The 268,627-nt window shown below is 38.4% G+C and overlaps 5 protein-coding genes and 1 pseudogene across 22 annotated transcripts; 4 read left to right on the top strand and 2 right to left on the bottom strand.

Moving 5' to 3' along the window:
- The first annotated feature begins 32,660 nt into the window (after positions 1–32,660).
- Positions 32,661–33,535, top strand: LOC113256892 (glyceraldehyde-3-phosphate dehydrogenase-like; annotated as a pseudogene).
- Positions 33,536–51,498: 17,963 nt separating this feature from the next.
- On the top strand, positions 51,499–63,701 carry CCT8 (chaperonin containing TCP1 subunit 8). Of its 2 annotated transcripts, XM_026516421.4 has the most exons (16): positions 51,513–51,718; positions 54,270–54,360; positions 55,015–55,094; positions 56,363–56,512; positions 56,951–57,131; positions 57,245–57,306; positions 58,220–58,357; positions 59,233–59,411; positions 60,325–60,391; positions 60,469–60,556; positions 60,640–60,755; positions 61,294–61,365; positions 61,444–61,608; positions 61,901–62,020; positions 63,085–63,189; positions 63,479–63,701. In XM_026516421.4, exons 1-15 carry the CDS (start codon positions 51,659–51,661, stop codon positions 63,175–63,177), a joined length of 1,662 nt encoding a protein of 553 aa, XP_026372206.1. In that variant the 5' UTR covers positions 51,513–51,658; the 3' UTR covers positions 63,178–63,189; positions 63,479–63,701. The 2 variants fall into 2 exon arrangements, with proteins under 2 accessions (XP_026372274.1, XP_026372206.1); XM_026516489.4 differs by lacking the exon at positions 63,085–63,189 and having other exon boundaries at positions 51,499–51,718.
- Positions 63,702–64,824: 1,123 nt separating this feature from the next.
- On the bottom strand, positions 64,825–91,917 carry USP16 (ubiquitin specific peptidase 16). Of its 9 annotated transcripts, none has more exons than XM_026515845.4 (18): positions 91,786–91,908; positions 88,582–88,683; positions 86,652–86,830; positions 82,351–82,454; positions 81,463–81,566; positions 80,299–80,480; positions 79,620–79,715; positions 78,897–79,027; positions 78,502–78,589; positions 77,358–77,436; positions 75,263–75,354; positions 74,885–74,941; positions 73,803–73,979; positions 71,247–71,907; positions 70,074–70,168; positions 68,839–68,925; positions 65,356–65,512; positions 64,825–65,256 (listed from the first exon to the last, which is right to left on the bottom strand). In XM_026515845.4, exons 2-18 carry the CDS (start codon positions 88,640–88,642, stop codon positions 65,132–65,134), a joined length of 2,475 nt encoding a protein of 824 aa, XP_026371630.2. In that variant the 5' UTR covers positions 88,643–88,683; positions 91,786–91,908; the 3' UTR covers positions 64,825–65,131. The 9 variants fall into 9 exon arrangements, with proteins under 9 accessions (XP_026371630.2, XP_026371795.2, XP_026371713.2 ...); XM_026516010.4 differs by having other exon boundaries at positions 80,299–80,477; XM_026515928.4 differs by lacking the exon at positions 91,786–91,908 and adding an exon at positions 91,394–91,773.
- A 1,597-nt stretch (positions 91,918–93,514) lies between these two features.
- On the top strand, positions 93,515–105,137 carry RWDD2B (RWD domain containing 2B). Of its 2 annotated transcripts, none has more exons than XM_057306542.1 (5): positions 93,515–93,830; positions 102,901–103,127; positions 103,259–103,326; positions 103,452–103,814; positions 104,426–105,137. In XM_057306542.1, the coding sequence occupies exons 1-5, from the start codon at positions 93,821–93,823 to the stop codon at positions 104,658–104,660; spliced, it is 903 nt and encodes a 300-aa protein (XP_057162525.1). In that variant the 5' UTR covers positions 93,515–93,820; the 3' UTR covers positions 104,661–105,137. The 2 variants fall into 2 exon arrangements, with proteins under 2 accessions (XP_057162525.1, XP_057162526.1); XM_057306543.1 differs by lacking the exon at positions 93,515–93,830 and adding an exon at positions 97,686–97,860.
- Positions 105,138–113,388: 8,251 nt separating this feature from the next.
- LTN1 (listerin E3 ubiquitin protein ligase 1) lies at positions 113,389–178,662 on the top strand. Of its 4 annotated transcripts, none has more exons than XM_026516744.4 (30): positions 113,389–113,523; positions 118,598–118,801; positions 119,300–119,398; positions 119,909–120,139; positions 122,030–122,082; positions 122,788–122,968; positions 130,192–130,365; positions 131,143–131,333; positions 132,052–132,187; positions 133,326–134,135; positions 134,532–134,573; positions 137,064–137,253; positions 137,716–137,955; positions 138,762–138,915; positions 139,694–139,838; positions 140,326–140,512; positions 142,083–142,242; positions 143,544–143,648; positions 147,684–147,826; positions 160,064–160,199; positions 160,403–160,547; positions 162,053–162,266; positions 162,726–162,960; positions 163,302–163,376; positions 165,263–165,449; positions 171,435–171,606; positions 172,656–172,876; positions 174,396–174,590; positions 175,510–175,677; positions 176,267–178,662. In XM_026516744.4, the coding sequence occupies exons 1-30, from the start codon at positions 113,482–113,484 to the stop codon at positions 176,327–176,329; spliced, it is 5,298 nt and encodes a 1,765-aa protein (XP_026372529.3). In that variant the 5' UTR covers positions 113,389–113,481; the 3' UTR covers positions 176,330–178,662. The 4 variants fall into 4 exon arrangements, with proteins under 4 accessions (XP_026372529.3, XP_026372454.3, XP_048070860.2 ...); XM_026516669.4 differs by having other exon boundaries at positions 162,723–162,960; XM_048214903.2 differs by lacking the exons at positions 171,435–171,606; positions 172,656–172,876; positions 174,396–174,590; positions 175,510–175,677; positions 176,267–178,662 and adding an exon at positions 165,675–167,664.
- N6AMT1 (N-6 adenine-specific DNA methyltransferase 1) lies at positions 178,233–218,411 on the bottom strand. 5 transcript variants are annotated; one of them, XM_057306504.1, is made up of 8 exons: positions 218,251–218,411; positions 216,191–216,277; positions 215,371–215,461; positions 210,448–210,531; positions 206,616–206,757; positions 205,516–205,573; positions 193,768–193,852; positions 182,188–182,271 (listed from the first exon to the last, which is right to left on the bottom strand). In XM_057306504.1, exons 1-7 carry the CDS (start codon positions 218,382–218,384, stop codon positions 193,789–193,791), a joined length of 660 nt encoding a protein of 219 aa, XP_057162487.1. In that variant the 5' UTR covers positions 218,385–218,411; the 3' UTR covers positions 182,188–182,271; positions 193,768–193,788. The 5 variants fall into 5 exon arrangements, with proteins under 5 accessions (XP_057162486.1, XP_057162487.1, XP_057162485.1 ...); XM_057306502.1 differs by having other exon boundaries at positions 218,146–218,404; XM_057306503.1 differs by lacking the exon at positions 193,768–193,852 and having other exon boundaries at positions 178,233–182,271; positions 218,146–218,404.
- Positions 218,412–268,627: the final 50,216 nt, after the last annotated feature.

Here is a 268,627-nt window from a genome sequence, read left to right as displayed (position 1 = left end):
GAGCTAGTCTCCGAAATATAAAAAGAACACTTTAAACAGTAGGAAAGCAAACAACCCAATTTCAAAAATGAGCCAAAGATCTGAACAGGCACCTCACCAAAGATGTACGATGGCAAATAAACATATAAAAAGCTGCTGAACCCCACAGGTTATTAGAGAATTTTAAATTAAAACGAGTGGCCAATACACACATATGAAAAGGGTCAAAACCAAAACACCGACAGCACGCAGTACTGACGAGGATGTGTGATGGCACAGCCACCTCGGAAGACGATTTGGTAGTTTCTCAAAACTAAGCGAACTCTTAACCTATGATCCCGCAGTCCCACTCCTTGGTATCTACCCAAAGGAGTTGAAAACTACTGTCCACATGAATACCTACACCCCGTATCTATAGCCACTTTATTCATAAAACCCAAAGCCTGAAGGCAAACAAGACGTCTGGATAAGCCAACTGTGGTACATCAAGATAATGGAATATTATTCAGTGATGAAACGAGACGCTCAAGCCACAAAAAGACATGGAGGAAACTTGAGTGTATATTATTAAGTGAAAGAAGCCAATGTGAAAAGGCCATAGACTGCATGATTCCAACTGGGCAACATTGGGAAAGGGCAGAATTAAGAAAACAGTAAAAAGATCAGTAGTTGCCAGAGGTTCAGGGGACAGGCAGAGACGATTAAACAGGTGGGACTTTTAGGGCAGAGAGACTATTCTGGATGATACTCTAATGGTGAAATGCCAAAACCCACCAAATGTACAACACCAAGAGTGAACCCTACCCCAAACAGTGGACTTTAGTTAATAATAGTGTATCTATTATAACGGCTCATCGATTTTAACAAACGTACCACACAAATGCCAGATGTGAATATTAGGAGAAAATAAGTGGGAAGTAGCATTGGGAGGCATAGGGAAACCTGCTTTTCATTCATTCTTTTCTGTAAACCTAAAACTGCTCCCAAAAAAAGTTTAATAAACAAGTAAAAAGACTCACCAGGTTGTCTTGATCTAATGAATAAAAGGCTAATTTGTTGGGGCACCTGGGTGGCTCAGTCAGTTGATCTCAGCTCAGGTCTTGACCTCAGGGTTGTGAAGCCCTGCATTGGGCTCCATGATGGGCATGAAGCCTACTTAAAAAAAAAAAAAAAAGGCTAATTTGTTATGATATCCACAGCAATAAGCTGCACAGATTCAGAGAATTAGAGCATTCACATATAAACCTATTTGCGTTTCTAACTGCAAATCTTTTCAGGAATCATTATCACTGTTGTTATTTTATGGTTAATAATATCACCTTACATAAAGCATTATAATTTATCAAAAGAGTCTTATCCACTATCTCATCTTCATCTTCCCTGTAATCCTATAACATAATCATGGTCAATATTGTCATCCCTTATCTGACAGATGAGCAAACTGAGACTCGGACAATATAAGTCACAGGCTTAAGGATAAATGATCAGTATGGAACAAAGAACCTAGATAGGATCCAGGTTTTCTAATTTGGGGTTCATGCTATTTCCACTATACCAGGATGCACTCTGTATGAAATATCCAACTGAATTGTTTCATTAACGATGCCTGACTCTTAAGCTTTGGCTTGGAGGAGTGCTCTGCTTCAGTGGTCTGGCATCCAGGTTCATCTGACACCAGCCATATTTATCATGACCCCCCCCAAGGAAATCAAAGTTGTGTGTCTTATCTGTACTGATGGCAAAGTGGATACCACATCTGCACTGGCTTCCAAATCAACCCTTCAGTGCACCTTGAGAAACGCTGACAGTGACATCAACATTGCCAAGAGAATCAGCAATTGGAAGCATCTGTTTCCCAGTGAAGCTGACCCTTCAGAACGGAAAGACCCAGAATGAGGTAACACCTCCCTCCTCTGCCCTGATCACCGAAACTCTGGGGGAACCACCCAGAGATAGAAAGGGAAAGTTACACATTAAATACAATAGAACTATCATCCTTTATGATATTGTCAGAAGCACCGGACAAGTGCAGCATAGATCTTTAGGCAGAGAATTCCCCAGTCTCAATTAAAGCAATCCTGGGGACCACCTAATTTGTGGGCTTCAGTGTCAATGGCCCTATCCTCATAACATCAAAGACGACATCAGCAGTGATGTGGTAAATGCCCAGTTGGCAAAGAGCTATAAAGAGAAAGATGTCATTAAAGCGATAATTTGACAGCAACCAGAAAGGAACAAAAAGAATACATCCAAATAATCTAAATGTGCTCTGTCCAAGTCTCATCATATAAATTCAAGGTTTTAAAGAGTAATTAACATTCACTAGCTCTTCTGTTCCCATAGGAGCAACAGTGTATTTCTTGGCTCTTTATCTAAACACTTCCAAGAGAGTAACAAATCTGAAACCCAAGTGAAATCCCTTCCCACAACTGTAACCCAAAATAACTACATGGTATTTTAAGAATTCAATAGAATTGTACAATTCAATCAAAAAAGGATTGCGAGTATACATCAAAATAGTAACAGATTTACGGTATGTCTCTGGGTAAAAGCCATATATATAATTTTTATTTTCTTCTTCTCAGCAATAAATGTATTTCGTTGTTAGGCGAAAAGTTAGTTTTAATAGTATTCAAGGAACTTTTCAAATAATGAATCCAGACTTGCTTCTGAACTGTGGCCTGTAATATGCACAGAGTCTCATGGGAACAGGTCATCCTTGCATTTAATGTGGTCTGAATGTCTGCTTACAATTCAATAAGCATTTGAGGAAGATTTATTTACTTATTTATTTATAGTAATCTTCACACCCAACATGGGACTCGAACTCACAATCCTGAGATCAAGGGTCGCGTGCTCTTCCAACTGAGCCAGCCAGGTGCCCCTCATTAGAGGAAGATTTAGTATGTGCCAGGTTAGTGTTTCCCAAACTTCCCTCATTACTGGGCTCATGCCTTTTAAAAATACCTATTCAGACTGAGGGTTTTTAAAGGGGAGGGGAGTCAGGGGATGGGCTAGCCAGTGAAGGGTATTAAAGGAGGGCACGTATTGCTTGGAACACTGGGTGTTATACGCAATGAATCATGGAACACTACATCAAAAACTAATGATGTACTGTAGGGTGACCAACATATCATAATAAAAAAATTAATTAATTATTTTTTAAAAAAAAAAACCTATCCCCAGGCTCTGCCATGGCACTGACTCATTAGCTCAGGGTTTTGTAAATTTAAGTAAGAAATACTAATGCTTATGCATGGTGTTTAAGGAATGGTTTATAAGACATTCCTGACCCATGGTTCTAAGAGAAGACTGATTATTTCACTGCCATGAAATAACCAACCCTTGAACTACAATGGGGTTTAGGGGCACCAACACCCCCACTGAGAGTCAACCATCCACATGTAGTTTTTGATTCCCCAAAAATTTAACTACTGATAGCCTACCATTGCCCAGAAGCCCTACTGTTAACATAAACAGTCGTGTGACACGTATTTTGTACGTTTTATGTATTATATGCTCTATTCTTACAATGAAGTAAACTAGGGAAAAGAGAATGTTAAGAAAATCATAAGGAAGAGGACATACATTTACAGTACTGTACTGTATCAGAAAAACATCTGCATCTGAGTGGACTTGCACTGTTCAAACTTGTGTTGTTCAAAGGTCAACTGTATTTTTGTGCGGGGGAGAATTCAGGTTTAAGATAGCAGAATGATCAACTTTATATCACAAAGTTCAAGACAGGGGTGAATAGATGAGAACCATTAAACCACTCAACGGGTCCTTCCGGGGCCTCGTGGCTCCCTCATTGCAAGAGACAGAACAGTGTATAGCATTTAAGAGCGAGGCTGTCTGGGTCCCCAGCCTGGCTCTGTCTCTTGCTGGGTATGGGACTTCAGTAAAGTTACTTAACTGATTGGTGCCTCAGTTTCCCCAAGTATGGTATATATGTCATAGGCTTGATTATTGAAAGATCAACAATGCCAGGAAGACAATAAGCACTGTGTAAGTAAAAATTCTTATTTACAGGGGCAAAAACATAGGGAAAACCATACCCAAAGGGTATCTAGAGTTAGAAGGCCTAGATTCGAATTGTGATTCTGTGCAATTTTACACTAGACTCTTGACACGCCCAGCCTCAGTTTTGTCACCTAGGGCGGGGGTTGACGTACTTTTTCTGTAAAGGGCCAAGGGGTAAATATTTTAGGTTTTGCAGGCCATACCATCTCTGTTGCAATGACTCACCTCTGCATTTCTGTTGTCAAATGCAGCAATAGACAACATGTAAATGGGTGGGTGGGCTCCAGTAAAACTTTATTTACCAAACAGTAAATAAAGGAGTACAGCTGTGTTCTGGTAAAAGTGTACTTATAGACAATGAACTTAGTATTTCATACAAATTCCAAATGGCACCAAATACTATTCTTCTTTTGGTATTTCTTAAGCTTTCTTTGAGATGTAATTGACATATAACACTATATTAGTTTCAGGTGTACAGCATAATGGTTCAATATTTGTATATATTGCGAAGTGATCACTACAATAAATCCAGTTAACATTCTCACCATGCATAGTTACTGATTCTTTTAAGATCTACTCTCTTAGCAACTTTCAAATATACAGTACAGTATTGTTAACTAGAGTCACCGTGCTGTACATGACATCCCCCGGACTTCTTTATTTTAAAACTGGAAATTTGTACCCCTTTGATATTTGTCAACTATTTAAAAATATAAAATCCACTCTTAGCTCATGAGCTATACCAAAACAGGTAGTGGGGCAGATTTTTCCTAAGGTCTATAGTTTTAAGACCCTTCATATATAGAATTAGCCCAACAAGCAAGCATAGGATAGCTCAGGGCTTCCCAAACTGAAATATAATGTGTGTGAGTGTGTGTGTGTGCGTGTGTGTGTGTGTGTGTGCGTGTGTGTGTGAAGCCTGTTTAACCTCATTTATGTAGAATTTTAATGGTTTTATACTCTACATTTATCATTTATAGTCGACTAGATTTGACTTATATGTCCCTATTTCTGTGATAACTTAGACATCAGGCTCATGGAGAAGAATGACATTTTCTTTAATATTCTTGACTATGGAAATTATATTTATCTTATATTTCAGTATTTGCATCTTTCCCAAGAATATAAACTTTCCCAAGAACTAACAAAACCAAGTTTTAGAACTTGTTACTACAGTACAGATAGATTTATTTTATCATTTTAATATTATCCTAAGGAAAACATGAATTTCTTCTCACCTATAAATAACCCAGTGTGTATCCCAAAGGGCAAGAATACTCCCTTCTTTAACACATCCGAATAGTGCTAGTGTACCAGAATAAGAGCCCCCACAATTGCCCAAATCATCAACATCCAGATAGCGCTCAGATCTCCAGTTTTCTCACAAACGTCTTAAATTATTTTTTCAGTTCATTTTTTATTTTTAATCGAGACCCAGACAAGGCCCAAATATATGATTGGTTGCTATTGTTTTTATATTTTTTAAATCTACAATTCATTTTTTGGTAATTTATTTATTTTAGAAAACCATAGAAGTTCCCTCTAGACTCCCTGTAAATTAATAGTTGGATCCAGAAACTTGATCAGATTCAGGTTTGATTTATTTTGGTGGGGGGGGGGGGTGGCAGGAATACTTCATAGGCAGTGAATACTATTCTTTTAAAAGCAAAAGTATTCTCCAATATTGACTTAGATAATTTTTATAATAATATTACTTAAGTAAGCACATGCATAAAACTATGTGTAAGCTTCTCATGAAACTCCTATTGAAACCAAATTGATAAAGCACTTATAAAAACATGTTTACAAATTAAATACAAATAAAGCAAAATTAAAACACCATTTACCCCCATTAATTTAACATGACAGAATGCTTCCCTGAAAATAAGCAAGTACATGCCACTTGAATATAGTACTCATTTTGTAGGGTATGATTCATTACGGTTCCTCCATGCACTCTGCTACAAGCATGATGACTGCAGGCTTATGGGACTTTTCCTCTGAGACGTACTTTGAAATTCATGCTTGATTGGTGCCCATGACATCCTCACCCTTAACACAAGCACACGTGATCCAGAAAGTGCTCAGCACCTGGTGTCTGCAGATGTGGTCTCCTTTTTGCTAACCACGACTGCTTCTTTTGTACCGTATTAACCCATGAACACAGCCTATTAAAATTGGAATTCCTAAACAGACATATCCTGAACACTTTTCTGACATTTCTCCAATGAGCTTCAGTTTTAAAGTCACATCGTTACTGAAATTATTAAAGAAACTCATTGAACTATTACAAAAAATCCCAGATACTGAGCTGTATGGTCCATTAATTATTGTGGTTGTCTGTCCTCTTGGTGTATGTCTTTACTTTGAAAGCCTCCAACTGTGAGTGCAAACAACTGTGAGTGCAGAGCCATTGGTCATCTCGTGATCTTAGTGTGCCCTAGAGGGCATGAATGATTTTCTAACTTCTTCCCCAACAACATTCCATGAGCTTCGAGCACTGCTAACCAAGATCCACGCCTCCATTTCTAAAGAGACTTACAGGCAAAGATGGCAGCTTAAACATTTTCTATTTCTAAAGCCCTACTAAAATGATAGTAAAATTTTGTGGTTGTAATTGGTTTTTTGTTTTTATTGTTTTTTTGGTTTTGGGGGGTTTTTTTTGTTTTTTTGTGTTTTTGTTTTTGTTTTTTGTTTTTTTGCTTTTAGGCATAAATGCACAAGGATAGGGAAAATAGGAAAAGACATAATAGGAACAAAGTTTTGCAAGCTGGAAAGCAGGTGGAAGGGTACTAAGAAGTAATGACTAGCCTGGGGACGCTTGAATCAAACTTTAGCAAGGAAAGTTGAGAATCAAAATAGATTATAATCTTAGTAACAGGAGCAAAAAAATAAAAGAATCAGTAGTTGGAAATGTTTTGGGGGCTCTCAATCAAGACACTGGAAACCACAAGGAAATGGAGCTAGTCTTGAATATTCTTTTTTTTTTTTTTTAAGATTTTATTTATTTATTTGACAGACAGAGACAGCGAGAGAGGGAACACAAGCAAGGGGAGCGTGAGAGGGAGAAGCAGGCTTCCTGCTGAGCAGGGAGCCCGATGCGGGGCTCGATCCCAGGACCCTGGGATCATGACCTGAGCTAAAGGCAGACGCTTAACGGCTGAGCCACCCGGGTGCCCCCACTAGTCTTGGATATTCTAAAGAAAAAAATTATTTCTAACCTAGAATTGTATGTCTGAGCAAACTATCAATCAAGATGGAGGATCAAGATCTTAAAAAAAATAATTTATATCCAGTGCACTTTTCTCAGGAAAGAGGAGGCCTGGGACACAAGGAGACACAGGAGAGGGTAAAATACTTTCAGGATGACAGGAAAGAAGATTAGAATGACCCTATGGGCCAGGAGCAGGGGGCAGCTCATCTCCAGTCCGCACAGAGCCTGGTCCAAAGACCACAGGAATGGCTCCTTAGGAATAGGAAATGGTTAGACTTTATTGGTACCATATGAGAAGAGATTTATGCCATTGGCAGAAAGGCAAAGACATTTAGAGTTGAATTAGTGACAATACATGAACTGAAAAGGCAAACAAACAAGATGAACTCGAGGGGCCGTCTGTAGCGAAGTAGAAGGAACTGTAGTCGACTATTTGCCTCAGCTGTGAATAGCATTTACACGACCTTCATAATGTAAATACCGAATATTGATCTAACTAAAATCGCACTGTTGAAAAGAGGTGGTGTAGGAAGGGTGCCTGTGTGTGCGATGGCAGCAGGGGGCAGGGAGAAAGAGCCAAACCCTCGTCCTCCGTGGTGGGAAGCCGGCAGATAACAGTGCAGACCAAAAAAAGAAAGAAATTGTAAAGCAAACACATCAGGCAGGAGTGGGAGGTAAAGACCAACATCATTCTAGAAAGTGGTTACCTCTGGAATGGAGAGGGTGCGAAGGAGGGCTGAGCACTGTTGGGATTTTTCAACCAACCTTGCGGAACTTCTTGGCTCTTCGGTGTATGAGTGTGCCAAACTTCGATAAAAGTTAAGATGTGCAAGGTTCCATCTGTGGGCTGAGTCTTGCCTAGAAGATAATATTCATCATTCAAAGCCCTTCTCACTTTGGCCTCTTCTCCTCTGGTCTCAGCTCATGGCCCACTCTCCCTACAAGGGGGTCACACTGAGCCCTCAGTGCCTTCAAACACGACAGCCTTGGTGCCTACTTTGTGCCCTTGCAGATCAAGGCCATCTCTGCTGTCACCTCCTCTGTGCAGCCGTTCAAGCTCACGGCTCCCAAAGCCCTTGTGCAATTGCACGCCAAAGCACTCAGCAGCACCTCGTGTTGTTTCCATCTCTTTACACATTGGCCCCCTTCCCCGATGAAACTGCTAGCGCAAAGACACATGCACGGTGCCTGGTCCATAGCAGAAGCTCAATAAATATTTCTGGAACTCAGTCGAATCTGGGATCCAAGTGTCTAGCGGAGAAGTCACCCACAGAAACCAGGGATATCAGGAGAGAAGTTAAGAGATATGCTTACTCTGCCACTATCTCTAATTTTGTCTACTGCTAGCCCTGAATCCAATTCAACCTCTTAACTTTAGATCTGTTTTTGTGAAGACTCAGTAGCCAAAAAGCCATAGGTATAACCAAATGAACTGAGGCATCCCTGCCCTAAAAGGCATGCTTGAAGAACATACTGGGTCATTGTTGACCATGGGCCTCTGTTTTGCCGAGGGGCATACAGTAGTCCCCCCACTTATCTGCAGTTTTGCTTTCCATGGTTTCAGTTACCGCCAGGCAATCATGGTCCAGAAGCAGATGTTCCTCCTTTTGATGTATCGTCAGAAGGTCAATAGTAGCCTAGTGCTGGGTCACAATGCTTGCGTCATTCCCCTCATTTCATCTCATCACATGGGCATTTTATCAGCTCGCATCATCACAAGAAGGGTGAGCACAGTACAATAAGACATTTTGAGAGAGAGCACATTCACATAACTTTTATTACAGTCTATTGTTATAATTGTTCTATTTTATTCTTAGTTATTCTTGCTCATCTCTTATTGTGCTTAAGTTATAAACTTAGCTTTATCCTAGGTACATATGTACAGGAAAAAATATAGCATACATAGGGTTTCATACTGTCTGTGGCTTCAGGCATCCACGAGGGTCTTGGAACACACCCTCCATGGATAAGCTGGGACTACCATACATTCTCTAGGCCAGAGCTGAGTTGCTCCAGAAAGCAAAGGGAATTGAAAAAGCCATGTAAGAAAGAAGTGAGGAAAGAGACCAGAAAACAGGATGCCAAGAAGAGAAACATGAGACTCCAAAGGGACAGTCTTTTTCTGGGCAGTATGTGATCTCTCTAGGAAACATACAGTAAAAACCACTTCGTTCACCAGTGCTTTTGGACATGTGTATTTTGAGGATGTAAAAAAGTAGTGAGACTGTGGGTACCTGGGTGGCTCAGTCGGTTAAGTGTTCGCCTTCGGTTCAGGTTATGATCTTGAGGTCCTGGGATCGAGCCCCGCATCTGGCTCCCTGCTCAGGAGCTTCTCCCTCTCCTTCTGCCCCTCCCCCCACTCATGCTCCTCTCTCTGTCTCTCTCTCAAATAAATAAATAAAATATAAAAAACAAAAAATAGTGAATCTGAACCCAAAGTTGCTTGTGGTGAGACAACAGGGTTACCCAAAAGGCTCAGCCACTTTGGAGTATGACACTATTCCTGAATGGTATCACAAAGGCCAATGACATGGAGAGTTGCAAGACTCGTATAAACAGGAAGCTGCTGGTATGGGAAAATGTTGTTGTTGATGGTGGAGGTATTCAATTAATCAAATTGCCAACTCAAACTTTTCCATTTCATTATCTGCTTACACAGACTCAGTGTTTTTAGAGGTGGGAGAAAAGTAAAATGACTTGGAAGTGAAGTAAAGAAGAGAGCGGGATATGGCTTAGCAATTCACCTTTTTTGTGGAAAAAGTCACCAACATGAAAATTAAAAGAAAAAGGACCCAACACCGTGTTTTAGTCACCTTTTCATCTTGGTTCTGTCTCTCACTCACTTAGCCACATTGAGATTGTTACTTCACATCTCAGGACCACAGTTTCCCTGATCTCGAAGGGAGAGATTTAAAATTTAGGCTCTCTGAAATTCTTATAATTCCAAATTCTTTCCTTCGGGGAGGTCGAGCAGGCCCAAGAAGGAAAAAGCAAATTATCCTCAGAATTCCTTCCCTAGTTTTGATTCAGTCAAGGGTCAACTGGTTTGTAATAAACCAAAAATACATTTTACAGCAACCGTCAAGAAAAGAACAGAATGAAGATAATCCCTCCTCTTTTTCCTGTTGAAACCAGTTACCAACACCACCCCCAATTTTACTGCCAAACCCATTTAGTCATCAGATATTTCATACCCCAGCAAAATCCATTCAGTCCCTGATTATACTGTGAAACCGGAGGAAAGTGACAAGGAAGAGATCATGTTTTGTTCATCAAAACATTTTTCAAATTAAGCCATCACATCCTAAAATAGTGGATTAGAATCACCCAGCAGGACTTCTTCCTGAAAGCATGCAAATGCACAATCCTTGTTTAGAAGTGGGGTGTCAATTACTTGTGCAGATACAAAAATGACTAATAGCTAAAGCCTAATAAGACACCTGTCAATTTCCCTTTTTTTAGCTTAGCTACTTTCAATTCATAGAAGTTGCCCAACACAAACAGCATTTTGCTGACAGTTCTGTGTGTGCTTAAGCAGTGATAGCATTCAAATGAAAATGGAGTTTCAGATATTTCCATCCACTTCTTAAAAATATATTTTAAGAATTACAGTATTAACCACAAATGAATGGCTGCCTCGCCTCTCCAGTGAGATACAGAAATAGCATCATTAAGTCCATCAGAGAAGGGACAGCTTCCCATCATTGCTCCAGCTAAATGAGAATGAAGAAAATTTCCTAGAAGAGTCTACAAATAGAAATGGATATTTTCCTGGAACAGAAAAATCCCGGTGAAGGACAGGAGATGATCTCCTTTTGAGATCTGAGAATATATTAAATATAAGAACCCTATCAATAGTGAGGACAGAGTTCACAAATGCTTCTGCATTTGAGGTGAGAGCCTGCATCCTTAACAAAAAGCCTTACTCAAGGTTAGCATAACCAAGATAAGAATCCAAATGATATTTCACAGGTTGCCAGATTAGTCCAAATAATTCAAATTAGACAAGCCTGTACTGCAAGGTCCTTTATGGACTGAGTTTCGTGAAAATCGAAGTTGTTTATCAGGAAAACATTCCTGAACATGAAAAAAGTGTATTGCTTTAAAAAGTCTTCTGGACTAACTGTAGCTACTCCATCCTTTGAATGTTAAAATTATATGTATATATATATATATATTTAAATAGATATATTCAAACATTTTCAAATGTTTTTATTTACTATTACAGTATAATTGACATACAATGTTATATTAGTTTCAGGTGTATAACATAGTGATTCAACAATTCTGTACATTATTCAGTGATCACCAGATAAATGTAGCCGAATTTTTAAAGAACTCTCTGCAGAGCCTTACTAACATGCTTTTAGAATTTCCTTTCCAAATTTATTTATTTATTTTTTTTAAGATTTTATTTATTTATTTGACAGAGACAGAGATAGCCAGCGAGAGAGGGAACACAAGCAGGGGGAGTGGGAGAGGAAGAAGCAGGCTCCCAGCCGAGGAGCCTGATGTGGGGCTCGATCCCAGAACGCCAGGATCACGCCCTGAGCCGAAGGCAGACGCTTAACCGCTGTGCCACCCAGGCGCCCCTCCTTTCCAAATTTAAATTCTGAAATTCACACGAACGTGAATTATGTTCCCTTTTACCAAGAAAACGTAAATGAAGATTAATGAGAATATAGAATGAATAGTATTTTGCACTCCATTTAGGTTTTTTAAGCAAGGAGTTTTTAAAAAATTCATCTGCCATTGATCTGAGCTGTTTTTAATAGTTTTTTTAAGAACACATTAAGAGCAAAAAACAGAGTAATTTTAACTAGGTCTTTCCAGTTGTGTCTCCAGGAGCATTAACAAAGAATTAGAGCACATGTGATTACATTACTAATGCGAGAACTAGATTTCTTTTAAATCACCTAAATCGTCCTGCCTTTAACCTATGAAGAGACTCATGCATCATTTATATTTACGTGTGTCTTTTTAAAAGAATTTACATTTATAAGTTCTGTTCATATTTTGAGGACAAGATCCCAATGTCATTTACCTGACTCTTCTAAATTCATACAGCTTAATAAGGTGAGAATCCCAAGGCCCACCCAAGGACAGAGTTAGTACAACTTGAGGTCTAGGGTGCTAAAGCACCGTAAGTAAAAACCAAAACTCATGAACCACATATTTCCACAGTCTACCGCTGTGCACAGAACATTAAAAGCATTCAAAAATGCGTTTTGAATGAACGACCTTCGCTGAAAAAAGCATAGAGCATATGTAAATAAACCATGTAGGTAGCAATCGGACAGAGCCCAAGCCTCGATTTACCACCAACTCACTGAGTTTCCCTGAAGTAGTGACAATCTCTTCAGTTCTCAGATTACCCAATTGTCATTTTTTAGATCTAACTAACATTTACATAGATTGCATATATGCTAAATGCTGCTTTAAGGGCTTTAAATACAGGCACGCCTCGGTGGCTCAGTGGGTTAAGTATCTGACTGTTGGTTTTGGCTCAGGTCCTGATTTCATGGGTTGTGAGACTGAGCCCCACCTCAAGGCTCCCCTGGGTGGGGACCCTGCCTGAGATTCTCTGTCTCCCACTCCTGGCCTCTGTGCTCGCTCTCTCTCTCTCAAATAAACAATTTTTTTAAAAAAAAGAGCTTTAAATAAAATAATTCATCTAATCCTCACAACAATTCTATCATTAGGGCCAGGTTCCTGGGGAACAACAGAGGGCCCCATGCTCAGAAGGACCTCGTGCCCAGAAGGACCCCACACTTGGTTTAATGGCTTTTGTGCCACCATCTGGTTCCACAAGGCACCCGGCCTTCACATCACTGAAATTTGAACAAAGGGCTCTGCAAATAATGTAATAAATCTTGTCTATGAAGTGTTAGAACGATCATCGTTCCCATTTTACAGATGCAGGAACTGAGGCAAAGAGAGGTAAGTAACTTGCCCAAGGTCCAAAAGCTGGTCATTATTGGAACCAGAATTCATACCCTGCACACCTCTGAACCCCACCCCCGGGGGGAAGGAGGGGAGCCGGTGGAAGCCCTTATGCTCAGTTCCTTGCTGGTTCTGCAACCCTAACTTAGGTCCTTTACTAAGAGGAACACTGCTTTCACTCTTTCCTCCTTCAACCAAGGCTTTTTATAGCTACAGAATTTCGGCGGATAAAGAAAAAAGAGATGCTGGGTTCACAAACAAGCCGAATTTGAAAAAAGAACTGCTTAGCTAAATGAAAGGTGAGACGGTTTGAAACGGTCATGGCAGGGCCTTAGCTATTTAAATGACAAGCTAAACAGGATACCTTTGGGGCTATTTCAGACTCTGATCCCCAAATTAGAGCTTTTAGGAGTAGGATCCAGAGCCCTACATGGGAAAGACCAAGTTAGCTGGGAAGGGCCGACTCCACTGCAAAGGCGGAACACATCAAAGGGAGCACTGGGTGCTGCCTTTTATAGAAACGCAAACAGCCCCACTGCCCTGTTGTCTCCCCCCCACCCCGCGGGCAAACATAAATAAAAGGTTTGCATCAGCTGAGGATCAAATACTAAAGAAAAGGGTCAAGGTATCTGAGGACTGGAGTCAAAGGTCAAGTCTCCTGTGGAGAGAAGCATCTGGCCTCCTTTGGCTCTCTGAGTTTCCTGCCAACCCTCTTCCATCCCCATCTTCTATCTAAGGTAACTGTGGGTGTTTCACTTTGACTAAAATCTATGAGCTCAAGGGGATGGACTGCAGACATTCCCCAGTAATCCCGGGCCTGGTCCAGAGCACATAAACTCTGAGAGTTATTATTATTATTATTATTATTATTATTATTATTATTATTGGCTATTGTTTCATTTTCTGTCTGCGCTCTATGTTTGGATTTTTTTAAAAATCAGAATGAAACTCTTTTATTTTATTAATTTCAAAACTAACTTCCAAATACAGGTCCATAAAAAGGCCACCCAGATTTGGGCAGAAATGATGTCTCCAAAGAGAACTCTGGAAGCTGCTGCTTGGAACCCAGCACACTCCTTATTGCTAACTACACTTGCGCAGGGCAGACCAGAACCATGGGAGCCACACTGAAGAGAGAGACCCACTAACTGATGGTGGAGTCTTACATGAAATGAATGGTTTTCAAAAATCTTCGGGTTCTCTGATAAAACTGCACGTCTTCTGATTGGAGTATGTAAAGCCAGTACAGGGACCCATAGTTCTCAGACTATTGTGAGTTTCTAATTGGTCAGTAAGATCTCTGTACCTCCTAATATCCAGTCAATTATTCATCATCAGTCTTCTTAGGAGGTCCCCCAACCTCTGTCTCCCTGCTCAGAACCACCAAGGACCAGGTAAGGATTCCCAAAGAGGCTTCCCTGTCCCCAAATCCATTCTGCATTTGGCTGGTGTCAGATATCCTGTCCCCACCCCTCCTCAGGAATTCCTTTCAGTGGCATCATTGCTCCCTGTGCAACCAAATGTCAGAAGCACCGACCGTGAAAGAGCAAAGTTGAGGGTGCACCTGTGAAGGCCATAGGTGGCAGCAGGGGAGTTTGCCAGGATGGTGTCTGACCTGGATCCCTGAACACAAAAACCATCTGCAACCACACAGGTCACCGTCTAGGTTAACATCACATCACTCTTCCAGGAAACTTGGAAGATGAAGTTGTAAATAACTTGAGTGTTTCAGGAACTTCCCTAAAATGCATTTATCCAAATAGTAGACTATTCAGTGGTCCTTGTTAGAGTAAATAACCACCTCTCAGAACAGTAGAGCCCTCAACCAGACTCATCAGGTGATTCTTTACGCTTTCTGACAGGTGTCCTTCTCCGTTTGTCTGCCAATTCTGAACTATTATATAATACACTTTGCCCAATCCCGATCAATCCCTGCCATGTTGGAAGACTCACCTTAAACCAGACCCCATATATATCCCACCTTTACCCTCCCACTGCCCGGAAGTTACTGACTCTGCTTTGTTTTATCTACATTTTGATATTTGAAGGCTCTTTGTAGACAGTCAGTAATCAATACTCCCCTCCCCTCCACAATCAGCTCCAACCTCTTTGTCTCCCCTGATGTCACAAAGACCACATAATCAACAACTGGAGACTAGGAAGACCTCTGGCTCTGTGAGAGTTGCAGAGCAGAGAACTGGAGCAGGCTTTCCTCCCAATGGGTTGGGCGAGGACCTAGCAATCAGCACTGTAGGACCCACGGACCCCCAGGAAATGGTTTCCCTGTCCCTCGAGCAGTGAGCTAAGCCCTGCCTGACCTGGAAGCTAGGAAGGCCTAAGAGAAAAGAAACAGAGACTTCCCCTCCAGGGGTCTCAGCAATGGGTTAGCCGCCTACCTGTGTCAATTCTGCCTGGGATCCCAGCAGACTTGGCTGCCACCATTTGGAGACCCCAATGAGCAAAACTATGCCGCAGCAAATGGACAAAGGAAAACAGACACACATAAAAGGAGGCTCAGAGAGAGAGAGCAATCCATCAGGTAGTTCCAGTTTAGCACATGCCAAGAGAAATAGAAGTGTAGGAGAATGCCAAAGGGAAAAAAAAAAAATAAAGTCCCAATTCAGGTCCAAAAACAGGTTGGAGCTAAAAATTATCATTTTCCAGGTAACATTTCACAAGATGAGTTGGAGGAAAGGAAGGCCATGTTGATATCCAGAACGATGGTGTAAAATAACTGAAGGAATAAATATCTTTTTTGCATAAAGCAAAAATATAAATAGAACTATGAAAGAAAAGTAAAGAATTTTGAGAGAAAATGGTTATGATCCAAGAATTCTCTATCTAAATCACCTGTCAGTACAAATCATACGAGAGGTTCCAAGGCACAGAGGGAAAAAGAAAAGAGGAAAAAGAAACGATCAATAAACCTTGAATGTATACACACGAGCATACAGATAAACACTCGCACATACATACACACATATATAGATACATACATGTACATCTTGATGACAGGCATGTAAATGAATAATGGTATAATATCTAAGAATGTTTATAAATGTATTAATAAGTTAACATTTAATAAACTGTGAAAGCGGCAAAGAGGCACTGGATGGCTCAGTCGGTTAAGCGTCCCACTCAATCTCAGCTCAGGTTTGTGATCTCAGGGTCCTGGGATTGAGCCCTGAGTCAGACTCGTGCTCAGTGGGGAGACTGCTTGAGATTCTTTCTCTCCCTCTCCCTCTGCCCCTCGCCCCCACTCTCTCTCAAATAAATAAACAAATCTTTTTTAAAAAGGCTATGAAAGACAGTGTTTCACATACTTGTCATGCTGTTACTAACTTAACCTGCACAAAACCTTCACGACGATGGTACTAGTATTAACCCCATTTCACCAAGAAAGACTGCGAGGCACAAAGTGATGAAATAACTGACCTTTAGACACAGAACAAGAAAGGGGCAAAGCCAGGATTGAAACCCAGTCAGTGTGGTGCCAGATCCTAAATTTTTAAGCACAATAGTCCTGAATTGTTCTCAGATAGGGACTTTGGAAGAAGAAACATACTACAAGGAGAAATTCTAACAAAAGCATGCAGTCAAAAGTTAACTGTTTCATGAAAAAAATATTGGCATTGAAAGTTGAATCGGGGGGGGGGGGGTGGGGAGGAAAATTTTAGAGTAAAAGTTCCAAAGGTATCATCTGCTGGGAGAAAAGGCAGAAGGAAGAGTAAAAATACTCCGGAGTCAGCTAATCAAAATGGGAGGGACATATGGTGAAGTAGAAAGAGCGTCTTGATAAGGGAAATCATTGGTGCCTTGTTTTCAACAATGGTGGAGAAATAGGTATGTAATTATGAGAACCAAAAATGGAAGATAGATTGGAAAAGCATAGTAATTATCAGGGGAAAGGGAATGAATTACAATTTGATCGGACCTACGAAAGAAAGGAAAAGAGAAAATAGCCGTCTAAAAAAAATATAACAAACGTAAAATCAGATATAAGGAATAAAATCTAATGCATCAATCCTTAAACTACAAAGCAGAGAATGTCAGATTGGGTTAACAAAGAAATCCTAACTGTATGCACTAACAAGGAAGACACATAAAACAAGTGGTAAAGATTTGCCCTTGGGGCACCTGGGTGGCTCGGTCAGTAAAGCCTTTGCCTTCAGCTTGGGTCATGATCCCAGGGTCCTGGGATGGAGCCCCGTGTCGGGCTCCTTGCTCAACAGGGAGACTGCTTCTCCCTCTCCCTCTGCTGCTCCCCGTGCTTGTCCTCCCAATCTCTCTCTCTGTGTCAAATAAATAAATAAAATCTTTTAAAAAAGAAAAAAGATTTGCCTTCATAAGGATAGAGGATTGGATTTAATTTCAATCCTTCCAAAATTACAGCAAAAGATTTTGTAATGAGTGAGCACAGAACCTTAAGGAGACAGAGGAGAGGAGGCAACAGAAAGTTTTAGGTCTGGAAATATCCAGATGTGAGAATGACAGGGAGCTGAGAGCACCAGAGGGTATAAACAAACCATCAGCAGGGAAAGTCAAAAACCAACTCAATTTACATCATAGAATCCTCCAAAGTCTCCACAAGGGGTGGCCCTGGAGACATCTGGAAGGGAGGATAAGTGAGAAACTAAAATAAGGAGGATGGATTGAAATCTGAGACATAGTCAGACCCTTAAATTTTCTGTTCTACTCCATACTTGCCAGTAGAAGAGTGGTATTTTATTCTCTAGAGAAAGGAGGAGAGAGGATGAGTGGGTACATCCACCTGGAAATGGGGCAGAGTGGTGGAGGGGGCGTTAAGTGAAAGTACAGGTCTTCCTGTCGTCCCCTTCTGCAGTGCAGGCAGACGGGAGACTGGGAGATTCTTCTCAGGAAAACCCGACAGGCCCAAGAAGACAGGTCTAAAGAGACTGATCCCAGGAGAAGGAGGAGCTCCCAACAAACACAATAGCAAGCAAACCAAAAACCACAAAGCAATTTGGAAGATGCAGAGACTACTGAAAGAGGAAAAAGAAATTCTTAAAATATATGTAGCTAGAGGGTGAGGGGGATGCGTGGAAGAGACAAAGGGGATTAAAATTACACTTACCGTGATGAGCACTGAGCAATGTATAGAATTGTTGAATCATTATATTGTACACCTAATATAACTAATATAACACTGTGTGTTAATGATACTTCAATCAATATATATATGTTCAGATGTGATATGTATATTCAGAATATATATATATTTATACTCATATTTAAGAGAAGATGAAACATCCATGAAACAAAAATAGGATAGTATAAAACAAGCATTCAGAGAAGGAAAAGAAGTTCTTTGAAATTAAGACCATGAGGAGCGCCTGGCTGGCTCAGTTGGGAGAGTGACTCTTGATCTCAGGGTCATGAGTTCAAGACCCACAGGGGGTAAAAAGCTCGCTTTAAAAAAAAATTAAGAACATGAAAGTAGAAATGAAAAACTCAATAGAAAGGTGGAAAAGAAAATTAAGGGCCTACCAGCAAGTAGAACCAAAAGGCACAGAGATGGAAAATGGAACATGGTGGGGAATAAGAAAATTAGAGGACTAATCCCACCATCATTTGAATTATGGGAGTTCCAGAAAGTAAAAAGGTAGAAAATGTACCTCGAAGTTAATGGCTTTAGTTAAGGTCTGTAACTAATTGATTATGGGTGATTAAATAAAGTACATAATAGCAGAGATATATGAATGTATGTTCGTATAATGAATGTGAGGTATTTTATGAAGGAAAAAGATTAATTTGGGGTTTAAGGTAAAATGTCTGGTCCTAAGATGTAATTGAAGATAGTAAAAGAAAAAAACTTGAATGGGTACAAGGTGTAGAAGTTTTGAAGAAAAGTGAAAGTGTGCTCAAATTTGCTAAATCGAGGAAAGTCAAATTAAATATACAATATAATATCACCTTATACATCATTGGACTGATAACCTCTTAAAAACAGAAAACTTCTCTTGTTGGCAGGGCTCAGGGAAAACAGAGCTGTGCATTGCTAGATTAATTCTTCTTGGAGAGCGAACTGACAGCATCAACTAAAATTAAAGTTCTGCATAGCCTTTCCCCCAGAAGTCCCACTCCTGGGAGTCTACCCTACAAAAAAGGAAAGCCGCAGTGCAGACACTATAATACGAGAGCATTTACTGAATCACGGTACGTGGTGGCAAAAATGGACACAAAGCGAGTGCCCGTCAGCAGGAGAAGGCTGATTCAATCACAATATTGTTATACAAAGAATGGTCATATAACCATTCAAAAGAATGAATTAGAGCCACTGAAGTTGGCTTGGAGGCATTATTCTAGTGGTTGTTGAGAGAAAAGCAAGATGCAGAAAAGCCTGTATGATACAATTTTTTTGTAAAAAAACATATACATAGTCATAAGTAGGCTTATGCATAGCTGTGGTTGAATGTGATTATATGGGCATGGAGAGAAACGTGAAAGGACACTTTTGTTAACATGGGCTGGGAGGAAGAGCAGTGAGGAATATGGGGACTCTAAGGACAGGGGGAGGGGAAACCAAGCCAAAAAGAAAAGAAATTTACTTAAATAAGGAGGCGAGATTTGATTACACTTATTCATTTATACATAGGTGTATGAAGTTTTTTCCTAACTTATAGGGATAATATTGCTTTATTTTCAAAAAAGGGAGAGCGTTATTTGATACATTTAATTAATTGTCATTTTGTGGAGCACAGTCTGAAAAGGATCTGAACAGACATTTTTCCAAAGAAGACATAAGAATGGCCAGCAGGTGCATGGGAGAGAAGGGGTGAGCACCTCCGGGAAGGCTGAGAAAGATCAGAGAGAAAGGCTTTCTTTAAGCATAGAATCCCCCAGGGGCAAGCTCTACTTCCCATTTTGGCATCCTAGAGACAGAAAGCAACAGATCAGGACTGGTCCAGAGGCTAATCTGCAACTGGGTCCCACCACTAAACCGAGGCTAGACACCAGGGTGAAAATCTCACAGTCCCAGGTACAGTAGGAGGCAGCCAATGAGAGTTTCTTCCCCGCTCATCATGAAACAGTGTGCGTCTCAATGTGAGAAGTCCTAACTCCATGCCCTATGGGTGGTCCTTCACCAGGTCCCAAAGTTTGGCTGGGGACAGCCAGTTATTTACAAATAACTATTAAATGTATCTAGTCGGGGGCAGGGCTAGGCCCGTGTGCCCCCAGAGAATTGATCAATGAGTCTCCAAGGCATGAGAAGACTGCAGGAAGGACACGGTTGAGAAGCCAGTGCGTGCAGAAAGAGAATGTCCACCTCGGTTAATGAGGATTAGCTGGAGGACGTGCTGTGGTTCATAGCAGTCGTACTTTCGGGGTGATGCTTCCGGGAGTGCTGTAATTAGAGATGGCCACACACACATTCTGTCATTCAGGCAGGTCAACAAATACGCAGCCCTTTCCTGTGTGTGATTCCAAATACTCCCAGCTCAGGACAGTGTCAAGTTTCTACGCAGGACTTTTCTAATCCAGACAAGCTTTCCCTCTGAGCAAAGCTTCTCAAATTCATGGTATGTGGGTAAGGCAGGTCAGCAAGGAGTGGAAAACAGCAAAGCTCGCCTCCACGTGGACAAGTTGTTGCTTGTTGCTTGTTGTTCAGTCCACTGTGTGGTTGTAAATGAAATGACCACTGGCGGGGGGGGGGGCACATGCAGACCACACACAATGGGAAAGGGAGAAAGGAACGCATTTAACTGTGGGAAGGGGTTTGTTCTGCCAGGACAACAGTAGTCTAAATATAAATCCATAGCTCTTGCTGAGAGGAGACCTGGAGAATGTTTCTGGAAGGAGAACCGAAGGAACCTCAAGGGAAAATAATGTGTTGTTTTTAAAGGATCATCTGGGGTGATGCTGACGCCAGTGGTCCAAGGACCACCCTTTGAGGAGCGGGGCCTTGGGGAACACAAGCCCTGAGACTGATTGACAAGAAAATATGTATCAAAAAGAAAAAAAAATGCAAACAGCATCATGGCTGGGGTTTGTGTTGATGGGAACCCAACAGGGTGGGCCAGTGGGTTGGAAAACCATGAAGGATGAGAATAGGATGGCCCTTTTGAAGTAACTTGCTACCTAGTAATAAATACCTAGTACAAAGGAATTTGTCGGAAGTCCTTAAGAGAGACACACAGAAATATCCTCTTTACCTTGATTTTGTCACCTGACCCAGGGAACTCAGTCAGTTACCAAGAAGGCAGGCAAGAGATGCCCTATGCAAGAGAAAGCATCATGGAGCTGCTTTGTGTCAAAAACCAACCTAACAAATGAAAAGAAGTACAAAATACAAAGCCCACCGCCACCTGGTCATTGCCAGGCTAAAGGTGGGAGTGGGTCCCCACAACACAGTTCTGACCCAGCAGACCACGCCCACTCTTCACTCCCTAGACCACTCACAGGTCAGAGTAGGGGCAGGTGTCGAGGTCACCATGAAAGTAATGGGCATGCCACAAGCGACTGTGTTCTTTGGGTGCATTCTTCTCCCAGGTCTTTAATTTATTGCACGTGGCCTTCAGGGCATCAGGAATCCAGGGCAGCCCAATGTGTTCTGGCTCCCTTCCCATGGTGACCAGTGCAGATTTGGAGGGGAGGAGGAAACTATGGAAAAGTGGGAGGTGGAGGCAATTTGAGTTTTGCTACAAAGATCCTAGAATGTACCAAGCCCCACAGACACATTCCCCAGTTGCCTAGACAAATTAATATGCTTTTGAGTTAGGGTCAGTTTGCATGCAGAGCCTCTTTACTCAAATATATAGCCATATAATTAAGATTATTTTAGCTGCAAGTAACCAAAATCCCAACTCAAAGAACTAAAACAAAAGAAAATCTGTAGGGTACAAGACAGCGTTGAGGTAGACTAGTTCCAGTGTTGATTAATTCAGTGGCTTGATGACTTCATCACTGACCCAGTGTATTAGTCGGGATTCTCCAGAGGAAAAGAACCACTAGGATTCGTATAGATATATAGAAAGTATTTATTATAAGAGATCGGCTCATGCAGTTACAGAGGCTAAGAAGTCCCATGATCTGCCATCCGCAAGAGGGAGGCCCAGGGAAGCTAATGCCCATCACCCATTTAGGCCATCCCCCCACCCACCTGCCTCCAGCAACCCTCAGTTTGTTCTCTATTAACTATAGAGTGTCTTATGGTTTTTGCTTCCTTAAGCTCTGCTGTTCTCATTGTGTTGGCTTTATCCTTCAACTGACTCTTACCATGGTCACAAGATGGTAGTAGCAGTTCCAGAGGTTATAGCTAGATATGACAAAATCAATATAAGAAGAAGATGTTGGGGCGCCTGGTGGCTCAGTCAGTTAAGCCTCGGACTCTTCATTTTGGCTCAGGTCATGATCTCAGGGTCCTGCAATTGAGCCCTGCGTCGGGCTCCGTACTCAGTGGGGAGTCTACCTGAGGATTCTCTCTCTCTCCCTCTCCCTCAATCTCTCTCCCTGTTCACATGCTCGCTCACTCTCTCTCTCTCAAATAAGTAAATAAATCTTTAAAAGAAGAAAATGTTTATTCTTGTGTATCTCTGTTAGGAATCTTTGCCATATTCCTCTGTATTACATATCTACTCTTGTATTAAAAAAAAAAAAAATCACTCCAAAACTTAACAGTTAAGGCAGGGATTGGCAAATTTTCTTTCTGTAAAGAACTAAATGATAAATATATTTGACTTTGTGAGTCACATAGTCTCTATCACAATTACTCAACCCTACTATTGTAATGGGAAAGTAGCCATAGACAATATGTGAATCAGTGGACATGACTGTGTTCCAATAAAACTTTATTTAAAAAACAGGCAGCAGGCTGGATTTGGCCTTTCACTTATAGTTTGCCTGGCTTAAAACAACAAACATCTTTTACCTCACACTGTATCTATAAGTCAGGATTCTGGGCACAGCTGAGCTGGGTGGTCCTGGCTCAGAGTCTCTCATGAGGTTGCAGTCAACCTGGGGCAGTGTTTCTCTGAAGTCTTGACCAAAGCTAAAGGATCTGCTTCCAAGATGGCTCCTTCAAGAGGCCTTATGATGTGTACCTGTCCACAGGACTGCTTAAGTGTCCTCACAACATGCCAGCTGCCTTCCTCCAGAATGTGAGATCCAAGAGAGAGAGAAAGGAAAAAGTCATGACCTGGTCATACATATTTTGTCATATCCTATGCTTTGGAATTGAGTCATTTGTCCAGCCCACACTCAGATAGGGAGTTAGTGTCTCTCTTGTGAGCGATCAAAAGATATAAACAACAAGGTGATGGTATCAAATCAGTCTTGATTTCTTGGGCCAAATGTGTGTTCCATTTCTAACCATTGAGATTTAGCCTTATTCCTGAAACCTGTTTCTACCATGTACTTGATTTCTCTGTTCCCTGGACCTCATTTATTTGACCTAAAACTCCCCCAAGATGGAGAGAATCTTCAAGCAGACTCCCCGCTGAATGCAAAGCCTGGTGCAGGGCTCAATCCCAGACCCATGAATTCATGACCTGAGCCAAAACCAAGAGTAGGATGCTCAATCAACTGAGCCACCCAGATGTCCCCCAAGACTCTTTTTCACATGTGCTACTGGGAAGCCACAGGTCTGCCATGTGTGGTTGTACAGTGTGTACACTGTGTAAGGGACCCAGGTGAGATGAAAAATTGGGGCTGAAATCCAGCCTGTGCTCTGCTCATCAAGCCTTGTTCCCGAAGAAGGAAACAATTTTTGTCATTCTTTTGCCTGGAGGAGCCACCCTTGCAAGGATCTATGTAAGGTGACTTATATACCTGGGATGTTGATTTTCTCCATGATTTGTCCCTAACCTTGGGATATTTGTCTGTAACTCCAGCCTGTTGAGATTTAGTTGGATCCTGATTCTGCTATTCACCACATTCCCTATGTCTTCATCACTTTCTGGGAGGGGGTTACACATACCCAGAGAATACATGAAACAATTCTTTCGGGTTCAGGTTTAAAAAAAAAAAAAAAAGAACTTCTATTTCTAGAGGGTTTTATTCATCTAGAGAAAGAAAGAAATTAAGCCTTACTATTAGTTAATTAATTAATATCAGTTCATGTTTATAAATTAATGTTGGCAGGTGTTCACAATTTATAAATAAATATATGTATATTGAGGTAGATATTTGGAAGTTTTTATAGATGCATGATCAAGAAATATTAAAGACTATTGTTTTATATCATCATCTAAGTCACTGATAAAAATTTTAAATAAGGCCAGGCTGAAAACAGAACCTAGAGATGAACACTGATCCACTAGGCTGTGGGGATATCAATACAATTTGACCCAGCATCTAAGCCAAATCGACTCTTGTGTAACAGATACTCCACGCTAGGCAGCCTCTAAGACGGTCTCCAGTGACCCCAGCTCCTGCTTTTCATACCCACGTAAATGACATTTTGCATGACCGATCATGCAGCTTTGTAAAAATCCTGAGCCAGAGGTGTCCTACCAAGCCACCCCCAGGTTCCTGACCCACAGAAACTGTGAGATAAAAAATGTTCGCTGTCAAAGTTGCTAAGTCCAGGAATTATTTATAACACAGCAATAGATAACTAATAGACTCTTCTAAGTGATTTGTAATAGCTCTCTCTAAACTTGCAACAACAAGCAAGCCTGCAAACTAAACATTAGCATCCCAGTTTTACAGATGAGTAAAGAAAGGTTCAGAGTATTTAAATTGCTTTCCCAGGTTTAAAACAGCTAGTAAATGACAGGATTCAAATGTTAAACCCAGTTTGACTCTAAAATCCAGACTCTTTTCCACTTCCAATAAGTTATTCCCTTATCTAGCTCTATGACCTTGAGCCAGTAACTTCAACCTCTTAGTTTCCTCATCAGTAAAATTGGGAATGAAACAAATTATTCATCTCTAATATTATAAAATTTCATCCCCGTCCTCTGCTTTGGCCATAGCCCAAGAAGCAAGTTTAAATGATTTTTATGCTAGAGAATGCTGGTGGTGAGGGGTGAGGGTTTGAAGATCACTGATTTAGCTAAAGAAATACACTGAAGTCCGAAACCACTGAGACTTAGCAATCACCATTGTTTCTGTAACTGAAGCCAGCAGCTTCCCGAACGTCCCAGTGCTGCCACTCAGAGGATAAAAGGAGGATGCGGTCTATTTCTTAGGAGGAAAAGAAGCTTCTACTCTAACAGAGATTCCCCAGCGGCAACAAATGTAACGAAAGTAATAAAACTTACTTTTGCTGCAACTCAGCGTACATCCCTTAAAAGCGTGATGTGACAGAAAGAACATGGGGGAGCAATGCGGAGAAAGAGAGAGCGTAGTGACAAAGAGGGACACCATGATGATCAGTGCGATAACTGTAGATGTATTTACACACTCTTTTTTTTTTTTTAAGAAAGAGAGAGAGAGAAAGCACGAGTGGGGAGGAGGGGCAGAGAGAGAGGGATAGAGAATCTTAAACAGGCTCCACGCTCAGCATGGAGCTCAATGCGGGGCCTCGATCTCAGGACTCTGAGATCATGCCCTAAGTTAAACCCAAGAGTCAGTCGCTTACCTGACGGAGCCACCCAGGCACCCCAATTTGCACATTCTGAGATGCTGTTTTACTCATTTTGGTTTATTGTCATTTTCACCGGCTTTTCGTGTGTGTTCTGTTTTGAATCTTTCAATCTGTGCCACTGTGTCTTCAAAAACCAGTGCTTTCAGCTAAGCCTCAAACCCAAAAACAGGGGAGCCACTGCCCTAAGCCCTAGGACAATGGCCCAACTTGGTCAGGGAGGGGACCTTTCAGCAGAGGCCACGTCAAAACTCCCCCTGCCGCTTCGGCATCTTTGGGAGTTAAAGGAATAGAGAGTTTCCACTCTAACCTGATGAGGAGACTGCTGTCCTCATAACTGAGGACACAAAGTCCAGATAAATAAACAGGTAGATAAAGGTAGATAAAGGTACAACGAGTTCCTCTCTTCCTCAGTGGAAGAAGGCCCAATAACAAATCTCTCTTCGGGTTTGATAGTATTTAACAAGGCAGTCTAGTTGGAAGCTTATGGACTTTGCTGTGTGATCATTCATTTGTTTCTTCAACGGCTCTGCCACTTACTAGCTAGGTGAACACAGACAAGTTATTTGCCTTCTCTAAGCCTTCATTTACACCTTTGCAAAAAGGAGGGAATTTCCCTCATGTATTATTGTGAAGGTTAAAGAAGGTAGAACAGGGCACAGTGGTGCAAATAGTGGGGATTTGATAAATGCTTTATTTTCTTTTTTAGCATGCTGTTTTTTCTCTTAAGAAATTTCCATTTTTAAAAATCACTCCGACTGCTCTAGGGTGACCATATAAAAATAGAAAGAATGGAAACAAGGAGATGAGGCCAGAGGCTACTGCAGTTACAAAAGGGAGATACCAGTGGCTTGGACTCAGAGGGTATCAGTGGAAAGAGAGAGAAGTGGGTAGATCTGGGATGTATTTTAAGGCTTTGTATTTTGTACTTCCTCTTTTCATTTCTTGGGTTGCTTTTTGACGCAAAGCAGCTCCATGATGCTTTCTCTTGCATAGGGCATCTCTCGCCTGCCTTCTTGGTAACTGACTGAGTTCCCTGGGTCAGGTGACAAAATCAAGGTAAAGAGGATATTTCTGTGTGTCTCTCTTAAGGACTTCCGACAAATTCCTTTGTACTAGGTATTTATTACTAGGTAGCAAGTTACTTCAAAAGGGCCATCCTATTCTCATCCTTCATGGTTTTCCAACCCACTGGCCCACCCTGTTGGGTTCCCATCAACACAAACCCCAGCCATGATGCTGTTTGCATTTTTTTCTTTTTGATACATATTTTCTTGTCAATCAGTCTCAGGGCTTGTGTTCCCCAAGGCCCCACTCCTCAAAGGGTGGTCCTTGGGCCACTGGCGTCAGCATCACCCCAGATGATCCTTTAAAAACAACACATTATTTTCCCTTGAGGTTCCTTCGGTTCTCCTTCCAGAAACATTCTTCAGGTCTCCTCTCAGCAAGAGCTATGGATTTATATTTAGACTACTGTTGTCCCGGCAGAACACTCTTTTGAGCACTTTCCACGGTTAAATGCCTTCCCTTCTCCCTTCCCACTGTGTGTGGACATGTTACCCAGACTTGCGCTGTCCAATATGGTGAATATATAAACTTGGCCACAGTGCCTATTGGAAAATGGTTAATTTCAAGGGGATTCAGAAGTGGGTGGGAGGATAGATAGGAATAAAGGGGACTAAGAGTACACTTATCATTGAGTAATATATAGACTGCCCACAGCGGTCATTTCATTTACAACCGCAAAGCTGTCTGAACATCAAGCAACTCGTCCATGTGGTGGCGAGCTTGGCTGTTTTCTGCTCCTCGCTGACCTACCTTGCCCACATACCGTGAGGTTTTAAGGATTTACTGTAGGGCCGAAGGAAAGCTAAAAATCCCTGTTAAAATTTATATTTAGCTTATTTCATCCCAAAGAAGCAAACTTGGCCCAATCCTGTCTAGATCATCATTGTCCAAAGAACTTTCAGTGAAGATGGAAATGTCCTATCTAGGTGCTATCCAATATGGTAGACATTAGCCACATAAGCCTTTTGAGCACTTGCAGCATGGCAAGTATGACTAAGGAATTGAGTTTTTAGGGGCGCCTGGGTGGCACAGCGGTTAAGCGTCTGCCTTCAGCTCAGGGCGTGATCCTGGCATTATGGGATCGAGCCCCACATCAGGCTCCTCCGCTATGAGCCTGCTTCTTCCTCTCCCACTTCCCCTGCTTGTGTTCCCTCTCTCGCTGGCTGTCTCTATCTCTGTCGAATAAATAAATAAAATCTTTTAAAAAAAAAAAAAAAAAAGGAATTGAGTTTTTAATTTTATTTAATGTTTTTATTTTAATTCCAGTGTAGTTAACATACAGTGTTCTATTAACTTCAGGTGCACAATATAGTGATTCAACAATTCTATACATTATTCAGGGCTCATTATGATAAGTGTACTCTCAGTCCCCTCTTTCTATTTCACCTATCCCTAACCCACTTCTGATTCCCCTTAAAATTAATCATTTTTCCTGTAGGCACTATGACCAAGTTTATATATTTACCATATTGGACAGCACAAGTCTGGGTAATATGCCCCCTAGATGTTTCCCATTATAATTCCTTCCAATTATACAGACACAATTTACAGAATCTACAATTTGCTCTCACATTCACTTTTACGATCTTGTCCAGTCTTAACTACTTGACCAGCTTCTATTGACTGAGCTAAAACCTGGGGGGAAAAAGTTATCAAGACTCCTTTACTTCAGTTCACCCTAATACTATAACATTAAGGGATAACCCATTCTGACCAACTGTAAACATCACTATAAAAATTATATCTTCACATGTTTTAATTAAACTGGAATATTGGTCTTCTGCCTAAATTATGTGAAGTCAATTGTTATAGAAACTATGTATCATGTTGTTTGGCCATGCTGCCTATAGGAAAAACTATTAATTTCAAGAGGATTCAGAAGGATGGCTATGACCTAAACAAACTGGTAATAAAATCCACTGTCTTCTAGCCTAAAAACTGAAGTGTTCATCACACCACAGGTACTTAGCAGACATCTCAAGGTTGACTTAAGGAGAATTATAGTGGTGATTGTTAAAATTGAAAATAAATTTTAATTGTGTTTTATCTCCTATTTTATGCATAATAGTAATATTTCCAATTTCCTTTTCTCTTTTCTTCCTTTCTTTTCTTTTCTCATTTTCCCTAGGCTGTTTCCCTCCACAAGGCCTGCCAGGCAAAGCCTTATCATTGCCTAAAATCACACATAGATCGCACAAAGCATTTAGACCTGAAGCCAGACTAGCTAATACAAATTTTGCACCATTTAACAAGTTAAGACACTGTTCTGCTGTGTTGACTAAGCAAAGAAGCCTATCAAAGCAACCAATGCTTATTGATGGAATTGTTTCCAGCAATGATGCTTCGAGTGTGGCCCCTGGACCAGCAACATCAGCATCACCTGGAAACGTCTTAGAAATTCAAATTCTCGGACCCCAGCCTGGACTTTCTGAATCAGAAATTGTGGGGATGGGGCCCAGCAATTTGTGTTTTAACAAACCCCCAGGTGATTCTCATGCATGCTAAAGTTTGAGAGTCATTGCTCTAGAGGAGAATTTCTCAAATTCGGCACTCTTGGCATTTTAGGACTGATCATTCTGTGTTGTAGGGAGGTATCCTGTGCATTGTAGGATGTTTAAATGAGTCTCTGGAATCTACTGCTAGATTCCAGCACCATCAGCTTCATGTGACACCCCAAAATACCTCCAGACTCAATCTCCAATGCTATATATCCCCTGGGGGGACACAATTGTCCCCAGCTGAGAACCACCCTAGGGTCACAACTATGGCCTGGACTGGTCCAAGCCTAAATTATGACATATAAACAATCATGTCAATAACATATATGCATTCAAGTGTTCACAGGTATGTGACAATGGGACATAAACTAAGGTTAAATCATTTAAGGTTTACAAAGCACTTTCCTATATATGTCACTTGTTCTCACATTAATCCTGTGCAGAAGGTAATTATCATCATTCTCGTATTACTCAGAAGGAAACTGAGATTCAAAGGTACTTGATGTGCCCAAAGTCACTGCCTGCTAAGTAGCCAGGCTGGAACTCAAACCCAGATGTTTCCTTTTCATAGATAAAGAGAAATATCTTATTAGATGGGTTATAGAGGGGTATTTCTATCCTTGAAAAATGTCATTGCTTTTGGAACAGATCCAATATTAGCTGAGATATAATAGTTGTAGGAATACTTACACAGCATGTTCAATATGAAACGCGTTGTGTATGCAAGAGCAGGGTAAGCCTGTCCATAGACAGCACGGGCTGTTACTTGGGAAGAAAATCTTTGGGACAGTTTCTGTGAGCCTTAGAGATACTGGGGAGATTTGTACTCAGATCAGAGAAGAACAAAACAACACAGCTAAACAAAGTCTGGAAGATTCTTTCTCCTTTAAACCACACCTTTTTGAGAAAGTGAAACAGAATCAGAATCATCGGCTGAACGAGAGAAAGAAAGAGAAAAACCCAGAACACCGGAGAGCCATTGTCCCGCTGTGACCCAGATCCTCACAGAATGAAGTGCTGTCCTACCAGCATTATGCTCCTAGGGAGCAGTGTGCAAAAAGCCCACAAGGCCCACAGCTTCCAGAGAGTGGATGTAATACTCATCCAGAGGCGAGCTGGGGATTTCCACGGGCACAGTAATAGACTTTGGCTTCTGAGTGAACATCCAATCACCAGCAGCCAACTCGCTGACCTTTGGACGGTCCTCCAACAAGGCCAAACTTGTTGCAGAGCATAAAACTGAAATTCTAAATAAAGATCAAGGCCAACTCAAAGTCACCATGAGACAAATGACCCCAAAGAAACCTTTTGATGTCAGTTCTTTTTTGCTCTGAGAAGAATGTGAAACCTCTTGCCTCTTCTTTAGAGAGGATTATTAATGGTCCTATAAACTGGAGTTTAAATCTGGAAACATTTCTAATCAGAGGAAAGAGCACTGGGCCTGGAGTCAGAAGGTCTGGGTTCTGGTCCTGGATGTTCAATAGCGAAACCACTCAAACTGCTCTGTGTCAGGTTTGGGTTTTATTTTTTTTTTTCCATGAAGCAGAGAGATGTGACTACAGAAAATCTAGGATTCCTTCCGTGAGTATAATACTCTTTTATCAATATCTGAAGCTTGCAGCTAACATACCCACAACTTGGGAAACACCATGCATGACGTGAAAAAAGCCAGGATTTTAGAGTCATTCAGACCTAGCATGAAATCCCAGCTCTGGTGTGTTCATTGGGCCACATAGGACAACTCGCTAACCCTTCCTATCCTCAGTGACCTCATCGTTAAAATAGAGGTGATGGTAATAGTACCCAACCCAAAAGGCTATTGTAACTATTAAATGGAATCATACGGATAAACAATTACACACAGTCCTTGGCACGCAGGAAGTATGAAATAAATGGTAGTTGTTATTATACATTTGAAAATGAACACTTGGAAAAATAAAATCAAAGGGTTTTTTTAAAGATTTTATTTATTTGAGAGACAGAGAACATGTGTGTGAGAGAGAGTATGAGCAGGGGGAGGGGCAGAGGGAGAAGCAGACTCCCCGCTGAACAGAAGCCCCATTCAGGGCTCGATCCCAGAATCCTGGGATCATGACTTGAGCCAAAGGCAGCCGCTTAACTGACTGAGCCATCCAGGAACCCCCAAAATTGAAGGTTTTGATTAAAATCTGTACCTCATACTGTGACAGAAGGAATGAGAGCCACTTACAAATTGACTGGCTAATAAATATTATTGATATTCTATTAAAAATCTCTCAGAACTGGTAGATAAAAGTCTCTCAGAGGAACACAGGCCATTTCTCATGTTTCCTGTTTCCAAATTAATAGATAATTAAACATAAAGGGGCCCTGCATGTGTAACATCACTTTGTAATTTGCTGTGTCCTGCTAGTTTTTAGTTAGGGATAACACATACATACACAAAAGAGTGAGGGAAAAAGGAAGCCACCAGGATGTAGCAAATTTTTTAAAAAGCCTCAGTTCATAAAGGAGGACACAGGCTTGATGATCCTAGTTCCACATAAAGCAAGGAAGACATCAAGAGTGATTTTTCTATCAGCAAAAAAGTAAAAGAGCCTATACTTCTATGCCTTTTACGTATTCCATTTTGTAATAATTGGTAGAGGAAAGAAAGAGAACTTGGACCTTTTTTTATTGGATAGTTTTTTTTTTTAATTTCTATTACTGAAGTTTAGTTGACATACAATATTATATGAGTTTCAGGTGTACAGCATGGGGTTTTGAAATTTCTATACATTACACAACGCACAGGAGGGTAAGTGTAGCTACCATCTGTCACCATATAACGTTATAATGTTTTTGACTATGTTCCCTATGCAGTGCTTTCCATCTCTGTGTACCTCTTAATCCCCTTCACCTATTTCACCCAGCTTCCCACCTGCCTCCCCTCCGGCAACCTCCAGCTTGTTCTCTGTATTCATGAGTCTGTTTCTGGGTTTTGTTCATTCATTTGCCTTTAGATTCCACATGTCGGTGAAATCATATTGTGTTTGTTCTTCTCCGTCTGACTTGTTCTACTTAGCATAATACCCCCAGGTCCATCCATGTTGTCATGAATGACAAGATAAAAGTTTTTAATCTTATAAAATGATTTGTCCTCTTTTGGTCAGTAAGTGGATGGAAGGACCTAAATTAAGGAAAGTGCACCCTCTGCTGGCTATTTAGTAGAATTTTAAAAGACAACAGCACAGTGGCTCTCTTCTCCCTGTTGGACAGACCGCCGCATCTTCTGGTGCAGAGCCAGCCCCGACCCCGAGACCCGACGGTAAAGGTGGGAGTAAACAGATTTGGCTGTATTGGGCACCTGGTCACCAGGGCTGCTTTTAACTGTGGCAACGTGAATATTGTTGCCATCAATGAGCGCTTCGTAGACCTCAACTGCATGGTCTGCATGTTCCGGTATGATTCCACCCACAGCAAATTCCCTGCACAGTCAAGGCTGAGAACAGGAAACTTGTCATCAATGGAAAGCCCATCTCCATCTCCCAGGACTTAGACGCCACCAACATCAAATGGGGCGATGCCTGTGCTGAGTATGTTGTGGAGTCCATTGGGGTCTTCACCACCATGGAGAAGGCTGGGGCTCACTTGAAGGGTAGAGCCAACAGGATCATCATCTCTGCTCTTCCTGCTCATGCCCCCATGTTTGTGATGGGCGTGAACCATGAGAAATATGGTTCTCCCTCAAGATGGTCAGCAGTGCCTCCTGCACCACCAACTGCTTGGCCCCTCTGGCCAAGGTCATTCGTAACAACTTCAGCATAATGGAGGGACCTATGACCACAGTCCATGCCATCACTGCCACCAGAAGCTTCCTGTCTAGGAAGCTGTGGCATGATGGCCAAGGGGCTGCCCAGAACATCATCTCTTGTTCTACTGGCTGTAGGCAAGGTCATCCCTGAGCTGAATGGAAAAATCACTGCGATGGACTTCCGGGTCCCCACCCCCAACATGTCAGTCATGGGTCTGATCTGCCTCCTAGAGAAAGCTGTCAAATACAATGATATCAAGAAGCTGGTGAAGCAGGCATCAGAAGGCCCTCTCAAGGCCATGCTAGGCCACACTGAGGACCAGGTTGTCTCCTGTGACCTTAATAGTGACGGTCACTTTTCCACCTTCAAGGCTGGGGCTGCCATTGCTCTCAATGACCATTTTGTCAAGCTCATTTCCTGGTATGACAATGAATTTGGCTACAGCAACCAGGTGGTGGACCTTATGGTCCACATGGCCTCCAAAGAGTAACCAGCCGCAGCAAGAGCAAGAAGAGAGAGGCCCTCAGCTGCTGTGGAGTCCTTGTCCCAACTCATCCCCCATCACACTGAGAATCTCCCAACACCCACAGTTTCCATCCCAGACCCCCTGAAGAAAGGGAGGGGCTTGGGGAGCCCTACGTTGTCAAGTATGATCACTAAAGTATACTGTACCCAGCCCCCCCCAAAAAAATTGCCACAGTGAACGAGTCTGTAACAATAATGAAGAATGCATAAGTGAACAAATGAATTACATGTTACATTACTACTTTTTCAGTTTTTACCATGGATTCAATAATGATGAAAATAAAGGCAAGAAAACAGGTTTGATAATGAGAAACTAGGATTAGGTCATGCCAACCCTTTCTTCTTTTCTTCTGTCCTGCCCTCTTTCCCTCCTTCCTTCTTTCCTTTCATTTTTTTCTTTCTTTCACTCTTTGAACCCCTCAGACACATCTTTTGTATAAATCCTATGTAAAGACGGAGGCATAAGGTCAAATTCAACTTAGAGATGCATGCTGCTTATTTCTATACAATGTCTTCATGAGGTTAATACGTCATTTATATTCCAAAGCCCAACTTCACAGACAAGATCAAGACACAGTAAGACCACAAACATTTACCAGCTACAAACTTAATAGAGTCAAGTGCATAATGGTAAGCAGCCCTCAACTTAGGAAGGGCTTATCCTCCCAAAGGCAGCTTATTCGCTGGTCATTTAGAAGTGGAAATCTTTTTCTCATTTGTTCCAGGGCAAGTTTGCAAAAATACAAATACACATTACACTAATAATACCATGATTTCCACCTCATCAAACAGTAATATAACAGTATCTTTATGGGAAAAGACAAATATAAGGCTCAACTTGGTATCTCAGGAGCCCACCCTCCTTTTCTGAAGCAGTATGAGCAGCCTTCCCGGTTTCTGGAATTAGAGATGAAAGTTACCTCTGAGAGACTCGTAGCACATAGCCCAGCACCGGTAGCTTGTTAGCTTTCTATGTTTCCGAAAGGAAGCTAACTCACTGAGACAATCACACCCAAGATTTCCAAACTAGAGAACAAAAGAAATGAAGGCAATTTCTTATCTTCGTGAGGTCAGAGAAAGCAGAACCACAAAAGGTAGACTGTCTTGCCTTCTTCAACATACACACACACACACACACACGCTTTTCCTTGTGTCGCCAAAATTCATCCATAAATTGGTCAATTGTAGTCTAAGACCTGTAATGATAATAATAACTGGGTTTCAGTAGCCTCAAGAAATATAGCATTAGTACTAAGGAATATATTTCCTATTAGCATTTTTATTATTTGCAGCGTAATTTATTTTAAAACCAATTTAATTCCGTTTAACCTATCAAATAAAGCTAGCACGGTTAAATTAAACTTTACAGGGTCTGAAATAACTTAAGGAGAGCTTTAGAGAAGGAGATTGGAAGAACCCAGAAATTATATTTATTCCTCACACATAATTCAAAACACGAAGAAAACGTAGTGCAAGGCTGCAAACTTGCGTACTCTTGGTCAAATACAGATCACATATCTTAAAATAAGCAAATGCAGGAAAATGCAACAAAGGTGATAGCATTTATTAGTTGCTGTTTCTTATGCTTATATTTAAACTTCTTAATCAAGAATATTTAGAACAGCCCACATTGTCTATTTAAGCTTCACTTCACATAAACTAATGAAAAAAATAAAAGCATTATCTTGATCAGAGTTATTAGGACATAAGTGAAATATTTTCACAGCTCTGCCCTCTCCTGAGGGCACAGTCTTGAAATTCAGCACTTTGGAGAAATATGACTATTATTTAATAGTGGTTCATAAAAAAGTGCAGAGTGGTTCAATAAAGAAGCTCTTAACCCACTCAATTAACTGAGTAGATTAAAACAGAACCAGAATTCCCCTCTTGGGCATCTAAGTTTTGTTTTCACTGTAACCCTTACATGAGTCCAGGTTTGATGTAAAGAGATCTATTAATCCATGTCATAGCATGGTGGTTAAGAAAATGGGTTTTGGAATTAAGCCTGGATGAATCCTTCGTGTGCCTCCGGAGTCGTGTGGCATAAGACAGATTTCTTAACTTCTCAGTGCTTCGGCTTCCTGCTGTGGAAACTGGAGTTCTTCATCTATTGAATACCTACCATGTGTCAAGCACTGTTCTGAGAGTTGGCAACATAATAATGAAGAACATGTATTGTCCAAATGCTCGGGAAGTTGACATTCAAATGGGCGGAGATAGAGAGTTTTTAAATTTTTAAATTGACATGAACATTTTCAGGCAGTATTAGGTGTTAGGATGAAAATAAAGCAGAGTGATATGAAAGGAGTATGAGGAGGGCTCTGGACAGAGCTGTCAAGCTAAGCTTCTCTGGGAGGTGAGACTTCATCGGGGACCTGAATGACAAGGGGGAGCCGTCCGTGCCCAGGTCTAGAAGAGCTGTCCAGACACAGGGAGCCCGCTGGTGGAGAAGCTCCAAGGAGGCAACGAGCTTGGTGTGTTTCAAGAACAAAGCGAGGCAGGGCAAGTGGGAAAGAAGCAGGACGTGAGGTAGAAAGAGGTGGCATCACACTGAGCCTTAGGGGCCCTGGTATAGGGTCCGGTTTTTTTCAGTCCACTGGGAAGTCATCAGAGGATTTTCATCTGGGTGGTTTTAAAGATTAAATGAGATATGCTCCGTGAAGGGCTCCACACAGCAAACGCGTGGTGCCTAGTGTACATTCAACGGGAAGTATTGTCATCGTCATGGCTACGCCAACTACTCTGACATACAATACTGCAAATGAGGCCCCAAATCTTCATTCATCTAAATGTCAGGGGCACCTGGGTGGCTCAGTCAGTTGGGCGTCCAACTTGATTTGGGCTGGGTCGTGATCTCAGGGTCATGGGATGGAGCCCTTCGTCGGGCTCCATGCTCAGCACAGCGTCTGCTTGTCCCTCTCCCTCTGCTCCTCCCCCGATCGCACTCTTTTTTGCACCCCCTCTCTCTGTCTCTCGCAAATAAATTAACAAATAAAATCTTAAAAAAAGAAAAAGACAAGTCAGAGTCAAGCTAGTGTAAGATTACTTGAGAACAGGGCCTGAGCAGAGGCTAGGAGTCAATTACCAAGCACCATAAAGACAAATTCTCATTATTGTGGGCCCTCTTTTACTGTGATGTCTTTCTCATTATGATTATCATCAGTTAAACTGAAGTTGAATCTTAGGCCAGCACTGTTCACCAGCCTTGACTTCCGCCATCTGGAGTGAAATGACAATGTGCCTGTGGCAAAATCAATCTGAAGGAGCAAGACTTAATGCCCTGGTCCCCATGAAACGCCATGAACATTCCTTAATTTCTCCCAGAGCATCGTCAGGCAAGTGGACTTTCTATTTCCCAGGCTTGGTGAGAATCCTTCCACCGGTTTCCCAGAGCTGGTGGGGAGCAAACACTTACTGGGATGGGAATATGGAGAAGTCCATTTTGAGTTGGAACTCACATGGGTGCGCCAAAGATTTTTTTTTTTTCCTGGCCACACTTGACCATCTGTGCTTTCTCTTTCTGTGAGAACACCATATAAAGCCATCCTTACTACGTGGATCATTTCGTTTACTAAATCATGGTTTATTTTTTCCTCAGGATATCACATGCTATTTTGGAGAAGGTTTTCAAAAGGTCTTAAGTGACTTGGCTTGAAATTGGTTTTGTATTAAGGGAAAGAACTGGTGTCCCAGAGTTTCAATCAGCACTTCAACAAACAGGCGACTGACCTCCCGCAGATTGCCCAGAGGTTGCCAACAGTAATAGTTGGCTATGGGACTTCCAGGGCTCATTTCTTTCTGCTGCTTTTCTACATTTTTCCTACCCTATTTTTAATGAAAACAGGACTATGGTTGAGGGTCTTACAGGAAGGGGTTGGGAGGGGGCTGGCATACAGCAAGGTCTGTTACCACCTCACATCTAACTCCTGAAGGTACAATGATGTGAACTGCTTGGTCTCTTTGTCTGGAAATGATTGTTTTTAAAGATTTTGTTTATTTATTTGAGAGAGACAGAGAGAGAGCACAAGTGGAGAGAGGGCGAAGTAGATTCCCCACCAAGAGGAGACCCTGACACAGGGCTCAAACCCAGGACCCTGAGGTCATGACCTGAGCCAAAGGCAGACACTTAATCGACTGCGCCACCCAGGGGCCCCTCTTTGCATGGAAATAATTAACTACCTGAGTTGTCCTTCACAGGAGTGGTAGAGAATTACTGTTCTACATCAAAGCTATCACAACATTGCTTCCAACAACACACTAACTTTGTAATTAGCATTCAATACTGTTCAATATAGTCACATTTCACTCATATACAATATGGGGGGAATGAGGTTTTCTCCGTAAATGAATTTTCCAGAAAAGTGAAGCTTCCCCCATCAAGAATCAAAAGATGTTGTTTTGTCATTTTTGATGAAATTTAAATGTATTTTACATGTTCAACAACCACTTAAATCAGATGCAAGAATCATTTGTTTTGTCTTTTCCCAGCCAATGATCACTTGAAGAGTCACTCACTGCTGCACATCATTGCTTCACCAAATAGCCCCACTTTGGCTGCTGTAGCTTCAAGCCTCCTTGAAGAATGTCAGGCCCTTGTCTGTCTGGCTATTACCTGTCACTCCTTACTGTTATCACTAGGTCTGTTAGCCTGTGCATTCTCACACCTGTTCTCATTTGCCATGTGTGAGAAACTAGACTACAGTATAAAGCTTATGGGAATGAGGGGCATTTTTTGACAATAATTTTCAGTCCAAAAGGCCCCAGGTAATGGCCTAAGAGTCATTTTGTACCTCAAATGAGAAGAAAGTGGTGGGCTTGAGAAGGCAGTTTATTTGCTAACATGTTTTCCTTTTTCCTTTGTAATTTTTTGGCAAAGCTTAAGAGTCATCTTGAGATAAGTGACTGTGTAGTATTGCATTTTCTAAACATATCCTTTCCCTGTATCTCTCATTTATGCATAAATTATCTTATTCATCTCAGAAAGTTAATTTGTAAGTGTTGTTAGTCTGTATTTGCCTAAGTTATCAAAAATCCCTGCATGATGATGTAGAGGGATGAAAACATCTTTAGGAAGGGGACTTTTGGTAGCCATTATCCTTCTTCTTGATCAGGATTCCTGCTGTGATCTAACTTTCACCTCAGTGGTGTGATTTGGCACAGTCACAAGAGTGAATGTCTGTGAAGGAACAGAAAATAGTTAAACAGCAATGAGAAAATGTAATTTCTCTAGCCAACCACTACATAAATAGACACATGGATCCGTTCTTACTTTTATCTCTCTGGGACTGACCCTAATGAAAATCCTAGTGGAAATCATTGTAATAAAAATAGCCAAAACATTAAGAATAGGACAAGCAGGCATGACGATGGCTGATAAGCATTTGAACCATCAAGCATCCTTACTAATCCAACCACAAAAATAAGTACTGGCTCATGGGCTGATTACCCAAAAGAAATCAGGGACTATCTTATACGAATCAATTAGTGTGTATACCTTAAGGAAAAGAATTCTACAATGATCCTTTAGTTCCCCTTATTAACTTTTTTTTTTGATAGAGAGAGAGCGCGCCCAAGAGCACAGGGGTGGGGAGGCGACAGAGGGAGAGGGAGAGAGAGAATCCTAAGCAATCTCCACACCGAGCAAGGAGCCCGACTCAGGGCTCAATCTCACGACCCTGAGATCATGACCTGAGCCTAAATCAAGAGTCAGACGCTTAACTGCCTGAGTCCCTCCCCTTATTATTTTTAAAAGAATCTACGTTTAGTAATGTAAGTTCTCAAGCTTGTTTTAAACTTTGGTGGTGGTGTACTCATAGCTGGTTGTGTTTCTAGAAAAAACCGTAAATTCTTCTCCCTAAATTAGTAAAAAAAAAAAAAAAAGTCATTCTGAAGTGAGGCTTCTAACCCCTTGAATCATCCTCAAACCATCTGTACAAGTCCATAAACTTGTACTTTAAATATATATATATTTTATCTCGCCTCATTCCATAAAGGATTTGCTGTGGCTTATAAAAAACAAATAAAATCAGTAAAGGTTTTTATTTTTAAGCTGAGATAGTCTGAGCAAAAAAAAAAAGAAAGAACAAGCAAGAAAATAATAAAACCAAGGAGTAGGAGTAGTATACAGAAGTGGTGCACCATTGGCCTCTATGGTTGGCAGAGCTGGGCTACACGTTTGGCTCAAAAATTCCAGCAGTTTAAGAGAGAAACCCAAAAGTTGTAAGATTCATAGAGGCCATAAAATAAAAATAAAGGTTTTTGTTTTGAATAATGAGATAAGTTTTCCCAACAAGTCACATAAAAGGGAAATGTAATGAAATGTTTGACATCCACGAAAACAGGCCTAGAGTAGAGACAACAGGCCATTACATTTGGCTGTGCCTTTTACTATTCCTTATTATAAGACAAGGCATGATACCAAAATACAATTTGTCAAACTCAATTCTCCAAGGAACTAGAACTTGGATGGCCTGGCCTGATCCAACGGCAAATTTGTTATCTAAAGGAGAATGAACTGCATGGCATTCCGGGGATTTTTCACAAACATAAATTTTTGTAATTTGGCTTCTGTTAAGGGTAAAGGATGATTAAAAGTTCTATTCTCAAACTAGAATTCCAGGGCACAGGTACTCTGTGTAGCAAAATAAAGCAGGGAAAACTGAAGAACTAACCAAGGTAAACACCCAAGGACCTTTACAATGGACTGATATCACACCCTGCGAAAATTTCTGAATTCACTTCAAAATATAAATAAATGGAAAAGATACCAAAGCTTGCCAACACAAAGAATGACCACACTGATTTTTAGCTTGAATCTTTTCAGTACAGATATTACCAATCATTCACTGTGGCTCAAGAAAAAGAGGGAAAAAAACCTCAGTAAAACACTGGAGGAAACCTTAATTCAAGTAATATTGTTTTCTAGTGAATCCTGCATTTGTCTTGTAGGATTCACTAGGATCAGAATATCATTCTGATATTTTCCTAAGATAACCTGCTGAGTGGAATTGTTGAATAAAAAGCCAGTGAATGTTGGAAAACTCTTACCAAAAAGGGTGATTGGAGTTTGAGTGGCTGTGTTAGACTGACTGCACTATTGTCCTCAATTGTCATACTTCCTTGAATCTACACTCTCCGATACTGTCCTCCCACACTGATTTTGGGCTGGGCCATGTGTCCTACTTCAGCCAATGGGATGGTAGCAAATTTGACAAAGTGCTTACTCATTTCATCTTGCTGTCTTAGAACTCTCCATTTCAGTGACCACCAGTCCAGGTAGCCTGCTGGGGGATGAAGCTGTGTTAGACACAGCTAAACTGTTCCATTTGAGGCCTCCTAACCTGTCAACTCCCAGCCTACCCACCAGCTGACTGTAGATACATATGCAGTCCTTGCCCTAATACAACAAAGCCTGGTCCAGACCAACCAAGATGCCCAACCAGTCCTATATGTGTGAGAAATGATAAGTGGTTGTTGTTTTAAGCCACTAAGCTTTGGAGTGGCTATTGATAACTCATACAGCAAACACTAACTGCTACAGTGCCTGAATTTGAACTATTCTTTTATGTAATATTAGAAATTAGGACCAAGGGGCGCCTGGGTGGCTCAGTCGTTAAGCATCTGCCTTCGGCTCAGGGTGTGATCCTGGAGTTCTGGGATCAAGCCCCACATCGGGCTCTTCCACTGCTGGGAGCCTGCTTCTTCCTCTCCCACTCCCCCTACTTGTGTTCCCTCTCTCGCGGGCTGTTTCTCTCTCTGTCAAATAAATAAATAAAATCTTGAGAAAAAAAAAAAAAGAAATTACGACCAAGAGTTGGTAAAGTCATTTCTAGAGCTTGGTAATATCAGTAGGTAATATTTACTACTTTCACTCTGAATGGACATAGGGAGGGATTCAATTAGCTCATCCAAAAGTAATATTGAATATTAAGAAATGAGTAAAAAGAAAGGAGGTTTTCAAACATTTCTGTTTTACTCATCTTGAGATAATTGTTCAATTGATTAGGAAACTGTCCTTCCAAACCCAGATCTTTACACTGGAGTTAAGATGCAAAGTCTATATAAGATTCTGGATTGGGTTCAGTGTTGTACAGGTTAGCCTAAAACTGGTTCCTATCCACAGGAACAAATACTGAGTAAAGATCAGTGAAAGATGTGAATGATCTTATCTTGTTCTTGAATGATTTCTGCATAAAATATACAGAAAGGAAAAATAATTTACTGTGGAATACCCTTGCCAAAAGCCTGTTCCTTCGATAGAACATTGGCCTGAGAAACCCAGACTTGTAATTTGTCATGGGAAACTAGCTCAAATATTTTTTTTAAAGAAACAGTAATCTGATGAATCCATAATTAGAAAGGAGTAGAGGATTCACCTTTTTTTAAAAGGTTGGGGTAGGGAGCAGGATATATTATATACTTTGTCCATTAGAACAAAGTTAGAAAGGTCAATCACCAGCAGACCATAAACTATTTTAATAACAGAAAATCCTCACCAGGGAACTTGTTTAATTTGACCTTTTAAATCAGTAAGACTGTGAAAGGAAATGTTTTCTGCATACACTAGAAAGAAAGCAATTTATCTGAAATTGTAAATTTGAGAAAAGGGGGGTCTCATATTGTTTGCTATTGGGGCTTCTTCAATCATCCTCACCAGATTCACCTCAAAATCCTTCCTGACTCTCAGCTCTATCTTCCAGGTCCGGGCCAGCCACAAGAAATCAAGTTTAAAAACAACACTTTAAAAAATCAAGAGTAAAATTTGGATTTGGCAAGATCCTGAATGACTTCCGAATTTCATTTCCTATGTTAGCTCACAAGTCTGGCCACGAGTGCTTTTAGCTTCCTAAAAATCATACATTTAGGAATTTCTCAATCAACATCCCATGTAGAAAACAGAAACCACTCAAGTATTATAAGCAGAAGGACTTTAATGTAAGGAATCGGATGTTTAGAGTAGCAAGCTCTAAGATGGGCCTCCAGGAATAAATCCCAGATGCCACAGAACGAACCCGCCTGAGGAGCTATGCTTTCTACATGCTGGGAAAGCTGAGAATGAAGAAACACTATTGGACGGTCTGAGAACAGGAGCACCCCACCACAGCTCTGATGCAGACAGCAAGAACCCAGGATGGAGAAGCTGTCTCCTGGCCATACATTTTGCATGGAGACTAACTATGGAATTGGGATGCCAAAAATCCTGTCATGATTCTGTCTGCTGGAGGACACACCAAGTCCTCATGAAAATCAACCAGGTCTCTTTACCATCTTGCACCCCTCACACGAGTGTATCCAGCTGCTGGAGACTCGCTTATACCCAGGACTGTAACCACGAGGGAATCTGGGAAGCACAATTTGGGCTTCCTGGCCTCTGCAACACAGGTTGGCACAAAGGCACCAGTCTCTCGCATGGCCGTCAGAGGAGCTATGGCAGTAACTCCTCGTTTTTCTAAAAGAGAGACTGATGAGCACAGTTATAGTGTTATCAGCAATCCATTCGCAAAAGCAGAAGGGGAACTTGTCTCTCAGTCCCCTGAGACAGAGATGTCATCAGTCTCCAGAGATGTGAGGCATCGCCTGTAGAATCTAGACATGTCTTGTCCATTTCCCCCTTCTCCTCCCATAGCCTAACCGGCTCAGTCCTGGCTAGGCACAAATCAGCACAGGGCCACTAAGCTGACGTTTAAAGTAAGGGGAAATGACCATGTTCCTACAGTCCAAGATCTCCATTCTCAGAATGGTTAATACTCAGGGAGTGATTAACTATAACACATTTCATTTCTTTTTACTTTGCTTTGATCCAGAAAGACTTCAGGAGAGCTGTTCACTATAGCATGGACTGATTGGCTGGACTACTTATGAACCTCCGAATGTGGGTCACGTACACAGCCCATCTTGGAACAAAAGAGCCATAAGGCATTCCTTACACTGAAGTTACAGATGATCCTGGCCCCTGGGCACCATTAAGCATGCCAGCAATTCTTGCTTAGGCCATGGCAGCCATAGAAGCTTGTAGTATCCTTGATTTGAGAATTCAAGCAGAACCTGGGGGTTTTTGTTAGATAGCAATTCACTGAACCAACCAGATGTTCTCTCTTGGGATGTTTAAATATGAAATGCACAGAGACCCACCTGAGGGGCCAGGGCAGCTAAGAGACACATAGAGAAAGGGAAAGAAGCTGAAGCTAAGATGTAGAGAGTAGGAAAAGAGGTCAACAGTTGAAAGAGGTGAAGAGAAGCAGATATCACCTTGGTAGATGCCATAGAAACAGAGACAAACTTAGGTATAAAAACAGTAACTCAGAGACACCAACCTGTAGCACTATACATGAAAAGTAATCTCGCCCTAGGACAGAGGTGCAGTTTCTTACTTTTTTGCAATCCTTAATAATTCACACTCTCTAAAGTGACTTCCTTTCCTCGCAACCTCAATGAGCCTAACTCAGGCAACCTTGCTCCCACAGTAGACGGAACTGACCTTTCCAGGTTTGTGCCTCGGTTTACTGTTTAGAATGAGCAGCCTCTGTTTGCAAATGAAGTTGTTGGGAAATTTACCATTCAACACTTCCTCGGGGGCCCCAGAGAAATGGTTGGTGGGAAATTAAATCTGTCTTTTGATGTTTTGAGGCTGGAGGAATGTCTCCATCTGTTCTTTAACAGACCAGGTGTTTAAATGGTTCTTCCTGATAGGGGTTCATAGTATATATGAAAGTCCAAAGATGACAGAAATGCGGCCCAACATCCAGAAGACAGTGGGAAGTCTGCTAAAGGTAATATGTGTATCGAGGTGAATCTCGGCTGAGTTATCAGAGAAATTAATCAGGACCAAAACGTTCCTATAAGAATAGAGAATGCTTTGGGGCGCCTGGGTGGCACAGCGGTTAAGCGTCTGCCTTCGGCTCAGGGCGTGATCCCGGCGTTATGGGATCGAGCCCCACATCAGGCTCCTCCGCTATGAGCCTGCTTCTTCCTCTCCCACTCCCCCTGCTTGTGTTCCCTCTCTCGCTGGCTGTCTCTATCTCTGTCAAATAAATAAATAAAATCTTAAAAAAAAAAAAAGAATAGAGAATGCTTTGACATTAATGCCCCAAAATTCATATGTCGGAGCCCTAATCCCCAATGTAACTATATTTGGAGATAGGCCTATGAGGAGGTAATTAAAGTGAAATGAGGTCCTAAGGGTGGTATCCTGATAAAATAGAAGCAGTGCCCTTCTAAGAAGTAACGTCAGAGATCGTGCACACAGCAGGAAGGCAGCCACCTACAAGCCAAGAAAGAGGCCTCAGAATAAAACAGAATATTTTGTTATGGCAGCCTGAGCTGACTAAGAGAGCTTGGTTTCATCATCCCTCTGCCTCCTGTAAGTTTGAAAAACATGAGCATAACTAGCACCTCCTTACCTCTGTGAAAGTTTTTTTCCCCCCATAACTAAGAAAAGAGGAACCTAAAACCTTGGATTGAAGGCCTCCTTCAGTAAAATGATTAATATAGCCAGAATACATATAGTAAGTTTACTTGATATTTTAAAAATACGGTCTTAAGTTCCCAACTACACCACATGCTAATAGAGGAATTTTATTCACTGGAAGGGAAACAAGGTCCAGCTAAACAACCAAAAACAGAGAAGAGACATATTGGTCGTAGAGTGGGTATTGGTGTCAGCAAGAGAGGCATCTGCCTGTGTCAGCTCAGGGTCAACCGAGCTCCCTCTTTTGATTCCAAACGTGACCACCGCCACCAGAATTTGGATCAGTGGAAACATGCAGGCTCGCTGGCCTAATATACCAGTCCTGATGCTGAACTCACAGGAGATTTAATCATCTGGAGAGGTTCCCCTTTGACTGTCACTAGGTAAAGTATCAGGAGTGACAACTGAAACCATCTACACCCACACAACTTGATGTCCACATTAGCGGGACTTTACTAGTGGGATGTGTTCACCAACATAACTATTCCAGGAAACACTGACCCAGGAAGGTAAAAGCGGCAAATAACTTTATTGTTCATTCCAGGAAGCTCCTGAAAGATCCTCCAACGCTTCAATAGAAAACATCGAATGACAGTGTATACTTCAAGATTCTTTGAACGCCTTGCCTCGAATCCTCACCTTGCTGTGCTCATCGATCCTATATCATGATCCTTGTTCAAACCGACCCACACCCCTTCATTGCAGGACCTTCATTACCTGGACTTCAAAAACTCATAAACGTCCTAACTTTGCAACTCCCCCAACTGAGGTGTTACTAAGATTCTATCAAAGTAGTATTCTCCCTGACTGCAGCACAATAAACTCAGCTTTGTCTCATTAACATGTTGTCTTGGTGATATTTTAGGAGGCCAGTATTCTATAGATAAGGAAATAATCAAGGGTGACAAAAGGCTGTGAGACCTCTCACCATATGGGCCTAGAGAAATGTTATTTCAGCAGTCTGGGGAGGAACGGTAAGCGTTCAAATGATGGAATGGCAAGATGCGCCTCTTTGGGGACCAGGAATCACTGCTGGAGTGAACCCTCTGAAGATAGCCACAAGGAAAAAGAGCGCCAAGAAGCTAGGGGAATGGATCCACCATGGTTCCGTGGGAACTTTGCACCTACCCACATAGACCACACAGGCAAAGGCAACCCCAAACTAACCCGGGTCTTGGCAGAATGTTTTGTGATTCTCCTGGAATACAAGAGGATGGGAGGACTGCAAAGAGCTTCTCCAAGGCCCTTTCCCTCTCACCTCTGCTAAAAAAATTACTAAAGAAGACAATGTAGGTGATAAAAACAAACTTCAATTCAAACCTCACGAAGCAGTCACCTTTTGGAGAACCGCAAAGTGGAGCGCAAGGCAAAAGGCTCTTATGGGATAAAGAATAAGAAAAAGACAAATAGAAAATTTCTGATTGTCTGGGGCCACATCGTCAACCTTGTTTAGGGTGAGAAGGCCCAGGATTGGCTTGGCATTTGGGGATTGGCTGACTGGATATACTGCATTTCTGGTTGGCAGAGTGTTTCCAGGGACACAAAAGTTGTCTAAGTTGCAGTTTGCTGATGTGGCACCCTGGACAGGAGTGGCCCCATCTTGGGTCTAGAAAGTTCTACACCTATCGCCTCTGGGAAGCTGTCATGAAGCAGTTTCTCATCTCCAGGGTTCAGATGAGGCATGAATCATTCTATTCTATCCCCTGCAGAATAGAGGGGCAGAATATAAAACCATTTAGTCCTGGTATCCCACAGCCTGCATTACAATCTCACAGTCCCTCTGGTTTCAGTGTCATTCTTTTTTCTTTTTTTTAAGATTTTATTTATTTATTTGAGAGAGAGAGAGCACGAACAACAGGAGGAAGGGGCAGAAGGAGAGGGAAAAGCAGGTTCCCCACTAAGCAGGGAGCCCTACACAATGCAAGGCTCCATCCCAGGACCCCAAGATCATAACCTGAGCCGAAGGCAGACACAACCAACTGAGCCACCCAGGTGCCCCCAGTGTCATTCTTTTTGATGTGTGGTACAATGACCTTGAGGAACTGACACCTTTGGCTAATCTTCCTTTCACTGTCAATGTCAGTAATAAACTGATTCTAAAAGTGGGTCATTGTATCTTTACCATTCAGATCAGTCAGAACTTGGCCTTGGCTTACATCGAAAACCGGGGATGTACTGTATGGTGACTAACATAATATAATAAAAAATCATTATTAAAAAAAAAAAAAAAGAACTTGGCCTTGGCCTTTCCTTACCTCATGCGTGCTTGACAGAAACTGGTGAAGCTGTGGGATGGCATGGTAGTCTGAGGCCCAGTGTCCCACAACCTCACCCCCACCCCATAGATAAAAGGTTAGGAATGGAAGGTTTAGAGGGAGATTAAGACATAAAAGTAACATATCAGGAGGAGGGTGCTTCTTTGCATTCCTCTGGTTTTCTCCAATCCTCCCGGCCTGCTGTTTCACTCCTTACTCCCCCTGATTGAAGGGAGTGATCTGTTTTGCTGGGTGACTGACATGGGACCACCTTTCTTGATTACATGGAATTAACCCATTAAAAGTCTGTCATGTTCTTTTCTGCTTCTCCACTGCAATCATGGACGAGCATGTCTGGGCTTTCAAACTAAGCTATATCCTCCAAAGTCCCATGATACTCTGAATCCTAGCTGCTTGACTCCCATGGGATTGTTTCCAAACCTGGAGAGGGTTCCCTAAGCCCAACAAAATTTGATTAAAACAGAAAACAAACACATTTAAATTTATAAAGGAAAATAAAGAGATTTTAACAACAAAAAAAATGAAGTAAAATAATAAGCCAAAACAAAATAAGTCATAAAATCCAAAACCAGGGGCGCCTGGGCAGTGCAGTCAGCTGAGTGTCTGACTCTTGGTTACTGCTCAGGTCGTGATCTCACAGTCCTGAGATCAAGCCCTTCATCAGGCTCTGTGCTCAGTGCAGAGTCTGCCTGAGATTATCTCTCTCTCTCTCTCCCTTCCCCTCCCACTTGCACTCTCTCTCTCAAATAAATAAATATTTTTTAAAAATCCCAAACCAAATAAAAAGAATTAAACTTTAATAGAAAATAGTGAAAAGTAAGATATAGGAACATGAAATAAATAATACAAATAGGTGGGAGGGGTAGAAGAAAAGCCAGAAGATTAAAGATCTAATGGGAATCAGTAAAATTAAATAAGAATACCAAAAAAAAATTTAAACACACAGATAAGACAAAAATGTTAAAACAATTGTGAAGCACAGAAGTTAAAACTTTAGGCAAACAAAAGAAAGAAGAAAAAAATAGAAAGAGTCACAGGAAACAATTGGTGACTGAGTCCTTATCAAAATTCAGGAGTTGGCTTAGACATCCCTAGGCCAAGAGTGGAATTCCTCCTGAGTGGGGGGTTGAGGGGGAGGCACCACTGACCCTCAAGGCCTTTAGATGGTGGAAGCCATGTTTTCCGTTGGCACCTAACAAGGGGGACCTGTGCTCTTAAATCAAAGTAGCAGAAACCTACAGACTCCTTGGCCTTTTGCAAACTCCTGGGAAAACCCTTTTGATTGCTTTGTTTTGTTCTCTGGTTTTACAGCGTGTATGTCTAGATGGGACGAATAGAGACCTCATCTCCCAATTCTTTTTTTTTTTTAATATTTTGTATTATATTATGTTAGTCACCATACAGTACATCCCTGGTTTTTGATGTAAAGTTCGATGATTCATTAGTTGCGTATAACACCCAGTGCACCATGCAATACGTGCCCTCCCCACCACCCATCACCAGCCTATCCCATTCCCCCACCCCCCTCCCCTCTGAAGCCCTCAGTTTGTTTCCCAATTCTTTGGTATTCTATTCTGGACACTCATTTGATCACCCAGTAGCCCACTAACAGGTGCTGGTGACAAAGCACCCACCTATTGGTTAGGAAAGATTATAACTAATTTTGTCATTAAAATTGGGACAAATGCTATGAAGGGGAAACACAGAAGCTACTAAAATAACCAATAGGAAATGTCTTGAGAATCCTCAAAGGCTTTCTAATGAAAGTGTCTGTTTACTGAAGTAGAGTTAACTCAGCCAAAGGGAGCAGAAGACCATTCTAGGGAGAGAGAACAGCAGAGGCTAACACCCCGAGGTAGAAGAGGTGAACTGCAGACAGGATGAACTGCTATTATGGCCAAAAGAGAAGGAGACCAAGAGAGAGAAGACATGTGAGATAAGCAGGGACCAGAACCTAGGCCTTGAAGCCACATTAAGAATTTGCTATTTTCTATTCCAAGAGAAGAATATTTGACCTTCTATTTGGATCCAGAAGAAATTTTGCCCTTGTTTTGATTTCATAATGACAAATACACAGTTTAACCCAAATAATACAAAATCAATAAATTTTCATCTAAAAAGCATTTTTCTTAGCAATTAAATCAATTTAATTCTTTGGTAAATTACCATACAGAAGATTTTAATTGATTTCAATCTTTCCATTTCCTTTTCAATTTACTAAAATTAATGTGAGATTGATTTTTTATTATAAACTTTCCACGGAAACATGATTCATCAGTAGTTGTCCTCAAGTTTAATTTTCCATGGTCCTTATCAAATTTGATTCCTAAGTTATTTTTAATAAAATATCATCAAGTGTCATTTTTAACCCCTTTCTGTTTCATTTTGTTGGTTATGTTTAGAAGTAATGCTGTGAGTCAGATGAATAAAACTTTTTATTTATTTCATAGATAATCCATAAGAAATCTCAAGTTGTTCTGTTATTCCAGACTGATCTACTGCAATGGTTCTCTAACTTTTCAGTCTTGGAATTCCTTTACTCTTAAAAATTGAGGTTCTCAAAGAGCTTTTGTTTATGTGGTTTATGGCTAACAATATTTATTGTATTATAAATTAAAACTGATAACTTTTAAAATATTTTAAAATAACAGTAATAAATCCATCACATGTTAACTTACATATTTTTATTAAAAACTCTATTGGGGCACCTGGGTAGCTCAGTCAGTTTGGCATTCGACTCTTGATATGGGCTGGGGTCATGATCTCAGGGTGGTGATCTCCTCATGGGGGAGTCCCCTTCACTCCTTTTCCCTCTCCCTCTGCCCCTCCCCCCACTCTCTCACTCTCTCTAATATATATAACCTTTTTTAAAAAACTCTATTTTTCAAAACCAAATAATGTTTTACATTTTTGTAAATCTCTTTTGTATTTGGCTTTAAAAAAAAAAAAGAAAACTGGCTTCTTATGCCCTTTACATTCAAACTGTTTTAATCACACACATTGTGCATCTCTGGAAAACTCTCCAATTAAAGAATGAGAAAGCAAAAGTCTTAGTTTTATAATAATAGTTTTCCCCTGAGGACCCTAAGGTCTTGGTGAGCCTCAAGAGGTGTCTGGAACATACTTTGAGAATCCCTGATCTCTTGCAATGTTTCTCAACATGTGGTTCACGTATCACTTGATTTGACGTGGCAAAAAAGTTTTTATTTCAATAATTATGTATTTTAAGGTCTTATTAGAAGTTGTAACTGGTGATACACTTGATGCACCCGATTATTCCTTAAGGCACAGGAAATCTGTCTCAATTTTTAAAAATAAGCAATTTGCAAATATCCTACTCAAAGAACAAAAGTCGAACCAAAACGTTCTGCTTCACGTTTTCTGTATTTTCCTTAAGAAGAGTGGATTACTTTCACAGAGCGAAATTCCTAAAAAATACTCTATTGCCATTCAATCTTTTTGAAATCAGCCATATGTTGATGAGGGAAGACACAGAGATCGGGTTTTAAGATTCTGGGAGCATAAAAAGATTTATATTTCCAGGAAGAAGCAGAAAAGAGCAATATAGGTAATGGTTAAGAACTCGTATTTTGTAATTAGTTCGATCTGGGTAGGAATCCTAGGTTTAACATTACTAGCGCTGTGATCTTGAACACCTTACCATTCGTAAACGTGTTTCCCTGTATCAAACGAAGGTACTAATAGTTAAGTCCTAAGACCGACCATTAGCTAAAACACCGAACGTAAAGTAAATAACACAGAGCCTGTCACATATGAGCATTCGGTATGTAGTTACTCCCACAGATTTTATTTATCGCCCTCAAGTCGCCAGCGCTTCCCACAGTGCTCAAGACAGGAGACGCCCAGTGACAGATTTCGGGGAAGGAGAACAGGTGCTCTACCTCGGAGGAAAAAGGCACACCTGCCCTGATGTTGTGGGTGGGTCTGGAAGATTTCGTGCAAGTTAATCTTAAGAGGAGTGGGTTCCAGGTCAGAAATAGCAAAAATCAAACGTCCTGACCTCGGAGTCTCAGCAAAAAGGTTAACACGGAGCAAGCCACGACCGCCAGGCCGCTTGGCCGTGCGCTTGCCGGAAGATCGAGGGCGCGCTCTGCGATCAGCCCAATCGATCGAAGTGATCGAGGATCGTCAACTCAGTTCTGGCTGCAGGAACTGTTTTATCTCGCGAGGCTTCAAACCAGGCGGCCAGGGAAGAGGCGGGCTCAACTGGAGAGAAAGGAAGAGCGTGAGGTCGCCGCACGCTGCGTCCCCAGGAGGCTTTGCGTGCCCCTCGCTTCCTCCGTGATCTTCTGAGCGAGCGCGTGAACGGCTACCTGCAGAGGCTATGGCGCTTCACGTCCCCAAGGCCCCGGGCTTTGCCCAGATGCTCAAGGAGGGGGCGAAGGTAAGCATGGAGGAAGAGGGAGTGAGGTAGGAGAGCTGCCGTAGAGCTGCGGCGGCCGGAGCGAAGGAGAGGGGCCTGTTAGCGGCCCGGGTGTGCTCCCCGGGCACAGCGGTCGGAGGAAAAGAAGATTCCAGAAAGGGAGGTGTTCTGCGGGGAATTGGGGGGGAGGCTCGGCCGCCGAGGCCCGCGGGCGTTTTGTTCTTCCCCGAAGCTGGGAATGGTCGAAGGGGCGGAGGAGGCGAGAGAGAGGCAAGGCCGCAGGATTCGCGTACTATGCTTCTTAGCCCGGCAAGCAGAAAGCCGCTGGTGCGTTTCCTCCATTCCTAAAAAGGGGCTGATTTGGCTCTCCACTTCTTAAAGGGCATTTTGAGGGCGAAGTCGAATAACGTAGGTGAAATTGCTTTGGGAGCCGCAAAGCCGATTGACACAGTTGAAGGGATGGGTGATCGACGAGAGGGACAAGGGCCAGTTCTTGACAGCTTTCCTTCAGATGAGGGATGGAGGGAGTGCTCCCCGCCTCGTTCACAGTAGTTCGTTATGGTAGGAAAAACGTTACTCTCAATCCAAATGGGTTCTGGTTCCAACTTAGATTAGCTAGTTTGATGTAAAACCAATAAAACCAACCCTCAGGTCTGGCTTTGCTCTCTAAATTAAGCAAAAGATGGTACCTTTGAGATGTAACTGTCAGACTTACTGTGTAAGTATAAGGGACACCCTGGACTAATTAAAACTTTTTTTGTGGTCGGATCATGAACGTCATTTCAATAGCATAAATTCTTTAAAGTATTTTGATAAAATTTGTCTCTTGTGTTCAAATCAAAGTGTTCCTTTATTTGTCCCTCAAATTTCCTATGCCTAGTCAAAGAAATATAGATCATTGTGGTTCAGTTTACAGAAACAGTGTTAGGAAACTAGGTTGTTGTTTGCAGAATACACTTGGGATAACATGAGTATGTCAAATATCAGGGTTTAATGTAAATACCAGCTTTGCTGGTAATGTGTGAAATTTTTTCATAGTTTTTATTCCTTTGAGATAATCAAATAAGGATAATTTCAAATACCGATAAATGAGTATTGTAAAAAAAATAAAAGATTCGATAGAAAGCACTATATATAGTCTATAGAGAATGACAGGAAGTAAAGTCTGCCTCCCCCCCCCAAAAAAAATGAAGAATCGTAGGTAGATAGAACGATTAAATAAGATGTTAAAGGAAGAACTCTTAGCTCAGTAGCGAGTGGCAGAAGGAACCAGCCAAGATTAAACAGGGCAGGCTGAGAAACCGTTAGGTACAAAGGCCCTAAGGATGAAATAAGTTCAACCTGTTAAAATAGTAAGAAAGGTGATAGGGTTGAATGTCATTAAGGGGAAGCAAGAATGGTGAGAGATGAATAAAGAAGCTGTAGGTAAGGACCAGAACACATAGGACCTTGTAACCCTGAGGAGGGATTTACATTTTATCCTGAGAGTGATAGGAAACCATTGATGGGATCTGATTTATGATCACATGGCTGTTCCTCAGAGAATGGGTGAGGGGAAAAAGCCAGCATGTAAGCCAGATCAGACTAAATGCTATTGTAAGAGTTCAGCTCTTGACTCTGAAGACATTGCTTCTAAAGTAAGGGTTATTAATCTTGTGCGGATCACAGTTCCTTTTCATGAATATTATAAAAGTCACACCTTATACTCCAGAATACAACTATCTCATAGAACTACCCACGAAGAAGGAAATGTTCTTTATCGCTTCTGTGTAATATAGTATCCACTAGCCACATGTGGCTACTGGACACTTGAACTGTGGCTAGTGCAATTGAGAAACTGAATTTTTCATTTTAATTCTTTAAATAACTGCATGTGGTTAATGACTACTATATTGGGCATAGCAACTCTAGAAAAATGTTCACACGAACAAACAGGAGGCTCATGAAACCCATCTGAGGCCACAAGTAAATCCCAATTCTAAAAGAAGTCCAGGATAAAGTTTGAGAATTTTCATATTGTGAGCAATTCAGCAATTTTTCAATATGCATGCATTAGAATTGTGTTTTGAATCACCAAAGCATTCAGAGTTTCATATACTAAACATTTGGGGGCAGGTATGTTAAGTGGAAATTCCCAACAAACAGAAAATTGCTGGCTTTATAATGCTCATGTTCTTTATCACAATAAGAAAAGTATTCATACCATGTTTTCAGATTTTGTCAATAAGTAATGGTAAATTCTAAAAAGGTATTTTTACCTGAAATACCTCATCTGCATTCACTGATCAGTCACAGCATTCTTCCCTGTACTTTTCACTACTTAAATATATATATATTTTCACTATTTAAATATATATATAGGCTTTATGTTTTGATGTGTAAGCGAGTACCTGTGGTCCCTAAAAATGTCACTTTATTCAACCAATGAGCAAATTTATGGATCATTTATGAATACCAAGCACCATGCTTTCCTCACATAAGCCTTGCTTATTATTATTATCTCCATTTTAAGATGAAGAAAATCCTTCTGTTTCACTGTTCTAACATGTGTTTTGTTTTTGTTTTTTAACAGCATTTTTCCGGATTAGAAGAAGCTGTGTACAGGAACATACAGGCTTGCAAGGAGCTTGCCCAAACAACTCGTACAGCATATGGACCAAATGGTAATTTCCAAATTCATGTTTTAAAACATACAGTAATAAAATTTTGTGTACGAACTTCTTCAAACTTATTCTGAGACTATTATACATAAACTGAGAGTTTTAGCCGTCATACAGAAGTAATTTCATTGCCACCAGTGTAGTGTTTTCAGTTTTTAACCAGCAACTCAGATCTCTTTAGAAAAATAGGAATCAGAATGTTACTTTTTATCATATTGAGAGGATAGAAAAATTACGGTGTCTTCACTATTGAAATGATACCTAATGTAAGAGAGAAAGTTCTCTCTTGCCTCCTACCGTCAACTGAATTTAATTGGTACACATGTATGGAAAGCAGTAAAACTATACTTTTAAGTAGGTAATTTTGGTCTTTCTACATGTTAATGTAATTTACATTTATTGAACAAAAATATAAGAAGATAGACTTCCTCCCTAGTAAACATTAGGAGGTTAGAAAAACAGGAATAATATGGGGGTGCATTTAGGCTAATATAGTTTTAAAGAGTAAATAATATGTGTTTAATTTGTAAAGTTATTTTAAGAAATAGAAGCTTATATTTCTTGACTAGGTTTTCTTGGGTATTTGGAGAAAGATTTGAGTAATAATGGATTTCCTTTTCTAACCTTTTACACACACGCCCTCCCCCCCCCCCCCAGGAATGAACAAAATGGTTATCAACCACCTGGAGAAGTTGTTTGTGACAAATGATGCAGCCACTATTTTAAGAGAGCTAGAAGTAAGTTATTTCTTTGAAGCCAAGAAATGTTTTGGTGATGTCAAAAATTAAGTATAAATTAACATAGAAAAAAACTCTTAGGATAATAAGGGACTTTTTTTCCCCCAGCTTGAAAGTTTATTATACCGATTTTCCTAATTATGGAGTCGTCTTTAGTTTTAACATCTTACCATTTAAATTTTAAAAACTCCCAAGTTATTACTTTATGGAGGGATTGGTTGTGATCAAAGTACATTTGCTAATAATCATATCAAATTGAGTATGTTTTCTCATTCTATAGATGACACTGAAGTGAATTATTCAATAATGCAGAAATAGCTGATACTTAAAACAGTGACTTAAAAAAAATACAAGCTATTTCTCTGACTTTGTGAACATAAAGCAATTGGTGGCATTTTGCTTTGTTCGCCTACAGTTTTTGATGTTACAGAGTCTGTAGAATAGGTAACTACTGTCAGGGTTGCGCGAAAGGTCTGGCACCTGAATGTCAGAGAGCCCCTTTGTAGCTGGAAGATATTTTCAACTTCAAGGAGTTTTCCTGAATTTAGCCCTTAAAGCATCAGAGCTTAATCTTTTCAAATGAAACTGTAGGTACGTTAACATTTCTCTAATTGCTTAAATAGCAATATATTTTTAAAATAATGTGAACAAAACAAATTTAATTCCACAAGGTGTTTACGAAAGGACTAGTCATTGTGAGTTAATGTTGGACACTGTGATGGTCTAAAGAGTTATTCAGGGATGGTGGGAATATTGCCTTAATAAAACCATAGCAACGGGGCTATGTGGCTCAGTCGGTTAAGCGTCCAACTCTTGATTTCAGCTCGGGTCTTGATCTCAGGGTCCTGGGATGTAGCCCCACATTGGGCTCTCAGCTCAGCAGGGAGTCTGCTTGGGATTCTTTCCCTCTGCCTCTGCCCCTCCCCCCACTTGTGCATGCATACATGCCAGTGCTCGCTCGCTCTCTCAAATAAGTCAATCTTTAATTTATGCATGTAATAATTTTCTGAACCTTATGTGCGGAGATGTATGTATGGATGGCTGACCATCAAAAGAAGATTGTTTGCATTTGTGCTGATAGTCTCAGAGGGATTTGGATTGTCGTCTTATGACCACGCTATAAGTAATATATAGCAGTATGATTGAACGGAGTTACCTAGCCCATGGGGAGATGGCAGTCTGTTAATTTAAGAAGGAATGGAAATAAAAAACTGTGTTGCTTTAAGGATCAAATGTTTTGATATTTAAATTCAAGTCTCTTCTACCAGGTACAGCATCCTGCTGCAAAAATGATTGTAATGGCCTCTCACATGCAAGAGCAAGAGGTTGGAGATGGCACGAACTTTGTTCTGGTATTTGCTGGAGCCCTTCTGGAACTAGCTGAAGAGCTTCTGAGAATTGGCCTGTCAGTTTCAGAGGCAAGTGTTCATTTTATAATGTATTCCTATTTAATTTATGCCTATATATACACACACCGTAAGAATCATCATTGTAGTAATAGTTAATATTGAGCGGTTTCCTTGTGCCACTTCTTGGAGCACGTGTGCCTTACGTGCAGTATCTTATCCTGTTCTTACCAGAACCCTATGAGTATGGCCTGTTAAAATTCTTATTTTATTTTAGATGAGGAAAGGGAAACTTAACTTCAAAAAATCTATAAGTGGCAGCATTCAAATTCGGGCCATCAAAAAGCTTGAATTCTTGATTAGTAGGCTATGCCATGAATGCTATTCTAAAAGTATACTTTGTCATTTTATTTGTAAAACAAATACCCGTATTCCTTGGGTTACCAAAATAAGCTGTTTTTTAAGTCATGTCAAAATTATGAAGAAATTTTTTTGCTCTTTACTCTTAAGGTCATAGAAGGTTACGAAATAGCCTGCAGAAAAGCCCATGAGATTCTTCCTGATTTAGTGTGTTGTTCTGCAAAAAACCTTCGAGATGTTGATGAAGTGTCATCTCTGCTTCATACCTCCATAATGAGTAAACAATATGGTAATGAAGTGTTTCTGGCCAAGCTTATTGCTCAGGCATGTGGTGAGTATATCAGTAAATGATGAAAAGCTCCAAAATAAAAATATCTTAATGAGACTAAGATATTTTCTCTGTTGTTCCACTGTATCTTTTGATATGTCTCATTTTCTCAACAGTGTCTATTTTTCCTGATTCTGGCCATTTCAATGTTGATAACATCAGAGTTTGTAAGATTCTGGTAAGTGTAGAAAATGCATCAGTGTTGTCTACATGGGTCAGTTATATTTTGCAGAAAGAAAAATGTTCACCCAAACCTTAATTTTACTCCAGGTTTTGAACATTCAGGACTTTGTGCCTTTTGAGGAATCATTTGTAACTTTTGACATTAGTTAGTAGGTTAAATTTTAAAGGGTGTTGATATATTATCTCCTTGTAGAGTCATTTTCCATGACAACTTGAAGCTTGAGAATAATGTATAAACAAAGTGTTATGTGTCTTGCATTCTTCATATGTGCGGAATTAAAACAATACGCTTAGAAGCCGGTTTCGAATGACATGGAAGTTCTGTTGCTCTACAGTAATAGAACGCACATCTTAATGTTAGTATTGAAATAAGAGTATTTTTTTTATTTTAAAAGTTTTGTGTTTCCTGTAGTAAAATGTGTAATTTCAGTTGAGTTTAGCTTATATAAATATACCTGCTGTGTGTGTATTTATGTGGATGCTGTGCATTTTCTGACTCCGTGCACTGCCGCCTCCTCCCCCATTAAATTGTAAGCTTGTAAGATCAGAAACTTTACTTTGTTCCCACTTCTGTCCCGAGTACTAACAGCTGTGCCTGCTGCCTTGGCACCGAGTATTTGGTGAGTGAGTGAAGGAGTGGCTCAGAGCAGCTGTTCTCTGTCTTCAGTTGCTCCCAGTGCACTGAAGGCCTGCAGCCCCCTCTTACCAGTGGCTCATTCTGAGAGTGATTTCTACCTCAAGCAGACTCCTGTGCTTTCCCTCTGCCACCGTACCCCTTATTCCCAGGAGTCACTGCCTTGGTATATTACTTTATTTAGAAACTGGTCTTTTTGGTACATGCAAAATCAACAGCTGAGCCCTAATGTCATTTTGTTGAGATCACTGATGATTTTCATATCCAATCTCAGGGCTCTGGCATCTATTCCTCTTCAGTATTACATGGCATGGTTTTTAAGAAGGAAACCGAAGGTGATGTAACATCTGTCAAAAATGCGAAAATAGCAGTGTATTCTTGTCCTTTTGATGGCATGATAACTGAAACTAAGGTATGTAGACTTCAAAACCTTAAAGGTAAAAATTTGACGTTGCCTTTTCAGATTACTGTTCTATGATTCTTAAGTTTTTAGGTAGAGATTGCTCTATTGCATAATTATTGAAGATTGCAGAGTTGTATTTGTTTCTTAAACTCAGATTCCTATTCTTTTTTGGATACCTAACTCATACTAAATTTGAAACGTGAAATGGTAGCCCTATAGTTTATGTTCTGATACGCAGCTCTTAACTCCTAGTAGTTCTTACATGCTCAGCAAGTAAAATGCTCACGGATTATGAGTACTGTGTGCTCTTCATCAGTATATTTTGAAGTTGAGATCCTACAGAGTCCTGAAATGAAAACATGCTAATAAAATTTGAAAATTATAGGTTTGTTTTTAAAAATACATTGTTAGAAAGTTTGACGTTCTTGTTTATAGGTCACGTCTGTCTTTGTCCCTAGAATTTGTAAAATCTGAGTTGATGGCTTTGAAAGTTTCACAGGTTGTAGATGGGTCAGGGGGAGTCATTTTAGAAAAGTTCAGAAAAACTTCGAGAACCACAACATGGTGGTTCTAGTACACTAATTGACGTTTGTCAAAAGAAACGCCAAGACACCTGCCCAGCATATCTAAAATAACAGTGTTTCTCCAACTTTTCCAACAAAGTGCCTGTCAGAGCAAAATGCGTCAGTTTTAGGAGTGAGGGGGCTCTAGCAGTAAGCTGAGTTTCTATGAGTTTCATGCACAATTCTGTTTCATAATGCATGTATAATTATTTTCTTTTTTTTTTTTTTTTGCCAAATCTTTATTCAGTAAATATTACTCTCTGACTTCAAACACCAAAGTAGTAAAATGGTTCTAAAGAGCATGCTTGCTTGTTTTGCTAGGGAACAGTACTGATAAAGACGGCTGAAGAATTGATGAATTTTAGTAAGGGAGAAGAAAATCTCATGGATGCACAAGTCAAAGCGATAGCTGATACCGGTGCCAATGTCATCGTAACAGGTGGCAAAGTGGCAGACATGGCTCTTCATTATGCAAATAAGTACAATATCATGTTGGTGAGGTGAGACTGCATTTCTGTTATGTAAATAGCCTTCTGGTGGTGAAACACCAGACATCGTCAATACACCATGAATTCATGACTCTTAAGGGCAAGTAGGGGCGCCTGGGTGGCACAGCAGTTAAGCGTCTGCCTTCGGCTCAGGGTGTGATCCTGGCGTTATGGGATCGAGCCCCACATCAGGCTCCTCCACTATGAGCCTGCTTCTTCCTCTCCCACTCCCCCTGCTTGTGTTCCCTCTCTCGCTGGCTGTCTCTATCTCTGTAGAATAAATAAAATCTTAAAAAAAAAAAAAAAAAGGCAAGTAGAAGATGTTGGATCAAATAATAACAGGACTTAACTTGATCTAGAGGGACTGGAAACGCCTTTGAGAAAACTTATATTTATACTGAGAGCTGAAGGACCAATCAACAGATATTATTTGAAGAGGGAGAGGAAGAAGCATTGCAGTCAAAAGCTGCAGCTTGAGAGACCAGACTCAAGTCTGGTGCACGCGGTCAGGGTATGGGATCCATAAACCCATTTATGGGGCACAGAGGACAACTTACCTACCCATTCCCACCCCTCCCAGCACCTGACCAAATATGCAATGTAATCTCTTCCTTGGGGCTCCTGTGATTGCCCAGAGTACAGCAAAAGTTTTCTATATACCAGGCCTGCCGTAGTGTTTTAGAACTTAGTGTTTTAGAATTCGTGACATTCTAGTGAGTCTTGAACTTTCCCAATTTTAGAATAATGGCATCTACGTAGACCTATGTCTGGATTGCGCTGTGCAGTCCAGACCTATTGAGCTTAGATTCGGAATCAGGAATGTGACTTGGGGACCAGTGTACAGTTCCTGTTTCATCTCTGCATTTTGTTATGTATCTGATGGAATTTAAACTTCTCTTAAGGTCTTTGGGTTTTTTTTTTAAAGGTTGAATTCAAAGTGGGATCTCAGAAGGCTCTGTAAAACAGTTGGTGCTACAGCTCTTCCTAGATTGGTATGTATTTTGGACAACATTAAAATGTAGTTGTACCTATTTGAATTACTTTTATTGCAACAGTCACTTTCTTTTAGACTGCTCCTGTCCTTGAAGAAATGGGACATTGTGACAATGTTTACCTCTCAGAAGTTGGAGACACACAGGTGGTGGTTTTTAAGCATGGTATGTAGCAGTGGTCAAGGATGTTTATTTAAGTGTGGGGTGTCATTTGCTTGTACTAATAATATATTTAAATTTCTTGACAGAAAAGGAAGATGGTGCCATTTCTACCATAGTACTTCGAGGCTCTACAGACAATCTGATGGATGATATAGAAAGGGCGGTAGATGATGGTGTTAATACTTTCAAAGTTCTCACAAGGGTCAGTATTAGCAATAATCTTAATTTAGTAATTTGTAAGGCTTCAGACATAGTTGGCGGAGAACTTCAAAATGAATGGCTGGTGTAAAAGCAAAGTACCTTTTTTATTTAAGACTGCAGTGTCCATTGATGAGTATGATAGTTTTCCAAAATGATTACATGAAGAAATAAACAGCAAAGCAAGGGTTTTGATTTTAACTGTTATAAAAAGTTAGTTTATGGTTGTTTTTGATTTTAAATGTACCTTTAGTTGCATAAGCATCATTCTTAGTGCTGTGTCTATGGAAATGCGGGTAAGGTGTTGTGTGCTGTTCCCATTCTTAACTTTGGTTCTCCCTTTTCATATACCAGAAACTATGGACTGTAAGGTAATTTGCCCAAATCACTCCATTGTTTAAAAAAATTATAGTTAGAATTTGTGTAACAGTGCTTGATTAAAAGCTCTAGTCTGGTGGAGTACTATAATCTGAGAAGATTAGAAAACTATAAATTGCTTCTTAGTAAATTTTTTTTTTTTTTTTTTTGACTACATACTCTAGGATAAACGCCTTGTTCCTGGAGGTGGAGCAACAGAAATTGAGTTAGCCAAACAGATCACATCCTACGGAGAGGTATAGCTTACTCTGTATAAATTGACTTTTGTCGTGTTCCTTGAATAAAGTACAGTGCTAAACACATTTTTGTTTTAGACATGTCCTGGACTTGAACAGTATGCCATTAAGAAGTTTGCTGAGGCATTTGAAGCTATTCCGCGGGCACTGGCAGAAAATTCTGGAGTTAAGGCCAACGAAGTCATCTCCAAACTTTATGCAGTACATCAAGAAGGAAATAAAAATGTTGGATTAGATATTGAGGTATTTGAAAAAACAAACACTATGAACTTACTTTACGAATGTAAAATGTAAAAATGGAAGTGGTTAAGTTTAGAGGGGAAACTCAGTCAGAAAATGTTCTGATTTGTAAGCAAATGATTTTCGTAACAAAAGCTTTCACAGTTTGTCCGATACTGTTTTCCTTTGAATAACCTTTGTTTAATAGTGCGCGTAGGGGAGTACTTTCACCTGGCAACTTGCTACATAAGGAACTAAACATTTTCACATTCAACAATTTAAAGTAAAAGAATGAAAATTGTTTTTGTGTTGACAGGCTGAAGTTCCTGCTGTAAAGGACATGTTGGAAGCTGGTATTCTAGACACTTACTTGGGAAAATACTGGGCTATCAAACTGGCTACGAATGCTGCCGTCACTGTTCTCAGAGTGGATCAGGTGAGTGACAAGTGAAATTTTGATCTTTAATTTTGGTCTTTAAAAGTACTAATTTTTATATGGTTCAATAGTGTGTTTTCATAGAACTGGTTATTCTAGCCAAAGGGGTATTTCTTTATTTTTCATCTTAGAGATGCTAAAATGCCCCCAAAAAAGTTTGGGTTTTTTTTCTGTTACAGTTTTAAATAGTATTTAGTACATTTCAGCTAAATGTTGACTAACATAGAGCTGGATTCATCTTTGTTCAAATGTGTATTTCACTAGTTCTGAAATTATAGTCCCTAAATGAACAGCATCAGGATCCCCTACGATTTTGCTAAAAAAGCAAATTCTCAGGGCCCCTAACAGGCCCACTGAATCAGAAACTCCGGGAGGAGGCCCAGCAGTCTTTAAATAAGCTCTCCAGTGATTGATGCCTACTAGTTTTGAGTACTGTTCTGGGTGGTTTTATCAAGCTACACTCAGGTTCTAAAACTGTACCTAATGCCTTTAATTCAGTTTGAACTTAACCTCAATTTAGTAAAATGTTGTTTGAAGAATTTCAAGTTTAGATTTCCTGTAGAAGCTTCTGAAAAGGGGTGTCGAATCTATTGGAAATGGCAGTTGAAGTTGTTTTAGGGTTTGCGTTGAGACAAGCCAAACCCCTTGATATTCTACAGAAAGATTTCTTAGTCCTACAAATTTGGGAAGCAGTGAATACTATTTTCAGTTTAGATTCAGAATATACATTAGAGTTTGAGAGGTCTACTTTGAGGAAAGCCAGCTAATTTAATTTAGCTTCTCCCAAATTTGAGCCCAAAGCTGCCACTACCCCCTTTTTTTTCTCCCAAATAAATCCTTTAAAAATGCTAGATGGTTATACTTGGAATGTACTTGATTAGTACATTCTAGACAAATTGGAGGCTTCTTGGTGTGTTCTTTTAAGTTACCAGGAAACTAAATATTTGTATAATTGTCCATGAATACACACTTCCTGCCACTTGAATGGTTTTCATTTACAGGTACTAGGAAATTTCAGGGTTTAACTTTTACATATATTTATATTTATGTACCAACCACTTTAGATTATAATGGCAAAACTGGCAGGTGGACCGAAAGCTCCTAAACCACAAGGAAATTGGGATAAAGATGATTGGCAAGACGAACTTCATATATAAATAGCAAATCAGGTGCCAAACTGGTTTATACTAGTAATGCATGCAGGTGTTTTTCACATTTGACTCATAGGGTTATTGAGTTACTGAAGTGCATGTCAGAATGCCCTTCACTAACGTGTGGGTTTCGTTGCTGTTAATGTCCACCAGAGCCGGCAAAGCATTGCTGGAAGCTCACGCTTTGTGGTAGTGTCTCCTGTGCAGTACATAACAGATCGCTTCTATTGCTTCATCTTCAGTCAAATAGAAAAATATTCATTTTAAAGGTAGAGTTTATATGTACTTGTGGTTTTTGTTTTCTCAGATCATCATGGCAAAACCAGCCGGTGGGCCCAAACCTCCAAGTGGGAAGAAAGACTGGGATGATGACCAAAATGATTGACTGGCTTAGTTTTTACTGTAGGTGAAGACTACATTTGTAGTAGTAGTCGAGGAATTGCCTGACGTTTTCATATTTTCCTTAAATTAAGAAGTGTTTTGTGTTTATATCCTCAGCTGGATGATACAATAAACATGTTGGTATCAAAGCCTCATCGTCTGATGAGCACTGTTCTTGGATGTTAATGACCTGTTTATCTCAACCTTGGTAATGAAATTAGCTGTGGGACCTCAGGCAAGCCACTTAAGTAATTAGGAGCCAGTTCCAATATATATCTGACTTGCTGCCCGTTTGGAACACAGCCATGCTCTTGTGTGTACATACGGTCTGTGGCTGCTTTCTGTAAGGAAACGGCAGAGTAAAGGAGTAGTGACAGAGACTAAGTGGTCTACAAAGCCTAAAATATTTACTGTCTGTCCCTTTACAAGAAGTCTGTTGTCTCCCAGACTGGATTTCAGTTTTTTCACAGCTCTGCTCTGGGAATTCTAAGACTTGAGAGGACTTGTTTTAGTACCAATGAATGATTTATTGAATGGCTAACTTAACATACAGTCCAGTAGTAGAGTATAAAGATACTTGTAATACCACTGAAAATCTATTTGCTAATACAAATAAGTTAAGTCAGTTTTTATAAAGTGCATCTCGTTTTTTCTTAAACTCAGGAGTTTGGAAAAAATAATAGGTTAACTGATTTTATGGGACATCTACTATATGTGTTGGTTATGTAAGGTCTCTGAGTAACACTGAAGTTTTATATTTAAAAAAATTAAAATTTATATTTTTAGTATTTGAAAAGAATTTTGGAACCAGTAGGACTGACTGGGTCTTAAAGTCAACAAGTGTTAAGAGTAATTAATGAAAGTTTAGACAAGCTTGGTATCCTTAAGGCTCTTAGGATTATAAGCAACTTGGCAATGCTGGTTGGCTTGGGTAAACGGACATTTTCTCTGGCATGGTGGCATGAAGGGGACCTGGTATCAAATTACTTCAGAGTCTCGGGAGTATCTACCTTGGGTCAGTTAACAATTGGCGCAGAACAAGTGCAGTTCAGCCCACACCCGTTTATGTACACTGGATGGCATCAGAATTATAGACTTCAGTATATCTTCCAAGTATATACTACCACCAATATCAAATGTCAGTGCTTATATAATCAACACGTTTTAAAAATACACTTGAAGTTTCATTAGCCAGTCTGAAACTTTTTTTTTTTTAAATGTTACCTGCTTGGGTAAGAACACAACTTGAAATCCTCCAAGTAATAAAACAAGTTTTGGGGTAAGTCAGTTTATTGATGTTACAACCCACCACCCAGACATATTTAAGCACAGAAGACTTAAGGAATTCAGAATCCTTTCCAGAAACTGGAAGCAAGAATAAAAACCACTATGACAATACAAAACCATTGTAAATTTTTAGGTATTTTCCCTTCAATATTTTAATAAACATGATCTCTTCTGGCATGTGTTTAAGTGAACATGATTTTACAGTTAGTCTTTACTTCTTTATTATTATTATTAATTACAGCCATTTTAAAAGCCATAAGCTTGTTTCTGGAGAAAGCACTCTTAGGAACTATTACAGTACTCTCTCATAAAACAGGAGGTACGCTTGTGAGTTCAGAACTTTAGCTGTAGGCACAGCTTGCACGTGTGTATCACTGATGTGAAACCACTGCCCTTTGGTTGACTGCATTTCAAAATCTGTGGAGAAACAAAATTAAATGTAAGTGGGAAGATTCAAGTTCATTATTTTGGGGTTTTGCCATAATCTGAATACCAGAATTTTCCAAGACCTCTTACCTTGTGGAATATCACCGTGGAGAACAAGATTAGAGAGATGACTATTTGCAGCTCTGGCCTTGGCATAGGCAGTATAATGCCCTGACCTCATGGTACCACTGTGCTCGACGACTCCATATAAGGAATACAGTACTCTTGTATTTTCTTCAGCAACATTCTTTCAAAGTGAACAGAATTCAAAAGTTAGTTCTAGTCCCATTTATAGATGCCAATGGCAAGATCAATTTATGCCAAGGGTTTCTAGCCTTTACTTTGAGAATGTAGGAATCGTAAGTCTGACCTTGACTACGACTTTTTCCCTACCTTTACCCAGCCAACTGAGTAGTGTCACTTACGTTTTCTTAGAAAGTCACCATTGCTGTTTCTCTGCTAGAATCATAAACTAGAAGCCACTTGCTGCAATAGCAGTTTCCTGGCCCAGAGACTTAAATAAGTGAACTTACCTGTTTCTATATGAGTCCTGGGCTCTGATAATTACAAAATACCTCAATAGCTCTATCAGTCTAATTCCTCCCCAGACGGTGAGCCTTTTTTAAGATCAAGAGGATAGCGGTTTAAGTTGTGCCTAAACTCCCCCCTTATATTTTACACACGTCCCCTAGAGATTCAACGTCTCAAGTTTTCACTTGCACGATCTAGACTGTGGAGGCTGCTTATTCTAAGATCCCGTATGCTGTAGGGCAGACTGGTGACGGAAAGGCATTCTCCAAGCTGGGGGCCACTTTCAGACAACTTCCAACTTGGGTTCTCCTATAAAAAGTCCTGAATGGGCATCACTGCCCTTCCACAGTACGGTCATCTCTTTAAATCTATGGCCCCCTATTCACCGGAAAACTTCATACTTTGCCCCAATCCCTGTCTGCTTCCTCAAGGAGTTCAGTTGTCCATCCGTACGCTTCCCAGGATTTCTGCCGCCATCCCGTTTCAGCTGCCACAGCCAGGACTAAATTCTGCCATGGGTCCTCACTTGGAATTGTTTGACTTCAAGTCTTCGTACTTTCCTAGTCTCAGCCCACAGTTCCTCCATTCTTCCAGTTCTCATCTCACCTGTATCCTCTCTCCAACCTAACTGGATGCTCCAGTCCTCATTTCGCCTGGCTGATGAAGCCTCTCCTGGCCTCATTCCCAGATCAACTCTGTGTCTTCACTACTCAAAATGACAATGGAACAGCAGTTTCAGCATAGACCCCCACCTAAGACCTCCTGATGCCCAAGTGGCATGCACATTAAAGCTGGAGAACTTAGAACATGTGCATCAGTCTCACAAATAATCTCTCCTACACCATTGGCCTTGCCAGCGCATTGACTGATCAGAAAATCCCACCCTGAATCCTACAACAAACCCTTCCCAACCCCACCCCCAGACAGCTGCTATTGCTAGGAAGCAAAATTCTACACCCTGCAGACAGGTAAATTCACTGAGGACTCACTGGGATCCCCCAATGTGCCTATGCTCTTGTAATGTGTTCCTTAGCTCCCCAGTTCCATGGATTTCCTTCAGAGCAACTTTAACCACTCCTTTAGCCTCCCTTATCCAGCCCTTTACTATTCTCTGCAGCTGACCTCACCTCCCACTTCAGGAAAACAGAGATACAACCTACCGAACTCGAAGTTGCCCATTCTCAGGAAGATGAAATATCTCCCCCTGTTGTTCAGAGACAATACTCCAACTTAGGGCTGCTAAGCTCTTCTGGCCTCCTCCAGGGTCTTGCTCAATTATCTCTCTTTAATGTACATTCAACTTGTAGATTTTCCTCTTGGTCTACCAACCTACTTCAGTCTCCCAGACTTTAAAAAAAATCACTGATCCACCACTTTTACTTTTCAACAAACCCTCTGATATATCTACATGCTTTATTTCCAATATTTTCATTCAATTCTCAATCCATTTGAAGTCACCAACACTTCTTAAAAAATTTACCACGACCTCTATACCATCTAATCAAATACTAAGTCTTTTTCTCTGATATTATGACACTGAAGCCACCTAGTCCTTTCTTTGCAACTTGAACAGAGGGGCAATGACATTTTAGGCAAACAATGGATTCCTAATGACCTTGTGTTTGAACTAATCCAACGACAGGTATTTCTGTTTACTGGAAAAAGTGGCCCTGCCCCATGGTGATAATATACAAATAATTACAATTCACTCTACCCACCAGCTCTGAAATACCTTTGTTGAAGAATTTTAAATTTTTAAATTGGGAGAGAGGACAGAATTTCTATCATTTCAAATTTTGCACATGAAGACTTTATCAATATTGATACTGAAGCATTTGAAATTTCACTATAATACAATACTATAGCTGCTTTGTCCAAATTCTTGAACATGGAGATTTGTTGAGACTGCTGGTAGTGTCCTCCTCTTCTACATATGCCTCTCACACCCAGATGCTCACCAGAGTTGTCATTAACCAGCTCTTCTCCTCCTCCATGCTCTACACAGGGGATGCTATCCTCACAGTTTAACCACCACCTATGTATTGATGTCCAAATCTATATCTCCAAACCTAACCTCCCTGCCCTGAGCCTCAGACGTGTACATCCAAATGTTTTCTAAAGAAAGCCCCATGAGTATTTCAAAAATGTCTAAAACTCAATGTATCCAAAACCAAACTCTACCCTTTCTCCACCTCCCAACCTCTCTTCTTCCTGTATTTCCTACCTCAGCTAATGGTACTCCCATCTGCCCAGCCGCCTCGTCACTCAAGCCAGGCCTCAGGAATCATGCTCAATGCCTCTTGTGCTACCCCTACCATCCATTTCAAGGCTTCGTCCTCATCTTTCAGAGCCAATCCAATCATGAGGTTGCTTTAAACTCTTCAGTGGCACCCTACTGCACACCTAATAAAGCCCAAGTTCCTGACCATGATAATCCCCCCAAACCTCATAACCATCTCACTTCTCTGGCTTCATATCCCAGTGCTCTCTAGGCTTTGTACTGTAAGTTCTACAATTGCTTATACTGCTAGTCCCTAGTCCCCACCACATCATTTTACACATCTTTGCTCCAGCTGTTCTGTTCTCTCTGAGGAAACTTGTTTCCTCTTAATTCATCACACTAACTCTTACTCCTTCTTTAAGTAGTGGTTGACATGTGGACTACTTCACAGAGCCTTCCCTGAACCACCAACATACTGGGTTAAGTGCATGCCACCCTGCTCTGTGTATACCAATCTTAACACACAACCATATTAAACTGAAATTAATTACCTGCTGATCTCTAGCTTTGTGCCCTCAGCTCCCAAGACAATCTCTGCCTCAATAACAGAGATTCAAAAAACATTGAACTGAATTTAACAACCTAATATTCAAAATGATTCATCACAGATCTTGAAATTATAATGGCACAAAGATCAAAGACCCATCCTACTCAGTCATTCTTATCAGCTTCATACTTAAGTGAGTTACTGTTGGAGTATCTGGTAAATAAGCTATGACTTCCCTTTAAAGGATTTTCCCAAAAAGACCACTTTCACTTACCTTACACTTCAGGGTACAAAAAGGAGCCAAATCTAAGATTTCCGGAAATTTTATGTGTCTGTTAACTTTCCGTAGGTTAAAACCAGCCTAAAAAGAGAGAGACAGGTAACAGATTGAGTTCTTTTTCTGGAAAAGCTGTACACATTAAGTCAACTGTAGTCCTGCTCTGATGCACAAAACAACACCAACATTCAACCTTAGTTCAATGTCTCGCGAGACTCTTGACTTTCTGACCACTAAATGATTTTTGCTTAGCGCACACCACACACCCCCCCCCCCCCCCAAAGCATTAAGAAATCTGCTCCCAGGGGCGCCTGGTGGTTCAGCTGGCTAAGTGTCTGACTCTTCATCTCAGGTCAGATGTCATCAGGCGCATTCAGGGTGGTATGGCCACAGACCTGATCTCAGCTCAGGTCCTGATCTCAGGGTTGTGAGTTCAAGCCCCATGTTGGGCTCCACACTGGGAATGGAGCCTACTTTAAAAAAAAAAAGAAGAAGAAGAAGAACAAAAAAAAGAAAGCTGCTCCCACGAGAAAATTCTCAGTGTTTCTGCTCTAGCCATCCAGAAAAGCCAGATTAGATCAGAGGTTTTGAGTGCTTAAAACTCAGCAATAGCAGAATACTTTTCTGTGGAGCACATACTCTCAGCCTCCTTTTCTAACCAAGCTTAGTGCCTGGTTCATAGAGATCCACCCAGTTAGTCAGACCCATACACGAACCACTGGAGGGAAAACATTCTAAAGGTACTTTGGGAATTTGGAACTTAATTTAAAACTTGTACTGCTTGTAACAAAAGTCTTCCAGAAAAGGCAGAGTCACAAAAATGATGAAAATCCAAGGTATCAATGTCTTTTTACGAAGGGTCAGTAAAAATAAGGTACCGCATACAAAACAGAAAAAACATCACTAATTTTCTTAAGTGTGAGATATAGCTAGTAAACTGGACTTTCTTTTTTAAACTGAAAAAACGTTTCGAGTAGGATGCTAATTTTACTAAAAAGGACACCATGAGTTCTAACTAAAACTGAAGGAGGACTGTGCCTACATGTCTCCTCTACCTTGACAGGCGTCTTCATCTAAGCTTCTGTCATGGCCAGTATATTTCTTACTCCCTTACTTTTTTAAAGTTAGAATTAGGAAATAACAGAAAACCAAAGAAACACAGTAATATGGGTAAGACAACAACAAAGCAAGTGTTACACATTTAAAACAAATTTGAGCTAACAAAGGGGTACCTGCTGAAATCTCTTTAAATGAAGAGTGAGAACAGGAGGTGCAAGAGAAATTAGCATCTGCTTTTTGGCATTGGTATAAACATGTTTCTTTTCACCTAAAGAAAGAAATTTTGGCAGTGTGAAAATCATTTTAGACTTCTAAAGCATTCACATTTGCTATAAAATCATTTTAAACATCTAACACAATCGAATTATCTTTAAACTTTCTGGAAAGGACTAGATAATAAATATTTTGGGCTCTGTGGACCAAGAGGCAAAATTAAGGACATTTTGCAGGTATCAGTAAAAATTTCCACAAATTCCCACAAATTTTTACTGATGTAATTAAAAATATAGCAATAACTGAGTACGACCGCAGTCTACCAAGGAGAACGGAATTATTTTTGGAGAGATACCATTTAATTAATTGGGGCTCAAAGTTAGTATTTTCTACTACCAAATCATTTTCAAATGTTCATCAATAAAAAACATTTCTAGACACCGTACAAAAACCTGACTGTGGACAACAGTTTGCCAATGTCTGCTCTAAAGCAAACAGAAATGCTATAAAATCAACACAATTTACTTTTTATATTGACATGTAAATAAATACAAAGCTAGACTTTTAAAAAGTTTCAATAATTCTAGTAAGAATCCTTGGGAATCCACAATCCCTCCTTATCCCACTTACCCAAGCTCAAAAAATGGGGGTTGGAAGAGAAAGGGAATTATCAATATTTTTCTGTTCTATATTTGAGGAAGACTAGAAGAAAGCACTATCCTCCCAGTACCTTGCACTGGGCATGTCACAGGAGCACACGGATGAGATGAAGTGTAGCTTCCTGCACGCAAGGGAGACGAGGGCCGGTGCGAATGCGGACAGGAAACTGAGCATACAAAGAAAAAGCCACTGTCTGTAAGGACCCTGTTGCAGTAACAACCCGTGGAATGATTTACCCACAGAGAGAGGTGTTGGAGAGCAAACTGTCCCACTCTATCTGCTGTTCGGCTGCCACAGAGTATCAGCCACTTCAATCTGTTTGTTCGACCTTCTGTTAAAATATTTACACAGGAGAGGGAACTTACAGATGCCCTGCAAATCCTGATACAATTAAGATAGCAGCATTCTACCCACTCAGTGCAAAATGTGCCCCTGAACATTAATTTCACTTTCAGCGAGAGAATTTAAATTACCTTTTATGTTTGCCTTTGGTCCACTAAACTGTCTCCGGGTGCATACTTCACAAAGCAGTTTATTTGCATCGCGGAGTTTCTCATTTCGGGTGAACTGATATAAACAATGCTGGATTGAACACTCGTCAGTATGGAAAGCTTCCCTGTTCGCTAGAGTACAGAAAGCAGTTTCTGGATCTTCGTTTACAACTTCATATACCTTGGTCCCAGGACAATGACTCTCATTCAGAATCTCTATATTTATTTCATCAGGTTGAAGAGCAGCATTCAAGTTAAGGTTCTTGAAACCACTGGAAATGTCCACTTCACCACTCCCTTCTGTCAGATAGGCACCATTTAAATTCCTAGTACAGTCAGCGGGAGAAGAGGCCAAAACCTCCAGATCATTATCCATGTTGACATTGTTCATATCTACTTCTTCCGTGGATTTCTGATTGTCAGTTACACTTTCTATCATTTTTTCTTGGCCATTCAAATCTTTCTGATTAACACAATATTCTTTATGTATAATTTCCTCCTCTGAGATATGGTTGGATTTAACATCCACTTCTCCCTGAAGTGACATTTCAACCTCACATTCGTTATCTTCAGGATGGTCAATGCTACAGATGTCATTTAAATGAAGAACTTTTCCTTGAATTTTTTGTTGCCTTCGTTGGTTCTGTGCAAAGAGCATAAAACATTTAAAAAAAAGAAAAGGGAAGAAGGAAAAAAGAATAGGAAGAGAAAGAGCATACATATACCACATCAGGTTTTCTTGCTTATCAATCAAAAAGAAGTTTATAAGGAAGAGTGCACTCCCAGAATTCTGATCCCAAAAGTTCCTTCACTATCAGGGAACAAATAAATTATGAAGAAAGTTCCTTCACTGAAAGCAGGAATAAACCATCATCAATCATCAAAATATTGTGACACGGGGCAAATAAAAATATGCAACACATGGTCTGTGTTCTACGAGAAGTAACCTAGACTGGGGAGTAGACTAGACATAACTGCCAAATGCACGCAGCCACGTGTGAACCGTGCGGGGAGTCTGACTACGTGGAGAGCGGGAAGGGACGTATCCATGCGAGTTAGGGTTAGCGGGTCAAGGTTGCGCTGAGGGAAGAAAAAACAAACTGAAAACTCAAGGATGCACAAGTGCAGGACTGCTTTGGGCAGGATGGAGGAAAACATCCCAGGAAATAAACGGCCCCAAGTGAGGGAGGAAGCAAGGAAGCCTCATGAACAGTGGACAATAAAGGACTTCCCTCCTAAAGTCATTTTTATTTGCCATTTGCAGCCTATTTTCAAGCAGAGTGGGGAGAAAGGCATTTCATCAACACTCATGTCACTGGACTGCCTAAAGACTCAAGGTAAAAATGACAGTGCCCACGAGGCTGATCTGTAATACCGGAGGCTGAAGGACACACACAGGACACAAACACTTTCCAGTGCGCTTCAGCTCCAGACAGAGTTACGACATAAAAGAAAAACGGAGAAAGGATATAAGCAAATACTGCAAAAAAAGGGAACACAAATGGCTCAAACATAAAAACATAGTTTACTTTTATTAAAATAAATGGAAAATAAAACTGTATTGAGAAAATATTATCCATCTATGAAACTGGCAGAAATCCAGAAGTTTAATAACACACTTCTGTCGAGGATAAGGAGAAACAGCAAGTCTCATCGTTGCTGGTGGGACTATAAATTGGTTCAGCCCTTGTGGAGGGCAATCAGGGAACGCTGATCAAAACTACAAATGCCATCCCTCTTCTCAGAATGTGCCGTACCGATGACAGGGGTATAGGACTGTCCACTGCAGCACCGGCTACTACACAGCAAAAGACTACAAACAGCCTAAATCAGCAGAGAAACGGTACATCTATAAAGCAGAATACTATACAGCTGTTTAAACCAATGGAATCTTTGTGTCCTGAAATGGAAAAATCACCAAGAATCTAATTAAGTAGAAACAAAACACAGGGTCCAGAACAGTGTGTATAATTTTTTAAAAATTAGGAGGAAAAAACAAGACTATATATTTGTATTTGATCGTATTTTTCAAAAGAAACTCCGGAAAGACACATACAAAACTAAAGTGGTTATCTATGTCATGGAAGGACAGGGTTGGAGGGGTACTTTCACTGCGCATCTTTACATATTTTAAAATTTTTGAAAGTCAAAAAATTGTTAAAAATGAACTAAAACTCTTAAAAACTCTCACAAGTAGGGGTGCCCAGGTGGCTCAGTCAGTTCGATATCTGACTCTTGATTTTGGTTTGGGTCAAGATCTCGGGGTCATGGGATCAAGCCCCGTGCGGGACTCCATACTGGACCAGCATTGAGTCTGCTTGGGATTCTCTCTCTCTCTCTCTCCCTCCCTCCTCCTCTGCCTCTCTCCCCACCCATCCCTGCTCCTGCTCTCTCCTTCTGAAAAAAAAAAAAGTTCTCACAAGTAATGCAAGATTAAAAAAAACAAAAGCACAACTTTTCTTTCAGTCATTCAGACTTCAGACTCAATAGTTGCAAATATAAAATTAGAAAAGAATAGTTTTCTTCCAAGTTACCCACCTTGGCTTGCTTTTTGGCTTGCTTCTTTGCTTTCTTCTGTAAGTGCTTACTTGTTCCCGAAGGAATGTCACTCCTTTCTTTCATGTAACTGTCATTATCTTTCTCCTCCTCACTCTCTTTATCTTCATCCTCCATCGTCTTTTTCAAATTTTTATCATTTATACTTTTCTTACCACTCTTAAAATATGGGCAAAAATAAAATTTTACAGCAACTGTTTGATGAACAGATTTCATGTTACCTAAATATTTTTCTACCCCTATTTTACACTGGATTTACTTTCTCCACTGTTTGAAAATATATCCAGGACAAAACTCATTCATCTCAAATACTAGAAAGCAATCTTATATACTGAGAAAACAGGCCAACAAACAATAACTCCACATGCCAGTAAAATAGAAAGAAATGTCATGCATTTTATTAGATACATGGTGCGTCCCACGGTAATTATGCCCCTTTCTAACTGTGCTTCTGTTTGTCAGTGATTTACTTGTCCCACCACAGGCATTCCTTTTTATCCTTTTCCTTCTTTCCATGTAAATGAGAGTTTTAGAAAAGAGAAAAATAAAGTAAATTTGGTAAGACTTTAATCACTAAGTAACACTGATTAAAGGGACCCTGAATTCATATGAAGTCGAATAACAATTTATCCAATATTCATAACAGGCTTCCTTTTTTCCAACCACTAGTTGATGGAACCGAATTAACATGGCTTAAAACTGAGATACTCTCTATTAGTGTGGATGAACTGAATGAAGACTGTAAGGGATTTTAGTCTTAAATAATGAAAAAAAATAGTAACTTTAAATATGAAGAAAACTTCCCCTATATGTCTACCAATCAAGTTAATTATCTATAAATAATTCTGCACACACCATCTATTCTCTTTTAAAATAAAAAAGCACTTACCCCGATTTCTATTCAAATCTTTAAAATTCTTCTATCACAAATACATTTTGAGAAAATTCCTCCAAGGGCTAATGTACAAACTTGGAAAAGAGTGACAAGGCTTCCCTCATAAAATCTAACATGGGGGGGGGGGGGGGAGAATCTACTTAAATAAAAAAAACTCAGTAAGTCTTACCTGATCATCTAAAACTGGTAGAGACAAATCAAGGAAAGATTCATGAACCAAGGAGACCTTAATCAACCAAAAAAGATAAATGTAAAAAGGAAGGAAAAGATTCATTTTAGACATTATATAATAAGATTATGGTGGGGGGGTTACATTTTAAAATAAATTCTCAAGAAAATGAAAAATTACACAGTGTTGAGGACTTTGGGTTAGGAGAAATAAATTCAAATGTTAAACTAACTTCTTTCAGACATAAGGAGTGTTCACAATCCCAGGAAAGAACTATGAAGATTTGGGCAGTCCAACAAAAAACCTTATGAAACTAGATAATGAACCATACTCTATTAGTATTAGTGAATAAACCCAGTCCACACTATATCAACTTACAGTCCTGCATTCATCACACATGATTGTACTAGTAAGTTCACCACCAAAGATGCGGTCCACAAAACTTGGTACGGATTTTTTCTTTTCATAATCTAGAAGGGGGAAAAAAGTTTATCAATTACCCTTATATAATTAATTAAATAAGTTAAAACTATTTACTTACCTATCTAATCCTAAAATTTTATTTTTAATTTCCTATCCCACAGGTTTTCTCTGTTCGTAATTACCATAATTTTATTTTTATGCTATAGTCAGCAGCAAATACTCCACTTTTGAGCATAACACAATTTAACACAATCATGTCTCGTGAAAAGAAAAAGTTCTTATCCTAGTTCTAGTCAGTGGAAAATAAACCATGCAAGTCAGTGAGACCTTCTATATATCAATATCCCCACTAGTAAAACGAACAGGTGGGGCCACACTAGATGATATTCTAGATCACTTCTAGCTCTACCACTCTAATACTCAGCAGCAAAATTAGGAGAGAATGCACATAACTTGCTTTAAAACTCTAAGACCGAACTCCATTCAAAATCAAAACAAAACACACAAAAAAATCAGGAAAATGTTTCAGACAAAATCTTCCTTTTACTTTTTTTATGTTCCCAGAAATAATCTTGGTAAGTTTAGTGTAAGATAATTTTACCACCTGGTCACCCAATTTTCTAAATACATGAAATGCATAAGCCTTATTCCAATGATAAGTATGTCCATTTATACAGAACACGCTTGATGACAGATAGCGCCAGCAGGGCAGGATTCTCTCCACTACTAGCTTGGCCCTGAAGGACACCAAGGAGGCAAAGAGGTGCTATGTGTTGATTCTAAACTGTGCTTCACTGGGGTGCCTGGCTGGCTCAGTCACTCAGTCAGGCAAGAGCATCTGACTCTTGATCTTAGGGTCATGAATTCAAGCCCCACAAAAACAAACCAAAAAAAAAAAAAAAATGGTGCTTTACAATATAGTAGCCACTAGTCACTTGTGATGATTTAAATTAAAATTAAATAAAGATAAAAATTTAGCCCCTCAATTGCCCAGTCACATTTCAAAAGCTAAATCGCCACATGTGGCTAGTGGCTACTGTATCAGACAGCATAAATATGGAAGGAAGGGTTCCATGATTACAGAAAGTTCTATTGGACTGATCTGTCCGAAATCTTTAAATGCCACACAATAATAATAATGAAGTTGGCTCCATGATTAACAAACCAGCTACTGACAACTCACACAGACAAATAGAACTCACATATCATTGCTCATTAGAAATACAGTTGACCTTTGAACAACATGGGTTTGAACTGTGTGGGTCCACTTATATATAATTCTTTTCAGTAAATACAGCACAGTACTGAAAATGTATTTTCACTTCCTTATGATTTTCTTTTTTTTCTTTTTTAAAGATTTTATTTATTTATTCGACAGAGATAGAGACAGCCAGTGAGAGAGGGAACACAAGCAGGGGGAGTGGGAGAGGAAGAAGCAGGCTCCCAGCAGAAGAGCCTGATGTGGGGCTTGATCCCAGAATGCCAGGATCACACCCTGAGCCGAAGGCAGACGCTTAATGACTAAGCCACCCAGGCGCCCCTTCCTTATGATTTTCTTAATAACATTTTCTTTCCTCTAATTTATTTTACGTAAGAATACTGTACATAATACATATTACAAAAAAATACATGTTACTTTACTGTTCAGGTTATCAGTAAGGCTTCCGGTCAACAGTAAGCTATTAGTAGCTAAGTTTTTCGAGAGTCAAAAGTCATAAGCAGATTTTCGACTGTGTGGGAATGGGGCAGGAAAAGACTGGTGTCCTTAACCTCTGTATTGTTCAAGCGTCAACCATATAAGCTTTCGAAAAATAAAATGGTGATCTCATTTTAGCTCTTTAAGTTCCACTATAATACTGCATAAAAATACACCAAAGTTAAATTTTTCAAAAATATACACCTTTGGAGTACTGAATAATTTTTTAAATCAATGGTGATCAAGAAAAATTATGTTAATAACTGTGAATTTGAAATACAAGTGCCAGCAATCTTGTCCTAAGAGACAGAAGAATTCAACTATAGTGTGTTAGTTCAAAAAGTCAGACATTACCTTTAACTTTATTTTTTAGTTCTTCATCCAATTTTTCAGTAGAATTACCAAATGCTTTAAGAATTCCTTTACTCACTCTCTAAAAGTAATAAAATGGATATATATACACTATTAAATTTTTAAAGTTTTATAGTTATTTTCCTTAGAAAATATGTAATCAAGTCAAGAAAGTGATCAAGAATTAGCTCCCCAAACTTACTGAATAAAAATTAGTATTTCTAAAATCACATTTTCAAAATTAATTCAAGGAGCTAAAAAAAAAATCACAAAACAATCACTAACCCCTGAACAAAGGCACTGTCTTACTTCAATATTTTAATCTAGTCAAACCAAAGCTTTTCAGCACATGCCCACCTCCTTTGGAAAGACCACTGAAATATCATGTCCTAGAAGCAGACTGTTTAAATGAGAGCTATAGGGGACTCTGGTGCTCAAAGCTGAAAGCCACCATTACTGGGTGACCTTGAACAGGTCCTGAACCCTATTTACACCCTAGCTTCACAGTCTATGGAATGAGAAAATGATTAACAGCATCTACCTCCGAGAAAGGTTGTGAGGACCAAATAAGGTAACTCACATAAGATTCTGAAAACAGTACTTAACATAAAATAAGAACAAAATAAATATTATCACTAGTTATCACTTGTTATTACTAGTATTACTATTATTAATTATACTCAACATCTCCAAATACATTACATCTGGCAATCTACAAACATTTAAAAACATAACTATGTTCCCTGACTCTTAAAAATGAACATACTTCCTAGACTCAAAAGGCTATGTTAAATCACAGAGTAAGAGTAAGAATGCACTGCAACTGGGAACTGTTTTGGGAGAAACATTTTCCAATACGCTGGAGCTCTCCTGGCATAGGTTAGTACAACAGAATAGAACTCCTAAACAACAGTAATGCCCTAACCAGCAAAGAAAACAGCATCATGAAAAGGAGAATCATTTCTAATTCTCTTCATTCATTCTACTGATTAAAATACACCAGTTGAAGAAACCAGCGTAGAAAAAAATTTTAAATACAATGGCCTCAATAACTAGTTTTCATTGCTTTAATAACCCTTAAGATGTCAAATGCCAGGCAAGTTAATGAAGACAGGATTATAAATTATACTGGTCAAAATATGCTAACTTGTTGTTCTTCTGCTCTCATTCCATCCAATAAATAGCGAAGCAGCTCCTGGCTGTCTTGCTGCTGATAGCCTTTAAACCGTACTGCTCTACAGAAAAAAAGAAGAAAACACAGAAAGAAAAACAATGATGAGTCTACTAAAATACGAAACTATTTTTACAAAATCTTAGGATCACATCCCAAATCTCAGTGTTCTAGTTTCTCAAAATTTCCATTCAGTTCGACAACACCCTTAGCAGATTTAATTTTCACGTGAAGTTCATGTTTTTTAATCCAAATGAAATAAACCGTGCTGTACTATATATATTGGGTTGACTCTAATGCTACTGAGTTTTTCATATTATTTCTCAGCATCTTACCGATGCACTGAAAACAAAATCAAAGCAGATACTCACTTTTTACAGACCTGAGAAAAGAGTTCTTTAGGTGTCACGATTCCCTTTTTGGTCTCTTGCATCTCATTAAGAAACTGGCTCATGGCTAAAGTAAGAGGGCCTGGAGGCTCAAGGTTTATTTCTAAGGGTTCCTGAATATGGGAATAAAAATTACTTTCTTCAGTCAAAGTCTGGAATCATTTATGTTACCATAACGTAGCTAGTCAACTTGTTATTGCCAATGTTTCTGATAGAGCTGTCCCATTTAAAACTTCAAAATGTACATCAAAAGATGTAGAAAGTTTCTGTTCATTGACTATTTATGAAAAGTCAGTTGTACTGTTTTAGTTTTAGAATATCGGGAGCAGACTACCTAAGAACTGAAAGAGCCAGAGCAAAATGTGAGTAATGAAAATGGACAGGATAACATTCATTCTGCTACACACCATTTAGGCCCCCTGAGAAGCTGTTGAAAATAATAATGCATGCCTAGGGCTTCACGCCTATCAACAGCTTTCCCAAGAAGGACACCAAACACCAGAGCACAGCAGAACATGGCATGCACATAGCAAATAAATCTAAAGGCTTAATCTATTAGCCTGAAAATGTTTAACTCAGTAGCCTGAAATAAAAGCAAACAAGTAAAAAAGGTGAAAATGAGCATCAATTCTTTAAAATAATTTAGAATGCAGATATTCAGAGAGGAAAATTACTGACTGCAAAAGAAAATCTTAAAGTACATACAGTTAGTGCCAAATCGGGTGGTTCGATTTTTACAATTGTTCCGGACATTTTTACTTCTTTTAGTAGTTCTCTCAGCACTGGTGTTTGTGACAAATTCTGGAATATAGGATGGAAAAGAAAAGGAAAATTATTTAAAAGCAAGTCAAATATTTATTTCATCACTCAAATATTTAAATAATTCAAGTATTTCTTAAGTATCTGTTCTATCAAAACAGAAAATCACTATCAACACTGCAGTCTTCATTGTATCTATCTTAGGTAAAAGTAACCGTATGCTTTTCTCCCCCATTTTTTTGGCTCCTAAGTTCTTCAGTTAAGAGCTTACTCATCACCTCAAAAAGGCACTGCCTACCATCCAACATGAGGTAGCTACCTTACCACTACCACCACCACTTGTAACTAAGTATTTGTTTCTGCAGTAGTTATCCCGTGCTTCCCCCACCTGAGTACAAGTTCCTTGAAGCCAGGGGCCATGTTTGTTTTGAACTCTAAAGCACCCCAGTGCTTAGCACAGTGTTTTACTGTAATGCAAAATCAACATTTCCTTAAGTATTCTTCAAAAACGCAGAAATAAATTACTTAGGGAAAAAACCTAATACTTTAAGTAGTAAGTATGCAAAATCAGCCTATAATGTGAGGCAAAAAAATTTTAAAGAGGGAAAAAAGTTAACATTGGCACCTGCATAACTGCATTGAAGAAACATGTATTTCCCAAATTACTGAGTCCTTTCACAGTTATTTGGGAAGAATTCGTGGAAGGATTTTCTTTAGTCATGTTTTCCTTTTTTTCTCGCTCTTGTTCATTTTTACTCTCCTTTTCTAACTTTTTATTTTCAAGTTCAACATTACCATCTTTTGCTGCTTTAAAAAAAAAAAAGGAAGGAAAGAAAGATTTAGCAAAACGTGTAATACAACTATACCAAATGCAAAGTTATACTTGGGACAGAGTACTAGAATTTGTGAACTTTTACCTAACATCAATATTCTCAGCTGTTTGATTTTAAATGTTTTCTAATAAATATAAGTAAATTACCATCACGAGAGATAAACCAAGGAAAAATATTCAAAAGTGATGGAAGCAGTAGTTTGACAAATGAAACCAAACAATGTTTGGTATAAAGCTTCCCCTTTTCACTGCACAGAAGTTTTGTTTTTTTGTTTTTTTTTTACAAATGAGCACATCCTACCTTATGAAATTAGAGTATAAAGCAATCAAGTAAAGAATGTGGACATGAAATAAATTTTTAAATGAATGGGTCAAAACTGAATGCTGAAGTTAAGAACAAACAACTCTGGCTGTGCAAAGATACTTCTGTGACCGTAAAAATCAAAATGAGCTTAAAGCAGATGATGTATACCAACCCAATTAACTTAATTATGCATGAAAAAAAGCTGAGAAATATCTGGCCTTCACTTCTATATCACCCAAACACAAATGTAACAAAATAAATTTAGTATGAGGCAGGTCTCTCTCAAGTTCCCTACAGAAAGGGCATCACTGCTCATTACTTACTCCAGACTCATCACAGACTCTTTATCACATCTGACTAGACTGTTTCTCAGATTCTCTTCTAACACTTTATAATAATCTATATTCCCACTTTTTTACATTCTTAACCAAAAATAGTTTCACAGTTTGAAATCAACCATAATTCATTTTATTCAGGTATATGTAATACTAAACAGTACAGATACATTAAGTTAGATACATTAATAGATACATTAAAATACATTAGTTAACATTACAGTATACATTAGACACATTAAGTTAAATAGATACATTAACATTAACTAGATACATAAGTTAACACTACAGTATACATTAAGAAACAAATGATTTTACCTGATTTTGGAGTTGTAATACCAGCTTGTTTTCTAACATAATCAACCACCTGACCCAATCTGTTTGAACTACAATACTGGACCTCATCATCGCATAGGTAACACCTGTGTTCCAAAAGACCACAGAGAAGAAAAGTGACAAACTAACAACCAAAAAAGGGGACAAATTATAATTCTTGGAACCCAAAATGTGTAACCACCAAATTATTCTATTAAAGAAAATGAAAATAAAAATTCTGTGTTTTCTTGAAGAAGACTATCCATATTAACTCTGGTTTACTATTAGCAAGGTTAGCCAGAACTGTGGCTACATATAAATACTGTGGAAGAACCCCAAACATTTTACTGAAATGGCTATTTACAATAGTAAACTCAAAAGTTTTTCTATGCGTATTTCAAAATACAGACTTACATTATCAAAATTAATACGTTTTACAACTGACAGATGTTCAGTGAACACTGCTGTTGTAAATGTTTTTTAAAGATGTGAAAATTTGTTTTGATGATGTTACAAGAAATATACATACCGGCTTGACATTTATTTTCATGCAAATTCACTGCCAAAATTTTACTATATTCTCAATTCATCTGAAATTTGTTCTCAGTGTCCCAATTTTTAAATAATAACCCATCACATGCCATTTATAGTATCACAAGCAAGAAAAACAAAAGGGTGAAGATTAATATGTCTTCTACATGCTACAATTTCTATGTGCGTACAATACTAAGCAAAAGGTTCTCAAATATCACTTTCTCTAGCCTTCTCTGAAAGTGATGGATTTAAACAAATCCTACAAAAACTTAAACCTTCTTGCTCCTTAAACACCTCCATTCTCCAATATTTCAAATAGTTACCAGTTAACTGACAGGCACAAGAGTTAAAACTTACCATACACTCCAGTTGTCCAAACTGAGAACCAGACAATGAGGTTCAGATCTTGGTGTCATATAGTGCTTCAAGGCATGCTGCTCCTGAGAATCTCTGCCACAGCCCTAGAGAATCATAATCATAAACCTCCGAGCCACGAAAGTTCACAAAAAGAGAATTCACAATCCATAATGCACAAGAAAGTGGCCTGAGAAATTGTCATCCTTACAGTTCTGAAAATAACATGTTAGAATCTAGAGAGTCCCGATTTTGTGAAAACCTAAATCCGAATAGGTAACTGAGAACATCTCAGCACGAAGGTACTTAGGAACCATGCACTCAAAGTACTCTTCCTCTCCAACTTGTCCTTTCCAGTCCCAACTAAACCACACTAATACAGCCATTCACTAGGTCTAGTGTGAGCCACTTAACAGCTTCGTACGTATTTTCCTGACTTCGATTTCTTTCTTCACATACATATTTTTTCAGTTTAATAGTATCTAAAACAAATTTCTGTTCATATACTCAATTCAAAAATTATGAATTGCTTTCAAACTTTTTTTTTTTTTAAGATTTTATTTATTTATTTGACAGAGAGAGAGACAGCCAGCAAGAGAGGGAACACAGGCAGGGGGAGTGGGAGAGGAAGAAGCAGGCTCCCAGCGGAGGAGCCTGATGTGGGGCTCAATCCCAGCACGCCAGGATCACACCCCGAGCCGAAGGCAGACGCTTAACGACTGAGCCACCCAGGCGTCCCTGCTTTCAAACTTCTAATTAACAAACCTGATACCATCTGACCTCAACCTACCTTTCCAGGGTTAACTCTCATATTGTCCTCTATCAAATCCCACCCCGTCTTCAAGATCAAGCTCAAAGGCCACCTCCTCTCAGAAGCCTATGCTTATCCTCTTGGATGAGAAAACATTGTATTCTTACTATAAACAAACTCCTACAAAACATGGTGTAAATTCCTGGTAGCATTCCTTATTTTCTACTTCATATTAAAGTTGTTAATGTTTATATCCTTCCTCCCCTGGACTATAAATCCTGAAGACACAAAAGCAGAATACATCTTCTATTACCAAAAAAAATTTAGCAAATGGAAGGCAGTCAATATGCATTTTTTTTTAAAGATTTTATTTATTTATTTGACAGAGATAGAGACAGCCAGTGAGAGAGGGAACACAAGCAGGGGGAGTGGGAGAGGAAGAACCAGGCTCATAGCGGAGGTGCCTGATATGGGGCTTGATCCCATAACGCCAGGATCACACCCTGAGCCGAAGGCAGATGCTTAACGACTGCGCCACCCAGGCGCCCCTGCAGTCAATATGCATTAATTGAAAAGTAAATGGGAGATTTTCACCTACAAGATGTATAGGCTTATTCATAAAAGAACATGACCAGATTTTCTGCCTTTTGCTGGTTAAATCACTGCTATGAAATATATCTTCACTGTGTTTCTATCTGAATCAGGCCACCAACTCCCTTGGATTGCACTACAAAAGTAGTATCTGTTTCTCTCAAGCTAAAAATATTCCCCAAAGGGAAATTGTTTATCAATAGCTTCTAATCTTTTAACTATGATATCAACAGTACTGATTTAATTTATCCCATTCAACATTCAATTCTAAAATAAATGAGTATTAATTTTGAAAAAAAGGTTTTTTTTAACACCATTTGAGATCATTTGAAACATAAGAATGAGATGACTTGTCTTAAGACAGCAGTGGAGAATCACTTGCTAACAGTGCAAAAGGTAACTACAGTAGGACAAAAGTTAACAACTAATAGTGATATTGTCTTACCCTTGGGAACTAAATAGGTAGCGAAATAAAATTTGTAATAGGAAATGTATTCTGGAAAATCTGAAGTAACAAAATATATTCATTCTCACCATACATATTTAAGACCTTCAGTGAAAAACCTTTCAAATACAAATAATATGTTCTTTGCTAACATTCAAAAAAAATTTTTTTTTTAAGTAGGCTCCATGCCCAGCATGGAGCCCAGTGCGGGGCTTGAACTAATGACCCTGAGATCAAGACCTGAGCTGAGATCAAGAGTTGGATGCTTAAAACCAACTGAGCCACTCAGGGGCCCCAACATTCAAATACTTTTAAATTGTCTGACAGCAATGAGATAGCACTATTCCCCTATCAAAATGGTTAAAATAATAAACTGTGACAATACTAAATGCCAGCAAGAATGCAGAGAAAGTTGATCACTCATACACGGCAGGTGGGAATATAAACATTACAGACATTCTGGAAGACAGTTCGGCAGTTTCTTAGAAACTAAACATTCAACTAATATATGAACTAGTAATTGCACTCTTGGACATTTTTCCAGAAAAATGAAATCATAAAAACTTGTATACAAATGTTCATAGCAGCTTTATTTGTAATCACCAAATTTGGAATGGGAGCAGCCCGGATGTCCTTCAAGAGAAGATAAACAAACTGTGGTACATCTATAGCACGGAATACTACTCAGCAATAAAAAAGAACTATTGATACACACAATTTAGATGACTCTTCTGGTGATTATGCTAAGCGAAAAAAAACCAATCCAAAAATGTTGTATACTATATGACTCCATTTATACAAAATTTTTGAAATGACAAAATTTTAGAAATAGGGAACAGATTAGCAGGGGCTTGGGGGAGAAACAGCAGTAGGGATGGGTATAATTAAAGAAGGGCAACACGTGGGGTGCCTGGGTGGCTCAGCTGGTTGAACATCCAACCCTTCATCTCAGCTCAGGTCTTGGTCTCAGGGTCATGGGCTCAAGCTCCCCCTCACTGGCTACCACACTGAGCCTACCTTTTAAAAAAAGGGCAGGGGGGGGCGCCTGGGTGGCACAGCGGTTAAGCGTCTGCCTTCGGCTCAGGGCGTGATCCCGGCGTTATGGGATCAAGCCCCACATCAGGCTCCTCCGCTATGAGCCTGCTTCTTCCTTTCCCACTCCCCCTGCTTGTGTTGCCTCTCTCGCTGGCTGTCTCTATCTCTGTCGAATAAATAAATAAAATCTTTAAAAAATAAAAATAAATAAAATAAAATAAAAAAATAAAAAATAAAAAAAGGGCAGGGGGATGGGAAACACAAGAGATCTGTGTAATTTGAAACTATTCGGTATCTTAACTGTGGTGGTAGATACATGAATCTACACAGGTGACAAAGCTACACAGAACTTAATATACACAATCACACATGCACAACACATATACACACAAATGAAGAGAAGTAAAACTAGGAAGAACTGATTAAAATGGATGGATTGTATCAATATTAATATCCTGGTTGTATATTATACAATAGTTTTATAAAATGTTCCACTGGTTGCGGGGGGCACCTGGGTGGCTCAGTCGGTTAAGCATCTGCCTTTGACTCAGGGCATGGTCCCAGGGTCCTGAGATCGAGCCCCCCATTGGGCTCCCTGCTCAGCAGAGTGTGCTTTTCCCTCTCCCACTGCTCCCACCCCCAACCAGCTCGTGCTCTTTCTTTCTCACTTGCTCTGTCTCAAATGAATAAACAAAATCTTAAAAAAAAAAAGGAAAAAAAAGTTCCACTGGAGGAAATAGGGCAATGTACATAGGGATATCTCCGTATTATTTCTCATACTGCACATGAATCTATAATTATCTCAATAAAAATTTCAATTTGTAAGGAAAAAAAGTCCTCTGCTTCATCTTGAAGCTTCATGACAGGAAAGCCTAGCAGCCCAGTTGCCTAACATATGAACTTAACTTGCCACCAATAACAGAGAAAGAGGCTCTGACCTTTAGTACCATGGCAATACCTGTGAGCTGTTCTGCCCCTAGATACCCTCCATCCCCCAAGACCCAGGTACTCATTCCCCCAGCTGCCACGAATGCTCACAGCTCAGTCTATCCAACCCCAGGAATTATCCTCAGTGTAATGGAGCTGCCCTGCCCAAGGTTAGTCCCCCTCCCCAGCAGCATCCCACATCCAATGTTTAGTCTACGCACAAGCGCAAAGGCCTGGCCCCTTGCCTCAGTTCAGGATATCTCTGAAGGCCAGAATTCATTGTGGAATCAGCTGAGGCCCCACAGCACTGCCTCTTACTTTAACTATTCTCCCTCTCCTCAACCTTGCCTCCCTAACTCTCTTCCTGGTTGTGGTACCTGAGAACACTCCCCAATAAACCACCTATACACGAACCTCCATCCCCAAATCTGTTCCCCAGGGAACAGATCCAACGCCAGTTGGCCTACTCACCCAAACTGTGGTTTTACGTAATACCTTCTAAAATAAATTCAAGGAGTTTTACAAAATCCCATATTGATCAAAATCTAAGCATACCTGATGGCCACATTTAAGACATAGCCAAACTGAAGGGTTTTCTTCCGCTTCCTCTTCAGATTTATCTTTTACTTTATTGTCCGTCTTACAATCTTGGCAAATATTCCATTCCACATTCAATAAAGCCCTTTTCAAATTACCTTGTTCCAATCCTTTTCTAATGTGTCTGCACGTAGGTTCTATTAAAACAAATAACAAAGGAGTATGTGAGGTAAAAATGGCTTTCTGCAGTTAAACTCAAAACGTACCCTTCATTTGAACTTCGAAAATGAATTTATAAACAAACTGTTAGATAATCGGAAAGCTTAAATTTCTGTTTGACATTCGAATATCATGATGATGTGAGAAAGATTTTATATAAATGTGAAATTTTGGCTTTTTGAAGTCCTAGGTATAAACATCACCATCCCAAATTCACTTCAATTCATTTATCTATTTCCTTTAAATTAAGGCCTTTATCATATTAATTATTCTCTTTATCTTAAAAGGTTCATGAAGAAGGTTCTTCGTTAAATCAACAATACAACTATCACAGGCCCAGCACTGTGGTAGGGGCCAGGGAACCTAAAAAAGACCAAGCCACAGCTCTTCTCTTTGAGTAGTATTCTGGCAGAAGCAGATAAAGAAATAAATGTATAAGAATCTCCAAAATGTTAAAACAAACAAAAAAAGTATCTCCAAAACGTGTTATAGCAGTACACAAAGGGCTAAAATCAAAGAAGGTTACCTAGGATAGGTAACACCTGTACAGTCTTATTAACAGTAAGAAAGTTTTCTAATATTAAGCACTTACTATGAGCCTGCCACTGTGCTAAATGTTTTTGTATACATGATCTCATTTAATTCTCACATCCCCCTAAAAGAAAGACACTATTATCCCCAAAGACAGATGAGAAAACTAAGAATTAGTGCCCAAGATCACATAACTACAGAGTAGCTATGCCAGAATTTGGACTCAAGTCTTCTTGACCTCAAAGCTCACACTTTAAACTATGAATTCAGGGACTAAAGAACAACTGAAAAGACCATACCCCACGAACAAAGGTATGGGGGTATAAAATGTTGAAGTGCATGCTGTCTCCTCAGACTGTCTCCTCACACATGCGTAAAAACGAGCAGATGGACCTGAGACCAAAAACCCTGTTGGGACCAGATCAGTAAAGGGCTTTGCAAGTCACTCTAAAATGCTTCAGTTGTTTCAGGGACCCAAGAGGTTCAGAAACCAGTCAAGTGGCACATTTAGCTTATGTACAATGAACTTGCACCCAGAGAAAATAAATACAAATGAGATCACACAAAAAACTACTAAATCCCAGTAGGTGGTCAAAGAAACTAAAAACTTAAAAAAAAAAAAAAACAACACACAAAAACTAAAAATAGAAAATACTCTTTTTCAACTAGACAATTAGCAGATGTTTACAAATGACACTAGCCAGTGTTGATAATGTTAAGGGAGATGGGCGCTTTATTTCACTGCTAGGGGGCCTGTAAGTCAGTAAAAAATTTTTGGAAGGCATTTGGCTATGGAACCTTGAAAATATTTCAAGAGCCTCGAAAATATTTATGCCATTTAATTCAGCAATTCTACTTCTAAAATCTGTACTAAAAAGATAGTTGGATGTGCAAAGAGAATTAGCTACAAAAACGTTTACTATCATTCCATACCTATCACTGAAAAGTTAAAGATTACCTAAATTTAACAGTGGGGAATTACCTAAGTAAATTGTGAAATATGCACCCATGGTCCTTTACATCAATGGAGTATCATGCCATTAAGAATATTAAGACTATTAAATGACATGTAGATATAAACATTAAGTTAAAATTACAGGAACAATAATGTACATTTTGATCCCATTTGTGCATATTAAAATATATGTCCATTTAGGGATATATACATAACTTTAAAGATTCAATCGGTGAAATATACCTAAAGATTCAGAAGAATCATCAATTGGAACAGTTTTTCCCTTTGTCCGTTTCTTTCCCATGTTGGCACTTTATGGATTATTTACTGACACAAAATAACAATCTAGAAAACAAGATAAAGTTAGCTTGATAAAAAAAAAAAGAAAAGAAAAGAAAAAAAGAGTATGTTTTATATTTCTCTAGGCGATAGTAACTAAGCCACATATTTTACATGTCTATCACACTTTATAATTTACAAAGACCATTCACATACATCATCCAGTTTTCAGTAAGAACTCTGAAGTAGATAGGATAATATTACCTCTGTTTTTCATAGCTTAGAAAGCTGATTCTTAGTAAGATTAAGAGTTTTGCAGTGAATGTTACAAAATTGCAAAAATTCATTTGCAATGAATGTTAAAGAGTCAGGAAAGAACCTGTGTCTTCTTACACAGATCTTAACATTGTTTCAGCACTTGACACAGTTAGGAATTCAACTTCTCAATACATAAATGTGGAGTGGTGGTGGCATTTTGAAACAGAATAATGTCCCTTCCTTCTAAACTATCTTTCTTAGCTCTACAGTCTATGCAAATTAAACTGATAATTTCTCCAAGAAAAATTTGTTATAATTCTGAAGATAATCTACTAAAGGGAGTTAGAAAATTTACAAATTTCAAAGCCAAATATAAAAAGTGACCCACTGTTCCACATTTTCCATACCAGGATTCCCTCTGGGTATTAGCTAACTGAGAATTTATTACAACTGCATTCTCAACTGTTGACTGCCAAATCAGTTTGGAAGACTATGACAAATCTAGCTGTACATCAAATCTTCACCTCCTTAGTCAACTATTCAAAATTAGAATACATGAAAAGTGTTGAAAGTACATATAATCTGCCAAAATCAGTTTGGAAGACTATGACAAATCTAGCTGTACATCAAATCTTCACCTCCTTAGTCAACAATTCAAAATTAGAATACATGAAATGTGTTGAAAGTACCTATAATCTACATAACTTTAAATAATAATGATTTTGAAAATCTGTACTTCACATCGAATAACTTGTCAAAATCACCTATATGACTATAATAATCATTTTACCTGGGATGCTTATTAAAATTCTGATTACATAAGTGGAAAGTAGGACCTGGGAGACAGGTTTTGAAAACACTTCCCAATTAACTCTGATACTTAGCTGTCATCCTGTCCTGACTAAGGTCTTAGAAGTATTCCTCTTTTAGCTCTTACTTGGTTAGTGTAAATAAAGTTAATTCAAAAAGGTTTATATGAAGTGCCACATCAAGTAATTGTTAAACTTTCCAAGGATCATCTAAAATGTAACAAGGCTCCATGTTTATAAAATAAATGAATTAAATAACAAACAAAAGAACACAAAGTATACAGGTATATATAAAACTAGGGTACTTTTTAATGTACATTTTGTCACCCTAAAATAACATGTTACATAATTTATCTTCTCTAGAATTATAGATTTTAAGGGAAAAAAATAGTATCCAAATTCTTGCCTCCAATCCAACTACTTCTAATCTGTGCTGCATTCCAGTACCAGATAAATCTTCTAATAATACCATTTTCATCATATCCATGCTCCTGAGCTGTGCACTCCCTTATAAATCACCCTCAATGCTCTGGTAATCCTGATTATCATTACTTCTTAGTAAAGAACCACTAAAGTTTAATTATACAGTGCTTTTGATCTTCAAAGCCATTTCATAAACACTATCTTACTTGATTTTCATAACAACCCTTTAAATGGAGCATTTTGCTAAAGGAAGAAACTCAGAAATAAAATGATGGAAGATCACAGGGTGGCAGAGATGGAATTAAAACACAGATCTTTCAGTTCCAAGACCACCACTCTTTGTATTCCAATCAAGCCAGTCTCTCCAAAATACTGTGGCCCCACCTCTATGGCTTTGATCTCTAGCTGCGATGTTTTCTCTCCATCTACCCAAATCTTACCAATTCTCTAAGATGTCCATTTCAATGAAGCCTTAGGCAACCATTCTAAATAAAGCTCTCAACTGAACTGCCCCAACCTTTATAATGTGCACTTTTCGTTTTGTCCCCTCATCTGATGGGCCGCTTCTTAAATCTTTGACCTGGACACGTGTTATTTCTCTATCTGGAATCTAAAGTTCTAGGAGAAAGAAATGGTTTTAGGCATCACTTCCTAATACAGTGTTAGTACATATAGAAGTAATTCTCAAGAAATACTGCTTGCATTGAAACAGAAAAAGAGCATAGTACCTGAGACACAAAAAGATGATTATAAGGTGCAAAGGTAGGTACACCTAAGAATGAAGCAAACGGGTTCCCGTGAAAGACAAAAAGGTAAAGAATTAAGAAGTCTCCAGTAGTGAAGACAGCACTAGCAAATCTGGTTTGAGGACTGCAGTAGCCCAGACTCAAAGAAAAACTTAAAAGACTAATTGTAACTACTTCAGGGAGAGGACAGTAGGGGTTCACTTCAAAGCTGTGGAAAGCGCTGCAATAAATCGTTAGCAGCTATAAAGGACATCAAATGAGTCTACAGAAAAGAGTGGCGAGTACCATCAGCTATAAAACACCAACAAATTTTCAGGTGAGTCTTCAGATGAGAGTCAGCTTCTCAGCCAAATTACCCTTTGCAGGACTCCACACAAAATTCAAATCAAAGCTGGTCTTGCCGGTTCGCATACTAATCCAGTTCCCTTTCCTTCCCAGTCTTCCCATGCCTGCTTGATTCCATTAAAAATGGAAGCGTTTGGAAAACTTTGTCAGCAGATCTTAAATATGGCTTTCAAGTTTTGCGTAGATCTGACCTACCCTAGGTTCACTGAATCGGTGAGATGACAGATCCTGCTTTTCCTACTAACCACCACATGGACGCTGCAGCAAACCCAACCCCAACCTGTAGGGTGCTCCCGGCCGCGCGGCGCCCGCCACACCTCCCCTTCCCTTCCAACTGCTCCGCACCCACGGGGGTACTTTCGGGTCCGGGGTCGATCAGGGCGCCAGCACCGACAACTCATTGGCCAGCTCCTGAAACTGACAGGACATGAAGCCAATGAGAACGCGGTACCGGGCCGAGGCCGTGTAACGTGCTTAAAGAAGAGGAGCCTTCCAGAAGAGAACGAGGTCAAGGCAGGAAATTCGGGCTCTCGAAACGCAGGAAGTCATGCGAGCGGTGACTGCGAGTCAGTGGGAACAGAACTCACCCACGGCGACAGCGCCCATAACTGCATCCCCTAATGAGCCTGCGGGCTGGGCAGCCAGCTCCGTCTTCCTCCCGGTGACGGATAGAGAGCGACAGAGCCGAAGCCAGACTGACCCCTAGAAAGCAACAGCTTCCGGTACGCGGCATTATGGGAGGTGGCTTAGCCCCAGGGGCCTGCGGCGCTGATGCTATTTCATTGGCGCTTGCACGCGGTTCCCTCCGGAAGTTCAGATAGAGTCGCCTGGAGGATCCTGGCTGTCCGTTTTCCCCACTCTGGTGTAATTATGGGGTTGTTTAAATGCTTCGGAAGCGTGGGTACCTGGTGATGGTCAGAGTATTGGAGTCTCCTGGATGGGTTACCTTATTCACATTACATCTGAAGGCTGGCTAGGAGGGTAACATTTACGTTTCACGCAGCTCTCCTAATTCTGCCCAATAGCCTTCTAAATGTTGATGAGCTACACAGGTGTATGCGTTTGTCAAAACTCAGCAAATATACATTTAAGATGTGCATTTCATTTTTACCTCAAAATAAAAAGTCAAACATTTGCATCTTAATGTTATGCACGCTGAAGTACTTAGAGAAAATTATGCTAATGTCTGCAATTGCTTTGAAATGCATCAAAACATGGATTGTTGAATGGATTAGATATATGACAAAGCTGGTAGAATAAAATGTTACAGTAGTGCCTAGAATCATGATAGTATTAGTTTCTTAACCTCAGCACTATGGACAGTTTAACCAGCAAGTTCTTTGTTGAGGGGGGATGTCTTCAGCATTGCAGAAAGTTGAGCAGCATCCTTGGACCCTATCCATTAGATGCCAGAAGCACCCCTCCAGTTGTGCCAACTCAATGTTTTCAGACATTACCGAATGTCCCCTGAGGAGCAAAATCGCCCCCTTCTTTTTTTCCTCACTTTAGAGTCACTCCACTACTTCACAGCAAAATTCTCTCAACTTTACTGCATGCTTGAAATTTCTCATAAAAACTGGAGAAAAGGGGTCCTGGGTGGCTCGGATAAGTGTCTGCCTTTGGCTAGGGTCATGATCCCAGGGTCCTGGGCTCCAGCCCCATATTGGGCTTCCTGCTCCGAGGGAAGCCTGCTTCTCCCTCTGCCTGCCGCTCCCCCCGCTTGTGCTCTCTGTCTCTCAAATAAATAAATAAAATCTTAATTTAAAAAAAGTTGGAGAAAAATTGATTAATGACATTGAAAAATGCCCACAAAGCACCAAGTCAAAGATGCAGCTATGAAAACATAGGTATTAATCTTATTTTCATAAAAAAGTTGTGCAAGTTTGATACCTTATGCCAATGAATATGTCCACAAAAAAATCTTGAGATTTCTAAAATGAATATGTAACATAAAGAAAAAAGTGCATTACCTGTATTTAGATTGTGAGGAAAAAAATTACTCTCATGGTGGAGTCGCCTTTAAACTGTCCTTTTATTATCAGAGATAAATTTCTATACAATAACACGATATTTCCTAAAGTCTCCACGACCACCATCCAGGCTCACCTCTCTCTAAGGCCTTACTATTTAGGGGCCAGAAGCATCCCTATTGCGTGGCAAGGTATCAGCAGAACAGAGAACGCCACTCCTACTACTGAATACCACGCTACATAAAACGGAACGATTCCTACGCATGTTTGAATTTAAGGAGCGTTACTTTAATGGACCATTCCTTAATCCAGGAAACAGTGCCGTCTAATACTTCTCCGTGACTGTAGCTGGGAAATGCCAATAGAGTGGAATTTGAACTCTGCGACTGAGAAGTGCATTGCCAAGAATTCCAGCCGCCGAGCACCTGCGAAGACCAACCAATCACGACCAATGCGCTTCCGGAGCGTGTAGCCCCCGCGCGGACGCATGCGCCAAACCGGTAGGGCGTTGCCTCACTTCCCCTAGGCCGCGTCGCTGGAGTGGTTTGTAGGCTTCGGATTGCCTAGTGCTGGAACTCTGACGCTCCCTGTAGATGAGACCTGAGCTGTCCGTGCAGCCAGAAAATCCAGGGTTTCAGCACCGAGGGGGTTCATGGCTCCAGGTGAGTCTTCAGTCTACTGCTGCCCACCGGAACCGGGGATTTCCCCTGTGGCAGAGGCCCGTTTATCCCTCCGGGAACTTGGCGGCGTCGTGGCCCCGCCTTCCCGCGCGCTACACACTGCTCATTGGTTAGAGCCGGCTTCAGCCCTTCTTGACCCCGCCCTCAGACAGACCCTCCCTTCCCACCCTCACCACCACCCCCACCCCCACCCCCAGGCTCAGTCAGTTGTTAGGGGCGACGGCGCCTGCGCACAAGGTTTCGGTCGTGGTCCCCTGCAACTTGCCGGGTATCAGGTCTTGTGCTGCTTGGACCCGCTCTGCTCTGTAAAATAAAAATCTGCGAGGAAAAAGAATGATTCCACTTAGGAAATACAATTTTCATTCTACGTTCGTACAGCGTTCACTGAAATCTTGAGTCCGAAAATTCTCTTCAAGTGTTTTTTTGGCATTGAATTCTTATCTATGAAAATATTTGGACAATAAATGATATGACTGTAACATCACTCCCATAGTTGTTCTCACACGGGTCGCTTGGCCCCAAACTTCTTTGCTGGCTCTATTTCATCTTCCAGACCTCGGAACTCAGTGGGACTTGCTCCCAACTTCATTTACTCGGTGACAACAAACATGCCGGGTACCTCATAAGCTGCATAACTGTATATCCAGCTGTCTTCTGAACATCTCTACTGAGTAGGTGTCTTAATAGGTACTTCATTACGTAGTATTTCTAAAACCCAGCTTCAGGTGTCCACCATCTTCCCTACCTAAATGCCACATCCATCCTTCCAGTTTCTTAATGCCTTGGATTCATTCTTCCATATCACATATATAAATCCTGTTGGTTTTACTTTTTCTGTATGTCCAGAACTCGAATGTTGCTCCCCACCTGGACTACCACATCCTAATCCAAGCCACTGTCATCTCTCCCCAAGTCATTGTAGTGCCTCCCTCGTCCCCCACCTTTCATCCTCATTCCCCTGCACATTTCACAGCATCAGATCTGGGCCTCTCCATAAGTAAGTCAAACCCCTGCAGTGGCCTTCCATATCATTTAGAATAAAATCCAAAGTCCTGGCCATGCCCTCTGAGTCCTAACATAAACTGCCCCACATTTCTCCTCTAATGTTGTCTCCTAAAATCTTGTGCCAGGCTTAGTCTGCTCCGGCACCTGGGCTAGCACTTCCCTGCCACAAGGCCTTTGCACCTGCTGTTCTTCTTTCCTGGAAAAGGCATTTTTTGTGTGTGACTTTTGTTCATTGTTATAGTCTTGGTACCAAGGACAATGCTTGACACACGATAGATGCTCAAGACACATTTTTATAATACTTACTCTGTTGCCTGGCACTGTTTAAAGCACCTTCCACACATTATCATTTAATCCTCACAGCAACCCTATCATTCCCATTTTGGAGATGGGGAGACTGAGGCACAGAGAAATTTAGCCACCTGCCTAAGGTCACACAATTGTTAAGTGCACATTGGCAGTTTAAGTAGCAGAGCACATACTTAAAGCACTATGATAAAAATACGATAAATTCACTTCCTCTAATAACCATCTAATCATCTAATAACCTCTAATAACTATCTAACCTCAACTTTAAAAAAGACTAGAAAATATATTCATGGAATTCCAATGAGTTCAGGGATTTTGAATACTTACATGAATATTTTTTTTAATAACAGAGCAAATGCATAAGTGAGGATGTCAAATGGAAATAGGATATAAAATAATATGAAGTGACTGGTTAGTAAAGAAAACATTGTGTTTAAAGAAGGGAGAAGTGTTTGCAGTTCTAACAGTTTTTGAAAAGAACTCAAAGATGATGGGTAGCATTGATAATATTTAAACTACTTATCTTAGGGTGGCTAGATGACAAAGCAGGGATTCCTGATCTGTTCTGTGTAGAAGAGAGCTAATATTAAGTCTAGGGGGGAAAAAATCTGGGGTTAAATAGGTTTGAGATACTTAGCATACTAAAACTTCCTAGAAATTCACAATCCATATGGGAATCTAACAACAAAGACTTTGAGAAGCCACACACAAAAAGTGTGCCCACATAATTTATTGTCCAAATGGTGTTATTTTGTCTAAGATAAATACTAGTCGGGACAATGGGATGGCTCACGGTCACCCTAAAGAAACCTGTTAAACCTTGTGTCGTTCAGCATTTCAAGAACTTATTTAAGGACAAAATACTTTGTGTAGTTTTTTTTTCCCAGCATAGCACTGACACCTTGATAAACAATGTTTCAATGACTTTAGTTGAAAAAGCACTGGGATTAGGAATGACTTGTTGGCATTGATTTATACTCTGATCTGTGGAGACAGCCCAATGTGTACAAGAGTGCTTCATATTTTCCTGATTCCTATCCAGTTAATCGTAATGAACTCAACACCCCACCACATTTAGTCATTCTCATAACCCTTGATGTGTTTTTGACAGGACCCAATACAGTTATTAATCGGTCAGTTGTGACTAATGTACATCTCTATTTAAGTAGAAGAACTTTTTTTATTCTTTAAAACTACCATACAGTGAACTAGCTAAATTGTTGACTAAATACCATATTCTAATATTAAACAATCCAACTATATTGGATGGAATAAAGAAGATGTAATAAAGGGAGGACATGTTCTTAGAGGGCTTGATAATGAATCATCCAAGGCAGCCTTTTTGAATTGGATCCACTCTGAATGTGCTGGCATTTTGTGCTACCAGTTTGTGAAACTAACAGCCAGATCATGAACTGGGATAAATTCACTCCACTAAATAGCTGTCAGGGTCTTCAGCTAGTTTGCCTTCAACTGAGGGAAACCTAACACACCCCCACTCCTCCTCTCAGACTGCAACATTGTTACCCAATCACGAATTATGTGAACATTTTCCTAATAAGTAGTTGGTGCTCTCTTGCATGTCTTGGTAGACCTTTGTTAGACACTGCATACGATATGTACATACAATATGGAGCATGAGATGATGGAGGCAGAGTCCAGGTAAGAGGAGTAAAGGTTCTAGAAGAAAATAGATACACACTCAACTTTGAAATTTTGAAGAAACTGCTTGATGGAGGGACTGTTTACAGAGGTGCCCCTAGGCACCTAGGCCTGGAAGAGTTGCTGGAGTTGAGGAAGAAGGACTGCCCACAAAAGCTATGGTCTTGAGGGTCATGGCCGTAGCCAGAATCCCACCAAAACAGGAAGTGTGGTGAAGAAATACCCTGGCTTCTTTCTCCTCCCATTCTCCCCCTTCCTGCCAGAGCATTAGCTGAAACTAACCACAAGAAAGAAGAGGGGGGTGGTATAGGCTGCAGAGGTCAGTTTTCCAGAGTCTAGAGCAGGGAAAAGAAGGACCAAGAATGTATTTAGGGAACAAACAAAAAGTAACTAGCGTAAGAGAAAATGGTCCAAATAATGAGCCCCTGAATTAGACCTTTGTACTCAGGTTGTGAGGAAGGGACAGGTTCAAGTCTATACTATTTTTCTTGTGTTTTCCTGTCTTACAGACCTTTCTTCTCTCCCAGCTATGCTTCCTTCTCCACTTGTCTAAGTCTTAGCCTATCTTTAAGGCTCAACTCAGGGTCACTTTGCTGGCTCTGTCAGAATAGCATGCAACTCTTGATCTCAGGTTCGTGAGTTCGAGCCCCACATTGGGTGTAGAGATTACTTAAATAAATAAAACTTAAAAAAAAAAAAAACTAGAAAAGAGGTTCAACTCAGATCCTGTCTCCTTCCTTAAATCTTTCCTGATAGCCCATTTCATTGATCATGTGCTCCTTTTAATCCCAAAAATAATGCCTATACTAGTCATTTAACACTTAGCCTTTTTTATCTTCATTGTTCTTTATCTTACCAGATAATACATCCTGATCCTCAAACTAAATAGAAAGCTCCAGGAAGGAATGAAGGATGAAACTCTACATACAGTAGTTACTCAATAAACAGTTACCCAAAGATGAGAAGGAATTCCATGAAGACGCCATTAGCCAAGATAATGGTGTTTGATTTCACAGAGTAAATTCTCTTTGAGAAGGTAAGCCTGTTTCCTTTAGAGCAAAGGGACTGAGCTCTGTTTTTCTTTTCAGATCTGTAACTCTTGTTTTTTTCTGAATTCAGAAGGACTACATACTAATCCTGAAACTTCAAACATATAGAAGCATACAAATTTGTCCTTCTCTTCTTCCTTCTACCCACATTTAACAAACTAATTTGGTGAATTCTCTTTCTGACTTTTTTCATGTATGTAATAATATAACAATGAATAATATGATCATACCTATTTATATTCTACAGTCTACTTTTTTAAGTAACTGTTGTATCATGAATATCAGTGTTAATATATATTTTTAATGATCTCATAATATTCTGTTCAGATATATATATTTATTTAATCTATTGTTGAACATTTAGGTCATGTCTGATTTTTTATTATAAATAATAAGCAATGAACATCCTTATAAATACCATTTTTACATACTGACTTTTTTTCCCTTAGATCAGCTTCACAGAATTGGAATCTTTAGATCAGCTTTCCTTATACCAACTCTTTCTTCTATAACAATTACCAGATGTTAACCATCTTTGTGTGTGTGTGTGTTTGCACATGCACACTAATTCAGTAAGTTAAAAATATTGTGTAGGGGGACTTCCACTTTTGGAACAACAGAGTAGATGTATTTTTCCTAATTTGTCGTGCTAAGTACAACTAAAGATTCTAGACGCTATGTATAAAACAAACACAAAAGACTCTGAAAAGTGAAGGGGAAGGCAGACCAACTACGGACCTTGGGACCCAAGGAAGGACACAGTGGTAACTTCCCTGGGTATTTTTTTTTTGCCTCAAATATCCGAGACTTGATTAAAGAAGCAGCAATCCAGAAATACCAAGGGTACAAACCAAAAAAGAAAATTGTAAAGCTTCAAAAAACCCTGTTCTCTCTGGCTAAAATACCAAGAAATGTGCAGCTGAGCAAGATGGAAAACAGTTGGATAATAAATGCTTTATCTACACCAGGCAAATACCAAAGAAAACACTGTGGCTCCTCCCCTACCACACCAGCAAAGGGAGCCTAGATTCCACCTTCACTGAGCTGTAATAAGCATTTCAATGCCCACTTCTTGTTAGGATGGTATCAAAAAAATCTGAATAGGTATCTGGGACTTTCCTCTCTGCCTAGTGATAATGAGGACCAGAGTTTAGTGTCAGACCCATGTCAGATCCATATCAGACTACATGGGGAGCCTGTGTTTCCACTCTGATGCTGCAATAACAAGGCATCGCTCCTTTACCTTGCTGGAGAGATACCCAAGAAGTCTAGTGGGGAGTCCAACATTCACCAACACCTAGCATTAACAAAGTGGCCCATCAACATGGTGTTAGTGGAGGCCACGTGGGTAACAATAAGGAGGCACTTCCACCCTCCCCAGCCATAAGCCCCCCTTTTTTCTCCCTTCTGAAGCAGGGTATCAGGAAAAGTGTGCTAAAATGGAAGATTTTAGTAATATTCAGAGTCTCATAATACTTAAAATGTTCAGATTTCAGTAAAAAAAAAATCATTATACCAAAAACAAGGAAAAAAATCTCAAACTAAATAAAAAAGACAATAAAATAGATGCCAATGCCAGGATGACAGAGATGGTAGAATTATCTGACAAAGATTTTATTTTATTTTTTTTAATTTTATTTTTAAGTAATCACTATAGACCCAACATGGTACTTGAACTCACGACAAAGATCAGGAAGTTGCATGCTCTTCCTACTGAGCCAGCCAGGTGCCCCTGACAAAGATTTTAAAACACCTATCTTGGGGGCACCTGGCTGGCTCAGTCAGAGGAGCATGTGATTCTTGATCTCAGGGTCATGGGTTCAATCCCCACGTTGGATGTAGAGATTACTTAAATAAATAAAACTTAAAAAAAGATACCTATCTTGGGTGCCTGGGTGGCTCAGTCAGTTAAGTGTCTGCCTTCGGCTCAGGTCATGATCCCAGGGTCCTGAGATTGAGCCCTGCATTGGGCTCCCTGTTCAGCGGGGAGCCTGCTTCTCCCTCTTGCACTCCCCCTGCTTGTGTTCCCTCTCTCACTGTATGTCTCTCTGTCAAATAAATGAAGTCCTTAAAAAAAAAAAAAAAAAAACTACCTTAAAAATTTTTCAGTAAGCAATTATAAACACACTTCAAGCAAATTAAAAAAAAAAAAAAAAAAAAAAGAGAGTCCCAGTAAAGAAATAGAAGATATAAAGAAGAACCAAATGGAAATGATAGAACTGAAAATTGCAATAACCAAAATTAAAAACACAGTAGATGGACTCAGGAACAGAAGGTGGGGGACAGAGGAAAGGATCAGTTAACTGGAAGATACAACAATAGAAATTATCCAGTCTGAACAGTGGAGAGAAAGAGGCCAAAAATAAATGAACAAACAGAGTTTTAAGAATGGGACTATAACAAAAGATCTAACATGTCATTCTGGAAGGGGGGGGGGTGAGCTGAAAAAGTATTTGAAGAAATGATGGTTGAAATTTTCTCAGATTTGTCAAAAGGCATAAACAGATTCAAGAAATTAAATGAATGTCAAGCACAAAAAACCCAAAGAAATTCACATGAAGACACATCATAGTCAATCCTATGAAAACTAAAGACAAAGAAAGGATCTTGAAAGCAAGCAAGAAATGAACCTTTGCTATAAGTTTCAAATAAGAGAGTATTTATAAGTTTCAAATAAGAGAGTATTTCTCATCAGAAACTATGGGGGCCAAAATGAAGAGGCATGATATTTTTCAAGTGCTGAAAATAAAGAATTGTCAACCTAAAATGTCATATCCAGTAAAAATATCCTCAGGAATGAAGGGGGAAATCAAGACTTTCTAAAACTTTTTTTTTAAATTTTTATTTATGTATTTTTGAGAGAGAGAGCAAGCACAAGCAGGGGCAGAGGGAGAAGCAGGTAAAAGAAAGAAAACAAAGAAATGGAAAACAGAAAACAAACAAAATGAAATAGGTGACTTAAGTCCAAACATATCAATAATTGCATTAAATGTAAGTTGTCTAAATACAATAACTAAAAGCAGAGGTTGCCCCCTACACACACACACACACACACACACACACACACACACACACACACAGAATTATCTGGTCTGAAATATCAATAGTGCCAAGATTGAGAAATCCTAAGCTAGAGTCTAGTTAAGTCTAGACTCTAGACTCAAGACTTTCAACAAATTCATGTTTTCTACTGCACACTACGTTGCTGCTTTCTAGGGTACCTGGTGCTGGTTCCTGAGCCTTCCTGAGTTCTGCAGCTCCCCCACCCACCTGACGAAGCAGTTAATAGAGGGAAGAAAGCTGAAATATAAGTTAGTTATAATTCATTTACCCCTTTTCACCTTCCAAAATTTTGTTGATAACTTTTGTTATTTCCTTTCCTTTTGTCTTTGAGAATTTATCCTTTATTCTCATTTTAATGGGGTCACAGAGAAAGGAAACAGCCTCCATATTTTATCAGAAGTTCCCATGCTTTTTCTTGCAAATTGAATTAATTTATCTAAAAAAAAAAATCCTACTTGATTAGCATCTCGGTAACCTTTATAACCCTGGAATGGAGAAGACTTTCCAAAGCCAGAAGCCATGAAAGCAGAAGTTGATGAATATGCATGCCTACTTAAAAACTCATGAATGGTACACACAGACACAAAACACCATAAAAAGATTATGTATTAAGAATTGGGGGGGGGGGTCGGTGAGAGGGGCTGGGTGCCTGAGTGGCTCAGTCAGTTGGATATCTGCCTTCGGCTCAGGTCATGGTCTCAGGGTCCTGGGATCAAGCCCCAAGTTGGGCTCCCCGCTCAGTGGGGAGTCTGCTTCTCCCTCTCCTTCTGCCCCCCTCCCCCTGCTCATGTGCCCTTTCTCTCTCTTTCAAATAAATAAATAAAATATTTTTTTAAATTAATAAAATTAATAAAAATAAAAGGGGGGAGGGCTATGTAAAACTTAAATTTCAGCATGGCAACTTTTGGAAGGCAGCCTGGCAATATCTACCAAAATCTAAAATGTTGTACCTATTGACCCAATAAGCCACCTCTACAAACTTATCCTTGAGAATACAGTATTAAGTTTGCCAAACTGTATGTATGAAAAAAACTTATATTAAAGAAATGTTCATAATAGCAAAAGTATGGAAACAACCCAAGTGCCCATGAATAGGCAAAGAATGCAATAAATTATGACATATCAACATGATTCAGTATGACAGTCAACCACTAGAAAGAATGAGATAAATCACTATGTACTGACAGTGAATAGACCTTTGACATATTTGGAGGGGAAGAGGTGGGGAAAAAGATATGTTTATGTGATCCGTATGGATACATTTTGATTATATATCTCACTCTTTACATATACTAAAACATTATACCACCATATATTTTCCGTTTATGTAAATGTATAATGCCTAAAATATTTTTTGTTTCTGTAACACCTAAACTCTTCACCTTGGATGGGAGACTAAGGCGGGTAGGGGAAGAGATCATCCGCTGAAACTTTACCTTCATTTTTAACCTTCTCCCACTTAAATTTTATAACCTAGTACTTTTTTTTTTTAATGTTAACAGAGGTTACTTGAGCTATGGGATTGTTAGCATCTTTTCTCTTCTTCACATTCTTCTGCTTTTTAAAAACTAATAAACACTAATATTAAGAGAAAAGTATTAACTATCCACAAAACTAACTCTCTTACTTATTCTGTTCATTCTAGGTTTCCAAAATAGCCAGTCATAACCTCTCTCCTGGCTATATCGTTGATATGGCTTTTGACTACATAATTAGTTTATTTCAGTGAAATTGTTCATTGTGGTAGCTCAAGATTCCAGGTCGACTGTCCAGAAACAGAGGAATGTGATGCCTGGTTATTATTAGAGTTTTATGGCTTTCACTGGATTGGCCCATAGTTTGGATACTTAGTAAATCTGTTTAATTTCACATTTTATGAAGAAACCAAACACACTTTCAATAAGGACCTATATTGGTCTATTGATTGTATTTGTAAATTATCTCTCTTATCCTTATCTCCTTAGAAATTTACAGATATCCAAAAGTGATGGAGATTGAACAGGCAGAGGCCCAGCTCTCTGAGTTAGACCTGCTAGCCAGTATGTTCCCTGGTGAGAACGAGCTCATAGTGAATGACCAGCTGGCTTTAGCAGAACTGAAAGATTGTATTGAAAAGAGGACAATGGAGGGACGATCTTCGAAAGTTTACTTTACTATCAATGTGAACCTGGATGTATCTGAAGAAGCAATGGTAATTCAGTTGGTAATTCAGTTTGCTTTTAGAAGAACTGAACCCTGTCAAGACTTAAAACACCACTTAGGTCATTTTCTTCTTGTTCTTCTTTTTTTTTTTTTTTCTTTCTTTTTTTTTTTTTTAATCAGGTGATGTTCTCTCTGGCCTGTATTCTTCCCTTTAAATACCCTGAAGTCCTGCCTGAAATTACTGTCAGGTATGTTACAGAAATTGGCCAATATCAAAGGTTAAAATCAACCTGAGAATAGAAGCAATGCTTAAGTTTGTTTTCTGTTCCAAGAAAATGGATTTAATTTTTTTATCCCATATGTTTTCCATCAGATCAGTATCACTAAGTAGATCCCAGCAGACTCAGCTGAACACAGATCTGACCACATACCTGCAAAAGAATTGTCTCGGAGATGTCTGTATATTGAATGCCACAGAGTGGGTTAGAGAACATGCTTCTGGCTATATCAGCAGAGACACCACACCTTCCCCTGCTCCAGGAAGTACACTCCAGCCAATTGATCTCATTCTTACAAGACTATGGATCTATAGCCATCACATCTATAGCAAGTGGAAAAGAAAGAATATTCTAGAGTGGGCAAAGGAGCTTTCCCTATCTGGATTTAGCATGCCTGGGAAACCTGGTGTTGTTTGTGTGGAAGGCCCACAAAGCGCCTGTGAAGAATTCTGGTCAAGGTTTGCTTTCACAAATGTTGTATGCTATGTCAATAATTTTAGCAGTAAACAAGATACTAGAGATGTGGAAATTAGTATGTCCCTGGGGTTGTACCTTATGGGGATTCAGTCTCAAGTCAATGGATAAAACAGAACTCACATATGATCAGCATCACCCGCTTCCCTGACGTAATGCACATAGGAGATGTTCTGTAAATAGCTGTTTAATTGCGCCCCTGTCCAAGATGTTATGATCCCCTCCATTTCCATGGATCTGATTCTTCTTAGCGATATGATAAGCTGTGCATACCTTGTGAAACAAAGTGGTTTCTCATCTTCTCATTTCTTTGCTGGCATCCTAAATGAGTTTCTAAGAAATCCCTTTGAGAGTTTGAGATACAGCAATTTCCACATTTCTAAAATGTTGATATGAGGCAGTAGCAATAAATGAGTTTGGGGATAGGATCGTGACCACCATCTTATTTGATTAAAATAAATCCCTATGAGATAAAAAGTAAATCTTTTTATTTCTGGGAAAAGGCATTGATAAGTCTGTTTTATAACTTCTGTTTTCAATGCTCTAGAAGACAAAACACATTTTCAATATGTCTACTTTGAAAATTTCTTTTCAGACTCAGAAAATTAAACTGGAAGAGAATTTTAATTCGCCATCGAGAAGACATCCCTTATGATGGTACAAATGACGAAATAGAAAGACAGAGAAAATTTTCAGGTTTTGAAGAAAAAATGTTCAGTGTTAATGGAGCCAGAGGAAATCACATGGACTTTGGTCAGCTGTATCAGTTTTTAAACGCCAAAGGATGTGCGGATGTTTTCCAGATGTTCTTTGGTGTGGAAGGACAGTGACTGGGCAAAGGAGTATTGAAAGTATTTTTGTCACTGCTGGCCTTTTCAATTTTCCCCCAGTCTTTCTTGAAAGATATGTAAGTTGGGGCGCCTGGGTGGCTCAGTCAGTTAAGCATCTGACTTTGGCTCAGGTCATGATCTTGGGGATCATGGGTGTGCCCATCAGGTTTCCGCTCAGCTGGAAGCCTGCTTCTGTCTCTGCCACTCCCCCCACTTGTGTGTTCTTTTTCAGTCTCTCTCTCTCTCAAATAAATAAAATATTTTAAAAATAAATAAATTTAGGGGGGCCTCAGTGGCTCAGTTGTTAAGCGTCTGCCTTCAGCTCTGGTCATGATCCCAGAATCCTCCTCTGCTGGGAGCCTGCTTCTTCCTCTCCCACTCCCCCTGCTTGTGTTCCCTGTCTCGCTGGCTGTCTCTCTGTCAGATAAATAAAATCTTTAAAAAATAAAAAATAAGGATAAATTTAAAAAATAAAAATGGATTTAAGTATAAGAAATCAAGAGAGAAGAGCAAGTCACATGGTCCTGCCTGCACTATATAATGAAAAAGACACAATAAAAGCTGTAAGAGGGGTGCCTCAGTGGCTCAGTCAGTTAAGCGTCCAACTCTTGATTGTGGCTCAGGTCATGGTCTTGTGGTGGGATCAGGTCTGAGTCGGGCTCCAAGTTTGCAGCGAGTCTGCTTGAGATTCCCTCTCTCCCTCTCCATCTATCCATCCCTTCTCTTTCTCTCTCTATCTCTCTGTCTCGAATAAATTAAAAAAAAAAACAAACATAAGAAACTGTAGTTAAGGGATGCCTGGGTAGCTCAGTCAGTTAAGCATCTGCCTTCAGCTCAGGTCATGATCCCAGGGTCCTGGGATCAAGCCCCACATTGAGCTCCCTGCTCAGCGGGGTCTGCTTCTCCTTCTGCCTCTCCCCCCACCTTGTGTTCTCTCTATCACTCTCTCAAATAAAATCTTAAAAAAAAAAAAAACTGTAAAATGTTAGGAAACATAACTTTCTTAGATTATTACCATTGATTACATATTTGATATATAAACATCCCTATCAGGTAAAATTGACCAGTATGATTGCACATACATTTATTCCACAATGACAATCTGTCAGTGTATTAATTTGATATATATCTTGAACTGGAATCATCTACAAAGAAATAATGATAAATTCTGGAAAGAAACTTAGTCCCAAATCAAAGTATGGTTAAAAATTAACAGGATTATTAGAAAACAAAAGTGTGGGCAGGAAACATTGGCCACGTGCCCACTTTTATTTGTAAAAGTAATTCTTGTACAAACTTTTTTTTTTAAGATTTTATTTATTTGAGAGAGAGAGAGCGCAGACAAGTAGGGGGGAGGGGCAAAGGGAGAGGGAGAAGCAGCCTCCCTGCTGCAGAGAGCCCCATGCAGGACTCACTTCCAGGACCCTGGGATCATGACCTGAGCTGAAGGCAGATGCTTAGCCAACTGAGCCGCGCAGGTGCCCTAAACAATTAAGTAAAATTTTTAAAAATATTGTAAATTGTAAAATTAATCCCACCAACCCAAATTAGTTGAAGTTGGGCTAACAAAGTCAAAGCTTGTGTTGTCATTTGCACATTAATTTGATAAACTGAATTTTAAAACGAAACTGCATCTGCTCCTGTGCAGAACTGATGATCACTTTTAGCACTAATATAAAAATTGTTACACAGAGATTTTTTTTTTCTTTTTTGGAAAGCTAAATAATAAGATATTAGAGAAACCCAACAGAATATGTCATTTGTGGACCTCCATAAAGACCACAAGGCAGCTAAGAGCTTATGGCGTTTAAAGACTGACGTACTTGTATTTGCTAGTCACCTAGCTCCTGCAACGATTACAACTATTTAGTACCATCTGAACCCATAAAAATTCTGCAAAGGGGCACTGTAAGCCTTTCAGTTAAGCACAAGATAGCAATCTGCTCCCATCAGGATGGGGGAGGGATGTAGTCCTTAATATCTCTTGCCATCCCCTCCAAATATCAAAGTCAGATCCCTTCAAGGAGCAGAGCAGGCATAGGGAAGGTTCCAGCTTAGCGTGAAAGGGGAGTGACTGGCTACCTGCTGACACTGGCTCCCCAGAGGCTTTCAAGCGCTCTGGGGTTTTGACTGACACTTAGGCCTTCGCGGGCCCAGCAGCTTGAGCACCGCGGCCTGCTCGCACCTGGCGCAGCTGGGCGGGACCTAACGACGCCTAGCGCAGATGCCGCACCTTCACCGACTTGTCCTGGAGCTACTAGCCTGGGTTGGGGGTGTTGTGAATGTGGGAGCAGGGGGGCAGAGGCTTTTGACCCACGGCTGTCCTGCTAGACTGCGGACTTGCCCTTCAGGTAGGGATCTCTCAGCCAGACAGGTGTGGCTGTGCTGCCAGATGGGCCTTTTCTTTTTTTTAACCGCTCATTATCTTTTGGAAAAAAGGCCTCAATCTGCAGTCTTTTGGGGGTTCCTGGATGCTATTATAGCGGGAGAATTGGTGGAAATCTGCTCCCTGAAACCCTGGTGGTGCAGTCGAGGACTGCCATGTCTCCAGATTTTAACCAGGGAATTATCTAAGTGGAGGCTTAATTTTTCCTTCCCGAGGCATTTTGGCGGTTTGGATTTTGTAAATCTCTTTTCTCTCTCTCCCCAGCCCCATATGTATGTAATACATTTTTATTAGAAAAGGTGATTATTACAGGAAATGTAGAACTAACTGGATTTAAAACCCACTTAGAAGTCCGCCCCCAGGAAGATAATATTAAATTTTGGTTTTACATTTTATTTTCTAGCATATCATTTTTTAAAATTTTTATTTATTTGACAGAGAGAGAAACAGCGAGAGAGGGAACACAAGCAAGGGGAGTGGGAGAGGGAGAAGCAGGCTTCCCGCTGAGCAGGGAGCCCGACCTGGGGCTTGATTCCAGGACGCTGGGATCCTGACCTGAGCCGAAGGCAGACAGTTAACCACAGCCACCCAGGCGCCCCTCTAGTATATTATTTTTACTTATGGGTATATGTGATATTTTCTTTTTTAAGCAGTTAAATCATACTGCACATGCTGTTTTGTATCTGCCTTCTTTCACTAAGCAATAGATTTTAAAAGTCTCCCTGACAGGTTTTTTGACAACATTTTCAAAGAGCATTGTATATAGCTGAGTATACTGTATTTCAGCAATTCACTGTTTTGATTATGATGTTGTGGTTTGGAGTGGTGGGGTTCAGAGCCCATGATCAAGAAAGAATTCTTGAGAAGTCTTTGGTGCAAAATGGTGGCTTTATTAAAGCACAGGGACAGGACCCATGGGCAGAAAGAGCTGCACTGGGTTGTGAGGAGTGACTGATTATATAAGATTTTGTATCCTACGGAGGGGAGAGTGACGTTAGGGCTCCAGGAAACTGAGTCTATAGGTTCCTGGAGATTGGTTTTTTTTCCTTCTAAATCATTAAGACAGTTGCAAACTGATGGAGACTCCTGTCCTACGTGACTGTGATCTGTATCAGTTAACCACTTGTTTTTTTCCTCTCCTTTGTTCTTGGGCAGTCAAGAATGCCTGAGGAATGTCACACATTTCCCAGGGATGGGAGTTGCAGTTTTTGTGCTGTAGTCTTCTGCTTTGCCCTCAGCTTGTCTTTTGCTCCCTAATCAATGAGATGATAACCTTTTTCCATTTTTGTTTTGTTCTGTTTTTGTTTTTGTTTTCCAATCAACAAAGCTACTCTGAGCATCCATTATGTCTTCATGTTAGATTTCCAAAAGTGGAAATTCACTCTTAAGCCCTGGGTTTCTCTTGTCAAATTTCTCTTATGAAGGGTTAAGAAGTGAAAATTTCAATTCTTCTGAAATTTCCTTTTGTCTAGATTTTTAAAAACATTATTATTATTTTGTGATTTTTTTTAGATGAAAAATCTACATTTTATGTTACTTCAATTTGACTTTTAGTGTGGGCCAATTATATTTCCTTTGTGGTAAATGCCTATTTATGCTTTACTTATTTTTACTCAAATGGGCAGCCTTAAAATATTTATTTGTGGGGCGCCTGGGTGGCATAGCGGTTAAGCGTCTGCCTTCGGCTCAGGGCGTGATCCCGGCGGTCTGGGATCGAGCCCCACATCAGGCTCTTCTGCTATGAGCCTGCTTCTTCCTCTCCCACTCCCCCTGCTTGTGTTCCCTCTCTCACTGGCTGTCTCTATCTCTGTCGAATAAATAAATAAAATCTTTAAAAAAAAAATATTTATTTGTAAGCATTTTTTTAACACCAAGCATATTAGCCCGTAGTTAATGTTACGGATATTCCTTTTGTCTATTTGTTTTTTTCTGACATAGGAAAAAAAATCTTAATTTAATGTATTTAAATCCATCAGTAGTTTTCTTATGGTTTTCGTTCTTTGGAGTATCATCTGGGAAGTCTTTCTGTTGGTTCAAAACCTTGGGGAGCTTCCCAGGTGTAATCTGAGAGGCCACACCTCCCCCCCTCCACTGGGAGGGCAGGGAGGGAAGGAAGAGGCATGCCACTCCAGAGTACTAGGTGGCATGTGGTTTTTGTTTGTTTTGTTTTGTTTTGTTTTGTTTTACAGGAGAATCATAGGGGGAAATAAAGATGCTTTTGAAACAAGATATTTTTAGCCTTAGCCTTAAGCTGTTTCCCCTTAGTTTTGAAATATGCCCGGGAATCTTTGTTGTTTTGTAGAAGGAAAAGAAGAAATCCTTTTCTCCCAACATCTTATAAAGGCCCTTCTGTTCGGTCCAATTTGCTAACTTAGGTCACTTACCCACCCATGGACCAAGTTGACGTCCCACCTTCTGTGATTTGTACTGATTGGATGTTTTGTCCTGGAACTAAAAATGAGTTTCTCTTTCCTAGAATCATGATTATATATTGTTATAGGTATATGCCTGAACAAAATTTGTGCATTGAGTGGCAAAACTAGAGGGAGTCATGTTTGGTGGAAACTTGTTTATTGTGCACTTTAAGAATACTCTAATCTTTTTTTATTATTTGCCTTTTGATCTCAAAACTTGAATTTTTGTTGCTTCAGGGAGGTAGTCATATTTCCTTGTTGCCTTTTTAAGCCATATTATGGTAATTTGGAATACATTTTCAACAACTCTCTGTTAAAGAATGATAATATATTTTAGGCAGAATAATAGAGAAAATAAGCTTTATTTTTTAAAAGAACAGTCAAGTGAGTACAAAATTAGAAGATGCCAGGTGCCTGGGTGGCTCAGTCGGTTAGGCATCTGCCTTCAGCTTGGGTCATGATCTCAGGGTCCTGGGTTGAGCCCCACATCAGGCTCCTTGCTCTGTGGGGAGCCTTCTTTTCCCTCTCCCTCTGCCTGCTGCTCCCCCGATTGTGCTCTCTCTCTCACTGTCAAATAAAAAAATAACATATTTTTTTAAACTTACTTAGTATGATTTTTATTCTGTATGTGTTGGCGATGAAGATAATGCAAGCAGAATAAATCCACTTTTTCAGAGTTGCAAAACGTAAAACCAAAGGCCAATAATCAAGAAAGTCTGCTATCTAAAATTTATTAATTGTATGATGAGAATGTTTAATAAATCTGACCCAGGTAAATAAATAATTGGGATCTACAATACCAAAATATTATATTCTTAACTTTTCAATGCACTTACTTAGGCTTAAAAGAAATACACTCAGGGTTTATCATCTTTCTGTATTTTAATAATTTCTTTAAATATTCATCCAGTTTTAGGCCTTTTGGTATTATAAAAAGTCTTAGAAAACAAGCAGCTTTCTCCCATTAGTCCATCTTACTTTCACACCATGTATTGTGACACACTAATTACCTTATAGCTTGAGACATTGACCCTGTTAAGTGGCAGTTTTGGTTTTTTTTTAAAGATTTTATTTATTTGATAGAGAGAGATACAGCGAGAGAGGGAACACAAGCAGGTGGAGTGGGAGAGGTAGAAGCAGGCTTCCCAGTGAGCAGGGAGCCCGACACGGGGCTCGATCCCAGCACCCTGGGATCATGACCTGAGCCAAAGGCAGATGCTTAACGGCAGAGCCACCTAGGCGCCCCAAGTGGCAGTTTTAATAAACAAAGGGAAATTACATAGGAGGCTTTCTTGGGTGGCAGCAAGATGAATGAGTCCCCACACCAGCCCACTAAATCTTAAAAGTTTATGTAAAGAGGTTTTAACTAGGTTCAGTCACATATACTTTGCAGGAGTTCTTAACACCACATCATTACCTCAAGGCTGGGTCCTTAGATCAGTCTCTGGGAGCAAGAAAGGCAAATGGAACCCACATTTCAAGGGAGGGGGGCAGACGGGGGGCGAGGAGCCCCCCAGTGCCTGGGTCCAGCTCATGGGTCAACCAGGAGTTATTTCTTTTCCATGACCTTCCCCAACACTTTTCCTACTCCAGGATAATAATATAATATATCTATTTATATAATCTTGTAATTTTGTTTGTTTTAAAAATCTTGTGAAAGGAGTGCCTGCCTGGCTCGGTCAGTAGAACATCTTTCTTGATCTTGGGGCTGTGAATTCAAGCCCCATGTTAGGTGTGGAGATTGCTTCAAAAAAATCTTGTGAAAAAGATATGCAACATTCATTCTATTTATCCATGAATACCTATTTACCTTGTACAAAAAGGTAAAAAGAATAAAACAATGAACAGTCATAGTCTTGCAACCCAGTTTAAGAAATAAAACTTTACCAGTGTAGTTGAAATCTGCTTGAGTACCTTTGCTTATTACAACAATCCTTGGCAGATTAACCCCACCCTGAAAGTATTTATCATTCCCATACATTTCTTTGTACTTTTGTGACATATGTGTCTATCTCTATGCAACATCTTATGGCTTCATTTTTAATGTTCAGTCATCAGCAATTCATTTTAGAGTGCTGCATGAAATAGGTATTTAAGTTGTTTCCTCAAAAAGTAACCAGTTGTTTCAATGATATTTGTTGGACAATCCACATTCTTCAGAGGGTTGAGATGCCGCTTTTAGCAGAACCTGAAGGTGGGCTTCTGAATGTGCCATTCTGTTTCACTATATATTCCTAACCAATGCTGTTTGGATTGTTGTGGCAATATGTTACATTTTAAAGTTTGTTAGGATGAATAGTTGTTTTCTGTTTGCTTTTCAAAATATTTTTAGCCATTCTTCATGTGTATCCGTTCAAGTGAGCTTTTTAGATAGTTTTGAGATACTTAAAAACAAAATCTTGGGGCACCTGGGTGGCTCAGGCAGTTAAGCCTCTCCCTTTGGCTCAGGGCATGATCTTGGAGTGCAGGGATCGAGCTGCGTCTGGGCTCAACCTGCTTCTCTCTCTCCCTCTGCTTGAGGATTCTCACCCTCCGCCCCTCCCCTGCTCTCAATCTTTCTCTCTCTCTCAGAAATAAATAAATAAATAAATAAATAAATAAATAAATAAATAAATAAATCTCTTAAAAAAAAAAAGAAATGTGGATACATTTGGAAGATACTTAGGGGGTTAAGTTGTTAGGATTTGATAATCTACTGAATAGAGGTACAAGGGAGAGAGTGATAGTAAGGTTTATTCCCACAAGTGTGACTTGTGAAGGTGAATTTATTGTGGTGCATTTTACCACAGTAGACAATACAAGACAACGAAGCGTGGGGTAAAATAATTCCATTTTGATGAATTTGAGTTTCAGTGCCCAAAATACATTCAAATTAAGCCTTCTAATAGAAATTGTGTACATCGGTCTTTGTTGTAAAAAGGTCTGGACTGCATATAAATTTAGGCAAAAAGCTGTGAATATGGATGGAATTGCATAGGTAGAAACTATGGATGAAGAGAGCAAATGGCCTGAACAGAATCCTGTGGGACTCCAATATTCGACATTTGAAAACTCCGTGGAAGCAAATGAGTCATCAAAGAAAACCAAAGAAAGGAAAGTTAGGAGGAACAGTCTGAAAGTATGGCATCAGAGTAGCGTAGAGAGTATTTTATAGGTACACTCAAAACGCAGACCTGAGCCTGGGTGGCTCAGTCGGTTAAGCTTCTGACTCTTCATCTCAGCTCGGGTCTTGATCTCAGGGTCCTGGGTTCAGCACCCCTCCCCCGCCCCTTGGGCTCCACGCTGGGCATGGAGGCTCTTTCTTAAAAAATCCAGATTCAACACTCCTAAGGTGGACCTGACAGTCTGCATTTTTTTTAAAGATTTATTTATCTATTTGAGAGAGAGAAAGAGCACAAGCAGGAGGGGCTGAGGGAGAGGGTGAGAGACTATGAAGCCCACTAGAGCACAGAGCCAGAGGCGGGGCTCAATTCCATGATGCCCAGATCAGGAACAGCGCAGAAATCAAGAGTTGGTGGCTTAACCAACTGCGCCACCCAGAGGCTCCTGGACATTTCTAGTAAACGCCCAGGTGATGCTAGTGATTGCATTTTAGGTCAACTATTTCCCAGTTTTCACAGCCACTACCATGTCATTCTTCTGCTACCTTTATGTGAAAATGCTCCTACTACGGGTCATCCCAATTTCCTACCCTCTAAGAGGGAAACAAATCCCGCTCCCAGAAAGCGGGAAAAGACAGGATTTGAAGCCTCAGGGCTCATGCATATCTTCCTATTGGGCACGGATGACGTCACTCAGACAGGCGTGGCTCTAGTTGTGACGTTTTCCCCGGCGGATGGGGAAGGACGCGGCTGGAGGCGGGAGCGGAAGTGGGGCAGCAGGAGGGTGGGGTGGGTGGCGGAAGGGGAGGGCTGGGGAAGTCGCTCTAGTCGGCCCTTTTCCGGCGCTAGGGGCCGGAAGTTGTGGCCCGGCCGTGTCAACCAGGGGGCTGAGGGCTGAGAGTGCGTCTGAGACCGCGACCATGGGCGGGAAGAACAAGCAGCGGACCAAGGGGAATCTGAGGGTGAGTACGGAGGGGCTCGTTGGACTCGGGAGTCCTCATCTCACAGCAGCTGGCTCTACCACGCGCACGTCCGGAGGGCGTGTGGAGCACAGCTGTAGGGAGGCGTGTGTTTGCGTGTGAGTGTGACCTCTCTCTTGTGTATGCGTCCTCGAACGGGGTGGGTTGTCTCTGAGCAGATTGGGGATTTGTGAGAGAAAAGATGTTCCATGCCAGAGCTCTCTCCACCCGAGCACACACCCTACAATTTCCATTAAGAAATGGTTCAGTATCCGTTTCAACTGGAAGGTTACCTGGCCGGGCTAGCAGGGGTGGGGGTGGATGGCACTGGGAACAAGGGAGTTGGGTAGAGAGCATTTAAAATGAGCCTGGTGTGCAAGGCATCTCGGGTCATGTCGCTCTTTTGCTCAAAAACCTGCTGAGGCTCCCCACATTCCTCGGGGGTAAAGGCCAAATCCTTTACAATGGTATACATGGTATGTGGTCAGCCTCTGGCCCCTTCCCTTCTCTGGCACCATCTTCAGCTTCCTCGCTCGCACCATCCAGCCACACTGACCTCCTCACCGAGCCTTGACCTTGCCTGACAGGCTCCCTAACGGTCTTTTGTTAGGCGGCTACAAATTTTGCCTGAGACAACCCAGTGAGGTCTGTCATGATCGCCCTATTTTAAATTGTAGCCCTCCTCCCACTCCCTGTGCTCCTTTCGTGCTTTATTTTACTCCTTTGCACCTAGGACTTCTCACATACTATGTAATTTACTGTCTCTCTTCATTTACTGTCTTGCTTCACTGAGCTGTATTATGAATGCAGGTGTTTTTATGAAGGCTGTTGTCCTAGGAGTCTGGAACAATGACTAGCATATAGTAGAAGCTCACTACTTATTTTTTAAAAATATTTTATTTATTTATTTATTTATTTGAGAGAGAGAGAGGCCACAAGCAGGGAGAGCAACAGAGGGAGAGGGGGAAGCAGGCTTCCTACTGAGCAGGGAGCCCACCACTCTGGGCTGGATCCCAGGACCCTGGGATCATGACCTGAGTGGAAGGCAGATGCTAAACAACTGAGCCACCCTGGTGCCCCTAAATACTTGTGTAAAGAAGACCCCGAAGTGGATTAAACTTATGATTAGGGATGTTATAATGATATATTTTTATGGTATTAGGCTTGTTATGGCACAGTCCAGTTTTATGAGAGTGCATTTTTCCTGTTTCTGATTAAATTGTAGTGATATTAGTACAACATTTTCTTAGATCTGTCACTTACTCTGTTTTTGGTATATAGTACCAACTGTAATAATAGTAACTTGCCTTGTGCTGGTACTGTGTTAAGCACTTTACTTGCATTCTCATTTAATTTTTTTTATTTAAACAATTTTTTGTTTTATTTTTTAAAATATTCCAAATACGAGGATAAGTTGCAAAAATATTAGACTGACAAGCCATATGTTTTTTACCTAGATTCATTAGTTGTTAATATTTGGTCACATTTGTTTTCTTTCTCTAAATATATGTATTTTGCTGGACCATATGGGAATTAGTTGTATGTATCATGACATTTAACTCCTAAGTACTTCAACATGTACATTTGAAACAAATGCCATTCTTCTTCATAACCATGAACAATTACAACATGCAGAAAATTTAACTTCAGTATGCTACTACTGTCTAATAATATAAAACATTGTAATCAGATCCCTATAGTCATCTCAGTAATGTTCTCTATAACTTGTTTTTAGATACAGCATTTTTAAAAACACCTAAGATGCAATCAGGGATTGAGTGATTCCATTCATTTAATCATTTAGCTCTAGGTAGTTTTCCTGTAGGGTTTTTTTCTTTTCTTTTCTGTTTCTTTTGAGGGCAGTTCTTTTACGACAGGGACAATTTGGAAAAGTCTAGGCCAATTGTTTTGCTTAATTTAGAATTGTCTAATTGTTCCTTATGGTTAGTTTCAGTTTCAACAATTTTTGACAGGAATGCTTCATAGATGATGTATCATCTTCAGTGCATCAGCGTGCACATGATGCTTGTTTGTCCCATTATTGGTGTTATTTAATCACTTGGTTAAGGTGATGTCCATTGTAAAGGTATCTTTTTCTATTGGCTATTGACAGATAACATAGGGAATGGTATTTTGAGACTGGGAATAATCTGTTCGCTCACAGACTTTCATCTAATGGTTTTAGCATCCTTTGGTGATTCTTGCTGGAATCAATTTTAATAGTTTAAAAATTTACGTTTAATTTTGACAACCCAAGTAATACTCTTGTCTCATTTTACAGATGATGGTACTGAGGCTTAGAGAAATTAATTTACCTAAACTCATGTAGCTCGGGGAAGTTGCTTAATTGAGATTGGAACTTTAGAATGGCATTCTTTCATTCAACAGAAGACTGAGTACTGAATGCCATGTACTCAAAGATCATAGACAGTTGTTTTTCTTGAACTATTAATTTGATGGTAGACATATAAGTGAGCAAATGATTATAATATATTAAAGAATTATGATATAGGTATGAGTAGAAAGAAAATGGGGAACAGAAAAAGAATGGTAATTGACCTGAGGGAGGCAAGCATTGAAAACAAGAGTGTGTTTTGAAGGATGAGTAGAAGTTTGTCAGGCAATGAAAAGGAAGAAAAGGTTTTCAGGTGGAGAGAAAAGATTACACAAAGATCCAATCGTGAAAGGCATAGCATACTCAGAGATCTGGGAATTCACTTTGGGACTGGAATATAAGTGGTGGTAGCAAAATTGGGAGAGGAGGGGAGGAACTGTGACAAGGGAAGAAAAGAGTGTCAGGAGATAAGCGTGGGAAAAGCTAAGGCCAGATGGGGAAAGACCTTGTAAGTCTTCCTGAGTTTGGCTTTTAAACTCTAGACTCAGGATTGCCACCTCTACTACTTCTAGAAGACAGGTACAAAAGAATGAAGTAGGTGTAGTATAAGAAAATTAACTTCCAGAAATAGAATGAAGGTTCTTAATTTTCGAACTATAGGTGTAAGCATTTAACATGCAGTGGAGGAAGTAACAAACAGTAACTTTATTTTAAAACTCAAAGTAGACATTGAATAAAAGATACAATTTGTATATTTTTGAAATGATTTGTTGCTTTAAAATTGGAAGTTGGAAATCTGATACCTTTTCTTCTGTATGAAGGTATCACTATCAACTTGGATATTTCAGGTCAGTTCAGAATTCAGTCTTGACTCCTTTAGCTTTTTTTTTTGTTTTTTTTAAAATACACTACCCTAAGATCAAGACGAGCTGAGATCAAGAGTGGGATGCTTGACCAACTGAGCGATCCAGGCACCCCTTGACTCCTTTAGCTTTTAGCATTAATTTTTATACTATTTCATTATTCTGTTTTATAATAAAACTGTTTATAAATGATGTTATAGATAAAATTCTGATGTCCTACTGTTATCATATTTAGTTTTCAGAAATGTATTATAGTTCACTAAATTCTATTGTAGCTGTTTATTTATGTACCAGTATTGAGAAAGGTGAACTGAATAATGTTAGTTCATTTTAAGAAAGTTCTAAAATAGAGAACCTTTTTTGAAATCAGTCTTAAATGCTACTGTTTTGAAAAAAAAAAAGTGTAATTCAGGTTATCATTTTCATTTCTGGTCACTCATTTCAGTTTAGAAAGTAGTCCAGATTATTTCTTGACAAATGAGTTTTCCAAACACAATTTTGCTAAGTATGAGCAAATTGAATCACACATTTGGATGGCCCTTTCAACCACTCATAGAAAGACATCAGAAACAGGTGAATTAATTAATTAATTAATTAATTAATTTTTTTAAGGAACAGGTGAATTTAAATGGATTGTAATGTCATCCTGGGCATTGAACTGAGGCATTTTATTCTTTTTTTTTCCCCCAAGATTTTATTTAAAATCTTAGAGTGCGTGTCAGCTGGGGGAGAGGGAGAGAGAGAGAATCTCAAGCAGACTCCGTGCTGAGCACGGAGTCCAATGCAGGGCTTAGTCTCACAACCCTGAGATCATGATCTGAGCTGAAACCAACAGTCGGAGCTTAACCGACTGAGCCACCCAGGCATCCCAGAGGTATTTTTCTATTAGATGACAATAAATATGGTACTTTCTTTCAACAGTTTAAATATTTTTTTTGTCACAACCAATCCCTTAACTTTTTGCACTAGGAAGCTACTATATTAAGTATCCATCTAACAGACTACTGACTATGTTTCAAAGGAGCGTATCTTGTATCATAACCATTGTATTGATTTTATGTCCATAGTAATGTAATTTGTATCCATTATAGCTCAAAGAAGTTAGGGTACCTTTGAGTATGTGGAAATGAGTGTGTCTGCCCTCAAGGAACTCCTAATCTTAGAAACAGCTATCATTAGACATGTCCCATGGTGGTGGTTTAATAAATATTTGTTGAATGGATGAATGAAAAGATGTAATTCATGTGTGAATTAATTTTATATCATTGCATAGTACACATATGTGTGTATATATACTCTTTATACTAATTTGGAAATTTTAAAATTTTACAAAATAGTACTTATTCTTACCACAGTGATGCATTCTGAGTTTTATTCTATTTTTTTGAAATGCTGTCATGACCCATTAAGTTGATATCGTGAGCCACTAATGGACTGTATCCAATTTAACTAACATTGTTCTGATCTTTAGCGGACCAGGAAATAACACTAGGATCATTATTGATAGGTTCTTGGTGATGGGAACATTGCAGTAGATAAAATCTTAGGCTAGGATTAAAAAGTTCAAATAAGGGTGCCTGGGTGGCTCAGTTGGCTAAGCATCTGCCTTTGGCTCGGGTCCTGGGATTCCAGGGTCCTGAGATCGAGTCCCGTGTCAGGCTCACTGCTCATCAGGAAGTCTGCTTCTCCCTCTCCTTCTGCCTCTCTCCCCACTTGTGTTCTCACTCTCTCACTCTCTGAAATAAATAAATAAAATCTTTTTAAAAAGTTCTCAAATAAAACCTTGTTCCTCTCTGAGAATTGTCAAGGACAAGAACTCAAAGTTAAATTTTGAACAGTTCCTGGACTCTGACTTTTTTTCTCCCAACTTTCTTATCAGCCTTCAAACAGTGGCCGAGCTGCAGAACTGCTTGCCAAAGAACAGGGAACGGTGCCTGGATTTATTGGTTTTGGAACATCTCAGAGTGACCTAGGCTATGTTCCTGCTATTCAAGGAGCTGAAGAAATTGACAGTCTTGTAGATTCTGATTTCCGAATGGTGCTGCGGAAACTTTCTAAGAAAGATGTCACAACAAAATTAAAAGCAAGTTTTATGTTTTTCACAAAAATGATCAAGAAAATCCTTTTGTTAGAACAAAATGTCATTGGTATATTTTATGTAAAGAAAAATGAGCAATTGTTTATCACTAATAAGTTCTTTTACAATTGTACTTTTTTCTGGCATATAGACTTAAGCTTAGTTTTTACCTTTTATCTTCTGGGCTATAAATTAGTTTGTTGTTCTGCACATATTTGAACTACTTCGAAATACTAGGTGTATGGGTTTTCCCATTAGAGAATGTAATTTTGACCCTATAATATTAAATGGAGTTTTTTGTTTGTATACATTTTATTTTTTTTTAGAAAATGAAAAGTTTCTATCATAGTATGTGTGAAGGAACTCTAAAGTCCCATGACATAAACAGAAGCAGTGTATTCTCCCATTACACAAAATAGACTAAGCTTCTAGAACAGAATAAATATAATCAATAGCCAATATTGTGACTGTTGATCCTTAGTAATGTTGCTAATTTATTTTTAGGCTATGCAGGAATTTGGAACCATGTGTACAGAGAGAGACACAGAAGTTGTAAAAGGAGTTCTTCCATACTGGCCAAGAATTTTCTGCAAAATTTCACTTGTAAGTATTAAAAAACTTACACTAGGTTTTTTTTTGTTATAATTGAAGTCATGGGGACTATTAAATTTATATGATCATTTTTGGTGAGGATTATAAAATGTTATGTCAGTATTATGCAGATTGAATCATGTTAGTTGTATAAAGTGTATTGGGAATCTGTTTTCAGAAATTAGGTAATTACTAGAGAATTACCTAGATACTTTCTAGTCATAGTAAAATTTGACAGTTTAATTTCTTTGCCTGTTTGCTGCAAAAGAGTGAGTGTGAATTGCTCAATAATCAAGGCCTAATCTTGAGTCTATCTTGAGTAGTCTTTATCTCATTGCAAGAAGGGAAAAAGAAAAAATCAAATTTAATGAAATTTCTCACAATTTTTAAACTTACTAATTTTAGTTTAGCTCTGCACATAGGTGAATTCTTATTAATGGGTCATCATAGCATATCCAGAAATGTCTATGTTTGTATTTTTATGGGCTAGAGCTATTTTAAACCACGTTGTATTTTCAATAGGATCATGATCGCCGGGTTCGAGAAGCCACACAGCAGGCTTTTGAAAAACTTATACTTAAAGTGAAGAAACACTTGGCTCCTTATTTGAAAAGTTTAATGGGCTATTGGCTAATGGCTCAGTGTGATACTTACACACCAGCTGCATGTGCAGCAAAGGATGCCTTCGAAGCAGCTTTCCCTCCAAGCAAGCAACCTGAAGCCATAGCATTTTGTAAGGATGAAATTACAAGTGTAAGTTCTTAGAACTGTTCTCTATTTTTTTTTCTCAAGTATTTAAGGGATATAAGGCATATTATAATGACAGCCCTTTTACCTGGCCTTAGGAATAAGTAAGTGAAATATTCCTAATGGAAGAGGACCTTTTAAAAATGATGTTTAACAAAATTGACCGTTTTTGATTTTTAACATAAGTAACATTTTGGATTGAATCTAAGTTATTTAAATTTTTCATCTTTAATTTATAAATCTTTGTCGTAGTACCTTTAAAGATTTAGGTTTGTGCTTTATGTTATAAAATCTGAAGAAAGAATACATCAAAAATCTAAGTTTATTTTCCCCCCTATTTCTGTATCAATACAGGTATATACATCTACTTCATTCTTTTTGTTGGCTTTCTGATATGGATGTACAACAGTTTAGTTAACTCCTTTTATATTAATAAACATTTGGGGTTTCCCTCAGTTTTTTATTATAACAAATACTGCTTCAGTGAACATTCTTGAATAGATCTCTTCACACCCTGTGGGAGTGATAGTAGAATTTCTGGTAACCATAGGTTGGGTCAAAGGATAAGAACATTTAAAATTTTTATAGATAGTCATAAATTGCCCTTCAAAAGGCCATATAAATAGGCTTACCTATCTGATCTTTCCATCTAACACCTCTCCTACACACATGCATACACACGTGTGCATTCTGGTTCCCCATTTAGGTTCTCGGTTCTTCCATTCTTTATTTTTCAGGTTTACGAAGTTTATTTTTCTAGGGACAGGGTTTGTGGCTTTAATCATCTTCTCAAAGGGAGTTGTCTAACTCAACAGTTATTGATTTATTTAAAATATCAAGTGATAAGTGTTGTGAGAGTGAAGTGTGATGAGTTGGGACACTAGGAGTTTTAGAAAATGAATTTTGAGGCAACCTAATTTGGCTGTTCATAGTTTTTTGTTTGGTTGGTTTTTGTTCTTGGCTTTGTTATGGATGGATAACTGATCACTGAATACGTGGATTATTTCCTCCTTTATTTTCCCTTTACTTGGTTATGTCACAGTTCTTGCCGATATTGAGTTTGAACTTTCCCAAGTTCAAAACCAATTTTGTAGAGAGGAGTTAGGCAAATGAAGACGGAAATGTTAGACTTACAGATACTACGTTATACTATCTATAAGAACATAGGCTCCAGGTCATACCATTGGGTTCTAGTCAGACTATGCCATTAATTATGCGTGTGACCTTGGGCAAGTTTCTGTGCCTCCTTTTCTTCATCAATTAAAGTGAAAATTCTACTTCATTGAGTAGTTCTGAGGATTAATTTAGTTAATGGATGAAATGTGCTTAAAGAAATACCTGACATGCGGAAAAGCTAAGTAAATGTTACCTGTTATTGCTGATAAAAGGGGTACTAGAACAGTGGGTTCCCTAGTCTGCACCCTGGAAGTAGGCAGACTTACCCAGTTTGAATGGAACCTTAGACTTTCCTCCATGATGAAGCAGAGCACAATGTGTGGTCTCCTCTGTGGGCTGGGAGGTGCTCAAAAAGAGGGGAGAGGAAAATAACCTAAATTTCTCTCCTGAACTTACTCATCGGGAATTCTACTTCACTGCTATGTACAAGAGGAATGGAGGAGCAAAAGACCAGGAGTATTTAAGGGAAAATTCCTCTCGACAGGTACTGGGGATGTTCAGAAGTACCTCTCCTTTTTACCCCCAAAGCAGTCAACCTTGGGGATTGATAGGGAAAGAAAGATTGGTAAAATTCAAACCTTTTAGTTTTGCTGCTTAATTTTGCTACTCTTTTTGGGGAAGGGGTAAAAACTTTTAGGTCAGATAAGGTTTATGTTCTAACTGTTCACCATTGACAGTTCAATAAAATCTCAAGGCTATGGAATTCCCCCCCGCCTGTAGGTGCTGCAGGATCATCTTATAAAAGAAACACCTGGTACACTCAGTGACCCACAGTAAGTTATGTTCTGTTTGTGTAACTCATGTTAAGGGTTTGTTTCGCTCATAGGTAATAAGATGATAATTTCAAGGTCAGATTTTTTAAAAAAGGGATTGTAAAAGTAGAGATGAAAATACTTAATATAGTGCTATATGCCAGGTGCTGTTTTACGTGTTTTTACTTGCAAGTTGTTCTCCTATTTAACTTGAATTATCTGGGAGTTATGTGTTTGGTTCTTTTACAAATAAATATTTTTATATTTTTCCCGCATTTACCTTTTGATAGTACTGGCAGGAATCATTTTAAGGTCTGGTTGAAATAGTGAAGAACTATGAATAGTTCTGTTTAAAGAGTAGTAAAATGTCCCATTTACTTTCATGTACTAATCAAACTATTAGAAGTTCATAATGGAGAATAGTCTTAGATGCACTGATACTTATTTCCTAGAATCATCTTGCTACTGAGAGCAGTATATTTGCACACTTTTTTTCAAGCCACAGCTTTTCATCTGCTTTCACCTTGTATTAGTTGAAAAATGTGTGAATAAAATTCTGTTTATGTTTGTATTTTAAGGGAGGAGGGTTGGCACAGGGAGATAGAATGTAGAAATAAAGCAACTTCAGTAGATATTTAATGATAAAACATTTAAAATAGAAGTGCCAAATACGTAGTTTGGCTTATTCTCAATCCTTATATATATTTATTTTCTTTTCACATCAAGAACGGTTCCAGAGGAAGAAAGAGAAGCTAAATTCTACCGGGTTGTAACTTGTTCCTTATTGGCATTAAAAAAATTGCTCTGCCTCTTACCTGATAATGAGCTTGATTCGCTGGAGGAGAAATTTAAGTCTCTTTTATCACAGAATAAGTTTTGGAAGTATGGAAAACACAGTATACCTCAGGTATCTTAATCTTTTATTATAAACATTTCTGTGATTCCTTTTTCCCACTCTGATATTGTTAGTTTATATTTCTGCTTTATGCTTGTGAACACATCTACGTGGTTGGACTGAATTCCTCTTTTACTGCGATGTTATCGTATTTTCACTTTTTTGTTTAGTTATTTAGACCTCAAATTCAGTTATATTATCACACTCTTCTTTTATGGTGCTTTAAAATTGTTGCTTTGTGTGAGACTATCCTAACTCTTTTTCTCTTTTGTCTCTGCTTCCCTCTCTTCTACTTCTCTACTTCACTTCTCTTCTACTTCTCCTCTACTTCTACCAGCTAACCATTCTAAATGTGCTTAGTGTACGTCCTTTTGTATGTAAAGTTGATGCTTGTTATTCATGGTAATTAGGTTATAGTAAGAACCCACGAACATTGAATTAGTGAATACTGAAGCATTGCTTTAAGGAAAATAAAGATTTGGTGCCTGCGAGTCTCTGGTCAAAACATTTTTGTCAGTTGGTCAATATATAACTTTGTTTTATGTATGTTTGTCTAAAGACATCTTAATATATATTGTTGATTCATTAAAATCGAACTCATAGTAGCACCTGAAGTCATGCCTGAATGAAGCTTATCTAACATGTATTTTCTCTGTTAGACACATCATAGCCTTTTTGCATGTATTTTTAATTCATATAAATGGTATTGTGTTACATTTCGTTCCATGTATTTTTTACTTAGTACTTTTTAAGTACTGGGTGGCTCAGTTGGTTAAGTGCCTCAACCCTTCATTTTGACTCAGGTCATGATCTCAGGATCATGAGATTGAGCCTTTCATCAGGCTCAGTCATGGAGCCTGCTTAAGATTCTCTCTTTCTCCGTAAAATAAAAAATTAAAAAAATAAGAAAAAGTACTAAAATACTTTAAATCTGTCATGTTCTTATATGTATATTTGTTCCATGCTTTCTAACTGCTATGTAATATTCAGAAATTTGCATCCCTTCCATCCATTTTACACGCCCCCCCCCCCCCGCATTCTTTCAGTGGTAGATGCCCTGATTGCCTCCAGTTCCCTGCCCTCACAAACAGTGCAGCAGTGAACATCTTCATTCAGATCCCTTCAAATCTGCAAGGACTTCTTTTTCTGAAATTCTCTTAACTTCTGAATTGTTGAATCAAAGAGTGTATGCATACTTTTTGAGTGGTGCCAGGTTGTTCACCTGAACATTACTCTAGACTCAACTATCATTGCGTCATGAGTCTTATATATCCTTATATTCTAGCCAGGACTAAGCATCATTTAGCCCCCTAATTTTTATCAGTCTAACAGGAGTTTAAATGATAGCTCTCTTTAATTACTCTGCTAACTAGTGACTTTTAGCATCTCTACATAAGCTGTTAAAATTTTTGTGCTTCTTCTGTAAACTACTTGTTTATATCTTTCTTTTATAGTTGTTTTCTTATTTTTACAAGAGTTCTTTGTATATCCTAAATACTTGAACTTTTGTTGTTTTTAGCCATTGCAAATAATCTCCCATTCTGTCACCTTTCCTGTGTCCTATTTATTCATTCATTTATTTATTTAAAATTATTTATTTTTTATTTATTAGAGAGAGAGAGCAAGCAAGCACAAGCAGGGGGAGCGGCAGAGGGAGGAGAAGCAGGCTTCCCGCTGAGCAGGGAGACTGATATAGGGCTCAAATGCAAGGTCCTGGGATCATGATCTGAGCCGAAGGCAGCTGCTTAACTGACTAAAGCACCCAGGTGCCCCTCCTATGAGCTCTTTAGAAAGAAATTGTAATTTTCATGTAATCAAAGTTACTGATTTTGCCGTATGAAGGCCTTTCCCACTTTTAAGCCATAAAAATATTCTTTTTTTTTTTTAACTTTTTTTTTTTTAAAAGATTTTATTTATTTATTCGACAGAGATAGAGACAGCCAGCGAGAGAGGGAACACAAGCAGGGGGAGTGGGAGAGGAAGAAGCAGGCTCATAGCAGAGGAGCCTGATGTGGGGCTCGATTCCATAACGCCGGGATCACTCCCTGAGCTGAAGGCAGACACTTAACCGCTGTGCCACCCAGGCGCCCCTTAAGCCATAAAAATATTCTTATCTTTTTAATAATTATATCTATTTTAGTACTTTTACTTCTCATATGAAGTCTTTAATCCATCAGTAATCCACCTTTTTATACAATGTTAAGTAGAGATCTCGTTACCTTTCTCTTCATGTATAGTGAGCCAGTTTTCCAACATTACCTAGTAAACTGTTCATTCTTTCCCTACTGATTTGTGGTCCTGCCATTATGGTGCATTAAATTTCTACATGTTCATAAGGTTATCACTAAATCGTATCTTCTGGTCCATTAGTTTTTGTTTCTTCTTATGCCGGTACCAGAAGTTTGCATCCATTCCATTTTAATATGACATGTTAACATGATATTATGATATGTCCTAATACTACGTGGTCCAGTGAGTCACTTTTTTTTTACCCTTATCTTCAAGATTGACCAAGTTGTTTTAGAACTTTATTCTTCCAGGGCACCTGGCTGGCTCAGTCGGTACGGCATACAGCTGTTGGTCTCAGGGTCAAAAGTTTGAGTCCCACGTTGGGGGTAGAGGTTACTTAAAAAAAAAAAACCCTTCATTCTTCTATGTAAATTTCAGTAAATTTATTGAATTCCTCAAAAAAGTCTCACTGGAATATTGATTGGGATTGCAGTGAATGATTTGGGGAGGCTTGCTATTTTTATTGCTCTCTTTATGATGAATCTGTTGTCTCTCACTTTATTCAGGTATTTAAAAAATATTCTGAAATTTTTTTTAAGATTTTATTTATTTATTTTAGAGAAAGAGCAAACAAGGGTGGGTTGGGGGAGGAACAAAGGGAGAGGGAGACAGAGAATCTCAAGCCGACTCTACGCTGAGCACGGAGCCCGCCTCTGGGCTCAATCCCATGACCCTGAGATCATGACCCAAGCCGAAGTCAAGAGTTGGACACTCAACTAACTGAGCCACCCAGGTGCCCCTCCTAGAATAATTTGTAAATCAACTTTATTGTGGTACAGTTTACTCACAGTAAAATGTGGCCATTTTAGGCAGAGTTTGATAAGTTTTGACAAGTATATATACCTATCTACATGTACATATCCATGTAATCACTACAGTCAAGATATAAAACATTTAAAAAAAGGATACAAAATGTTTTTATTACCCAAAATGGGTTCCTTATGTCATCCTCCCCCTAACTCTAGGGAACCAATGATCTTCTTTCTGTCACTGCAGATTAGTCTTTTGTAGATTTTCATATAAATGGAGCCAAACATTACTCTCAGGCTTCTTTTGCTCAGTATAATGTTTTTAAGAATCATTCATTGTTGTTGCGTGTATCAGTAGTCCATTTCTTTTTATTGCTTAGTTTCATGTAGTCTTTGTATGAACCTGGGTTTTCATTTTTCTTGGGCAAGGAAAGAAATCGATGGTTGATAGGGTAAGTATATTAAATTTGTAAGAAATTACCAAACCTTTGACCAGAGTGATTGTATACACTTTTATCAGCAGTGTATGAGATTTTTAGTTGCTCCATATCCTCTCTTCAGTATTGTCAGTTATTTTAATTTAAGTCATCCTCCTGGATGTGGGATCAGGGATCAGCAAACTGTATATATAGTTCATGTGTCAAAATCCTGCATGTCTATTTTTATAAATAGTATTTTGTATTGTCTGTGGCTGCTTTCATGCTAATAAGGCAGAGTTAAGTAGTTGGGAGAGAGCATATGCCTTACAAAGCCTAAACTATTTACTGTCTAGCTCTTTAAAGAAAATGTTTACTGATCTCTGCGGTAGAGATTTTTCATTGCGATTTTAATTTGTGTGTCACTGATGGCTGATGGTGTTGAACATCTTTTAATGTGCTTCTTGGCTATTTGTGTATCTTTTTTGAGGTGTTTGTGCAAACCTTTTTCTCACTTTTTAATTTATTTTTTATTTCTAAAGTTTCTACTTGGCTTTTTGTATTTTTTTTTTTTTTAAGAGAGAGCGTGCACATGCAACAGCAGTGGGGGAGGGGCAGAGGGCGAGGGAGAGAGAGAGAATCCCAAATAGTCTCCAGGCCCATCATGGAGCTGACATGGGGCTTGATCTCGTCACCCTGAGATCGTGACCTGAGCCGAAATCAAGAATCAGATGCTTAACTGACTGAGCCACCCAGGCACCCCATTTTTAAAAAATTTTTAATTAAAAAATTTTAAGTAGGCTCCATGCCCAACACGGGGCTTGAACTCACAACATGAGATCAAGAGTTGGATGCTCTACTGACTGAGCCAACCAGGTGCCCCTCTTTTACCCATGTTAAAATCGAGTTTTTGGTTTTTATTTTTGAGTTGTGAATGTGCTTTATTTATGTGGATGCAAGCATTTTGTCAGATAAAGAATATTGAATGTTTTCTTCCAGCCTTTGGCTTAACTTTTCATTTTGTTACTGTTTTTAGAGAGTAGGTTTTTAATCTTTATGAAGTGCAATTTACATTTTTTTCTTTTATAATTCTTGCTTTTGATTTCTTACCTAAAATCTTGCCTACCTCAAGGTTGCAAAGATTTTCTCTATTCTAGAAGTTTTATAGTTTAGGTTCATTTAGAATTAGTTTTTGTGTGTGATATAATGGTGAGTGTCAAATTAATTTTTTTAAAGTTTTTATTTATTTATTTGAGAGAGAGAGAGAGAGCATGGTGGGGGGAGAGGGGCAGAGGGAGAGGGAGAAGCAGATTCCCCGCTGAGTAGGGAGCCTGATACAGGACTCAATCCCATGACCCTGGGATCATGACCTGAGCCAAAGGTGGAGTCACCCACTGAGCTACCCACATGCCCCAAATTAATATTTTTTCATAGAAATGTCTTGAAAGTTGAAAGACTGTCTTACCCTTACTCTGGCACCTTTGTCAAAATTCAGTTGACCATATATCTTAGATTTTAATTTTAGACTCTTTATTCTGTTCCATTTATTTACGTGTTTATCCTTACACCAGTACACACTCTATTGATTATTATTGTTTTGTAATGAATTTGGAAACTCTCCAACTTTGTTCTTTTTCAAAAATTTTTAGAGTATGTTAGGCCCTTTTCATCCTAAAATAATATTTTATAACGTGTTCCATCCTGAACATGTTTAGTTTTTTTCTGCTATTGTGAAATGAGTTTTGTTTGTGCTGATATAGGTATCTTATACTTTTGTATGTTAATTTTATATTCAGCAACATTCTCAAACTCTTGTTAGTTCTAATAGCCAGTGTTTAAATCTTTCTGAATATTTTTTATAGCCTGTTATTTTGCTATGATTATAGTTACTTATTTTGGTTACTTTCCAGTTCTTTTTTTTTTTTTTTTTTGATGCTTTCTGTAGATCTCATAAGGTTTAAAATTTCCTTATTATTCTTAATTTACTGAGTATTTATCATAAATTAATGATGAACTTTTCTTAATTGCTTTTTCTAATAGATTTAAATGATCATATAATTTCCAGCCTAGCATTTAGGAGATAAACTAGTCATGCTGTGTGTTTATCTTTTTAAATACAGTGTTAACATTGATTTGGTAATATTTTATATAAAATATGCAGAAATAAAGTACTTTTTGGGGTTAGATATATGTGTATGTGTATTTTTTTAATCCCAGATAATATTATTATTATACTTTGAATCTTCATTTAGATTTACCTACATATTTGTTGCTTTGTTTGCTCTTTATTCCTTTTTTCATCTCTTACCTTCCATCTGGGATCATCTGCCTTGTATGTAGAACATATCCTTTGGATTTCTTTTTGTGTTGGTCTGCCAGTGATGAAGTCTTTTTCTTTCTTCTATCAGAAGATGTTTTTATTTCACTTTCATTCTTTTTTTTTAAAGTGTTTTATTTTTTCAAGTAGTCTCTACACCCAATATGGGCTCAAACCTACAACCCGAAGATCACGAGTCTCATGCTCTACCGACTGAACCAGCTAGGCACCCCTTCACTCTCACTGACATAAATTTTTACTCGGTACAGGATTAAATATTGGCAGTTGTTTTCTTGTTGAAGATATTCCACTGTATTCTGACTTTCATTGTTGCTGTTGAAGTTAGATGTCAGTCTTACTGTCCTTCCTTTGATGGTAGTTTGTCTTTTTCATCTGGCCACTTTTAAGGTTTACTCTTTGTTTTGCTTTTGTTTTTCCTTTTGTTTTTTTGTAGTTGTGCCATTATGTGTCTTGGTGTGGGTTCCTTTTTATATATCCTGCTTGGGATATGTTGGATTTCTTGAGTTTGTAGATTGGTGTATTTCATTGGCTCTACAAAATGCTCAGCTATTAACCTCTTCAGATATTTCCGTTGCTTCATCCTCTCCTCTCCCTTTGGGATTCTGATTAAATATATATTAAACCTTCTTTATCCTCTGTGTCTTACGTTGTCCTTGGTGTTTTTCATCTTTTTTGTCTTTCCATGCTACTTGGCGGATAATTTCTTTTGCTCTTTCAGGTCCCTATTTCTCATGATCTGTTCTTAAACTGTGAATTGAGTTCTGATCTATCTATCATGTATCTATCTTTCTTTCTGCCTGTTTATTTTTAGTTCAGGAATAGTGCTTCGTTCTTCTTCACATCTGTTGTGCTTTTTCTGAAATCCTTTTCCTTTCAGATTTCTTTAAACTTTTGTTTCTTTAAATATAATAAGAATTGTTGATAAGGAATTTGTAACTGATAATTCTGATTTAAAGATTTCTTTAAACTTTTGTTTCTTTAAATATAATAAGAATTGTTGATAAGGAATTTGTAACTGATAATTCTGATTTAAAGCCTCAGATCTCTGTGTCGTCTTGTTTCTGCTGATAGTGAGTGGCTCATGGTTTCTTAGTTTTTATTTGTTTGGTTGTATTTAACTTTGTGCAGCCAGGTAGCCTAGTGCATCAATAGGCATAATTTGAGGCCCCAGCTGAAGGCCTCAGACACTAGAGAGGATCTGTGTTTGCTTCAGCCAAAGAAAGAGAAAGTTGAATTCTTTCTGCCTTCACTTTTATGTGGTAATTCCTAATGTCCTTTCAGCCCCCATACTCTATGGAAGATTTTAAAATGTTTTTTCTAGCTTTTTTAGTTTTATTAATGGGAGGGTTAGTATGAATAAACTATCAGCTATTAAACAAAAAATTTCATCATAGCTCTGTTAGGCTTTAACTTAATCCAACTTTTCATTTTTTTTTGTTTTAGATCCGCTCAGCTTATTTTGAGTTAGTTTCTGCTTTGTGCCAGCGTATTCCACAGTTGATGAAAGAGGAAGCATCCAAAGTGAGCCCATCTGTTCTACTTAGCATTGATGACAGTGACCCCATTGTGTGCCCAGCTCTCTGGGAAGCTGTACTTTATACACTTACAACTATTGAGGTGTGTAAGAAAGGTACATTTAGTACATCTGAGAATATTTGTCTTCTTAGTTTGTATTTTAGAAGCCTTAGATATGATGTGAGAGAGAGCCTATCAGATTATACTATCTAAAACTTACTGGGGAAAAAAATGTTTTCTTAGAAATGCTTAATCCAAAACTTGGTATAAATCTTAAACTGACTATAAAATGGCATGGAGTTTTTATTGTACTTTTAGTTTAGCCAGTATCAATTATTCCTTAAACCTTATGTAGTCCAGTGAAGTCAGTATATTTGAATCTTATATTTAAGATTGAATATTGCTGTTCCTTTTACAAAGCAGTTTTTTTTTTCTTGAATATCTTATTAATTTATTTAACAGAGATAGAGACAGCCAGCGAGAGAGGGAACACAAGCGCAGGGGGAGTGGGAGAGGAAGAAGCAGGCTCATAGCGGAGGAGCCTGATGTGGGGCTCGATCCCATAACACCAGGATCACGCCCTGAGCTGAAGGCAGATGCTTAACTACTGCGCCACCGAGGCGCACCACAAAGCAGCTTTTATAGAAGTCTTTTAAGTTAATTATTTCTATCAATAATGTCCTAAGCATGTGGGGTATATGTTTACTATGTGTAATAAATTTATTAAAGTTTGAGTTTTCGTTTTTAATGGTGATGAGAGATTTTAGCCTCTTTAGGCAGAATACATGATTACTACCTTTGAGAGCCTATATGTTTCTTAATTGGGAAAAGTCTTTTATCATCTCTAATTATTATTATTATAATCTTTTCTTTGGTTAGGACTGTTGGCTTCATGTAAATGCAAAAAAAAGTGTGTTTCCAAAGTTGTCATCTGTGGTCCGTGAAGGTGGTCGGGGTCTGGCTACTGTTATATATCCTTATCTCTTGCCATTTATCAGCAAACTCCCTCAGACCATTACAGATCCAAAGTTGGATTTCTTCAAAAATTTCCTCACCTCTGTAGTTGCAGGGTAAGGAGTTTAAATTTCTTGATCTTTAAAGCAAGAAATTTTTCTTGTTTGCATACATGGGTGGAATGACATACTTGTTATTGTCTTCTTTAAATTTCTCCAGATTGTTTTTCTGTTCATTCAACACTTTTAAAGTTTTCCAAGAATTACAGTTGGAATTCTTTTCTGGGGTACTTTCAAGGCTTCGGTGGTAATACACAATAGAAAGTGCAGTGAATATTGTAAATATTTTAAAAATGGACTATTTTTCAAAGGAGTCATTTTTTGGTATGTTGATAAATACAAATGCCCAGATGGAAAAAATGAATCACTGAAGAGTTTGTAACTTCCATGAACTTAAATGTGATAGATGTTTAAAGTTATAATTAAAAAAAATTATTTCAGTGTAATTGTTGAACTTAATAAAAGATACTCAGTTTTATTAATGATTACAAAATTATTTTTTACTACATTATTATCTTTAAGTCCTCTCTTTGCAGGTGGATTTGTTCCTGAGTAGCAAATAGATACGTATTCTCTTTTGTTGACATATTTGAAAATACGCTTTTTCCACACTTCTTCAAGTTCTTATTGTTCTTAGTTTTTAGTTTAAGGATTTTATTGTGAAAAAAATCTCCTCTTTTAGTATGATGCCTTATGCGTGTCTTTATTTTGGTGTTTCTGAGTTGCTTTTGTGTGTGTGTGAAAGAGTAAACCACAGTTATTTATTATTTCTTAGGTTATCAACAGAGAGAATAAAAACCAGCTTTTCGGAGTGCTCAGCAGTAATATCAGCTTTTTTTGAATGCTTACGTTTTATAATGCAACAAAACTTAGGTGAGGAAGAAATTGAAGAGATGCTCGTCAATGACCAGGTACTTATAATGTAAAAATCATTAGTGCCTTTGCACGTTGACTATAAAGAATCAAGTTCATTTTATCTTGTTGCCATTTTTATTAATTAGCCTTCATATAGATTTCATTTTTATAACTTACAAATTGAGTAATGTGTATTTATGACAAGATAAATAAAAGTTCTGTATTGTTGGTTGCTAGAATAATACCATAATTCCTGAGTACTAATTAGTCTCTGGATTTGCAAACCCTAACTGTTTTGTAGAGTTGTAACACAAAACATAATTTCAAAACTGCTGTTTGTGGTCTTTTATATTAAGTGTAAATTATGCAATATTTGTTACTTCTAAAATGTTTAACTGCATTTATCCTTTTGTGAACAATTGTGTTTGGCTTTTAGAACCAGTGATGAGAGCAAGTTCTGGAATATGGTTCCTTATGTTAGGAAATTAATGAAATTATATAAGCGTAGATCTTGGTTGATGTCTCAATTAACTTCTCTTTGTAATTTAAGAAAAAGTGTTCTGAATTCTTTGGGTCCTAAATGTCTTTCATATTGATTTAGAAAAAAGTAAAACACTTGAATAAGTTCAGAAAATACAAAGAAAACTGTATTATTTGTTAATGACCAATAATCTTGGTTAATTATATCAGAAAAAGAGTAATTTAGGGGGAATGCAGTGAAATCGTTAACCTCTTTGTAGGCTATGAAAATGATCTTCAAGTTAACTCTTCAGAGTTTTGAGGGGGAAAAAAATCAGTGTTTTTCAGTTATTAAACACGGAATTTTATAATGTTTTCCAAATACCTTATTTCATTTTCTTTCTTTCTTTCTTTCTTTCTTTCTTTCTTTCTTTCTTTCTTTTTTTTTTTTTTTTAGAGGGAGCAAGCAAGCGAGAGGAGGGGCAGAGGGAGAGGGATAGAGAGAATCTTAAGCAGGCTCAATGCCCAGCTCGGAGCCCAACTCGGGGCTCGATCTCAAGACCCTAAGGTCATGACCTATGCTGAGATCAAGAGTTGGCCGCTTAGGGGACTGAGCCACAGGCATCCCCCCACCATTTTTTATTTCATTTTATTTATTTATTTTTTTACAAATACCTTGTTTAAATTCTATTTCTCCTGAAAACTGAACTTTTCTATTTCTACCTTCCCTTTTAGTTGATTCCTTTTATTGATGTAGTTCTCAAAGACCCGAGATTGCAAGATGGGCAGCTGTTTAACCATTTAGCAGAAACTTTAAGTTCCTGGGAAGCCAAAGTGGATGTGGAAAAAGATGATAAAACAGCTCACAGTTTGGACAAAGTGCTACTGAATTTTTGGAAAAGACTGTCAGAGATCTGTGTGGAGAAGATCAATGAGCCAGAAGCTGATGTGAAATCTGTGTCAGGTGTATCTAACCTGCTACAGGTCCTTCAGAAGCCAAAGAGCTCACTGAAGTCAAATAAAAAAAAAGTTGGTAAGGTTAGATTTGCTGACGAGCTGCCTGAAAGTAATAAAGAGAATGAAAAATGTGTCTCCTCAGAAGGCGAGAACAGTGAAGGCTCTGAATTAATAACTGAACCTTCTCTCACTCATAATTGTTCAGACCTTATATCACCGCTAAGGAAGAAACCTTTGGAAGACTTGGTCTGTAAACTAGCAATGATGAGTATTAATTATGTCAATGAGCGAAAGTCAGAGCAACATCTAAGGTTCCTTTCTACTCTCCTCAGCTCTTTCTCTTCAACCCAAGTGTTTAAAATGCTGTTAGGTGATGAAAAACAGAGTATTGTCAAAGCCAAACCTCTTGAAATAGCCAGACTTGCACAAAAAAATCCTGCAGTGCAGTTTTTATACCAGAAACTGATTGGTTGGTTAAATGAAGATCCGAGGAAGGATGCTGATTTCTTGGTGGACATTTTGTACAGTGCCCTCCGTTGCTGTGACAATAACATGGAAAGAAAATATGTCTTGGATGATCTCATCGAGGTATTGTTGTATATCTCTTTAAACTATAATGGGTTACATTGCCACAGTAATTATAGATAAGTAGAATGAGACCTGCATGGAGGTTATTCTTGGGTGGTTTCTTGGCTGTGAATATCTGTTTAAAGAAGAGCAATACATTCTTTCCAATTTTAGTATATGTGCTGCCAAAGCGAGCACAAGCAGTATATTCTTGATTGTGATGGGGAAGTATGTGAGACTTATTGGGTATGTGTTCAGTAAGTATGGTAAGATGACAAATGCTTGGCAATAAAAGGCTAAGTTTTTTAGTCTATATTTTTTAAAGTTGGAGTAGCTAAAAAAGTTTAGTTTTGTAGTGATTACATAGTGACTTCATTCCTTCTAGCAGATTATTTATAACTCTTTTTCCTCTTTCAGGGGGATCTGAAATGGAATTCTATTCTTCAGGTCATTGAAAAGGTATCTTAGGGATTTTTTTTTCTTTTTCTCCTTTTTTGTATTTATGGGTGTAGAAAAATTAAAACCAGTCATATTCACATGCTTGTATGTGGTCAGGTGTCTATGTTAGAGAACTTCCTTCTTCTTGTAACTTTCTTCCCATAAAATTGGGAAAGCTTTTGGTGCTTGTCTTTCTGTAGTCAGGATTATCAGCAAAAAGGGACTAGGCTCTGGAAAATCCAATGTTTCTCCCCTAGCAGATAACAAAGGGAGAGTTAAACATTTGATTACCTTTAAATTAAGATTACAGGTTTCTACCCTTATCTTAGTTACTTTTTCTTCTATAGAAATGGATTGAGGGTTTTAGCTTTGGCTAGAACACCTCAGGAAATTACATTTGTCCTACTCTGGAATACTATACAGGCAAATTCAGATCTTCCAGACTTTGATTGCCACTTGACTAAATAAGAAAATTAGTGATAAAAATAATGAAAAGAAATCAAGGAACCTAATCAGTTTAGAAGTTTTAAAAATGGCTTGAGTGTTTTATCCTAATAAAGATGTAAATGATACAGTACTTTTTAGCCATAGAAATGTTTAGACTAGTTACCTAAAATTCTTTTTATTTTAGCATTTTTTATTATTTTTAAATTTTACACAGATAACTTTTTAATTTATAAGTTTCTCTTTTTTTTGTATCTTTATTTTTAATTATGGTAAAAGCTCCATAACAAAATTTGCGATCTTAACTATTTCTGAGTTTACAGTTCAGTAGTGTTAAGAGGTGTTAAGTTAGTGTTCAGTCTCTAGAATTTATCTTGGAAAACTGAAACTCTATGCCCATTAAATAGTAACTCCCTATTTCCCCCAGTAGTTTCTTTTTGCAAAATAAATACAGAATATTAATTTACTGTTTTTCAACAAGAAATATAACTTACCAGACAGCATTTGCATTAGTTTATCCAGCACCTTCTCTCTCTGTAGGCAGGGTACATGAAAAGCCAAATTATCAGAGAGCTACTTGGTAAGTCTAGAATCAGAGCAAAAGAGGTTAGTAAGTTGATAAGAGAAGACTAATACCCATTTCCCACTTAGGAATGTACCTGCCAGATAGCTCAAATACATCCGTTTGGAAGACTGTCCTCTTCCAGGGCAGAGTTCAGTTCAGGGTAGCATTTGCCTCCTGTACTTCCATGACTAACTTGTCTCTTCACCCCCTTAAAAAGCTGGTTAGGTTCTTTCTGTAGATTTGTAAAAACATTAAGTATTGTACTTCATGTCTTGCTAACTTGAGGGACATTTAGAAGTTTATTGCCTGGATTCTATAAAATAGATCAGTTTTATTTAGTAAATTGTATTAGGAAAGCCAATATTATAGCTTATCTGAACTCGTTTTTCTTGTTTTCATACAACTTTATAATCAGAGTTACAAAGGCAGCTTCTTTAAAAACAAACTTGAATTTTGTAACCAGAAATGGACTTTAGAGATTTTCTAGGTTAATCTTCATTTCTAAAATGAGGAAACAGGCCCAGGTTGGTTAAGAGATTTGTCCAAGGTCATAAAGCCAAAATAGTGGTAAAGCTTAGGCTAAAATAAAAGTCCCGGATACCTACAGTTTCTTAAATAGAGGATAAACAGTTTTTTAGGCACTACCCAATCCGCACTTGGATTTTTTTTTTTTTCCAGATTGCTTTGAAATGAACCAAGTTGCAAATTCCTTTCTTGTCAGCCCTAAAGCAAAAGAAGCTCTGGAAACATGGATCAGCATGCTTTTGGGGGTGGATTTACAGTTGTTGGTTTTTTTTCCTTGCTTTCCCACTCCATGAAAATAAACCAGTAGCTCATGGCCTCAGTTACTATTGCAGAGAATTAGGGGAAATAATAAAGCCTGTTCATATTGAAGTACATTACCACTATTAAATAACAGTTGTTCTTTAATTTTAGTAAAATTAATGAACAAAAACTTAAAATATAGAGCATTTTAAAATCTGTCTTCAAAATTCATCCATTCATTATTCATTGAACATATCTGCAGTGTTGATAGCAGGTATCAAAGAAGTTTAAGACAGTCTCTACTCTCAAGGAACTTACAGTCCCATTGGAAACAAGACATACACAGATGAAACATTATAAATAATAATACTATCCAGTAAGTGCTTTAGAAATTCAGAGAAAAATCAGTGATGAAAATGGACTGGAGTGGATGGGGGAGATTTCGTAAAGCAGGTGGGCTTTGTAACAATTCTGAGAGAATGGATGGGATTTTGATAAGTGAAGAAGAGGGGAAATACTTGTGGTTGGGAAGATAGCATGAGTAAAGCATGAACGTGTATGTAAGCAAGGCTTAGTGGGGAACAGGGACAATACCAGCCTTCTTAGAACTTGGGGAGGAGTGGGGGATAGTGTTGGGGCCATGATGATGAAGGGAGGTAATATGGTACAAGTAATATTTTAGATAGATTCACTTTTTGATCTTGCTTCTAATCTTTGCTTTGATTTTATGGTTTTAGGCATGTTCTAGTTCAGATAAACATGCTTTAGTAACTCCTTGGCTGAAAGGAGAAATCCTTGGAGAGAAATTGGTAACCTTGTCAGATCACCTTTGTAATAAGGACTTGGAATCCTTGGTATCTTCTGAATCTTACTTCTCAGAAAGATGGGCTCTTCTAAGCTTGGTATTATCCCAACACGTTAAAAATGGTAGGCAAAAATACGGCTTTTGTTTTTAAGTAGGGAATAAATCTTTCGCTTTTGGGGGGGGGATTCCATGTTGCAAAGTTTGCATATAATTGAGAATAACAACTCTTCATTCATTCAGATATTTTAATCTTATAAGCACCCTAAATGTTTATTAATCTCTCTAGCATGACTCGGAAGACATTGTAATATTTTTAGTGTTACATTCTAAAGGGTTTTGAATAGCAAAGCTGTTTACTAATTTTGTAGAGCATTCCTTTTTTAAACTTAATTTAGAATTGTTTTTTTTACGTGAGGGCTTTTATATGTGAGAGATAAGATTGATTTGTTGGTATAATTTTCTTTTGTCTACTACATTTTTGAAAAATATACTGAAAGATTTAAGTGGTGGTTAACCCAAAGTAAGGTATTAAAAAACACACTGTTAATATTTTTGAAATTTTTTGTGTGAACTTTTTTCTCTAGATTACTTGATTGGAGAAGTATATGTTGAAAGAATTATTGTTAAACTTCATGAAACTTTATCCAAAGCAAAGGAATTGTCAGAAGCTGAAAATAATGACTCATCAGTGTCTTTTATCTGTGATGTGGCCTATAACTATTTCAGCTCAGCAGAAGGATGCTTGCTAATGCCATCATCTGAAGACTTATTATTAACTCTCTTTCAGTTATGTGCTCAGAGCAAAGAAAAAACACATTTGCCAGGTAATAGCCTACTGCTCAAATGTTTTGTTGGGAATCTCCGGCTCTGACCTTCATAGTGTAAGTGCCCAGGCTTTATTAATTGAATCATAATGTACTTGAAAGTTGAAAGCATTTTGAGTAAAGGGCTACAAATCTTAAACACTTCCAGCTTTAGAAACCAATTTAAAGATGTATGTAGACAGTATGTCTAAATTCTTTCTTGATACCAAAAACACAGTTTTAGAAGGGGCCATGATAGATGAGTTTGGAATCTTAGCCCCTTCACTCAGTGGCTGTGGTTTGGCAGTTGCTTAATTTCTTGATGCCTCAATCTCCACATTCATTAAGAGTGGGTATTAATATCTCCTCCTCTTCTTCATCACTGTTGGTATATATCAAAATGAAATTGAGATTGCATTATTAAGGACTATATTGCCTTATGTATTAATTGAGAATTTTATGAAAGGAATGTTAAAAAATACCAGTATTGATAGCCCTCCTCCCAAATCCTTTCTTTTATACTAACTTCTCTATTTGGAAAAGGTATAATATTTTTCACATCTCCAAAAGGACAGTGCTCTTGTAAATAAGTTCAGAGCAGAAGAAAACTAACTTTAAAAATCTTAACATGTTTGTATTTACATGGCATGAGCTAGCTTGTGTTATTGCACATTTATGACATAATTATTTTGTTTGGCAGAATTTTATGTTTTCCTTTTTTAGCAGTATCTTAAAAATCAAGTCTGCATTGAGTTATTTCAGACATTTTGTACTGATTCTAGTTGCTTCTATGGGATTACAAATTACTGTTGACATCTTGATTTTAGACTTTCTTGTTTGTAAACTGAAAAATACTTGGCTCTCTGGTGTGAATTTATTGATCCACCAAACTGGCAATAAATATAAACAGAGTACCTTCCTATGTTTATCTGCTCTGTGGCTGAAGAACCAAGTTCAGTCTTCACCTTTGGATATCAAAAGGTAACGTTTTTTGTGCTCATTTGCTCTCTCTTTAATACCTTCTCGCTGTCTTTAAATAAGAGCCCATGATTAGTGTGAATGACTATGAAAAATGACTTGTTATGTAAGAAATCTACAGGACTCTAAGAGAAGATCCAGACAAAAAGATTTTTCCAAAAGGAATTTGTTTTAATGATCATTCAAACTCCATTAATTGAAGAGTGATTTATCTTAGCATATCTGCTGGACTTCTCATTTATGCTCAGTGATGTGATGGTGGTGCCGTCCTGTGTCTTGTGGGCTGGTGTGGATTATAACCATGACCTCTCATGGCCACCACACGCAGTGATTATTCGTCATTGTTTATTTTGGGGGGCTGGGTAGCCACTGTTTTAAGGTGTTGAATTCCAAATATATTTCACACCTCATGCCAAAATCCATATATATAAGTGAAAACCAAGAGAATGCATCCAGAGGCTGTTAGGGTTGGGTCATATATTTTTCTGAACATCAAGGGTTTTTTTTCATACAGTAAGGTAGCTGTATTTCAGAAATATCTGATCTGAAATAGGTCAAGTTCCCTTCATTCTGAGATAGAAGCAGCACTTGATTTCAAATTATAAATGTTGGATTAAATCCATAATTTGGCTGTGTGTATGTCAGATATAGGGTAGAGGAGTTGCTTAGCTTCATTTTTACTAGTCTTTTTGTTCAGGTAAACTGTTAACCTGCCATAGGGCATTTAATATGTACCAGGGTGTTCTAGCTATAATAGTTATGCTGTTTGCATTATTTTCAGTCTTCAGGTCCTCTTGTCTGCTGTCGATGACTTGCTAAATACGCTTCTAGAAAGTGAAGATACTAATCTTCTGGGAGTGTATATTGGAAGTGTAATGCCAAGCAACAGTGAATGGGAAAAGATGAGACAGTCTCTTCCTATGCAGGTATGTTTGAGATTGGACAGTGCTTATCTTATTCTCAAGTTTGAACTTTGTGCAAGCTTAAACATTTTCATTTTATTCTGGGAAAGAAAAAAAGTAAACAAAATGACTATCTTTTGTTTTTTTCTGGGGAGAAAAAATGTTAATGAAATGAGTATTGCTTTGCCTTTACGTCTCTGAATGCTCATATATTGGATGTTTGTTGTTTATAAAGCAGTGGCAGTTGCCATGGTACAAGGTGAATTAGACCTAGTTTTGTCCTGAAGGAGTCTTAAATACACATGTTGATAATTTCCTGAAGTAAAACCCAAACTTCTAGGCTTCTGTGATTTTCCTAATAAATAGTAATAACTTCATTTTTGAAGTTATTCTAATAACATTTTGAAGATATTCTAATAGCTTCGTTTTTGTTCCGTCTTAATTGCATAGGTAGTAAATAATTTAGATTACCTAATGATTTTGTATATAATTTAATGTATTCTTTTTGCAGTGGTTGCATAGACCTCTTTTAGAAGGAAGATTGAGTTTGAATTATGAGTGTTTCAAAACAGATTTTAAAGAACAAGATACAAAGAAACTTCCCAGCCATTTGTGTACTTCTGCATTATTGAGCAAAATGATATTAGTTGCACTGAAAAAGGAAGTAGTCCTAGAAAATAATGAGCTTGAGAAAATAAGTAAGTATATATGAGCATTCAGATATAATAGAAATGTTTTGAAATAATTATAATAAATATAATTTTGAAAGAATTTTGATTAACCTGCGATTTAGATAAGAATCATCCACTCCTATTAACTGTTTTAGTGATGAGAAACTTGAGATTACTTGAGTGATGAATGGTAAATTGCAAATTGGATGGAAACATACTGAAATCTTGCTAGAATCTTGTTAGCTGTAGAACAGAATTTGGTATAAGATCAGTTACTCAAGCTGGCAAGACACTGATACAGGTAGATCCCATGGCATATAGCACTAAAGAAAATGGTTAAGTGAGTCTGGTGTTTCATCAAGGATTCTGAATTTTCAGTTTTTGAACCACTATACTTGTGTTCATAGGGATATATATGTGTATGTGTGTACACATTTTTTTTCCTGGCAAGTAGAGGTTCAAATGTTGAATCCCAAGGGGATTTTGGACTTCAGAAAATTCCCCCATTCCAGGAAATGGTGGTGTAGAATTATAGGAAGCAGTGTGACCTATACAAAATGATATTAAAGTAACAGGATTTGCATAATTTCTCTGTCAGGCTTGTTTGTAAGCCTTCAGCTGTAGCATAGTTACTAGTAGAAGAGAACATATGCCCTGTGGAAGAAAGCTGGGACACCTACACCTGTTCTGACTGGCCAGCTCCACGGGCAGTGAAGGGCAAGGAGATTGCCCTGCAGTTTACAGTGCCCACAGAGTGAATCTGTCCAAAAACAAAACTGGAAACTGGAGTAATAATCTTTGTAATATTTGTTTTTATTAAATTGTGTTACTGATTACAAACTGACAACATTATGTATTTAATCTTCTTATCAACCCTATCAGGTGTTATTATTATTGTTGTTTCCTCACCTTGTTGTTTTCTTATCTTGACTGGATTAGAGTTACTTAGCTTGTAAGGCATAGGATTAGATTTTGAACCAGGTCTCAAGTCTTCTGAACCCACAATCTATATATATGGCTTTATAAGAGAGAGTTGTGACTAATTATGTATTAAAATCTGTGATGTGCTAGGTTTTGTGATAGGTACTGGTCATTGAATTCTTGCAGCACTCCCCGAGGCAGATATTCGTACTCTAATTGGTAGCTATATGGATAGCTCATTTGAAACCAGACCAGTCAGTCTGTCACCGAGGTCCATGCCCTGTTTACTGTATCATGGTATTTCCCATTTCTTAACATTGGCTTGAACTTCTCATTTCAGGTGTTGGGTCCCTTAGTTGTTTGTCCTGTAAGTAACTTGTTACCACTTGTGGCAAAAATAGTAGGAAGATTTTCCAGTATTTCTGGTAATTTAGGCTTATCTCATTCTTAACTTATCAGAAAAGGGACCAAGTAAGATTTGGGAGAAGAGTCTCATTTTGTATTAGATGTTCTCAGGTTTCATTATCATGGTACATCTCAAAGAACATTTGAAAATCAGTTCATAGATATTTTGAGACTGGTGGGCATAACAGTAGTAGAAAATGGGGGAGAGAAGTGAAAACGATCGAAGGCCTCTTCACAGAATACACTTGATGATGTGTCATCCATTCTGTAGTTGCAGAACTGCTCTATTCACTGCAGTGGTATGAGGAATTAGACAATCCACCTATTTTTCTAACTGGATTTTGTGAAATGCTCCAAAAGATGAATATTACATATGATAACTTATGTGGACTTGGTAACACTTCTGGCCTTTTGCAGCTGTTATTTAACAGGTAAGAATCCCTTTCAACTTCCATTTTTATATGATTATTTTGCTCGTTTTTTACTTTGTTTTTATAAAATGTAAGCTCACTTCATGCTAATCTTTCAGTCAGAGGGTTGATCTAAATTAAACCCAATTCTTTTTTTTTTTTTTTAAGATTTTATTTATTTATTTGAGACAGAGCTAGAAAGCACAAGCAGGGGGAGGGGCAGAGGGAGAGGGAGAAGCAGACTCCCTGCCGGGCAGAGAGTCTGACTCCGGTCTGGATCCCAGAGCTCTGGGATCATGACCTGAGCCGAACGAAGGCAGGCGCTTCACTGACTGAGCCACCCGTGCACCCCTGAATTAAACCCAATTCTTAATGATAAATACTTTGTGGATTCTAAGTACTCAGTTTAATCATCTGGGGAGATATTTGAACTTTGCCTGTGTTCTTAAATCCATAAATACATTAAAGAATGGGGCAGATGAAAAAGAAATAGAAGCCTTGTAGAAGTTGTTTTGTCATCCGTGATCCATCCTTCCACTGCTCTCAAATCTAAGCTTTTACTTTGCATGTTGTTGTAGATGTGTCTTAAGATTATAACCACAGGGGCACCTGGGTGGCTCAGTTCATGGGCCCAGGGTCCTGGGATCGAACCCCGCATTGGGCTCCCTGCTCAGCGGATGTCTGCTTCTCCCCCTCCTTCCTTCTCATGCTCTCTCTCACTATCTCTGTCTCTCTCAAGTAAATAAATATTTTTTTAAAAAAAAGATTACAACCACAAAGCCCTCTCGCCTAGTTGAGGAAGTAGGTATAAAAACAGTCATAGCAATTAGGTATTTAGCCTGTTGAAATTACTGTGTTGAACTGCTTCTCTTTGTTTTTCACTAGCCAATTGTGTTTTGAGTATGCTCTTTGGTATCAGGGGTCCCAGGCTGAGCACATCTTTCTCTGCAGTCTCAGTCCACATACTTGACACTCAGAACTTTCCCTGGCCGATATTAATACCTCCTTGGTTCTTCAGCATTAATCAGGCTTAGTGTCCTGTGGAATATGTCCTTTTTCCAGTGCAGTCTCTGGTCCTCAAGCCTAATCTCCTCTGTTGGTATTTGGAAGGCTTTGGGTGAGAGCTCAGTACCAGTTGTAAAGGAGTGTTGGAAGCCTAAGCCTCCTAGTCCATTCAATAATGGCAATTGTTTGGGGGCAAAAGCCCTGTGTGAGTTGCTTACCCTCACAAGGTGATTTATTTAATTCTGTAAAGGGAATCAGGCACACAGTCTTTAAAAACCTTACACTTTGAAAATGGATTTTTTCTTTTTCTTTTTTAGATCCATGGAAAATGGCACCCTTTGGTCTCTTATTATTGCTAAGTTGATCCTTTCCCGAAGTGTTTCATCCGATGAAGTAAAACGGCATTATAGGAGAAAAGAAGGGTATTCTTATATAAAATGTTTGTACTTTGTAATTTGTTGTATTTGGTCACTTGGCAACCCTAACTCTAATCAATAATTTCTAATCAAGGAAACAAGTTTTAAGAAATGAGGAAATTAAATTAAAAGAAATGAAAATTAAAGGCTTTTTTTTAAAATATTTTATTTGAGAGGGAGAGAGAGCAAGCACGCACAGAGGGAGAGGGAGAAGCAGACTCCCTGCTGAGCAGGGAGCCTGATGTGGGACTTGATCCCAGGATCATGACCTGAGCTACCCAGGCGCCCGCCCCAACTGAGCCACTGAGGCACCCTGAGAATTAAAGACTTTAAAAGAATTTCATTTGTTTTAGGGTTGGAACACACCTTATTTTATAAGTATTTTTAACTTTATAATATTTTGTTGTGGAATTTTATACTTGGTTTAAAAAGCATTTTATTAACTTGCTCTCTCTTCCCCAGAAATCTTTTTGGTAGAAATCTTTCTTTTTCCTCTCCCTAACATCCTTCTTCTGTTACTTTATTTGCTATTTGGAAGTGATAGGAAAAGTTACTTACTCTTCTCTTTAATAAGGATCATCCTATTGAAAAATACTATAGAAATGCGATAAATGTGTTCTTTAAGACAAAGAAATAGATTATGGGTTTGGACATACTAGAGATCTAGAGTTGGTCATATTAGAGAAGCTGAACACTCAGACAGTTAGTTGAAATTTACCAAGAGGTATTTCAAATTTTCTGATTTACCAAGAATTCTGAAATGATACGTATATGTTTTGGTACAGAATTATAAACTAAATTTCTATTTTTTCGTATTTAAAAATGTTTGAAACTTAGTATTTTGAAGTAGTTATAGATTTCCATGCAATTGTAAGAAATACAAAGAGATTCCATATACCCTTCATTCAGTTTCCCTCAGTGGTACCATTTTGCATAACTTCAGTGCAATTTTACAACCAGAAAAATGGCATCGATACAATCCATTGACTAAGTTTACATGTATGCATTTGTTTGTGTGTGTGTTTTGTGTAATTCACATTTCTGACCACTACTACAGACCAAGAGACAGAACAGCTTCACCGTAAGGATCCTTTGTGTTACCCTTTTATAACCAGGGCCACCTCTCTTCCTCCCATTTTTTTAAAATTTATTTTTATTTTTATTTATTTATTTGATACAGAGAGATAGGCAGCAAGAGAGGGAACACAAGCAGGGGGAGTGGGAGAGGAAGAAGCAGACTCCTAGTGGAGAAGCCTGATGTGGGGCTCGATCCCAGAACGCCGGGATCACGCCCTGAGCCGAAGGCAGATGCTTAACGACTGCGCCACCCAGGCACCTCAGTCTTCCTCCCATTTTTATCTCCAGCAACAAGCAATCTGTTCTCTTTATCATCTAGGAAAGTTATATAAGTGAAGTCTTACAGCATATGATATTTTGATATTGGCTTTTTTATTTAGCATAATTTAATTTTTCTGACTGTAAATAAATAAGGCATTAACTAGAGATGTATTAGAACTAATTACTAATGATGGATTTATACTTGACAGAAAAATCAAAAACTTTTTTATTCAGTAGTAACAATTAAAAATGGCATAGGGAAAAAAAGATTCTGTTTACAATGATGACAAAGCTATACCTAGAAATAAATTTAACAACAACAAAAAAACAATTATAAAACTTAAGTAGAGATTACAAAAGAAGATGGGAAGAAAAATTGTAAAAATTGTTGTATCAATCTGCAATTGCAGTGCAATCTCAATCAAAATTCCAGCAATATTTTTCGAAAAACTTGATAAACTGCATTTGAAGGAAAAAATGCTCAAGAATTGGTAGGGAAAAAAAAAAAAGAATTGGTAGGAAATTTCTGAGAGAAGTGAAAAGAACTTGCCCTACCAATATAATAATTAAGCAGTATTAAATTGGTGAATAGACAAATCAGTGGATCAAGATATAGAATCCAGAAACTAATCCACACAGATGTGAGAATTTAGTTTTTTTTTTTTTAAGATTTTATTTATTTATTTATTTGACACAGGGCACGGGGGGATTGCCCACAGGTAGGCAGAGAGGCAGGCAGAGGGAGAGGGAGAAGCAGGCTTTCCGCTGAACAGGGAGCCCAACGTGGCGCTTGATCCCAGGACCCTGGGATCATGACCTGAGCCGAAGGCAGATGCTTAACCTACTGAGCCACCCAGGCGCCCTGAGAATTTAGTTTTTGTTGCAGGTAGCCTTTCAAATGAGAGGCGTGAGTCACTAATACATGATGTTAGGAAAACTGGATATGTTTGAAAAATATAACGAGGTACCCCTCTCTTAGGTTATACACAAGAATGAAGTCCAGATCAAGGCCAGATGTAAAGAACCGATCTATATAAAAGTATCAAGGGAAAATAAGAGACTCTGTGTAATCTTGTTATGGGGAAGATCTTAAGCAAAGCACAAAAACCCAGAATCCATAAAAGCAGTGATAGATACTTGATTTTGTAAAAATGAAAAGTTCTAGCAACCTAAGTGCCTATTAGCAGATGAATGGATAAACAAAAAATGTGGTATACACACACAACGGAATATTATTCAGCCCTTAAAAGGAAGGAAGTTCTGACACATGTTATGATGTGTATAAGCCTTGAGGACATTATGCTGAGTGGAATAAACCAAGCATAAATGACAAATATTATATGATCCCACTTATATGAGATACTTAGAGAAGTCAGATTCATAGAGACAGAAGGTGGAATGGTGGTTGCCAAGACCCAAGGAGAGAGGAAATAAGGAGTTCTTGTTTAATGGGTAGAGTTCTAATTTTGTGAAATGAAAAGACTTCCAGAGATTGGTTGCACAGCAGTGTGAATGTACTTAACACTACTGAACTGTACACTTTAAAGTAGTTAATTTGGTAAGTTTAATGTGTATTTTACCCATAATTAAACATTTTTAGGAAAAGAAAGCTTCTATATGACAAAAATGTAGTAAAGGTTAAAGGACAAGTGACAAAATGGGAGAAAACATTTACAAATTAACAAAAACTTAATATGCATAACATACAAGTAGCTTCTATTGATCAGTAAAACTATCCAAATTAAAAAATGTGTCAAGGACTTTAACAGGTAACTCATAGATGAAATAGTCAATAGTCATTTCATTTATGAAATGTGAAATATAAAAGGATTTTCCGTAGTAATAATGATAGAAATACAAATTAAAAGAAGCACATTTTATTTGCCATCTTGCTAGAAATTAAGATTCAGTAAGTGCACAGTCACTTGAACATTTTTGGTGAAAGTGTAAATTGATTATGCTTTTTAGAAAGGCAGTTTGACATTATCAAATATAATACATTCATATCCTTTGCTTTTGCAATTCTGCTTCTAGGAATCTACTAAATAGTATAGTATTTGCACATATGCAGAATAATACCTTGCTCACAGAGATTTATTGCAACTTTATTTATTAGAGCAAAATTTGGGAAAAAACCTCAATGACCACTAATAGGGGAATAGTTAAATTATGAGAGTATGGAATATTTTTCTTTTTGTTCTTAATTTAGTTAGGTAGCTTTAAATTAGAAAGCAATTTATATCTATATGTTCTGACATAGAAAGTTCTCAAATATAAGTGGCAAGTAATACAACAGTGTATTTAGAGTGATCCCATTATGTGAATAAAATTTAAGTATATATATGCACATATATGAATATCAATTCATAGAAAGGACACACGACTGGTACTGTTTAAATGAATCAGTTGACTCTTAAAGAGAACATGCTCATCATATATTGTTGTCTGATTTAAAAAAATTATACATGAGGGTGAAGTTATATTTGCTTATGTTAAAAACTAGAAGCCTATAAAAAATATCCACAATTTCATCATCCAGAACCAGCAACTGTCAATCTCTTCATTGTTTCCTTTTTTTTCTATACAGTTATTTTATATAGTGTCATTATTATTCTTTTTGAATATTCTGAAGGACAGGAATTTTCTGAAACCACTGCATGTTTAGGATAAATATAATTCATACTTTTCCTTTTCTTTAAACAGTTTTTTCCCACTAACGGAAGGTAATATGCATACCATTCAAAGTCTCTGTCCGTTTTTGTCAAAAGAAGACAAGAAAGAATTCATTGCTCAATGTATACCTCCCCTTTTGGCCTGGACTAAGGAAGATCTTTGCAGTACTAATGGTTAGTGCTTGATAATAAATATTTTTGTACTTTAAATATTGCTTGAGATAAAAGAAGTGTGTCTTAATATCTAAATCCAAATCTAGCAGAGATGAATTGCAGCTTTATTCCTAGTTCATACTTTGCTACATAACAAGTTGACAATCAATAGGATGAGTGTCATTGGAGAGGGACTGTTATCATTTTGTAGTACAGAAATGCTACAGCCTTAAAGGAAGATTAAAACCACAAATATCCTTTCATTATTTATTTCCATCCATAGCATTTTTAGCTGTGCTTAATTTGCTTAATTTCTCCCTAGACAACCAATGATTGAACATCTACAGGTAACAGAGAGATAGCTTTTGTTGTATTTTAAACCTTTTTGGACACTCTGTATGCTTATTAATTTGTTTATTAATTTAATAAACACTTACTGAATGTGGCTCTTTGGCAGTTCCTTTTGTAGAGAGGACAGACATAAAGTTATATCGTGATAACCGATGTATCAGAAACATGTCCTGCTTTATGTGTCAAAGCAGCAGAAAAGGAGTTCCCCACTCTGCTTTGAGGCATCAGTAGTGATTTCACAAATTAAAATTTAACTGGGTGATGAAGGATGGTTTTCCATTTGGATATAGTTGGGAACGGGCATTTCAGGTACACAGAAAAATGAAAGAGTATAGAGAGTTCAGTTTGGCTGGCATTTAAGATAGGTTGGAGACAAAGGGTGTAAGATGCACAAGTATCTGGATTTTGAGAAATGGTAGGGGAAAGGCCTTATGTAGGTTAAGGAGTTTGGACTTCCAAGAGGTAGGCAGTAAGGACTTACTGGCTCAAATTAGGTAGTAGTAGGACTGTCTCATTAGAAAGATTATTTTGTGGGAAGGGTGGATGTGAGGGAAGAGAGATTGGGGGTAGAAGACAGATAGGAAGCTATTGGAGTGTCTTTGTTTTTTTAATTTTTATTTTACTTATTTTTTTAGAGGGGTGGAGGGACAGAGGGAGAGAGAGAATCTTAAGCAGTGCCATGCCCAGCATGGAACCCGATGGCTCTACTGGATCTCCCAATCCTGAAATCATGACCTGAGCTGAAATCAGAGTCGGACGCTTAATTGACTGAGCCACCCAGGTGCCCCTGGAATAGTCTTCATGAGAGATAAACAGAGCTTAAGTCAAGACATAGATGAAAGAGAGGAGTTGGAAATGAAAGATTAAGGAAATAGAATTGGTGTGGCTCTGTGATTCTGTTTCTGAATTGGGTAGAAGGAAATACCAATGGGCCTTATAGAGAACCTTTAAAGGAGACTTGAAGGTTAGGAGGAAGTAGGGAAGGGATATACAGGGAGCCAATGTTAAATTAAGGTGGCTATGGAATACAACCCGAACGGACATTGTCTATCGACTGGATGGAAATACTGCTTTCAAAGCCCACATCATATAGGTGGTAATATAATCTATAAATGAGGATGAGCTTGTCCAGGGAGAGTGAAGTGTAGAGAAGAATATCAAGGGAGCACCGGTACATAGATACAAGGGGTTATGTGGGTGGGGGAAACTTGAGAATAAAGACTAAAGATAAAAGTAGAAGAGGAGTTTTAAGTAGTATTCGTCACCTGTGTTAAATACCATAGAAGGTCAAATAAACAGGACTGAAAAGTGTCCATTAACTTTGGCATTATTGGAATGAAGAGTGGTGAGAAAGTGGAGGCAGATAGTTTGTTCTAAGTGTTTGGTGAAAAGGGATGTAGAAAGAAGTTGAGAGCCAGAAGCGAATTCAAGGTCGGAGTTAAAATTGGTGATGCCCAGGAGAAGGAGGAGGAGTAGAAGATAGAGAAACTGATGATAGCTTCCACTGAGCAGATGAGACGGATGGGATCTACTTAGAAGATACTGACCTCTTGTAGGTGGAGTGACTTTCTTCTGAGAGAAGTTAGGAGAGATGTAGGATGGATGCAGATAATAAAGAGAGGGTAGGGAAACTGATGTGTTCCTTACTAATAAGGTTGTGTCTCTTTGGGCTAGGTCATTTAATGAGTGGAAACTGGATTGCAGATTCTAAGAAGGATAGTGTAAGTTTGAATTAGTGGAAGAAGAATATGCATCAACAAATATTTGTCAAAAAGAATTACTCTATGGCAACCAAAGCCAGCCGATGTCAAAAATTATTCTGGCATTAAGCTTTGTAGTTGTGTTCACTTACAGAGTTAGACTGTAGGATCAGGCAGGGATTTGCAGTTCTGGAATGGGGATGCAGTTGAACTGGCTGTGCACAGAAGAGGACCTACTGGGAGTGCAAGTGGTTCCTCCTGCACACATTATAACTGAAGGATGGTCGAGGGGAAGAAGGAGCAGGAGACAGGGCTGCAGTGTCACACAGCTGTGTGCGGTCACACGGACCACAAGGTTCCTAGCTGTGTGGAGGCCCTACAGGAGGAGGAATGTTTTTGAGATTTGACAGCTAATTTTGCTCTTTCAACCAAAGTGATGAACTAGAACTAGCTAACAAATAGTTTTTAGTATAGAGTTGTTAGAAAATGTATTGTTTCTGATTACACTTGAGCTCAGTCTGTTTTGCCAGGAAGATTTAAAAAAATTTATTCCTCTGCCTTTAAAGGAAGGTTAAATACATTATACATTTTTTTTTTTCTTTATTCCTCAGTTCCCTTTTACCTGCAGGATAAAAACCCAAGTCCTTAGTTTGGCGTATTGAACATTTTACAATTTTATTGCGACTGATTTCTCCATTTTTACCTCTTATTGCTTCCATCCTGGACCCTGGCCATGCTAAATCTTCATGATTTTTGAACATTATGTACTTTTTTTTCAGTTTTATTGAAAAATTATTGACATAGATCACTGTATAAGTTTCAGGTGAACAACATGATGGTTTGATTTACATATATTGCAAAATGATTACCACAATAGGTTCAGCTCACATCCGTCTTCTCATATAGATACAATAAAAAGAAAGGAAAAAGGAAAAAAAATTGCCTCCTGATGAGAACTCAGGATTAACTTTTACCAGCTTTCCTATATATTATATAGTAGTGTTAGCTATAGTCATCATGTTGTGCATTACATCCCTAGTACTTATATATCTTATAACTGGAAACTTGTGACTTTACAACATCCTTCCTCCAAACCCCACCTCCCCCATCTTCCCCCTCTGGTAACCACAGTCTAATCTCTTTTTCTATGAGTTTGGGTTTGGTTTGGTATGGTTTGGTTTGGTTCCACATATAAGTGAGATTATACAGTATTTGACTTATTTCATTTAGCATAATGTCCTCAGGGTCCATCCATGTTGTCACAAATGGTGGGATGTCCTTTCTTTTATGGCTGTGCATAGTATTCCATTCTGTATATACCACAACTTCTTTTCTGTCTCATTCATTGATGGACACTTGGGTTGTTTTCATGTCTTGACTATTGTAAATAATATTGCTATGAACACAGGGGTACAGATATCTTTTGGAGTTAGTGTTTTTGTTTCCTTTGGATATACATTGACCTTTGAACAAGATGGGTTTGAATTGTGTGGGTCCACTTATATGCAGATTTTTTAAAATAAATACAGTACAGTACTATAAATGTATTTTCTCTTCCTTATGATTTTCTTGACATTTTCTTTTTTCTAGCTTACATTATTATAAAAATATAGTTAATACATATGTGTTAATTGTCAATGTTACTAGTAAGGCTTCCAGTCAACAGTAGGCTGTTAGTAGTGAAGTTTTTGGGGAGTCAGAAGTTATATGCCAATTTTCAAGTGCATGGGGGGGGTTGGTGCCCCTAACCCCCACATTATTTGAGGTTTAACTGCATTCTCAGAAATGGAGTTACTGGATCATATGGTAGGTCTGTTTTTAATTTTTTGAGGACGTCCATACTGTTTTCCATAGTGGCTGTGCCATTTTACAGTCGCAACAACAGGGCACAAGGGTTCCATTTTCTTCACAGCCATGCCAGCATTTGTTATCTCTTATCTTTTTGATGACGGCCTTTCTGATAAGTGAGAGATAATATCTCATTGTAGTTTTAATTTGCATTTCCCTAATGACTGGTAATGTTGAGCATCATTTTATATATCTGTTGGCCTTAAGAATATTTTCTTTGGAAAAATGTATATTCAGGCCCTTTGCCCTTTTTTTAAATTGGGTTGTTTGGGTTTTTGCTGTTAAGTTGTATGAGTTCTTTGTATATTTTGGATATTAATCCCTTATTGGACACATGGTTTGCAAATATTTTTTTTTCCCATTCTGTAGCTTTTCTTTTCACTTTGTTGATGATTTATTTTGCCGTGCAGAAACTTTTTAGTCTGATGTAGTCCCACTTGTTTATTTTTTATTTTACTTGTGCTTTAGGAGTCATATCCAAAAATTAATTACCAAGATGCATGTCAAGAGCTTTATTCATATGTTTTCCTCTAGGAATTTCATAATTTTATATATCTAAATTTTAATTGATTTTGAGTTAATTTTTGCAAGTGATGTAAGATATGGGGCCATTTTTATATATGAATTATTTTATTTTATATATGAATAGCCAGTTACCCCAGCACCATGTATTGAAGAGAATGTCTTTCTCTATTTAGTATTCTTGGATCCCTTGTCAAATATTAGTTGATCATATTTTGGGCTCTCAATTCTGTTTCATTGCTCTGTTTTTATGCCCTATTACACTGTCTTGATGACTATAATAGCTTTATAGTATAGCTTGATATCAGGAAGCATGATGGCTCCTGCTTTGTTCTTCCACAGGATTTCTTTGGCTATTCGGGGTCTTTTGTGGTTCTATATACATTTTAAGAGTGTTTTTTCTACTTCTGTAAAAAACGTCATGGAATCTTGAATAGGGATTGCATTTAATCTATGGATGGCTTTTGGTAGTATTGATATTTTAACAATATTCGTTCTTCCAGTCCATGAATATGGAATACCTTTCTATTTATATCTTTGATGTCTTTCATTAATGTCTTGTAGTTTTCAAAGTAGAGATCTTTCATTTTCTAGGTTAATTTTTTCCTATTTCGTTTTTGATGCTATTGTAAATGGGGTGGTTTTTTTTTTTTTTCCCAGAAAATGTGTTGTTATTGTATAGAAATGTTACTGATTTTTGTATGTTAATTTTGTATCCTGCAATTTGACTGAATTCACTGACCTAATACTTTTTTCGTTTGAGTCTTTAGGATTTTCTATATATTATATCATGCCATCTGTAAGGAGACAATTTTCCTTCCTCCTTTCCAATTCTGGTACCTTTTATTTCTCTTTCTTGCCTAGTTGTTTTAGCTAGGACTTCTATTACTATGTTGAACAGGAGTGATGAGAGCAGGAATTATTGTCTTGTTCTAATCTTACAGGAAAAGCTTTCAGCCTTTCATCATTGAGTATGATGTTAGCTGTGGGCTTGTCATTTATGGCCTTTATTCTAGTGGGATGTGTTATTTCTACACCTAATATGTTAAAATTCATATTTTCATTATGAATGGACGTTGAATTTTGTCAAATGCTTTTCTCCGTGTGTACTGAGATGATCATATTCTTTTCTTTCATTTTATTAATGTGATGTATCCCATTGATGTGTGTTTGTTGAACCATCTTGGCATTCCAGGGATAAATCCCACTTGGTCATGGTGAATGATCCTTTTAATGTGCTGCTGTATTCGGTTTGCTAGTATTTTATTGAGAATTTTTCATCTATATTTATCAGGGCATTGCCTGTAGTTTTCTTTTCTAGTAGTGTCTTTTTCTAGTTTTGGTATCGAGATAATGCCGGCCTTGTAAAAGCAGTTTGGTAGTGTTCTCTCCTCTTCAATTTTTTGGAAGAGTTTAAGAAAGATTAGTGTTGATTCTTCTTTCAATATTTGGTGAAATTCACCAGTCAAGCCATCTGGCCCTGGGCTTTTCTTCACTAGGAGATTTTTGGTTAGTTATTCTGTTTTCTTGTTAGTAATTGGTCTATTCAGATTTTGTTTCTTCCTGATGCAATCTTGATAAGTTGTATGTTAGTTTTTCTGCTTCTTCTAGGTTGTCCAGTTTGTTGGCATATAGTTGTTCAACAGTAGCCTCTTTTGATCCTTTGAGTACTGTGATGACAGTTGTAATGTCTCCTTTTTTATTTTCAATTTTGTTGATATGAGTCCTTTCTCTTTTTTTATTCCCATGGTTTGTCTAGCTAAGGGTTTGTCAGTTTTGTTTCTTCAAAAACCAGCTCTTAGTTTGTTTAATCTTTTTTATTATTTTTCTGTTCTCTGTTTCATTTGTTTCTGCTCTAATCTTTATTTTTTCTTTCTTCTGCTGACTTTGGGCTCACTTTGTTCTTTTGCTAGTCCACAGAGTTAGGTTGTTTATTTGGAGATCTTTTTTGCTTCTTAATGTAGGCATTTATTACTATGAACTTCACTGTTAGAACTGCATTTGCTGTATTCCACAAGTTCTGGTATGTTATGTTTCCATTTTTGTTTATCTCAAAAAAGTTTTAGTTCCTCTTTGATTTTTTCTTTGATCCATTGGTTGCTTAATTATTTATTTAATTAATTGGAGAGTGTTATTTAATTACTGTGTGACTTTTTAAGTTTTCCTCTCGTTATTGATTTCTAGTTTTATGCCATTTTGGTCAGAGAAAGTACTTGATATGATTTCAGTTTTTTTGAATTTGCTAAGAGTGTGTCGTGGTCCAATCTATGGTTTATCTTAGAAAGTGGTCCTTGTGCACTTGGGAAGTATGTGTATTCTGCTGTTGTTGAATAGAATGGAAGCACGAATGTTCTAAATATTACCAATGTAGAAATATAACCTGTAATTTTGTTATAAGTAAATACATATATATTAGTTAGGATATAGGAGTCTGTTTTCTTCTGTTACCTCTGTTAGTCCATTTGATCTATAGTATTGTTTAAGTCCACTGTTGACTTATTGATTCTTTGGACAGTCTGTCTTCATTGTTGAAAGTGCAGTATAAAAGTCTCCAACTGTCACTGTATTACTCTTTCTCCTTTTAACTCTGTTAGTTTTTGCTTTATATATTTAGGTGCTCCAATGTTGTGTGCATAAATATTTACAATTGTAATATCTTTTTGATATATTGACCTTTTATTATTATATTATAACCATCTTTGTCTCTTTTTACCATTTTTAAAGTCTGTTTTGTCTAAGTAAAGGCACACCTCGTTTTATTGAATTTTGCTTTATTGCACTTTGCAGATACTGTGGTTTTTTTTTCTTTTTTTATAAATTGAAAGTTTATGGCAACCCTGCATCAAGCAAGTTTGTCAGCACCATTTTCCAACTTGTTTACTTCATGTTTTTATATTTTGGTAATGCTTACAATAATTTCAAACTTTTTCATTATTACTGAATTTTTTTTTCTGGTGTTGTGTGAGCACTGATCTTTGATATTACTGTTGTGATTGTTTTGGGGTGCCATGGGCTATGCCCATGTAAGATAGCTAGCTTAATAAGTTGTGGTGTGTTCTGACTGTTCTACCAACTGGACATTCCCCTGTCTGTCTCCCTCTGCTTGGACTTGCCTAGTCCAGGCCAATTAATAACCCTACAGTGGCCTCTATGTGTTCAAGTGAAAGGAAGAGTCACATTGTCTCACATTTAAAATCAAAGGATAGAAATGATTAAGCTTCGTGAGAAAGTCATGTTGATAGTGAAGATAGTTTTGAAAGCAAGGCCTGTCACGCCAAACAGCTAAGTTGTGAATACCAAGGAAAAGTTCTTGAAGGAAACGAAAAGTGTCCTCCATTGAATGCATAAATGATAAGAAAGCAAAACAGTCATGCTGCTGATGTGCAGAAGTTTTAGTGGTTTGGGTAGAAGATCAAACCACCTACATTTCCTTTAAGTCCTAACTTTCTTCAGTTCTAAGAAGACTAAATGAGGTAAAGAAACTTCAGAAAAAAAGTTTGAAGCTAGGAGAGGTTGGTTCATGAGGTTTAAGGAAAGAAGCCATCTCTATAACATAACAGTGCAAGGTGAAGCAGTAAATGCTGGCACAGAAGCAAGTTATCCAGAAGATCCAGCTAAGGTAATTAATGAAAGTGGCTACACTAATGACAGGTTTTCAATGTAGACGAAACAGCCTTCTAATGAAAGATGCCGTTTAAGACTTCCAAAGCTAGAGGAAAAAGTCAGTGGCTGGCTTCAAAGAACAAGCTGATTCTCTCGTTAGGGGCTAATGCAGCTGGTGACTTTAAATTGGAGTCACTGTTCATTTATCATTGTTGCAGTTTACATTTTTTTAATATTATGTATCTAATAGCAGATTTTTGTTGTTATGGTTATTTTTACTAATTTTCTTTTAAGATTTTTTAAATTTTATTTTAGAGAAAGTGTGCGAGTGGGGGGAGGGGTAGAGGGGGAGAATCCTCAAGCAGACTCCCTGCTGAGTGCAGAGCTTGATGCAGGGCTCAGTTCTTCTACCCATGAGACCATGACCTGAGCTGAAATCAAGAAAACCCTGGCACCCTGTATTTTTACTATATTAAGAAAAGTATATTTTATTTACTTATTTTTAGAGAGAGAGAAAGTGCGTGCACATGTGCCCATGAGTGGCAGGATAGGGGCAGCAGGAAAGGGAGAGAGAGAATCTTAAATAAAGCAGGCTCCATGCTCAGCACAGAGCCCGAAGTGGGGCTCAATTTCATAACCCTGAGATCATGACCTGAGCCAAAATCAAGAGTTGGAGCTTAACTGACCGAGCTCCCCAGGCACCCCTAATTTTACTATATATTTTCTAAAAACTTTAAACTAGAGTTGTAAGTGAATTATATACCACTATTATCATATTTGCAGAATCCAACTATGACTATATATTTACCAATACCAATGAGATTTACAATACCTTTTTGTGTTTTTGTGTAGCTAACCAGTGTTCTTTTATTTCCGCTTAAAGAACTCCCTTTAACATTTTTTGTAAGGCAGATCTGGTGGTAATGAACTCCCTTAGCTTTTTATTTTGCCCAGGAAAGTTTTTGTCCCTCCTGCATTTCTGAAGGACAGCTTTGCCAGGTATAGAATTCTTTCATTATTTTGATTATGTCATCCCATTCTCTCCTGGCCTGAAAAGTTTCTCTTGAGAAATTCGCCGATATTCTTATGGGGGGTTCCCTTGTATGTAACTTATTGCTTGTGCTGCTCTTAAAATTCTTTCTTTGTCTTTGACTTTTGACAATTTAATTATGACCCAGTGTAGCCCTATTCACATTCAGTTTTTACCCAAATAATTATCCTTTTGGATTTAGATGTCCATTTCTCTCTACAGGTTCAGGAAGTTTTCAGCCATTATTGTTTTAAGTATACTCTCTGTCCCTTTCTCTTCTGGAATTACCATAATGTGATTTTTTTTTTCATTGAGTCCCATAATTCCCATAGGCTTTCTTTTTCTTTTTCTTTTTGCTCCAGTGTCCTATCCTCAAGGTCTCTGATTCTTCTGCATGTTTGAGTCTACTTTTGAAACAGTTGAATTCAGTTCAGTTACTGTATTTTTCAACTCCAGGATTTCTGTTTAGTTTTTTTGATGGTTGCAGTTTCCTTATCAAACTTCCCATTTTGTTCATGCATTGCTCCTAATTTTGTTTAGTTTCTTTTCCTGTAGTTTGCTAAACTTCTTTAAGAGAATTACTCTGAATTTTTTATCTGACAGTTTATAGATTTTTGTGTCTTTAGGATTAATTATTAGAGCTTTACTAGTTTCCTTTGATAGTGTCGTATTTATCTGGTTATTTGTGATCCTTTATTCCTTACATTGATATCTGCACATTTGATTGTGCTCCTCTTCTGAACATTAAGAATTTATATGTTTGTTTTGCAGAGATAGTTTTTTACCAGTCAGCTCAGTTTGGGATTTTAGGTTATCTGCTGGTAATGTCCTTGTGTGAGTAGGGCCTGCTATTACAGTCTGTTTTTGGGCAAAGTTGTTTGAGCTCAGGAAGCTGGGCAGGTGTGTGTTGGGGGGGAGGCTAACATTTGGATAAGACTGCTAGCTTGGTTCTGCAGTTGCCTGGATTCTCTGGTCGGATTCACTAGATAGGGCTGGGTACTATATTCATTAGTGGGCAATGAATTAGCTTCCCTGCCCTTGCCTGCATGGAGGGGGAGGGGCTGGGAGCGACCCTCAGCTTTGTCTGTGAATTAATCACTCTGCCCATTTTGAGCAGGGGAAGCCCCAGTGCATGGTACTGGCTTTGCTCAGGGTTGATCAGCTCCATTCAGCCACCTCTTGGCTTGAGTGCTGTGGGGCCACACAGCTTTCAGGAATTGTCTCCAGCCCTGATGCAGCTGGAAGATGCTCCACAGCGTGTGTGTGGAGGGGGGTGGGGGGCTGTGGCTCAGCTCCTTACCTGGGAGGGCTGTCAGAAATCCTCCTTTGAGGATCAGATTCAGGCAGATCTGCACCCTGCAGACTCCTGCTGAATGTGGAGCCCAACTCAGGGCTTGATCCTACGAGCCATGAGTTCAGGACCTGAGCCAAAACCAAGAGTCATGTGCCCAACCGACTGAGCCACCCGGGCGCCCCTGGGAAACCTCTTCTGACTCAGCCTAGATGGAGATAGTTGTTTCCTTTTCTAGGCGCCCATTCTTTGTCTGCATTATATTGTAATTTTTTTTTTTAAGTCTGCTAGTACTGCTGGATGAATCCCTTCAGGGACTGGATTTTGTTCATCTTTCCCCAGCATCTAGCAATGCACCTGGTATTCGTTATTTATTCGTCTTCATTTAGTCAGTCAAAATAAATGTCTGTGTCTCAGGCATTGTACTAGGAGGAGGTATACAGTGATAAGTAAAACAGACAGGGTTCCTACATGGAGCTTGCTTTCTGTTGAGATAATAAATAAATAACAAACATTAGTGCTGTAAAGGCAGCAAACATAATTGAGAACAGAGAAATGCAGAGGGCTGTACTTCATATATGTGGGAATTACATAGAGTGGAGGCAATATTGAAGCTAAGCATTGAAGGATAAGAAGAAATCAGGGATTCTAAAGAGTGGTGAGCCTATGAGAGCTTTCCAGACACAGTACATGCCTATTGAGTGAATGTATGAATTATGGAACAGTATGTTGTGTTTTCCATCTTTATTTAACTTTACACTCTAGCTATGTTTTTTGTATGTTTGTTTTTATTTGAGAGGTGGGTATACTGAATGAGTCCTACACTTAAGAAACCAAGAATAAAAACAAAACAAAACAAAAAAACCCCAGCATAGTTTAGTTTAAAGGACAATATCATTTACTCACCCCACCCACACCTCCACTCCCACTCCCACCCCCACTCCCTTTTCTGTGGTAGGTGTTTGGTATGGAGACAGGGTCTCTGCCCTGTGGAACTTAACACACTTATTTGATGACTCTTTCATGTAAGCCCTTTTTAGAATTCTTAACCAGGACAATTTTGGAGAAGGTTTTTGACCTATCTCAAAATAGGCTTTCTTTTTTATAGTAGCAATACAGTTTTTTTTCCTGATTTTTCATTTCTTTCTTTCTTTCTTTCTTTCTTTCTTTCTTTCTTTCTTTCTTTCTTTCTTTCTTTCTTCTCTTCCTTTCTTCTCTTCCTTTCTTTTCTTTCTCTCTCTCTCTCTCTCTCTCTTCCTCTCTTCCTCTCTTTTTCTTTCTTTTTTTGTCTGTTGCACACAACTTAACAATATAAGAGAAGTTGGTAGTTTACTATTCTATATAGTGATTGATTTTTCTTGAATTTTCTCCCTTATAGTAATTACAGTGCTTACATGATTTGCTCTAGAATTTTTTTTCCTCATTTCAAGTTTCATGTCGAAGAAAGAAAAGAATGCTTCTTCTCGTAACATTAGCATGGTCTAAGAGAATGATCATCCCTATATTTTGTCAAAAATCAGTTTTATCAAAGAAACAAAAAAATAATTTTTTTTTTTAAATCTTTTAGCCAGTTTGGGGGAGAATTACCATCTTTTTTTTTTTTATATAGATTTTATTTATTTATTTGACAGAGAGAGAGACAGCCAGCGAGAGAGGGAACACAAGCAGGGGGAGTGGGAGAGGAAGAAGCAGGCTCTTGCGGAGGAGCCTGATGTGGGGCTCGATCCCATAACGTTGGGATCACGCCCTGAGCCGAAGGCAGACGCTTAACCGCTCTGCTGTGCCACCCAGGCGCCCCCCAAAAAATAATTTCTACATCTATAAGACAAAACTTTGGTTTAAGTTAGTATGTATAGATAAATGTGGGTGTGTATATGTGTGCATTTTAATTTTCATTTTGAATTTTACTTTAGGAGGTTTTGGACATCTTGCCATTTTCAATTCTTGCCTGCAAACCAGAAGCATAGATGATGGGGAGCTATTACATGGTATATTAAAAATTCTAATATCCTGGAAGAAAGATCATGAAGATATTTTTCTTTTCAGTTGGTAGGTGATATTTTATACTGTGTCTCCCCCCAATTACAATGTGTATCGAGATTGTGTTTCTTATAGTCACAATTTTCTATAGTTATAGGATAGTAAACACTGAAGTCAACCTTTTAGAAGTATATAAGATTTAAAATAGTTTCTGATTGAATGTCCATATCATTCTTTCATGTTTCTTTGTTTTGTTTTTGTCTTTATCCCAGTAATCTATCAGAAGTAAGTCCAGAGATACTGGGTGTGAATATAGAAATAATCCGGTTCCTTTCCCTGTTTCTGAAATACTGCTCATCTCCTTTGGCGGAGAGTGAATGGGACTTCATCATGTGCTCCATGTTGGCTTGGTTGGAGGTAAATTAACCCAATGTGTCATCACCTCAGTTAGGTCTTCATGCATATCTGTATGCTAGAACCAATTATTAATCTTATTCTTTAAGTAATGATTGTAATTAGCTCTTTTGCGAACATTTGAACACTTCATAGATGTATTCCTCACCAGTTACTATTTGATAGAACAGTCAAGTGATAGAGGTTTAAGGTCTGCCAGTATCATTCAGTGACCAAATCTCCTGCTATTAAAGTGTTCTCTCCATTAGCTCATTTTAATATAATATTTATAGCACAGTCCTTGGAGGTTTTATCTTTCATGATCAGTTTTTTAATCTTTTTGGCTCTTAATTATTAAAATGTACTATGTCAGTAATATGTTAAAGATTAAACAAATTCAGAGGGAATTAATGCTCTTTTTATGACACAAAGCAAGTATAATATTTGTGGGCTCTGATGGCAGCAAATCATTGGAGGTTGAATTGGTCTGAATCTCTGCTCTGTTTGCTATTAGCTCTGTGGCTTAGGGTGTGCAACGTGACCTTCTTGAGCCTCAGTGTCCTTATTTTATTTTTTATTTTTTAAAATATTTTATTTATTTTAGAGGGAGTGTGAGCAGGGGAGAGGGGCGAAAGGAGAGAGGAAGAGAGACTCTCAGGCAGGCTCCCTGCTAAGCACAGAGCCTGACTCAGGGCTCAATCTCACGACCCTGAGATCATGACCTGAGCCCAAGTCAAGAGTTGGACATTCAACCTACCGAGACACCCAGATGCCCTCAGTGTCCTTATTTTAAAAATAACTTGATAATAAGTAGAGCTCCTGAGAAGACTATAAATATGTTTTTATATATTTCACTTGGTAAATGGTAATTGGTATTTTCTTTCATAGTTTTAGAAATAGCAATTCAGGGGCACCTGGGTGGTTCAGTCGTTAAACGTCTGCCTTTGGCTCAGGGCATGATCCCAGGTTCCTGGGATCGAGCCCCCCATTGGGCTCCCTGTTCCCCTGGGAGCCTGCTTCTTCCTCTCCCACTCCCCCTGCTTGTGTTCCCCCTCTCGCTGGCTGTTTCTGTCTGTCAAATAAATAAAATCTTTAAAAAAAAAAAAAGAAAAAAGAAATAACATTTCAGAATAAATGGATTGATTCTAATTCTTAGTATTTTTTTTAAAAGATTTTATTTATTTATTCAACAGAGATAGAGACAGCCAGCGAGAGGGAACACAAGCAGGGGGAGTGGGAGAGGAAGAAGCAGGCTCATAGCAGAGGAGCCTGATGTGGGGCTCGATCCCATAACGCCGGGATCACGCCCTGAGCTGAAGGCAGACGCTTAACCGCTGTGCCACCCAGGTGCCCCTTAGTATTTAATTTTTAAAAAAATTATTTTGATATAAAATGTATAAATGTCTTCTGAGACTCTACACTTCAACTGCTTTTTGTTTTAAAATTTAGAGAACCGAGAGTTCTTTATTGCCTTGATTAATGGTGTTCTGGTAGATGTCTGCTTACCTATTTCATTTTTGTTTCTTCAGACAACAAATGAGAATCATGCATTGTATTCTGTTCCACTTGTACAACTGTTTGCCTGTGTCAGCTGTGATTTGGCCTGTGAACTCAGTGCTTTTTTCGATTCTGCAACTCTGGATACCATTGGCAATCTCCCTGTAAATCTAATCAGTGAATGGAAAGAATTTTTCTCCCAAGGCATCCACAGTTTGCTCTTACCTCTTTTGGTGACTGTTACAGGCAAGTGAAAGGGGAATCATAGTGGGATTCATTGCAAATGACTAGTTGAAAAATTCAGAACAAAAACTTTGGCTGCTTAAGTCAAACAGTACAGAATAGTGAAGAAAAGAACCTGAGAGAAAGCTTGGCATCTCAGAAGCATCATATATGCTTCTGCTTTACAGACAAGAATTGAAAACTGGCAAAGTATCCAAAGACTATTGCAAGTTAAAATAATAGTAATTCACATAACCTGAGTAGATTATTTATAACTCCGACTTCTCTCTTTTTTAAGGATGAGATAATAGAAGTTATGATTACTTTTAAGATTACATTAAACAGTTTCTAGCGAGGACTGCTCTACTGTTTGTCAGTTTTTTATTTCATTTTCTTAAATGACATTTGACCATGAATCAGTCAAGTTCTATTACTCACTTTGTTTTGGGATGTGTATGTTTCTTTCCTTTTTGTCCTCAGAAGAAAGTGAAGATACATCTGAAACATCCTTTCAGAATGCAATGCTGAAGCCCATGTGTGAAACACTAACGTATATCCCGAAAGACCAGCTGTTAAGTCAGAAACTCCCTTCAAGATTGGTTGCTGGCCAAAAAACAAACTTACCAGAATATCTCCAGACATTGTTAAATACGTTGGCCCCATTACTCCTCCACAGAGCTCGACCTGTGCAAATTGCTGTTTACCATATGCTATACAAGTAAGAACTCTTCCAATTGAATCAATGTTGTGGCGGTTCAAAAAATAAAAAAAAATAAAAAAAGAATATATATTTAGTTTTAACCCTTGGTCATTAAAAAAAAAGTCAAAGTGAAGAAAAAAAAGTGAACTTGACCATGCATTGTAATAACAGGGATGCCAAGTTTTGGATCATTTAGGTCACTGTTCTCTATACACAGTTTACGTTTAGGTAGTCCGGGCTGTAGGTGATTATTTCAGAAAACAATCATTTAAAAATATACTCATCACAAAGTGAGTATTGGTCTTTCTGCTCTTGAGCATGCTTTAACAATGTGTTATAATATATATTCTCATTTGCAGATTGATGCCTGAATTACCACAATATGATCAGGATAATCTAAAGTCATATGGAGATGAAGAAGAAGAACCAGCCTTGTAAGTTTTTTTAATAACTTGTTTTATTAAATTCTCATAATCCACCTCACTTATAATAACTTCAGAAGATGGATAAACACACAAGCTTTAAATTTAGAGTATATATTCATTCAATAGATCTTTTAAAGTCATCTATAAGATAAAAATGAAAGTTAGAGTCCAGCCACAAAGATAGTTCCTCTCAGTTTTTCCTAAACCATATTTTCAGTTTGCTACTATTCAGCAGAACTTTCTTTGACCACACGGTAGCTGTGGAAAGAGTATATCAATTCACGTATCTATTGAGTCCCCACTTTGTGCAAAGTATTAAATGCCTAGGGGAGAATACGGTGTTTGGTAATTGTTCTTATTCATAAGGAGCTTATAATCTACTGTAGACGACATTTATAATAGAAGGCTGTGTTTGGCAGGTGCTGCGGAAAAGGATAGATAGCATGCTGGGGGAACACGACCGCTGTGCACCGGAAGGGAAGGCTTTTTCTTGAGGAAGAGACACTTGTGCTGGATCTGTGAAGTTAGGTAGCACTTCAGCGGGGCAGGGAAGACCGTATAAATTAAAGGAATACCATGTGCGAAGGCATGAATGTTCAGAATGTGCTGGGGAGTGTTGAGTAGTTGCCACTTAACATATTTTTTATTGTCCATATCTTCCTCCACTGGAATAGCAGCTTTGTAAAGTCAGGAATTTTTGTCTCTTGTTACCGACTATGTTCACAGCATTCAGAATGGTACCTGGTCTAACACAGACTCATGAATACTGCTCATTTGTTTAATAAAAGGATAAATGAACGAATATATGTGGAGTAGGCAGGGAAGGTATAGTGAAAAATAAAGCTGGAAGGGTACCTAAGATAATGAAGGGCCTTAAAAATTACATTTTCTGGGATTTGGGGCATTATTTGGTAGAAGATGGGAAAAGTACCAGCTGATTCTGGCTATGGTATGAATCATAAATTATACGAAGAAGCACAGGGAGGTGAAGACCTTTCTAGAAACAGTAACAGTGCATGGAAGACAGCATGGAAATGAAGAGATACCTGAGCTGGTATTTGTAAAATCCAGTGACTGTTGGTATGAAATAGAGAAGGGTTGGTACATGGGATAGTCGTGTTGAAGGTAAAAATCCAAGGGCAGAAGCTTGAAGACCTGTGTTTATGGGCTGGGAAAACAAAGCTACAAGGGAAGAAATGCAGAGGCGAAAGGAGAGAACTGAGCTACAATGTCAGAGAGTTTGACAGGATATACACAAGTATTTCACTTTTTGAGGATCTCCTAAGTGCATCTGAAAGTGTTAATGAGTGCAGTAGTTCAGTAAAAAAAAAAATTAATTTACTTTGCCATGAATTAATATGAATATTGAATTTACTTTCCTGAAAAGACATACAGTCTTATGTTTTTTACTCTTTATAGGGATCTGGTAGGACCTGGTATCCTTCATCATTCCCCTGACTAGCTGAGGGACTTGAGATTAATCATTTAGCCTCTCTGGGTGTGTGATATTTTTTTTTTCCATCCGCAAAACAGAAGGTTGAAATAAATGTTTTCTAAAAGGCTCTTTCCTTAAAGTGCTAACTACTAGAGCTTATATTTTGTAGGATTTTTCCTATATATTTTAAATATATAAATATGAAAAATATTTTACATATTTATGAATATAAAATTTGTTTTATGTTTACATATGTTAATGTATTTGTAATTAAATATATTTAATTTAGCAGAATTAACAGTTAAAATCAGCAGTTAAAACTGAATCTGTAAAGGGGACTTTTAAAATGGTTTTTGGAAAATAGAGAAAGATTTTTCTAAAATGCTTAAAGTCTATACATGCTGTCAGTTTTTTAAGGGATAAGTTATGAAGAAAATTGTGTTTAATCATTGATTCATAGGTCACCACCGGCAGCGTTGATGTCTCTTCTTAGCACTCAGGAGGACTTGCTAGAAAATGTTTTGGGGTGTATTCCTGTTGGACAGATAGTTACTATTAAGCCACTGAGTGAAGACTTCTGCTATGTTCTGGGATACCTCCTTACCTGGAAATTAATACTTACTTTCTTCAAAGCTGCTTCATCTCAGGTAAATAAGTACATGATAACTTTTGACAGTTATGTCCTCTGTGTGTTTCTGTTACTGTTCTGAACCCTTTGTTTCCCCCCTTTTTGAAAAAAGGAGAAATGCCTCACATTTTAATCTAATCTTTTCTGGCTAACTTCAGACATTCTTTTTTTTTTTTTTAATTAATTAATTAATTTATTAATTTATTTATTTATTTATTTATTTATTTATTTATTTATTTGACAGAGACAGCCAGCGAGAGAGGGAACACAGCAGGGGGAGTGGGAGAGGAAGAAGCAGGCTCCCAGCGGAGGAGCCTGATGTGGGGCTCGATCCCAGAACGCCGGGATCACGCCCTGAGCCAAAGGCAGACGCTTAACGACTGCGCCACCAAGGCGCCCCTAACTTCAGACATTCTGCTTAATTTATTTCTGTCCCTTAACTTCCTTATCCACACACACACACACACACACACACACACACACACAGAGTTTTTTGCAAAAGTAATCTCTGGAATGTGCTTGAATCAATTTTTTTTTCTAACTGAATGTAACCACCAAGTCCTTTAATTGCGGGAAACAAGATTTATATAATTTGATTTTATATTACTGCAGTAATAATTCTAAAGGACTTGGATCTTGCTGTTTTTTTTTTTTTTTTCCTTTCGTCAACTTCTGACCCTTGGGGAGATTTCGGTTAATACATCATTGGAATTTACCTTGTTTGAAAATCAGTGTTTAGAGCAAGATCTGTGAAATGCTACCTATATAATTCAAACTGTTATCTCTAAATGGTAAAAAATACCCTAAGAAAATTATTTTATCCAAATTATAGCAGCCACTAGATGTCTCTGTTGTCTCATGTTTAGGAAGAAAGACCTCATTGTCTAGGAAGAAAGCTGGAAAAATTTCCAGGTTTTCTTTTCTCTCTCTCTTTTTTTTTTTTTTTTTTCTTTTTATTCTGTAGGCAGATCCCCACTTAAAAAGTTCCAATTAAATATTGATTGAATCAGTTTGATAAACTGACGGCTTTTTAAATATAAACAGTGCCTTTTTTGACAGGTCAATACAATAACACTTAGTTAATTACCTCATATTTGAGGTGTGATTAAATATGGCATTCATTTCCAATGTGATTTTTCAGAATTTCTAAGTTATAATTTATGTCATTGCTAATAACTCATACCTGGGTGCAAATATATGAACATATGCATCTTTGCATTTCTATGTCTAAAGGGAAGATCTAATTATAGAGGCAGTGATGTTCTAGATGTTTAAATTGTTTTATTTTTCTGTAGGCTGGCCACTTATGCTTTTGACTTGGGCTAGTTTTATTTGCTGGTGATGTATTTCATGAACTCCTTGTTGGGCTTTTATATTTGTTTCTTAAAATTTTGTTGATCTCTAAAGAATTGCAGCAAAGTGAGGCTTCCATGTGTAAGAATTTTGTTATTACCGTCTTATATTCAGAAATTTAGAAAATGGCCATGCATCACTTTCTTCATTAAACCAGAATTGGGGTAGGGGCACAAAGAATTGTATAGCAGCACGAATGAGTCTGGAACCTGAACCGAGCTATGACAGTTAAACCAGAATAACTCAGTTAATAGCCTAATTATGTAAATCCTAAAGCAAACAGAATTTTTTTAAAAAACACTGTAATTGGTCCTAAATCTGAGCTTTTTAAAAATTTTTTAAGAAAAACAACAACAACAATTCCCAGTGAATCAGATTGAACTGGAACAAAGCCATGAGCGTATGTGTGTTTCATAGCTTTACTAATATGTTTTTCACATACTATCAAATTTATTTAAAGTATACAGTTTGGTATTTTTGCTATATTCACTGAATTGTGTAAATATCACCATTTTCTAATTTTAGAACATTTTCAACACCTGAAAAAAGAAACCTTTACCTTTTCAGTCAGTTCCCATTTCCTCTCAAAACCTCCAGCCCTTGGGCAGCCACTATTCTGTGTTCTGACTCTATGGATTTGCCTCTTGTGGACATTTCACACACATGGTCTTTTGTGTCTGGCTTATTTCACTTAGCATAACATTTCCAAATTCATGCATGTGATGGCATATATATGTACTACGTTCCTTTTTATGACTGAATAATATTCCATCATATGATGAGTATACCACATTTTATTTATTCATTTATCCATTGATGGACATTTAGGTTGTTTCCACTTTTTGGTTATTATGAATAAAGCTACTGTGAACATTGTATATGAATTTTTGGGTGGACATATATTTTCATTTCTCTTGTGTTGTATACCTAGGAGTGGGATTTCTGGGCAATATACATGTGTTTTTAAAAGTCCATTGATTTTTTTTTCAAGTTTTTATTTAAATTCCAGTTAGTTAACGTACAGTGTAATATTAGTTTCAGGAGTAGAATTTAGTGATTCATCACTTAAATGTACCACCCAGTGCTCATCACAAGTGCCCTCCTAATACCTATCACCCATTTAGCCCATCACCCTGCCCACCTCCCCTCTAGCAACGCTCAGTTTATTCTTTATAGTTAAGAGTTTCTTGGGGTGCCTGGGTGTCTTAGTCAGTTAAACGTCTGCCTTCTGCTCAGGTCATGATCTGGGAGTCCTGGGATCAGGCTTCCTGCTCAGCTGGAAGTCTGCTTGCCCATCTCCCTCTGCCCTGCTCATGCGCTCTCTCTCAAATAAATAAATAAATAAATAATCTTAAAAATTAAAAAGAATAAAATAATTCTGCAGTTTCCCATTAAAACAAAAAGTTTCTTATGGTTTGCCTCTCTTTCTTTTTCCCCTATGTTCATCAGTTTTGTTTCTTAAATTCCATATTTGAGTGAGATCATATGGTATTTGTCTTTCTCTGACTTTTTTTGCTTAGCATTATACTCTCTAGCTTCATCTGTGTTGTTGCAAATGGCAAGATGTCATTCTTTTTGATGGCTGAGCAATATTCCATTAAATGTGTGTGCATGTGTGCGTGTGTGTATACACACACACGTACACACACCACATCTTCTTTATTCATTCATCAGTCGATGGACATTTGGGCTCTTTCCGTAATTTGGCTGTTGTTGATAATTCTGCTGTAAGCATCAGGGTGCCGTGTACCCCTTCAAATCGGTATTTTTGTATCTTTTGGCTAAATACCTGTAGTGCTGGATTGTAGGGTAGTTCTGTTGTTGTTGTTGTTTTTAATGAAATGCAGCAGTATAATTATTTCAGTGCTACAGGGCAGTTGATCTGTGCCACCCACAACAGATCTATTCTTCTGTGAAGATTACCTGACATTTTTTGTTTCTGTTACTGTTTTTTAATAGGCTCTATGCCCAGTGTGGGGCTTGAACTCACAACCCTTAGATCTAGGATTGTGTGTTCTCTGACTGAGCCAGCCAGTCATCGCAGGGTAGTTCTATATTTAACTCCATACTGTTTTCCAGAGTGGCTGCACCAGTTTGCATTCCCACCAGCAGTGCTCCAATGCCTGTTATTTCTTATGTTGTTGATTTCAGTCATTCTGACAGGTGTGAGGTGATACCTCATTGTTGTTTTGATTTGCATTTCCCTGATGATGAGTGATGTTGATAATCTTTTCGTGTCTGTTGGCCATCTGAACGTCTTCTTTGGAAAAAGGTCTACTCATGTCTACTGCCCATTTTTTAACTGGACTATTTTTGTTTTTTGGGTGTTGAATTTTATAACTTCTTTATATATTTTGGATACTAACCTTTATCAAAAAATCCATTGATATGTATCATTACTTTTTAAAAATTCTACTTCCAACTGTTTTTTTTTTTTAATTCAGATTTCTAGAGGAGGTAGAAGAATAATTCAATGAAAAGTCATGTACCCTTTTCCTAGAGTCACAAATTTTTAATGTTGCTACCTTTGAAGATTTATTTATTTACTTTTGGAGAGAGTGAGAGAGCGAGAAGCGGGGAGAGGAAGAGGAAGAGAATCTCATGCAGACTCCCCACTGAGCGTGGAGCCTGACACAGGGGTTAGTCTCACGACCCTGAGATCATGACTTGAGCCGAAACCAAGTCGGACGCCCAACCGACTGAGCAGCTCAGGCACCTGAATGTTGGTACCTTTGTACATGTTCTCTCTATATTTACTTTTTTTCTGCTGATCTATTTGAAATTAAGTTGCAGACTCATGATGCTTTACGAAAAGTATTTGAACATGTATCTCCTAAGAACAAGGACATGTTTCTACATAAGTGTATTGATATAGTTATTATACTCAAATTTAATTTTAATGCAAAAATGTCTAATTTGTATTCACATTTTTTTGGTTGTCCCTGTAATGTCCTTTATAGTTTTATTCCTTCTCTATTGAGTTTTGATCAAGGATCATGTTTGCATCATGTTTGTCATATTTCTTTAACCCGTAATTTCCCTACCTTTCTTTTCTTTATTGTCATTCAGGTTAGTTATTTTGTAGACTCTCTTAGGATTTGGATTTGTCTGATTGTTTCCTCGTGATCAGTTTCTGGTTGATTTTCAGCAAGAGTACTTACTGCACGGTGGTGATGTGTCCTAACCTCAGGAAGCACAGAATCTCAGTGTGTCCTTTATTGGTGGTACTAAGTTTGGTTACTCGGAAAGGTAGTGTCCTCCAGATTTCTCCATTGTTAGGTACTTTGATCAACATATTTTAAAAATACATTCCGTATTTTATGGCTTGATACTTGTATTTGAGCAGTTATAGTGTTCAGAAAATGTCTTGTCTTTCACCAAGAGGAGATAAATGCCTTAATGGGAAGAATAATTTTAAAATCAGTACATATACCAAGGAGTTGCAAAGTAAATGTGAACATACAAAAACTGGGTTATTGAAGAATGAGTTCTGAAGCACACAGAAACCTATAGTGCACCTAGTGGTGCCAGATTTTCCTATTTTTAAAAATTTTTATTGTGATGCGGTATAGTTAACATACAGTGTTGTTTTAGTTCCAAGTGTACAATATAGTGATTATATAATTCTATACGTCACCCAGTGCTCATCACAACGGGTGCACTCCTTAATCCCCTTCACCTATTTCATGCATCCCCCACCCATCTCCCCTCTGGTAACCATCAGTTTGTTCTCTATAGTTAAGAGTCTGTTTCCTGGTTTGTCTCTTTTTTTCTTTGTTTTGTTTCTTAAATTCCACATATGAGTGAAATCATATGGTATTTGTCTTTTTCTGACTGACTTATTTTACAAGATTTCCCATTTTTAAAAAAAGGAACCAGAAATCCATGTATTTTTTAAAAGATTTATTTATTTTGAGAAAGAGAGCATGTACTCGAGGGAATGGGGGGAGGGGCAAAGGGAGAGAATCTTCAAGCAGATTCCCCACAGAGTGCGAGCCTGACACAGTGATCCCATGACCCACGAGATCATGACCTGAGCCAAAACCAAGAGTTGGACACTTAGCCGACTAAGCTACCCAGGCGCCCCCAGAAACCCATATTTTTGAGTGAAATCCTGCTTTACAAAACAAGAAGACCCCAAGACATTTTGGACTACTAGTTTGTGCTCTCTTATTTCTAAAGGGATGCTGGAGCTTTGATAATGGTGTAAGGTCAAACATAAAAATGGGATTAGTTTTAAGCAGGACTTTTGTAAGATTAAGGACTATGGTGCAGAAGGGGTATGTGGAAGACTTGGGAGGAGAGGGAGCATATCGTCCGTGGGGAGTGGGGGAGTAGATTTTCTTAGAGAAAGTAGAGGTGAGCTTATTAACAAGGAGATCGTTTGAGAAAGATGTTAGAAACATGTCCAATAAATGAGGGGGTAGTAAAAACTGCTTGTTTATGAAGAAAGGGAGCAGTGCCATCAAATGACATGTTTGGAAAGTAAGAATGTGGCATATGTTTAGTAGGACTCTTCCATGTAATTCTAAGTGTTCAAATTAATGCCTTTTTCATTGTGTTCTTGTACAATCTATTCTACTTTGATTTGCTCTTCTCACTGACTTGGTTTAATTGGGTTTACTAACAAAAATTCTTTATTTTCCACCAGCTTCGGGCACTGTACTCAATGTACCTTCGAAAAACAAAAAGTTTGAATAAATTGCTCTATCACCTGTTCAGGCTTATGCCAGAAAATCCAACCTATGCAGAGACAGCTATTGAGCTCTCGAATAAGGACCCTAAAACATTCTTTACGGAAGAGCTCCAGTTGAGTATTAGAGGTCAGTAAGATGTGTGTTGGTGTTCTTTCTTGGAGACTAGGTCCACATTAGGTTGTATTTATTCTCTACTTTTTAGAGTTTAGAGAATAACCCCAAATGTGAGAAGGTTGAAGTGTACAGATTTTCCATATTTATCTAAATAGGACATACAGTTAGATCTTGTGGGTAAGGGTAAGAAATCTATACATTTTTGAAGCTTTGTTTGTTGAGACTATTACCACTTATTCTGTAAGCAAATATTTGTTAGGTGATAATGTTTTGTAGGCCTGTAAATAAGTAGTGTTCATTTGGGGAAACAAAGATCAGTAAAATTTATTTTCTTCACTCTAGGAGCTCAAATTTTAGCTTAGGGAATAGACATGCATGCATCTAGTTGCACTCCAGTGTTTTAAGTGGCTTCCTTAGAATTGAAATTTTTTAAATGTCTTGGAGATGTGAGGAGAGTACTATGTCTTGTGAGTATTGAGGTGGATATTTTAGGATTTTTGTGTAACACATCAGTGAGCCCTGGGGAAAGTTTAGGGACCAAACTCCTTTTCATAATTTATAAGAAGACAGTCTTTAAATTTTTCCTTTTTTTTTTTTTTAAGTTTATTTTTTTATAATCTCTATACCCAGTGGGGCTCAGACTTATGACCTGGAGATCATGAGTCACATGCTCCACTGACCAAGCCAGCCGGGCACCCCTAAATTTTTCCTCCTTTTTATTTAACTTTTTTTCCCCACTCCCTGGGCGTAAGGGATTGGGCTTGTCCTTTTTAAAATACATGTGATCCCTTTTTTGTGATCTGTCATGTGAAATGCAGAACACTATGTCTAGGCAGATTTTTCAGTGTCATTTGGGATCTTCATTCTTTTTACTTCTTTTTCCCATTCCAGTGATTCATTTTGAATGTGTGAGAGAAAGTTAATACTCTAGAGTTCAGGCTTCTTCAGATGTTTGTTTTATGAGCTCCAGCTCTAGTGTTAAGGAATTAAAAATGATTTTCTAGTCTGTTATTCTATGTAAGAAATACATGTTACTAACTAAGGATTTGTTTTTTCCTCAGAAACAGCGACTCTTCCCTACCATATCCCACACTTGGCTTGTTCAGTCTATCATATGACATTAAAAGACTTGCCTGCCATGGTTAGGCTGTGGTGGAATAGTAGTGAGAAGCGTGTCTTCAATATTGTAGATAGATTTACAAGCAAGTATGTCAGCAGTGTTCTTTCCTTTCAAGAAATTTCTTCTGTGCAAACAAGTACACAACTATTTAATGGCATGACGGTTAGTATTATCTTGAATTTTTTCCAGAAAAGTTGTTTGACTATTGGTTATGTCTGTCGTTGGTAGTGAGTATCATCACAATATTAACCGTTGATTCAGAACTTAGAGAAATTGCCTACTTTATTTTCTACTTCATTCTTGTATCAAGCAAGTCTCAGTATTAATGTATAGATGGAAACAATGTTATAATTTACCCCCATCAAAGTTTTTGAACATTCATTAGGTCATTCAAAATATATATTGGAACATCTGTAGATTCCAGACACTGTGTGTGAATCACTTGGGAAGTGAATGGTTTAGTAGGGTCAGATTCCTACTGTGTAATAACATAAAACCTAATAAAGGGAAAAGCGTGATACCGATATGTTTTTTGCATTGGAAACTAGAAAGTGTGGGAAAGGTTCATCTGACTGAGGGGATTAGGTGCACCTTTATGGAGGAAGATTACTTTGAAGTGGGCAGGATTGTGTTTTAGGGGCAGTGAGGAGAAAGTGTTGAATATAGAGAAAACAGTACAACAAAAGCAAAAAGCTTGGAGATGAGAATGTAATTTCTGCGATTGTCTAAGAAATGTTGAATAAGCCAACATTCATACAGAGCAGGATTCCTGAAGGTAAATAGAGAACCCAGTTGCTTCCATGATGAATTAGGGCCATGTGGGGAAAGGCCTCAAATGATAGTCTAAAATATTTTGTCCTGTCTGGCCACTGGAAATTTTCCTTTGAGGCAAGTGACACTGTCAGTGTTATAATCAGTGAAATTGCTCTGACTGCAATATATAGTATAGGCTGTTGGCATGGAGCTTGGGTTCAATGCATAGTCAGGGAGACCAACTGGAGCAGACATTGTGAATAACAAGGAGGGCCTGAGTGAGGCAGTATCAGTGGAAATGGGTCATAAAAGGAGAGGAATGTTAAAAATTTTGTGGTGATTTATCCAAACTTGTAGCTGGTTAATATCTAGGAGGAGGTAGAAGGAAAAATTTAGGATGATGCTATGGTTTTTAGCTTGGAAATAGGACAGTCAGAAGACTATGTTGGTCAAGCATGATAACTTGTGTTTTATATTGTTTGCAATGCTAGTATGAAAACTAAAACCAGGTGGAAATAATTCTAATAGTTGATGGTTGGCTTTAAACCAAGGGGATTCTGTGGCAGAGAAAGACTTAGGGGACTGCTAAATATAAATGATATTTGATACCCTGGATGTAGAAGAAAAGCAGTAATTAAGAACTCATTCTGTCACTGTTCTGTTCAAAATGTATCCGACACGCCTAATATCATAACATACTTTTTTATGAGCAGGATTTCTTTTGAAACTAACTTTGAACTTCATAAAAATCACTACAAAATATGTCAGGTGTATAACCTCTGTATTAAATACCTCTTGTCCAGTAAACCAGCATGTTTACTTGTATTGTCTTTGAATGAAGACTAACTGCTCATAGTGACCTATCAAAATGTTTTTTGAATGAATGGAAAGAAATTTGCAAAAAGGTATTACCTTTTCTGTGTTACAGGTTAAAGCTCGAGCTACTACTCGAGAGGTGATGGCTACTTACACTATTGAGGACATAGTTATTGAACTTATAATACAGCTGCCTTCCAATTACCCGCTGGGTTCAATAACGGTGGAGAGTGGGAAGAGAGTAGGTGTGGCTGTTCAGCAGTGGCGGAACTGGATGCTGCAGTTAAGCACTTACCTCACCCATCAGGTAAGTTTCTGTGTGCACGTTCAGCTTTCTAGATAGTACTACTGACCTCCTCTTTGAAAGGGCAGTAGGTGTAAAATGCATCACTTCTGCTTGACGTTGAAAGAGACACTATACTTCCTTGGGTCGACACAGATGTGCGCCTGAATGACCTGAACCTGCCTACTGAGCTGTTTTCCTTTTTAAGGTTCTGCAATTTCTTTTTCTGGTGTTTGAGAGGAATTGACTTTACTCCACTGACATTGTGGATGACACAGAACAATACATGGTATTAAAGAAATTGAGGGGGAATCTTTTTGTTAGATACCGGATCGATGAATGTCTTTAGGAGCTCCTTTTAGTCTAACATTTCAACTCTCCTTCTCTGATCAGAGAAATCCCAGTACTCTCACAGATCTTTGACTTTTAAGCAAATTGTAGTTGTTTGCACGTTGAGACTATAACACTTGATGTATTGGTGCAGAACCTCTCTTTCAAGTCTGTCCTTAATGGAGAAAAATTATATCTGGTTTCTAAAACTTGGGAGGTCATTTTAAAAACCAACATTCAGAAAACTTAGGAGATGTGAATATAGCCAAGCAGATTCTCTTCTTTCTAAATTAAAATTCAGGGGTGCCTGAGTGGCTCAGTCAGTTAAGTGTCTGCCTTCAGCTCAGGTCATGATCTCGGGGTCCTGGGATCGAGCCCCATGCCGTCGGGCTCCCTGCTCAGTGGGGAGTCTGCCTTTCCTCCTACTGGTGCTCTCTCTCTTTCTTGTGCTCACTCTTCCTCTCTGTCTCAAATAAAAGAATCTTTTTTAAAAAATTAATTAGTTGATTAATTAATTTAAATTCCACTTTAAAATTTATTAAATTGAATAAAAATAACTTTGGTGGTCTTCAGAGTATATTTACTCTATTTTTTTTTTTCTTTTTGTTAACAGAATGGAAGTATTATGGAAGGCCTAGCATTATGGAAAAATAATGTAGACAAACGTTTTGAGGGTGTTGAAGATTGCATGATATGTTTCTCAGTCATTCATGGTTTCAACTATTCTCTTCCCAAAAAAGCCTGTAGAACATGCAAGAAAAAGTTCCATTCAGCCTGCTTGGTAAGTCCAAAGAGAAATTAACTTATTTATATTTTATGTACATTTATATGTGTGATATCTAATTTTAGAAAAGAAAACGATGTTTAACTCTTAATTGTAGTTAATGAGAGGCATATTAAAATGATTTTTCAAAATCTGTAAGAGATAATTAGTAATTCACAGAGACTGGTAGCATCAAAGCACTTTAATAAATGGGTGTTTTTATTATAGCTCTCACTCAAACGGTAGATGGTCCTGTAAGATCTAGACCATAAAGGAGACTGAAAAAATTGGAACCAGGGGCCATCGGGCATTAGAGCTTTTTACTCCTTTTAAATATCATATTGAAAAGAAAGCCGCCCAGCGTACAGTTGCTTCATAGGGAGGTCTTCCTGATACGTCTTAGTGGCTGGATGTGTGAACCTAGGGAGAAGGAGTCGTCCTGTAGCCTTGGGAAATAATACTGAGTTGGGCTGATTTTGGAGATGAATGGAGGAAGCTAAAATTTTGATATTCTCCCTTTTCCACTTAATCATTGTTAAGTTGTATGTATATGTAAAATGACAGCTTTAAAAGGTTCTTTTCACATTGAAAACCTTTTCTCTTTCAGTACAAATGGTTTACATCTAGCAACAAATCCACTTGTCCACTCTGTCGTGAGACCTTCTTCTGAATTTTTTTCCTTCCGTTGGAAGTGATCCCCAAAGTAAATCAAGCAAAGACTGTGGATCTGGATCCATCTTCAAGTGTGGATGGGAGGAGGCCAGTGAGCATTACTTTTAAATAGGACCTTCTCTGGAAAATGATTTTGGTTAATGTAATAATCCTAAAATCAGGTTTACTTATCTTTAGATTGCTTTGTAAATGTTTGGAAACCTTTTCTTTTACATAAAACTATTACATATTTGAGAGAAAATATTTATATTAATAGTTTAATCTTTTTGTATATTTAAAAATAAATATGGAAAACCCCTAAATTACAGAATTGGAATTTGTGAAATCACTGTACAACTGTATTAGAGTAAAAAGCCCATTTAGTTTGTTGATCTATGTTCTAGAAGAGTCCAAGTGAGGCAAATGAATTGAGAGGGTTGATTTATATCTACAGATATTTTAAGACTTATTTATTAGTTGTGACAACAAAATTAATTAGTATTCTGATATTTGTAGATTATTTTAATGATAAAAATGAGGCTAAGCTATTAATATAGCTTATCGTAAGCTATTTGAAGCATGCTCTGAAATCCTATATAAAAGAGTGTAAATTGAACTTTAAGGTGTCTCCATTAATCAAGGGTTATGAAATTCAGAAAATTAAATTCACGGCACTGACCTTTTGCTGTGGAAGAATTTCCATGTATTAGTGAAATTTGAAATGCAGACTTGTCAGTGAATTTACTACACAGTTTGAGTGAGTCTCTAGAGGGTAAGAATTTGAGAGAAACAATTAGATTATTTCATTCGTGAAGCAGAGTGGTAGTTACCCCTCTATCAAGAGGGAAGAAATAAGTAAGTATTTCTGAAACTTAAGACTGGTGGAAAAAACAAAAATTTTAAAATGTCATAGGAGGCTTTAATTTTGTAAGCAAATTTTGCTATTCTTACTGGCCAAAGTTACACTAAATTAGAGATTTGGGGCATCTTATTTTTTCCAGCCTTTAGAAGTACAAGTTAATAATTTTAGTACTAAGTAAAATTCAGTATAATGGGCTACAGTGGAATAGGTGAATACCTGCCGTTTGCCACAGCACTGTTACCCTTTAAAAAATTGTGCCCAGGTTATAAAAGTGTGAAAGTTTGGAACTTAGAATAATTTTATTGCAGTCTTCCATTATATGGGAAATATTAGCATATCTAATAGCAAGTTTACTTGAAAGATCAGCTAATCATCTCTGTTGCAAATGTTTAATTGGCAAAAAGCAAGTCATGTTAAATAAAATCACTGCTTACCATCAACTGGGTAAAATGGTTATTATTGAAATAGAATGAATGTGGTCAGAGTATCGTAGTTGAGAGTGAAGTATTATGCGTGAGTTACAGATGTCTTGAATTGAATTTGTAGATGCAGTATCCTACCCAGTTTTGTCTGTCTCTTGGATTTTTCTCCCTAGTGTTTATTACCTTATAGCCTTGAGACTCAAGGAGTCAGTCAGTGGAGAACAGATAGCAAAATTCTACTACCTCTTCTTAACCCCTTTCTTAAAATACTCTCTTTCTGTGTGTCTCTCTGACATAGTAATCCCAAAGGATTGTGTTACTCCATGTGAACGTTACACACTTTTCCTCTAATAATGGTTTTATAATAAGACCTTGTTCATAACTTTTCCAGTATTGGTACTTCTTGGCTTCTGACCCAAACCTCAAGTAGAACAGAAAAGGGAATAATGGAGCATTGTTTTTCCACATTAGTATCTAGGGCATCAGGTTCTTGGTGAAACACTGTAATTAAGTGAAATACCTACTCTTCATACTTAGGACTCTAAACACTTCTTTGAGACTTGTAAATATAAATGTAAAACTTGTTACTGTTTATATGCTAAAGAAAAAGCTTTCCAAAATAAGACCGAAATTCAGAATATCATTGATTAAGGTTTTATTTATATAGCGTTAACGACGCCGCAGAGCATCCCTTAAAATTCTAGCAGAAGGACAGTAAAAATTGCATGAGATTCAAAGCCCATTAGCAAAATTATTCATTTAAAACCCTAATGTAAATTGCAAATTTTTAGAATTTATTTTTAACTCTTACTTATCACATGGTCTAATGTATGTACATAAGTCTGTGGCTTAAATAATTAATGTTATTATTTGATAAGTTTTTGTGGTGTGAATGATTAATATTATTTGATTGTTATACCATATGTGCCCATTAAGATTCTTTTTAATTATAAAATATTTCAAATATACAGAGTAATAATAATAATATAAATGCCCTTGTACTCTTCACAAACTATTTTGCCATATTTGCTTCTGATTTTTAAAGAAATAAAATGTTCCTCTTTTGTACTCCTCCCTGATGCCATCTCCTCTTTCCCTCCCTAGAGCTAACCTACTGTTCTGAAGTTGGTGTGACTCTTTTTCCTCCTTAAGATTTTATACTTCACCATGTGTTTGTATCCATAAATAATATATAGCAGCTTAAAAATTTTTTTATTTGCGATAGCCTATTGTGTGTAATCTTTTGTAACTTGCTTTTTCACTCAACATAACTGCTGTTTAGTATAGTAGTTAACTTGCCAATTCCCCCAATAATGGTCATTTCACTTAAGATTTTTTGCTGTTTTGAGTAGTGCTGCAAGTGTGCATCCTTGATAACATTCTCTCATGCAGTTGTCCTAGATATTCTGGACACATGCCCCCAAATGGATTTTGGGGTAGTTGATACGCATAGTCTGTGACTTTAGATCTTGTCAAATTGCTCTCCAAAGTGGTGTGCAAGTTTGCACTGCCAACAGTAAGGTAAGAGAGTTCTTGCCTCATCACCAATAGTTAGTCATCTCAGATTTTTAAATTTTTCTAGTCAGAACTGTGAGATAGTAGCTTTTTGTTTTAATTCACATTTCCCTGGCTACCAAGAACCTTAGCTTCATTTGATATACTTATTGGTCATTGTGAATTTATTTGTATGCCTACTTTTCTCTGTTACATGGCTGCTTTTAGTGTGTGGGTTGGCTTTAACGTGGTCTGCGGTCGTCATTAATTATATAGAATTTTGCACTTAAATTTAGTCAAATTTATCATCCTTTTCCTTTATGTTTGAGCCCTTTTTGTGTTAGGTTTTAAAAATTTAGTCCTTCCCTGAAGTCTAAAAAATTCTATCTTGCTTCAAAAGTTATAAATTTCAAAATATGCCTAATTCACCTCAAATTAAATTTTGTGATTGTTGTAAGGTTGAAATCCTACCCCGTATTGATAGCCAGTTCTCATAACATCTTTTATTAAATAATACATTAGCCCATTCCCTACTAACTCTTATATTACCACGTCTCCTTGCATGTGCAGATTGGTTTCTGGACTCTGTATTCTGTTCCATTGGCCTACTTTTCTGTGTTAATTCTACACAAAATTTTTTAAATTTGAAAAATAGCTTTTATAATTAATCTTGAAGAGGAGCTAAGTAGTCCTCTTCTCCACTGTTCCAGGATTTTCCTTGGATAGCCATATCCTCTGCTCTCCAAGTGTGCCCCCTCCCTTGCTTGCTTTTATTATTATGGCTAGTTTGTCCTCACTGTACTGAGTTGTTTGATGAAAGAATTTGATAAGTGCCCATGTTAGGTTTCATCTGGTGCAACTGGGTGGCTCTTTTGGCTTTGCTAGATCTTATCCTTAAGGTCTTCCAACCCAATTATTCTCTGTTTTAAAATTGGAAGCAAAAATTTTGTATATTTGTGATGGAATGCTTGAACCTCTCCATGAATTTGTCTTTTTGTTCTATAAAAGTTCCTTGTAAAAAGACCTCGGGCTCAGCAGGGTATTTAGCGTGGGGGTCTGCTAATCTAACAACTTTGGTTCATAAGTTTTGCTAGATTTACTTTTTAAAAGATGAAGTGAAATTCACATAACCACCATTTTTAAATAGACAGCTTAGTGGCATTTAGTACATTTAACAGTTACTCCTTAATCTCCCACCCTCCCCCTGGTAACCGCCAATCTACTTTCTGTCTCTGTGGATTTACCTATACAACGTTCTGCTTTCTTTTACTTGGCATGTTTTCAAGGCTCATCCACATTGTAGCAGGTATCAGTACCTCATTCCTTTTTATGGCTCAATAATATTCCATAGCATATGTATACTTATTATCCGCTCATCTCTTGATGGACATTTGAATTGTTTCTTTTTGCTGCTGTGAACAGTGTGTCTGTGAACAGTCATGTGCAAGTATTTTTATGAGTACATGTTTTCAGGTCTTTGGGGTATGTACATAGGAGCAGAATTGCTGGTGGTTCTATTTTTAACTTTTTGAGGAAACAAAACTGTTTTCCATAGCAGCTGCCACATTTTATATTCTCAGCAGTGTACGAGGGCTCCAAAATCTTCACATCCTCACCAACACTTACTGTTTTGTTTTTTTCCCAGTCGTAGCCATCCTAGTGGATGTGAAGTGGTATCTCATTGTGGTTTTGACGTGAATTTCTCTGATTAATGATGTGCATCTTTTCATGTGTTTGTTGGCCATTTGTGTATCTTCTCTGAAGAGATAGCTATATAAATACTTTATTTTTTTTTAATTTTTGTTGAGTTATAAGACTTTAAATATATATATATTATATTTTAATATAATATAATATAATATAATATAATATAATATAATATAATATAATATATATATATATATATATTTTTGGATACTAGACCAAGATCTACTTTTTAGAGGGATGTTAATGTTCTTTAATTTGGGGGGGGGAGTTCTTGAGAATTCAATATTAATTAGTTTTCGCTCTGACTGACAAAAATTCCAAAGCAAATTTCTTAAACAAGAAATTTCTCTCTTTTGTAAATGAAGTCCAGATGTAAGCAGTTCAGGGCTGTTATGAAAGCTCCGTAATCATGACAGACCCAGGTTTCTTATGTATGTACCTGGACCTAGGTTTCTGAGTTGCTGCTTCACTGTTCTCACACTGCTTTTCCACTTCGTGGTCCGGGTTGACAGCTCAGGCAAGCTGCAGCTGGGCTGTGCACTGCACGGTCAGCACAAAGGAAGCAAGATGAGCGTGCTCGCTTGCTGTAAGGGTACCCTTCACAAGTCACACACAACACACACTTGCATCCTTCGGCAAGAAGTTTTTCTCGTGTCAATCCCTCGCTTCAAGAGCAGCTGGAAAATATCTTTATTCCTGGTAGCCCTATGTCCAGCTAAAAGTGAGGAGTTCTGTTGCCGAAGAAGGTGGGGAGAACAGATACGGAAGGACAACCAACAGTGTCTGTTACAGCTGTTCTGATACGCGTGTGAGTGCTGTTGTCTTTCCTAATGTTAGTCAGTATTTGCAAACCTGGATGACCATAGTTTTCTAGAGTTGCATATGCCTTTAAAATGTCAGTGTTCTCTATCCAGTCTAACAATCTTTGTTTTTTAATAATAATGTTTAGCTCCTTTATATAATATATATATATAATATAATCATAGATAAGTTTCATAGTTTTCTAATCGTCTCGTTGCTTTTGTGTTCTTTTTTGTCTTCTTTTGGACTCATGAGGTTGTGTTTGTTTCCCAGGCACCCATAGTCTTCATGAGTATTTTTTATCCTCATATCCTTCTATTAACTTTATAAATAAAATTTGTGTGGTTTATTATTCAAGGTTATTGTAGCATTTATAACAATTCATATTGACTTAATATCTCATATAAATTAACACTTTAACCACTTCCTGGAGGACAATTCAAGGATCGTAGGATAACTTCAATACTGTTGTTTTTTTGTACTATTGCTTTCAAGTGTTTCTTTATATGTTAAAACCCACAAGACATTATTGCCATATAAGCCTGTGTATTAGTTTGTGTTTGTCATAGGTACTCTTTGTATCGATTTGTATCGATCTCCACTCTTCCCGCGTCTTTGGCAGTCTTTGTCTTTCATCCCGGGACAGTGTCTTGCATCTTCTGGAGTTCACTGTGTCTGTTGCAAAGAATCAAGAGTTTTATTAATCCTTGTAAGGAATGGATCCCTCACCGTACCCTTCCCCAGCTGCTTTGATTTTCTCTTTGTTTTTGGACTTAGACAGTTTTACTGTGATGTCTCTAGGTGTGGATTTTTTTGTTTGGGATTGTAAAACCACTTGAATCTGTGATTTGATGTCTTTAGTCATTTTTTGGAAAATTCTGAGGCATGAACTCTTCAAATAGCACTTTTGCTCCATTCTTCCTCTCCTTTCTACTCAATTTTCACCATAAACCATATGTGTCTTAGATTTGCTGTGTTGTTGTTTTATTCTTTTTTCTCTTATGTTTTTATCATTTGTGTTCTAGTAGTTACTTAATAACTTAGAAAAATGTGTTTTTAATACCTATAGTCTGGTCACAGGAAACTAATTTTTTAAAATTTCAGCTTATATTCATATTTTGTTACAGAACAGTATTATAGGGGGTAAATAAAAATATTTTAAACACTAAAATATGGTATAATTCTGTGAGTAAAGTGGAATAAAAGTACTGACCCAATGAATGATGTTAAATGTCTGACTGTTGAAGAGTTTGTCCTTGTATTATTATATTGATGATGGTATCAGATGAGATCGGTCACACCGAGGGTGGTGTGACCACAGATGATACGATGATGGTGGGAATCAAATTGCTATTGTATTTAGATTCTATTAGATACATTTAAAAGAATGATATAACATTTTTTAAAAATGTAAGTTTAAAATGCCACTGGAAATGATCTTAAACTTATTTAAATTTATGATGGCAAATGTTAGTTATCAATTTAAAAAATAATGTGAAGTGGTACATATTTTCCCAAAATGTGTTTAGAGGAATGCAAGCAATAAAGTTTGAAGATCCTGTTCTGGCAGATGCTCAGTGTAAGGTGGGCTGTCCAGTTCCCATACGAGACCCACACAGGCAGATCTTTATCGATAGTTTTACAAAGATTTAAAAAATGCTTCTTGAGATTTGGTCTGACATGCTGTTCATGTCAGACTCTCTTCTAGGGGATCCAGTCAAGTTATGGTGCTAGAAATGTTGAAGAAACTGCTTTACTGCTTGGGTCCGATCTCCCAGAGGCTCTGTGGTTAGCATTCTAGCCATTGCGGGAAAAGAGAGAGAAATCAGACAGAACTCTGTGTTGTCAGAGCTTCATTCCTAATAACAAAACGGACAGTCTTTAGGAAGTGAAAGGTACCTTTTCTAGCAACAAAAGAATATACGTTTTGACCTGTCTTACTAGAAATGGTTTTGTAGTTGTTACAAGATTACAATTAATTACATTTTTAACTCATTAATTACATTAAGTCCTTAATTTAACAGCTCCTTGTGCCTCTATAACGTGGAGCTTTGTCACAGCTTGCAGGTAGCTCTGAGGACAGTGCCTGCAGAAGGTCACGTCTTTTTTCTCATCTTACTGTGCTGGCGAGACCTCTTAATAAACAGTCTTCCTTGTTTCTTGATGAGCTTTAAGATGGACTATTTTAAGTACCAGATGTGATCCACATGTATAGGTCTGGGCACATAATACTCTATTAGGAAGTATCTTTCTGTTCTTTGCTTATATTTTAAAGTCATGAATGGATGATGAGTTTTATCAAATGCTTTTTCTACTCTATTTAAATGACAAGTTGTTGTTTTTCCTTCCTCAGTCCTTGAGGTGGATTACATAAATAGATTTTCTAATGTTGAACCATTCTTGCATTCTTGGGATAAACCCTACTTCGTCATGATCAGTGCCATTATTACTAGTAATACTTGCGAGTTTTACAAATATTTTTTTCAAATTTTGCATCCTTGTTCACAAATAAAATCAACTTACGATCTTTCTTGTACTTATTTATATTCATAAGTGAGATTGACCTATAATTTTCTTATATTGTTTCCATTTGGTTTTGCTATCAATGATATACTAGTATCATAAAAAGAGTTAGGATTCTTGAATGTTTGGTAAAAATCACCTATAAAATCACCTGGTGCTTTTATTTTATGGGGCAAGGGTAGAATGGGCAGATACTCAACTAATCAATGGCTTTAAATGTCATAGACCGTTTAAAGTGTTCTATTTTTCACAAGTTAGTAAGTTTTATTTTTTAAGGAAATTATCCATTTCATCTGTTTTCAAATTTATTGCTATAAAGTTACTCACGGTATTTTCTTATGATTTTTTAAACATTTATACTCTATTTGCAAATATGATCTTTTCATCCCTAATATTTGTGCCTCATTTCTCTTTTTCTTTCTACTTTATTAGACGTCTATCTAGTTAATCTTTCCGGAGAACGTGTTTTTGTTTTTAACTCCTCAGATTCTCTTATGTTTTATTAATTTTTTTTTCTTTTGGGATGAATTCCTCCATCTTGGCTTATTACTTTCTTCTATTATTTCTTTATACTTTCTGATAGTTTATTCTTATCCTTTTTGTAACTTGCTGGGTTGAATATTTCCTTATTTTGTCTATTTTTTGTTTGTTTCTGATGGATGCATTTGGGGGAGTGTATTTCTCTCTACATACTTCTCGAACTGTATTTCACAAGAGTTCACATGTGGTGCTTTTCCATCTCATAATTTTCAATATGATTGTTAATTTGACCAGTTATCTAAAAGTGAGCAGTTTTTTATTGTTTGTTAATATAGGAAGCATTTTGGCTATCCCTTTTATTTTCACTTTTTGAAATAAATTTCTACATATACTTCATTGTGGTTATGATTTCTGTTTCATCGTAGTTAACTGTTTTCCCCCTGGCATGGGTCATCCCTAGATGGGAATCACTAAGCCCACTCGGGGTGCAGAAGTAGGCTCCACCTTTTGGAGGGATGAGTGTCAAAGAATTTGTGGACATAATTTTAAAATCCCCACAATGGACATACTGCACATACAGATTTTGATGGAGGAGTGTTAGGCCAAAAATAATGTTCTTTTTAATTTAAGAAAGCTGTAAAAGAGAACTGAATTTCAAATTGGTTGAGGTAACTATATACTTTAGGATTACATCCAAACGGTGATACGCTATCAAATAGCCTGTGGTTAATTTATGGACACACACACTCTTTATACTAACTGAACACTATAAACACATGCTGATATTAACCAATATACTTCAGCAGAACAATGCATTTTTTTCCTCTTTGCTGCCTATCATAAATTGGGTTTTAGATACATTGGGGACTTGGAGCCCATGCTGTAATTCACTCTAAGTGTCCTACAACGGCATCAAAGCTTATTCTAAGTCCTCTAAATTTTGACTACATTTGTTTAAACTTAGAAAACTAATGAAAGAAAATAGCATTTCATATACACTGTAGGAGCCAGGGAAATACCGGCACTTAGCAGAGTCACTAAATACACAGCCCCATCTACTTCCGAAATCACTAATTATTTTAACGTGACTGTTCAAAGACCGTTGTTTATCACATGCTACTGCAGAAAGCACATTTATATATTACTTTTTGAAGCATGACTTTTCATTTAGGTAATTCAAGTGATTATTCTAAAATAATTTCCAGTTTTTCTTATTTCACATATGAAAAACAAGGCTATAATTATTGATGTGTTTCATTAGCAGAACTTTGGAGATAAATGATGACAGTTTTATATTAATGTCCTCAGATGCATCAAAAGAAATCAATTTAAGTCAATGCCAAAATTGGTTCAAAATTTTAAAAATTCAGTTCAAGGAACTGAATAAACTTTTTTGGGTATTCATTCTGTTGAAGATTCAACATCTAACAATATTGTGCATGTTATGAATGAAGTTGAAAAGTTCAACACTGAATATAAACCTGTTTGGTTTGCTGGTTTTATTAGTTACCCATTACTGTGTAACAAACCGCCCCTAACGTCGAAGTTCAAAACAACACCCGTGTACTACCGGACAGTTTCTGTAGGTCAGGGATTTGAGGCTGGCTCACGTGGGTGGTTCTGTCATGAAATTGCGGTCAGGATGTTGGCTGTCTCTGCAGTCGTCGTGTGAAGGCTTGACTGGGGTTGGAGGCTCCTCCTCCCCATGATTCAGTCACTTGGCTGTGGGCAGGAGATGCTCCCTCGCTACATGAACGTCTCCACGGGGCCACTTGAGTGTCCCCACGAACATGGTGTCGGATTCCTCCAGAGTGAGTGATCCAAGACAGTCAGACTGAAGCTGTAATGCTTTTTATGACCAGCTCTCAAAGTCTACATCATCGCTTTCGGAGTCTTCATTACCAGCACCTGCAGCTGTGGCACACGCCATTAACGATCACCTGCACCTGAAACAGAATAGGATCCCCAGGTGCTGAAGGTCTGACTTCGCCCGTCAGCCCAGGTTTGCGTCCCTCCTGGGAACAGAGCCAGGCGCCAGCTGTCAGTTCTCTGACTCGTGTGTGAATTATGGTGAGATGCTCAGCAGGCAGCAAAGCAAGGGACCTAATGGCCATTGGTTCAGGCTTTCCTCTTGGGTCCAAGGTGGTTTCCTTGGGGCCAGTTCAGGGCTAGTCCAGTCCTCAACACTGTAGTGCCCCCTTTTCCTTTATTCTGAGACAGGGGCGCTGCCCAGACTTCTGCCTTTTTCACTGCACCTGTGAAGGATATGAGCCTCCCTTCCCCAAGCCTGTACTCCTGTGGTTGTCAGTCCTAGCTGCATATTAGAGTCACGTGGGGAGTTTGGAAAAGATACCAATTGTCAGCTCTCATTCTCCAAGACACTTATTCAGCGGTCTATGACGGGGCTCCTGGCATCACTGTATTTTGAAATCTATTCAGGCAATTATAGTGTGCGGCAAGAGTTGAGAAGCATTGCTCTATTTTCATCCTGAGTACCAAAAACAGGTTGGCAAACTTTCTGGAAAAGGCCGAACAGTATATATTTTAAGCTTTCGGGCAACTGTTCAACTCTGCCAACATATCACAACAGCAAACGAGTGAGCATGGGTATGGCCCAATACAATTGCATTTACAAAAACAGGTGGTGGGCCAGATCTGGCTTGTGAGCTGTGGTTTTCCAGCCCTTGAGCTAGATCAGTAGAACACGAAGAGCACCCTGAAGCTGCAACCGAAGGCTCTAGTAGGGCTGCCAAGCTTCAGGAGTCTCACCGATGTGTCCTGAATTCTGGCAATGGTAAACAGTTCCATTTCCCTAATCTCTACCCATTTGAATTAGCTGCTTGGTGTAGCCCTAGTCGTGGTGTCATTTGACTTGAAGAATAAGATTGGACCTATCCTTCCAGAATCCCTACCATTACCCTATCGTGGCAGGGCCACGCTGGGGAAATAGCCTCTGAGCCAGAGAGACGCTGTCTCCAGGACTCTTGCCCACACTGTGACACTCACTGCTGCGTCTCACCAGGCACGTACAGCCACTGCTCCCAGTCCCTGGTGTCTTTCCCCCACTTGGCTAAAGATGCAGTTTGGTCTCTTGTAAACATTTCTTCATGTCTCCCAAGCAAGGCACAAACTGCCCTTCGCTCTAGGTTATATTTTCAAGAATATGTGTAGAGTGAACGTCCTTGGAAGATAGGGATAGTGTCTCCAAAGCAAAGAGAAGACACTTCTAGAGCAAAGAGCAGGCATTCTTACTCTTCAGTCTCAAAACCTAGTGTCTCTCCACAGCAAAGGAAAGTCATGCTTAATGCCCAGAATAAAAAATTAGGGTTCCCTGAGTTCAGGGTTTCTCTCCGAGGATGCAAACCCCTGTGTGTGTCAGGGTTTTGTCGGGGTCTGTTCATGTTGCTCCCGTAGGACTCGGGGGCCAGGAGAAACGGATGAACATACGCTGATGCTCACACAAATCTCTGTGCTGAGTAGTAAAGTTCCTTGTCTCTGACCCAGAAGCTTTCTTCTGCCAACAGTGACACTGTCAGACTGACCAGTTAGCTTCAAGCAGGGTAAAAGCTCAGACCCTTTCCATTCTCCACACTGCAGCGTCCTGGAGTTTTCCCTCCTTAGTGCTGGCTGACCAGAGCCGGTGGGCCTTCGTGTGATAATCCACTCCCAGAAAGTTGTCATGGCACGTTTGCACACGCACGCCCCTAGTGCCCACAGAAGTTGAGACAACAGCAAGCCTCCCCGGTGACCGCAGAGAGCTCGCACCTCTGTCCCTCTCTTTCCCCATTCTTTACTTCATGCATGAGGTTTTCTTGCCAATCCCACTGCCTCTGCCAGTGAGCTAAGCCAATGTGGTCGGAGTTTAGAGATTTCTGAGGATGATGGTGAAGCTCAGCTTAAGTTGTTTTCACTGGGCCATTTCGAAGAAAAATCAAATTCAGGGCATGCTCAGGAAACCATGGCCTGATGATGAAGCCACAGGTATGACCATGAAATCCTTGTCTATGACCTCAGAAGCCAAGGTGGTGCCTCAGGTCATGTTCGGTCACAATAAAGGCCCTCTAAAGATTTCATGAATGTGCCTCACAGACTCAAACAATAGGGCCTCCTGGAAGTTTAAAGACATTACCCCAAGACATCTCAGCACAAGCCAAGGTAATGAAGTTATCCTGAAGAGATCGATGTGCGTCGCAACGCTAATGGAATTAACCCCAAAACATTTTAAAGAGGCCTATACCAGTGTTAATAGTTTGAACTGAGGAGGACAGGACATACAAAAGGAAAAGACATTTTGGACCTCTAGACATCTATAAAGCAGGACCCAGCCTGAGAAAACTACTCAGAGGCAATCCCGTGCTACTTTAGTGATGAAAGAAATCAGAGGACAAACCAAGAACTTCGATGAGGGGACCGAGAGCCATAGCGAGTCGGTTCTGGGCTGCAGTAGGACCAAGCCCAACAGTTGCTTGACTGAATTTCAGAATTGCTATGGACCAGTGACCCCTTTGTGTCTCCCATTTTCTCTCCTTTTGAACAGCAATACCCACAGCACTTACTGTATGCCTGGCCCAACATCGTAGGTTGGGTGTGGGTGAGGTGGACCTTATGTCTCTTTAGCTCACAGGTCCACAGATAAGGAGTTGGTGCATTTGCTGTAGTTAAGGAATGACACCTGAGGGGTCTCATACGCTCCTAGACCTGCGTTTTTAGCCCCACTCTACACTGGTGTCTTGTTAACGTGCTGGTCACTGCATCTCACGTCCTCCACTGGAGAGTATTTATGATGATTTGCACATCAGCTGTCTGCTACCTTACATAGAATAGGGCCATTAGGTAAGGCACCTGGCTGGCTCAGACCACGGAGCATGCGACTCTTGATCTTGGGGCTGTGGGTTCAAGCTTCATGTTGTGTGTGGAGATTGCTTGGGAATAAAATCTTAAAAAGAGAGAGCAGAGCCATTGGGTGCTGTAGGTTAGAAACAAGATGATGAGTTCCAGATGCTGAGCTGATGTTGTAACGGGTTGAGACTTCGGGGGGCTTCCCCTGGGCAAGAGAATGCAGCAGGGTGATGTTATGTTACTTCTGAGATCAAGCTATAGGAGATGACAGCTTCCATCTTGGTCTCTGGCTCTCAGATCCTTTCTCTGGGAGAATCCATGCTGTGAGCAGCCTTATGGAGAAGCCCATTGCCAAGGAACTAAATTCTGCTAATAGCCGTATGAGTGATCTTAGAAGTGGATCATCAATCCCTATTTGAGTCTTGACATAACTATGGCCTTAGCTGACCACTTTATTGTAACCCCAGAGACCCTGAGCCTGAACCACCCAGATAACCTCCCAAATTTCTGACCCTCCAAAATAAAAGTTTGTTGTTTTACGCTGCCATTTGGGGGTGGGGGTGATGGTACTTTGTTATGCAGAATAGTTACCTGTAATGAAAACATGGACACTAATGTAGCCGCCAGTCAGCTTAAAAAAAAAATAACAATGTTTGAAGCCTCGTACCCCGTGTGTGCATTGCTCTAATTCAATCCACTGGAGCAAGTTCTCTGCCTTCAAGGGCTCACGTGATTAGATTTGGTCCACCAAGGTAACCTTAGATAGTCTCCCTATGTTAAGGTCTATATCTTTAATTACATCTGTAATGTCCCCATGTAATGGAACATATCCACAGGTTCCAGGGCATAGGTAGGGCATGGACATCATTCTGCCCACCATATGTATGTGTATATCTCTAAGCAATACATAAATGAACTTTTTACTATTAAATATCCTTTTATAAATGTTCCAACTTGAGTTTTCTGTTCAACATTTTGTGCAATTTATGTTGATGAATAATTCACTTATTTTCACTGATATATTCCACTATTAATTTATCCATTCTTTGGTCAATGAATTTTAGGTTGCTTCCAGGTTTTCTTATTATGGCTAATGTTAAAGCTTTTTTTATATGCCTCTTGGTGTTCTAGTATCAGTATCTAGAAGTGGAGTTTCTAGACAATACAGTATAATTATCTTTCACTTTACTTGATAATGCCAAATTGCTTTGCAGAAAGGCTGAGCCAGTTTGCCCTCTATCAGCAGGAAGAGTTACCTTACTGCCTATCTTCACTGATACTTGGAATTGTTAGACTGCTTAGTTTTCTAAAATGATAACTCCTTTGAGTCATGATTTGCATTTTCCTAATAATATAGTAATATTATGGTAATAAGGTAAGTTTTTTCTCTGTTGTCATTTAATCATATTTATATTGGATTTTTACTGATGCTTTTCTACTTGTTGATTTGCTAAGAATTCTCTATTTGTTCTGGCTATGAAGGTCTATACATGTTGCAAACTTGTTTCTTCATTTTCTTTATATGGTGTCTTTTGAGGAAGAAAACTCTGTACTATTAATGTATGATCAGTCTTTTCCTTTAATACATGTATTTTTTCATAGTTTATAGAGATGCTTTTGTGCCCTGATATCATTAAAGATATTCACCTATGTATTTTCTAAAACTCAAAAAGTTCAGTTTTCTCATTTTAATCTTTAATCCACATTAGTGATTGAGGGAGAAAGACTGTTGGAGAAGGTCATCAGGAAAGATGTGACTGCCACTGGGGCACCTGGGTGGGTGAGTTAAGTGTCTGACTCTTGGTTTTGGCTCAGGTCATGATTTCAGGGACATGAGATCAGGCTCTGTGCTCAGCAGGGAGTCTGCTTGAGATTCTCTGTCCCTCTCCCTCTGCCCCTCCCCCCAGCATGCATGTGCTCTCTCTCTCTCTCTGAAAGAAAGAAAGAAAGAAAGAAAGAAAGAAAGAAAGAAAGAAAGAAAGAAAGAAAGAAAAAGATGTGACAGCTTGTGACCCACTAGCTGCACCCTGGCAAGGGAGGGCTCCTTACCCCCTTTCCTTTCCTTGGAATGTGTGTTCTGCCCACTGTTGCCACAGCTGGAGCCATTTTCAAAGACACGGCTTTGAGAGAGCAATGTGTGGTTGAGACCATCAAGATGGTGTATGTGGCTGAACCCTGTTAAGGCCTCTATGCAAACGTGTAAGATTCTGGTGGGTGGGTGCTGAGATCTATTCATCCTCCTGCTGCCCAAAATAAGCCTTGTCTGTGACTTTCCCTGTTTATTAAACCTGCCACCCACCAATCCGGAGCGGGCGGCCTCTTTCTTCGGTCTCTTCCTTCCCTCTGTGTATGGGGGCCAGTTTCTCATTTTACCTGGGGAACTCCTGAGGTTGTGAACTGACAGTCACTTGTACCAGTACTAGTTACAGAATATTCCATTTCATCTGCAGGGTCATCTCCATCATCAGTATCTATATGTATGCACGTTGCTTTATGGGTTTTCTATTCTGTTTCAATTTGTTTATCTTTGGGCCAATAAGAAAACTGTCTTAATTATTATTGTTGAATAATCTTGGACATCTGTGTGGTTCAAGCTCCTCCATGTTCTTACTGAGAGTGTATTGCTAGTTCTTGGCCATTTGTTCTAGTTCCAGGAAAAACCTTCTTGGGATTTTTTTTTTTTTTAAGATTTTATTTATTTGAGAGAGAGAGAGAGAGAAGGAGCAGAGGAAGAGGGAGAAGCAGACTCCCCGCTGAGCAGGGAGCCCAACGTGGGGCTCGATTCTGGAACTCTGGGATCATGACCTGAGCTGAATGCAGACACTTAACTGACTGACCCACAGGCCCCCCACCCTCTTGGGATTTTGACTGGAATAGTACTGTATCTACAGGAAGAATTGGTATCAAATATACCGAGTCTTCCTATTCTTTTTTTTTTTAGATTTTATTCATTTATTTGAGAGAGAGCACAAGTGGGGTGAGGGTCAGAGGGAGAAGCAGACACCCCGCCTCCCCATCTGAGCAGGGAGCCTGATGTGGGACTCGATCCGGGACTCTGGGATCATGACCTGAGCTGAAGGCAGACGCTTAACGACTGAGCCACCCAGGCGCCCCAGTCTTCCTGTTCTTGAACATTCTTGAGTAACTCTCCATTTGTTTAGGTCTTTAAAACGTCTTTTAATCATATTTTAAAAATGTATGCATGCTAGTCTTGTGCAGAGGTTAGATTCACTTCACGGGGAGTAAGTGTGTTTTCATTGTGAATGGTTTTATTAAAGCACATTTTTATTCTTTTGGGGGTCTAGTGCATAGAAATACAAATGGACTTTTGAATATTGATCTTATAGGCAACCACTTTCCTGAGCTCTTTATTATCGCTAATATTTTCTCTGTAGCTCTTTGGAGTTTTCTTGGTAAATGATCATATCATCTGCGAATAATCTCAATTTTGTTCAACCTTTCCTATCCTTTTTCATTTATTCTTCTTATTTTGCTGGCTAGAACTTCCAGTGGAAATATTGAATAAGAGTGGTGATAGGTGGCATCTTTGTCGTGATTTTTAAAGGAGATGCTGGATGTTTCCAGGGTTTTTCCTTAAAAATATTCACCATAGTTTTTGGTATACAGGTCATATCAGGTTAAGGAAGTTCTTACTCATCCTAGTTTTCTAACTGTATTAAATCTTAAAAATGTTTTTCCACATCTGTTGAGGTGATAATGTGTTTTTCCCCCTTTAATCTATTAGAATGATAAATGGAATTTATAGTTTTTTCTATTAAGCCATACTTATACTCCTGGGAAAAACTCAACTTGGTCATGGTGTATCATCTGTTTTATATATACTGCTAGACTTAGTTTGTTGAAATTTTATTATATTTTTCCTCTACGTTGATGTGACTGGTGGCAAGTTTCCTTTTTTATACAATCCTTATCTGGTTTTGTTATTAAGGTTAAACTTGCCTCATACAATTAGTTGGGGAAAGAATCATCTCTACTTCTTGGGCATACAGTTCAACTATATTGGTCACATCTGACTGAAAATTGGCCAATGGAATGTGAAGTGACTTAAGCTATTTCCAGGACTGGTTCATAAAAATCTCCCATGCATAATCCACCATTCTTTTTTTCCCTAACCATGTTAAGTTAAAAGCTGAACGTGGTGATGGTACAAAATAGAAGAACCCCGAGTCTCCGATGTTCCTAGGAGCAAGGAAACTGGATATAGTGATTGGCAAATGTATCAGAAACCTACTAAGTTTTTGAGGAAATCTACTGTCAAAGAAACCCAGTGCCTACCCCCCCCTCCAAAAAAAAAAAAAAAAAACCCACCTTGTGACTCTTGAATGTGCCTTAGAAGAGCTCTTGGTTGAGCAGGAAGCTGATGGCAAAATTTCTCACCCCCAAGATGTTGTAACTATTGGAAAGTGAACAGAAGTCATAGATGCTACTTCCAGAACTTGCCCATAAAAACCTCCCGTGGGTGACCCTCCATTCTCTTGTCCTTCTTCATGGTGACTTAGAGGTTATGTGCTGTGTGTGGCAGTGGCACCAGGTAAGACCTATGTCAAATGTGGCCCCGGGGAAGAACAGACAAGGCAGAGCTGAGTCATGGAGAGCGAAGACTGACAACTCTCCCCAGAGAGCAAGAGCTGCCAGTGCTCTGCCTTGTCCTTTCAGCTCCTCTCTTTCCTGAGATGGCTGGGTTAATTCTGCAAACTTGGCAATTAGGTTGGGGTCGTGTGTCAGCGTTCTGGCCAATGTAATTAAGGAGGGAGTGAAGGAAGTCACTTATAAAACCAGCCCATAAAAACCGCCCACGGGTCATCCCCCAACCTTGGAAGTTCCTGTTGAAGATGGTGGCGTCCCAGGATGGGGAATTCTGCGTTCCTGCATAACTGCCTGCAGTGAGCTCAGCTGTCCTCCTGCCCACAACCATTCTGGCCTGTGACCTGAGCAAGCATTCACTTTTATCTTGTTTATTTTGTTAAGCCATATAGATTTGGAGATTGCTACAGCAGTTCTCCTCCCCGACTACTACAGGAAGGAGGCTCTCTTTCTTGATTCTCTGCAAAAACTTGTATGAAACTGAAATAATCTGGTCTTTCAAAATTTTGTAAAACTCACCTTTGTAAAACCATCTGTATCTGAACTTTTAAACTTTTTGGAAGGGGAGTTCATAATCATATAATCATTCAGGCTTATTATTTCTCATTAGTTTTTTCTTCTTTTAAAATTTTATTTAAATTCAATTAATTAACATATAGTGTATTATTAGTTTCAGAGGTAGAGTTCAGTGATTCATCAGTTGCATAAAACACCCAGTGTTCATTACATCCCACCATCCAGTTACCCCATCCCCCACCCACCTCCCCTCCAGCAACCCTCAGTTTGTTTCCTATAGTTAAGAGTCTCTTGTGGTTTGTCTCCCTCTCTGATTTTGCCTTATTTTATTTTTCCCTCCCTTCCCCTCTGATCCTCTGTTTTGTTTCTTAAATTCCATATATGAGTGAAATGATAGGATAATTGTCCTTCTCTGATTGACTTATTTCACTTAGCATAATACCCTCTAGGTCCATCCACATCATTGCAAATGGTAAGATTTCTTTTCTTTTTTGATGGCTGAGTCATATTCCATTGTATATATACCACATCTTCTTTATCCATTCATTTGTCCAAGGATTTCCATAGTTTGGCGACTGTGGACACTGCCGCTATAAACATTAAGGTGCAGGTGCCCCTTTGGATCACAATGTTTGTGTCCTTTGGGAAAATACCTAGTAGTGCAATTGCTGGGTCATAGGGTAGCTCTATTTTTAACTTCTTGAGGAACCTCCATATGTTTTCCAGAGTGGCTGCACCAGTTTGCATTCCCACCAACAGTGCAAGAGGTTGCACCTTACTCTGCATCCTCGCCAACATCTGTTGTTTTCTGACTTGTTAATTTTAGCCATTCTGACAGGTGTGAGGTGGTATCTCATTGTGGTTTTGATCTGCATTTCCCTGGTGATAAGGATGGTGAGCATCTTTCCATCTGTGTGTCGGCCATTTGTACGTCTTCTTTGGAGAAGTGTCTGTTCGTGTCTTCTGCCCATTTCTTGACAGGATTATTTGGTTTTTGGGTCCTAGGTTTGATAAGTTCTTTATAGATCTTGAATACTAGCCCTTTAGCTGACCACCGTTGTTCAACATCGTACTAGAGATCCTAGCCTCAGCAATCAGTTAACAAAAAGAAATAAAAGGCATCCAAATCAGCAAAGAAGTCAAATTCTCACTCTTCACAGATGATATGATACTCTAAGTAGAAAACCCAAAAGACTCCACCCCAAAATTGCTAGATCTCACACAAGAATTCAGCAAAGTGGCAGGATATAATATCAATGCACGGAAATCAGTTGTTTTTCTATACACTGAAACAGAAGAATGAGAAATTAAGGAATCAATCCCATTTGTAATTGCACCAAAAACCATAAGATACCTAGGAATAAACCTAACCAAAGAGGTAAAGGATCGGTACTCTGAAAACTGTAGAACACTTATGAAGAAATTGAGGAAGACACAAAGAAATGGGAAAAACATTCCATGCTCATGCATTGGAAGAACATTGTTAAAATGTCTATGCTACCCAGAGCAATCTACACATTCAACGCAATCCCTATCAAAACACCATCAACATTTTGCACAGAGCTGGGACAAATAATCCTAAAATTTGTATGGGACCAGAAAAGACCCCGAATAGGTAGAAGAATGCTGCAAAAGAAAACCAAAGCTGGTGGCATCACAGTTCTCAACTTCATGCTATATTACAAAGTTGTCATCATCAGGACAGTATGGTACTGGCACAAAAACAGACATATAGATCAATGGAACAGAATAGAGAACCCAGAAATGGACCCTCAACTCTATGGTCAACTAACAATCTTTGACAAAGCAGGGAAGAATATCCAATGGAAAAAAGTCTCTTCAACAAATGGTGTTGGGAAAATTGGACAGCCACATGCAGAAGAATGAGACCAGACCATTTTCTTACACCATACACAGAAAAAGACTCAAAATGGATGAAAGACCTAAATGTGAGACAGGAATCCATCAGAATCCCTGAGGAGAACACAGGCAGCATCCTCTGTGACCTCGGCCGCAGCAACTTCTTGCTAGACACGTCTCCAAAGGCAAGGGACACAAAGGCAAAATATGAACTATTGGGACTTCATTAAGATAAAAAGCTTCTGCACAGCAAAGGGAACAGTCGACAAAACCAAAAGACAACCGACAGAATGGGAGAAGATATTTGCAAATGTCTTATCATCAGTTTTGATAAGCTTTTTTTTCCTCCGAGAGCAGCAGCAGCAGCATTTGGTATGTTAGTTTCTTGGAGCCACTGTAACAAATTGTGGCCAATGTGGCGGCTTCTAACCACTGAAATATATTCTCTCACAGTTCTGGAGTTTAGGAATCTGCAATCGGCTTCACTGGGCCAAAATCGAGGTGATGACATGGCCATGCTTCCTCCAGAGGCTTTAGGGGAAAATCTGTTCTCACCTCTTCCAGACAAGGCGGCTGTTGGCCTTCCCTGACTACAGCACTCCTGTCTCTGCCTCCATGGTCACATCACCTTCGCCTCCTCTACGGAGGCATCTTCCTCTTCCTCTTAGCCATACAAGTGGATATACTTGTGACTGCATTCAAGGCCCACACAGACCATCCAGGATAGTCTCCCCATCTCAAGGTCCTTAACTACATCTTTTGTCTTAAAAAGTAATATTCACCCTTTGCCATAAAGGTAATATTTACAGGTTCCAGGGATTAGGACCTGGTATCTTTGCGGAGAATTATTTAAACCTATCACACCTGGTAACTTGTTAGAATGCAAATTCTCAAGTCCTGCTGAAGGAACTCCAGGGGTGTCTTAACAGCAATGTTGTGGTTTAACAAGTCCCCCAGAGGATTCTGGGAGAATGCTGGTTTGAGTACCACTGCTCTAGGATGTTGTCCAGTTCATCTCCGTTTAAAAATTACTGGCACCAAAGTGTTCATAGTGTTCTTCCCATTTGTGCCTTTTCTTTTTATCAATATAAACAGATTTTTTCAAATTTCACCCTTTGACATTGTCTCTTAAAATTGTTTTTTGCTCTTATGTTTATTATAGTCTCTATTTTCTACTTGGCCATATTCTAACTTCAAATTGGACACTTAGTATATTAATTTTGAGACTTTTTTAAAAAAATAAGCACTTAACGCTGTAAATTTCATTCTCAGTTTTACTTCCACTGCATTCCCTAAATTCTGATACTGAAATTTTCTTGTCATTAATTTTAAAAATGCCAATTATTATTCTTTGAACTATGAATTATTCAGGAGCATGTTTTTAATTTTGCAAATGCATGAAGTTTTAAAATATATCTTTTTCTTAGTGATTTATAACCTAATTGCATTATAATCAGAGAATATAGACTATATGATACCGATTCTTTGAATTTTACAGGGAACTTGCTCTTGGCCTAATATGTAATTAGGTTTGTAAATACCCCATGTATACTGATGTATTCTCTAACTGTTGCTTCCAGAATTCTGTATTGTAAGTCCACCTTATATCTACTATTCAAATCTACCTTTATCATTTTTGTGTATCTCCTTGATGCAGTGGTTATTGAGGGGTGATGTGAAATCTTCCTATATGATAGATTTGTCAATTTATATTTGTATTTCTATTTTTATTTTATAGAGCATGAGGCTAGTTTACTAGTTGCACTCAAGTTTATAACTGTGAATATCTGCCTGGTGATATTCTTTTCTCATTCTTTAGTGTGCATTCTAACAATGCTTTCGGACTGTCCGTGTCTGAGCTTCCCAAGGCTGCTGTAACAAAGTGTCACAGAGCAGACAGCCCAAAGCACCAGAGATGTATTCTCTCAGAGTCCTGGAGGCCAGAAGTCTGAGGTCAAGGTGTCAGCAGGGCCACCCTCTCTAAGAGAGCTCTAGGAAAGAATCCTTTCTTGCCTCTCCTAGCTTCTGGTAGCTGCCAGCAATCCTTGGCATTGCTTGGTTTGTAGACTCATCATTCCAATTTCTGCCTCATCTTCACATGGCATTTTCCATATCTGCATCTCTACATCCAAATTTCCCTCTTCTTACAAGGACACCAGTCATATTGGACTTAGGGCCCACTCTAACCCAGTATGATGTCATCTTAACTTGATTACATCTGCAGAGACCCTCTTTCCAAATAAGGTCACCTTGACAGGTTCTGGTTAGACATGAATCAGGCGGAGGCACTATTTAACCCAGTACAATGAGCTATTAAGGGAACTAGCTCACCTTGTTGATTTGTCTGATAGATCTTCCTTCATCACTTTATTTCCAGTCTTTTTCTTTTTTTTTTTTTAAGATTTTATTTATTTATTTAACAGAGAGAGACAGCCAGCGAGAGAGGGAACACAAGCAGGGAGAGTGGGAGAGGAAGAAGCAGACTCCCAGCGGAAGAGCCTGACATGGGGCTCGATCCCAGAATGCCAGGATCACGCCCTGAGCCAAAGGCAGACACTTAACGACTGCGCCACCCAGGCACCCCAGTCTTTTTCTTTTTTAAAGATTTATTTATATATTTGAGAGAGAGAGCAAGTGGGAGGAGGAACAGAGAGAATTTCAAGCAGACTCCCCAGCAAGCACAGAACTTGATACAGGCTTGATCTCACGACTCTGAGATTATGACCTGAGCCAAAATCAGGAGTCGACGCTTAACCGACTGAAAGACCCAGAGGCCCTTTTATTTCCAGTCTTAAAATGTACTTATACTTCAGAGAAGTCTCTTATAATCACTATAATTGAAATTTAAAAAAATCATGTCTTCTATTTAGATAGCTTGATTCCATTATTTGATGACTGAGATATTCTAAATTATATCACTTTAGCTTTTTTTTTTTTTTTTTTTTTTTTAGGTATTATTTTGGAGTAATCTGTACACCCAAGGTGGGGCTCGAACTCACAACTCCAAGATCAAGAGTCACACATTTTACTGAGTCATCCAGGCGCCCCATCACTTCACCTTTTGATTTGCCTCCCTTTTCTATTTTTTTTTAATTGAGGCTATTTTTTTTTTAAAGATTTATCTGAGAGAAAGAGAGAGCACGAGCAGGAGGGGCAGAAGGAGAGGGGGAAGAGAATCTCAAGCAGACGCCACGCTGAGCACAGAGCCCAATGCAGGCTCGATCTCATGACCCCTTGAGCCAAAACCAAGAGTCAGATGCTTAACTGCATCATCCAGGCACCCCAAGGCCTTTTGTCTTCTAATTTGCTATTTACCTCTCCTGTTTCTACTGTTTTCTAGTTACTCTTGAACTCTGACCATACTGTATTACTTTCATAGGGCTGCTGGCACAAATTACAACTTTAGGACAATAGAAATGTATCCTCTCAGGGTTCTGGAGGCCAGAAGTCTGAAATGTGTTTCTCTGGTCCAAGACTAAGGTGTCAGCAGAGCCTGACTCTCTCAGGAAGCTCTAGGGGAGAATCAATTCCTTGTCTCTTTTAGCTTCCAGAGCTCATTTCTTGCACTCCTTGGCTCATGGTCCCTTGCTCCATCTTCAAAATCATAACACTTTCTTTTTTGATTTAAAATCTCCCTCTCCCTCTCTCTTACAAGACACTTGTAACTTGACTCAGGGCCCACCTGGATAATCTAGGATAATCTCCCCATCTGAAACCCCTTAATCACATCTGTGACGTTCCTTTTGCCACATAAAGCCACATTTATAGATTCTAGGGATTAGAACATGGATATCTTGGAGGGCTTATTATTTATCCTACCATACATACATATTAAGTCATTCCTTTGCCTCCTGAACAATACAAAGAATTTAGAACACTTTACCCTGTTGATCAAAATGCCCTATTTATATGCAACTGTTTACTATTTTAGTTATTATTTTCAAGCCAGATAAATCACACTATAATTATTAGTATTTTATATGTTTGTTTGCCTTTATGTACACATTTCCCACTTTATTTGCCATCAGTAATTCTTCCATTTGAGACATTTTTTTTTTTTTAAGATTTTATTATTTGAGAGAGAGCAAAAGACAACACGAGCTGGGTGATCTGAGCTCATGACCTGAGCTGAAGGCAGATGCTTAACTCACTGAGCCACCCAGGCACCCCCCATTTGAGCCTTCTGGGATGGTTTTCCTTTCCCCTGAAATACATCTTTTATTTATTTATTTGTTATTTTTTAAAAGATTTTATTTACTTATTTGACAGAGAGAGAGCAGGAGCATAGGCAGGGGAACTGGCAGAGAAGAGAGAGCAGACTCCCCGCTGAGTAGGGAGCCTGATGTGGGGCTCGATCCTGGGACCCTGGGATCATGACCTGAGCTGAAGGCAGCTGCTTAACCTACTGAGCCACCCAGGTGCCCCTGAAATACACCTTTCAGAAGTTCCTTTACTGTAGATCTCTTGTTGGTAAACTCCCTCATTTTTATCTACTTTTTAAAGCCTTACTTGTCAGAGTTTTGTTGGAACACAACAGATGGTCCGTTACTCCCAACACTTCCAGGATGTTACTCCACTAGCTTCTGGCTTCCTTTGTTACTGTTTAAGAAATCTGTTGTTACTTTAATTATAGGTCCTTTGTAGCAGTGTTGGCAAACATATTAAAGGGATAAATGGTAAATATTTTGTGGTTTGTGGGCTACGTGGTTTCTGTGGTCTTAGCTGCAACTACTCACCTCTGCCACTGTAGGCCAAAGCAGCCACACACAATACACGGATGAACTGCCAGGGTTGTGCTCCAGTATTTTAGTTACAGAAAACTTTGCCAACCCCTGCTTAACAGTGAGTTGTTCCTTCCCTTTGATCACCTTTTAAGATCTCTTTGTCTTTGATGTTTTGCAATGTCACTACTGTATGTCTAGGTGTGGATTTCCCTTTTTTTTTGTTTGTGCTTCCTGGATCTATCTTCTTTTTAAAAAGTCAATTCTGGAAAAATATTAGCCATTATCTTTCCAAATATTGCCTTTCTTACATTCTTTTTTGGGACTCTTGCTTGTTTTATCCTTCATAATCATTATTGTTCCTTCATATTTTCCTTTTATCTTTTTGGGCAGCACTCTATGAATTTTTTTCAGTTCATTAATTCTCTTTTCGGCTGTTTACCCTGTCCATTGTGGGTTTTGATTTTAGGAATTCTGTTTCTCATTTTTTTAAAAAGTGACTTTTGGGGAACCTGTTTTTATTAAAGCTGAAGATAACTGGTAGGTATGTGTTCAGCTGAATGGATAAGTTTTGATATATTCATACAATGGAAATAATCAGAACATACAGAAGTGAGAATGAATAAATCACTGCTGTACACAAAGGCATGGAAGAGTCTCACAAAAACACTACTGAATGAAAGAATCTAGACACCAAAGGGTATAGACCATATGATTCATTAATACAGGTTCAAAGCAGGAAGACCGTATCTGTAGTATAAGGAATGTAACAGAATTCTAAGACGGCCTGCAAGGTTCATTCCCACTGATGTACCTGCACTGTGTCATGCCCATCCTTTGACTGTGGGTAGGACTTATGAATGACTTGATTTCTCTCTGTAATTAGGCTACATTAAATGGCAATAGTAAAGAAATTTTGCAGTTGTAATTAAGGTCCCTAATCAGTTGAGTTTGGATTAATTAAAAGGAAGATTATACTGGGTGAACTTGACCTAATCAGATGAGCCCTTTCAAAGAGATTCTAGGCCCTCACTGTAGATTTGAAGGTAGAGAAATTCTCCTGCTGGCCATAAAGAAGCAAGCGACCATTCTGTGAACTGCCCGTGGAGGTGATCATGGTACAAAGATCCAAGAGAGGCCTGTAGAAGGTGAGAATTATCCCTAGCCGACAGCCAGAAAACAGTGATTCAGGACCCTGAACCCCAGATGAGATCACAGCCATGACCAACACCTTTACTACAGCCTGGTGAGATTCTAAGCAGTGAATCCAGCTCACTATACCCACACTCCTAACCCAAAAAGACTGTGAGACCATAAATTTGTGCTAACACCAGTAAAGTTAGAGCCGTTAGCTATGCAGGAATGAAAAACTAATACAAACAGCCAGGCAATGGTTTCCCTTGGTGAGTGGGAGGTGATGACTGGGAAGGGAATCTGGTGGAGCTTCTGGAATGCTGGTAATGTTCCATTTCTTGATTTGGGTGTAGTTCAAATGGATGCTGACTTCATAAAAATCCATCAAGCTAGACACTTATGACATATAGAATCTATAAGGTATGTTCCACCTCAATACAAAGTTTACATAAAAAGAAAAATGAAAACAGAATGGATATAGGCATTGTATGTATTGTATTATTATATATGCAAAGTAATTTTAGTGTATGTATGAATAACATACTACATCTACACATAGAATGATTTACATTTAGTCATAAGCGTTCCTAACATGGCTATATTTCTCTTAATCGTTTCCTCTTTTCAGTCCTGTCTGAATTTTTCTTTTTTTTTTCGTCCTATTTTAATTTGTATTCCTTTTTCTTTCCAGTATGAGGGAAAAAGGAAACAAAAAGTAAAAGAACTACAGCTAAATTTTGGAATGGAATATTATCACTCCTATGTTTTAAAATACACTGTTTTTTGTTTTGGTAAGCACAAATTAACACTAATGCATTTCCATGTCTCTCTCATTTTTAAAAGTCAACTTCAATTTGTTCTTTCCAGTTTCTTCTTGTGAGCTTTCCTTTATGTTAATCCTTTAAACATGTCAAACATTCCACAATCTGAATATAATAATTCATTCCACTGTTTATATCCCTTAGGTGTCTAATAGTTTTTTTTTGTTTTTGTTCTTGTTTTTTTCTGCTCTCATTATTGTAGCTTCTCGGTGATCAATGGTTTACATTTAATGTTAATTATTTTATGTTAATGTTGCTACCTCACATAGACAGTATGAATTAAATCCTACAACAGAGGGTAGCACAATCTATAATAGTAATAGATTATTACTATTTTTCTTTTCATTCAAGGTACAAGCAGTTTTTTTGCTGCTTCCCTTGGGCTAAGTGATGCGGTTTTACAGGTCCTCTTTCTTCCTGTATTTGATAGCTCGCTCTTAACACAGAGAGCTGAATGAGCACCTCTCCTCCTGAGGGCTCCGGGCCACAGTTACTGACCACCAGGACACAGCATCCCCCTTTCACACTAGCACTGCTTTCTCTTGTTTGCAGAAAGCACGTATTTCCCTGTCTTTAATTACTCTATGAGTCTGCTATGGCCACTAGGACAAAGACCATAGGCTGGGTGGCTTCAACAACAGGAATTTACTTTCTCACAGTTCTGGAGGCTGAAGTCCAAGAGCAAGGTGTCAGCAGGTTGGGTTTCTTCTGCAGTCTCTCCCCTTGGCTTGCAGACGGCTGCCTTCCCACTGCGTCTCATATGGTTTTCATCTGTGTGCAAGCATCCCTGGTTTCTCTGTATGTCCTAATCTCTTCTTGGAAGGAGGCCAGTCAGACTGGATCAGGGCCTCCCTGATAGCCTCCTTTCACCTTCATTACCTCTTTGAGGCCCACCTCCAAATACACTCACCTTGAGGTTTGGACTTCAACATGTGAATTTGGGGGGGGACACAATTTAGTCCATTAACAGCTATGCATGTGAAGTTTGGGGGACTTTAATGTAGCATTTCTACGGTTTTTAATCTCCTATATTGATAGAAGTCTTCTATGCTGATTTTGCAGTGTTTCAAACATTATCTGAAAATATTCAAGACCCCATTCTCCAAAATTATAACTAAAAACCCACAATAAAGTTCTAAATTTTTTTAACCTTTTTTTTTTTTTTTTTAATTGTAACATTTCAGATGACTGTTTCTGGGAAGGGGAATATATTTACAGATATAAGATTCAAGTAAATACTAATTTTGACATCTTTACTGCTGAAAGCAGTATAAGCAAATTGAAAAAAAGTGTTTGGAAGTCAGATCTGTGTCTGAATGCTGCCATACTTGGCTTTACTCTGTAACTACTGTGCTTCTTTGAACAAGTTATTTGACCTTTCTGGACATCAAAGGAGGGTAATTCCACTCTTTCTGTGCATTGTCCTAAGCATTAACTAAGAATGCGATTTAAAACAATAGTTCTAAGATTTGGTGCATTACCTTAAGGAACACTGGGAAGCACATTTTAAAAGATGCAGTTTTTAGGTCTGTTCAGCAGAGGATTCCACCAGTGTATAGTGGCGCTTAGGAATTTATAATCTTAAAAAGCTTCTCCAGTTGATTCTGAACGTAGCCCAATTAACAATAAATTCTAGACTCCACTCACTCTGATCCTACACATATAGGCCAGAAGAAAACAGAAATATATGATAAAGGATAAAAGGTAGGAAAAACATGACCAGGGAGAAACATGGAGGCAGAAGGCATTCTATATAACAGAAATAGAATGGAGACAATGAGCAAGTGAAAGTAAATTTAAAAAAATTTTTAAACGAAAACCTTTTAAAATTTATACAAGTCATTTGTTATCACTGTGTAAATGCTACCATAAAAGAGTAGAGTTCCCTGTTCCCTCCTGCCATTTAGCTTCTGAGACGTTCCTATGTTCACATACACACCCCCTCTCCACTGGGTTTCAAAATTATACATACAGGATTACACTGTTTTGTAATTTGCTTTTGATTCACTCAATGGTACAATAGGAGCACCTTCAGACCTGACTCGTGTCTGTGGCTGGATACATCACTCATGTTCCGGTTCTATATATAAAATGCAAATAATGTATATTATATATGCATTTACTAGCATTTATGCAACTATTTCTATAGGCTTGATTACCTAGGTAAAAAAGAATGCTGTACCCGCCCCACCTTTTTCTATATAACCAGACAATTTCACTTAATTTCCCTTGTTAACCAAGAAATGACTTCAGTTTCAAATATGCCAAATACATTCAGCTTCCCTCTGTATATATATTCATATATATATTCAATATAATATATATTATCAATATATACATATCCAGCATAATACGCATCACACACTATAACTTAGGACTTAGTGAACTTTAGGATTGAGAGGAGTTCTTGGCCTGCTTGCCTGGAAAGTGCAACAGTCCCTTGTAGACCTCTCGTCATCATTGTTTTCAAAATTTCTTCTAGAATAAAAATTAAGACAAAAGGTAAAATCTAATTAAAATCATCTGGTGAAGAGTGTATGATCACTAAAGTTTAATAAGATGATAAACAGAGACTATTTACAAATTCTACTCATCTGAGAAAACAATGTACACCAAGTAAATTTCTATTAAAATGGACCTCGGTCAAATGGGAGCATTTGCATTTTCAAGGTGTTGTGGAGAATTCTAATCAGACTGAATGGCCTTGCTTTGCAGTGGTGGCTACTCTGGACTCAACAGAAACATTAATTACACTTGTCATTATAGCAAGTAATTCGTTTAGTTGCTTGGCTCCCATCCTGGCCTTCCACACTCCCTTTGGGATGAAAAAAGTCAATGAAAGTAGGGCAAACTGAACAGTGACATTGAACAGTGGAAGTAAATGAAGTAGCCTGTTTCTTTCACGCATACTGAAAAAAGCAGCACCTTCCCTTTTGTAAATAAGTAATACTAAAAAGACTGAATTAAGAAAATGGAGTTACAAACAAAGCAACACTTAGTATCATGATGTGATTTGAGGGGCAAAGGATGTAAGGTGTAAGATGAAAATTAAGCTTGTGTACTGAAAGAGAAGAAAGATTATGGTCAATCTAGTTATGGAGTCATCTGAAGACCAAGATCTAAAAATCCAAACCATGAGCTAGCTTTCATAACAAACTTCACATGAACTAAAGAGTACATAGCAGAATTGTCAAGGGCATGAAGACTACAGTGTGGAGAGAAAATTCATGATATTCAGAGTGAAGTGTTAAAAGAAGAAATTACAGATTTTGTGTTTGAGTATTAGTTTATCAATTAGGAGAAACACTGTTCTCTCCCTTTAAAAAAATAGTACTTTCTAAAACCAGAAAAAACTCTATCTTGAAAATCTCTCTATTCTTTCAATATGAATGTTATGTTTGTGTGAGCTGTCGTCAGTGATTATATTTATAGTATTTCAGGTTACTTTATAGTCTTTAACACTATTAACTTTAGATTTCAGCAAAGTTAAGTGGTTAAAAGATAAAGTGGTCTGCATTACCTGGATTGTTTTCTTTAATGGTAACTAGATAGAATAATCCTCTAGGTGACAGAAGATCTGGAGCCAGTGGGAACAATCGGTCCATGACTTCCCGACCATTTCTGCCACCAGCCCAAGCTGCTTCTACTCCGTGACTTCCTACCTGTGACCATTTAAAGAAGACTGTTTTGTTTCAAGTTACATTCAGAATCACACACAGAATCTTTCTGACAAGTAACATTCACCAAACAAGTGTATACTTTGTATTTTACTGCTGTCCAGGAGGCAGAAAAGTTGAATCTGAGCCCCACCATTTCCTAGCCCTGTGACCTCATGTAAGTTTGTCATTTTTGTGAGTTAGTTTCCTCCCTTATCTGTAAAATCAGAAAAATAATAGTTTCAACTGTAAAAGTAGAAAAACAGTAACAAATTAACTTTTTCCATTGCTAGGAATAACAGGGAAAATATATGTGAAGTTTGAAAACATTGCTCTGCACGTATCAAGTGCTTAGTAATAGTTGTTACTCTTTATGCAATGTTTATATTGAGAGAGAGAGGTGATTCTTAATACAGAACGATTAGGAAGAAACTAAAAGGAAGATCTTGCATTATAAGATCTACTTTGCAGGAAGTTAGTTTCAACATGTCCCGCTGCATCTGGCTCTCTTCTAAAGTGTGAATCGTACAGACCTTTTTAAGGAACCCAGTTAATATATGAAGGCTCGCCAAAGCATTTTTTCCCGTAACAATCTATCATAGAAGCAAAACCCATGAGAGTTCAGATGGTATTAAAAATCTTTAGATTCTTATCATTGTATATTGTTTTCAAAACTAAAGAATATTTTGAAGAAACCTTTCAAAAACAATTAACAATTATTTTCTTTCTATATCCTTCAATGGTTTTATCCATATTTTAGTTTAAATTGTATACAACCATGCCTACTGCTTTTACTCATTTAAATGGTATATATTTCTCCATTAAAGTAAATTTCCTTATACCTATAACTGTGTGTGTGTGTGTGTGTGTATAATTTTACAAATAAGGGAAATACATTCATATACCTGCTTTAAAAAAAGCTGCACTTTCCCCTTTTACTGTTTTGCTTGTTTGCTCCTTCCCCATCTCACACACATACACATACACATGTTTTTTCTTGTTTGTCCATGTTTTACAAAGACAGGATTATATTCTATATTTTTACCCTGTATCTTGCTTTTCTTACTCAACAATACCTTAAGATGAGCTCTTCATGTGATCAGGTATGGTTCTGATTTACTCTTCTAATGGCTACCTAAGATTTTATAATGGAAAAGTATCTCATCTTATGTAGCTACTGATGAGCATCCAATGCATTCATTTGCTTAAATTTCTTGTTTCTAATTTTTTAAAAGATTTATTTGTTTTAGAGAGAGAGAGAGAGCAAGGGAACAGAGAAGGAGTAGAGGGAGATAATATCCAAGCAGCCTCCTGCTGAGCACGGAGTCCTATGCGGGGCTCAATCGCATGACCCATGACATCAAGACTGGAGCCGAAACCAAGAGTCGGACGCTTAACCAACTAAGCCACCAGGTGCCCCTTCTTGTATCTCACTTAAATTATTCCCATATCTATCATAAACTTCTCAGTACAATTTTCCACAAAGTAAATTATGTTGGGAAATTTATCAGTTCCTCTGTTTTCTGTCAAGACGTTCCTCCTACAGACTTCCCTTTCCTGGCATTCCTAGAATTACTTCTTTTTCTTTTTCTGGGGCTCCTGCCTTCCTCTTCCTTGGTTTACCCCCTTATTTGGGTGGAGCCCGTTCTGTGGATGTTTCATCAGATAAAGTGGTCTGTGGACACAGTGCATGGTGATAAGCCTGTCTCTCATTATTCTCTTCCACAATGGACTAGGACCCCTCTGTGCTAGACCCTGTTTATATGTCTCCCCAGGCATACTCAGCCAGGTTTATCTGCTTACATTAGAAATGCCCCTACGGAAGGGTCTCCTGGCACCAAGCACATTCTTATAGACCAGAGAGGGAGGCTTTCCATCTTCACAGGGAGGGGTCCTGTTTGGTGGTCTGCTGTTTGCCTGCTACCTGAGCCTTGCTGTGCCTGCTTGTGATCTTTCACAGCTCACAGGCACAAGCCAGAAGTACCTACCCTCATGTTTCTAGATAGACTGGTAAGTATAGCCACAATTTTTTATATGCACAAACTCCCATTATTATTTTTATATTATGTCTCCTGGAAGTAACCTCTAAATCTCTTATCTTTTGCCTTCATGATTTCCTTCTTTTTATCTTCATGCTCTGTGCACTGAAATCTTTTGTTTGGTTTCCAGAACACTGATACAGGTCTTGACAGAGACCAGAGTCTCTTTTAATTCATTTCCTAATATTTTATTTTGTAAAACATGTTTTTAAGCTCAGGGAAGTCTTCACTGTCCTGCGCTTTGATTCTGCCCTCCAGCTAACTGCTCAACTCACAGGAATTATCACACTAGCTCTCGCTGCTGGGACTGGGGACTGTGAAAGAGCTCGAGGTCCTGCCTACTCTCAATCATCTCCCTGTCCCAGAAGCTGTAAGGCTCAGGAGAAGCAAGTACATAGCTTAGTAGTTAGTGGGGATGTGGGAGAAAGGAAGCCCATTTGTGTCCCCATGTTCCCAGAATCTCTTCTTCATTCTAGTCTTGCCAGAAGTTTGTACACCTGATAGACCATGATTTACTTAACTGCATCCCCTCTGTTCATATTGTCATCATAAATAAACATGCAATAAACATATTGTTGTGAATGTCAACTTTTATTCTACTGTTGAATGATTTTCTTTCTTTTTTTTAAAAAGATTTATTTATGTTTTTGTCAGAGAGAGAGAAAGAACGAGAGAGCACACAAGCAGCAGGCAGAGGGAGAAGCAGGCTCCCCACTGAGCAAGGAGCCTGACGTGGGACTTGATCCCAGGGTCCTGGGATCATGACTCGAGCCACAGGCAGAGGCTCAACTGAGACTGAGCCACCCAGGCATCCCCTGAATGATTTTCTTAAATTATATCTCAAGGACTGAAATTATTGGACTGAAACATTTTTATCACTCTTGATATATATTCACATAGTCCTTTCCTAAAGAGTTGTATTAAGTTGCATTGTCCTCAACCTCTGTTCACCTTGTCACAACGACTTTCGTTCTCATAGGAGTTCCTATGTCAGAGGGGCAGCAGGTTCTTAGCCGCTTAGCTGCCCTTAGTAGCAACAGCAGCTACACAGACTTTTCCCATGTTGGTAGAGGAGAACGTAATGTTATCAGCCTGGCCAGAGAACGATTCATTGATGAATAAAACAGGATCATGAATAATTCAAGGAAAGCTAGCCTTAGTTCATTATTAAACTTTGTCTGCCTTGACTATTCTCTCTTTACATTGGGATATGACTTATCTCTTCATTATTGAGATTTTCCAAATCATATATTTCAAGATGTTTCTTTTCCCTACCTGAAATAACAATCACCCACCCATACCTGTGAGAGGAGGCAATTGTTGACTTTCAGAAAGAATTCCTACAATGAATTTAAGGATGATTAAAAATAGTTTTGCAAATTTGCCATTCATGATAAAGGACACACACATACACAAATTTAAACATATGGCCTGATTTCAATGGGAATTTTAAGGATGAATATCAGTCACCGTATTTCCATTAGTTTGAGATTCCTTTCCTATGCCTACCAACATACTTTATTATTGACAATTATGAGTCATATCAGAGCAGTTTGTGTTAATCAGCAGCTGACTAATATCATATCATGAAGTTCGTTTGATTTTACAAAGAAAATAGCTGAAAATATTAATAATTAAATTTTGTTACATGTCTTACCTCTTCAGGTGGAGTCACTACATAGGGGGGATTAAACACCAGAAGATCAACTTTCTCCTTCAATCTTGGTAGTAAGCCTTTGACCTAAAAGTTTCAATAGTCAGAATTTTAAGCTGGACTCAGAATTAAAATAAATAAATAAATCTTTAAAAATACCTTCTTCCCATGTTTTTAGAAAACAATGTGTTAGCAAAAACTGTAGACAGAGATAGAGATAAATATTTTTACATTTTCATTCAGATACAGTTTATATGCATTTCCCTAAAAACAGGAAATTAAACTATTAATCAGAATGAACATAAAGTTTTCAAAAAGCCTGTATTTTTTGACAGCTCAGATGTTTACACTCCAGGTTCACTTTTAGAAGATTAAATAAGGAAGCAAGCTCTCCTGTGTTCTATACAGATATACACAGGCTCTAAAGCTATTGCTCTAACTTAAACATTAATTTTCTGTAACCAAGAGAAATGTTTTATGAGATGACAAAAAACATCAGAAGATTTATATATAAATATAAATATATATATAATATATATATAAATATATGCACAAATACGTGTATATATATGTGCTTTCTACTTTAATTACTCATAAATGTAGTGGCTGGAACAATTAGCTATCAAAGAAAGGACTGAAAAAAGTGGAAGAGACACTGAAAAGCTCAGTTGTTTGGCATTTTGTACATCTTTCAACCACTGGGTCCAATTTTCTGTGGAACCATGACAAAAATGTCTTTTTAAACCAAGTGCTTTTCGGGCACAATGCCATTTAAAGTATTCCTTTGATCCCTCTGATGACTGAATTACATGCCTCCTCACAAGACCGCTTCTGGTCATGCCACCCTGCACTGTCACAGGCATAGTAAAGTAAAAACACCGTATCTGGATGGTTTCTCATCCCTAAAGCCATTTCCTTCAATTACCACCTTGTATAGACTCTTGCCCATGAAATCTGAGTCTGTTTCTTTTCTTTCTTTCTTTTTAGATTTAAATGGACCTTTTTTGGTTAAATAAATTTGCTCTAAAGGGATATCAGTATTACCTTCTGGAAACAGAAATGACTACAAGGATAAATGTGATATAAATTAAAAAAAATTATGGTTATAGTTACTGCTGCCAGTCTGAGAGTGACCCAAGCCATCTGTCTCTTTGTTAAAGAGACATTTGCAGAGGCACCTGGGTGGCTCAGTTGGTTCAGTGTCTGCCTTCAGCTCAGGTCATGATCTCAGGGTCCTGGGATCAAGCCCCACATCGGGCTCCCTGCTCAGCGGGGGGCCTGCTTGTCCCTCTCCCTCTCCTGACCTGCTCATGCTCTCTCACAGTCCCTCTGTCTCTCAAACAAATAATAAATAAATACAATCTTTAAGAGAAAAAAAAAAAAAAAGAGTGACATTTGCAAGTGTTTAAAAAGTGTTAAAACTGAGACCTTCTCCCAGATGTAATCAAAATGGCTGAAGGAGAATTAGAGAGGAAAGAGCTTTTACATTATGTGATTCAAATTTAATACTCGGTGATACCACCTCCGTACTGGGCACATCACTGGGCTACTTATGCATGGCGTGAAACACTTTACAAAGTGTTTACAACTTCCATTTATCCAGGTTTCTAAAAGCAATTCTATGTTTGTCATCTTAATAAGCCTGTTAACTATATAGTTCAAAGAGAACACATAAATAGTATCTTTGAGGAGATGTTACAGAGGTAACTTTTCTTTCTCTATTCATTTAAAGAGTGAAAAGTAACATTTTTGAGGGAAGTGACTCAGGTGTACCCTTGTCTGAAAGTAGGAAGATGACTAGTGCATCTGCTGTTCCTTCCAGTAGTGATATTGCAGTGAGGAAATACATTTGAAATAATCAAAAACTTTATTTTCTTTTTCTTTTTTTTAAAGAAACTCTTTTTTTTTTTTTTTAAGATTTTATTTATTTATTCAACAGAGATAGAGACAGCCAGCGAGAGAGGGAACACAAGCAGGGGGAGTGGGAGAGGAAGAAGCAGGCTCCCAGCGGAGGAGCCTGATGTGGGGCTCGATCCCATAACGCCGGGATCACGCCCTGAGCAAAAGGCAGATGCTCAACCGCCATGCCACCCAGGCGCCCCCAAAAGCTTTATTTTCAATTACATAAAGCAATTAAGTTTCTCACATTGTGAAAAAAAAGTCCAGAAGGTAATTTTCCAGAAATGTTGAGTAAGGAAACTAGAAAACAATTTGCTTTGTAATTGTTTATAATGGCTTTGAGGTACTATATACTAATAATCATTGCAGTACTGGATTTTAAAAAAAGGAAAAAATTAATATTAAAACATGGTAAATGATACAGTTTAAAAAGAAAAATGGATTTTAATTAGAAAGTCATTGTAGACTGGATATAAGGTCTAATCACACACATCTCTCACCCATCCATATTCAGCTTTTGGATGGTCTCAGAGCATTAGAACAGATCCGAGAACTGGGAAGCAAGCAAAAAAGGCCTCTGATAAGAAGTTTTAAATCGATATAGCAAAATGTACTTTATGCATATGAGAGGCTCTTATTCAGAGGCCCTGAACTCTTAGTTTAAATACAAGTTTAACTAAATCACTTGTTTGGTATTCTAGCACAGAGCATATGGAAAGAGAGAGCGGAAATACCACCAACAGGTAACGGTAATAAATAAGACAACGTAAAGCAAGTGAAAAGAGAGACAAAGAGGAGAGGAAATAAAAATCACTGCAGGCTCTAGCTACTCAGTGTAAAGGCAGAAAGCCCTGAATAAGCCTCATTATCACAGCTAGCACAGAAAAGTAACTAATGTTCATATGAATGACCCTGAATCGATCAAAGGTAAAGTTATGTTTACTTGGTTTTAGGAATGTAAGAAAAAGCATATGACATAACTGAAAAAGTCTTTTTTTTTTTTTTTTTTTAAGATTTTATTTATTTATTTGACAGAGATAGAGACAGCCAGCGAGAGAGGGAACACAACCAGGGGGAGTGGGAGAGGAAGAAGCAGGCTCATAGCGGAGGAGCCTGATGTGGGCTCAATCCCATAACGCCGGGATCATGCCCTGAGCCAAAGGCAGACGCTTAACCGCTGTGCCACCCAGGCGCCCCCTGAAAAAGTCTTTTTTCTAAAACTAAAAAAGAAGCAAAATGAAAGTGCTCCTTTGTAAACAGGTAAGCTCAGTTATGGTTTTGTATCATGGCTGCGGTAATCTATGCCCAGCGTCCTGAATACAAACACTTTTGTAAGTGGATCATAATACCTATGGTAATGCCTACTTCTTCCTTCTTTCTTTGTCAGCACTCAGCGTCACAGTCACCTTGAACCACTGAAAGAGCTGACTCTGGCACGAACTACCATGAGCCACGTCCTGAAACAGCTGTGAGACCTCTAGATTTACAGTCCCAAGGTCTGGGCTTAAATTCTGTATTTATCACTTTCTTAGTTATGTGACTTTAAAAAAATGAACCTCACCTCAGTTTCTACCTCTGTTAAAAAAAAAAAGATACTCTGAATTTCTTATATCTCTAAAATTTTATTATTATACCAAAAACATATATTTAACACTAATCACGGACACATTAAAGAAACAAATTAAAATTTTAAAGGGCAAAACCACCACGGTGATCCCACGTAAATCACCTGAGTACTTTCTTGATAATCTAGTTTTTAATAGCAATAACAAGTTCTACTAATAGGTAAGAATTTCTTACACATTTGGCTTAATTCCTTCTAAGCTGAAAAATCATTTGTGAGTTTAAAAAAGCAGAAAAGCTAAGCACTCTTACCATTTAAGAATAACAGAGGTCAAGAAGCACAGAAAGCATTTTTATTTCTTATCCCTACCTAGTACATGCTGTTATGATTTTTTGCTTACAAAAAAGCACTCCTAACAACAAAAATCCAAAATTATCCAAGTCTTACTAATTAAAATATTAAAGGAAAACTGTGACTGGAAAATGTATGTGTAACTTAAAATAAAATGATGATTCTGTAATTGTGATGTGCTGTTTTTACCTGCCCAGGCCTCATTCCCCTCTTTCTTCTGATTTTATCTCCTTGATCTCTATTGGTTAAGCTCTACCTTCTCTCATTCTCAATCCATGTGGCTTGGGTAGGGCTTATCCCAATGCAGCTGCTGGGGTGTGACTATGACTCAGGCCTAAACCAGTCATCTCTATATTTCAATCCCCTTTGGCCATAGTGAGAGATTGAGAGATGGCATATGATCCAAGATGATCTAAGCAATATGCATTTTGGGGCTAGTCAGACTACCTGAATAGAAAGAGTTTCTTTCCATGGAGGGGTGACGGAGGTGTTTGCTGAGAAATAAGATACCGACATGCAAGTATCTTCTTACCATGAAGGGAAAGACTATCTAGAAATAGAGCCAATAAAGAGAGAAGTTCAGAGCTTAAGAAAAAGATGCCTGTCATATCATTTGAGTTCCTGGAGCCAGCTGTGCCTGAAGCCACACACTCTCTTTACTTAAGCCAGTCTGAACTGGATTCTTTGTCACTTCTGACCAAAAGATGACTGATCCTTCCAAGACAGTAGAAATTTCCTTTGAATTTTGGACAAGGTGAATTACATCAGTCAAGAATTTACTTTGTAAATTATACTATTTAGTGGACTAAAAATTAATTAACCACTCAAGTTTCTTTGACCTAATCATCTTAACCTTGTTTTTTTTTTTTTTTTAAAAGAGTTTTTATTTATTTGACAGAGATAGAGATAGCCAGCGAGAGAGGGAACACAAGCAGGGGGAGTGGGAGGAAGAAGCAGGCTTCCAGCGGAGGAGCCTGATGTGGGGCTTGATCCCAGAACGCTGGTACCACGCCCTGAGCCAAAGGCAGACGCTTAACGACTGAGCCACCCAGGCGCCCTTCTTAACCTTATTTGAAAAGGAAACTATTATTGGACAAGGATGAACAGCTCACCAAGTCTGTGATTACTGGCTGAATGTGGACTTTGTTACAGTGTGCTGTCTCCAGAGTGCAAGCTGCTGCCTCAGGGTTGATGTCAGTGCACCTAGAAACAGAAAAGAAAGAAAACTGTATCTGACGACCATGAGGCAAATCTATTACTGAAAAATTAGAAAATGTTCCACTACTTTTACACAAAGCAGATTTAGAAAAAAATTAAAATGCTTTAATAATGGTGAAGAAAAAAGAGCAAAGATTTGTTATATTAATGGAAAAGACTGTTATATTGATATAATGTGCAAGAGTAGAAAAACACACATACGTGCATACACATCTGAGGGAATTTATTAAATTATGAATCCAATGAATACTGTGCCACCACAAAAACTTAAAAGGAATTTTTGAAAAATCATGTTACAATATTAAATGAAAAACATAGGAAATGGGAAAAAAAGAAACACACTTGGACCATGTGTGGTAGAACCGGAAGTGATTTTTATTTTCTTCTTTAAACTTTCCATATTCTCAAATTTTCTTAAAAAATTTAAGTAACTTTTAATTTTTCCTGGTAATCAGGCTATTTACCCCCAAAATTTCAAATTTAGAAATACCCTAAAATAATTTTGTTGCTTCTATAATTATGCAGTATGATGGAACAGTTTTGCACATGCAATTATAATTTTTAGGGAAGAATAATTTACAATCTAAGTCCTCACTACACTTAAGTAGACCCTTTCAGATATATATTATTTATTTACAAAAATGATTTCATTCAAGCAGTCATAACCCTAGTGAATTTCTTAGTGGAAGATGTGGATGAATTTGATATACTTACATGTACAAAGCTTGAGGACCTATCATGGAGGCTAGGAATGCAGATACCACTCCAGACCCTGACCCTACTTCAAGGCATATTTCCACCCTAAAAAAAACAAAATAAATATGGTTTGGTAGGATAAAAATAGACACCACAGAAAAGGACTCTCAATCTACTTCTATTGTGTATTTCTTTGCATCACTTGTCCCCAAATATGAAAATATAAAAGAAATTTATAAACACACTCATTTCTGACAACCACTTCGTGCTTTTAATACCGTTTAACTCAAAATTGTTTGGGGTGTGTAATTTAAGTCCATAAAATAGATGGCTTTCAATTAATTTCTATAAAACATTACATAAAAACTATGGAATAAGGTTGAGGATTGAAAATACCAATATGAAAAGCGGCAATGCTTCTCACAAGGAGCTCCTAGTTTAGTACTTCCCCACAATGATAGGGTTAGTATTATTACATTCTTTATTTATGAAAGATGCTTTCTCTGTCATTTAAAAGTATGTAACATTCACAAATCCATTAGCATATCCTAGGGAAAAAAATTCCCCCTTTCTTTTAATAGATTTAGAGCAGCAAAGAAATTCCTTATTTGTACAGCTGTACACTGAACTGGGAAAAGATCAGAGTATCTGATCTTAGAATGTTAGTAGTAACTTTAAAATGCTTTTGAATAAATTCTTTCTTATACTGTACTTTATCCTTCAATTAAATTTATTTCTCTGCCTATAATCTACATATGCATCAAAAGCACCAATTATCTCCATCACAGAACTAGGTTTGATGGGTTTTAGGAAGTCTCTCTGGCAACTAACTCCTCAAACAACTATCCAAAAACAAACTCTAGCACCTTCTAATTTTTGCAATCAGTCCACATTATCTGACAAAACTTTATTATTCTGTGGGAAGTCTGCTGAATCTTACCAGGAGGCTTTTATTTGAAAATAACTATCCTGCTTTTCATAAACAGAATTCCAAGACCAGAAATAAACCAACTTTATAACAAAATCAGCTCCTTTCGCAGCATACTTTGCAATGCAATTTGTGCTTTGTAAATCTTTCTGGGACATCTTGAGACTAAAAGACAAATTATAAAAATCAGTACTGTACCATTCTATATTCCAGTAAATCCCAAAGTTCCATCGTTTACAACGAAAAGCTAGTTTAATAAGAGTTGGGGCTTTTTATATATGGAAAAATCTGACAAGGTTTAAGAGAGATAAACACAATATAGAAATATAGATCTATGAAGCCTGACAGCTGTTTCATCTTGAGAAAACCAATTTCGATCTCGATCTTCAAATAAATCTAATTACTCAAATTCCTTTCATTAAAAAATTACAATGTAGGTATTCTTTTAATGTCATTTAAAATTTATGGGGGCACTTCAACAAGTCAATTTTATTATTTATAAAGTGCTACGGAAAATTCCATAGGCTGCTAGTTATGTAGCTATTTAAAATTATAAGTCAAATGAAAAATTACGTTCTGCAGTCGCACTAGCCACAATTAAAGGATTCGGTAGCCACACGTGGCTAACTGGCTATTGGTACAGGGCAGAGTATGCTGTTCAGTGGGTTTAAAAATACTTCACGCCAGGATCTCACAACCTCATTTCATTTTTGTGCCCTTCAGTTGCTAAAGGGTGCTTTTGTGTACTGAGTAAATTAAATACGACGCAGCTTTTAATACTTACTAAAAATTTAATACTAATTAGCAATATTTTCGGAATATTTGGTTTTTGAACTTGTTATAATATCGCTGCTCTCAGGGGCTTGTGTTCTTGAGACTAATAGCTGAAAGGAAAAGACACACACTGGCGTGGCAAGGAGCTATGTAGCTCCTGCGACCAAAACAACACGAAAGTAGATAGATCCCTGGCCCGCTCATTACAGGTATCTACAGGAAAATCGTCTGTAACGGCGTGCTGGTGTCAATGTTCGCCAACGATGCTGACCCTCTTGGGGCAGACAGCATCCCTCCTTTCCTTGGCTCTCCCTTCGCCGCCGCCTCTCCAGGACGCCCGAGCCCTCTCCCGCGGAGACCCTCGCCCTCCTCGCACCCCGTCAGCTCGGCCGCTGCCGCCTCGAGCGCGTCCAGCAGCAGGAACGTATCCTCCGCGGGCTCATACACATTGCTGAAGGCCCCGCGGCCCACGTGCCCATGCAGCGGTGTGCGGAAGCTTGGAGCCGCCATCTTCCGCCTCTCCGCCCCACGCGCATGCGCCAAAATTGCGCGTGCGCAGGCCCGGCAGTCGGGGACAGGGTAGAGGGGCGGGGCGCCGGAGGCGGAGAGACGAATCTGGGCTTGTTATTTTAAGAGTTTGTCAGTAAATGCTCTTGGAATTTCTAAGTCTACAACAGTTATATAATCTGCAACTGCCGACATTTGCTTTCTTATTTCGAATATTTAAATTTATTTCATTTTGTAGATTAGCACTTGGTGCAGGGCATCCTCGATTGTTTTTGACTAAGGGGAGTGGTTTTTTTCTTTATTCTACATTTAAAAGTTTTCTATTTCTTGTTTGCAGAAAATTGAAAAAATATATAACGGTTACTAAATTTTACTTTTTTTTTTTACATCAACTGGGCTTTTAGCTTTGAGCCTTAAGATTAAGATTTTTTTCTCATTTAATATTTTACTGTACTATATTATAAAAATTGCTTTCCCGATGTTAAATCATGAAGGGACTCTTTATAAGCCTCACTCAAGCAAGATGATTTTTCTATTAATACCCTGCTGAATTTGGAATGCTAATAATCTAGCTCTGTTTTGATTATGCTATCACAGGATGAGTTAGGACATTGTTTCCGGAACATTTGGTAGAACTCACCCATAAAATTGGATGGATTTAGTGCTTTTTTTTTAGTGGACAGTTCTCTGCTGTTTTGGGGCATTTTCTATAGGTTATTAGACTATTCAGGCATTTGCATTCTTTTTGAGTCAATTTTTGAAATTTCCCAATGAAACATTTTTACAGCTAGTTTTAAAAATTTGAGTAATAAAAATACAGAAAAGTACTTAGATTCCATTTTTTAAAACCCTGAGTACCAACCACCCAGAATTGACAATTAATAGTCCTTTCTCATATTTCCTTAAGAGTTTTAATTTTATTTTAAAAATACATATACTATATATTATTATTTAATATGTAACTTAAATATAACAAATATTATTATTTATTGATTCTATTATTATTTAGTGATTTTATGTGACTATGGAGACTCACAAACCAAAAATCTGCAGGGCTAATTTCCCATCCTTAAAAGAATTTTTACATATAAGAACTAACATATTGCAGATGAAGTGGATGTTCTTTCCGTATTCACCTTCAGTTCCATTTTGGAAACCTTTCTCCAACTTGCCTTCTCTCATGAATTTAGCGTGTATCCCTCCAATCAATGTTTTTATGCTTTTACATTCAGATGTTCATGAGCAGCATATGGTTAGTATGTTTTCAAATTTGTTTCACTGGTAATAGGTTGGACAAACTGTTCTTTCCATTTCTTTTTCACTGAAAATTTTCACTCTGTGTTTTCATATATATAAAGTTAGTTTATCCCTTTTCATTGTCAGATAGTATTATATGAAAATATAAAATATCCTATCTGGAATGGATAAGTATCTATTGGTAAACATTTAATCCTCTCTGGATTTTCACTATTATAAACAACATTGTAATTAACTTCCTCCAACATGGTTTTTTCTGCTCCTGTACAAGTTTCCTGGGATTCAAGCCAGAATGGATTAGCAGTGTTGTCTACACATTCTCAATTTTACTCAACATTTTCAAATTTCCAAATTTCTTTCCAAACTAATTGTACTTAGTTGGTGGCAGATTTAATATTTGATTTAATATTATTAGACTTATTTTTAAAATTTATTTTAAATTGAATTGGCCTGATTGTGATTGAGTTTAGGCATGTGTTCATATGTTCTTCATTTGAATTTCTTCCTTTGTGAACTGTCTGTTCATTATTGCTTATTTTTTACTCTTTAATTTCATTTTTATTTTCATCAAAGTTGATACATGCATAATTTAATGGGCCAAGTAGTGCTACATGATTTATTATGAAAAACAGTCCAGTCTAGTAGTACACCAATATCCAATTTCTCATGTCTCATTCTCCAGAGATGACCATTTTCAACTTTTAGCTGTTTCTTTGGCATTTGTCCATGTCTCAATGTACCCAACTTATTAACGATATTACTTCATTTCTCAATTTTCCCATGATCTGTTGAGTTCCCATGATAGAGGGTAAAGTTCACACGACAGAAGGCAAGAATTTGATTCTCTGCTGCCAATAAACCAAAATAATTACCAGGCCCCCTCTCCCTATCTTCCCAATATGGTTATATTGTAATTTATTTGTTTATTTTTTCATTATTCTGTCTATAGAAATGCTACCTGGAACGGATTTCTGTATTATACCCGTATTTTTTTTCCTTGCACAACTCTTTGCTTTTCCTTGAAGTTAATAATCATATGGTATATTACTTTCCCAAGTCTGCCATAATAAATTACCACAAACTGGATGGTTTAAAACAACAGAAATGTATTCTCTCAGTTCTGGAGGACAGAAGTCTGAAATCATGGTGGTGGAAGGGCCATGCTGCCTATGAAGGCTCTAGGGGAGAATCCTTCCTTGCCTCTTCTAGCCTCTGGTGGTTGGCAGCAATCCCTGGCCTTCTTTGGCTTGCAGTGGCAGCGTAACTCCCATTTCTGTCCTGGTCTTCATGTGGACTTCTTTCCCATGTGTCTTTTCTTCCTCCAAACCTCCTTCCTTAAAAGGACACCAGTCACGGGGTTTCGGGCTCACCCTAATCCAGTGTGACCTCATTTTAACTTGATTACATTTGCAGAGACACTATTTGCAAATAACACACACACACACACACACACACACACACACACACACACACACACAAATGGGGTGGGGTGGGGGAGAGTTAAGGATTTCAGCATATCTTTATGGGGAATGTGATTGAACCCACAACACCTAGTAATAACTGCTTTTCCATTTGCATAGTTTTCTATATACCACAGTTCAGCCTCAAAGTCTTTTGTAATTGTTTACCCCCTGCCTGCTCTCTACCTCATCCCAATACATTTAAAGACATTGAGCATTCTGGTTATTTCTGTCTATTTAGGCACCAGTGTATGTCTCTGGGATTCATTTCTGGCTTCTGTTTCTTCAGCTTTATCCTCAGGCTAGCCCTCGCTCTGGCACCAGGATGCCTGTGTCTTACAGCCTCACACCATAAATTCAGCAGCAGAGTCTTTTTCCATTGCTTGCACTAAACCCCTATCATTCACTCCTTCTTATTGGCCCGAAATGCTCATGCTTGAATTGCTCCTGTGGCCAGGTAGAGGAAGTGATTTCCTTGCACCTGTCTGGGGGCCTGGAGGGACGCCTCATCAGCCCAAGAGCCAGATGGCCAGAATGTTACCCCAAGAGCAAAGTCGTGATGCTGATATGGGTGTCTACTACATGGAAGCGTCTCGCAGATGGTTGGTGATAACTTTCCTCTGGTTTGCTATTGCCTTTTTGTTTTGTTTGCAATATTTTTTACTATGCAGATATTTAAAAACGATTAAATCTGGGTTTTTTTTTTTCTGATTTTTGTGCTGTGCTTAGGAAATGCTCTCGAAAAAAAGTTTATTTTCTGGTTTCAAAGTATAGACTTCACTCTATTAATGGGATCTACCTTACTAGCTAGGTCGTTAGATTTTTTTTTTTTTTTAAGACTTTATTTATTCATTTGTCAGAGAGAGAGAGCGCACACAAGCAGGGGGAGCTGCAGGCAGAAGCCTTATTCCTCAAGTTCTCCAGGAGACAGTATCTGGGAGGGAAAGGTAAGGAGGGTAGGGTAAAGGGAGAAGTTGAGCTGTGTTGCAGTTGTTAACAAACGCCTCAGCTGACTGTTCAGGGGATGACCCATCAGATTGTTCTGAATCCAAGCAAGGGGACTTGTGTGCCTCTGGGGGAAGGACATAAACTTGGGCAAAGCAATTCTCTTTCCCAAGGGTAATTCCTGGAGAGAGACTTGGTGGTGAGCTGTCAGCCGCCAACAGGTGGAAGAGTGAGTGGGTCCCTGGCAGGGATCTGGGTGGTGGACCACAGCACCCATTACACCATCTCCAACATTCTGAGTGAAATTTAGGCTTCCAGCTAGCATATCCTCTCTTCAGTTGAATATTTTCTGCTTTTTGTCTTATCTATTAAGATTTTTATTTGGTAAGCATTTTCTTTTTTCTAATCGGGGGTCTTAAAAATAATCTTTTGTTTCAAGGATGCAGTATCCATTCTCTTTCTGTGGTTTTCAATGATACTGTTTTCAAAGTTTCCATTTGTTTGCTGCAAAAATTCTCATTTAGTGACGTTTCCTTTGTTCTTTAGCTTGTATGCTACTCTTTCAGGGTGTTTGCTTGCTTTAGATGTTTACTTTCTGCTTGCACGGCTATCTTTGTAGCTGAGGCTGGGTCAGCCTGTGTGGGAAGGTAGTATGTACACCACAGTCAGCCACAGGGATTGTAGAAGAGGGGGTGTTTACTACCAGACAGGGCATCCTAATAAACTTCTCTTAGGGAAGTAGAGCTCCCTCCTCCTCCTGAGCTTGGCCTCTGGCCCAACATTTACACCAAATACTCCAGCCTATCTTTGTTCTCTACTCGAGGTGGGAGGTGATGAAATCAGCCACCCTATGGTTCCTCCCTGAGTCCTTCCAATAACTTGTGTCCACAGCCTCAACACTTGGAGTTCTTCTAGAATTGCTCTTGGCTTTCGTTTGACGGTTACATGCTTTCTACTCTTTTCTGGTCCCTTCCGTCTTTCTTCTAAAAAACCTTCCAGAAATATCGAGGCTGAAACCCTCAGAACTACATTTTTTTAGATTCCCTTGAAGCTCTCATTTTGGATGTGATGTAGGTTCCACCGATCATTTACGACAAGGGAATTTTAGAAGGCGAACAGAACACTCTGAAGCAGAGGCTGACTTCTGTTGTCTCTGTTATTTTGGCTGGCAAGCCGAGTTGTAAAGGAGCTTGATTTTTCTGCTACAATGGTGGCAGGAGTCTCAGTGTTAGGGCTCTAGTCTCATAGGTGTTGAGAGACAGGGCACATCTTTATTTTGCTGCTGTGGATGGTGGCATAGGTGGCCTGTGTCTGGCCAGAAGCTGCAGCTAATTCCTTCTGGCAGTGCCAGAAGTTCAGTTCTACAATGTGGCTGTAAGAGGTGCTCCTGGAAGTTCTTCAGACCTCTCAACAATGATGATACCCATGAGATAGCCTGTAATAAATTCCTTTTAGCTTACTAGAGTGGATTTTGTATGCAGTAAAACCCTCACTGATACATGGGGATTCCTGGCATTTTCTGGTATATTACAGTACTGTTTTCTTATTTCAGAGGTGTTTTAGATTTTTTATTTTAGGGGTATTGCTTGTGGTTTTGGTGGTATGGTAGCAGGATCAAATGCTTAGGCATTTTGATTTCCTCTTCCTAGTGAGAATTCATTTTTCTCAGAGACAACAGAGTTTAATAGCAAAATGTAACAAGAGATATGTTTACCTTTAAAAAGGCTTTGGTCCAAGTCTCTTGCAGTATAAGAGATAATATCCTCCCCCTCCCCCTCCCCCTCCCCCTCCCCCTCCCCCCCCCCTCCTTCTTCTTCCTTTTTTTTTTTTTTTTGTGGCAAGTTATTTAGCAGGTTCTTGTCCCACCTAAGCCTGGGTGCATTTTAACAGAAACCACAGGTTGCAGCTGGTGCTTTCCATGAATCCAAGACTGGCCCCAATCTTGACTAGATTCCAAGGTTCCTCTTGATATAAGGGGATTCTCTAGCAGATTTCAGTTAATTCCACCATAGTTTACTGGTTAGTGAAATAATTCATGAACCTAACATAGTTCATTTTCAGTGCACCTTTAAAAATGAGTCTAAATTTTTACAACCAGAGAATTCTTTCTAAATGTACTTTGTTTCCATAAAGCATCTGTCCTTCAAGGTTGATCATTACACTTAAAACACTATGACACAAGCTGGGAGAAAATATTTGCAAAAGACATATCTGATAAAGGATTGTTATCCAACATATAGAAAGAACTCTTAAAACTCAGTGAGAAGAAAAAAAAAAAAACAGATCAAAAAATTTGGCAAAAGATCTGAACAGACACCTCACCAAAGAAGTTATACAGATTGCAAATAAGCATATGAAAATATGCTCAACATTATGTCATCAGGAAATCTTAAATTAAAACAATACGATACAACTGTTTACCTATTAGAATGGCCCAAATTCAAAGCACTAACAACACCAAATGTTGGTGAAGATGTAGGCAATAGCAACTCTCATAGACTGCTTTGGAAATGCAAAATGGAATAGCCATTTTGGAAGACGATGGTTTCTTACAAAATTAAACATACTCTTACCATACAACCCTAATTAATTACCATAATTACACTCCTTGGTATTTACCTAAATGAGTTGAAAACTTATGTCCATATCAAAACCTGCACAAAGATATTTATAGCAGCTTTATTCATAATTGCCCAAATCTGGAAGCAACCAAGGTTATTTGGTCCTTCAGTAGGTGAATGGATGAATAAAACAGTGATATATCCAGACAATAGAAGATTTTTAAACAAGATTTTATTTATTTATTTGAGAGAGAGAGAGAGAAAATGAGTGAGGGAGGGGGCAGAGGGAGAAGCAGATTCCCTGCTGAGCAGGGAGCTCAACGCAAGGCTCGATCCCGGGACCCTGGGATCATGACCTGAGCCCAAGGCAGACGCTTTAACTGACTGAGCCACCCAGGTGTCCCAGACAATAGAATATTTTTGAGCCCTAAAAAGAAATGAACTATCGAGCCATGAAAAGATATGGAGGAAACTTACATATATATTATTAAGTGAAAGAAGTCAATCTGAAAAGGCTACGTATGTTATGATTCTAATTATATGACATTATTGAAAAGACAAAACTATAGAGACAGTAAAAAGATCAATAGTTGTCAGGGGTTAGTGAGAAGGAAGGGTAGAATAGGTGAAGCACAGAAGTTTTTTAGGGCAGTGAAATTATCCTGTATAATATGATTTCGGTGGAGAGAGATATATATACGTTTGACAAAACCTTTAGAATGTACAACAGAAAGTGTGAACCTTAATGTAACCGATGGACCTCTGGTGATAATAATGTGTCAATGTAGGTTCACTGATAGTAACAAATGTATCCCTTTGGTGTATGTGTGACCTTGATAGTGGGGGAAGCTTGGTGTGTGTGTGTGTGTGTGTGTGTGTGTGTGTGTGTGTGTAGGAGGTACATGGGAACTATTTACTTTCCACTCAGTTTTGCTGTGAATCTAAAACTGCTCCAAAAAATAGTCTATTTAAAAGAAACATTATGACCCATTATAAAAAATATTTTTAGGGGCACCTGGCTAACTCATTCAGTAGAGCATACGATTGATCTTGGGGTTGTGAGCTCAAGCCCCACATTGGGTGCAGAGATCACCTAAAAATAAAATCTTAAAAAATTATGTATTTTTGTTATTTGATTAGACTTAGAAAGTAATTTTAAGTATTTTTACTAAAATTATACTTAAAAGTAGAGTTAAAAGATAAGCATGTTTTAGTTAATAAAATGTTTCCTATTATTATCATCATAATTAGTATATATAATATATAATAACTATTATTATGATATATGTATTTTTATATATTATATATTATATTTATATATATTTATGTATATTTATAAATTATATATATTTATTTATATATAATATATAAAATAACTATTATTATTATGATAATAATAATTATTGTTTGACTTAAAAATCCTCAATAGGCTTCACACATTTAGGGGCACCTGCGTGGCTCAGTCGGTTAAGCATCTGCCTTCGACTCAGGTCATGATTCCAGGGTCCTGGGATCAAGCCCCGCATCAGGCCCTACTCAGCAGGAAGACTGCTTCTTCCTCTCCCTCCACCCCTCCCCCTGCTTGTGCTCTCTCTCTCTGTCAAATAAGTAAATAAAATCTTAAAAAAAAAGAAAGAAATTTAGTGACCAGTGATGTTCATCATATCTACATTCAACAATATTGTTTTTGTGCTTCTGATGTTGCTATTGTTAATATTCTCATGCTAAAATGATCTCAGTGAAAAGCATAGGAAAGAGTCCCTCCAATACCATATGGCCAGGACAGTAAGCTGGATGCTTCCTGCAGGACAGCTTTGCTTGCCTCAGCTAGTGGAGTTGTCAAGATGGTTACTCAGCGGCTGGATGATTTCACAAGCCTCTTCTTAAATTTGGTTGCTTTGGACACATTTTATCCTGGAAACAAAATCTAGCTCCATAATACATTCAGAAATAGTAGATTCCTGTCTTTTTTCCAGCTGGTACTGGTAGGGTTTACACATTTACTCCTGCACCATAGGAACAGCTGCTCGAAAAGCTGAGGGTGCATTCAATTCCATTAGTTTGGCACAATAGAAGGTCACATAAAAGAGGGAGACTCTCTCAGCCTGTCCATAGTTGGAAAATTAATTCTTTTAAGTGCTTTAAAAAAATCTCTACAGGTGGTCAGATCTTATGAACTTAGGACCAGCAATGACCTCATCACCTTCAGCTGGTCTCAAAGTTATCTTTGGCTGCTGAGTGCTTTATGAAATCTTGTTAATTATGAATGTTTTTCCTAGTTATAAGTCCTTCTGGATAAATTTTTATAAAACATTTATTTTTATTGCTTACATAACTACATAAAATATTTTCATTGGTGTCAAAATGTCATGTTATTGCCAAACAGATTCCATTTCAATTTCTAGAAATTATTGGAAAGTTAATATTCACATTTTTAATGGCACCCTTGCTGTAGTATTAAATCATGCTTTGCTGAAATTTACAACAGAAGTCATAATTACATTGCATTTTATACAGAATAAAGCAGAGAACAGACAATGTTTCCAGTTAATCTCTATGGTTAATGGTTATATTGTCCTTTCTTTTAAAGATAAATCATGAATGAAAATCAGTGTCTTTTTGAAACTGAGTTTTCACGGAAATGATTTTCATGAATACTCATCATTCACTTCTCTTTTCAGCACAGTGGCGTTTTAGTTTAGGAATCATAAATTGAATTGTTCTCCTGGTTTGTGAAACTTTATCCATTTCTAAGTCAAGAAAAGTAAAAATATTTCAAAAAGCAAGGTTAGATAAGAAAGTCATAGTCCTACCTACGCATTTGGTTTCTCCTTGGAGATGTCATTTCAAGAATACTCACTCTCCATAGGCATCATTTCAAGGATGTAATTGTGTAAGGGCAAAGTCACACTTCTGGGTAGAAAACGTCTTTTGGGGTTACACATGGAGGCTCATTTAGTGATCCTGAGAAATGAGCTTTCAGCAGTTGTTACATTTACTCTTCATTCCCAGCCTGGAAGAAGCCTCCAGGAGAGCTGGAGGACAACCAAAGGGCTGACCTGAATCATGTCTCCCAGCACCTGTACCACCACTTGGAGGCTCTTCTTTGCCTGTATCTTGCATCCCACTCCTATGGACTGAATTGTACAACCTCCTCACCTTCTCCCCCTTCCTTTGGAGGTGTGGCCTTTGGGAGATAAGTGGATATATATTATGTCATGAGAGGGCAGGCCTTCATGATGCGATTAGTGTCTGGTAAGAAGAGACATCAGAGAGCTTTCTGTCTCTCTCTGCCATGTGAGTACACAGTGAGAAGTCAGTCATCTGCAAGCTGGGAAGAAAGCTCTCCACAGAACTCAACCACACTGATCTTGGACTTCCAGCCTCCAGAATTGGGAGAAGTAAATGTCTTTTGCTTAAACCACTCAGTCTCTGGTGTTTTGTTATGGAAGCAACTGACTAATACATCCTTGAAGAGATTTGGGGCCTGGGCACACGTGAAAGGTGCAGTGGGGAATTCAGATGGTGGTCTAGGCAGTTCAGGAACATAGTGTTATAAAATTTCATTGATTGCCTCAATACTCTCTTTTAGTGTAAAAATCTCAGAAGATTTACAAATCTTTTTATATATTTATAGTGTATAAAACTCAGAGATTAAGTTGAAGAGATGGCATAAAAAGGACAGCATTCTGGAGGGTTCAATTAAAAGTTTGTAAGTCAATTACCATTTTGCCTGTAGTAATTTTCTAATGAAAGGAAATTTAAAAAGTGGCAGCTATTTTTAAGAAAGTTGAATTTATAGTTTAAGCAACTGAATATTCCAACATAATATTCTCATTAAATATTTGTTGATCTACTTTATAGCACAAATTTAGCAAAGAATAGGATTCCTATCAAAATCTTTACTATATTTTTTGTGGGAAAGAATACCTTTATACTCACCCACGCTAGATGTTATGCTAACTACTTGGGAGTGAGGGTGAAGATTTGGCAAAACAAATTTGCAAAAGCAGCTTAAAAATAGTTGATACACACCTGGAGACCCTTTCTCATCAGCCTCAACTCAGGCACCTATTATCTTGTCTTTCTCTAAGTCATCAGAGCATATATTTTAATTGCTTCCACTCCCTCTCATTTTATTGAATTGTAATTGCCTTATAACCTGCAATGATCATCACAGTAAGTTTTTAATGAATGTCCGTCACCTCACATAGTCACAAATTTTTTTTCTTGTGATAAGATCTTTTAAAATCTACTCTTCTAGCAAATTACAAATATACACTTCAGTATTTTTAACTATACTCATTATGTTATATGTTATATTCCCAGAACATATTTATCTTACAAATAAAAGTTTGTATCTTTTGACATTTTTGCATCTTTTGAATTGGGTGAAGGTGGTCAAAAGGTACCAACTTCTATCTTAAATTACTTCTAGAAACTGCCAAATCCTACTTAATAAAAACAAATGCATATGTTTAATATTTATTGTACTACATTTTTATTCTTATGAAATATTGCTTGAAATAAGCAGGAATTCATCTAGGACATAGCTAGTTTTTTTGTCACATGTAGATCTATGTCATAACTACATGTTACTAAGTGTGACAGAATTCTATGAGTAGGACATATTCCATTGTGTTAGACGGAATAATGGCCCTCAAAGATGTCCACATCCTAATCCCTAGAATCTGTGACTATGTTACCTTACCTGGCAAAAGGGACTTTGCATATGTGATTAAATTAATGATTTTGATAGGGGAAGATTATCCAGGATCCTCCATAAGGCTCCTTCTAAGAGAGAGGAAGCAGAGTATGGGTAGAAGTGTGATGAAAACAGAAGTCAGATTGAGAGGGGGAGAGAGAGAGAGAGAGAAAGGGCGTGGGGAGAGAAACAGAGACAAAGGTATTGAGATTTGAAGATGCACTACTGCTGGTTTTGAAGCTGGAAAAAGAGGACAAGCCAAGGAATGTGGGTGGCCTCTAGAAACTGGAAAAGGCAAGGAAATGGATTCTTCCCTAGAGCCGTCAGAAGGAATACAGCCCTGCCAACCCATTTTAGACTTTTAGACATCTGACTTCCTGAATTATAAGAAAATAAATTTATCATTTGTTTCTTTCCCTTTCCTTCCTTCCTTCCTTCCTTCCTTCCTTCCTTCCTTCCTTCCTTCCTTCCTTCCTTTTCTCTCTCTCTCTCCTTTCTTTCTTTCTTTTCTTTTCTTTTCTTTTTTCTTTTCTTTTCTTTTCTTTTCTCTTTTCTTTTCTTTTCTTTCTTTCTTTTTAAAGTAATCTCTACACCTAACATGGGGCTTGAACTCACAACCCCAAGATCAAGAGTCACATGCTCTACCCAGCCATGTGCCCCTGTTTTGTTTCAAGCCACCGGGTTCGTGGTAATTTGTTACAGCACCAATAGGGAAACAGCACATCAATTGCCACTGATCTTATTTACTGAACATGGTACAACTAACATCAATTAAAAGCAATTTAAACTTTAGCCACTAGTTTTCAAATCTCTAAAGAAACAAGCATGGCGGGTGTTAGACTGGCTAATTTACATCAAAAGCTGGGAGAGCTGGTAGTGAGTGCTCAGTGCCTCCCCATTACTACTCAGCATGCTGTAGATTTGCACGGTTCACCCACCTGGGGCTACTGAGCACTGGAAATGGGGCCAGTGAGACATGTGCTGCAAGTGCAAAATACACCATGAATTTTATAAAGAAGAATGTAAAATATCTCATTAATAATTTTTAAATATTGATCACATTGTCATTGAAATGTTACTATTTTGGATAAATTGGGTTAAATAAAATTCATTATTAAAGTTCAATTTCTTTTTACTTTTTAAATGTGAAATGAAAAAACTTAAATTTGTGTATCATGTTATGTTTCTATTGGACAGTGGTGCTCTTAACAGATAATTCTGTGTAATGATGTCATTAACACATTATAGATTATTTATCATGTTGATTAATATATTGTTGAGTAATGAATATACCAGTGCAGCTGAGAGAGTGGATGGGTTTATTTTCATCCATTTTATACATTTTAAAACTAAGATCTCCATTTTTTATAGTCACAGCCTCCTGAGCTCCACAATCTCCAGTTAAATTGTGGTGAGTTCAGTCACATTTTATTATCTTATTTTATTATTTTATATTATTATTATTTTTAAAGATTGTATTTATTTATTTGACAGAGAGAGAGACAGCCAGCGAGAGAGGGAACACAGGCAGGGGGAGTGGGAGAGGAAGAAGCAGGCTCCCAGCAGAGGAGCCTGATGTGGGGCTCGATCCCAGAACACCAGGATCACGCCCTGAGCCGAAGGCAGACATTTAACAACTGAGCCACCCAGGCGCCCCTATATTATTATTTTTAAGATTTTATTTATTTATTTGAGAGAGAGACAGAGATAGCAACATAGATCACAAGTTGGGGAGGAGAGAGAAAGAAGCAGACTCCCTGCTGAGCAGGGAGCTGGACTGGAGGCTTGATTCCAGGACCCTGGGATCATGACCTGAGCTGAAGGCAGACACCTAACCCACTGAGCCACCCAGTCATACTTAAAAAAAAAAATCTAGAGGGAAAGCCTAAGGGATGTGGGAAATACTATTAGCAGCTCAAAGGTAGCATTTTTTTATGAGGAAAGGTGGGGTTTTCTGTGGTGGATGAAAGTGATCTTTGCACACGTTTTGTTGTTTTCCAGAAAGGAAAGGTGGTCTGCAGACATGAAGTCACTGTTACTAGGAAAGACTTAATTTTAGGTAATGTTTCTTTGTAATATCAAAAACAATGTTTTCCCTCTGGTATAGGAATACTCACAGTGAAGGTTTAGAAATAGAAGAGGCAGCTTGCCTGGATGAAATAATCCAACTGAAGCCATTAGGAAAAATGTTAAACTTCTGGGCTCACGAATACAGACGTGTCAGGATGAAAACAGAACATGCTATCGAATGATTACGTTAGAGATGCCTAGACCACTGGTGAGTTTCTATATGGTTCAGGAATGTGGAGGGAGCTGGTATGAGGGCTTCAACATTTGGGGTACATATGCCTTTTTACTTGCAGATAGAGTATTTTTGTCTTCTCTCAAAGACCTCATGGACATCACATCTTTCTCTTCCTGAAGAAATATAATTTCTTTTGAAATCCAGTTAATGTTTCATAAGGGCATCTAGCCAGTGTAATTTCCTGGATCAGATTAATGTTTGTAGGATCAAGAAATCTTAGGAAACTAAATAGAATCTGTAAGCAATTATATTTTGGGTGATGATTGCCTTAGAGTTCAGTGAGGAAAAAACTACATATGTGTGTTAGGAATATATCTACATGGAATATGTATGTTTGTATATATAAAATATGTGTGTGTTTCAGGATTAAATATACCCATATATCAATACATATAGGAGTGCCTGGGTGCCTCAGTCAGTTAAGCATCCGACTCTTGATTTTGGCTCAGGTCATGATCTCAGGGTTGTGAGATCGAGCCACAGGCAGGGCTCCACACTCAGCAGGGAATCTGCTTGGGATTCTCTCTCCCTCTCCCCTCCCCACGCTCTCTTTCTCTCTCTCAAATAAATAAACAACCATATACGTTATATATATATATGTGTATGTGTATATATATATATGTGTATGTATACATAATATATATACTATACATATATTCCTAACATACACACCCATACAGTTATATGAATGCCAAAACAAAGTGGTGAACATTTGGTAAAAGACAAAAACAGACTTTGCTTCCTGGGTCCGCCATAACATTTTGGGAATGCCAAATATCATATAGGACGTGAGGATCGTGGTTTGACCTTCAGAATGAGCAAATCTATATATTAAGGAAATTATTCAAACTTTAAAATGTCAGTAAGTGTGTAGACGCTATAAACCATTCTCTGTGGGAGGATTTCTCTGTAATTTTTTGGCTCATCCTCCCTCAACCCCTGTTCTCCACTTTATTTTGTAGTGGCTGCCACACCCAGCATCTCCCACTTGGTGTGGGTATCAACCATCTCAAGTGGTCTATAATGAAAGGGGAGTCTTGGAAAAGGTTTCTCTACTTCCTGATAATGTCCCTGTGTGTATATGTCATTGTGATACATATACGAGGAAGTTACCAGAGAATAGGAAAAGCTTTCCAAAGAGTACTTGCATTGGATAGAAGTCAGCTATCAGAGGCTAATATTCAACTGAACTTCCATTGGCAAATGTCCTCATTTTTTCCCAATGGGGAGTGGAGTGTAAATTTCTTGGCTTGCCCAGGATATGAAAACAGCCCATTCATTAAAATGACTTAGTTTTCATACTTCAAATAAATAATTTCTCTGATTGCTTAGATAAGATACCAACTAGATACACATGCCCTTAGGCAGGACCTACTGCAAATTGTTATGCCAAATACAGAACTGTTTTTATGTTTGCAAAGCAGGCACTTCAAATCTAAGTACTCTCGGTTAAAATTGTCAAGGCATGAGTCTGAGTGAGGACATACCAGCTTTACCTGCCTTGGGGCACTACTAAGACTGGTTGGCTCTCTCTGAGCCATAAAACTTTTTATTATTTTTCTGCATATATTATGCCATGGAACCGTGTAGCCTTCTGGGACTTCTGTTGCTTGTAAAATGGCCCAACATTTTTGTTGGCTGAGGTGCAGGGTGAGAATTGCTCATCACCCTTGAGGAGCAACTGGAGACCTCTTTCGGGGTTCATTGGTTAACCTGCATTGGAGAGCAGTTAATAAGCCAATGAAGGAAATATTAACATTAAATTAAAATATGTGAAGGTGGATTCTTATGAGCATCAGATAAGCTACATGCAGTAGACTCATTGGAAATCAGAATTCAGGGGAAAAACCAAGTGCTTTGTTCTTTTCTAAGGCATGCAGAACTCATTATTGTTGATGGAAATGAAATCCACAGGGCTGAGTGCCTCAAGTAAGTCAGGGGTTGGAAACCCTTTGGCTCAACTTTATTGGCCAAAGAGTTTCTCTAAAGAGAAGCTTGCTTACCCTAGTGTGAAAACATTACAGATCATATGTAAATAAATAATATTTCATAAATATTATTGTAATTATTTCATAAATAACCACCATACATATTTCTATATATAGTTTCATCACATTTTTTAGAATTTAGTTTCTCAGTGGTATGGAAGTTATAGATGGATTAAAATCAAATGCTTAAAACTCACTCCCAGTGAACATGGAATTGGTCTTAGAAGAAAGTGACCTTTGGGCTGATAGGTAAGTCGTGGTACTAGATGTCTTCTCTTGGTAGGTCCTACTGAATTCTTAAGATTCTCAATGATTATAATTGAGCCAGTTGGAGTAGCCAAAAGACTAATAGAAAGTATATGTAGCAATGATAAATTAGGCCTTGGAATTTGCAAAATCCCTATTAATTTCAGTCTTATTTGACATAGTAGAATTTAGTAATATATAGTATAACAAAATGTGCTGAGTTTTATTTAGCTCTTTGTGTTGTAAAGACTAGAGTCACCTATTCCAAAAATTTAAAAAAACATTTAATGTAGCAGTATACTTATATTGCTTGGGAAGATAGTGTCTAAGAAACGCAAGAACAGGGTGCACAGTAGAACAATCTCTGTAGAAAGTGAAACAGGAACTGGAAAATGCTTTGGATTCCAAGAGAAGTCTGAGATGCTCAAAAATAGGAGCCTGTTAATTTCACTCTGGGTGTCCAACTTTAATGTGAAGACAATATGCATCCAGGGTCCTTCTCTGGCTACCAAATGGCCTGCTTTTTCCGTATTTCACTATTTGGATTCCTGGAAGAGGTATTCTGGTCTCTTTAGGTAAGCATTTATTGGCCAGAGCAGTAAGTCTGCTAGTCCCTGGGAATTTGTTATGGTTGGGTTTGATCTACATGCCATCTTATTTTCTGATTACATTTCTCCACAATCACTGAGGCACAGGTGGAAAGAAGACAAAGACCCTCTTTATGTGAAACCACATCTTTTGAATGTCTGTGAATGTCAGTGAAAGTCGAGATACCTTCTCTAGGTAAGACTCAACCTATTAACCTACCCACCTTACAGTTGCAAACCATAGATTTTCTACAGGTAAGTGACACAGCAGAGCCAATCTTAGGCAAAGGATCAAGCAGGTGAGATGCGGTTTTGTTGTCAGGGTTATTCTTTCTTCTTAAACCCAGAGCCATTTTCTATCCTCCTAAATTAAAGGCAGCTGTAGTTTGCTAGAAAGAGGCTGTTACTTAGTGTCAGGAGATACCCTTAAATCACACCTTTGCCCATATCTGATATCCTTGGGTAAATTAATGGAGCTTCTCTGAGCTTTAGCTTCCTCCTTGTAAAATGTAACTATCATACGATGTTATTTTAAATACTATAAGGAAGAGATGGGCATATGGCAGTTCATTATTTAATAAATATTTATAAAAAAAACCAGAAGTGGAAGGGGCCCCTAAGTGTTCCATTTTCCAGATGTGGAAACTGGGTCCAGACATGTGATTTCACTTGTTTAAGTCCAAGCCACTACTCGATTGTAGTCAACACTGAAACCCAAGTCTCCCAACTTCCCAGACTAATGCGTCTGCAAGTTCCGTCTTGGTTTCTACACAATTCTCAAAACTTGCTCTTTAGAAGGAACATGTGTATGTGTGTAAAGTTATAGCTTCTAGTTTCTTTCAATGAACAAGACATATTTTTATAATTAAGACTAAGAATTCCTGATGTTCTTAAAAAAATATCTGATTTTTATTTGCTGTGAAGAGTGAATAAAAATTAAATAGTCTAGGGGCACCTGAGTGACTCAGTTGGTTAAGCATCTGACTCTTGATTTCAGCTCATTCAGGTCATGATCTCAGGGTCGTGGGATCGATGCTTGCATTGGGCTCTGTGCTCAGCCTAGTCTGCTTGTCCCTCTTCCTCTGCTCCTCCCCTGCTCACTCTCTTAAACAAACAAACAAACAAATAAATAAATAAATAAAAATAAAACAATATAAATTACTAACTGTCCTTGAGGAACATGTGTTTTAATAGTAACTCCAGTCTTAAAGGAATGAAACTCCTCAGCTAGGTGTCCCTGGGCCTCCCGTGGTCACTCTGGCCACATTTTTGCCTCATGTGGCTCTAAGGTTGAGAACAAAGCCAAGCCTCCAACTGGCAGCCAGATAATGCAGACTGAAGGGCCATGAAACCCAAGGTGATCTGGGCTCACCTGGCTGAACACCACAATCCAGAAGCATGCTCCATGCCACACATTCCTCTGCCTCGTGAGCAAAACATGGCATTATGCAGTGGAAACTTTGTGTAATCCATTATGTTTTCAAATACCAAGGAGTTGACTTTAAAGAAATGTTAGAACATTAGATTTCAGATCTTCTTAGCAGGATACGATTGATTTGTCCACATAATTACTTTCTTTGTCCAGGGGTGCAAGATTTTCGAAGCATGTCTTCCTTCTTCCACTCATTATGATTTCCTCATAAACACCTATTGTCTGTTTTGTGTAAAGCACCCTGAGAGATACAAAATGGTATCTGATGTACTCTTTCCTAATGGAACCCATTTTCTTATTGAGATGAGAATGCAGGCTCCTTGAAGTCTGGGATCTTGTCAATCTTATTCACTGTTAAGTTTCAGAGTCTAGAACAGTATCTGGCACAGAATAGGCACTCAGGAAATACTTGTGGAATGCAGTAATGGATATACCTAAATGAGACGTTAATCATAGCTAACATTTATGCTCACTAGTTTTCTCAATGCTGCCTCAAAGAGCCTCAAAACTCTCGAGGTAGGAAGTATTAATATTCCCATTTTGGAGATGGGGAAACTGAGGCTTAGGGAATTAGGTAACTTTCCCATTGGTGACCCTGGGCTTTGTACCAAAGTCATTTGGCCCTGAAGTCCATGCTCTTGGTCATTCTGTTGACCCACATGTGATGCTGCCATCTTGCTTGGGGCAAAAGGCACTCCAAGGTTTTAGAACAAAAATCAAGGAATGTTTACAATGGAATCCCACTTGTGGTATAAACGACAAGCATATTAGAAAGTTTTGTAGAGTCTGACACAGATGTGGAACCAAAAGTGCCTGAGAGGGATAGGAAGGATTTAAAAGGTGAGAAGTAGAGTTCATCTCCCTTTGACTTCTGGGAGATGACCTTGAAAATCCTCTTTATAATATGATTATACTATAAACTTGTACAACATTATAATATTATTTTTCTTCTTTAATCCCATTTCCTCATGTTAAACAGTTCGTGTGGGGGAATCCAGTCTTGTTTACATTTCTATTCACCCTCAGTACTAGCATGGCACTTTTCCATTGATTTGAAAAGAATTGAATTTTCACTAGGATGGTAAGCTTGATGGACTGGGGAAGGCTAACTACACCAACATATCCTAGCCCAATTTGAATTCTGATAAGCCTACCTCTTTCATACTTTTCTCCAATCCATCCTCTTCTTTTTAAGAAGTCCCAAAGAAGGAAAAAAAACCCCACAATTATTCATATAAAATCATTTTTGACATCTTCAGAGATTTCTCTAGGTTCTGGTCCAAGCCTAATTATTGTTCAATTCTACCTACATTCTTCCTACACTTGAGGGATTTCAAAAAATGTACCTAATGATTTGGACTTGTTTTAATTTTCTCTAACTTATTTTCTCTTGAGGTTAAGAACATTTTGTAAATTTGCAAATACCAAAAGTATTTTGCACACAATGAATAAGTTTAAAACAAATAATCAGATCAGATTTAGAACATTTCCCCAAGGAAGGGAAGTGCACAAAATAGTCAAATGATTAATTGAAAAACAAAGCAAAGGAACTAAAATATCTCCCTGAACTAGTTCCTAAGGTATGCTCCTTTTCCATTATGAAACACTGACTAGTCTGCACTGTTTGTTTTTTGAAGTAAAACTTTGATGGGAAAATTAATAACTGAATCCACTGTGTATTTCACACTAACATTAACATTCCTTTTCTTGCCAAACATTTTGCTATGAGCTTAGGCATTCATGCTCAATATGTTTTCCAGCCTGTTATGGCGTCCATCTTTCTTGTTCCCATAAATGTTCTACTAAATTTTCAAGTGAAGCTCCTGGAAAGGTAGAACATCACCGTATCTTTGTAGAAATTGATAACAAAAACAAGTTTTCTTTTGTTGCCCATAGAAATAACACAAACTCCTGGTTTGAATTTCACTCCATTAGGTAGGGTCTCCATAGTATGAAGAGCTGATGTTGATAACCTAATCAGTTTTGAAGATGCTTGGTATCTGAAGAAGGGTGACAAACGATGCATGACTTAATTGATAGGCTGATAAACTGGTTGAAATTGCTAAATTGACAAAATGATTAAAGTTGATAAATTGATGAATAAATGTTTCTTGAGCGGGGACTACCTGCAAACCCAACTTCAAATTGAGATTTGCTACCTATTTTTTTCTTCTTTTCTTTTCTTTTCTTTTCTTTTTTTAAATGTTTTTTTATTATATTATGTTAGTCACATACAGTACATCCCTGGTTTCTGATGTAAAGTTCGATGATTCATTAGTTGCGTATAACACCCAGTGCACCATGCAATGAGATTTGCTACCTATTAAACAGCGGCAAGGATGTAAGGTCTTGGAATGCAGACCTAGTTAGGGATGTGCTTCCTGATACCTTGCCAGCAAATCATGGACAAGAGTCAGCTCTTCTTAGCTTGTTGTTCTTTCTAACTTACAGTAACTGGGCAGGAATTTGACTTTCACACCCAAATCAGTTCCTCAGGGTAACTGACACTTTCTAATGTGTTCTACTCCACAGCAAGCCGTGCCACTATATAATATTACTCTTGGCTTATGTTGGAGTTAACACAAACTTTTCTTTCTCTGGATCTCATCTTGCTAAGAAACATTCCCCAGCCTGCAAGATCTAATTATATCTATTTGCATAAGTCCAACTCAAAAATGTTGATAGACTTATTATGAGTCCCTCATGTCAGGGACTCAGGAGACTATAAAGAGACATGAATAAGAGTAGCAGAAGCGGCAGTAACAATAGTAGTAAAATTAATAAGAATGGTAAAAGTGCTAGTTAATATTTACCGAACACCTTCTACCGGGCACTGTGCTAAGCGTTTTATGTGCAATAATGACTTCATTTTACTGAACAAACCAAAATGCAGAGAGGTGAAATAACCTGCACCCAAACTTACGCAGTCCTGTGGTGGACCTAGGAAATTATTTTTCTGTAAGGTTTAGCAGAACTCACCATCTGAGGATGTTTTTTAAAAGGCTAAGTTTTTGACTATCATTTCAACTTCCCACTATTTATTGGATAGATTTTTCTTCTTTGGGTTTAAAAGAGATACATTCTATTTTTATTCTTATGGTGGTTGCTCCCCTCTTAAACCCATTGTCATATTTTTCTACTGAGTTCTTTTTAAAAATATCTTATTTATTTATTTATTTCAGAGAGAGAGAGAGAGAGAGAGAGAGAGCACAAGCAGGGGGAGCTGCAGAAGGAGAGGGAGAAGCAGGCAACCCACTGAGCAGGGAGCCTGTTGTGGGACTCGATCCCAGGACCCTGGGGTCATGACCTGAGCCAAAGGCAGACGTTTAACCAACTGAGCCACCCAGGCAACCCCTCCTATTGAGTACTGAAATTTTTTAATGTCCATGTTTTCCCTGAACCAGACAAGTAATTTAGTATGTTCTCATGTCACTTTGCTTTCTTCCCCTACCTACCCCACATCTTATGCTGATATTTTCTAGAATAATTCTGGGTTACTGAGGACACATATTATCTTTTTTTATTAGCTTTCATTTTACCCTTTTAATTAATTGATTATTATTATTTTTTGTTTTTTAAAGTAGGCTCCATCCGCAGCATGGAGCCCAATGCAGGGCTTGAACTCAACAACCCTGAGATCCAAGACTTGAATTGAGATCAAGAGTCAGATGCTTAACTGACTGAGCCACCCTGGCACCCCTCATCTTACACATTTGTTTTTTATTTTTTTAGAAGATTTATTTATTTATTTTAGAGAGGAGGGGCAGGGGGGCAAAGGGAGAGAAAGAACGAGAATCCCAAGCAGACTCCCTGCTAAGTGTGGAGCGCAACATGGGGCTCAATCCTACAACCCTGAGATCATGACCTGAGCTGAAATCAAGGGTTGAACACTTAGCCACCCAGGCACCCCACATCTTAGCCTTTTAAAGGCCACTTTCATGATGTGTAAGTCCTCCATGCCTTTACTGATTTGCCTGTCTTCTTGCTCTATCAGACAGAAAGAGATGTGCTAAAATCTCCCATTAGGATCATGGATGTTGTTTTTTTCTTTTAGATTTTTCGACTTTTGCATTATAGATTTTGGACAGATGATCACATTTGCAATAAATATGTATTCCCAGTGAATTGAACCTTTGTCACTGTGAAATGTTTCATCTTTAGTAACGCTTCTTATCTGAAAGTGTATTTTGTGTGATATTAGCATAGCTAAACTAGGTTTTGTTTGATTGATGTGTAGCATGTCTTGGCTTCGTCCATCATTTTACTTTGAATTTTTAATTTTTTTTTAGCTTAGGTATATATTATGGATTGGATGTTTCTGTCCCCCACCAAATACATATATTGGAGTCCTAACCCCCAACGTGGCAGTGTCTGGAGAGAGGGCCTCTAAGGAAGTAATTAAGGTTAAATGAGGTCATAAGGGTGGGGCTCTGATCGGATAGGATGAGGGTCCTTATAGGAGACATCTGAGACATCGTTCCCTCTCTCCACGTGTGTACCGGATAAAAAGGCCATGTGAATACACAGCAAGAAGGTGACTGTCTACAAGCCAGGGAGAGAGCAATGACCTTGATCTTGCACTTTCCAGCCGTCAGAACTCTGAAAAAAGAAATTTCTATTGTTGAAGTCGCCCAGTCTGGTATTTTGTTATGGCAGCTGAAGCTGATAATACAGATTTTGGTACCAAGACGTGGGGTGCTGCTGTATAAATACCTCCACGTGTCGAAGTGGCTTCAAGACAGTCATAGGCAGAGGCTGGGAGAGTTCTGAAGTACATGCTAGAAAGTCTCGATTGCTCCGAAGGGAGTGTTGGTAGAAATGTGGACATTAAAGGTAATTTTGGTAAGGTCTCAGGCGGAAATGAGGAATAAGGTAATAGGAACTGGAAGCAAGGTGATCTTCATTACAAAGTGGCAAAGAACAGGGCTGAATTATATTCCCTGTTCTGGAGAAGGTAGAACTTGGGAGCCATGAAATGGGATATTTAGGGAGGCGATGTCTAAGCAAAGTGCTGAAGGAGCCGTGTGGTTTCTCCTTACTGCTTATAATAAAATTTGAGAGGAGAGAGATACATTGAAGGAATTGTTAAGCAAAAAGGAAGTAGAACTTGAAGATCTGGGATGTTTTCAGTCCATCCATATTGCAAAAATGAGGGACTGTTGCAAAAATGAGGGACTCTGTACTAAAAAGAACAAGAAGGGTGCGGCTGAACAACCGTTTGATAAAGAGAGCCCATGCGTTTCTTGGATTTAACTGACCCTCTCAGGAGAAGCCAGGGGTAAAAATGGGACTATACCAGTATGACGCTGCCAGTTTGAACTAAAGGGGACAGAGAAAGCGGAAAGGAATAAAGGAAAGCTGTCAGAATTTCTGGAATTCTACAAACTGAGAGATAGAGCTATTCAGCTGCAAGCATGGTTTATCCTTCAAGGGAAGTATAATCCTGAAGGTGAGTTGATCTCAGGGCTGCCACTCCTGCCACAGTCCAGCGGATGAGGCTGCTGCCTCCCTGACTTCAGAGGGTTGGGCCCCCTCCTCATTTTTGGCAGGCCGGTGTGTGGGCCTTAAATCCAATGACAAGTGTTCTTATAATAGTGAGAAGGAGGTTACTCATAGACATGAAGAGGAGAGGGAAAGTAGCTACGGCAGCACAGGTTGAACTGATGCAGCCACAAGCCAAGGAATGTCTGGAACCTTCAGAAGCTGGAAAAGGCAAAGAATGGATTCTCCACTCGAGCCTTCAGAGGGAGCGTGGCCCTGCTGGCATCTCAATTTTGAACTTCTGGCAATTTGTTGTCAAAGCACCACAGGAGACTAATATAACCTACAATCTTTTCTAAAATGATTCTCCCCTCTCCCCTGGCCATTTTGTGATTCCATTATCTTGTTTTTTTGTTTATTGTTTTTTTTTCTTTTCCTTCCCACTAATTTTGTATTTATTTTATTTTTTTCATCATGATAAGTATACTCTTAGTCCTCATTTCACCCATCCCCTCATCCATCTCCCCTCTGGTAGCAATCACTTTGTTCTCTATAGTAAAGAGTCGGCTTCTTGGTTTGCCTCTCTCTCCCTTTTCTCCCTTTCCTTGTTTGTTTTGTTTCTTTTTTTTTTTTTTTTTAAGATTTTATTTATTTATGTGACAGAGAGGCAGCCAGCGAGAGAGGGAACACAAGCAGGGGGAGTGGGAGAGGAAGAAGCAGGCTCCCAGCGGAGGAGCCCGATGTGGGACTCGATCCCGGAACGCCGGGATCACGCCCTGAGCCAAAGGCAGACGCTTAACGACTGCGCTACCCAGGCACCCTGTTTGTTTTGTTTCTTAAATTCCACTGACTTTTTCACTTAGTATGATATTGTCTAGTTCCATCCGTGTTGGTGCAAATCCATTACCTTGTTCATTTCACCTTGAGCACGACTTACTTCTCTGGGTCGTAGCGTCCTCATTTATAAAGTGAGGTGGTTGACTTAGAGGCAGCACAATAATAATCTGTCTGTTAGAAAGCATAAGCCCAAGTCAATGACCCCTTCAAACTCTATTTTATCAGAGTATTCCACCCCCAAATTCAAATAGCTTTACACATAGCCTATTAATTCCATAACAGGCAGGTTTTTTGTTTTTAATTTACACCAACAAAAATGTTAGTGAGCAGCACTTTTCACAAGAAAGTGCAGTGACCTTTGAAGAATGCGTTAGGGGCACTGACCCCCCCACCCCCCACACACGGTTGAAGATCCACATACACAGTTGAAGATCCACATATTAACTTTTGATTCTTCAAGAGCTTAACTACTAATAGCCCACTGTCGAAGCCTTACCGGTAACATAAACAGTCGATTAACACATATTTTGTATGTCATATGTGATGAGGGAGCATAAGGCAAGCTGAAGACAAAGCGCAAGCTGACATCTTCCCCCACCCCATGGGATATGTGTGACATTCCTTCTGGAAACTTCCAACTATCTTAATATTAATGCTTTGCTAGAGGGAAAAACAACCTTAGCTTGACAATGGCAAGGCCTCCAGAATCCTGAGGGTCTTCTTTAGTAGAACAAAGTTCTTTTGGACACTTCTTTTTGTCCTTACCTCCCCAACTCCCAAGTATATAATCAGCCATTCCTCACAACACCTGTGCAACAGCTCTTTCTGCCCATGGGTCCCACCTCCCTGTGCTTTAAAAAAAACAACTTTTGTGCCAAAGACATCTCAAGAATTCTTTCTCGGCCCTTGGCTCCAGACCTCACCTACATTGAAAAACTACATCAATATGTACTAATACAGTATTCTTACAATAAAGTAACCCAGAGAAAAGAAAATATTATTGAGAAAATCATGAGAAAATATATGTGCAGTACTGGACTGTATATATTGAAAAAAATCTGCATATAACTGCATATACTGGACATGCAGTTCAAACCATTGTACAAGGGTCAGCAGTTGTAGGAAAAACAGTTCTGTGTTCTCAGCTTCTGTTTCTGGTCTCCAGTTTTTGGCTTAAGGGCCATCCGCCTCTAAAGCCCCAAGGAACCTTTTAGGAGTTTTTTGGTATTGCTAAATGCTCCTGGTGAGCTTATTGTACAGACCAGGATAATGGGAGAAGATTTGGGAAAACAGAAATTGGCAAAAGGAAGGAATAATTGAGGGGTACCTGGGGGCTCAGTCTTAAGTGTCAGCCTTCGGCTCAGGTCTAGATCTCAGGCCCTGCGTTGGGCTCTCTGCTCAGTGTGGAGCCTGCCCCTCGTCCTGTGTGCATGTGCTCTCTCTCAAGTAAATAAATAAAATCCTTTTTTAAAAAATGGGAAGGAATAATTGATAAAAGAGATTAAGGAGAGAGAAATATATTAGTATGGGGAGGAGAAAAAGATTGGAAGGTAGTGTTTTGTGGGAAAAAAAACACGTGATGACCCCATCTCAAGTGTGTGGATTACTCCATTAAAAACAGCACCATTGTATTAAATTATGTTCTGAAAAAAGGACATTTTGGGAATATCAGGTTGTTGAATTATGAGAGGTACAAACGGTTTAATTCTTAAGGGCATGGGTTGGATGAGAATCCATTTCTTCCTGGCTCTGTGACCTTCATTTCTTTAAATTGTCATTTCCTCATCTGTAAAACGAGTACCTTAATGAGAGGTCACCTTGCAAGGTAGTTCTGGAGATTAAATATTCACAGTTCAGATTCTGGCACATTGTAAGTCCTCAGTAAGTGTTACCTACTTTCAATGTTATTATTATTGTTATAATTATTATTGTTGGCATCCTAGGTCGGCAACAGAAAGTTATAAGCCTCATGTTTTAATTCAGCTCTAACTAGAGATTATAACTCACTCTAGCAGCCACGAGTGTCAATTAGCTGTTTAATGAAGAATTAGCTGTCATAAAACTTAAATTATATCTATTTATATCTAGTTTCTTATTATAATAAAATCGAGTTTTTTTCCTGTCTGCTAAGAACGGAAAAGAGCCTTCTTGAAATAAGTTTTGTTTAATAGTTTTAAGGACCATTGATTTCTAACTTGGAGATGTTCTAACTTTAAATGTGGTTATAGATTGTAACCACACATAGAATGTACTGGTGTTTGCAATCATTGTTCCTTATGTGAAGTTGCATTGGCTTATTTTATGTTGGTTAAAGTAAATTATATTTATTAGAATATGTTTGCTTTAGGAATTACATTTACTCACCAAGCCTTATAGTGAACACACCAGCACTATAATCTTAAACTCACCATCCATAATTTCTGGTGTGAATCTGTGACTTCATTAGAATATCGGTGACCTTTGTCTCTACAGGCATATCTGTAATAAACTTATCTGCGGTTTTGCTTTCTGTGTCCAACTGGGGTCTGGAAGCTGATGACCCTCCTTCTGACATGTGGTCAGAAGGTTAGAGGAGCCCAATACTATGTCACAAAGCCTGTGGCATTTACTTCCCCTCATCTAATCATGCAGACATTTTATCATCTCATCTCATCTCATCTCATCACAAGAAGAAGGGTGAGTACTGTATAAGAAGATGTTTTGAGAAACCACATGTAATCTTTATTACAGTATATTGTTATAATTGTCCTATTATTAGTTATTGTTGTTAATCTTTATGGTGCCTAATTTATAGATTAAAATTTATCATAGGTATGTGTGTATAGGAAAAAACAGAGTACATAAAGGGTTTAGTACAGTCCATGGATTCAGGCATCTGCTGGGGATCTTGGAATATATTCCCTGTGGATAACAAGGAACCACTCACTGTGTTTGAACAGATTTAGTTAGTAAAGCAAATACAAGGGTTTCTATCACTAGAAATACAGCATTCTAGAAATAACATTATGTCTTTGTGAGATGTTTTCCAAGGAAGATAATTCTTGAAAAATTCCTTATGTCATCAGAGTTTATACTATTTTCTGGAGTGGAAGGTTGTTATTCCTATTTTGCCAAAGAGTACATGGGGGTCAGGGGCTTCATAAATGCCAACAGCTGCTCTCCAGTGTGACCGAGACCATAACCTGGATCATTTATTACAGATTCTTTTTTCAGTCTATGCCGGTGCTGCACAAAATTAAAATACTTATGTAACACCAAAAAAAAAAACACAAAAAACAAAAAACCCCACCAAGCTAGTAAGTCCTAAATTAGATGTAAACCCTTTAAATAGTGTCTGGATATGAAACTAATAAAGATTATTTGCCCTATTGGATGGAAGGCTAAGAAGCTATTTTTGCTGGATTGTGAAAATTCATTAAGTCTCTATATGAACAGTAATAAAAGTGTACTATCTATTAAAAGTTACCTATTTGTTGATTTTGCCCACCATTTTCAGGTATGAACTTTGGCATTTCAACAAAATTAATGACCATCTTATTTTGGGTCACCAATTCCTTGCAGTTGATTATTATTCCCCAGAAATTTCCCTGGTCCAAGTCGTATAGCCCAACTAATTCTTTAAGAAAAAGTAATCATTGTAAAGTCATATGAAATAGATGGAGCTGCCAGCGTTTGATGAATTAAGAGGAGAAATGAATGGTTTCTATGTAAAAGAGTAAAGGAATGTCAATAAGACATCACCCTTCCACCTGCCAAAAATATCACCTTTGTGGTTGTGGGTAATGCCAATAACTGAAATAATTAAGTGAATATGGGAGAAATCCATAGACTACAATATCGAACAACCAATGTGTTAATGTCTATTCTGTGTGTGACATTTCCATAGATTCTGTGGGAGATAAAGATATACTTAAGGCACAGCTATGATTTCTAAAGACTTCATAATTTGACTCATAAAGCAGTATTTGATACAGAAAAATAGATTTTTAGATCTTGAATCAAATTGAGAAAGTTTTATAGCTGGAAGAGATCTTAGAGATCACCTAATCTACATGATTAAAAAAATAACTTAGTAAGACTTTACAATTAGTTGGCTCCTTATAATTGTAACTGCTCTGACAGGCTCAGTCTTCTATTTTTTTTTTTCTCCCGTCATACTGAGTGCTATGGTCTCAGCTGACCATATAAATCAAGTTATAAATTCAATTCATTATTGAGTTATGAATAAGAATCGAGTTTTCAATACATATGTTGAAATCCTCACCCCCAGGGCAAAAACATCAGGGCCTTTGGGAGGTGATTAGGTTATGAGGGTGGGGTTCTCAAGAATGGGGTGAGTGCCCTTACAAAAGGGATCTCACAGAGCTCTCTTGTCTTCTTTAGTCATCTACCAAAGGTGTCCCTTTACTATGGAAGGCTTTTGGTTTTAGATCTTTCTAGAAACTTACAAGGGGGGATGAGTGGGTAAAGTTCAAGCTTCAAGTGCTAGCTCTTTTGTTGCCATTGCTTATAATCCCTTCATTCATCCAAAGGAAGGGTTCTGCTCAGTGGAATGGTTAAGACTGTTTCTAGGAACAGAGCAGCAAATGTTCAGTAAGGCCACGGTTTAAGAGCAGTTTCAATGATCCTGCTGTTTGTAGTCTGAAAAGCAGAGGAATTACAGTACTGCTGCTCTTTGGAGATATCTTAAGTTGAAGTTTATAGACATTCAAAAATCTGGCAAATTCAGATCTCTGAATATACATGAGAGCATTTTCCTTCTAGAGAGAGAGTGTCTAGCTTTGTTCAGTTTCTCACCCACATCTGTTATCCCCCAAAAGTTAAGAACCACTTATTTCCCTAAGGCCTGGAAACACATAAAATGGAACCCCAGTTTATCTTGCTACAAAAGATAAAGCTCAAACAGTTCATTTATTAATTCATTAAAAACAAACATTGAGGAAAAGGATGGGCTCTGGGGAAAATGTTTACCTGATTTTGGTTCCTTTTCTCTTTACAGGGAGAGCCTATGGGGCTTTCCAGACTCACAGGGCTACCAGGCAGAGGCTGCTTCTCCTTCCAGCGTCCAGGAGAGTCTCTCCACACCATGACCCGGTCCCAGTGAGCTGTCAAAGATAAATAACAAATCTAATAGGTCTCATAGGTGAGGGGGAAAAGTAGGCAGAAAAACTACAGCACAAGTCCAGTGCAAGAGAATTGTTAGAAGAGCAGAATGATTAAATAACAAAAACAAAAACAAAAACTGCAGTTGCATGCAGCAGATACAAGGCTTCTTTGAATTTGATAGCCTGATTTCTGAATTCAACAACTAGGCAGGTAAATTGAAGATAAGGATGGTTATCGATGCTTAGGTTGGTGGCTTCCATGATCAGCTGCAAGGACAACCTCAAAGCACAAAGGGAAACCCTGGCTGTAGGCAGCTTGGGGTGGGGGCAGTCAGAGCCCCAGCCACAGGGGGAGGCCCTGAGAGCACGCGGAACCACACAGGCGCGTGCGCACAGGGGGGGCGGTGCCTGCGGGGCTCACTCAGCGGAGGCTTTTCTGCGGGATTGTCACGTGTTCCGCTGCCTCTCAGCCCACCGGATGGTATGGTATGGCCTCCTCACCTATGCCTGGAAGGGGAGCGTCGCCGGCTGGTCCTCAGTGACCTCTGTGTGCCACCAAGGAGGCCTTCGGCTTCGAGGTGGCCGTGGTCGCCTCCGCCGTCCGTGGTCGCCTCCGCCGTCCGTCGTCGCCTCCGCCGTCCGTCGCACCATGATCCTGCTCACGTCCATGGCCTTCCTCACCCGCTGCGTGAAGAGGCGCGATCAGCGATGGACAGGGCCACCCGGCTGTGGCTTCAGCTGAGAACCGAGCACTTGGAGACGGTGCAGGCCGCCTACCTCGGCCCTTGTCAAGGGCCTAAAGAGTGGCGGCGGCGGCGGCAGCGGTGGCGGAGGCGGGGAGCTAGGGTGCAGGCCTGGCCGCCGCCCGACCCCCGCAGCTTCCCCTGCAGACCTGGGCGAGGGCTCCGGAGGGCTCGCCCCGCGCGCAGAAGGTGGTTCCGGGGGAGAACCTGGGCGCACCTCGCCTGCCCCGCATGCGGGGATGTCCCCACGGCACGCGGCCTGCGTCTCCGGAGTGATGGAGCCAGAGGCCACCCTGGGAGGGCCAGGCCAACCCAGCCGCCTGGCTGCCTGCACCTCGACGTGTGTGCAGCCTGAGACTGGTCCGTGAAATCAGCTTCCGGCCTTGGGGATTCCGCAGGGTGCCGCGCTGCCCTGTCCTGTCCCAGGGGAGCGCAGCCGGAGCAGCTTTTCTAGAAGCTTCCATGAAACCATCGGTGAGGTTCTGAAACCAGCTGCAGCCTCTGTCTAGCCGGGCTCCTTCAGAATGGCTGCGGGACATTTGAAGCAAATCTAGCTCTGCGGTGGGGTAGGAAGCCGGCAGCACTTCTCCAGCTACTTCTGGCTGCCTCATCTTCCTCCGCCTGCAAGCACTGTCCCCGCTTGGGGGCTGCATACCTTATCTGCAAAGTAGTCACGAGGGGTGAGGGGTGTGGAAGAAACAATTCTAATACTGAAAAAAAAAAATGCAGGCAACTTGGATGTATGATTTGAGGATCCCTACTATGGCAATAATTGGCATTTCTGAAATCAAAAAAGACCAGATGGAAGAGCAGCAGAATTAAACAAATACTAGAAAGACATTTATCTGAAATAAATAAATTCATGAGATTGTAGATTGTAAGGACTGCCTAAATTACAGGCTTTAATGATGAGAAAAGACCTGCGCATGTACCACTAAAATCCTGGAACTTTAAATAATGAAGAGACTATTATGAGCCTCTAGGCAGGAAGAACAACCAACCAATCAAAGCAAATATCAGTGAAGCATTGGACAATGGCATCCTGTCTAATTTTTAAAATGAATTTCCTGAAAGCTGACGGTGGAATAGCATCAGTCAGAGAGCTGCTAGGTAAGGTATTCTTTTTTTTTGTAAGATTTCTTTTGTTTATTTGACAGAGAGCATGAAGGGGGGGGGAGGGAGAGAGGGAGAGAGAAGCAGCCTCCCCGCTGAGCAAGGAGCCTGATGCTGGACTCAGTCCCAGGACCCTGGCATCATTACCTGAGCCAAAGGCAGATGCTTAACTGACTGAGCCACCCAGGCATCCTGTAAGCTAATGTATTCTGAAGTAAGGTATCATTGGCCTGAATGAGAGGGTGAGAGACGGATAGGTGAGCATAAATAAGAATGCAGAGAGTATATCAATTATGCACCTTAAAAAAAATTCCTTGTGAAAATGGCTGAACAATAATTGAACCACAGTGGAAATATTAAAATGGAGAAAATAAAAAGGCAAGGTAACAGCGGTGAGCAGCACAAATGTTCCTCCCTCCCTTCTTCCTTTCTTCTTTCCTTCTTTTGTATTTCCATTGACACATGTATCTGAATAGAATTTATTATCTTGAAATGTGATCCATAAGTACTATGCAAGGTTTTTGAAATAGGAAGAATATGCTTTAAGGAAATTTCTTTTCCTTCCTTCCTCCCTCCCTCCCTCCCTCCCTTTCTTCCTCCCTCCCTTCCTTCCTTCCTTCCTTCCTTCCTTCCTTCCTTCCTCCCTCCCTCCCTCCCTCCCTCCCTCCCTCCCTCCCTTCTTCCCCTCTTCCCTTCCTCCCTCCCTCTCTCTCCCCTCCCCTCCTCTCCTCTCCTCTAACTGGTTAAGTATTAAGAGCAAGGAACAAACCTCACACTGAAGAATTTTACCTTCATGAACATGGTGTTTCTAATGCCCCATGTTTCTTTTCTTTGTTTTTAAACCACTTTATTGAGTATCAATATTTAATGTATACAACTTGATGGATTTGGAGGTACACACCTATGAAACCATCACCATAATCAATACCATTAGCATATCCATCACCTCCAAAAGTTTCCTCCTGCCCTTTTTATTTTTAGTTTTTATTTTTGTGATTTTGGAACCGTGTAGTATTTGTTCTTTTGTGTCTGGCTTATTTGACTTAGTGTAATATTCTCTAGGTTCATCCATGGTGTCACATATGACAGGATTTCCTTCTTTTTTTAAAGGCTGCAAAATATTCCATTGTGTTATATATGTGGACATACCATATATTCTTTATCCATTCATAATGTTGTTGGACATATGGGTTGTTTCTGTGTCTTGACTATTGTGAATAATGCTGTAATGAACATGGAAATACAGATTATCTCTTTGAGATCCCGGTTTTGATTCTTCTGGATATATGCCCAAATGTGAGATTGCTGGATCATATGGTAATTCTATTTTTAACTTTTTGAAGAATTCCCATACTGTTTTCCAGAGAGGCTTCATCGATTTACGTTCCCACCCATAGTATAGAAAGATTCCATTTTCTCCACATCCTCACCAACAATGTTATCTTTTGTTTCATTGATAATAGACATCCTAACAGGTGTGAGGTGATATCTCATTGTGATTTTGATTTGCATTTCTCTGATGATTAGTGCTATTGAGTACATTTCCATATGCCTCTTGACCATTTGCACGTCTTTTTTGGAGAACTACCTATTCAGAACCCTTTCCCATTTTCAAATTGGTCTATTTGAGGTTTTTATTTTGTGTGTGTGTGTTTTTTTTTCTATTGAGTGCTTTGAGTTCCTTATATATTTTGGATATTAACCCTTTATCTGATATATGGTTTGCAAATATATCTTTTCATCTGTAGGTTGCTTTTTCACTTTGTAGATTTTTTTTCTTTGCTGTGCAGAAGTATTTTAGTTTGAAATTTTTAATATTTACTATACTAACTCAGAAAAGCCTGGATTTGGTGATTGTGGAGAGTGGTGGGAAGTAGAAACATTCCATGGTTCCCATTAGGGGCAGAAGGTCAAGGAGGGGAGTAGAGAGGGGAATGAAGATATTCTACGGGCCTCATCGTATTGGCATGGAGGGAAAAGTGGAGTGAAACAGAGCAACTTGGTAAGGGAAAGAGTAGTTAGGGACATAGTTGACTGAGAGTGTAGACTGGGCTACAAATAAAATGTAGCTATATGCTATTTGCGAGAAAATAAAACCTCGTTTAGGCCATGTTAACAACTAAAATGAAAGATTGAACAGAGAGATATGAGGCGAATTCAAATAAAAAGAAAAAAGGAGTGTGTAGTGGAACTTTGCAGCTGTTATGCCGTCCGGTCACATAAAGATAAGAACAGGGATAGAAGGTCTTAATAGTGGGATTATGGGCTGCATTGGGTCAGCATGACCTCCGAAACAAGAATCTGTTATTGTCTAAAAGTAAAAACCAGCCATAATACCTGCTCCCATCTGGATAGTGTTTCAATGAACATCTGACCACTCAAGAACACTGTTCCTAGGACATACCTACCTTTATGACATAAATACATGCTAGTTAGACAGTATAAAAACTTATATGGAGAGTAGCTCAAAAGAATGTATTTCCCAAAAGGAAGGCATTCTTTGGCCATTCTGTGTAAGACCTGGAATATCTATTTTTTGATGTATGCATGCAATTTGTTTTATGCAATAAATGACAATGTTAATAACAGACAAGGTCAAATTTAAAGTTAAATGCATTGAAGAGTTACATTATGTAATAATGAAAGGAACAGTTTATGAAGACTGTATTACATTTCTAAATATGTTTGCACCAAATAACATAGCAGCTAACCATCTAAAGCAAAACATTTTAGGAATGGAGGCAAAATTTGAAAAAATAAAATTAATGTGGAAGACAAAATTCTCCTCTTCAAGAGTTGGACAAGTCTAGTTAAAAACAGAAAAAAGACATATAGGAAGGAATGATACAATCAATAAACTGTATTTAATAGATGTATATTAAAACCTACATCCTTCTAAGGGAGAATAAACTTTTTTGCATATGTTTACAGAACATTTACAAAATAGGTCTTGTTTTTTTTACTCTACTTGGTCTCAGAAAAACCTTAATAATTTTTAAAGTAGAAATTTTGTAGTTCTAAGTCTCCGATAAATTCAGTATAATTGAAGAAAAATAACAAAAAGTTGGCCTAAAATGTTAATCTCTTTGGAAATAAATAAGCATGCTTCTAGATAAACTTTGGATCAAATAAAATATTAAAAGGGAAACTACAAATTATATTGAAAACAATGAAAAGGAGGACATTTCATATCTAACTAAACTTTTGGAAGTCATCAAAATGTGATCAGAAGAAAATATTTTCAGGGGAAATTTTTAGCTTTTAATGCCATTATTAGCAAAGAAGAACACCAAATAGGGGGACTAATGACTCCATTTACGAAATTAGAAAATGAAAAACAAAGTGTAACAAAGTCATTTTATAATAAATAAAATCTTAAATTAATGAATAACAAATAAACAAAATTCAGGGAAAAGGATAAACACATCCCAAAGTAATTTTTAATATACCCATAAAATAGATAAGCACCTTATAACCCTGATTAAGGAAAAGAGAAAAAGGGTAAAAATTCATAGTAATAATCAAAGAGAAAGTTTAAAATAATTCTAATATAAAGGTGCATGTAACTCAGGGTAATACATTTGAAAAACCTAGAAACAAATAAATAATTTCCTAACAAAATAAAACAGTAGATTTGAAGTGACCTAGGAATAGATTAAATCTTAGTGGTAGTATAAGAAAAATGATTATAACTTTAACATCGAGAGAGACACCATGATCAGTTGCTTTCATAATCAAGATTTAGCTAATCTTTAAAGATTGGGTGACTGTACAATATTATTTGAATTGAAGGAAATCTTTCAAATTAATTTTATCAAGCCAAAATAACTTTAAAACAAAACCTGTGAAAGATGGCCAACAAATAAGACCATGTATTATTCTTTCTAAGGAATGTAGAGGGTAATTCTTAATAAATTTTATCAAATAATATCTGCAGTGCATTTTACACAGCAGATTTCCCCTCCCAGATTGTTAGGGGTTGTTGACTATCAGGAAATCCATCAACATAATCTATTGTGTCAACGTATTGAAGAAAAAAATTATAATTATTATCAATAGATGCTTAAAAGTCATTTGGTAGAAAACATTAGTCATTTCTAATAAAATTACTGAGTAAAATAGAATATAATGTAATATGAAAATATAAAGCCACTCAGCAAATACTTTGAATTTTAAAACATGAGAACTATTCTAATTAAATTAGTTACTAGATAGGGATATTCACTATTACCATTATACTTAACATTATCTTGGAGATGCTAGTGAATGTGGAAGGTAAGAAAAGAAAACAGATATAAATTTTGAGAAAAAACATATAAAATTATCTTTTAAATACTTAATACAACAAACATTAAGTACATATGCCTAATGGATATATAAACATAATATACTAAAATTAGAATTGGCATTCTTTGGGAGGATTTTTAAAAGGAAGGTGAAGTCCCTACTGAAGAAAAAACACCGCAGAACAGCTAAGAAAATAAAGGAAGAATAGTGAGAGGTCTTATCTTACCGGGTATTAGTATGTATAATAAAGCTATTGTGTCTCAGTCATGTGGTATTGGTAAAGGAATAGAATAAAGAATGAAGAAAAAGAGTCCGGTGTAGATGATAGTTTAATATTTTTTTAAAGTGGTAGCTCATTTTAGTAGGAAATGGATCAGTTATTTAATAAATGGTATTTGGACACCTGAGTATGCATCTGGAAGAAAAGAAAAATGGATTCTTATTCTTCATTTAAGTATAAATTCTAGATGGCTGAAAAGCTTACATGGTAAAAATAAAATTGCTAAGTCTTACAAGAAAATCTAAAAACTAAATGTATAAAATCCATAAACTCTGAAACATCTCTTCTAAAAGCTATGGAAATCCAGAAGCTATAAAAGAAAAGAGAGACGGGGTGCCCGGGTGGCTCAGTCGGTTAAGGGTCTGCCTTTGGCTCAGGTCATGATCTCAAGGTCCTGGGATTGAGCCCCACATCAAGCTCCCTGCTCAGTTGGAAGACTGCTTCTCTCTCTGCCCCTCCCCCCCCACTCTTGTTCTCGCTGTCTCAAATAAATAAATAAAATCTTAAAAAAAAGAAAAGAGAGACATATTTAAATTTATATTATAAAAGCTAAGAACCTTGATATGACAAAAGATCTCATAAGTAAAACAATAGACAAACACTCAGTTTAGAACAAAATACTTTTAACTGATTTGTCCAAATAATCTACACATTTGACAAAAAAAGAAAGAACTCAGTTGAAAAATGGGCAAAGAACAGTGAATCCAAATGGCCAACAAATTTATAAAAAGATTCTCAAATTCATTATTAGTAAGGAAAATTCAAATTAAAGTAAAAATAAAATGTCATTTTACACTAGACTGACAAAAATGGAAGAGAGCTATGATAACTATTACTAGTGGTGATTGAAGGAAAGGATTACTCTCATGGCTGGGAGAAATATGAGGTGTTATAGGTTTTGGCAAATCCATCTGCCAACATCTGTTAAATTTTTAAAAATATGTATACTTTTTGGCCCAGCAATTCCAGCTCTTGGACTCTTTCCCATAGAAAGGAAGGCATCAGTATGTAAGGCCATGTGGGTGTAGTGGCAAAAACCTCATTAGAAATAACGAATCGGTGCCACATCTCTTGACTTGTAGTGATTTCTACAAAGTATTTTTGAGAGAGAAGAGCAAGACATGGAAAGCTTAAGATCCTCTTTTGTAAAATTACCAATAATACTCACATATGTAGGCATATTTACATGTACATTTTTATATAGGATTACATGTGGAAAGTTAGGCTAATGGGAATGGAGAGAAAGAAGATGGGTAGCTAAAGAAAACAAACCCTTTTCCACTTACAAAGGATGAATACTAGCCACAGTTGAGAATATAAAATTGCATGATATTAATTGTGAATAAAATACCCAATGACAAATTCAGACAAATTCAAACAACTAAAGCCTGTCAAATCACCCACTTTGGAGGGTAGAGACTTTTGGTATTCATGTGTGTATGAAAGTATATGATTTTTTGGTTTTTATTTATAGTCTCACATTTTTGGAAGTAGGTGTTATAAAACCCATAAATAAGCAATAGATTTTTAAACCTTTTTTTTTTTTTTTAAAGATTTTATTTATTTATTTGACGGGGCAAGAGAGCACAAGCAAGGGGAGCAGTAGAGGGAGAGGGAGGAGCAGGCTCCCCCTTGAGCAGGGAGCCCTATCCCAGGAACCTGGGATCATGACCTGAGCCGAAGGCAGATGCTTAACCAGCTGAGCCACCCAGGCGCCCCTAAAACCTTTTTTCTAAAATAGTCATACCTATAATACCCTAAATGGCATTTGTAAATATATGTTTTATATTTCATTTTAAATAGCTGATGGAAAAGTGAAAGTAAAGGATTTACTTTTGATATTAGAAGACAGTCTGTTTCAGATTCATGAAATAAAATTTTTCTTCTTATATTTGTATAGTGATTGCTTGCTTCATGTTCTTTTACTTCCCATGTTTGGAAAATCCTCTGTTGAAAATTAAAATTGGATGATAGAACGCTTTTGAAGGAATATGGAGAATGAAATCGAGATATTTTCTAGGACACAAATGTCCCTGCCAGCATCAATTTCAGAAGATCTTCTTTAGAAGAAAAATTAGGGATGTTCTTTTGCTGTGTGTCTGCTAATTATTTGAGGTATTTGAGAACTCAGCATTGTTCAGAGAGGTTCCAACATTTAGATCTGTCAACTCTTAAATTCATATTCCAAGTTCAGAAGTATTTTTAACTCAAGTTTTGGACCAAGGTGTGGGATGTAGATTTCTGTTATAGTTTTCAAGTCAAAAACTTGTCAAACCTCGTTTGAGGTAGTGTGACATAGGTGTGGACTTCTCCCATCTCACCTCCAACTCCTCACCACAGTAATGAAAAATGTAGGCACTGATACATTTTTCTTTGATAAATACCTCGACTTTTATGCTCAGCTGTATTGAATTTCAAAGAAGCATATATTGCCAGTTTCAACTGCTGCTGAATAACGTACAGGAGAACCAAGCATAAGTCTTCAGAAACAATTCAAATATTAGTAACCATCTTTGGAGCATATGACCTAAAACCAACTTTGAAAAGGAAATTGAAATATTTAAACATTGGAGCTATACCCAATGTGCTCACAGGATAAATGCAAATTCAAATTACAATAAGATATTATTCTCCTACTAGTTTGGCACTGAAAAGTGCGTATTGACAAAGGTATGGAAAAACAAGAACTCTCATGTGTTACTCTTCCAACTTTTTGGGAAGGTAGTTGCCCATATCTGTAATAATTTAAAATAAACAGAATCTTCAACCCAAAATCACTCTTCTGGGATTTTTCTACAGACCATCTTTTATGTGTAGGTACAAAGATGTTCATTGTAACATTTATCCGAAGTAGCAAAATATTGGAAACAACCTGGATGTCAGCCAGCAGGGATCTGGCTAAATAAGTTATGGCATAAATATAAAATGGAATATTATGTATAATTTATAGAGAAAATTGGCAAATCTACATGTGTCAATATAGAAATATCTCCAAAAGATTTTATTTTATTTGATTAAGTTTTAATTTTTAAAAAAGATTTTATCTATTTGAGAGTGAAAGAGAGAGAGCATGAGCAGGGGGAAGAGCAGAGGGAAAGGGAGAAAGAATCTCAAGCAAACTCCACGCTTGAGCGTGGAACTTGAAGCAGGGCTCGATTGCATGACCCTGAGAATATGACCTGAACCAAAATCAAGAGTTTGGACACTTGATTTGAGCCACCCAGGCACCCCTCCAAAATATTTTAAAGGAGAAAGCAATGTGTGTAGGGTGTGCTTACATTTGTGAAAAAAGGAAAGCATGCATACATACTATATAAATGTGTGCTTAAGTATATGTGTATGTCTATATATACATGGAATATAGGAACTGATACTAAGGATTTTCCCTGGGAAGGGGAACTGGGAAACTGGAGGGCATGGATGGGCTTAATTGTATATTCTTTTATACTATTTGAATTAAAAAAAGGTAAGTGTTTATTCGTCATTTAGTATATTCCAGATTTTATGCTTATTTTATGGATGAGGAAACTGAAGGCCAGTAAAGCAAGGTCCTTGTTTCCATAGCTGATAAGTAATGGAACCAGTGTTTGCATGAAGGCAGTGCAACTTCAGAGGCTACATTCTTAACTAAACATGTGTATATATGGCCTCTTTCCACAGATTAAGACAAAAAAAAATTAGAGTCCATTCACCACATTAGAAAATCCACAATAGTGGAGCCAAGTAAGAGGTATAATTTAATTTACGCTTGTTTAGTTGAGAAATGGTTTCTTTTTGGTTAACATGCTGGGTTGCACCTGGTAATTCCTTCTCAGTCTTGGAAATGTTGTAAGTCTCATTTAGAACAATCTTGAAACCATGTAGCTGCTGTCACTGGACTATGTCACATCTGTCTATGTGTCTCTGCTCTAAAGTTATAAGTAGCAGCCTTTGGACACTATGGTCCCAGGAACTGTAAAGATTTGATGTCATGTGCCATGTCTTTGAAGTTTGCATTTGCTTGACATGGTGTGAAATAATCTATCAGCCCATGGGCAAAACTGATTCCAGGTGTTCATGGTTTCATTTCTGTCCGATTAAACTATAGGTGGTTTTGCTTCTTCCTGACCAGATACTCTTTTACATAGACCAGGGAAATTAAGGCATGAACATAAGACAGAACATGTTACCAATTGGAAAGAACCAGACGACTTAGGATCAAAAGACCAGTTTTAAATCTTGGTTAATTATATGGCTTTGGACAAATCACTTAACTCTTCTCTCAGTTTACTTTCTATATAATTAAAAATGCTAATACCTATCACAGAGGTTGTTATGAAGATCAAATGAGGTAACATGTTAAAGTAACTAGCTCAATACCTAGCAATGATCGATGCCTACATAAATTAGAGTGTTAATACCTAGTGTGTGGTTGTTTCTCAAAATATAGAGCTAAATCTGAATTTGAGTTCCTTGAGAGCAGGCACTCAAGTCATAGTTGTTGCTTGAATGTATGAATCAGTGAATGAATGATTGTGATTAATATAGTTGTGTGCAACCTGTATGTTGCACCTTCTAATGATGAATAGTAAGCCAGACGGAAGACCCAGAGTGTGAATATTTGTCATGGAGGTATGAGAATGGGGGAGGTAATAGTTCTTAGATAAAGTGTGGTTTTTTAAAAAAAGAATTTACTTATTTATTTGAGAGAGAGAGAGAGCGCTGAAGAGAGGGAGAGCACGAGCAGGAGCAGGGGCGAGGAGCAAAGGGGAGAGGGAAAAGCAGACTCCCCGCTGAGCAGGGAGCCTGTGTGCGGGGCTCGATCCAGGACCCTGGGATCACGACCTGAGTCTAAGGCAGATGCTTAACCAACTGAGCCACTCAGGATGCCCAAAGTGTGATGTTTTGAGAGTTTTAACTTGCAGTATATAGTTTAGAAAAATTTTCTTAATTAATGTTACGGTACAGTTTCTTTAGTGCAATAGAATCTGCCCTCAATCCAGTGATTCGTTTGTTAGTGTACTACTCTTGTTATATTTGTGTTCAAAAGAGCTCACGTGTTAAAAAACCTTTGCTTCCGGCTCTTATTACTAATTATTTACATCAGTGGTAACTGAGACTCTTGGAGAGTTAGAGAGGGAAAAGAACAGGAAGACTTCAGGTAGTGGCAACACACTCAAGCCAACTACTGATTGTCATTTCCTCTCTCAGTGAGTCTTGTGATAATATCACCTTTGGCTGAAACCACACCCTGATACATGACTGTGCCTCTTTGTCTTAGCTCAAGAGTGTTGGTCCTACAATGTGAGATTATGTGCCCCTTCCAGGGAAGGATACTTAGTCCAGTGCTGATAATAAGGTAGAGTGACTCCAGGGAGAAATGCACAGTGTCTGAGCCCAGCTGTGTTGGGTTTATGCTGAAAAACTGCAAATCAAGTCTTAAGCACAATAATTGTGCTTTTAAAGGCTGGAAGCACTACATAAATATATGAATCCTTTCAGAATAGTTTAGTTACTAAATCCCCCATAGCAATTTGCTAATAAATTAAATCCTGTTGCCCCTACGGTTTTTTTTAGTCAACAATTATACTATATATATTACATTAAAAAAAGAATCTGAACTAAACAGTGATTTTTTTGTTGTTGTTTTCTGTTGATTTTTGCAGATAGTGAAAATGACATAGAATATAGGTGGATATGTGTCCGACAATACTTGGCATATAGATGTCAGGGATCAATCAGTGTTTGAAAGGTGATTTTCTTTAACTTTAAATTATCAAGCTGCTGTTGTTTTTGTAGCCATGGCATCCCATTGTATCTCTCTTGTCCCCACAAACTGATTTCTACTCATTTACTGACTACCAGTGATCCTTGGCTCATAGACGCATAAATTGAGTCCAAAAGAAATCAGAATGGAAGATAATACACATTTTTCAAAGTTTTTTTTTTTCCACTGATGGAGTTTTTCTCTTCCTTCCTCCCTTCTTTCCTCTCCCTTTTCTATCTTCTACCTACCCATTAAAAAAATATTTTGAAGATATTTCCTGCTTCAAGTGTAGGGATGTAGCATATCCAGGGTTCTTGGTTTCAAATAACAGTATTTCACTCCGGTTAATTTAGGTTAAAAAAAAAAAAAAAGAGTTTAATGGACCTATATGGTCTAACTCACAGCCTGGAGGACAAAGCTCTGGCAAGAATTTGGGGAGGCAGAGCCTGGCTAAGATGTTGGTGGAAGAAAGACCCACTCTCTGTGGGAATAGGAAAGATCTTCTGCGTCTTAGGCTTCCATACTGGGAGGTGGAACCTTTACCTGCCACCTCCAAATGAGCAGAGCACTTCATGATAGTTGGCCTAATGAAATATGTCTTACACTGGGTATCAATGAAACTTTTGCTCTGATGGGAACCGCATCTCTGTTTTCCAAAGTTCTAGGAACAAGTAAAGAGCACAAGTTCTTGGACTGACTGGTCTAAGGAAGATATCTGTTCGAGAGGATACACTTAACTCTTGCTGCCCAGATGACTTAGCATCCGTGAAACTGTGCTTGAGAATGGGACTCCAAGGAGCAAATCACAACTAACAAGATTTGGGTGATGGGAGATGCCCAAGAACATTTTGTATAATAAGAAATTTCACTTAAGAGGCAGCCACAGACCATCATCAAAATCATTGCTAAAAAAGAAGGTTCTTAAGGATCACTTCAGGCTTACAGAGTTAGAAACCTTGGGAGTAGCTCTAGGGGTTGGCAATTTTTATAAAACCCTAGATGAACTTTAAGCCCACTAAGTTTGAGAAACACTAGGAATGTAATGGAATGTAGTTCCATCACAAATTTGTTAAAGTTCTTGTTACAATCACTCAGTTTTAGCTTCTCCTTTCCCCATTTACACTTAAACTTTATATGTACTTTTATTGAATATTACAGTTATACTTTATGAAGAAAGATGCTATTCTAAGGCTTAATGAGTTTTAAAAATCAAAACAGGTTGTTGCTGTTGAGTAAGGCTCTTTATAGGAAGATGGATATTTGTAAAGTGCTAGTCAACTATTTGGGTAAAAGGTCAGTGAGCCCAGTGGAAACTCTTAGAAGATAAGCAGGTATGAAGTTTCTGGAAAGAAAGGGTTCTTTCTTTTTTCTTTCTTTCTTTCTTTCTTTCTTTCTTTCTTTCTTTCTTTCTTTCTTTCTTTCTTTCTTTTTCTTTCAAGATTTTTATTGGGATGCTTGGGTGACTCAGTTGGTTAAGTGTCTGCCTTCAGCTCAGGTCATGATCTCAGGGTCCCGGGATCCAGCCCCCTATTGGGCTCTTTGCTCAGTGGGGAGCCTGCTTCTCTCTCTCCCTCTGCTGCTCCCCCCCACTTGTGCTCTCTTACTCTTGCTGTCTCATAAATAAATAAATAAATAAATATCTTTTAAGAAAAAGATATTTATTCATTTATTTGTCAGAGAGAGAGAGAGAGAGAGAGAGCACAAGCAGGGGAAGTAGCAGGCAGAGGGAGAAGCAGGCTCCCCGCTGAGCAAGGAGCCCAACGTGGGACTTGATCCCAGGACCCTGGGATCATGACCTGAGCCAAAAGCAGACGCTTAACTGACGGAGCCACCCAGGTGTCCTGGAAAGGGCACATTTTCTGACAGTAGTTGGTCAGTGATCAACTTTTCTCCACTTATTCTGAGTTACGGAAGATTGACAGTCCAAGGTCTCCATAAACTCAGTGGCATAGAGTCTGTGTTTTTTTTTTTTTTTCTTACCTACTTAGTGTCTAGTAGCTTCTCAATTAAAAAAAAAACTTGAAGCTTTAATTTTTTTTCCAGATTTGTTCAGAATTGGTACTGCTATTGTGAGTGTTCACCTAGTAGGTCTTAGAGCCTAGCAGATGTTAAAGACACCTTATCCTCTACTTGTCAGTGGTACATCAAGCATTAAATCGGCAGATTCAGTGTCTGGTGAATCTTCCTGGTTTGCAGATGTCTGCTTCTTGCTGTATCCTCATGGGACAGAGAGAAAGAACAAGCTCTCTCAGGTTTTTTCTGAGATCTGTGAGATTACCCCCTAAAGGCTTCATCTCTAAATACCATCACATTTGGGATGACAATTTCAACATATGAACTTGGGGGGGGGGGACACAAACGTGTTCATAGCACATCGGATGTGGCATACTCATGGCTCCTAATAACTACATACTGAACCAGTGATCTCACGAGTGAGCAAACTTGTGTTTCTTCTGGCATTCTGTCCCAGATTTTCTGGGAAAATTTCAATTTTCTTCACTCTTCTCTGAACTCTCACTTAGGCTCTGAGACGTGTCATTGTTGGATCCTTGCTGGATCCTTGCAGCTTATTGGATGATGTGGCCCGTTCTGGAAGGACACAGTTGCATTTCGAAGACCCTGGTTAGGCTGAAGCCTTCTCCATCATGAAGACTTAGCATGTTGGAGCAGTCTTCTGTCTAACCCACTTTGGCTGACGTTCGTCACCATAAGTGAATATTTGAAGTGTGATTGAGGAGATTGTTTCCACGTAAGCAGCATTTAGCAGATTTACTTGGTTGCTGGGAGGATGGACTAGCTTAGGGTTTGGCTGCAAATTCTTAATGCTAGTTTGGGTATTTTCCTTGGGGATGATCTTAGTTACTGTCAGAAAGTTTTCTGTTATTTATTTTTATACAGTATGCGGATGACCTCTGTGAGGAGCACCTTCAACAGCTATCATTATTTGTAGGATGTGCTATTGTCAATAGTGCCTTCATGGTCCTCATTTTGGTGGAATGTGAATTAATATTTAGTCATGGCTCTGGCATGCTAGCTGATGGCACTAAGGATCTCACATATAATCCATGTTCCCACCAGAGAGATTTTTTCCCCCTGCATTTAAATGTTCTTTAGTGTTTCGATCATCTTAAACTGTGTGTTTATTCCACTTAGCTTTGAAAAAATTTTTTTATGGGGGGAACCAAAATAACATGGGATACTCTGCCAATATTTACAATTTTTTTCCTACTGGGGTGTGTGTGTGTACATATCAGAGCCCTTTAAGACTATACTTACAATGGGATCTTAAGTGTGTGTGATGATTTTCAAACGGCAGTGAGGGTGACTTCCATCTACGGGGTGTCTGGGTTGCTCTGTTTGTGCTGAACTTTTCCACTTTGGTGAGTTTTGAAAAACTGCAGGCCTGTGGAGTCCTTTTACGTTTTTTGACCATTTAAAGCAAATACATTTCATCATTTATAGACTACTTTTCTGGGTGCCCTTTTCCCCTCCCTTGAAGGTCATAGGCTGAGATGGCCAATCTGGTGCTGTGCCCACCTTTCCAGCTGAGCTCTTTTCTTCCACTTGTTCTTCCTCTCCCATGGCTGCAGCCACCTGATCAGGAGATGCAGGTGGATCTGGGCTCCAGTCTCCTGAGATCACTTTTAGGTAACCACCTGTCCTGAAACTGAGAAGTTTTCTTGGCCATGGCCTTGTAGTGCTGAAAATTTGTAAAGTACTGGGCAAACCAGGATGGTTGGTCACCCTTGTTTTAATCTCTCAGAGGATCTTTAAGAATCCCTAATTCAGTAACTCTAGTGACTGGACATTAAGTCTGTGACCTTGCATTGTTGCCCCAGCACTGAATTTTGCCTTGATCTAAGGTCAAGAGCCCACCTTGCACCTATACTGAATAGAACGGTCTGGCCATATTTCTTTATAATGGAAGTACTGTTTCGATTATTGTCTTGTTCTGTGTAGCCTGGGTCATGCTTTGCTAGCTCAGATCTGCTCAGGGTCTAGAGTCCCGTCCTTGGTCCCCAGCCTACATCTCCACCTAACGTGGCCTGCTTCTAGCTCTTTGTTGCCAAGATACCCCCTGTACTACCTGTTACTTAAGTTATCTAACTGAAGTCTACCTAGGACTTAGAGCTGTGGTTTTCAAAGTGTACCTTGGGACCGAGGACATCACCATCACTTGGGAATGTGTTATCAATGCAAATACTCAGGCCCCACCCTAGCCCTGTTGAATCTGGAACTCTGGGGGTGGGGCCCAGGGAGCTGTGTTTTAACTGGCCCTCCAGGTGACTTTAACAGACACTCAAATTTGAGAGCCACTGCCCTAGATTGTGCATTGTAGCTTCCCAGCTAGACCTTGAAGCCTTAGGCAAGTATGCCTACTTTGATGAATATTCATTGTCTTGCTCCCTGCCCTTTGCTGACATGGCCTCGCCTTCCTTACCAGTCTCAAGCTCTGATTCCTACATAGATCTTTCAAACATTGTTACTTCTACTACTGAGGGGTTTACTGGTTTAGTGTTCTGGGCAAATTGGGACAGAGGAACACCCTAACTGAACAGCCCATTAACCTATTCAATGTTTGTTGACTTGCAGAGAGAGCAAAACTAGGGAAATAGAAGGAGGATTATTGATCCTTCAGGATATCCCCTCATTTACAACCAAAAAAGAAAGACTAGCCAAAAGGAATAGTCTATTATGAGTGTACTGATTGTGTACTGCAATAATTTTCAGAATCGAACAGGTTACATTTCAACCAGGACTATTTAAAGACTCTTTTTTCTTCCTTTTCAGAAAAGTAAATCTAGTGGAGTCAGGTTTTTAGAATGAACTTGCTGTGTTATCTCAAGCAAAGTAATGGTCTGCTTTATCTATAATTGGGGCAGCAATAAATTTTTCTACTAATTGCATTATAGGGGATAAATGAGATTAAGTGGTGTCTATAAAAATACTGTTTCTTGGATGGATGTTGTATAAATATGTCATTTTGTTAGCAATAATAAACCCATATACAGGCGGCACTGTCCAAAGAGAACATAATGTCTTTTGTAAGATCTGAGAAAAAACTAAAGGGATCATCTGATCTCCCCAGATGGGAATTATTTTTCCCTCTTGTAAATTCCTGGAGGGCTGTCCAGGCTGGTTCTCATCCTTGATTGTACATCCGAATCACTTGGGGATCCCTTAGAAAACAAAACCAAAAACAAACTGATGCCAAGGCCCCCTTTCCTCCACAGGGCAAGTCTGAATTGCTCTGCTGTAGTACTAGGTCACCTGTGGCTTTAAATTCACGAATGATTCAAGTGCAGCCAAGTTTGCGAGTCATGGGTCTAGACTAGTTCTCAAATATTAGTCATGAGAATTACCAGGGAGCATGTTAGAAATACAAAATTAGCCCTTCCATTTACCTGGTTAAGTAGATCTAGGGTAGGATTCAGGATCTGCTCAGTACCTAAACTTATCTGAGGGTTCTGATGGAGCTGGCTGGAGATCTGGTCACTTTCAGAAACCTTCCACTCTGACATGTTTTTTTTAATTTTGCCTAGTATGTAGCAGATGGTTGGTAGAGTGCCTACTATGTGGCAGGTATCTAATGAATGTGTACTGAATGAGGCTTGCTGGTTTCTGTCCCCTGAGTGACAGCAGTTTCAGCTCTTAGATTGTGGGGCACCAGGTCTTAGGACCTGGGGGCTCCTTTTAAAATGATCTGTCCTCCGGTTAAGCTTGACACAGATGAGGTAATGTAAGAGCTCAGTATACGTCTCCATAGTGTTGAGAACCTCACCCAGCTGGAAAATGTCCCAACAGTAGAAAGATAACCCCACACTGTTTGTAACTCAGCCTTCTGATTCCGTTTCTGAGATGGTTCAGCGGAAACAGAGATCCGACACACACTCTAAAAAGGTACCAGCCAAAGGAAATGAGCAGAGAGCACTGTGATAACCAAATTAATGATTTTATTCCATTATTATTTTTTTCTCTTAGAACCCAATTTTCTAAGCTTGGATTCAGTAAACAATGATTTATTGAGTTTGCTAAGTGTTATCCTGGCCTCAGAAATGACCTCCCCCTCCTCCACCCTGCTCCTGCCCCGGGCACTTTGAACTTTCCTGCTAAAAAATCACAGTAGAAAAGCAAAGCCTTCAGATATAAAATTGTCAAAAGCCTTTGGATATAAAATTGTCGACTTGGCAGTTTAACAAGGCCCACCCTGTATGTGGCAGAGGCTAAAAGTCCAGGACAAGCAAAGGCCTATAACAATCACTTAACAGAATTAGCTCTGCTGCCCTGTTCACATTACATTGCATTTGTCAAGCTCGATAGCCATCTCTCTCTTGTTGGATGCACTAACTTTTTTTTTTTTAAGTTGACTTTTGTTTTCTGAGCCATGCCAACATTCCAGTCACATGAGAAAGCCTGAACAGATTTAAAGCCCGCTTTCAAAGTACTGTTTGTACTACAAACATGTTACAGTTGTCAGTGAGCAGTTCACAAACACATTGGGTGAGGGGGATGGAATTGAACAGACATTAATTTCTGGGGTTAGCTGCCAGGGGCAATGCTATGTTTCAGGAGGTCTGTCTATCCAAACCATAACAGCCTTCTCAGTGGTGGAGTTCAAGTCATTATGGGACAAAGCTTTGTTGATGCTAATTACAGCAGCTCAGCTAGATAATTAAATCAAACCTTCACTAACAATTGGGGAAAGGAAAGACTTCAGCTGGGGTTCCCCAGCTCTTTCATAGCAAAGCTCATCTAACAATCCAACAATTAAGCGGGCCCAGGGACATTTATATATATAAAAGTGTGTTATAACCACTTTTATGGTGTGGCTCATTTTAAGGAAATAAACTAGAGAAATTCCTCACATATTTTATTCCATAAAATATCCTTTTAAACATGGGCCAAGAAATTGAGCATTTTAAAAGAAAATTACTATTTCATATGATTTGTGATTTACATTGTGGTATCTTAATATTGTCAGTAGGACTTAAAACATAAATTCTCAAATGTTTAAAATAGTTTTATTTTATTTTTTGCTTAATTTGGACTGATACCATTAGGTAAATTTGTAACTGCTAAGGAAATGAAAAAATACTTTATTTTCTTTGTCCCAGATGGTATATAAGATACCTCCCCAAGGGCTTCTAAACCCATTGGCTCCACTATAATTTTGAGTGGGAAAATGACTTTTCAGAGTGTGGCTAAACTGTTGACTGGAATTTTGAAGGACAAAATGTCCATAAAAAGGGAACAGAGAATGTGATATTCCACAAGATAGAATACTCTCTTCTTTGCAGTCGTTTGCCCAAATTCCTTTGTTCAGTTACCCTAATATTTGTGTTTATGGTGCTTTTTGGTTCTAGAATGTATTACTAGTGTAAGCTTAATAATATCTTGCTCCAGAGAAGTAGACAGTGAAAATAACCAGGAAAAACTACTAATAAATATTCCCATCAGCAAACAAAGATAGGACAAGGACTTGAAATACTTTCTGACTTGTAAACAAAATATTCACCATACTTTTTTTTTTTTTAAGTAGTCTCCATACACAGTTTGGAACCCAGCGTGGGGCTTGAACTTGCGACCCTGAGATCAAGACCAGAGCTGCGATCAAGAGTCAGATGTTTAACTAACTGAGTCACCCAGGTGCCCCATCAAAATACTATATTATACTTTAATTTGAATATATTTGGCTACATTAAAATTTTATTGAAAACTGAACCACCCCTGTATTCTAACAGTAAACAAAGGTCTGTTGGTCTTAGCATTAGCAATTGGAGGAGGGATGGTGGAAATTCTTGGTAAGAGTATTCTGGGTTGTCTGAGACTGTGGACACTTGGCAGAGGATTTTAGTGATTTTTTTCGGACAAACATTTTAGCCTCTTTTCTTTGGTACTTTTCCCTTGAATTTGCGTTGAGATTCTTAAGATAAAGGTTTGTGGAGGTCAGGTGTTATGGACTTATAGACGCAGATGTTGTCTTCCTTCCACATTCCTCAAACCAGGGAAGAGAAACAAGTGCTTATTAAGCATTTGTTATGGGCTACTTTCTTTCACATAGGTCAACTCATTTAATCGTTTCAGGATGACCTTGTGCTATTGCTTCCATTTTTACAGATAGGAAAACGGAGGCTCGGAGAATATAAGATCTTGCATGATATCACACTCCTATTTGTAGGGTGGCAGAAATTCAGACTGCGTTTGCTGATTCGAGAGCCCACACCTGCTTCCCCCGCGGTGCACTGTGAGGCTAGGTGTTTGAATAGGCTTTGGATGGAGGCAGAGTGAGGATACTCAAGGAAAAGAGAATGACTGAATGAGTCCCAAGTCAGACTAAGGCTACATTTCAGGCATTTATAAAGTCTGTAGCTTTACTCTGCCCGTATCTTTGAGTTATAGCCTTTTTGGGGTGCCCAGGTGGCTCAGTCGGTTAAGCTTCCTACTTTTCATTTTGGCTCAGGTCACAATCTCAGGGCTGTGGGATCGAGCACTGCCTGGAGCTCCCTGTGGAGGTTGTGCTTGGCAGAGTCTGCTTGGGATTCTTTCCCCTCTCCCAGCTCCCCCCCACAATAACTCATACACACTCTCTCTTGCAAATAAATAAATAAATAAATCTTTAAAATACTAAGAACAGGGATACAGTGGAAAAAAAAAAGAATTACAGCCTTTTGGGGGCGCCTGGCTTGCTCAGTTGGTAGAACATGAGACTCTTGATCTCAGGGTGGTGAGTTCAAGCCTTCGTCTTTCTTCCTAAATGGCTTCATTATGTGTAGAGATTACTTAAAATCTTAAAAAAAAGTTATAGCCTTTTGAATACAAGGAATGAAAATATTTGGTTTGTGGAAACCTGAAAAGAAGAAACACTCTTGTTGCAGGAAGAAAGTGTTAAGACAGCAGAAATTTATTTGGAATTTATTCTCTGATGTAGATATGTGAGGAAAAGCCACTTTACTTGGGTATTTTGTGTCGGAGGTCAAACAAAAGCATATAGGATTGCTTTGGATTCCCTGCATTTTAGGTTCCCCACATTTTATTAGATAAAGAAAATCCATTATCGTAAACATTTAAAAAAAAAACTAGTGTCAGGAATACAGTCAATCAAACATACGTGCTTTAAACCATTTGGACATCATGATGAAATCTAGAAATTTTTGTACACTTAGCATT

The sequence above is a fragment of the Ursus arctos genome, unplaced genomic scaffold (assembly GCF_023065955.2).
Source record: "Ursus arctos isolate Adak ecotype North America unplaced genomic scaffold, UrsArc2.0 scaffold_4, whole genome shotgun sequence".
NCBI classification, from domain to species: Eukaryota; Metazoa; Chordata; class Mammalia; order Carnivora; family Ursidae; genus Ursus; species Ursus arctos.
Note: the sequence above shows the minus strand (reverse complement) of the source record. Positions and strands in the feature narration are given on the sequence as shown.

Excerpts from the sequence above, each read along its gene's own strand:
- CCT8 (XM_026516421.4), top strand. The coding sequence starts at position 51,659 with ATGGCGCTTCACGTCCCCAAGGCCCCGGGCTTTGCCCAGATGCTCAAG. Across the intron at positions 55,095-56,362 it reads CTATTTTAAGAGAGCTAGAA|GTACAGCATCCTGCTGCAAA; the intron begins GTAAGTTATTTC and ends CTCTTCTACCAG. Across the intron at positions 56,513-56,950 it reads TTGGCCTGTCAGTTTCAGAG|GTCATAGAAGGTTACGAAAT; the intron begins GCAAGTGTTCAT and ends TTTACTCTTAAG.
- USP16 (XM_026515845.4), bottom strand. The coding sequence starts at position 88,642 with ATGGGAAAGAAACGGACAAAGGGAAAAACTGTTCCAATTGATGATTCT. Across the intron at positions 77,437-78,501 it reads TGAGAGCAGAAGAACAACAA|AGAGTGAGTAAAGGAATTCT; the intron begins GTTAGCATATTT and ends TATTACTTTTAG. Across the intron at positions 73,980-74,884 it reads TACCAGTTTTAGATGATCAG|AGTGGTAAGAAAAGTATAAA; the intron begins GTAAGACTTACT and ends CCATATTTTAAG.
- RWDD2B (XM_057306542.1), top strand. Across the intron at positions 103,327-103,451 it reads CTGCCTGAAATTACTGTCAG|ATCAGTATCACTAAGTAGAT; the intron begins GTATGTTACAGA and ends GTTTTCCATCAG. Across the intron at positions 103,815-104,425 it reads TGTGAAGAATTCTGGTCAAG|ACTCAGAAAATTAAACTGGA; the intron begins GTTTGCTTTCAC and ends ATTTCTTTTCAG.
- LTN1 (XM_026516669.4), top strand. The coding sequence starts at position 113,482 with ATGGGCGGGAAGAACAAGCAGCGGACCAAGGGGAATCTGAGG. Across the intron at positions 132,188-133,325 it reads AGATGCTCGTCAATGACCAG|TTGATTCCTTTTATTGATGT; the intron begins GTACTTATAATG and ends CTTCCCTTTTAG. Across the intron at positions 138,916-139,693 it reads TCACCTTTGGATATCAAAAG|TCTTCAGGTCCTCTTGTCTG; the intron begins GTAACGTTTTTT and ends CATTATTTTCAG.
- N6AMT1 (XM_057306502.1), bottom strand. The coding sequence starts at position 218,384 with ATGGCGGCTCCAAGCTTCCGCACACCGCTGCATGGGCACGTGGGCCGC. Across the intron at positions 206,758-210,447 it reads TAGTGACTCCACCTGAAGAG|GTAGGAAGTCACGGAGTAGA; the intron begins GTAAGACATGTA and ends AAATGGTCACAG. Across the intron at positions 205,574-206,615 it reads CATTAAAGAAAACAATCCAG|AAGAAATTTTGAAAACAATG; the intron begins GTAATGCAGACC and ends TTTTTATTCTAG.